Source organism: Pygocentrus nattereri, chromosome 9, assembly GCF_015220715.1.
Source record: "Pygocentrus nattereri isolate fPygNat1 chromosome 9, fPygNat1.pri, whole genome shotgun sequence".
Classification (NCBI taxonomy): Eukaryota; Metazoa; Chordata; class Actinopteri; order Characiformes; family Serrasalmidae; genus Pygocentrus; species Pygocentrus nattereri.
In genome coordinates, this window is record NC_051219.1 from 29,365,599 (window position 1) to 29,599,050 (window position 233,452).

General features: G+C 38.5%; 4 protein-coding genes and 1 long non-coding RNA gene across 8 annotated transcripts; 2 read left to right on the forward strand and 3 right to left on the reverse strand.

Annotated features, from left to right (window-relative positions):
• Nucleotides 1-49,969: 49,969 nt before the first annotated feature.
• klf15 (Kruppel-like factor 15) lies at nucleotides 49,970-65,957 on the reverse strand. Of its 2 annotated transcripts, none has more exons than XM_017706816.2 (3): nucleotides 65,811-65,957; nucleotides 62,521-63,636; nucleotides 49,970-54,267 (listed from the first exon to the last, which is right to left on the reverse strand). In XM_017706816.2, exons 2-3 carry the CDS (start codon nucleotides 63,597-63,599, stop codon nucleotides 54,099-54,101), a joined length of 1,248 nt encoding a protein of 415 aa, XP_017562305.1. In that variant the 5' UTR covers nucleotides 63,600-63,636; nucleotides 65,811-65,957; the 3' UTR covers nucleotides 49,970-54,098. The 2 variants fall into 2 exon arrangements, with proteins under 2 accessions (XP_017562305.1, XP_017562296.1); XM_017706807.2 differs by having other exon boundaries at nucleotides 62,521-63,705.
• A 13,418-nt stretch (nucleotides 65,958-79,375) lies between these two features.
• Nucleotides 79,376-97,706, forward strand: LOC108432157 (cilia- and flagella-associated protein 100-like). The gene is made up of 15 exons (XM_017705826.1): nucleotides 79,376-79,403; nucleotides 80,623-80,691; nucleotides 80,889-80,995; nucleotides 82,217-82,403; nucleotides 83,959-84,023; nucleotides 86,369-86,532; nucleotides 87,664-87,744; nucleotides 88,648-88,847; nucleotides 89,374-89,461; nucleotides 90,554-90,608; nucleotides 91,366-91,517; nucleotides 91,734-91,869; nucleotides 94,548-94,750; nucleotides 96,394-96,487; nucleotides 97,593-97,706. The coding sequence occupies exons 1-15, from the start codon at nucleotides 79,376-79,378 to the stop codon at nucleotides 97,704-97,706; spliced, it is 1,743 nt and encodes a 580-aa protein (XP_017561315.1).
• Nucleotides 97,707-101,447: 3,741 nt separating this feature from the next.
• On the reverse strand, nucleotides 101,448-183,449 carry cpne9 (copine family member IX). The gene is made up of 21 exons (XM_017705977.2): nucleotides 183,373-183,449; nucleotides 173,338-173,378; nucleotides 168,244-168,290; nucleotides 154,272-154,375; nucleotides 153,566-153,605; nucleotides 153,412-153,414; nucleotides 152,906-152,982; nucleotides 124,008-124,071; nucleotides 120,487-120,590; nucleotides 118,051-118,155; nucleotides 116,149-116,190; nucleotides 115,881-115,956; nucleotides 115,654-115,707; nucleotides 115,504-115,565; nucleotides 115,262-115,308; nucleotides 112,723-112,904; nucleotides 112,396-112,523; nucleotides 106,558-106,660; nucleotides 106,407-106,464; nucleotides 104,991-105,064; nucleotides 101,448-102,727 (listed from the first exon to the last, which is right to left on the reverse strand). The coding sequence occupies exons 1-21, from the start codon at nucleotides 183,447-183,449 to the stop codon at nucleotides 102,545-102,547; spliced, it is 1,671 nt and encodes a 556-aa protein (XP_017561466.1). The 3' UTR covers nucleotides 101,448-102,544.
• A 4,577-nt stretch (nucleotides 183,450-188,026) lies between these two features.
• cmtr1 (cap methyltransferase 1) lies at nucleotides 188,027-212,686 on the reverse strand. 3 transcript variants are annotated; one of them, XM_037541376.1, is made up of 24 exons: nucleotides 212,632-212,686; nucleotides 210,828-210,963; nucleotides 205,154-205,302; nucleotides 204,905-205,063; nucleotides 204,216-204,308; nucleotides 202,738-202,809; nucleotides 202,025-202,119; nucleotides 201,781-201,853; nucleotides 201,473-201,671; nucleotides 200,981-201,099; nucleotides 200,375-200,471; nucleotides 199,517-199,649; nucleotides 197,491-197,670; nucleotides 195,491-195,547; nucleotides 195,284-195,341; nucleotides 194,749-194,817; nucleotides 194,214-194,345; nucleotides 193,485-193,610; nucleotides 193,038-193,129; nucleotides 191,751-191,819; nucleotides 191,592-191,639; nucleotides 191,378-191,490; nucleotides 189,985-190,093; nucleotides 188,027-189,713 (listed from the first exon to the last, which is right to left on the reverse strand). In XM_037541376.1, the coding sequence occupies exons 2-24, from the start codon at nucleotides 210,940-210,942 to the stop codon at nucleotides 189,569-189,571; spliced, it is 2,502 nt and encodes an 833-aa protein (XP_037397273.1). In that variant the 5' UTR covers nucleotides 210,943-210,963; nucleotides 212,632-212,686; the 3' UTR covers nucleotides 188,027-189,568. The 3 variants fall into 3 exon arrangements, with proteins under 3 accessions (XP_037397273.1, XP_037397272.1, XP_037397271.1); XM_037541375.1 differs by lacking the exon at nucleotides 212,632-212,686 and adding an exon at nucleotides 212,162-212,625; XM_037541374.1 differs by lacking the exons at nucleotides 210,828-210,963; nucleotides 212,632-212,686 and adding an exon at nucleotides 209,875-210,627.
• A 5,807-nt stretch (nucleotides 212,687-218,493) lies between these two features.
• LOC108432754 lies at nucleotides 218,494-225,753 on the forward strand. The gene is made up of 2 exons (XR_001858249.1): nucleotides 218,494-218,669; nucleotides 221,703-225,753. It is a non-coding gene; the product is annotated as an uncharacterized LOC108432754 (long non-coding RNA).
• The last annotated feature ends 7,699 nt before the right edge of the window (nucleotides 225,754-233,452 follow it).

A 233,452-nucleotide genomic window follows, 5' to 3' on the forward strand; every position in this document is an offset into this window, starting at 1 on the left:
ACTGACCACTCAGAGATAGAATTCAGTAATTACAGGCAACGTTTCAGCTAACACCATACAGTACTACTGGACTATGAAGGTCATTTTTTATATGCAGCAAAAGCTCTGATGACCACTGACAGCCAGTCAATCACAGCACAGTTCCAGAAATCAGTAGTAACCAGTCATATATTGGGACATGCCCACAGCTGTCAAAAATGAACCAAACTCTTGCGCGAGTAGAAAGAAGAGTCAAGTGTCAAGCTAATTTTACTCACGCGTGAGCACTTCTGCTTCGAGTGTAGTTTCCTCGCCTGAGTGTTTAGTGGTTTCCTCATGCGAGAAGATTTTTTTCCTCGCTTGCAGATTTTGAATTGGATTGGATAAATATGTCTGCAAAATGGCGAATACAACTCAATGGTTAAAACACGGCAGTGTTTGTAAAGATGTTACTCAATAAATTAATACATTAATATTTTTCTATATTTTTATTTAATGATCATTTACATTTAAAAACAATTATGCACACATTTATAGCTCTTGTACATTTGTATAGAGTACTGTCTCATGCTTTTTGCATCCCCGACTTGCAGTCTGAATGCCTATTGATGAGTATTGTTGACTATTAAGCAACTATGTACTTATTTTCCACAAGCTTTAAGGACGTACTAAAATGGTAGTGTTACAGCAAACTGACCAACATCACTATCAGTAAGGAAAGCACGAATTAATCCCTATAAGACCTTATTAATCTTCCCCATTTTTTTCATGATGTCCTGTTCACTCAGGAACATTACTGTGGCTTGTACTCCAAATCCCACATGCCCCTGATGTTACATGAGGGGCCCTTTTTGGCATTGGGGTGGTACCCTCAAGGGTACATCTCAATACCTTTAGTCAGGGTACCTAATTTTACCATAACCATTGAAATTATATTTTAGGTTGTTTTGACTCCATACACCCTGTCTTGTCTCCAGGCTTCTTATTTTATTGTTCTGTTTTAAAACATGAGGTGCTAAAAATGTACAAATATGTACTTTTCAAGGTACACAGTAGAGCCTTAAAACTGCTGTTTTGCCATTGGAGAAACATTTACATTGTTTGTAGCTTTCTAAATGAAAAATATACCTACAACAGAACCTTTGGGACATTTACAGAGAAACTAAGCAGGGATGGTTGAAGCAAAAATCATTGCTGTCCAATCGTATAAAGTTACAGTACAGAGAAATGAAATGAGTTATTATGCACTGTGGACAACTCCATTACAATCCAAACTTGGTCCAAACTGATCAAACTGGACATATAATCAAGCTTTAACTCAGTGCTTTCCAGCTCTGCCAGCTCCATTCTGCCTGCCTGTTTACAAGCATTACTATTATGCACACATTTTATTATGATTATTATTACACTATTATTATGTGTTGGCAGGCTGTTATTATTAGACTCAAGCCACAAGGCAGCCTCCAGGGCCAGCAGAAGAGCAGGACCAACCTGTTCTTCATTATGCAAATAAACACACAAGCTGGCTTGGTTCTTTAAACCAGCATGGGGAAATCAAAGATTACACAAAGATTATTTGGATGGATTAAAAAAGGCACTGCATTTGCTTTTCTGACCTACTCCTAAACTCACAGATGCCAGGGTTGTGTTGGAACATGCAATGAAGATACTGGCATATTATGCATTGAAAAGAGTAACATGTAGAATTAGAATTAAACCATTAGATCAACATTAAAGAAATATATTACATCAGCACAGTTCTTTCAGTTTATATATAGGCAGTAATTGTGTTGATGTGATATTGTATTTTATAGAAATTATCTAGAAAAGCCAAAACACATTCATGTGAATGGCTGTTAGCTTAGTGCAAATTAACCCATAGGGATCTACGGGAATACCATAAGGCTGCTAGCATAAGTTAGCATTATCATAGAGGTGTTTTGACATTTATATCTTGAATATAAGACTCTAACATTCATGGTTTGCAACTGCATATAATCCATTTATATTCAACAGTTCTTTTTTCTGATGAAAACAGTGATTACCAACTTTTTAACAGGTGTACTTTGCAGGTTCATAATTACTGTGACTGTAGCTCATCTGTTGCTGCACAATTCATCAGCCCCCTACAACTATTCATCAGTAGAAGAGGACCAACTGAGGACCACCGCTAACCAGATATTTATCAGCGGACAATAGTGTATCAAACAAAACAGTATTGCTGGGGTTCTTATACTAAATGAATTAATTTGAAGTGAAGATAAAATGGACACAGGACTCATGCATACATGCACCAAACAGCTTTATTGGCAGGTATCCAGCACCCACAGTCATCATCACAAGCAGAGGTCAATATACCGGCAGGCAGGGACAGCCTGTGGAGAATCCATACATAAACAAGTAAAAAACAAGGCAAAGGTCAAAACGCCAGACAGAGGAAACATAAACAGTAGAGATGACTCTAAAAAAACATCTTAGAGAAAACAGGACAGGACTTTGTAAAAAGTAAAGTCAAAACCACAAAGTATCAGTGGCAAACCAGAGCAAGGCCTTCAGCTCAGGCCAAAAAGAAAAAAGCACCTCTTTTTTAATGTTGCTAGTGCCCCTATGGGATTCTAGTAGCATGTTTAGTGCTAATTTAATGCAAACTCCATTGCTGTTCTAGGTTAAACCCCTACATCTGAAGTTTGTAGAAGCCATGTTTTATTTGAACAGACAATGGTTCATAATATAAAATCTAAAAATTAAATTGACCTCTTTTCTTCAAAATAACAGTTTGATGTAAAACACTGGTAAAGTTTCAAAATATATTCACCCCCACAACCCAAACAGTAAAAATATGAAAACTAAACCACAAAAACAGCCAGTTTTGAATGAACTCTTTTTGCTATGTCATGAAATCCAGTATATAAACATTTATTTAGCTACAGCAGTTTAGCTCCATTCATTCATGCTGAAGTTAGGGAGTCAAGGAGTGTTTCAGCCTTTTCAAATGAAGCACAATATAGGGCAGCCAATCAGTTCATATATATATATATATATATATATATATATATATATATATATATATCAGTCTTAAAGGCACAGTAACCAGAGGTGGGAACAAGTCACTAAGTTGCAACAAGTAAGTCTCAAGTCTTCACACTCAAGTCCTGAGTCAAGATAGTCAAGTCTTGATTCAAGCCCTGAGTCAATAATCCTAATCTTTAAGTCCTAAACAAGTCAGTCTGAATTCCTCAGCTAAATTAAGACCATAACACTGAATGATGGCGTCAGTACTGTAGCTTTTTATTTTTTATATTATATATATTTATATTTTATTTTTTATTTAAAATTTTTTATTAGTATACTGTATATTTTTTTGACCTTCCATCTAAAATACAAAGTCCATGGTACACAGATAACCATGACAGGCATACTGTACACACAAAGAGTGATGCACTTTATATAAAAGAATGTTTCATATAAAAGAAGTGCTGAGCTTAATTTAACTGAGCTTTCTCGATTTTCTTGAGTCAAGTCTAGTCATCAAATTTGTGACTCAAGTCAGACTCAATTCCGAGTCTGATGCCTCGAGTCCACACCTCTCCGACAGTACCAAAAATATCCTGTTTCATTCTAGACTGTAAACCTGCATGTATTGCCTAATTTAATTTGACACCTGAACTGCTAAACTGAAATGTGCTGTTTTATTTTTTTCTCCAGAACTGTTGCATCATTCAGTTTAGTTCCATTTAGTTTGATCTATACAACACACACTAAAGTACTTATAGTGATATAATGATGCTGTGAGATTTTTTTCTTTCATTTAAATATACACAGAAAACAGCACACAATCATTCATCCAGCAGGATACTGTACATTGGGACTGCACAGTGTTTCTAGGTTCTCTGGATGTGATTTGCTAAAGTCATTATGGCATTAAAGCATGCTGTGGTGTTGGTTACAGGCTTTCCTGGAAAGAGCCTGCTCATCTCTAATGCTGTGAAAGCAGAGAGGAATCGCAGAGAGGCAGATTCAGCTCATGAAAGAGGAACATTAAGCAGGACATGAAAGATGATGATATGTGGATCCATCCGCTTATTACATAAGTTGCCTTTCAAAGCCATTGTGCCATGCCCAAGAACTATCTGCCTCAGTGACAGCAGTTATTATAAACTATATCTGACTTAGCATGTGATTCTTTGTCATTTTTAAAGTAATAGAAATAGGCAAAAATACATTTACACAATTTTCCTCTCACTGCACTACAGTCAATCAGCAAAGACATGTTTGCAGTCCAAAGCCGCAGTAGAAGGCTAATGTGGTTAACAAGTAATAGAAGCTAATATCTCAACAGTTAGCATTGTTAGCATTGTGCAAACTTCATGTCTGATTCATCTCACCGTCGCTTCAAACTGAGTTGATTTGTTTTTGCATATGTTAAGCATTGTTATTTATAACCATGGACAATATCACTGCAATATCACCGACCCTTCCCCACTGGCAGCGTAACCAGCAAGCTGATTCACTCCCTTAGTGATGGGTAGGACTTTCTTCACAAACACATACCATGTTGAGCGTCACAAGCTTTTCCTTCATATTTTAACCGCTTATAATCTCAGGCTTATTACATACTAAGACTTATTGTTCAGTAACTACAGAGACTTCAATGCAAACCAGTTGAGCTATTCTTCAGCTATAGAAGGGTGTAATAGTACTTTGGGCCCACTAGCAGGCCCTGGCCATTTGAAATAAACAGGGACTAGTCGCTTCCAGTGTACAAAACACCTCTGGTATTCAGGGGTCCCATGTTGACTGGCAACTCTAACGTTGGCTAAGTGCTAACTCACTCGCGGCACTGATGTGATCTTACACATCTGAGAAATGAGTAACAATTGACTCGTTCCACCAAACTCTTGCAAAATTGGACGAGTTTTCAGATTTAAAGTTAACATCTTGGACCACCTTAGTCTTATCTTTTATGATGTCTCTGGCTGTATCTGCCCTAGATATCTCTGAGAAAGAAATTCTGATTGGAGAATTCCACTAGGTGTTTCAAGATTTGACTGATTTGTGTCCAACCTGTATTTAACTATGAAATAAAAGTATTATTACAATGTTTGCAGAGTTCAACTACAATGAGCTATTTCTATTCACTAAAAAAGAACAATAAATTACAGATATATATTTTAGATCCTGCTAGGAACTCACAGGAGTCCACGGAAATGGTCTGAAGCTTTGGCTCTGTGTTCAAGGGTTGTGTACAGTTTTAGTGAATAGGATCTACAGCCTAGCGTTCTTACTCATTAGAATGAGCCCTGTAATGGAGCCAAACCATCAGTGGTGGACAACTAAATTACAGCACAATGTGGTCTAGTTTGAATCCAAAAGCAGCTAATACTGGCTTTCTGCTCTCATAACATCTGGCCTTCATCACAGGCTTATGCTACCCATGTGGTAGTGTTTACAGCCCTCCTCCTCCTCCACTCTCTCTCTCTCTCTCTCTCTCTCCCTCTCTCTCTCTCTCAATCTCTCCCATCTTCTTCTCACTCCCTTTCTCTTCTGTCCCTCTCTCTTCCCCATCTCTTCTTCCTCTCTCCCTCCTTTTCTTCTTTCTCTCTCTCCCTCTCTGTTTTTTCCTTTCTCTCTCTCTGACGCTCCCTTCTCCTTTTCTCTCTCTTCTTGTTCTTATTCTCTCTTCTCATTTTTCCTTCTCTTAGAATTCTTCATGTTCTTCCTCTCTCTTCCCCTTCTCCTTTTTCTCCTTTCTCCCTCCTTCTCTTCTTTCTCACTCTGCTCTTCTTCTGTCGCTCTCTCTCTCTGACTTTCTCTTCATTCTTTCATCTTGTTTCTTTTCTCTTTCTCTTATTGTCCTTCTCTCTCTTTCCACACACCCACATATAATGTGGTCTTTCTGGACCGTCCACTGCCAACCATTCAGCAAGGTGGTGTCTCCATGCCAATTCCCGCCACAGGCAGGGGCTCATATCCTGCCACTTGAGTAAAACTGGACTTGATAAGCTGGAGAATGATGTCATCTGGGACATCCAGCTACCAGAGCGTCATGATGTTAAAACTCAACCAACAAGAGAAACAAAAAGACCCATTGACTGAAGAGAAGAACTGTTTCACTGTTTTTTGTTGGCTGGTTCACTGTGCAATCCATCCCATTAAACATATTAGCAATGACAGAATATTAAAGTTATATAAAATAAATTCTACACAGTGTAGTTACACAAATATAATCAATCAGCCAAGACATGTTTGGCGCTCAAAGTCTCATTTTGCACTGGCGCTATGAAGCTAATATAGCTAACAAGTTACCTTTTACTTTATCAGTTGGCATTGGGCAAATCTTGAAACGATCATGCTTACTTCAAAGTGCATCAACTAAACTTGCTTATGTGGTTCTGACAGTGTATTACATACTGTTATATGTGATTGGATAAAAAGTATATGCATAGTTGACGTCTTGAAGAATCATCAACTTTCATCCATAACAATCTTCTATCAGTGTTCTGTTCTTTCATCCTTAATAACGTGGCTCAGTTTGAGACACGCATATGGTAATGTAGGTATGTAGTGTATACAGTGGTAACAACTGGCTAGAAACTTCCATTACTTGTTGGCTACATTAGCCTTAGTGCAGAGTTGCTAATTTCGGTCACCAAAAGTGTCTTGGCTGGAGACTGTTGTTCAATTGCCCCTTGGGTAAGCATCATACATTATAACAATAAGAGTCCTTGGGCAAGACTCTAAACATTACGTTCGCCAACCTGTGTTGTAAGTCTCTCTGGATAAGAGCATCTGCCAAATGCAGTAAATGTAAATATAATTGACTAAATACATAAAATGAAACAAAAAATGTTCTATTATCAGGCCCCTGAAGTTTAATATCATTATTGACTTTGTTGCTGCCATTCAAATGTGATGATTCAAGTTTATCTTTAGATACACAAATATTTCACACTTTTTTATTATCGATACGCAGTAGAATACTACACACTATTTAATAAGGTTAAACATATGCATTGCTTATAGTGTACATAAACACAAACAAACTATTGTTTGATGTCACTTTTCTGGTATTTCTACATATATTTATTCATTCATTAATTTATTCAATGTTAATGTTGGAGCTCATGAGGCCTCCTAAGATACTGTTGCCCAGAGGCCTCGCAAGACCATGACCCATCCTTGATTAAGACAACACAGCTGTCCATTTATGTTGGAGCTAAAACACGTTTGTAATGCTTGATCCCTAAAATAGATTACAGCATGGAGAAAACCATGGAATGTGACGGCATTTGACTAGAAGATTGTGCTTCCCTTCTGAAAACTGCAAGAGTAGCTCTCATTTATGAGCCCTAGAAGAGCAATCAACATGCATGGGCCATTCCAACTCAAACAAATGTCTGGAGCAACACTCTGCAACATCCCCAAACAGAGCTGGAGAGAACCCCTGGCAGAGGACAGAGGCGAAGATGAAGTATGGAAACAAGACAAAAAAGTAAGAAAGATAAAATGGCTCACTGCGATTGCTCCTAAGTGGCTAGAGTGGCTAGTGTCTTCCAAAAGAAGTTACAATGTTTTAAAAGCCATGGATGTTATGGTTTAGAGCATGAAAAGTAACAGATGTCATTCATTACTATGACATACAGGCATCACTTGATTTAGTTCTCTAATTGCTGCAAAGGCTTCATAAATGCTGTATGGCACGAGCCAAAGGCGGAAAACAACTCTCAAGCCTGTTTCCTGCCAGTTCAGAGTAGTGGACTTTGCAGCCAAGAGCAATGAGGACAACCAACTTCATTAAAGCAGTACATTTGTGAGTAATGGAGCTTTTGGGGTGCAAGGCAGTGCTTAAGAAACTGGCCTAAAGTGGTTGTTTACGATGTTTCTGTTTTACAGCAGCACTATGGGGATTTGGAGACCTCTTTGGTGACCGTATGTAATTGCAAGCAACTTGCAGAAGACTACTTTTTTTCTGAGAAGATTACGGGTAAAAGTGGTGTCAGAAAACTGGTTTTCTGACTTGGAAATCTCACTTGGTGAAGAAAAAATACATTTGATGCATTTCTGGTTGTATTTCTGCACAATTGAGTGTCGATTTAAAAAATATCATTTGTTTTTATTTAGTAAGGAAAAAATAGGATGATTTACAGGTTTTCTTTTTCCTTGTATCTTTCAACAAGAAAAAGAATGGAGCAATGTCTTTATTCACCATCTAGTATGAGCAACCTTCTGATAAGTACTCTGGGCACCTGGGCCTGCTATTTTGTAAGGACGATGAAATATGCCAAACCTACTAACTAACTAACAAACCTACCAAACTAACTAACTAACTAAGTGGAAGTAAATAAGCATAAAAATAAAAAAAAGAAAAAGAAAGAAAGAAGGAAATAAAGAAATTTGAAACTTAAATATGATAGCATAATGAACATCTGCTGCTCATACATATCATTGCTCACCAGAATGTAATACAGAATAATTGTATAAAAATAATTCTAAGTATAATTCTATAATAATAGTATAACAGCATAATATTAAGTAATATAATGTACATAGGTAAGATGTTTTTTGTATGATTCGCACCACTATGACAATGGCAATTTCACCTATCAATCCTATGTGTTTTGCAATGTTATATCAGCACCAAGCTGGGAGTTTACATTCTATGCATCTTTAGCTTAATCAAAAAGAAGTGAAGCTTGTTATAGTCATTCAAGTGACATATTTCTTTGCCTAGTCTCTCACTAATGTTCAGTCTTCTGAATGCTGGGCTATGGTATAACATACATGTTGTCTCCACTGCATAAGTAATGCTACTTCTTTCATTTATTTTAACACCAGCAATAATAAAGTCAGCTTTACCCATTCATTTGCAAGCGCAGCACATCAACTGATGCCAAATACAGCCCATTCTCATTATAGGATAATATTGTGGAATTTTCTGTAACTTGTCCACCACCAGCAAGGCATATTTTTACATTCACTATAGTTACACTAGAGCTATTAAATTTACAGAAAAAAATGGATGTGTGTTCTAACCGCCCCTCGCCCTTTACAAATATTCATTAACACAAATTAGATTTGTGACGCTTGGTGATGCATGATAATGAGGGAGTACTTTGAGGCCAACTTCTAGCAGATGGAGGAGAGGTAAACATAAGTGACAGTAGGGCCAAAAAGGAGGCACACTGGTTAGCAGGGTCTGTGTACAGTTATAACAACCCAGGATGGACCCCAGTGACCCCTGTCTCTCAGGAAGAGATGCTATCACACTTCGACACTAGCTAGAGTATACTTTATCATAGAGCTTTCCTGAAGAAAGAGGTCACAGTGATTATGTAAACAGAGGGGACCACTCTTTTTGTGCTTTCCTTCTTGGATTTGAATTTGATTTTTAAGATTTGACGTTTGGCTAATGTGACCCACCAAAAAAAAAATGAAGAAGGTAATGATTGTCCTATTATTTACTGGTTTTACAGTCTTTTCTCTAATATTTTTAATCAGAAAACAGGTAGAAATGCTAACTTTGGTCCTGTCCAATAATTTTTCAGATTTTTGATAAATTACACCAACATCTTTTCTTAAACCATCATCATAAAGATGTCAACTGAAATCTGTTTATTTCAGTTTGTTTTGTGAATTTGCGTCCACTCGCGACAACTGGATTTTCTATTAAAATTAGAAACACTGATGAAGGCTTAGCTCTGCCCACACTTGGCACAACCCCCTCATGTCTTATATAAAAGCTGTTTGGTATTTCAGGTAAGTTTGGCCTATTTTGGGGTTTGAGGGCTACTACTACTGTTGCAACTATTATTAAGCACAACGATATTTTTGTAACAACTGAAGGACAGTTCACTGATTACATATGCTGTGTATTGTTTTAAAGTGAGTGAATGAATGAATGAAATAGTGGTACTGGGGATGCTGGCTGCTGAGAAGCGAGTGCTGACCTTTTGGGGAGGGGTGGACTATGTGGCAACTACCACTTGCTCTAGTTTGCAGAAGGGGCTCTAGAGGCATGGTATGTAGACCTGTGGTGCGCGTCTCACCCCTCCGTCAAAGGGACTTTAAATGTTGTTGCTGGATCTTGTTAATGTTGTTGTTATTTAGCTGTGTATATGTGTGTGTATGTATTTATTTGTGTTGGGTTGAGCTGTGGCTTATTTTGGTGTGGGCTCTTAATCACCACAGAATGGAGTTTCATGCTTGTGTAAGTGGCTCTTCTGCTGGTATAAATTAAGAGCACTACTCTTAGCGGAAATGCTGGTCTCTCCCACTTCTCCTTGCCAAGAAGCTACAGTATAAAATTTTATATATATATATATATATATATATATATATATATATATATATATATATATATATATATATATATATATATACACAAACATGGAGACAGCAGCAATATACAGTATCTCAGTACAGTACACCACTCACAGTTCTGTAAATGATTTATATATATATATATATATATATATATATATATATATATATGTGTGTGTTGGAAGAAAACCTTGTATCTCCATTTTTGATGTTTTTAAGTTTTTGACATAAACGCCTTTTGCACTTTACATTGTGTGTATATATATATATACTCCTTTTATATACTCATATGAAAGAAGGACACACTAGGACATGTCTATGTCTTACGAATATATTGATTGTGTTTTTAAGCAATTCTTTGGTCAGTTATCCTGAGTCAGTCATGCTGTCTTCCCACGTGGCCTCTCAGGTCTTCTCTCCACTTTTCTCTGCCAAACTTCAAGCTATTCAGAGCTTGAGTTCCTACGAAGCCTAGTTTCAAGATTTTACCACACATGATATGAAGACAAAGAGAGAGAGAGAGAGAGAGAGAGAGAGAGAGAGAGAGAGTAGGAGAGGGAGAGAGAGAGAGAGAGAGAAAAATTCTTGGTTGACTTTCTCCTCCAGACATTCTTCTGGGATAGTTTTTGGCTCACAATCAGCTTGCTGTTTCCAGCCGTTATTCTACTCTTACTGTGTTGCGTGTTGTGTTTTTTTAACAGACAGTATTCTGTTCTTCATCCCTGTCCCTGCAGTGACCATTATGATCTCTATTACAAAATATGGAATAAAAAAAGAGAGCTGATTGAGTGAGTCCAGTTTAACTGCTCGCATATGGCTGAAGAGAATGACAATATAATGCATATGTGGTTTAATAGCGATTCTGAATTGTTTTCTGTGAACAAAATAATTCTAAGAAGTCATTTTCTGAGGAAGCCATTGGGTTAAGCCTTAAAAATATATCTCTCTTTTTTATTGTGGTGGGAAATAACTGATGGGCATCTTTAAACCTGCTTTTTTTAGTTTAGTATGATTAAAAAAGACTGTCAGCTGTGCCTAGTTACAGCAGCCCCAACACACCTGATTCCACTCAACCAATCTGATGTACCTGATTCTGTTTAGCAGGTAATTATGAAGTCAACAGTGAGCTAAGTTCAATAAGATCAGGGAAAACACAACCATGTGTATTGCAAGGGGTCCAAGTACTGGCAGTAAGAGCCACAGAATCTCAGTCATTTATTATCATTCATCACTAAGGGACTTATATAACCAGTTCCAGAATCAAGATCCTAAGTGTGGTTTTGCAGTGGTCCATAAGACTTTAGGCTGTACTATGTGGATTCTGAAGCTGTCAGTAAGAAAATGTCATGCAATTCAGCACTCCTTACACTTCTAAAAAGAATCAGTAGTCATTCTATCCAGGCCTGATGCCAGGATTAAATCATGAGTGGGGAATCAGAAATCCATGGAAGGTGGGGGGTTACAGCTTATCCATGCACCATACTAAAATACAAAAAAATACAGCTAAGGAAAATACAAGGCTAGAAATGTATGGTGGAATGGCCCAGAGGAGCCACATATTGAGGAGAAAAACAAATGGAGAGCTTGTTAGGACTAGGGTCAGGCCGTAACAGAAAATGAGAGTGGGCTGCCAGACCAGGCACTGGGCACCATTTAAATCAGAAAACTGCAGGTTTTATTTACATTCTTAAAAAGCATGCAAGTATGCAAGAATGGGGGCTGATGGCTTCAGGGATGAGCATATGCCAAAATAATAAAACAACAAACAATTAGAAATCTAACTAAACTAAAAATAAAAGAAACCAAATACAGATGGCTACCCTGACTCCCTCCGTTAAAACATCACCGTCATCTTTAACTGCTTAATGCAGATAGGGTTGCGGTAGCAGTTGTACTCTCCAACTTTCTCCAGATCATTCCTGGGGACCCCAAGCTGCTGCCAGGCCATTCCTCCAGTAGGTCCTAGGACAACCCCTGGGTCTCGTCCCAGTAGGCTGTGTCTGGTAAACCCCCACCAGGAGGTGTGCCGGATTGGTCTGGACAGGTGCTATTCCAGGTCACGTCAGAGGGGAGAGAGCCCTGAAATCTCCCAAGATGGTGGCTTGGCAATCTCTTGTACATCAGTGTGGCCAATGTGGCCAATCACGGACCTGCACATCATGGGAAAACAGAACAGTAACTAATGACCAGGCAGTGTGACCGAGCCACATTTACAGCATATCGTCAAAGATTTACTTATTTAGAAAATCTGTGTGCTGATTCACCTTTTCACCACATAAAGCGCATCACTGTAGCCAATGCAGAGTGATGCCTTCAGGCACATGCAGCAAGCAAGTTTAGTTTTACTTTGGTTTTTGCCAGCTGCTGCTGTCAAAGCATTTGTAAAAATAATAGTGGTTTTAAGGGAACAATGATTGGTTGGTGGGTAGTAAAGTAGTTACATAAAAGTAACTAATGTCTTGCAGTGTGCTAGAATGTTTTATTGTATGCAGGTTAGGTTTTGGGTAAGGTTGGTTAAGGTTAGGTTTGGGTAAGGTTGGGTAAGGTTAAGTTTGGGTAAGGTTAGGTTTTGGGTAAGTTTAGGTTTTGGGTAAGGCTGGGTAAGTTTAGAACTTGGTAAGGTTGGGTAAGGTTAGGTTTTGGGTAAGGTTGGGTAAGGTTAGGTTTTGGGTAAGGCTGGGTAAGTTTAGAACTTGTTAAGGTTGGGTAAGGTTAGGTTTTGGGTAAGGTTGGGTAAGGTTAGGTTTTGGGTAAGGCTGGGTAAGTTTAGAACTTGGTAAGGTTGAGTAAGGTTAGGTTTTGGTAAGATTGAGTAATGTTAGGTTTAGGGTAAGGCTGGGTAAGTTTAGAACTTGGTAAGGTTGAGTAAGGTTAGGTTTTGGTAAGATTGAGTAAGGTTAGGTTTTGGGTAAGGCTGGGTAAGTTTAGAACTTGGTAAGGTTGAGTAAGGTTAGGTTTTGGTAAGATTGAGTAAGGTTAGGTTTTGGGTAAGGCTGGGTAAGTTTAGAACTTGGAAAGGTTGAGTAAGGTTAGGTTTTGGTAAGGCTGGGTAAGGTTAGACTTTGGTAAGATTGGGTAAGGTTAAGTTTTGGTAACGTTGGGTAAGATTAGGTTTTTTGTAATTGAAGTAACATATTACTAATACATCTACTTAATGTCAGTAATGTATGAACAGAACATCAACAAGATACTTCAGTGTGTTCAGACACTACACTACTGCTACTTCACTGATATGTAAATCAAATATTTAAGTTTGCACTTTGTAGAGCATTAAAATATTTTCATGCAGGAAATCAACAAGACATTGTATTTAACTGGGGGTGTACAAACAATTGCATTCGACTGTATGATTTAGTACACTGCCCATCAAAAAATCAGGGACACCTCGCAATTGGCCTTCCTGTCTCTGGGGACATAGGATGGAGTCAAGGCATATAGAGTCAATGCATCTTAAAAAACTTAACTGAAAAGAAATATGATACAAATATGGCACACATAAAGGAACTGAAGTCATTTTTTTCAAATCAGGAAAGAAAAAACCCAAGAAAAGCTTGTATTTTCTTTCTACTAACAGAGAAAATGACAAATTACATGAACATTTCAGAAAGCAGCAAGGTGTCACCAAACATTTGACAGACAAAGTACATATAGTACTATAAATATCATAACCACATCTGACATCATATATCATTTCATAGTAAAGCCTGCTTGTAGGTTTTCCTTCACACTGTACTTCTCAGTGAAAGTGCTGTTGTTTAGGAGGAAATTCTGAACGTGTGATCGTACAGCTGGTTTGGCCTGGAGCTGGCAGAGAGGAGAAGAAAGTGCCCTTTGTATGTTGGATGATTGAAAACGTCCCTGTTCATCCTTCCTTGGTTAAATGCCAGAAGAGAAAAATAGCCATGTAAGAGTTGTCATTTGGGCCCCGCACACATCACAGAGCCAGGCAGAACTGTGGGCAGGAAACAGAGGAGGAACAGAGGGAGAAAACATACAAGAATCTATAGAGGAATTTGGCTGGCAAATGCCACAAACTATGGCTGCAGAGATTAATGCCAGTCATGAAAGCCAAGCTTAATAGTTAGACTGTATTTTTTTTCTAGAACAGCATGTTATAGTTATAGCCCACATTAAATCCCTTCCCTCTATATAATAAATGAGATTCCTCCATTGCCTATAAAGACTGGGCAAGGAGCAATTTCACTCATATTTCCACATTTCTATATAATTAAATCATTAAGATGTAAATAAAGGCATTCAGAGTGGTTTAATGTGAAATGGTTCGCTGTAGAAAAACCTATTGGCTTACATTTCTTTATAGTGGTGGTGGTAGGAACCATGATGTCTGTAACATAAGCTTAGGCATTTTGTTTGCTATCCAAAACCACCAGTGAGCCTACACATGCCCTCTGAGTTTCCAAATGTAATGTTGATGATAAAATAGTGTTTAGGTACATTTTTTTCCAACACTCCACACACACACTATAAAAGAATCTAGAAAAACAGTGCCAGACAAACCCCGTTAATTAACAGTAGAATAATGTTTCCTCAGTAATGGTAAAAATCTGTAATATTACATAATTACAATTTTTAGAAACACTGTCTTTTGTTGTAATTCAACCGTTTTACTAGTTCAACTTTTTTCTAACATATTGTATTTGTACCACAATAATAGCAGTAACAGCCATTAAATAAATATTATAAAATGTATTTATAAAAATAAACATCAATGTGTGTGAAATACAGATGAAGGAATTTGTTTTTGTGAATATACATTCTATTTCTGCAAAGGAGCAACAGCTGTGTTAAAATACAATATATGTATGGTTTATTTGTGCAATGAACCTTTATTTATTTATTTTATTGACCCTTACATTTCACAAGTACTTTGACAGTGAAAATACATTTTGTGTGTTTGTGTTTTTTTTACAGTATTTACCACCCTGTACCAGCCATAAATGGATTTAAAAAATATGTCTAACTATCTCAGGCATCAGGTGGTGTAGTCATAAACATTTCATCACTCTTCAAACGTCCTATCACCACCACTGTGAACAATTCTGACTCGGAAAGTTACTCTAGAACAGAGAAGTATGGTCAAACTTCGGACTACAAGATGGGTGCTACTACTGCTATGTGACAATTTATTCCATTTTTATAGATAACAGTGTGTCATAACATGTCAGAAATCACACAAGCAAGTCTATTATTATTATTATAACTACCTCTTATGATATGTAATATTGTGCAATGCAGCAGCCACATCGTTTGTAGAATTCATGATTTTGTATCCTGAGTAATCATCAGTATTTTCATACATTCATGTTCTTTCACTACCATACACAGCATGCATTGCACAAATACATCATACAAGCACTAGGAACCCTCCCAAAGGTATAAAGAAATCCACTATTGTATACTTTTGGCTTACTAGCAGTAACATTAGCTATCTAACTTTCTTCTACCTCTGCCAGTTAGTGGAAAAACAGTCCAACCTGCCTGCCTTCATGTATCCACCCCAAAGCCTTTGTAGTCTTTCAGTAGTTCCTCACACCTTCATTATACATCATCAGAAGGGAGAATTCCTGGTCTTTAAACTGGAAAATCTCATTCTCAAGACTATTGTGGCACCACTGCAAAAGGCGAGTCGGCATGTTTACAAGGAATATAGCAATGGTTAGATTCTTTCATTTTGCCCAGAGTGCCCTTTTAACAACACAACACAGTTGGAGGCAACTTTGTGGTGATTAAGGCATGAGTTTGCATGATGCTAATTGCTAACATTACTTGTTGTTAGTCTCGTAGCTCCAGTACAAAAACAAAGATGCAAACTTCAGACACCAAACATGTCTTGGCTGAATGCCTACATTGGGGATAAGAGGAAAATTGTGCACATTTTCTGCCCAAGTATTCCTTTAAAGACCGGACTTCAATGCTTTCAATGAATGTGTAGCCTTGAGCTTCACAAATCAAGCAAGCTCTACATTTATTCAAAATGAATTCCAGAATTAATTCAACATGATCCCTGGTCTGACTTGTGCATGTGTTTTAAAATACTACCCATTTCTCAGTGTTGTCTACCCAGGCATGTTCCTGAGTTTCTTAGTGGGCAGGGGGTCTCTGTGTTTGTGGAACTGAGGGTCTTCCTGCTGAGAAAATAGCCCTCCTGCCCCAGGCCTTACTGCACTAAGCAAACAGCAGAAAGCACTGCAGACGTGATGCTTTTAGACTCAATCACCAGAGCTCTGCTTCAGCTTCCTCCAGTATGAGAGCATGGCCAGTGTTCAAAAATCAGTTAAAAACATGATTAAGATAAATGAGGACGTTAGCAATGTACAGCTAGGATTACAACTTAGTTCATACATAGGCCCGAAACACAGTCAATCAGCCAAGACATGTTTGGTTTGCATCTTTTGTTTTGAACTAGACAAAAGTACATCACACAGCTAGAAACCCATCTTGGAGTCCAAACTTTGGCCAGTGTTCGAAACACTCCAGTACAAGTAGTAAAAATTAAAATAAGTAGCAAAAAGTAAAAATAAAGAGACACTTTGTATTCAAGTCCTCTATTTATACTTACACATGTATAGTTAAAGTATCAAAATTAAAAGTACTGTGGGTCATTATAGCTACTACAGCTACTACCTGTTAATCACATGTAGCTGCTCGCAGACACACACTAAACACGAGGCTAAACACAACAGCAATGTAACAGACACACTAATATAGTTTAGATGAAGCCAAGCAAGGAACAAAACAAAGGTTATGAGGTCTTTATATTATGGAAGCCAACGAGGAACACCTGGAAACAACAAGAGAGCAAAGCAACAGACAAAACACAGGAGAAGGTGAATGACAAAAGGACAAAGCAAAAGAGGTGCAGGAAAACTAAAATAAGAGACACATCCAGAGACATGAGGGAAGGTAAACAAGAAGAAAAATTGAGAAAGTCAAGGTTAGTTAAAAAATTTATCAGAAGCAATTTGCATTTTTCATTTTTCCAAACACCTTCATCCAGATGCTCCTGCTCGGTGTGATTTTAATCAGGTTTAATTGTTAATGTGATCTTTTATGCTCTTCCTTCTTGAGTTTATTATCTTGTGATTTAACCCCACCCCCAGTACTATACTTAATACAGTGTGAGAAATCCTATAAACAAGTCTGTACGAAATTACTAAACAACCCAACACTGTTTGGGTCAAATGTGTGATGCTTTAGGCATGTGTGGTACTTTTGCACATCGCTTTATACCCAGGTATTTGGGTGTAAGCTTCCATCACTTGTTAGCTACATTAGTCCTGTAGCTCTAAAGAAGCAAACTTCAGAGAGCAAACATGTTTTGACTGAGTCACTACATTTAGCTAAGAAGAAAAGTGTGTAAGTATGATTTTTCGTCAAACTATCCCTTTACAGTCTTTGCCTTAGACAACAATGGATTTGTTGAATTCCTCTAAGCATTAAATAACCCTGATACTAATCATGACAGGGTCTCCCTTCCAACCTAAGTATGATTTCATATGCATCGGGTGATGTTAATCACTTCACAAGGCTGGTAAACATATTAGACCACAGAGTACATTTAGCTACAACCTCTTCATTGATTTAACTGCAATAACATTAATTAGATTCTTTACGTCAGTCTAAATTTGCAGTGCAATCAGGCCTCTTTTCCCCAAGCAGAGAGAGAACTGTGATAATTTGATGTCAATTTAGTTTTATTGGTGCATTCCTTGTGCCTCTCTTTATCTGATCAGCCAGTGGCGGGAACAGAGGAAATGAGTAATACTGAGGGCCACAGGGGACCTACTGTTTAGATGATATCTGTAGGCAAATATTGCTAAGAAAAATGGTCTGGAGGTTTATTCAAACTAAGAGGTAATGACTGTAATGAACACCATTTAAACTCATCATAATCAGGTGTTTGCGCACACTGCTCGGCCCTCTGGGATGGGAGGAGTTCTCCCTAAGTGTTGTGAAAGAAAGGGCATATGCTTATAATGATTATATAATGATGGTTTTGCCAAAAATCAAATTTACATAATTCAGCCAAGACATGTTTGGTGTCTGACATTTGCGTCTTTAGTTTTGTGCTGGAGCTACAAGGCTAATGAAGTCTAACATGTAATGGAAGTGTATACCAAACAAATTAGCACTGTGCAAACTGTATTGCAGTTCTTTCCTTGGGCGGTATTTTGTAGTGGGTAATACCATCCTCTATGCAACAGCTGTGGTTGAATCCCCTTGTTTACCTCTATAACGTGATTCAGTTGTGAGTGGCTCTTGATGGAGCATCTGCCAAATGCCTCAGTGTAAATATCTCAAACTGTGTAGAAATGTCAAATAGACTTGTTTATATGGTTCACACAGGCCCATGCACAGACATTTTTGGAGGACGGGACATTAATAAAGATACTGATTGGAAAATAAATTTAATTTAACGGATATTTTTATTTAAAAATCTAATTCTGCCGTGGAGCCGCAACAGGGCAGTGAAAGAGCCACATGGTGATTTTGCACATGTTTAGCTCATTGCTATCTCTATTAATGACAATAGAATGGTCCATGTGCTGATATGATATTACCTGTGGGTTTTATGTAGCTTGTGGAACCCAAATCTGTTAGCACTATTTCCAGGCAGTCAGCCATACAGTGTCACAAAATGCATAAACAAGTGTATTTGAGATTATTTCACAGCTCAGTGGTTTGTGGCAAGTTAGGCATGCAGTTTGCAAGGTATTAGCTTGCATTGATTAACTCCATTTAGGCTCTTCGCTCCAGTGCAAAACCAAAGAAGCCAACTTATGATTATATCGTCACTTTAATGTGATGTATGAAGCTGCCTATCAGACTGTGCCAGGTTTGTCCCGGAGCTGATGGAAACTAAGAACTGGGTGCCAGGAGAAGACCTGCCACACTGAAAACAGTGCTGATATCACTCCACACATCAGCTGACCATCACACCACTGGCCAGCAATCTATCTCTGTCTCTTTCTCTCTTTGTCTTTCATCAGTCTACAATTTGGCAGACAGTGTCATGTGATAACAGTTCTAATTCAAAATGTTTTATCTGGAATTCAAACATACAGCATCAGCCAAAATCTGGACACACCTGATTAAATGTATATTTTTAATAATCTGTTTGATCTGCAGGCTGATGCTTAAATGCTTGATATGTTTTTCTGTGACAGATAAAACACATTTCAACTTTTTCCAAAATTATATACACTACACATCCAAAAGTTTGTAAACACCTGTTCACCCAGTGTTTCTTCTGAAATCAAGAGTATTAATAGGGAGTTTGTCTTCCTTTGCTCCAGTAACAGCTTCTACTCTTCGGGGAAGGCTTTACTCTAGACTTGGAACATTGCTGTGAGGTTTTGATTGCAACCACAAGAGCATTACCGAGGTCAGGTACTGATGTTAGATGATCAGTTCTGGATCACTCCAACTCATCCAAGATGTATTGGATGCACCTCCAAATCTACAGAGAACACAGTTCCACTGCTCCACAGCCCAATGCTGGGGGCTTTATCAGTTATTTTAGGTCATATTTAATCATATGTTTAATCAGTTAGTGTACCTGTAAGGAGAATTCCACTGATTTCAGCATGATTCTTCTGTTAAACAATACTATTCAGAGTGATCTGACATGAAATGCTCCATTCTAGAGTTAGAATTGTTTCCAGTTGTCGTGACAGGAACTGTGTCTAAAGTGTTTAATGTAGTTATAACTGAGGTTTGGGGGAGGTACATGCCTGAAACCCCTCCACATTATTCTGCAGTGGAAGAACTCTCACTGAAAAAGCTCATTTGAGTCATTTTCATTTCTCTTCATAAATCATGGACTTTTCAGGCACAGTTTGCGCATAATATATCCAGTTTTTTTCAGACTGTAATCATCCTAAACAGCAACCTTTCCCACCTCCCTCTTCTCTAATCAGCTGCACATATGCATGTTAACCCATTCATGTCCACTACTAAATGCAAAATGATAATTTACTTGGTTGAAGATATAACACAGTAGGCTTAGAAAAATACATACAACTGACCAAATGCAATGTACTTATTGCATATCGCTCCAAAATCTCCATTTTTGTCCTTTTTCAGTTTCTGTCATAACTTAAAAATGCTTGTTGCCCTTTACCTTATGTGTAAATTTCATGATTAATGGACCAAACAAAATGGCCCAAAATTACTTAGGACAGATGTCTTATGCCACTGACTTACATTAAAAGTAAAGTAGGTTTTTAACTTCTCCTTTAAAGTTACTATTTTGGAGATACAAAGTTTCCTCTGAAAACTGTGATATATAAATCTCTGAAGTTGTGTAATGTGCTATAACTGGCATCATGCCCCTCTTATGAACTGAAAGGTTAAGCAGTTTTACTGCATGGGAAAAACAATGCTGTTTTTTAAAAACCACTACTGTCACAACATGGGCTAAATAAAATGTTCCAAACCCAAAACCTTTTGTCCTGAAGCATTTTCCCCTGAATGTTGCTGGATCCTTTGAATGTTGAGGTCATTAAACATCAGGGCAGTACGGCACTGAATTCACAATAGAGGACACCACTAACCATACACTTCACCCTCACAGTGACCACCAACCCACACTAACTAACTCACTCCCTAACACAGAACAACACAAGAAAAACATACTACACACCTTTAACTGGCAAACAACACCATAAACAACACAAATAGTCCTTTTTCAGGAGGGTGCACGCCATCCATGAACCTCCTGGCATGGTTACTCAAATCTAGAGCAAGATCTCTGGGCATCTCAGCACCAGCCAGTACCAGATTATTACAATATATTTATGTGCAACCAGACTGGTTTTCTAAATAGCAATTCCAAACTTCTAAACAGCATTATGTATAGTACTAATAATGTACCAGTACACAACACTCTTTAATCATTGTTTATGTTACCTGCTGTGTACTGTGTATTTTATATTGTTTCTATGTTCTAATGGACTTTTACATCGCTCTCTAAATGAAAATCCATGCAGATCTCATACTTAGTTGATAATACAATTCTGATTGTGAAGGAGGAGCATAATGAGCATAGAGAACTGACCCATCAGCACAAACATGCGCTGTTAAAGGCGTAAAAGTGTGTGTCTGATTGTGTTATTTTTCTGTGGTGTAATTATGTAGTGTAAGGTGTTTGAGAGACCAGATGTATTCCATTACATCCAATTTCTCTCTCTCTCTCTTTCTCTCTCTATCACACACACTGTACACGCAGTAAAATCTCTATGAAAGGAGTCTGTGTTTCCACTTTTATTTTCCACTGAATACACAAACCTGTTGCAGGCAAACAGGAACTTTCAGAGCCTTCAAAGAAGCACTGTCTCATACGCAAGCACTTATTCAGCTATTTATTAATACATTTGGACAAGAATTACATTTTCCCCCTAACATCCAGCAGTCCACTTATCTAAAATAAGAACATTTTGAGGGGGAAATATTCAGCACATGTAGTATAGCTAATTCTGTTGCTGTCATTGCAAGACTTCATGTATCTGAAACAGTGATTTTATGGGAGAAGGTTAAAGGGGAGGTCCGCTGATTTTGCCAAATTAAGTAATCATGCAACAGTTTAGATATAAATAAAATCATTCAGCATGGTTTGGTGTGAAATGTGCCTTTCTAGAGACATCTGGGTCATTGTTCACCATTATAGTACTAGGAACCAGACGTCTGCATGTCTACATTCCGCATATCACCATGTTGTTTGCTATCCAAAATGACCAGTGAAGGTACACGTCACTGTTTTATATGTCATGCTGATAATGGTGAAATAGCGCTAAATTCAAGTAACAGTCTATTTTGGGTACTATTTTTTCCTGGATCTACCTCTCCACCCTGCAGGCCTTTTGTGCTGTTTGGGTTGGCTGCATTGCATCACATGCTGTCAGCAAAACTCATTAATGTGAAAACGTTAATGTGAGAAACATTGATCATCAGAGGAGCTGCCATAGATCACAGGTGCATCTCGCTGTCCTACCTAGTGAGCAGAGTAGCAAGTAGTTTGTTGTTGACACCGTCAATTCCCATTTGCCCTGGGTTCTTCGGTTCTTCTGCACTCTCTCTCTCTCTCTCTCTCTCTCTCTCTCTCTCTAGTTCATTTGTCATTTGTATGTTCTGGTTCAAATGGATATGTCTCTATGACATTTTGGAAACAGGCCTTATCAATGTGCTCCACATACTTTACCATCTTCCAAATATAGGTAGTTCCAATGTTGCTTGGCAGTGTTGCTTCACTGTGAAATTGCTGTAAATTACTGGTTACTAGATGCACAAATTTTAAAGTAGTTTACTGTACCATATTAACAGTAAATAACAGCAAAATAGCAACTGTATGTTGTGACTCTACACAGCATACAGTCACCAATCATATAATTATGGTGGTGTAGCTGTATTTTGCTGTACATTTACACTAATAAACTAGTTAAAATACAGTAATCACCTGTATTTTTACAGAACATTTGATGAAGTAATTCAACTTAAATGGTAATTTAAAGCAAAGTTATACATATAAAAGGCTTTAAATTAAAATAAAGCAAAATCTATACTAAAATCTAATCAGTAAATATATCTATTCAGCATGTTTTGAGTATTTTGAGTAACCACTTTGAATGCAAGTACACTTTCTACTGACAGTTGTTGATCTCACAACTTCAATTTCACAGTCATGCACTGTTTATTACGGAAAATACGTCCTGCTGATTTCACAATAAAATGAAAAATATAGTATTTTACCATGTGTTTTTGTGGAATCTTGGCAATAATTAACAGTGTACGCATTGGACTACAGAGATGTGTAAAACAGTGATGTGGTCAGACTTTATTACCCCCTCCACAAGTGGGAGAGTGCATGTGCCAAGAGAACAACACTACAGCGAGGGGGTTTGATCGGTTCTGCTGTGCGGTGTTTTTTTTTGCATGTTTTGGCTCCACTTGTCCGCTTAGATGGTTTGATGAGTATGAAAATGATGTAAATAATATGCATTTGGCCTTCACAGTCACCAGATCTTAACTGAACTTAACTGAGAGATTTTGGTAGGATGGGTTAAACAGCGCTCTACACCAACAAAACGCTGAGGGAATCTCTTTTGGAATACCGGCGTTCCTCCAGTACAGTTCCACAGACATGTCAAATATATGGCAAGGTACAGTCAAGCTATTCTCGCAGCTTGTGGCAGCCCAGTCCCCTACTAAGTCACTTTTGTTGTTTTTTCCTGACGGTTAATCATGCGCCTGTATGTTAATGCAAGAAAAGATGCTTACTAAGCTGTGTGGCAATGATCTTTGTCAGGGGACTCTCTTGGAGAGAAAGAAAAACAGCACCTAAGTGCCTGTAAAATTACATTTTATCAAGAGTGCATCCAAGTACAGTCTGATGTTTTATTGTCAGGGTTGAATGTTTCTGTTCCCTGTTAAACAGTGATTGAATATGTCAGGCTATAAAACTGTGTGTATATTTAACTGCTCCCTGTTTCAGTGTAAGATGACTGGCATATATGTGTGTGTGCGTGTGTGTGTGTGTTTGTGTGTGTGTGTGTGTGTGTGTGTGTGTGTGTGTGTGTGTGTGTGTGTGTGTGTGTGTGTGTGTGTGTGTGTATGGCCTGAAGGTAATCTCAGTGCTTACGCAGCAGCACAAACATTCCTCTCACACACACACTGTGTTACATATATTCATGCAGGTGAGGGGGAGTGTGGAGAACATTTATAAGTACAGTGAGGTTTTCAGTGAGGTCTCTCTCTCTCTCTTTCTCTCGCTCTCTCTGCTGAGCTGCTGTTTAAAGAGGAATGGAGGGGAAAGTGTGAGTAAACAATAACATAAACAACACAGGCCCCTCAATGAATCCTTTAAACCCACAGAGAAACTCCACTCTTATTAAAGCACAGTGCAGCGCTTAAAGCTCATGCTTTCCAGACATTCAACCAAGGCATGATTTTTGACTCTCTCTCTCTCTCTCTCTCTCTCTCTCTCTCTCTCTCTATCACTGTAAAAAATGAGAAGTCTGCTCAACTTAAAATGATATTGTAACTGATTACATGGTTTTTGAGTTGAATCAACTTGAGGATACTGAAGCTCACCCAACTTAGTATTCTCTAGGTCTGCATCTCAGACAAATAAAACGTATTTTGTGCTCTTTAACTCTTCAGCAAGTTTCTTCACCTCTTCTATCTCAGTCCCATCTGGCATATTTTCCTCTTGGGCTTCCAGATATGTAAAGCTGTGGCATTGCTGGGATTCAGACTCACAAACTCCTGATGGTGAGATGAATTATTAGACAGTTGCACCACATGAGACTGTATTGCTAATCAAAGTTAAAACAACAAATATGTTCCACTGTGTATTAAATGTTTATGGACACACAATCTGAGTCACTTGATGTGTTCCTGAGTGGTGCAGTGGACTTAAGTAATCACCCCAACAGGAGGTTGTGAGTTTGAGGCCCAGCATGCCGTAGCTGTCCGTAAATGTGTACCCAAGAAGAAACGTCTCTTGCAGGATTGTGTGATGGAAAGAGTCCTGGCTAGTGGGGAAACTGGGTGTGAATAGAAAATTCATTTCAAACAATTAATGTGAATGCAGTCCTTAAGTTGAGATGAGCTGACCTCACTGTATCACTGTATCACTGTATTCACTGTATCACTCTTTCTCTCTCACTTGCCTTGTTACTTTCTCTCTTCGTTTTTTTTTTCAATTCTCTCTCTCTCTCTCTCTCTCTCTGTCTCTCTCTCTCTCTCACCCACTCTCTGTCTTTCTCTCTTTCTCGTGTCTTCTTCTCACAATCTCGCCCTCTCTTTTTGACTCCTTTTCTAACTCTCCTTTTCTCTTCCTTCTTTTTTCTCTCTCTTTTTTCAACCTTTCTTTTTGTGTTCATTTCTATTCTTTCTCTCTCCCTCTTGCTTTATCTCTCTCTGTCTCTCTGCTTGTCCCTTTTTCTTTCTGTCTCTCATTCTTTCTGACCCTCTTTTTCTTTCTCCTCTCTATTCTTCTCTTTCTTTCTCTCTTACACACACTCTTGCCTGCTCTCTCACTCTCTCTCTTACTCTTTGTCTCCCTCACTCTCTTTCTCTCCTGCCCCATTTCCCTCTCTCTCTCTTATTCATTCTCTTGGTCTTCCTTTCACTTTTTCTCTGTCTCTCTCTCTGTTTCTATTTGACTCCCTAATTTTTTCCTCATCCTTTCCTTCATGTTCTCCCTCTCTCAACCTGTTTTTCTCACTCTTTCTGTCTCTCTTTTCTTTCCCATCTTTCCTTTTTCTTTCTCAAAATATTTCTCAGCCGTTCTCTCTCTCTTTCTGTCTCTCTGTCTCTCTCTCTCTCTCTCTCTCTCTCTCTCTCTCTCTCTCTCTCTCTCTCTCTCTCTCTCTCTCTCTCTCTCTCTCTGTGTTATATAACAGTGAACATTATCCTGCATCTCTGAGGCTTTGAAGTTGAGGGGGTGAGTGGGCAGGGTTTCTCATGCTTCTTTAGTCCCAGGGCTGTTGTTAGTTACTGTTGCCAAAGCGACTGACCAGTTGCCCCCCCAAACTTTTTTCTCTCTCTCGCTCTCTGTTCAGTGTTGTTAGCCCCCCACTCCTTGGCTTTGGACATGCTCCTACACTCAGCTCCTGTGGGGATTTTGAGTTTCTGAGTTTTTTTTTCTCCCTCACCACTGACAGCGTGCCACTTTACTCCCTCTGTCCTACTTTAGTTTTGGGAGAAAGGCTTTTTCTTACATGGTGTACAATAAAACCATACATGTTCCTCTGAGCCCACAGAGCCGATTCTGTGCTGAGCACGATCGGGTCCTATGTGGGTCTTATTTCTGCCTTGTGGAGGTTTGTTTGCTCTCTTTGCAACAGACCCTTGCATCACCTACACAATTCCAAGACACAGTTTAAGCTGCCTTTAGCTAAAAAAAGAACATTTACAAAAACATCTGCAGTTAATATCATAAATGTTCACTAAAGGTTATTTTTCTTGTTGTTTCAACTTGTCGCATATGCCTTGAATTCTTTATTGGTGTCACATCAAAACCCATTTTTATAGTACTATTTGAAAATGGTAGCTGCTCTGTAGACTGTTTTAAGTTGTCATGATGAATGGACAATGGAAATGTCCCAAAAACACTTGGAATAAAATTGTGTTAGCATACATTAAATTCAACATCAAATTTAAGAATGTTGTTCTTTCTTGTGGGCCTTGCTAGCCTTGCTAGTGCTGTATTGGTTACAGTGTTATTCCAGTAATCTACATCAGATTAAAAGAGTTAACAGGATGCAACCCCAACTACTATCACTTATGGTGTTCCACAGGGCTCAGTACTTGGGCCACTTCTTTTTAATGTTTATATGCTCCCACTCAGTCACATAATTTGTCAGCGTTGCTTGAGCTACCATTTCTATGCTGTTGATACTCAAATGTACATTTGCATGAAACCTAATATTCCATCTTTGTTGAATAGACTTAACAATGGCTTGTAGGATATTAAATCCTGGATGCATAGTAGCTTTCTTAAACTTAACTTCAACTTGTACTTAAAATATACTGCTTGTTACTCGTAAGACTCTAACATTCTTATAAGCAGGAGCCTATGTAACATTGCTCCTGCTACATATGTCAAAGTTATCTCCTTATTCTGTTCATCTAGTAGCATGTAAGATCAGACTATGTTCTATGGGAGCTTTCTCCTCTGCTGTTAGCCCCTGAGCAGCACACAGTCTTTTAGTTTCTTCTTACAACATGTCTTTTTAGGGATTCACATTGTTGGTTATGCTGATCTGTACCTGGATGTCTACATTTATTTTTATAATATTTGAATTTAATGAATTTTAAAAGTACTAAGCCACTTGGAGAAAAGCCTCCTTGTGACCGGAAGGTCGCTGGTTCGATCCCCAGAGCCAACAGCACATGACTGAGGTGTCCTTGAGCAAGGTTGTGGGACTAATAAGGGTCACGTAATCTATACATTTATAAAAACAATTCTAAACATATTACAGGCAAGTTCCTAGTGGATAAGCAATGATTTTTGTTGCTCCCGTCGACTGCTCTGTTCTGAAGATTCCTAGACAACACAAGCCCTTCCACCATGGTAAGGCCCCAATCCAGGAAGGGTGTCTACTGGTTGATCTACATTCCGACCCTCACCTATGGTCATGAGCTGTGGGTAATGACCGAAAGAATGAGACTGATACAAGCGGCAGAAATTAGCTTTCTTCGCAGGGTGGCAGGCTACATTCTACTTGATAGGGTGAGGAGCTCGGTCATCTGTGAGGAGCTTGGAGTAGAGCCGCTATTCCTCTGCGTTGAGAAGAGCCAGCTGAGGTGGTTTGGGCATCCGGATGGCCCCAGAACGCCTCCCGGTGGGGGTGTACCAGGCACGGGTGTACACAAGATCCCGGGGTTGTCCTAGGACCCGCTGGAGGGATTATATCTCCAAGTTGGCCTGGGAGCGGCTTGGGGTCCCTAGGAATGAGCTGGAGGAAGTTGTGGGGGACAGGGTCATCTGGGATTCTCTGCTCTCCCACCTGCTACCGTGACCCTATCTGGACTAAGGAGTTAACGATGATGATGATGATTTTAGTAATCATGTAATGTAACTCGCAAATGTGTGGCAAAACACTCAATCAGATTAAAATTTTTGTTTCTTTGACTCTTTTTCGTGTATCCATCAAGGGACTGACTGGGTTTTCCTATCTGAATGTAAAAGTCTTTAAACAGCCTCTTTCTGAATGTTTAGCTGGGCTGTTGCTATCTAAAGCTGATCTATGAATAGCCTGTTTGAATTGGTGCAGGGGGAGATCCTATCTGGGCTGATGAGGTTGGGGGAGCCAAAGGAAAAGCCCTGAGTGAGCATATGTTAGGCGGTCTGTTGGAGGTGTTGTTTGAAGGCCTGTTTACATGTTTACTGATAGCAACTCTGCCCTCTCTCAGAGCATCAGGCCTTACAGTGCTGTTCTGTGTGTGCTGGACACAGCTGAGTACAGAGGTCAGTAGGCTGGACATGGTTATCAGTCAGCTGTGGATGAAGGGGGCTGTTGTGAGGGATTTTTGCCTAGTGGTTGTGGTCCTGGAGGCCATCAACAGGGCAAACATTCAGAAAAAGGTCTGATTTGAATGCGTCTGTTGCAACAGGCTGATGTGAATGAAAGTGATTTTTCAGACTCAGCACTGATCTGACTGAATAACAATTCCACCACACTAGAGTGCTCATATAGTGATTACCATGCACACTGTATATGTGGTATATCAAGATATATTATGAGAGATTAAGAGATATTATGACTTGTACTCACTAAAAACGCTGAGTTAAAAATAAGCCCATCTGTAGCCCCACTATGGATTGAAATAGCACTTTCCCTCCAGCTTTCAACTGTGAATGTTGTAATTATCTTTACCCAGCCTGTTAAAAGTTAGCCAGTCAAGTTATTGGAAGCATACAGTTGTCCAGAATGTCTAGGTATGCTGAAGCATTATAATTTCCCTTTACTGGAACTAAGGGGTCTAGGCCAACTCCCCAAAATAACCCCATAGCATTATCCCTCCTCTACCAAACTTTACACTTGGCACAATGCAGTCAGGCAGGCAACGTTCACCTGGCATTTACCAAACCCAGATACTTTTGGAATGCTTTAGTGAGTGATTCAAAGATGATAGGCACTGTGTGCTTCAGCAGTCAGCAGCACCACTCTGTGAGTTTGCAGGTCTACTGTGTCGTGGCTAAGCTGTTGTTGCTCCAAGCTGCTTCCATTTCTCAATAATAACACTTACAGTTGGCTGGGCCAGATCTAGCAGGACAGAAATTTCACAAACTGACCTGTGGCAGAGGTGGCATCCTATGACAGTGCCATGTTTCGGTCACTGAGCTCATCAGTACTACCCATTTTACTGCCAGTGTTTGTCTAAGGAGGCTGTAAGGCTATGTGCTTAATTTTATTCACCTGTTAGCAATGAGTGTGGCTGAACCAACAAAACACAATAATTAGAAGGGGTGTCCCAATACTTTTGTCTATAGATAGATAGATAGATAAATTGGTATTTATGTTGGTTTCATATAGATACATACAGTCTTATAGAAAAGTTTGTGCGCCCCTGGTCAAATGACATGTTTTGTAGATAACAACTTGATATCACTAGAGTGTTGTGTTTGGATAGTGAATACCATCTGCATGCTGCATTAGCTCAATCAAGACGTATTTCATTATGTGATCTACTAAACTGCAATGGGGGGGGGGGGCGTCTTTGAAGTGCGAAGTAGTGGGCAGAAGTAATGGAGCGTGTCTGGGCATGGGGATACAGGGGCCCCAATAAAGGCTTTCCAAGCTCCATGAGGAAACAAAAAGGCTTCCCTGCTCTACCTACAGAACTGTCCTCTATAAAAAGCCCCATTGGAGCTGGATTAGTTTAACCTGTAGAGGTTCTGTAATATAAAGGATTAGCAATGTGATGCCAGTCCAATATGAATCTGCAGTGCATGTAATTTTTAACACTCATACAATAATACTTGTGGAGTGATTTTAATCCAGTATGAAACTGCAGCGCATGTAGTTTTAACACTCATACAGTAATAATTATGGAGTGAATTTAATCCAGTATGAATCTGCAGCGCGTACAGTTTTTCTAGTCTGACAGTTATAATTGTGGAGAGATTTTAGTTCAGTGTGAATTCTAGGTGGAATTTTTAGTCGCAACTTCTTTGACAGCCACATGCCACAAGAACAACTTCAGTTCTTTTACTTTTTTCCTAATTCATCGCATTATAAATCATGTACATTCATCATATATTCTTAGGAACCATGCATTAACATGTGCACGGAAAATGTATTTATTTATTATTTATTTATTATTATAATTATTATTATTAATTATTTATTTTTAAAGTCAGCAAATTATGTAATTTTGCCAGGGGAGCCAAAACATTTGTAGACAAGCAAAGAAAAATAAGACAGAAAGCCTGAAGTTAAGCCAGAGTGTATGGAGTGTAACTGCATCAGAATATGGTCCAATTATGTTCCCAAACTAACCATACTGCAGTGATGGCATGTATACACTGTACCCTCTGTATTCTGTGGCTGTGTAGGTTTCATGATTTTCCATTGTAAGGAAAAGCGATTAGGAAACCATTTCAAACTGTACGATACTTTATCCCTCACCAGTCGGACATTGAAATCCCACAATTTACATTACACAACCTCCTGTGGTAAAACTAATCCAGCTCTGATAGGGCTAACAGGGTTAATTCTACCTGACAGTACAGACTTAGAGAGCTATATATTTTATATTTAAATATGTTGGGTGGAGTTGGGGTAGGCGGAAGATGTAAAAATGTGGCCACAGAGAAGCTGCTATTGCCTGTTCAGATTTGACGTGATGTGTTTGGCAGAGCGGAGGGCACACAGTGTACCGGGAAGAAAAGGCCTGAGAGTTACTTGTGACAAACTGATTTGGACTGACCATTCAGTCTCTTTCTGTGTCTGTCTCTGCCTCTTTCTCATAAACACACACACATAGATGTCATAAAACCCCAGAGAAGAGCTATGATAAGACAAAAACAGTCTTCAGTGCCCATTCAAATAAACACATCTCTGTCCTTCATAAGAGAAGGAAAAACCTTCTGAACTTTGAATGAGAGTTGATGGTAATGGTTATTCTGGAGCATTTTTATTGATCTGTTCATCATGAAATGTTAAGGCAATGTAAAGAGCTGCTGATATTTTAAAAATTAGGTTTTGTGGTTAGTGGTAGAAAAACTGACCAACTGAGACACTCAAACACTCAACACTCAAAGAACCCTTTACATGATTAAAGGTTGTTAAATGGTTGCTCTTAGGCTGAAAAAGACATGTACATGGTTCTACATAGAACCTGTTTAAAAAGATTGTTACATTGTCAAGTTTGTAACAGTAAACTCTTAAAAAGATCTTTAAGGTCTTCAAGAGTTCCTTAGTAAACACATTCGGTTCTTTATATAACTGTGAACACTCAAAGAAGTGAGTCCCTAGTCTCTCACTGGTCTTTGTTTGAATTGTTTGCATTGTTTGATTTGTTTGGTATTGTTATTCTGGAGTCCGTTGTTTGTTGTTCCTGTTTTCCGTTGCATGATGTCTGCCCCTCCTTTTCTTCGTGTTGGATCTGTGGCCCTGGACCATTTTGATGAGTTTGGATTTGCCCATAATAAATCTTGCTTCTCTTCGCACATGCGTCCGCTTCGTCATCGCTCCCCAATGTTACATAGCAACAGAACATCCAATGAACCATTTCATCATGCAAAGAACCCTTTAATCATGCAAACAGTTCTTTGAGTGATCCTGGCTCTATATAGAACCATTTTTTTCACTAAAGAACCCCTGAAGAGCCTTTGTGTCCAGAATTATGGTTTCAGTTTATATAGTTAGTTATGTAATGAATTACATTTACATTTAATTTACATTCCTTATCAACAGGATAAACATAAAACAGAAAAAGAAATATTCTTTTCATCAGATTCACATTACAATAACACCACAAACATACATGTGGAATAGACTGAAAGTTTACAGTCTGGACTTCTGCTTGTTTCTATAAGCTAGTGTTTAATGATTTATATCGAATTACACCATGTTTTTATTATCACTAGGGATAAATGTAACTTTTTAAGGAGTCAGTCAATAATGCTAATGCTGCTAATGATCTATGAAAATGCCACCAATTAGCATTATCAAAGACATCATGTATATTGAGGCCTACTTGCTTACAGTCTCACTGTCAGTCCCTTTAATTGAACATCTGTAGTGGTATTGATCAGTTAGAAGATCATCTGATGCAAATGGAGAGAAACACTTTTAGTTCCAGTGCTGACCATGTGCCAGCAAATGCACACGTACACACACACACACACACACACACACACACAGCAGCCTCAGGCCCACTTCATCAATCTTGGGAATCTAGGCGTGACAGGCTGCTGAAATGTGGCAAGTCTGATGAGTTCTGAAAGAGCCAGTAAACTGGGTTACAATCAAAACACGCCAGCACATTTTCAGCACATTGCCTTTTGTCCACGTTCTATTCTGGGGATGAAGACAGGCCGTTATTGTGCAGCTTGTGTGAGGAGGCACAAACTGGGGAGCAAATCTGGTGTGTTTCAAGGCAGCTACATTGATAACATGAGTTTCTTACTGACTGACCATCAACAAGTCTGCAGAATTAGATACTTGCAGCTCTACAGTGGACATTCAGATTCCTAAACTATTTAAATGACTTCTCGGCAGTATGAATGTCATGAAACAGCAACAGTTTTCACTGAAATAAAGAGACCTTTGCAAATGAATGCATCTAAAAAAGTATGCAAAATGTAATAATGACTCCAGTGGCTCATGATTTGGACATACATTTCAGCCTGAGAACAAAGTGATTACATTTGAACTGCTAGGATTAATCTACTAAATGAATAAGGCATTTTGTGTCCAACCTTACATATGTAACTTACTAACACTTCAGATGGATTCACTGTTGCATTAGCTAGTTAGCATATGTATGCTATAAACATAATCCAAATGCTTGAGGGTTTTTTTTGTCTCTTTCTTTCAAACACTGCATTTACTACACACAGCACTTCAGTTTCTATAGTGAGAGGCTTAGTATTTGAAGTTATGTCAAACTTGACAGGCTTTATTCTCTATTAAACTCTCAGACTCACGCCTCATAGACTTGAGACTTGACTTGGACTCACAAGACATGTATGAATATTTGATATTTGATTTAAGAATATTATATTATTTAACATATTTCTGGGTATTTTGGCCTACATAGTGATCTTAGATTTCGTTTTATTTCCTTATATATCTGCCAGTGCTTTCCACATTCTATAAAATTACTTAAACTCATTAAAATGTCTAGAAATAGGCTAAATATACCTCTAATATTAAACATACAGCAATCTCATAATGAGAAGAATTAGATATACTGACTACAGTCAAAATGTTTTCACTACCATTTTTTTTATGTTAGAAACATTTTACCTGTATCTCAAACATCCACATTATAGCCACAATTCAAATATGATTCAAATGACTTTGTGTGGAAATACAGCTAATGAAAGATGCAGATAAGGATTTCATAAAGACATGTCATGTGCTAGCTAACTTCCATTTACTGGGAAATGCTAATCTAGATGCACATTTTTTCAAAGCCACTTATCCTTCTGGATCACAGGGGGTTCTGGAGTCTATTCCAGCAGTCTTTTGGCAGAAGGCAGGAAACAGACTGGTCAGGCTGGGAGTCCATCAAGGCAGACACCCAGGCATATAAATTCACACACATTCACACCAAGGAGCAATTTAGTATCTCCAATTGGCCTGACTGCATGTCTTTGTACTGTAGGAGGAAATCCATGCCAACACAGAGAGGACATGCAAACTCCACACAGATTGGACCCTGGTCATCCAGCTGGGGAATTGAATCCAGGTCCTTTTTAGTATGAGGCAACAGTAGCCATGTTTACAACGTTTACATGCAGCCTGATAATCCATTAATAATCCAACTAATAGCTCAATTGGAATAGAACATGTCCATGTATTCACCTCAATGGGTGTAGACTATGTTACGCTGGGGGGCGATGACGAGGCAGACGCATACCCTGAGAGAAGCGAGATTTATTAAGGGCAAATCCAATATAAGGGTCTAGACAGTCCAGGGTCAACGAGCCAACATGGAGAGAATGAGGGACAGATATAACGAAAATTATCACAGGAAAAACACACAATGGAGGCCTGAAGAACAACGGTAAACAATACAATACAAAGACCAAACAAAGACCAGCAAACTCACAGGGGAAAACACAGGGCTTAAATACAACAGGTTTAACAAGACACAGGTGGTGGTTAATACAGGGGTTAACAATCAGGGGCAGGGTCTGGAAACAAGGGGGCAGGACCAGGAAGAAACCAAACAAGGAATCACATGGACAAGACCAAAACAAAACAAAAGCACATGGAAGACTGGGAGGGGCCAATTGTGACCGACTAGTCCAACTGAGGCCATTCAGTATATAATTTCTATCTGATTGAATGAGGAGGGTAATCCTATAGATAATCAGTTAAATAGAAGAATAATAACCATGTAAACGCCTGTATCTGATTACATTCCCAATCAAAGTTTAAGGACGTTCTGCACATGTGCGTTCACATGATAGCAAAAGTTTATGACCTTCAACATGGTAGGAGCAGAAACTGGTCTACAGAGGAGACAAAGTTTATGCTGTGAACTTTAAAAGATGGCAGTGAGATGGGGATCTAGCTTACATGTCTCAAAACATCTTGCCCTTCCTCTTGCCCTTCTTTATTAAGTACATGTGAAGTACATTTTCTTGAGCCAAACATCATTTTATTGTAATTAAAAACAAAATAGCTCCAACTGAAAACTCAGGCAAACACACTGCTGCTTGTCTCACGCTGACTGTGCATGATGCCTGTTGTTACGGTAACGTCTACACTAAGTGTTACTCTATGTATGTCGGTAATTTTGGATCGGGTTACTTGTAAGTGTGCATGTAAACAGAGATTTTCCATCAGATTGTTGAGTAGAGTGAGCATATAAACACCTCAGTCTGAATCTATAATTGAAATGTATTGTAATGATAGTGATTTTGTTAGCTATCTAGTTGTGTTGTGTTAGTGTGTTTTTTATGCCGTGTTCTACGTATGAATCCTTCATTAGCCAATAGCATGGTTACACGTTTCTTTGAGGGGAAGAGGTTTTTTTTTTCAGTTAGTTGAGTGCTCATATTCCTCGGTGCGGTTGGTTTAGCCTATCCTGCTGCACCGAAAAAGAGCATTTACCTATTTTTGTAGGTACTGTTTGATGCAAGCTTTTAAGAACAAGTAAATCCGCCATCCGACTGGAAGTTTGACGTTGTGTGAGTCTTTCCACGCCTCCACTGACACTGAGATAGACGAACACGACAGTATTCAATCAGATTGGCAATAATTTTGCGTGTAAACACAGCCAGTGGTGCCTCCTACACCACAATGCAAAACTTTACCGTTTTTACATTTTCAAAATTTCAACTGTGAATTACATTTTTGTTTGTACATGAATAACTGTAATTCTACTGCTAATGTTAGCTATATGCTACCTAGGCGTGGTTCAGTTTTTCATTTCTATTTAGTGCAAAATGTATTCAATGTGTTTCCACTTTGTGCAAAATATATTTGAACAATCCAGGTACTAGGTAAAGAAGTGCATACAGTGTTGAGAGTAAACATATAGTGCATAGTGTGTATTGTGTAGGTTAATGCTGCATTCGACTGGAAAGTGGGAAGTCAGAGTTTAGAATTACGTCATTTTCAACCTCATTTTTGAAAGTGGAGCAAAATGTAGACAGGAAAGGGGGGTATTTTAGCAGGAATTCTCTGTTGAGAGGTTTTTTCCTCTATTTTTTCTAGATGGAGATCACAAATTCTGGTTTACAGGCTTTAACTGAATGCGTAAGAATATTGCACATAGTGCCAGAGCTTGTTTTGTTCATTGTGAAGCTCTCTGCTGTTCCACTGCAAAGGCACCATAATGAGTACATAGCATCTGAAACCAAACTTAATGAGCTCCACAACACTATTGACATCTGCATTCTCAAACACATTGGCTGGTTCAAATGAAAAGATGCTTAATTACAGATGGGTGAGTTGTTCCACAGAGTAGTAGGAGTTGAAAGATCTTACATTTTTATGGTGCTGTTAAAGCCGGCCTATTGTGTAATGTTACACAACATTGGGTTTTCCTACAGGCACGCTGCCACTCTCACAGTTGATGTTCCATCTCTGGGTGGGAGTGCAAATCCCAATTAGCCCATCAGAAGGTTGCGCCCCGAGGCTACAAATACAGTATGTTAGTACTAGCGCTGACAAAAATACAACATCTGGCCTCCCTTCAAACCCTTTCGGCCCACAGCAACACAAGAGAATACAAACGTGCCATAGCCCAGAGCATGCACTACTCAGCACTCAAACTAGCTGGCTTATGCTAAATGTGATTGTTGGATGTTTCATTTCACTGAAGGAGAAGCCTTTTGTCATTACGAAGAAACACAACCAGATGATGAAGTGCAGACCAAGGTTAACCTCTTGTACAATTTTGGTAAGGCTTTTAGTTAAGGCTGTCTGAAAACTATGGAATTACCACTACAGCTAAATCATTAAGTGTTGGTAGCTAGCTTTGTTTAGCCATTAGATTAATCTCACTTTTTCTCCTCTGTTTTGAAAAAAAGAACAAAGAGAAGCACAATTGCCTCTCTGTGCAATGAGTTTTCTACATTTTTGTTCCTTTTCTCTTTTTTCTTTTCCATTTTCACATACCTGATGTCACATAACATCCCTGCTACAAACAACACAGACCAGCACTTCAAGCCAGTCTAAGATGGCCTGGTTCTGGTTTATCTGGCCAGCCCAGCGTGGTTGACCAGCATACAAGCATACATAAGACAACACATGCTGGTTTTGTTGGTGACCAGCCAAGCTGGTCTAGGATGTTTTTTTTTTGTGGTGTAGCCAGATTTTTACTTTAGGAGGGCGACATTGGAATGGCTAGGAATACCACCACCAACTAGCCTACTAGCCTACTTTATCGTGACTACTATAACCAAAAAGCAAAAGAGGAAATAATAGGTCATTTTAAAAACAATAAACTGTACATAACTTTACATTTAATTGACTGTGTATTGTATTTACTAATACAGCTGATGGATACAGGCTAATTAAGCTTATAGGTGTCTAAGAGAAATGAATAAAGTTTTTAATGTTCTCTTCTTTTCACAGAAAACTTGTTTTGCAAAAAGCATAAATTTTACATGGTGTAAACTGGTCTCAGCACACCAGCATCCAAAACACAATATACACTATTATAATATGCATGCCAGCATGCCTCTGGTTAGTGGGAATGGAAGTTGATATTCTGTTCAACAGCAAAACCAGCATATATTGTGTTTTGGGTGCTGATATGCTGGTCAACCAGCATGACTATACTGTGTACCCAGCTTAACCAGAATTATACCAGCACTAGACCAGTATAAAGCAGCTAGGACCAGCTAAGACCATGCAAAATGTATGCTGGTTAAAAGGTATAAAGTTGTACCAGTATGAAAAAGCAAACAGGCTTTGAGGGTAAGATGACAGTTCAGCAGATGTTTGATAAAATGAGACCTTTAACCTGCTGGTTTTTGGGTTTTTTTGTTTTCAGAAATGTTGGTAGCCTATACTACTGCCAGCACATCCAAGACTGCCTGACTTCTGACTGAGACTGAATGCAATTGTGTCCCAATGTAATCCATATAGCTCCACTGTCCATAGAAGAGCGTCTAATGTGCCTGAACACTGGGAGCTGGACAACTGGATGGACAGACATTTTAACATTTATATTTTCTTGGTTATTTTCCCAGAGCACTGCATTAATAAACATTCTGAGAATCTTTTTAAGTAACTACTTTATTTCCAGTATACAGCAGGTAAATTAATTTTTTTAATGAACAAATGTGACTATAGTCAACTCCTTTTCGCAATAGTTTCTAGGTAGGTGAGCAAGCAATCCATTTTTATAAAACTGTTATTACTGTGTATGAATGCACACAAAGCTGCAGCTGTTCTGCCCGTCACCTTTTTCCAGAGGTGTGAAGTGTTTTCACAGCAGGGGGTTCTGACCCCTCCGCTTTTACCCCTCATTACTCACTAGCACCTCAACGTAGAGTCACAATGCTTCGTGCACAGAGTGTCAACAGTTTGCTAGTTCATCTGATTGCAGAGTTAATGGGGAAAAATATTTGATTTGCTTATATGAATTAAAAATGTCAGTGTTCATTTCGCTTTCACCACAGAAATGGCCACTATAGAGCCTGCAGAAAGAGGTTCAATGTTAATAAACAAGCTAGGCCTTCACTAACTCCTAACTTGAAGAAAAACAGACTGTTCCATTGTATATTCTATGCAGCTTCAAAGACCTTTGATTTCTCTGGGCATAAATACAGCCTGCACTGATGTAAAGCTTTAGACTTTGAGAGTGGTCAAACTTTTGTCACATGGTGACAAAAATAATGTGCAACCCAAATTGTGTCATGCAATGAAAGTGATTTGAAAATCACTCACGTCACAGCTACCTGAAAATCCCTCTCTGTCCACATTCACAAAAACAAATGTTGACAGAGAGTCACATTCACTAACGTCAATGTCGAAGAAGGGTCAATGACACAAAGGCCAGCAGGCTAACTGACCTCTGGGCAGGTTCTTTTGACTGACAGAAGGGGTTTTATTTGTGGTAAGTATCCTGTTGTGTCTGTTTTCTTCTTTTGAATTACTTGCTACCACTGTGTGAAGCGCCCTCTGGTATTCAGGGGTCCCATGTTGGCTAACTGCTAACTCACTTGCCATAGCTAATCCTTGCTTTACTGGTAGCAAAATGTTTATTTTAACAATTCTTCTTCTGAAAATGCTCTTTTCTAGTTTGGGAAAGGACAGTTCTCTCTTTCCATGAAACTCTTGGGAAATTGGGCAGTTTTTCAGATTGATTTAATGGTTTTCAGGGGTATCAAGGCATGCTAGCCTACAAATGTCCAACTGGGTGAACCAATTTGCAACAGTGCTACCCTGAGGCAGGCCATAGCTACACCTAGTTAGTTATGAACACTAAAGACAGAAGCTCACTGATTGTGAGTGAAGTAGCTAAACAATGAGCTTATCCTGAATTTGTATTTGAGCGTCTGTGTTACACTAATGGACAACATAACATCATAATACATTTATTTTCAGGGACCCACCCAGAATTTTAATGTTGAGACATTTATGGGGTCCAAAAAGGTTAATTAATGGGACAGGACCCCCATGGAACCCCTGTATTTTATATCTTGGTTGCTGTGTTACCCTGCAGTGTCCCATTACCCAACTACCCAATCCTGAAAAGAGCAAAACAGAAAACAGTCAGTTTGGTGGAATACAGTAGTTTAAAATGTTCTTCAAAGAAATGGCTGACAAATGATTTGTGAGGACCACAATGGAAATAAGCTAATGGTTTTGTTGTTTTTGTCTTTTTTGTCCTTAATGATTATGTAATGTTATGTTATCTATATATGTGCAGTCTTATGTATGTATTGAATATCATTAGAGTTGGGCTAAGTGGTAGGTTTAGTAAGTTTAGTATGAAATAAGCATCCAATGTGGATCATCAACAAAAGTGCCATTTTGATTAACAGTACACAGTCTATCACAAGCTGATGAAAGACTTGTTTGAACTCTTTTCAGTTTGGTTTAGCCTAGAGTCTGCTGAGATCAGCTGGCACTGGGGAATATTGTCAACAAGAGAAGGTCAAAAGGCAATGAGAGTAATACTGTGCAGTTAGGCTGTCATGTTTGCTGAGAGTGGTACTACATGTAGTGCTGTGCAAGTGTATTATGCAGCCAAGAACGCTGTTTAAAATGATTTATCTGGGCAGTAAATGTGTTTTTGTGTGTGTAGAAACAGTACAAAACATAAGAATAATTATAAACGTTACAGTAAAATTGAATTTATGTAATTGATTTTTAAACAAAAATTAAAAAACACAGGTGTCTCCATTTTTCTAGATTTTTAGTTTTTCTACATCATTTGAACAGGGAAGCAGTCCTGTACACTGTGTGAAATTTCATGATGAACAGACCAAAAAAAAGCTCCATAAATGTTTGGTATAAATTCTCCTTAACTTATATTAAAAGCAAAGAACATTTTGTGTTGTCCTGTAAAGTTAGTACTTTGGAAATTGTCCCTATTTTTCTTTGGCCAGAGATGATATGTAGGTTAGAAGAGTACTGTTAGAATGAACAGTGGTTCCTGACTTCATCCTGTGCTCAAGCCAAACCTCCCTCAGCAGCACCTTATTTAAGTTTATTGTTTATTCATAATTTGTGATTTAATTGAATGATAACTGTAAATACTACACAGCCTTGAGGAGAGCTTTGGAAATTCCTAACACACTCGCAACCATAGAGTCACAATGTGTTGTTCATTTGTATCTATTCCAATGTTATCATCAACATCATCATCATCATCATCATCATTAACCTCTTAGTCCAGATAGGGTCGTGGTTCCAATGTTATTGTTTTATTTATTTATTTAAAATAAATGCTTATGGCTCATTTAAATGGCCTGTCATTTCTCAGAACTTTGTCTTAGAGTGGTGGTCTTCTCTTGAAAATCCATCTTCCTTCAGAAAGTTCAAAGCCTAATCCTCCACCACCTGGTCCAAATAATTAATGTCTTAGAAATGTGATTCTACCAGAACTGAACTCTGCATTAGCAGATCTCACAGGAAACTGTTGTGAACCGTGACAGGCTTCAGCTGGTACAAGTAACATTGCAGTGGTTGCAAGGCTTGCATTACTGGTCCTGTTCTCTTTATGTCCTCGCACATCAGCCAATGGGCCTGCGCTGGGCTGGCATTGGGTACCTGTGGCTGAACATCTGCAGCTTACTGTTGGTCTTTGGTCACATGAGCATATTGAATTAGGCCAGTAGTTGTTCAGTCAAGAGAGGAGAATCTGATATGAACAAAGATGGGCTCAAATTAGGCTTGTTTGTTTTTCTTTTGGGTTTCTTTTTATTACTAATGAAGTCTACAGCCACTTCATGATAGGGTATTGATCAGGGCTGCCAAAATTCTGGTCCACAGGCCAAAGTTTGCCCACATGCATGTTTTATTAGGTCAACAAAAAGCTACCCTAACCCCCCCACCCCCCACCCAGTGTGAACAGATCAATTTTATGCTATGCCTTTAAAACAACTGTAACGTATTAAATTCATATTTTCCTTTTAAAATGTGTTTTGGGAACATTTAAAAACCTGATTATAAAGTTGCCTTCCTTCTTTGTTTGTATATTGCTTTGTCATTTTGACCACAGTTAATGCATTTTGGACCCTCAAGTAAAAAGTTCGTGCACCCCTGGTTTTTCATGAGGTGAGGTGCCAGTCGGCCTTCATTGGTACCAGTTCTTCAACATCATATCCCTTAAAATCAACAAACAGTGAGTAATTATTATCACACACCTCACTCCATATAGCAAAGCAGTTGATTGAACAACATGCAACTGTATGTACACCTTTGTTCCAGTAGATTTTTTCAAGGTGTTGTTTTTATGTCCAGCATTTCTCAATATAATGAGCACTTAAACAACAGCCTCCAGGAATCCATGTACATTATTACTTAAGGCCCTGTGGGTTTTCTTTAAACGAGACCAAACTGCTTGGAATATTTCTATATTCTGGGCCTCTTCCATTTAATGTTTGCCTGTCATGTGACCCTCAGCACAGGTTTGAAAATATCAACCACAATGTTTGTGAGTTTATGTAAACAGGCCTGGAGCAGTTTGGCCTGTTAATAATCTGCCTGGAGAACAGTATTTGCATTTCTCACACATGGAAAAAGCATTTAGGTCTTGGTATGTGCATGTTATTAAAAAAATAATGAAAGACATGCAGCAAACGTGCTTTTTTAAGGTTTTAAGCATCAACACATGGCAGAAAAATGTTGGCCCTATTAGGATCATCTAGTAGTGCTTCATATTCAAATTGCTTTATTGCATGTCTACATCTCTAGGTTGGAAACCTGCCAATGTCTTACAATATAAATGATAAACTGATCTGAACAACAAAAAGATGGTTGTGTGGAATTCTATATTTTTTTACTAAGAACAAGTGTTAATTGTTGGAATGCTTGGAAACATCAGATTTCCCCAGAGCAAATTTTAAGAGCAGTGAAGTAACTGGTTCTACAAGCATTAGAATCTACTGTACAGCAAGTTTCAGAACCAAGATCTGCTGCTGTCATGTGAAAACTACATCCAGTTTCTTCACCAACAAACTGTGAGAGCAACAGTGGCTGCATGTTCCAAATAATTCATGTCTATATTATATTTATCATATATTAAGTTGTTGGTGTAACGCCGGAGAGCTAGGTTGGGATAGTGTAGTGGTTAACACCTCTGCCTTTTACACTGTAGACTGGGGTTCAATCCCCACCTGGGCAAACACCCTACACTATACCAATAAGAGTCCTTGGGCAAGACTCCGAACACTGCCATGGCCTGCCTGTGTAAAAATGATCAAATTGTAAGTCGCTCTGGATAAGAGCATCAGCCAAATGCCGTAAATGAGGAGGTGGACGCATGTGCTGAGATAAGCAACTTTTATTGTGGGCAAATCCAAAGTCAGGGTCGTAACAGTCCAGGGTCCAGTAATCAAGATCAAGAGCAGGGTGGGCAGACATGATAAACACAGAATCCAAACAGCTAACAATCAAACAAACATCTAACGACAAACACCACAATCAGAACAACAATTCAAATAAAGACCAGCAACTAGACAGGGGAAAACACAGGGCTTAAATACATGAGAGTAAACGAGGGACAGGTGGAAACACAGGGGTGGAGTCATGAAACAAGGGGCCGGACTAAAAACCAAAACAAAGAAGCACATGGACACGACTGGGAAGTAAACACCACGAGCACATGGACAGGACTGGCAAGGGCCAATTGTGACAGATGGTTTCAACTCCACTATTGGCTGAGCATGTAAAGATCAGGGGTCAGCCCTGTTTACTGTAGGAATGTTTTGGGGTATCTTCTCCACAATTTTTATAACCCTTTTCATTTAATGTGAGGATCTAGACATCAGCAAATCTTGCAGGAATTCAACATTGATCACTGATGTGTCTTGTAAACAAAATCATACAAAACAAGAGAAAAGACAAGTGAAAAGTGTCTCCACATCAACCTTCTCTTCTGCACGTCTCTCTAATGTCTACTAATAGAGAAACATTTTTAAAAATATATATTTTGCTGATATATATTTTGCTTTGAAATTCTCAAACAAGCCATTCCATCTGGGTAATCTGCCAAACATTTTTGAGTTTTCGTTACCCAACTCGAGGCTGATTGGGCTGATATTTTGTGTAGTAGATTTTTCCTTTGTACCAAAACTTCATGCGCTTGAGTATTTTGCCTCATGCAGTGCCTTTTGCCCTGTCTCTTACATGAACACCTGTGCTCACTCACTCTTATACTCTAGAAATGTTATAGTCAATAGCTGCATTCATAATAGAACCAAAGAGTGGGTGAATATTCCACTAAATGAAACCATGGATGATAAGACGTATGTCACACAAACTAGGATGAAACATTTGATAGTTTGAGGCTGAGTAAAAAATATTAAAAAAAAAAATCCAGGCAAGGTGATGCTTATGTGGTATTTGTATTTCATCACTTTGTCGCTAGTTTTTATAATAACCTGATAAGACCGGACAAACTGCATTCAGCAGTTTAAAGCACTTTCTGCACTTGCGCTATGCTGCTCATATTCACAGTCAAAGTCACACAGTCAGGCAACACCTATACACAAATTACATACAAGGACAAGCACAGATAATCTCTATAGAGGAAGCATATGACTTAATTTTATGATGTACTGGCACATAATTAATTTTGTTGGCTTATAAAAACATATGTAATAAAATTCTGTTAAAGGGGATTTTTTCAAAACGTTTGAACAGTTTACTTTTTAAGTAAACAAGGTCAATCAGAGTGGTATGATGTGAAATGGTTCAATATAGAGAACTCCTTCTTTACAGTGGTGGTGATGGGAACCAGGGGTTGTAATGTCTACAACACACATATAGCCATTTTATTTACCATCCAAAATGAACAGTGAACTTTCATAAATATTTTCCTAGCTTTGTATGTAATGTTCATGATGGTAAAATAGTGATAAATGCAAAAATATATATATTTGGGGACTTGTTCAACTTTCACTGCCCTGCATGTACCTCTCCACCATGTATGTACCTAAACCATATGTTTTAGAGGCAGTAAATGCTTTGGGCACCTGAGACTGGATTCACAAAAGCATTCTTAAGAAAAAAAATGTACAAAATTTTCTAGGACTAACACTAAGAAGTTCCTAAGAATGTTCTTCAATCTAATTCTTGGAAAAAAACCAAGAAGTTCTCAAATATTCTCTTGAGATAATTTTAATTGTTTTCTTAAGATTTCTTAAGACTCTTAAGATCACAGCTAATTTGACAAAATATGAGGCAAAACCCTCCTCAGCACTCTGGGTTATTAAGACTTTTAAAACAATTTGGCCTTGATAACATTTACAATGTACTTTGAGGCAATTACATTGCACTTGTTGCTGTAAATTGTGCACTTTAATGAGTGCTGGTGACACCATGTTGGGCAATGTTACTTGGCGTCCTCACCTGATCAGGACTATTGCATAATGTGTGCTATTGCCAGTTGTTTCTAATGGATGATGTAAAAACACACACACACACAAGGTGGTAAGACTTTAGCAGTAATCTTTAACAATGTTGAGTGCCAAGCTTCCCCCACTATCCTCTCCAACTGTCACTCCACACTTTCTATAGTTAGCTAGCGCTCGTGCTAATACCACTTTCTTTGGGTGCCATCTCATACACTTGTATTTCACTAGTGCAAAGGTGTAGCATGTGATCATGTGATCATGTTACCTTCATTATTCCCAAAAAACACATGTAACAGCTGAGGTTTTCTTATTCTGACTGGCATTACTTCTTGTATTGTTTTCACACAACAACCTATTATCTGTTGCTGAAAAAACAAAGCCTTGCAGCTAACAAATGCTCCTTTGTGTTCACAGTCATTCCCATCAGAGAGTTTAATGGGTGCCAACACCAGCAGCCTGAGCAAACCTATCTTTCAAGTTTGTTTCCTTCAGTGTAGACCTGTGACAGTAACAGAGTTCTCTTATGTGGATAACCGTGTCGATAATAGCTGCAGACAATGATTAGATCAGGTTGGGCAGGTTTTCCTTTACTTTACTGTATCATCTTGTGATTTTTGACCATCCCTACACAGAAGCAGTTGCAGAAGTAAACACAGTAGGCTCATGTGAATTGAGTCTTAAACTTTGTCAAATAAAAGGACATAATAAAGCGCAGTTCAGTAAAAGTTGTGGTTGTAGTGTAATTTCAGCTTTATTTGAATTCAAGGGCTGCAACTGTAGGTTCTGTCATAGAAACACTCAATGTGTTGCAGCTGGGCTTCAGCCTGCATTACTAAGAATGGTTTGAAAGGTCAAACTAGGAAAACAGGTTAACAGAATAAAAAAATTAAAGCTTTAATAATTTATATAGTTAACTTGATCATCAATAACACACCATCTTCATCTGTAATAAGTCTAATAAGAAAGAACAGTTGCAAATGTCACAAAAACTTTACCCTCTGAGAGTTTGTGGCTGCTTAGCTTAGCTTAGCCCTTCACCTTCTCCTCTGAAACCATTTCGCCTGAGGAGATTTGAAATGACCCCCTTCTTTTGAGACTTCTCTGAAAGCTGACGCTGTTGTCTGAGGATGTCCTAAAATGTTGAAACACGAGGCCCATGAACCAGATCAGGCCAGCAGCGCAAACCTATGTGTTTTGTGAAATTATGTAAATTTTCTCTTTGTATTACCCCATTTCACAACGTGCTGCACGACAATTCCAAGCGTGCACTGCAGCATATTTATATATACATACAATAGATTTATTTATTTGATTTTTAATGCTTAATATATTCACATAATATTTCAAGGTCCATTAGTAGTGCTTATATTTTGCTGTTGGTTTTCTGGCATAATTAGAAAAAACAATTGTTACTTAAAAATGTTTTTTTTTTATTTATATAGAAACACCTTTTTTGGTCAGTGGATTTGTTAAGATTTTTTTAATACAGCCCTTTAAGTGTTTGAGTTTGTCTTCCCTGATCTAGAACTATGTTAGGTACAATAAATGTGGAATTCATGTAGGATATCATATCAACCACTGTTTAAAATTTCACTTATGTTTACATGTAAGAAAACAGCTCTCTTATTGTGGTTTTCCCAAAGTAAATCAATAATTAGTATCAGTTTAGTATCACTGGGAGTTGTTACCACAGTAATTGGATTAATCACCACCGGGCACAGGCCTACTACATTGTCCCCAAATTTAATAAAAATTTTTCACTCGTATTATGTGTCACATCTGCTAAACTAAATTCTATCGTCTAGAATCCTGAGTTCTGCACTTGTAAATACCTCATCAGCTGTACAAACTCAGAGGTGTATTTCTCAATTTCAAACACCACTTGATTGCAGATTAAGGTGTCTATACAACTCGATGTATGTGCACACATTAGGGTTGCACAATATATAACTTGTTAACCATTATCGCAATATTAGTCTTTGCAGTAGTGATACTACAGTATGCCAGTGCATTGTCTAACCAAGTACATAAGAATATAAGGTAAAAGACTACAATCAGTAAATACAGTGGTGTCAAAAAGTGTTCATCCATTTCTGATTCCATCTACTTTTGCATATTTTTCACAATTAATTGTTTCAAATAAATTTAGCGACTTGCTATAATTGTTGGAACTCTGAATTCTGAACAGGAAATCCAGCTGCAAAACTCCCCCAAAAAAGCTCAGTTGGGTTATGCAGAAACATAATCTTGTTGCTCAAGAACATGAGCATCTGAATAGCACAAAAGAAACAAAGTTAAGGGTTTGGAATGGTCTAGTCAAAGCTCTGACTTGAGCCAAATTGGGGCCCTGTGGTTGGACCTTAAATGAGCAGTTTATGCTTAAAAGCCCTCCAAAATGGACGAAGTACAGCAATTCTGCAATGTATAGTGGGCCAGAATTTCTCCATAGTTTAGAGGGGCAAATACTTTTTCACATGGATGATGTAAGTGTTGAAAAATGTTTTTCCTTCAGTTAATGAAATTATGACTTCAAAACTGTTTCATATTACTTTGTGTTCTTTCTTGTATGAAGATTTGAAAGTGTTTACTGTGATAAACATGGAAAAACAAGCAATTGGGGAGCAAGCAAATATTTTTCATGACACTATAGTAATTATGCATGGCCAAAGTTCATGCAAACCTACTTGCATCTTATAGATTAGGAAATAGTATACTTGCGGAAAAATTTACACATTTGAATTAAATTAATTCAAAGCACTGTTTCATACTAAAATCTATTTTCTATTCATTAACTAATAACCAAATGTGAATTTATTGGCAATGCTGAGAACAGACGTTGACCAGTATCTGAGAGCTAGGGTTAGGGTTAGGTTGGGGTTATGTTGTTCACAGATTAAAAGGAACTCTATTTTGCTTAGCAACTAATGTTGCCAGAGACAATTTCTTTGTGATTTAATCACACTACTCTTATTTCTTCTGCCATGTGAATAACCCAGGGTTACCTCCACACCAACTGCTCATACAACCTCTTTGGCCAACAACAGCCCATCCTCCAAAAATAAACCTGACAACTCTCTGGCACACAGTCGTGCCAAGCGCCAGGGCCAGCAGAGCAAACTCAATTGAGCCACATGTAACTTTCTCAATATTGGCCTAGACTCTCTTGCAGTAAAGCTCATCTCCAAACCTCTGACTTATCAGCACCTGTAATCCAATGCCAAATCAATTGTGCCATCAGTAAAACCGAGATATCAAATATGTCCAAGGTGATGTTTATCTATGTCATCTTCCCCTCTCTACTCCTGGAGATCTACATTTCTACAAAGTGTCTATTGGACACTGCTATTGCCCCCTACTTTGAGCTCCGCCATCACAATGGTTAGGATTGGTTTAGAAGTTTCTATCTAGCCACCTTAAGCAAATGTAATGTGGAATCTACTGCCAACAGTCAATATTGGTACATAACTCCAAGTTATGTACCAATTTTGAGTTAGGACAATACAAGTGATTTTGGGCCACAGAGAATGCAATAAAATACTTGTTTGAGTGCCTCCATACTTAAGAACACATGAAAACTCATGCCTACATGCTTAATTGGAGTTTTTTTGGGGGACCTTTCAGCTATGCTAACTTACATTATGCCTATGGGTTAGCAACAGGTTTTGTCTGTCGGACAATGTTGACTAGCAAACCATCACTAGTTACTTAGGGCTCCACCTTCACAACCTTAATACGTCTACAGTACCAACATTTACCCAGGCTTTCTCACTGATGTCCCCAGAAGTTCTTGTTAGGAGATAATGTCTGGCACCGCTAGACTAAACTAGGTGAAGCTAGCTGATTAGTAGACGCCTGTGTTTGGCCTAGAGGGTGGAAGGCGGCCCAGCTGCCAGGCTGTCCAGCAGATGGTCATTAAGATCAAGTGCATCCTCATTTACTCGCCCTCACCCTCTCATCTCCATGGCGGACACATATGCTTATGATTGAAAGCTGCATAAATCAGTAGAGTTGGCCGCAGCACCCAGCCGTGTGGCTCTCTCACGCTCTCTCCATTTAACTCTCCTAACACACCATGACTCAGCACATTCAGCATGAACAACATACTCACGTTGAACTGACAATAGAAGGAACAAAAAAAAAAACATCAAGAAAAGAGACCAAGAGAGAGAGGGAGAGAGAGAGAGAGAGAGAGAGAGAGCAGATCTACAACACAGGCCATGGTTTAAAGGGCCCAAATCTTGGGAAACCAAATTGTCCTTACCTTTTTTTACATAAACATTTGATGTAATATGTAAACACTGATAGAAACACTGATAGTCATTAAAAATGATGCAAAAATTTACATCAATCATTTATTTAGAGATGTTAAACATTGAGTGGGGTCAAATTGACCCCAAAGATGTAAGAATACTGTACAGAGAGTGAAGCATAAACCCCTAATAAAGCATTCTCTTTGAATCTCCAGGTTCCTGGACATGGATTTAGCTGAATTGTAACATCAATGTTGATTCAGCACTGAAAATCATTTTTAGTTCAGATTTAAGGTTGATCTTAAGTACTGTTCAGATGAGATTAGTTTTACATGGGGAGGTGGAGTAATGCAATTTTACCACAGGACGTCTGTAATGTGTGTAAATCAATTTGTACAGCTCATTTTATTGCATGGGATTATTATAATCAGTGGTTATTTTATGGTTTGTTTAACTAATAATTAAAAAAACCATAATAATAATCACACTACCCACCTCCCCATGTTAAAACTCTTCCGATTAGTTCTGCAGTCTGGAAATCAGTTACAGGGTTCACTCATAATTCTCTTCTGTGCGCAATGTTCGTGACTAAGACTGACTTGAATGCATAAAGGGGCTTCACTCAGAACACCTCTAACCAACTCTGCAACACTTCATTTAGAGTGATTTAGTTTCTTAACAGAACTCTTCACCAAAAATTTAAATTTACAATTTACAACTTACCCCTTACCCCAAGTTTGCATCTTTAGTTTTGCACTGGGACTAATATAACAGATCATATTAGGTGACATAGACTTGCATTACTTGTAAGCAACATTAGCCTTGTAGCTATAGTGTAAATGCACAGAAGCAAACTTCAGACACCAAATATTTTTCAAACAGTTACTTTCACATCAAATCGTTTTCAAACAATTACATTTATGAATAAGGAGAAAATTGTGTAAATTTGATTGTTTGGTGAAGCATTTCTTTTAAGAGTGACTGATGTTCACTTTGATTAATATTTATTTCATGCTGAAATAAGAAGCTGCTTCTCAAACTTCATAAAAGTTCTCTTTTCCATTTTATTTGTAAATGCATCTCATGAAGAACAGGAAAATATATTTATATTTATATATATATGCATATATAATACAATATACATATTGAATTGCTTTTATGTACATTATGTTTACAATTTTATTGGGGAAATGTACAGAATCACATCAGACCCTTTTCTGGTGAAACTCCTTTCACATACATTCATTGATGGCCATAAATGAAATCATTGTCATACTGATCAGAAGGAATGCAGCACCATCAGTACACTGCTTCAGGTTCGCCGTCTGTCAGGCACAAAGAGAACGTGATGAGGAGGCGCTAACTGTGAGACACCTGATGAACGTGTGGTTCAGAGAGACATTTAGCATGCCTGACCTAATTATCCATAAATCTACAGGCATTATGTCTTCATTAACCCTGATGTGCACACTTCTGAACAATAAACCACATGTGTTTGGCCTGTGCTAAGCTAATAGCAACCACATCAACACCATTCATAGCGTTTGCTAATCAGCTAGCATTCAGTATCTGAACTATACTAGTGCTAGCATCACAAAGTAGCATGTAGGAGGCCATTCAAAGACTGGACAGTGGGCCTTCCTTCTGCATGACGAGTGCAAGAGGTTTCTGCCCATAGCTGCGGTAGAATCAGCATAGCTGACTATAAATACTGTTTATTCTGGATAGGCTACGTGCTTTTAGCACATTAGCAGCATTATCAGTTTCATTATTTGTTATCAGTTGCAAGAGTTTCTAAGGTTCATTCTATCTTGGGATACAGGTGGTTCGGCTGTTGCCTCATTATCCTTTGTAAGGTTTTGTTGCCATAAAATAGCTATGAACTTGCTATCAAACAACAGGTTTAGCTGTTGTTAAAAGCAAATACTGAAAGTCTTTTGGCCCAAAGGAGGTTTTAACACCGGAAAGGTTTAAGTTCTGGCAGGGGAATAAAAAGTGTGGGTGTTGGCATTATTTGCATGGTTGCATCATAAATATTTACACTTTTGACAGGCAGTATCATAATCTTTTATGGAAGCCCTCTTTTGCCAACTAGAGGAAAGAAAAAAGTGTCTCTGTCTTTATTTCTGGCAGCAGTGTGCGCATAATTTGGCATAGTAACTTAAGAGAATTTCTTATTAACCTCAAATAATGACACGCTTTCTTTGAAATATAATAACTCATTGTTTTAAAATAGTATGTTGAACTTTCATCATTCAATATCTCATGATAAGAAAGCAAAGGTTTTGAATATTTCTTGAGAGTACATAAAATATTTGAGAAAATTAAGTCATTACGTCAAAAAATGAAGTAATTATTTAAAAAATTGTCAGAAATCTGAGAAAAGAAGTCATTATTTCAAAAAAGTCATTATTTTGAAATACTAAGTCGAAATGAAAAGAAAATAAGTTATTATTTCAATAATGTAAGGTAGAATTTGTATAAAATAAGTCAAAATTTTGAGATGCCAAATCCAAAATTTGATATACTTCTGCCAAAAAAACAAAAAGAAAAGAAAAACAGGCAATCCTTTGGGCTTCCATTGTCGCTAAGTTTCTACCGGCTACCTGTAGCACACTAATACCTACTTTCTGCTGAACTCAAACTAAACTGGGGTTCTGATGTGTCTCTTTCGTTCTCAGGCTTTATTTTGGCAAACAGGCTGCATTTCCAAAGGCAGCTGTGAAGTTCTCCCCAAAACGCTTCATCAAGCTGCACAAGTAAAGCTGCAGAAAACATTGATTTGCTTAAAAACAAAAAGCTCTCGTGTCAGCAGCATTCACTGGCCATTTCACACATTCCTCAAGTGTAGATATGGTCAGCGTATCATATCGTTAGTCCAGCTGTGACCATGAGCAGATTTCCCATTGTGAATGTCCAGCTTTAGCTCCAGGTGCTTCCTAGTCTACATTTCCCAAAGGTGAAGAGTTTGTCCAGAAGAACCAGTCCTCATGGAGCAGGCTATGGTTGTGGTTAAACAGATTAGCACCTTACATTTCCACTTCCTGTTGTCCAGATTTGCCACAATGACACATTATGGCACAACAGTGAAAACGTCTGAGATCTGAAATGAACCCAGGGTCAGAGATGAAGCGCTCCAGCCTGATTTTGTATATGCATGAGTGTGGATAGGCATTGTTGTCCTAGGGAAGGTGAATACTTCTAAGTGCAAGGCTGCTCAGATGGTTATGTAAGAACACTATGACATAATGCATAGACCTTCCATACAGAAAGGATCATTTTCTCTATTCGGAACAATAAACAAACAGTTCCATTCCTGCTGTAATGCATTTTACCACCTTAAGTGCCTGAACTTATACCTTGGCCCCAAAACAATAAGTCTGACATAAAGGCTCAACAGATACATCACATTTTTGATACTTGAATAGCTTCATTTTCAGGAGAAAGAGTCAAACAGGAAGACAAAAAGAAGAAAATAAGGTTTTTTAAAATATGAAAAATAAAACTTCTTCAATAATGATCAGAAGGCCAGCTGGTTCACATATTAGCGAACAGACAACAATGACTGTGCGTGTTTGACTTTTGCTGCATTTAAAGGCAAATTCCACTGACTTTTCTGAATTTCTGCATAATTAAACAATTGAGTCATTCAAAGTCATTCAGAGTGGGCTGATGCTTTGTAGAGAAACTTACCAGAGGTCACAATGTTTACAATGAAAAAAAAAAACAATGAATCTAAATGTGTCTTTGGAGTTTGTATATGTAACACTGATAATGGTTAAAATCTTAACTGCTTAATTATGCATATTTACAGAAACTATTATTAAAAATGCAAGATAATACGACACAATTTACACAAAGAAGTCATTATCTCAACATAGTCAAAAATTTGATAAAGCATATTATTTCTAGATACTAAGCTAATATTTTGAGAAAATAAGTCACTATTTTGAGATACTCTAAGTCAGAAAAGAGAAAAAGTGCATGAAACCACTCTAAATGACTTTTTTTGAGACAGTATTTTTAAAAATGATTAATTATTCAAGATAGTATGTAAAATTTTTGAGAACATAAGTCATAATTTAGAGATACTGAGGTCAAAATTTCAAAAGAGGAGAATGAGCGTCATTCACAAAACGTTCTTAAGAAGGAATTTCTTCTTAAATCCCACTTACGCAGTTTTCAAAAGGCATTAACCAGTGTTTTCTTATTTGGGATTAGTTCTTAGGGAAGAACAGAATCTACACACACTCCAGAGCACAAAGGGGCAAACAATTCTGCAGTTTAAGAACACGTCATGAATCTGACGTAGACTTTTTTCTAGGCACCTTTCTCAAGAACAAATACAAGGTAGGAAGAAACTGGCAAATAAGACTCATTATAATTTCAACATACAGTAATAAGTAAAAGTTTGAGATAATAAGACCTAAATGTTGACATATTTCAGAAAAGGACAGAAAAATCAGGCAATTTTTGGCTCTTGTCACCACCACTGTGAACAATTATGACTCAGTAAGTTTCTCTAGAACACAGCACTTCACACCAAACCACACTGAATGACTTTGTTTACATCGTAACAATAAATTATGCAGAAATGTTGAGAAATCAGTGGTATTCCTCTTAAACTCTGTGGACTATAATGAATTTTCCAAACCCGTTTGATCACAGAGCTGAAGCTTATCACAGTTTTACGAGCAATAAAAGGTGGGTGAATTAGCTCCATGTTTGCTAATAGCTTATTAAAGACACAGTCCTGACTATGATCAGTAGTTCAAACCAACCAAGGTTTTCTTTTTGGTTTTGCAGAACTACACAATAACTCACCTTGGCAAAAGAAGAGGCATTATGATAATGGTAAAAGATAAGGAATGTTGATGCTTTTAGAGATAGGCAGAGACATCAACAACAGTTCATACCTCACAAGTATAAAAAATACTTTGCATAAAACATAATGCAACATTTTGTTCAGAAAACATGAATAGAAAACTAATATGGAACCCCCTATAAAAATACAATCTACGAGGAGCTTAGGACATCGTTGAAGATGTTGTGTCAAGTAACAGTTTTGTACGTCTCTTCTTCAGTTCCTCTCAGCTTTAACCAATAAATTATCACAGTACCATAACTGACTTACTCTAAACTTACTCTTTAAAGAAGTCATCCAGTTTCCTCCCTTTCCATGGTCTTTTCTCCTTTCCTTTCTTACATGGTCACTCTTGCATATTCCTTTCTTACATGGTCTCTCTCTCTCTCTCTCTCTCTCTATGCCACAGGTGTTGGGGGGTTATGTGGGGTCAGTATGAAGAGCGTGCCGTCCTGCTGCTTCTTGGAAAGCGATGGACTTTGATGTGTTTGGACAGGTGATCGCTGCGGGCGAATTTCTTCTCGCAGACAGGACACTGGTATGGCTTCACTCCAGAGTGAGAGCGTCTATGGCGCGACAGCTCGTCCGATCGCGAGAACCTGCCAGGACGACACACGCACATATATGGCAATCACTCAGCATGTGCTGTCACAATTAATTTTCTTTTGGATTCTCTCAATTCAATTTGATTTCAAAATCAAATTAGACCACTCAGTCTGAACACTTCAACAGTCTCATTTTGAGGTAATGCAATCTGGGTTACAAATCAGCCTTGTTGCTTAGCAGTATAAAATACCCATAGGGCCAGATTCAGCCCCAGATTATGCCTAAGCCTAGACTAAAAGAGGGTTTTTCAATGGTGAATCACTATTGGCTTGACACTATTGGCATATTTAGACCAAAATTAGGCTTGTTCATATTCACAAACATGCAGTAAGTGTGCTTTGTATACCAATGCCACACAATTGTATCCCAATTGACTTCAACAAAGTCAATATTTCAAGAAAACAAGTTGTGTTTTAACATAGTAAGTTAAACATTTTAGATAATAAGTCAAATTTCTTGATATACTTCAGTGAGAAACTTGATTCCTATCAACACCACCACAGTGAAACAGTGGATCTCAATTCAGTGTGAAGACTTCACAACCTCATTTTAAAGTAATGCAATCTGGGCTATAAATAAACCTGTAAGGCCAGATTTCTAGCCCCAGAATAATCCTAATCCTAGACTAATAGGGGTTTTGTCATTGGTGAATCACTATTAGCATTAGCATTAACACTATTTAGCAAAAAATGAGGCTTCATCCATGTTTAAGAAGCCCGCTCAAAGTGTGCTTCGTACATCAATGTAGCCTGATCCCTATCAATCTTGGACTTTTTCTATTGATCTGTTCATCATGAAATTCACACAATATTAAGGGCAGTGGGTATTTTCTAATAGTGTAAAATGAATAGAATTATGAGCTTTTAAGTGACAGCAATGAAGAAAGGAAGAACCAAATTAATGTAGCGAAAGTAGACAGTAGACAAAAGTGAAAGAAAGAAAATGAAAAAGAATGGAAAATGAAAGTCCTCAAACCACTGAGGCAAAAGGAATGCTATCTGGCTGTTACTGCAGCCCCTGGATCTGTCATCTGCTCAAAGCGGCATTGGCTGACCGTTTCCTGACACAGAGCGCATGCAGTGTCGGTTAAACCTGTCAGGAGCTCGCTGTCTTCACCAGTGAGCACCATAGGCTTTCTGCCACAGGCTCGCTTCAAAGCCTCAGTGAATGACCTATTTCTTTAGCACACAGACCCTTAAAACCTTTAAAATGTTAGTGCTGGCTCAGAGGGGCAGTGTAATTTACCTAAGTGAAAATAATATGCAGCCCAGTTCATTTGTTTCAGAGGACCGATATGACAAAAAATATAACAATATAATACTTCAATAAATTTTTTATTTCATTTTAAGTGTCATATTCAAGTTTTCTGAAGTTTGAATGTTGAAACAGAAAACAATCCTCAGTAAAGCCACATTTTAAAAATACTAGCAAAAGTAAAAAATACAATGATATTGAACATTTCATACCGCATACCACACTAAATCCAGTTAAATGGGCAAACATGCAGTTGGTTGGTGTTCTTTTCATCCAATAAGCTAAGAAAGCCATAATCAGATGCAATGCAATGTGGTGTAATTTATCACAATAATGAAAAACACTGTCATATTCCCAGTCTTATGCTAATTATGTAAGACAAATGGTTATTTCTTACACTAGCCTCAGGAATCTAACCTATGAAACAACAAATGATGTCACACATAGTGAAATTACAGTCTGAAAAAGAATAAGAGTAATTACTAGGGGTGCACAATTATTGCTGTTGGGAGTGGGCTTTTCACACACATGAAATATTATGGCTGTACTATGATACCAATACGATACTAATACCAACTTTATTCGAAATTAAAAAATGTGTTTTCCATTATACATCAGTTGTTATTCTTTTCAAAATTTTATCCAATATTGTTACAAATGGATATTCCACATTTTAGAAAGAAACTCTTCATATAGTCAGTTGGATGAATGGTGCAGGACTTACATCCATTTTCATACATAGTCTCCTCTTTTTAGGGGATTAAAAAGTAAGTGCTGAGCTGTTCTATGGTCAGATGAAGGGCATTTGTGAAGCATACCCAAAGCATATCTGCCTCATCTGCCAAACATTGTGGAGAGTGTTATGGCACAGGCATGTAAGTCTGGTTCCCTTTTTATATTTATATGTATTTATATAAAGTGTATATCATTGGCTCAGATTCAGCCAAAAGCCTTAAAAACACTTCACACAGCAGATGGGCAATGACCTGAAGCATATTGCAGAAGTAACCCAAGACTTTTTTAATGCAAAGAAGTAGATTGTTCTGCAACGACTACATCAGACACCTGACCTCAATCTACATGAGTATGTTTTTCATTTACTGATGTCAAACTAAAGGTAAAAGGTCCTAACAACAAGCAGATATTGAAGACAGCTGCAGTGACGTCCTGGCAGAGCATCATTGGTGAAGAAACCCAGCGTCTGGTTATGAATTCAAGGATTCCCTATACCAATTACCAATACCAATACTAATTTAATTTATGACTGTCAGTCTAGTTACTTTTTATGTAGAGTTTTAACCTGTCATATACTCACTGCATATATGAATTTTTGTATGAACCTGTTTTAAAATGGAAACATAAAATTATAAGTTAATGGTACTGATAATGGCCAGAACAAGGTCCCAGAAATACTTTATCAGTGACTCTCCAATAACACACAGTCTTTAAACACTAGTTTCCCTCTAACCTGTGTTTAGGGGGTTGTGTGCGCTAAGGTTACAACAGGAGTGTTGAGTAATGGCAGACTTTCTTCCCCTCTCTCTACAGTTCACTTTAGGTTTCAGGCTAGGTGCTATCTCCCGCTGCAAATATAATAAGAACATGTGTAAAATATTTGTAAGGTTATAAAAACTACTCTCCTCCGTCTCTTTACCTTTTCTCTCTCTATCACTTTGCCAACAAGCTTAGACAGGAACAGTAATGCTGCTGACGGCAAACAGGGACACGCCTGCATGTAGAGCCAACTAACTGCAGGGCAAGAAGTGAAAATGTATGAATCTGAGTGACGCAAATAACCCTAAAGCTTCAATATTTTAAAAGCTTTAAGTGAACAGGCTGGTCTCACTCTCCACAGAAAAGGTGTGGTGTAATGACGGTGGCAACAGTAACCAACCCATATAAAAAGTAATATGTTGAAAATATATGACAGAAAATGGTCACTTGTACCTCCCGAAAGGTAAGTTAAGAGGACTAGCATGTGTTTAACTATGCTATGAATCTCATATCCCCAGATCTCAGCATCACTAAGTGTGTTTGAGTTTACTTGGATCACAACCAACTTCTAGGAATGAACTGTGGAAGTATGGAAAAATATCCCTGCAAATCTCTCTGAAAAACTGAAAAGTCTGCTGAAAAGAACTGAAGCTGTAATAAAACTAAAGAATGAAGATTTTGATACTATATTTAGTTGTTGAGGCTTCTGTGTCTGCTAAATATATGTTTTCTACTTTTTTTCTAATGCTGAAAGAGAAAAACTTGCACTTAATGGACACTTTGTGTGTGTGTTGGTGTGTGTGTGTGTGTGTGTGTGTGTGTGTGTGTGTGTGTGTGTGTGTGTGCGTGCGTGCACAGGCGGGGTAGACCCCTGGCCTCAGCTGCTTTGTCTTTAAAAGTTCACGCACTGAGCTATGTTTAGGCAAGCTCTTTAACACCAGCTGTAATCTAATCACTATACTAAGGCTGTGCAACATATCATTTGTTAGCCATTTGTGTGATACTGGCCTTTGCGATACTGATTAAAGGTCTGTATGGATATGAAATTGACAAGGCCCCATGGATACTGCAAAATTTGAAACCCAACCCAAACCTGCTCACATGCACTAATGCTGAAAGATTATCTCACACAGGGTTTTACAGAGCTTTGCTCCGTTGCTAAGTGCTTGATCAACTATGCTGGGATATTGGATAACTGGTATTTTATACATCTATAATACAGTAACAGTCTTTATCATCAGTATACTTTCACGGAATTGCTGACTGGACAGAGAGCATCATTTACCCTGCTTTGATCCACTGTGTGCCACAGTTCCTCTTGTTACTGCTGCTACTGTAGAAATGCTGAACACACAAATTGCATGTTTTGTTGATTTCCCACATGAAAATAACAGCAAACACACAATTTACGTTCTAATGGTTATATTCATAAATGTACAGGAAAAAATTTTCCCGGTAAAGAATCTGTTTACTTATTATGGCTTAGAAAAGCAAAAACATGTAATTCAACCTTGGTGCCCATACTTCCACATACTTTTGTATTAACTTTGGTTGTATTTTGCACTACATCAGCAAAAGGTTTGTAGTTTCAACAGAATTCCACATTACATTTAATTACAAAAGTGTCAATTACACTGCATTTAATGACAGAATAACAGCTCACACAATTCTGAGTGCAGCCCGCACAGCATCTGTGTTTTCTAACAGGGAAGACTCAGTTCTTTATGGAAATACAGTGCACGGCTAAATGTTTGTATTGTAAACTGTGCATGCTGCACACGTGGTAATATTTTCCGTCCATTTTTGAATGTGATATGTGTCTATGCTGGTTTGTGCTACTGCAAGTGCAATCTGCTCACACATGACTTGTTATACAGGTTTGCACTTTGCAGGCATATGAAGAATGAAGATTATAGGTGGCAAAAGTGCATGTACAAACACGTATGACTCTATAGTTAATCACTTTGGCATTTCTGATGCAGGCTGATATTGAATCTGTCAAGATTTAGTACTTGAAAGGGTTGTAACTATGTCGGTGGCGAGTATCTTAATTAAAGGATTCTTCTCTTTGAGAAAAACCAAAGGAATGCTAAACTCGCATGCGGAACTGCTGAGAAGCCAGAAAGCAGAGCATTCTTTCTTTTTTCTTTCCTCCGGTTCCTGAAAGAGCTTGAAATATTTGTACAATTTAGTTGGGTTCGGTCATCATTTCTCAAATATTTGTTGGGCTCGGTTTGGGTTCAGATTTCATGTCTCTTACCTTTGAATGACTGTGGCCTGTATTTGCTCCCCTTTACTTTTTCACATACTTCATTCTTCAGCTCTACATTTATTGACGTTAAACTTTAATCTGGCACACCGGAGTCATTCATGTTGTTGGCAGTGAAGTCTACTGAGGCCAAAATGAGGACAAAGCATTGCATAAAGGTTATTCCAACTAAAAGTTTTTGGGCTGTTGTTTGAAGGCATTAACTTTTAAAAAAAATTTGTTAATTGTAATTTTGCATAACTCATAGAGTTTTTATTTTGTGTATTGATGCTCTGATGAGGCTATTATTGTTGCTATAAGGCATCTCAAATAGTTAGAAATGTTGGTTGACTTGGATTCAGTGGTTAGTAGTGGTCAGTTTTAGGTTTTTGTTTGGCAACAGTTAAACTGGGTCAAAATTGTGCTGGGCTACAGTCAGGTTGGGACACAATTTTACCGGGCCGCAGTCAGGTTGGAACGGAATATCGTCAGAATACAGACAGATTGTGACAGAATTTTGCCAAGCAACAGTTGGGCTCAAACAGAATTTTGTTGGGCTACAGTCAGGTTTAGACAGAAGTTTGTTGGCTATAGTTGGGCTCAGACAGAATTTTGTAGGGCTACAGTCAGGTTTAGACAGAAGTTTGTTGGCTATAGTTGGGAACAGACAGAATTTTTGTGTTCACAGTCGGAACAAATTTTTTGGCTATAGTCAGACTGAATTTTGTTGGCTACAATCAGACAGAATCTTGTTGGCTAGTCAGACTAAATTTTGTTAGCTACAATCTGGCTCAAACAGAATTTTGTTGGCTATGTCCAAATGGAATTTTGTTGGCTACGTTCAGAAAGACTTATGTTGGGCTACAGTCAGGCTCAAATAGAATTTTGTGGGGTTACAGTCGGACTGAATTTTGTTGCCTATGATCAGAAAGAATTTTGTTGGGCTACAGTTGGGCTTTGGCAGAATTTTACTGGCTACAGTCAGACAGAATTTTGTTGGTTAAGTTCAGGCGGAATTTCGTCAGTCAACAATAAGACAGTAATTTTCTTCATTCCAGTCAAGCTCCAATAGAATTTTGCTGTGATACAGTCAAATTCAGAGAGAGTTGTGCTCAGACAGAATTTTGTAAGGCTACAGTCGGTTTGTCCACTGTCCAGTAGGCCTTGGTTTGAAACACAAGCGACTGAAGGCCAAGCACTGACAAAAAATGCTATTCAGTAGCGAGGCCAAGCTAGGACAGTGATAAGCACTGTGCCAATCTTATCACACTGGACTAGAGGCCTTCTTTGGGGCAATGGATATTGTTTGTTCTTGTATTGAATAATAACTGTAACAGAGGCTATGTGAATTGGCACCATGGGCCAGAGAAAGTGCTGCTTGACTTGAGACCAGACAAGCTAGGGTGGATCATTGACGACCCTGTTGACTCAGTGAAGGACTTAGACCCTGAGCATATCTCAAATTTGGGACATATCTCAGAGAATTATGGCTCTAATGCTTTCTAAGTTAGACAATCTTAAGTTCAGACATTTTGGGGAAATGCAGCATGTAAGACTGCCTGACAGCACAGGTTATTAATCAGTATGTCAACCTCAAACCATTTATTTGTTAATCTGGTTATTAACTTCACTGAAAAATCTCATTAGCAGGAGCTAAAAAGCCCTAATCCCATCCTATGATAACCTCATTCAGTCAAACCTCAATTAGATGTTGACAGACAGAAATGTTATCTCAGCAGACTTCATTTTGAAAGAGATTGAGAAATTGGCTTTGCAAGTTATGTCCCACTACAGTCATGTAAGGCACAATATAAACTGAAAGCAAATAAAAGTGGCAGCAAGGGGCAAAGTCTGACATCTCTTCAAAGGCGTTATCTAATCTCCAAACAACAAAGATAACACAAAAACGAGACCAAATCGCAAAGTGCAAACTGCATATAGCTTCTATTAAAGATGATATTTCTTTCAACAGACTCATTATCCCTTTACCCTTACCAACAAAACCCAACTTTGTGAAAGCCAATAGTTAAAATGTTGGCAAAATGTTAGATAACACTTAACACATACAGCGTGAAATTCACTTTGTGACTTTCTCTGACATTTCATTCAGTCACCCTGCTGACCTCTGTTTGAAGTTTATTCATGAATGGTCAACAGAGATAGTGATCTGCCTCACTGCTTTCGCAATGGTCAGTCACTTATCAGCTCAGGAGCCCCTAACTAAGCACTTAGACCTTGACAGTCAACCTGGGTGTTTGGGTCTGCACAGCCGTTTATAACACCATAACCCAAAACAGGTTACGGTAACTGCATGACATAGACAAAATATCAGTACTGCAATTATATTGCTACATATTGCAATTGTGATTTGCCTTGCAATATATTAAAAAAGGACTTGGTGAATCAATAATGTGACTTAAAGATTAAAGATTGGCTTACATTCGCACAATAATAATTATACTTTTGTTGGATTTCATAAAAAGGGATTCAACAAAACACCCAAAGAAAGACTTTTGATCAGGCAGGATGCTCACAGAATACACTAAAAACATCATGATGAAAGGACTCATTTGTATACTGCTGCCTTCTGAACACCAATATAATGATAAGCAAACCATATATTTTGGTGTACATGTTTTTACTCACAATATACACAAATTCCTATATAATATTTTGAAATACAGATATGGGAACTTCATAAAACACCACCATGCGACAAACCCATATTAGTGGTTAATGAGGTATGTGATAGCATGCCTGCACAGTCCCATTATCACTTAGAAGTCTAGATTTATTATTAGCAGTTGCTATAATGTAGTGGGTACTACTACTGGGTTTGATTCCCCGCCTGGTCAAGCACACCATGTATGACATTTATTTTGTGCCGAAACATTAAAATAAATGGTTAGATTTTTTGCTAAAAGATAAACAGTAATAAACAGTTTACAATTAGGTTGATTCAAACATTTGCCTTTTTCACCATTTCATTTTTTCTATTTGTGGATTTTGCAGATATGTTGTTTTGCTATTGCAATCTGCTTTGATTCTGCAGTCTTTTTTTTTGCTTGTAAAAGGAAATAATCATATTGCTAAACATTATATAATAATCTCTATATATGTAATTGTTAATTATTAATTACTTATATAGAATAATGAATTTCATTTACATTCTGCATTGATAGACTGGATTGTGCTTTTTTAGGCTGTCTTTTTCTGCTTTCAAAAAAATCATCTGTCCCCCAAAACATACCTCCAGACACAGCCTGGCCAGGTGCAGGCGAAGGGCTTTTCGCCTGTATGCCTCCTCAAATGGGCCTTCAGATGGCTGCTCTTGGTGTACATCTTGGCACAGCCTGGAAAAGTGCACTTGTGCATTTTGATGAGATCAGCCACTGAGTTCTTCTGGAATTTCTGACCCCCAACTAGGAGCTCTGTTCCATGGGCTCCAGCAGCTCCGTTCTCCCCAAGTTCTGCAGGTTTGGCCGCAATAGGTACTGGGGCTATGCGGACGAACTTTGAACATGTGCTGCTAGGGCTAGATGGTGGCATGACATGAGGAACCAGAGCAAACGTCTGGCCCTGGATGCTGACAAGCAGCTGGGCGATTTTGATGTCTGAGGCAGGTGGCTGCGTAGTTGGTGCTGTGTTTGGAGCCGGCTCCTGCTTGATCTGAAGGGGCTGGATTTGCAGGATGACCGGCACCCCTGAATTCTCCACCACTGAAGCCTTCTCAGAGGATTCCTCCTTTTTCACCCCATTTTGAGTATCTGTGGTGGGTCCCAGTGAGGAATGGGCACTTTTAGTTTCAGGGTCAGCTGTTGCGTGGAAAACAGGCACAGTTTGGTCTAAGCTTTGCGCCTGCAATTCTGGCGAGGATACCTGGTCAATAGTGCTAGTAAATGTGCCATCACTTGCCTTTTCCTTCAAAGCTATGACTTCCATGTTCTCCTCTAGAAACTCCTCAATCTCCTCCAATGTGGGTTGAAACAGCAGCCCAGAATGGTCTTCCATATCTCCAGGAAATAATGGGAACTCGAAGCATTCCTCTTTGGTAGCCCGGTCCCTACGAGACTCCCACGCCAGACCCATGGGCAGAACTGGAGGGACCATGGCAGGAGTTATGGTCGTAGAAGATGTTTGGCTTAGGGTGGACTGAGAGATCAGGAAGTCCAGGAGGCCATCTTGGCTTTCACCGCTGGTGCTGCTACAGCTGGAACCCAACACCTGGGACTCAGGACTAGAGCAACAACGCGAACTGGATGAGTCACTGAGCTCGTCCTCTGAGAATGGAGAAGTCAGCACCTGGTAAACCCCCTCGTCTGTCACCATATCCAACCGGTGGTGGTGGGCAGTCTGTAAGGAGCGACTGTAAGGAAGGAAGATTTCTTCATTCACTAGCAAGTGATCCACCATTCCTGATCACCACCTGTTCTGCCTAGACGTGTGCCAATAAATTATACATTAGTAATAAAGAAATAGCTTAGGAATAAAGTATTGCTAGTAATAATATTATGTAATATAATGTAACACACACACAGATATATAGATATATATATATATATATATATATATATATATGTGGAAATGATGTACATGTTTGAATGAAGCATTACTTTTTCAATCAATCAATCAATCTATCTATCTGTCTACCTATCCATCTATCCATCTATCCAGATGCTGCAAGACACAACCTCACTTGCACATGGTGAGCAGCTCATTGTAAAAGCTGCCCATATGGCAACCAAAACAAGTGATATCTGTTATGGCACTGTTGCAAGCCTATGTGTGTGATGTAGTTAACTATGATAACCAAAGATAGCACTGTATATACACAAATAGCCTTTGAGTGCTACACATGATAAAAAACAGATGAGCAATAGGAAACTAGGACATCTGCCAGAACAGGTCATAAAATGACGCTATTTTGTGGGACTATGCATGAATCAAAGGAACCAGCATCATTATCCAACTGATCATACATTTAAATCCAGAGTCTGGCTGGTTATGGTTATGTAATCTTTCATATAAAGTACATTTACTTTAGCTTATCAACTACAGCATCTGCAACATGAAAAATCAGTGAAAGGAGCATTGTTCTAGTTCTGGAAATGTTAACAGTAAGGCCTTCAGTAACCACTAGACAAAAGTGCTGCTAGAAGTAAACATCTTTACCACATGTAAGTGTCCTGGCCTACATGAACTTGATTAAAACCTCTGACATATCATTTATTTGACTTCTGTTAAGCATGTAAGTCTACTATGCATCGTAAGCTGAGCCCAAGTCTGCATGAAAGAGGCACAATTGTGGCCATAATGCTTCTATCTTTCTCTTACAGGTCTTTATCATTAATTACAGTTGTAGAAAAAAGGGTTCTCTACAGTATCAACAAAAATGTTCTGTGATTTGTAACAGTGGAACTCCCTTCAGTGCTCAATAGCACAATTGATAAAAAGGTAAATACACAATAGGTTTTCCATCATGTAGGAGAACCACTTAACCATACAAAGAGTTTTATATGCATTCAGATTTTTCTTTCATTTCTCATTGTTTTATATGCAATCAGTGTAACTAAAGAACCCTTGACCACATTTTTAAACAGGACACTAACATATTTATCATTGCACTGTCATTGCACAGTCTTGTCAGTCAGTACTGAAGTGAAGACCCTATTGAATCACTCAAGATGATCCATACGTGTTCTACATTTGTCTTACTCCTGGCAAATTGAGATTAGCTACGCATAACTGTAAGTTTGGGCCTACAACATGTACAGCAGGCTGTCTGGGTGTACTAGACTAGTGTAGCTCTGCCCTGGTCCTGGATGCCCACTGCTCTGCACATTTTATTGCTTTTGCTGTTCCTAAAACACTGTATCCAACTAAGCAGCCCATTAATACTGAGTAAAAGTGGCTGTAGGAGGATTCAGAACTAGAGGTGCAGAACGCTTATTAGAAGGCTGAGACGAGCGCCCCCTACTGTTTCACTCCGCGTTGCACGACCGAGAATAAACTTCCAAAGCGCTGTCAACATGTGTGCGGAAAGCCATGAGTACTATCATATGGTTGCGTGCTCTTGGGCCAAATCCGTCCCATGACTTAATGCTCCTCGTTCACAGAACACTCCGCTTCGCAGCTCACCGTGCTCTTCTTGGCCTAGCAAACTGTTCTTTACTACATTGTTAAAGCAGTACAACAGGCGCTAACGCAGGGCTGCATTGGTTCTATAAAGCAACACCTGGGCTTTTGCACTGTTGCCTGCTGGAACAGAAACATCTGCCAGCTTCTTGCTCGAATTTTCCCGTTCCGCCATAAGTGGTACAGCCGTTGTACTCTCGTGCTGCCTAGTTAAGGTGGGAAAAGTCTGCACCTTATTCGCATTTTCCCGTTCCACCTTAAATGGTGCAGCAGTTACATTCTGGCGCCTCAGCTGCATCATTTAAGGTGGAACGGGGAAATGCGAAGAGGTTGAATAGCAAGCCAACCTCAGCCTCTCATTAACTGCACACGTGAATAAAACAAATGCCAGGTGATCAGACTCACCTCAAATCCTGTGTATCAGTTGCTACAGCTGCCCGCTCCCTTTTCTCTCGGCCAAACTATTTCAGTGAGTGAAGTGACGTGGCTTTGCCCTTGAGACGAGCTTCTCATTGCGAAGCCGTGAACGCGAGGCTGCTCATAGCTCCAGCGCGTGCGGCAGCATTACTACAGGGCTGTCACATGACTGGCCTTATAAGAGGCAGAGCTGGGGAAGGCTCGCCCGCTTCTCTAGCCGGGATTGGTGTGTTCCTACTGTGGGGTTGGACTCTGAAAAGTCCCCCACTGAGCACGGAGAGCCACATGCTAACACTCTCTTCGCTGCAGTGGAAAGCATTTGGGCTTTTGCCTGGCACGAGCTTTGCCAAACATGTCGCTGCGGAACAAATGCAAGCTGGAGTTCAGTTCAGTGGTTGCCAGATCTGGCTCTGAAGCAGTGACGTGCAGTCGAATGCAAAAGTTCGCGCACCCACGTTTTTGTAGATTTCCTAAGAGAAAATAAGACAAATATGCAGAGCCATGCTGGCGACCTCCTGTAGAAATAAAAAAAATAATGCGTGGCCACGACTTAGTAAGGCGTGGGAAAGAGATAACTAAGTTGTGGTCACGACCTAGTAAGCTGTGGGAACGAGATTATGCTTTATTAAGCTGTAATCATGGCTTAATTATCTCATCTCATAGCCTCGCTTTGCCGTAGCCACACGTTATTTTTATTTGTACGGGATGTATCCAGCAGGGCTCCACACAAATCCTCTGCAGTTACTGTTTATGTGTTGAATTTAACATAGAGAATACAATAATAACTCAAATATAAAATGTGTTACCTGGGCAGAAGTACTGTGCAAAAGTCCAAGACTATCCTTCCTTTAATTACTTTCCAGTCAAACTGGCAATTAATGACAGGTTATTCACTTTTTAGTAGTTATCTGTAAGGGGTTTAGATATTATTAGATTAGATTAGACTAAGTGACCCTTATTAGTCCCACAACGGGGAAATTTCTCCTTGGCATTTAATCCATCCATGCAGTGAAACACCACATACACAGTAATGTGTATATATGTAGATAGATAGATACCCACACCTGAGGTAGAATAAAGCGCAAGCTTGTTTTTATATTTGAAATGTCTAATTTTACTGCAAAAGTTGTGTAATTCATTAGTATTTGAAGGCAACCGCCTAGCAACCACTTAGCAGCACTATAATGACCACCTAGCCACCACCTAGCGACCACATAGCAGCTTTATAACAACCCTTTCTGATAACATAGCAACCACATAGCAACATCATGGCAAGAACCTGGAATGTCATAAACAACACCATAACAACCACCTAGCAACCATTTACCAACACCATAGCAACCACCTAGCAACCATATACCAACACCATAGCAACCACCTGGGATACCATAAGAACACCATAGCTACCACCTAGTAGCCTCTTAGCACCACCTATGATACTGTAGCAATCACCTAGCATCCACTTAATGTAATGCACCAAATGTGCGAATTTAGGCCTGGTTTAAAGGAAGATAACTTTCCCTTATATTTCAGAAAGAAAAAATCATAATTTGGCCAACTTTAGAAACCTTCATCATCATCATCATCATCGTCGTTAACCGCTTAATCCAGATAGGGTCGCGGTAGCAGTTGGGAGAGCAGAGAATCCCAGATGACCCTGTCCCCCGCAACTTCCTCCAGCTCATTCCCAGGGACCCCAAGCCGCTTCCATGCCAACTTGGAGCGGGTCCTAGGACAACCCTGGGGCCTTATCCCAGTAGGCCATGCCTGGTACACGTCCAGGGGGCATCCAAAGCAGATGCCCGAACCACCTCAGCTGGTTCCTCTCAATGCGGAGGAGTAGCAGCTCTACTCCAAGCTCCTCCCAGAGGGCCGAGCTCCTCACCCTATTAAATAGAGTGTAGCCTGCCACCCTGTAAGAAAGCTCATTTCCATTGCTTGTATTTGCGATCTCATTATTTCGGTCATTACCCACAGCTCATGACCATAGGTGAGGGTCGGGATATAGACCAACCGGTAAACAGAGAGCTTTGCCTTATGGCTCAGCTCCCTCTTCACCACTAGGGTCCGGTACAGTGACCACATTACTGCTGCCGCCAGTCCCAGCCTGTGGCCAATCTCATGATCCCTCTTCCCATCACTCGTTACACCTGCACATACGCACATGTAACTTTAATTTTATTTCAACTTTGCACATACTGTACATTTTTTTACTTTTACTTTTTGCTACTGTTTTTAGAGTTATTATATTTTCTTTTTTTATTCTCTTAAGATTATATTCGGTGAATGGAGGAACAGCAAAGTAAGAATTTCATTGTACAGTACAACTGCCTGTTCTGCTGTGCACATGACAATAAAACTCTTGAATCTTGAACAAGACCCCGAGATACTTAAACTCCTCCACCTGGGTCAAGTCCTTTCCCCTTACCTGGAGTGGACATGCCATCCTTTTCTGGGCTAAGACCATGGACTCTGGAGGTGGTGATCCGCATACCAACCACTTCAAACTCAGCTACAAACTGCTCCAGTGAGCGCTGGAGGCATACATGTGATTCGTCCAAAAGAGCAACATCGTCTGCAAATAGCAGAGACGCCACCCTCTGGCCTCCACACATAATGCCCTCCTGACCTTGGCTATGCCTTGACACCCTGTCCATGAATATCACAAACAGGAGTGGAGACAGGGCACAACCCTGCTGGAGCCCAACGCTAATACTGAAAGGGTCTGACTTAATGCTGAGTATACACTATAACACAGCTCTCACTCTGGGAGTACAGAGATCGAATGGCCTGGAGTAGTAGCCCTGGTACCCCATACTCCCAGAGGACCTCCCACAAGATATCTCGGGGAACTGAGATAAGCCTTCTCCAAATCCGCAAAACACATGTAGACTGGGTTGCCAAACTCCCATGCCTCCTCAACAATCAGCAAGAGGGTGAGAAGCTGGTCCATTGTTCCATGGCCGGGACAGAATCCATATTGTTCCTCCTCAATCTGAGGTTCAACTATCAGTTGGAGTCTCCTTTCCAGCACCTTGGCATAGACTTTCCCAGGGAGGATGAGCAGTGTGATACCCGGATAGTTGGCACACACCCTCCGGCCCTGACTCCTGTGAGGAAGGCATGTAACCCAGAGTAAGGAGTTCTTCAACGTGTTCCTTCCACCAACCAACAATATCCTCATTTGAAGTCAGAGTTTCCCCACCCTTACCAAATACAGCTTTGGCACAGCCACCCCAACCACTCCTGAGTCACCAGACTGTTGTCCAGAACCTCCTTGAAGCTGACCAAAAGTCATTTTCCATGGCTTTACCAAACTCCTCCCATGCCCTGGATTTTGCTTCTGCCACCATTGCGGCTGTCACCTTTTTTCCTGTCGGTACCTCTCTGCTGAGTCGGGAGTTCTTTGGGCCATCCAGTCCCTAAAGACCTCTTTCTTCAGCTTGACATCCTCCCTCACCACTGGTTTTCACCAGAGGGTTCTTGGGTTACCGCCCCGACAGGCACCCACAAGCTTTTTGCCACAGCTATGTCTGGCAGCTTCAACAATGGAGGTTTTGAACAGGGTCTATTCAGACTCCATGTCTCCTACTTCCCCCAGGACATGAGAAAAGCTCTCCCGCAGGTGGGAGTTGAAATCATTCCAAACAGGGGCCTCTGACAGTCATTTCCAGCACACCCTCACTATTCGCCTGGGCCTACCAGGTCTGACCATCAGTTTTCCTTGCCATCTGATCCAACTCACCACCAGATGGTGATCAGTTGACAGCTCAGCACCTCTCTTTACCCGAGTGTCAAGAACATACGGTCCCAAGTCAGATGAAACGACAACAAAGTCGATCATTGACCTCTGACCCAAGGAGCTCTGGTATCGTGTACACTTATGAACATCCTTGTGTTCGAACTTGGTGTTTGTTATGGACAATCTATGCCTGGCACAGAAGTCCAATAACAATTCACCATTCGGGTTTAGATCGGGCAGGCTGTTGTTCCTAATCACGCCTCTCCAGGTCTCCCAGTCATTGCCAACATGAGCATTAAAGTCCCCCAGTAAGACTATGGACTCTGTAGCCGGGACCCTTTCCAGAACCCCACCCACTCACTCCAAGAAGGCCGAATACTCAAAACTGTTGTTTGGTGCATAAGCACACACAACAGTCAGAGTTTTTCTCTCTGCGATTTTAATTCACATTGAGGCGACCCTCTCGTCCACCAGGACAAATTCCAACTGCACAGCCGCCAGCCGGGGACTCGTGAGTATCCCCACTCCCACCCAGCACCTCTCACCCTGTGCAACCCCTGAGTAGGAGAGGGATCAACCCCTATCAAGGAGTTTGGTTCCAGAGCCGACACTGTGGATGGAGGTGAGCCCAACCATATCTAGCTGGTACCTCTCAACCTCCCACACAAGCTCTGGCTCCTTCCCCCCGAGTGAGGTTACATTCCACGTGCCAAGAGCCAGTTTCTGCTGCAAGGGCCTAGGCCATCAAGAGCTCCCCTGCAATCTCCCACTGCCTCTGCAGCACTGTACTGCTCCCCCATGCTGGACCTTGCAAGTGGTGGGCCCACATGGTCCCCCCACGTTGCCTCTTCAGGCTGAGCCCAGCCCGGGTTACATGGGCTGCCCAGCCACCAGGCGCTCGCCAGGGGACACTACCCCCAGGCCTGGCTCCAGGGGTAGGTCCAGGTGACCCTATCCCGGGTAGGGCACACGGTATTCTGTGCCCGTTTTTCATGGTGGGCTTTTTGGATCATGTTAGTCAGGGTCTTCACTCCAGACGTGTTCACCCTGGGAGACCCTACCAGGAGCATATTGCTCCTGACGACTTAGCTCTGAAGATCCCTAGAGCACACAAGCCCTTCGCCACGACAAGGCCCCAATCCAGGAAGAGAGAAACCTTTAGAAAAATAAAAGTTCTATGAAACACTGAAAGCATTTGCCTAAAAGAATGGAAGCTGTAATAATGGCAAAGAATCGAAAAACTAAATACATATTTTTGAGAGACTGAAGAATGAAACACACTTGCACTCTTGTACTGTAGGGAACAGTGAATGAGTTAATGAACATGGCTATCCTATGATAAAGTCATGGAGCCAAATACCAAAGCAAAAGTTGAAGAGAACTAATGCATGGCCTAATGGATGACCTCATCTCTTTTAAACTATCACTTGGCTTACGCTAAGGACTGAAGCCAGATGTCTCTGCACCCTCCATAAAAATGCTTGTGAAAGAACTACCAGCAATAACAGAGGCTGTAGGATTTAGGTTTCTGACACGTAATCATATTAGACTGCTGTTCTACTCCAAAGTATGACTTTCATTATTGATAGGGATTTAAGTTGTTAACAATGAAGTATGTTATAAAAATTGACAGCTGGATATTTAATATGTGCATGTGGATTCATGAGCAGGGTGTGTGGAAGCCCATTCCTGCTCAGTAGAGGAAAAAATTCTGCTATATTATTTATTTTTCTCTTTTTCTGCTTATGGCAGCAGGTCACGTTTGATTTAATATCTTGACTAATTTTCTCAATTTCCTCATGTTGCATTAATATCTCAAAATGATAATGTAGTATCTCAAATTAATGACTTGTTTTCTTGAAATCTTGTGTATCTCAATATAATGATTTAATTTATTGAAATATTGAATTAGAAGCTTCGACTAATGACTTATTTTCTCAAAACATTGCTGTAGTATTTTGAATGAATGATTTACTTTCTAACAGCTGAGATAGGCTCCAGCACCCCCGCGACCCAGAAGGAGAAGCGACTTAGAACATTTCTGTGTGTGATTTACTTTCTCTGAATATTGACTTAAATTAACGATACACAGACAGATTTTCTAAGCTGCTTATCCTTCTGGGTCATGGAGACAGATGGAGCCTATGTCAGCAGTCACTGGGCGGAAGGAAACACCCTGGACAGGCTGCCAGTCCATCACAGGGCAGATACGCAGACATATACATTCACACACAAGACCAATTTAGCATCTCCAGTTGGACTGACTGCATATCTTTGGATTGTGAGAGAAAACCCACGCAGACACAAGGAGGACAAACTCCACACAGGAAGGACCTTGTCACCCAACTCTTGTTGCTGTGAATTAAGCACCCCAGCATTAATTTAGTGCCTCAAAATAAGAACTTAATTTCTCAAAATGCTGATTTCATGTCTGGAACTCAAGTTTTTTTCTTGAAATACTGACTTTGTATCTTAACATTGAATTAGAATCTCAAAATAATGACTTACAAAATATTGAATCAGTATCTGGAACCTATTGCTTATTTTCTCAGGATTTTGAATTACCAAGAAAAACAACGGACATACTACAAAATGGTGGTTCTTCAAGGGTTCTTTATTGTATAGAACCATGGACACTCAAAGAAACATATGCATGATTAAGGTGTTCGTATCATGAAAGTGCTCTTCAGATTGATGGAGATTGTGCTATAGATGGTTCTATAGAGAACCTTTTTGAAAACATTCTATATAGCACCAACTGTGGTATCACTATTGTTACAAGCCAATAAACCCTTTTTCAAGAAAGTAATTAATTAAGGGTAATAAGTCATTATTTTTACAGTCAAAAAGTAAAAGTCAAACATTTAGAGACTAAGTTATATTTTCAAGATACTAAGTCTGAATGTTGACATACTGCTGTCAGATACAGAGAATGGGAAGGCTAGGCTTCCATAAGAGCATCTAAGCAACTCGTTTGCAAATAAAATCACTTGAATTCTGATGTTAATGAGGACATTACGCAGTTCATTCTTCTCAAGTTAACAACTCTCTCGATTTCAGGCTGAAAATCTCCACTCAGCAGGAGTGATTTACCACATGAGTATGAAATACAGTGTTTCCCCTTCTGTTAAGCTCTGTGATAAACAGCAGAGCTAAAGGTTGTGTAACTGTGAATTAAAGGAACCTCTAAATGGAACAGTTTTCAGTTAAATCATAAAACAAAGAATCTAAGTTTTCTGTTTTGATTAATGTGAGCTCTCAACAAGCAATTTGAAAGTCTGCTTCAGTTCTGAATCCAGTGCAAATTTATGTCAAGCAATTAGGAGCCGTGGCGTTAGCGTCCTGAGATCAACTGTTCTCCTGACTTTCCACTGCTGCTCTTCCAAACCGGATCCATTCAATCAAGGCCCTTTTAGGGAGCCAAGTGAGTTTGGTCAGCACTGGAAGAAGCCTCCATCTCCGGGCAAATGTTTCATGTGGACGAACATGCTGGAATGAAAGAAGAAACGAGTAGGTAATTTTCTTCTAGCAAATCAAATAAGCACACAGAGACGTTGTCAGGCTTCTTTCTCTGTGTGTGGTACACGCAAAAAACCAGCACTTCAACTCACAGGGGAACTGTACTAAACGCAGAGGTTGTATGTTTTTTTTTGTTTGTTTGTTTTTTGTGGTCCACTCATAACATTTGTGTGGTTTATGTGGTTTTATCTTCTGCCCGCTCTCTCCTTAAAATGAAATTTTTAGATTTTTTTTTTGTTACTGTGGCTTTAGATGTGACATACACTATATTGCCAAAAGTATTTGTTCATCTGCTTATACACACATATGAACTTGAGTGACATCCCATTCTTAATCCATAGGGTTTAATATGATGTCGGCCCACCCTTTGCAGCTACAATACCTTCAACTCTTCTGGGAAGGCTTTCCACAAGGTTTAGGAGTTTATGGGAATTTTTTGACCATTCTTCCAGAAGCGCATTTGTGAGATCAGACGCTGATGTTGGACGAGAAGGCCTGGCTCACAGTCTCCGATTTAATTCATCCCAAAGGTGTTCTATTGGGTTGAAGTCAGGATTCTGTGCAGGCCAGTGAAGTTCTTCCATACCAAACTCGCTCATCCATGTCTTTATGAACCTTGCTTTCTGCACTGGTGCGCAGTGATGTTGGAACAGAAAGGGGCCGTCCCCAAACTGTTCCCACAAAGTTGGGAGCATGAAATTGTCCAAAATCTTTTGGTCTGCTGAAGCATTAAGAGTTTGTTTCATTGGAACTGAGGGGCCTAGCCCAACTCCTGAAAAAAACAACCCAAAACCATAATTCCCCCTCCACCAAACTTTACACTTGGTGCAATGCAGTCAGACAAGTACTTTTCTCCTGGCAGACAGAGAAGCGTGATTCGTCTCCACTGCTCTAGAGTCCAGCGGCAGCACTTTACACCACTGATCCCAATTGCTTCCACTTTGTTATAATACCACTGACAGTGGAATATTTAGTTGCAAGGAAATTTCACGACTGGACTTGTTGCACAGGTGGTGTCCTACCACGGTACCATGCTGGAATGCACTGAGTTTCTGAGAGTTCCTGAGAGGGACCCATTCTTTTACAAATGTTTGTAGAAGCAGTCTGCAGGCCTAGGTGCTTGGTTTTATACACCTGTGGCCATGGAAGTGATTGGAACACCTGAATTCAATGATTTGGATGGATAAGTGAATACGTTTGGCAATGTAGTGCATGTACATGAGCTCTGTTCTGATTGGCAGCATAATTCAAACATCACTATAAGCTGAAACACTCCTCACAACGTGTGTGTGTGAAAGAATGGAACTAAACTGCTGCAGGTTTACTATGAGCATCATAGAGCCAATGAAACTTTGAAATTGCAATAAAAAGGCACAGAGTGATGTACCTATGTAATGTACCTATGTAATGAAATGTGAGATCAGCTATTGTGTATTGTGTTTAAAAGTGAGCTAGCTGGAATGGATAATTCGGGGTTATCATCTTGGGACATAATGTTTCCTTGCTGGCCCCTTCAAAGTGCAATCAACCCACCTGGCCCCACCATCCCCGGACCCACCCCAAAATGAAATTCTGCCTGCAACACTGCCTCAAACCATGGACAAATGGACAAGTATAGGGACAAAATCCAAGTGTCACAGTGACCACTCCTTTTGTTTTTACATTGAAAAAAGTCCTGCATGAACAGCGTTCTAACATTTAGTACTTGCTATTATAGCACCAAACATGTCGTGGATCATTTGGGGTAAAAGGGTAAAACTGTGTAAATTAGATGTTTGTTCAACTTTACTTTAAGAGGAATTCCACCAACATTTTAAAGGGGAATTTCACCATTTTTTTACTTCTGAATAAATACATCCTTCAGATGTAAAGTCATTCAAAGTGGTCTGATGTGAAATGGTACATTATAGATAATGAAACTTATCAACTCTTTTCTTTACAGTGGTGGTGATAGGAACCAGGAGTCACAATGTCTATAACACAAATATACCCATTTATTTACTATCCACAAAGACCAGTAAACCTTTTGATGAGGGTAAAACAGTGATAAATTAATAAAAGTAAATATTCACGAAGTGATAAATGAAGAGTGTCTGTACCTCTCTGCCATGAATGGCTTTAAAAAGGCATTTTAGAATAAAAGTTTGTCTCAAAACTGCCACCTTAGGCATCATACAGTACAATGGTAACCATTTTATTTACTAATGTTTATGGGAGCTTTTAGAGGCTTTAAACACTTCAGTCGTCTGGTTCCTGTTGCCACCATTGTGAACAATTCAGACTCTAGATGATTGACTTTGTTTACACTTTAACCATTTCATTGTGCAACAAATGTTAAAATCTGCTTTACCTAATCACAACTGAGTTCATCTGGAACAGTGCAGGAGTTTGTGTTGATTTAGTGGAGAACTGGACTCACAATCAGGTCTTGTTTTGCACTTGATTCGCTTTACAGTACAATACACATGATCTAATTTTAGAAGAGGGGGTCAAATGCACCTCAGCCTACTTCTGTAATACCCATCCCAGCAGGCCCACTGCTGATGTTTTTCTCCTCCTTTTAATACTCTCATTGACCAAGACCTCCTCCAGTGGTGCAAAAGGCCAAATCTAAACACAGGAAAGCAAACCAGGTTAAACCTGCGCTGAGACTGTTATGTAATATGTTTTCTGAACTCAGAAGTGTATTGAAATCACAGCATGGCTCCTGCTGATGCAGCCCGCCACTCAGAGCCCCTCTGTTTAATACAGTCTTAGACAGCTTAGTGTGTCTCTGTAACAGGCCAGAGTGTCATCCTCTTTAATGGATTATCATGCAGCCTTTCGCCCACTTACCCTAACAAGTTGACTAGGTTATGTGTGCTGTGTGTTTGTGTGTCTGTGTGGGTGTGTATGTGATCTATTCATCCATCAGGCAAGAATCTCCGATTAAACTGTAGATGATTCCTGGAAATCAGCACCATTTTTAACACCACTTTAACGCTGAATGCTGAATACAGGGACCCTAGAGAGTTTCTGAAGGTTGTTGACTGAACTTTTGTATGGCGTGAGTCCTGGAAAACAGCCATGACGATGAACAACAAATCCCAAGTTGCTAAAAGCTGCCTTAAGGCCAGGGCCACTGACCATGGGATTTAGAATGAAAACAAACAAGGTCATTTACAGTTGTGCTAGAATATCACTAAGTACTTCACTTATCCGTTCAATCTCAACAACTGCATCATAATACTGAATATCACTTACAATAGCCACTTTCCTTTTCCAGCACATCAGAGCTTTCCTGGTGGAAAATGATGTTATTCCCTCCTGTAGTAAAGCTATCAACAATGTGTGAAGCAATGTGTAGCATCTCCACTGAGCACCAAGCAGAAAATGAATATGAGGATCATTCTACTGAACCAGTTCTGAATTTTAACTGGTTTGAATGATTAAAATGGATTTGCTTTGAGTGGCCCTACACCTTAACTATGTTTATTAATTAAAACAGATGATTCCAAACAAAACACTAGCCAGTACATGACCAGCAAACATGACATTGAACAGTCATAATAAAGTTTATTAAAACAGAAACGTATGTGTTTCAGTAGGGATCATTCTACAAATGTTACACACTGATTTTCAGACTTCGGGATACAGTTACTTCAAATCAATTGGATCTAACTCCATGTGGCCATGAGGGACAGGGATGCAGTCTCGCTTCCTCCTTTAAAATGCAGAGGTGTGGCTAAAATACTACTGTACCTATGTGCTAAAACTCCTTATGCTTCAGTACCAACATGAACAGGTTAGAATTTTTAAATTATTCTCATGAAAATCTCAACTCTAAATCTTTCAACTTGACATGAAAAGAAACCTAAAAGATGTATTAAAATCAACGCTGGAAAAAATGACAAAAATTGTAACTATCACTTCTACAAGTGTAAATTTAGGGGTTGGGGTTTGGGACAGACAGAAGAAATGATGATTTTGTATGTGTTTAGCTTATTACTATTTCAGTTAATGATCTGTTTAACTCTTCAGTTAAATAGATCACAACACAATCCTTGTAAATATCTAAGCTCTGAATATTTAATTGTTTTTATTACAAATTTTTTGCTGTGAGTCAATTTGAACAAATTTGGTAGATTTATTCCATACAATCTATATTATAAATGTACATGTTATGTACACATGAATTGCATAATAATACAAAGTTTATAGCAGCCACACATAATGATTATTAATAGGCATTATTCTTATCATTAGTGTTACTAGTTGTAATAATACTGTAACAACACAAGAATAGCAGTAATACCAGTATTACTAAAACAACCACCACCCACACCATCAATAAAAATATTAAATTATATTGTAATAAGTATTAGTAGTAGTAGTAATATCAGTATTATTGCTATTATTCTTCCTATTCTTCTGTTGTTACAGTATAACAATAATAATAATAATAAAATGAGTATTGTAACAACACCAGTACAATAATTAAAAATAATAATATAGCAATATTATTATTAATAATGACTATTTTTTTTTATTATTTTGTAATTATTTACAACAACTGATTTTGTAATGGTGTATTACATTATATATATATATACAAAATTACAACAAATTAATCCGAGGAATCAAATTTGGGAAGTATTTATCATTTGTTTCATAAGGTCTGTATGATTTTATATTTGCCAAATATGATACAAAACATTGCAAAATATTACATGGAATAAAATATGAATTAAGCATCATATCATAGGATATACATGTAGTTTGTTTATTATTATTATTATTATTATTGTCCTTACCTGGTGTTTAAAGTGTACGTAGTCTACGAAAACATCTTGTGAAGTTGAAAGGGCAACAGTTAAACAGTTCCCTCTCTGTCCTCTTGAACCTTTTTGCACATATTTTGGTGAACAAGCAGGCCTGCACTAAGCCCAGAGTTCAGCAAACAGGATCAGGGAGCGGGGGGGTGGGGGGTTGGGGGGGGCTAGGGGGATCTGCACTGCAGCCACCCAGCACTAGATTGACTGTAAACAATAAACACTGTAGTACGTGCAGGTGAAACAGTTAACACAGTTGTTGTTGCTCTAGTTCTGATAATGAGTGATGAATGAGCAGCTCTGGGTCTCAAAAACAAAAACAGAACAGAGTTTTGACAGCAATGCAATTCATTTCCCACCCGTTTTCAGGTAAGCCTCGCTACCAATGGCTAGTAATTAACTCTAAGCCAACTGAAATAAGTATGAAATCTCCTGTGCTAGAATTGGATACTACCAGCCAACAGGACAGGAGGAGGGGCTTAATATACATTAAGCTGTCTATGTAGTGAACTGCAGTGCTGGGAAGGGAGCTTAAAGTACAAGATGCCATTCCAACAAGCCAATTCTAGGACTGGGGCGGGGCTTGATGCCTGGAATGCAAATTCTAGAGGGGGTGGGAGGGGGGATTACACTTTATGATGTTTCTGTAAACCTGCTTTGACTAAGATTCCATAAATGATGTCATAATAAGCAGGTCTGAGGTGGAGAATCAGATTTGGGAAGTTTTTATTCTGTGAATCACAAGGTCTCTGTGATTTTACAACATTTATCAGCTTTAAAACAAAAGAAGACCCACAAAAAGATGTGAAGTCAAATATAAACGAAGCTGAAAACATGATTTAAGCTTTGGCGTCGTCTGTAGTGGTGTCAGAATTGCTGATTGATCTTCATCTGCACACTGAAGACAATGATGATTAGGCCACACACAGGTAAACACTTTGCTTTTACTTCAGTTGAATAATGACTCAAGTAGAAGGAAAAGTAGCCACCAAAGAAAACAATAGATATACTTTTACTTTATTTCTCTTGAACTTTAATTTATGTCTAGATTTAGTTTATGTGCAATGATATGTCTTGCTACTGAAACCACTTACAATTCCACTTATTATTATTAAGAAATCATTATATGTTATTCTGAGTGGTTTGATGTAAAATATACCATTTTAGAAAAACTTACAAAACCATACGTTTTAAAGCTCAGAGATTTTTAACAAGTTATTACATGAAAAAGTTGTTGAGATAAGCTTTTTAAAACAATGCATGCATTATTATTTTTTGTATTTACCTCTATTTTACCTTTGTAAACTCAGAAGACACATTTATGTTTAACAATCATATGAAACCACTCTGAATGACTTAACTTATCGTAACGGTTGAATAATGCAGATTTTTCCACAAAGAAATGTTTTTCTTACTGCTATAATCCTTTTTCTTAAGGCTTCACCTACACAAGCCTTTCATAACAACTGATATAAACCAGTATGGATGATTCTACCAAACTGGTTCAAAGTCAGAGATGAAAACATATTTTGCACCTTTTTAACTGAACTGCACTTTAGACTAAAGTCCTTTTGTTTCATGTCAACTTATCCTTTAATCATTTGCTATTACTAAATCAATCATAACATTGCTGACACTTTGCCAACTGACCAATTTAGCTCATTTGGAGCAGAACTCAAAAATGCTAGCCAGCACATGGCTAGCAAACACAGCTTTGAACAGTTGTACACACAAAATCATCACATTTCTCATTAAAACACAAATAACTTAATTGGAGAATATGTGTGTTCGATAGTGACAGTTCACAATGTTACACACTGATTTTCAGACTTTGGGACAAATTTACTGCAAAACAATGAACTGTAACTGCTCACCATGTGGCCATGAGGGACAGGGAGGCAGTCGCACTTCCTGCTCTAAAATGCAGGGTCGTGACTAAAATAAGACTCCTGCTACAGACTAAAACTTTGCGTTTTGGTAGTAACGAGAAAACATGGAACGGCGTTTTTTTGGAACAAGTACATGGACAAGTACAAGTTTTTTTTCTTGTTTAAAATTTAAACAAAGAAAAATGAAAATCTTTCAATTTCACTTTAAATCTTTTTTAAAAATGGCATTGAAAAAAAAGTGGCCAAAAAAATGTAGCTATTTTTTACCAAGTGTAAATTTAGGGGTTATGATTTGGGACAGACACTCCCTGAAAAGATGTACCCTAAAAATAATGATATATATTCTAAATATTTGGCTTATTATTATCTCAGCTAATGTCTTGGGTTTAAATAGATCACAACAGAATGATCCCTATAGACATTAATGAAGGCTTTGCTATTATAACACTTGCTGAAGTGAAATGACATCAAAATGGACAAAAGTAGCCTTTAAAACAACCGCAGCTGGTCGTTTATGGTTGTTAATGTTATTAAACATTTATGCAGGTTTAAGTCAGTTGTCATTACGTGGGTGTCATTGCACTCACTCATTTACTTGCTGTACGTGTGTAGAGGGGAGGCAGTAGTGCCTCTTACCCTCTGCTCATTACTGTAGAGACCAGAAGAGAGGTCAGAGAGATCCTGCCATGGTTCAAATACAGCAAAGCACAACAGAAATTTCTGTATATTACATTATATAAACCAGTCATGTACTAACCCGCCAGAATAGAATGTGGCTAGTACTATTTCAGAGACGCAGAGTAGATGAATTAGCCTGTATATGTGTTTGTACTCCACAGTGAACCAGGCAGCTTTGAGGCTTACAGAACCTTCCACCTTTGGCTTCAAACCCCAGCCACCGCAGTCAGGTAACGTTTTAACAGATTACTTTACATCCATACAAAAGTTCATCAGACAGAACGAGTGGCCATGTGAAACTTCTTGGCCTAATTTTATAGTTCTCAGGAAATGTGGTCAGTACAGACTGTGTAATAAAAATGCAAAAGCATGAAAGCTTAAAGAGATAATCTGACATTCCTGTAACCATGAGCCTTATTAAATGCAGAGGTAAAGCCGCAGAGTGACGGTCCACCCTTTAGGAGGAACCCCTTCAAGCTGCCCACAATTGACATCTTTCAGCTCAGGAAACAGGAGGAGGAGAGAAGGAGGCTGGTCAGAACACATACTGCTCACTGCAATGCATATTAGTGTCTGGTTATAATCTATCTAACATCTTTATGTGGAACATTTTCTTTACTTAGGCTTAAAGGGGAATTCCACTGATTTTTCTGCATATAAATGGTTAATATGTAAGAGTGTGAAATGTTCTGTTTTAGAAAAACTTACCAAGTCAGAATTTTTCACAGTAAAGGAGATAGGAACCAGACGTCTGAAGCGTTTAATGCCTCTAAAAGCTGCCACACATAAAGCTGTTACATTTATGATAGTCTTCATTTATGGCAGGTAGCTTTGAGATAAGCTTTTGGGCAAAAGTGTATTTTTAACCATTCATGGTGGAGAGGTACATGCAGGGTGTTGTAAGGCAAAATAGTCCCTGAATTTAATTTTTTTAGATTCACTGTTTCACAATTATCAACATTATATTGCCGTTGGTGGAACAAAACCTCATATCTCCATAATGGAGAAGGAAAAAACATGCTTTACTTTTAATGTAAGTCAATGGAACCAAACATTTTTCTAAGTAATTGTGTACCATTTCTATTGGTCTGTTCATCCTGAAATTTACATACAATTTAAAGGGCAACAGGCATTTTCAAATTATGCCAAATCCTGAAAAATGACAAAAATGAAGATACAAGGTTTTGATCTGACAGCAGTGATATATGAAACTCAGAAGACATGTACAGGTTCACTGGTGGTTTTGAGTAGTAGATAAAATGGCTATATTTGTGTTGTAGCCATTGCAACCTCTGGTTTCTATTAGCATCACTGTGAAGAAATCAGAGTCTGTACGTTTCTACAAAGAATCATTTCACATCAAAGCACTCTGAATGATGTTGTCTTCATATTAAGGACTAAAATATGAGGAAATTTGAAAAAATCAGTGGAATTTCCCTTAATATTATTATTATTATTATTATTATTATTATTAATAATAATAATAATAATAATAATAATAGTAGGTTACTACAGATGGCTTTATGACAATTATTGTTGTTGTTATTATTATTATTATTATAATTATTATTATTATTATTATATTGTGTTATGTTTCTTCACTGAATACTACTATCAATACTACTACTAGTAATAATGTCAATATTACTACATCTAACATTACTACTACTACTAATACTGATAATAATAATAGCAGTATAATAAGTTTGGCATTATTATTATACACCTTTATCACTGTCCACTTGATCTGCCCAGGAGCGTAGTCAGGAGCAGATAATGAAGCCACATGAGAAGTTGACTTATAAAGGCCGTGTTAGAGCCAAGTGTCTGAGCATTCAGCAGGAACTGAGGCGGTGGGTGGAGGATGAGGAGACTACCTGCACAAGCCAGGAGGATAAATCACTGCAGAGGGACCCTAAATTGAGAAAGGTGTTTAGACATTGTGAGTAAACAACACAGTGATGGGGAACCAAAAGTTGCTAAGCTAGTGTAAATGCTTAACAAGAGTTCCTAACTGCTGTACTAAAAGGACCAGCTGAAAGACTGGCTGTGTCTGATCTTTTGTGAAAGATCAGATCCATAGAGTGGTGGTGTGTTTTTAAACACTGTGTCCACTCACTGTCCACTCTATTAGACACTCCTACCTTGTTGGTCCACCTTGTAGATGTAAAATCAGAGACGATAGCTCATCTGCTGCTGCGCAGTTATTGTTGGTCATCCTCTAGTCCTTCATCAGTGGTCACAGGACGTTGGTCACAGGACGCTGTTGGCTGGATATTTTTGGTTGGTGGACTATGCTCAGTCCATCAGTGACACTTAGGTGTTTAAAAACTCCAGCAACACTGCTGTGTCAGATCCACTCAGACCAGCACAACACACACTAACACACCACCACCACACATCAGTGTTACTGCAGTGCTGACAATGACCCACCACCCAAATAGTACCTGCTCTGTGAGGGTCCATTGGGGTCCTGACCGCTGAAGAACAGGGTAAAAGGGGGCTAACAAAGTATGAGAGAAACAGATGGACTATTGTCTGTAACTGTAGAACTACAAAGTGCAGCTATTATAGGAAGTGGAGCTGATCTGGTTTTTGTGTATACACACTCATTTATAATAGGCAAATATTTGTACATGGGTCATTCTACAGAAACACCCACTTTTCTATCTATCCATAGGTGTTTGGTGTTACACATAAGAAAGGTAACTCCAGTGACAGAAACACCAGTGATATTTTCAATGAAAAATGCATTTTACAAAATGGTTGCTACAGAGCATCAAACCATATGTTGTCAATCATGAAATGTCCACTAAAATATGTAATTTAATCCATTTGTATTCTATTTTTTCACCATTACTTCAGAATGAAGTAGGTCACTCCAGTGACTTTAACTAAAAGCTTCATATGAAATCACGAGCTAAATGAAAAGACACTGTGGACTTACCATGTAAGACTTACCATCATGGATCCTCAGAAAATAAGTAAAAGGAAGTCAAGTGATGTCATCAGCATGATTTTCATTTCAAAATAAGAGATTCTTTGTTACACTGTAACACCAGTGACATGACTATTGGGGACAACAACTTTATTATATATTTTATCATTTTTATTTGGCAGTTGTTATCTTTCTGTCATTTAATTAATATAGTCCATAGTCATGTATAGATTATTGCAGTTAAAATTGCAAAAAAATGTTTTTTAACTTCAAAATATGGCACTCATTTATACATGACTCGGGACAAGCACTTCTGTGGTGCTTGGAATCCTATGTAATTGCTTTAAAAAACAATATTGCTAAATTGACGACTCAAGAAGGTGTAATTGTTAAAAGTTGTTTTATTAAAAGTAGTTTTAAAATTGATGTTTCTGTAGAATTACCCACATATTATTTCATTATTTTAGCAGTACTAAACCCTGGGAGTACTGCAGCCCCTTCAGCACCATCACATTCCATGTACATAAATGTTTCCTTAATCTCTTCTCCTTCTCTTCAGACCACAGTGATAAGACAAGCCTCAATGACTACATTGCAAACCAAAGAGAGACGTTTCAGCTGAAGGTAAGACTCTACAGTGGACATTTTACTGAGCAGGGCAAGTGCATTGTATGAGTTGATAATGATAACATAGTGGGGTACTATTTCACCTTTGAAAGCCCTGCAAGTACCTCTTCAGCATGAATATGCTTAAAAAACTTTTTTCGCCAAACTTTATCTCAAAACTCTCGTGAACAATGTCTCAGTTATTAGTTATATTATATATAATATAGGAGCCTTTATTTGAGTCTTGTGCTCTGTGTAACCTGACAGACACTGTTTTTCAGCATTGATTGAATAAAACCATTAGGTTTTATAAAACAGGAGATGAAGTAATAGGAAACATGGAGGTGCCCAATCGTCATGTTGTTCATTTTTCTCCAGGAAGGAACATGTTTTCTACAGAGCACTCGTTCTCCACACGCCCCTTTCTCCATTTATGTTTGCCCAAAGTTTCCCTGAGCTAATAGAGTTTCTCTGACCTATTACCAATCTCTGACAAAACAGTTTTTGTTTGGGCCTCTTTAAAAGGCCACCTTCTGGCCACATGTTCTCCTCATTTCTTTCCGCTACCTCATAAAAGCAGCTGAACCGGCCGAGCTGGATGATGTTGTCTGGTTGTTTCTCTTCCAATACAAATAAGCATGTGATGAATATGTAGACACTTAAAGGTAGTGGATCAGTCAAAAGCATCAGTCCCCAAATGGCTAGAAGCATGACTAATGTGCCCTGAGCTGTCTCGCTGGACCTTCATTGGGACATACTGTGCTCACTCCAGGCACTTCAAATTCAATAACACTCTCTTCTTTTAGAGAAGGCCTAATAATTTATATAAAAATAAAATAACATTTTTTAAAAATAATTATATATGTAAAATTTAAGCTCTGGAAAGTTTGTAGTAATACTTTTATTTCATAGTTAAGATTTGGTTGGAAACCAAGGGGTTAAACAACTAACAGAAAATGATCCAATCAGGGTTGTGTTCTCTGTGGTATCTAGGTAGATACAGTCATGCCAGCTCTCTGATTAGTTAGGACTTCATGAGACTGAACTGAAGGCCTCACACGTTAATTACCTGCATAAGTAGAAACCAATAGTGAACGCAGCCAGTGATACTCTGGAGGGTATAAGTAGGTCGAGTACAGGGGAGGTGGTGGCAATGGGCAGAGACCTTTTATTCTTTCTCTCAAAAAAATGATTAAAACAAAAGCACGCTAGGCTTGAGCCAATAGCTCGTCAGTACTGCTGAGTTGTTTTTTCTCTTTGGAGCTTTCCTACTTTGGCTAAACCAAATGGCATGTCCGTGTTTAATCTAGAATGGCCAAACGGTCATATGAATCATTAGCTTTGTAGCTATTTTATAATTGAAGTTTGGGGGGAGGACCATGCCCAAAACCCCTCCTTCTTCCAATCTAATGCCCTAAAATTCAGATGCTCACCTTCTATTAATTGTGCACAATCTGCTCTGCCTCCTCATTTCCTCCCTGTTCCTCAGTCCTACATCAGTCCTACTACAGATATGAAAGGGGCTGTGGCCTTCTAGCTATAGGCAAAGGCAGCCTAGAACTCCAGACCAAGTTCTCAGAGTTCTACCCCTTCCTCAGTCAGTCTTCCCTCATACTACCACCACCATGTTCAAGGCATGATCTGAACTCACAAACATATTAGCACTAGCATAACATACATCCCATAAGGGTGCTAGCAGAGATTAGTATTATTATAGAGGTTTTATTTATTTATAGAAGTTTAATTATATTTTTTTGCATTTTGACATTTATGGCCCAAACTGATTGTTGCAGATTAGCACTCTTTTCAACGTTAACAAAGACATGTAACATGCTAATGCTGCAATGACATGTTGGAAATAGATGGTTGACAACAATAGATGGTTTTCAGTGGATCAGCCAAGCTAGAATTTCTACCACCACCAGCAATAAACGTTCCACTGACTGAGAGTCAGCTGAATAGGTGGAATAAACCAGATTTTTTTTAAAACACAAGCACCCAGTGGTTCTAGTTATGCATGTATAACAAAACCCCAATTTCAATGAAAACAACAGTGTGTATATAAAAACAACTTTAGGATAAAACAGTGGCTAACTGCACAGGCAGAAATGACACTATTGCCATGGCAACCTTTACACTGCTGCATGCCAGCACTGGTCACCAAGTCTGTTACAAGGTGCACAACAACATTAACCCCAACATGTAAATGCAGCATGATACTTAAGGACAATGACAAATAAACTACAAATATTAATGCAATGTCAATCCTTGCTCTAAGTTTATCATCTCTCTCTCTGACCTTCTGACCTACTGTTGTGAAGAGATTGGCGCCTCAGCTTTCCTCTCTTTCTTTCTCTCTTCAGTTGTTTCTGGATGTGAGGCAAGGAACCATTGACGCGCTGATGGAGGAAGCTGCCTTGGAGGAAGAGAGGCTGACCCTAGCTGAGAAGCTTCTGGACGAAGATATATGCAAGTTTGATGAGTTCCTCAAGGAGTGTGACTGGAATTTGGTGCAGTCCATAAAAATGTATGCTATGAGCTCTAGTTCTTTGGAATGAGCAAATAATATACACAGAATTGCCAATTTATTATTTTATTGTTTACCTTTTATGTGCTGTAGATGGTTTTATTTCTAATGTTTTTGAAAAAGGTTCAATAGAGAACCATCTACAGCACATTCTCCATCAATCTGAAGGATCATTCACCTTGCAAACAACTCTTTCATCATGGAAATGGATCTTTAAGTGTTCATGGTTCTATGCAGAACCATTTTCTTAAAGAACCATTGTGTTTAAGTGTGTACCATAAAGGTGAACTCTAAAGAGTTACAGTTACAGACTGCAGTCCATCTGTTGCTGCATAATTTGTCAGCCCCCCTCTACTCAGTGCAAATGGGCCACCATTGGACCACCACTGACAGGTAATGTTTGAGTGGTGGATCATTCTCAGCAGATCAGTGACACTAATGTGGTAGCGTGTGTTGTAAAGTGCTGTAATAAGTGTATCAGGCACAGCAGTGTCGTTAGGGTTTCTACATCTTGTTGGCAACTTTGTTTTAAACTGCTACTTTGTAGCTCCACAGTTGCTGGTGTACTGCAGCTCACCTGTTGATGCACAGTTTATCTTAGTCATCCTTTCGCCCTTCATCGGTGCTCAGGTTCTTCCGCTCTTGGCCAGATATTTTTCGGTGGTGCTCTGCTTTCAACCTAGCAGATTGGCTGAGCTGCAGGTGCCCTGGTGAGGAGTACCAAGAGAACTGTCTCTTGTCTACAGTCAAGCATGTTGGTGATAGCATCATGTTCTGGAGCAGCATGAGTGCTGCTGGCACTGGGGAGCTGCGGTTGAGGGAAACATGAATTCGAACATACACTGTGACATTCTGAAGCAGAGCATGATCCCTTCCCTTCAGAAACTGCAGAACTTAAATATTTTACTGAAAATTATCATATATTAATTTGTCTGTTAACATGATAAAGTCACAGTATCACAAGGCCTCTTGTGGCATATTGCTTTAAAGCCACTGCCATGCCAGTGTCATTGCTTTGCTAAGTACAAGTTAGGTGTACCTAATAAATTCAGAAAAGGCTTTGAAAGGAAATAATTGCAAATGTTGACTGCCAAGGATATTATTTAACAATTAAATGATTTGATGTTGCAGTGCTGAGGACGAGGTCAAAGCCAAACTGGAGAAAAAGACAGAGATCAAGCAAATCCATGGCAAAATAATGGCAGTTAAAAGGTAACCTGGCAATTCAGTAGCCACACAGCAATTCATCACTGTCAACCTAGCAGTGGACACTGTGAGGGGTCAAGTAGCACCAGCGATCCTGCTGCTTTGACATTTCATACCACCTAGTTTAACATAAACAGCTCACAAATCACAATAATAATTTCTTAACAATTCCTTGCTGACTGGAAACACTGCCATAGTGTCACAGTGAATACTTTTCATTTTAGGCGCATATACTTAATACGAAAGCTTTTTTGTTTGAAATAAAACATTCATACAGTATGTAAGCATTGTGAAAGTTTCTAAACTATTCACTCCCCAGTCCATACAGTCCAAATATGAAAACTAATCAGCAAAAATGACCCATTTTGTATTTGTTGTGATGTCACAACCATGAACACGTTTACATATGGACGTGTAAATGGATGGATGTCCACATTCAAGCATTAAGGCATGTTGTCACTGCAGACAGTCTGGAACAGAGTTACAGGAGTGGATAATGTGGAAAAAGTAATTGAACATTGTGCTATTCCTGACTGTCAGGAAGCAAAAGTACCATTATGGCATTTCAAGGAATTCACATGTCCAAAAGGAGTGGCTGGCATTTATATTTAACAGTTGATTCTTTATATTTCCTGCACAACTACTTATTTAGAACAAGGGTCATTTGCATGTATTAGTTTTAAAGGCACAGTAAAGCAGCCTGTGGAATTCCAAGGAAAAAAGTGAAGTCAGAAATTGGCTGTATGAAAAAGGAATTAGGGCTGTTGTACATAAACATTGGTTTGAAATAAATAAATAAATAAACATGGGCTGTTTACAGTTTAACTCTATGATATTAGTAATAGAAAAGATTTTTTCTTTTCATTTCTAAACTGGAACAATGGAGTTTAATGTGCAATGTATCCCCAGTGACATTTCCAAGAAAGAGGAGATTCTGAAGGAGTACAAGATGTACCGTGACTTTCTGCTAAAGCTATCACCTCCTGAGTGGCAGGAGAAGCAGCGAATCCGAAAGCAGACTGCTGAGAAGATCAAGGCAGCTGCCAAAGAAAGTGAACTGGCTCTGCACACCACTACTCAGCAAGCACAGTCTGTCCAACTAGCCAGACGTATGTCCACTTTTTCAGTGTACAAGGACTCATAGTGCCATTCTAGTGCAAAAGACCACCAAACCCCAAACCACTGAAACTCTACATCACACATACTAAATTAAGCAGCAACATAAAGTTTGCTGTAACACAAGACGACACAGCTCAGTGATTTATGGAACACTTCATTACATTTTTCAAAACAGTTTTTTAAGCATTATGATGGACCATGACGATGAACTGAAAAGATTTAGAGTTTCGCAGACTTTCTCTGTGCAAACTCTGGCTGAAAATTAAGGCCTTCTAGAAGCCCCAAGGTATGCACCATGAAACCTTCTTACGTTTTGTTTCATTATCAGCCTTTGTTGCAGTTATTGCTGATGTTAACAAGCCATTAATCACAACAAACTATTTAAATCCAGTCCACTCAAAGAATGTACATTCACAGCAAATGTTATTAATTATTTCTCTAATTATGTAATTTTGTTTAATATTGTAGTGAAACAACTGTAATAACTCCAGACTTCTATATAATAAACCCTCACAGGCAGAGACTTTGTGTCCAATCAGCCACTGACCACCACAAAGGCCCAGGCCCACGGACAGAATATAAGCATCAAGGTCAGCATCAAACCGTAAGTGCGATCAAATTGCGATGTCATACACATCTTTTATTCTATACCTATAAGGCCATCTGTTTTTAACACTGTGAGAGCTGGATTAGTTCACCAGAGGATTTCCTGTAATATGGTACATAATAAGTGGAATAAAGTATCTGTTTAATTTTGTGTTTAGTTTTCCAGCAGAATTTGTGAGGTCATAACCTGGATGCACACATCAGAATCACACCATAGGACGCATTCAATAACAATAACAACACTGCAGATTCACATGTTAGACTGTAAACACTACACACACTGCAGATTCATACTGGATTAAAATCTCTCCACAATTATTACTATCAGGCTGTAAAATTACACACTGCAGATTCATACTGGATTAAAATCTCTCCACAATTATTACTATCAGGCTGTAAAATTACACACACTGCAGATTCATACTGGATTAAAATCTCTCCACAATTATTACTATCAGGCTGTAAAATTACACACACTGCAGATTCATACTGGATTAAAATATCTCCACAGTTATTGCTGTCAGACTGTAAAACTACACACACTGCAGATTCATACTGGATTAAAATGTCTCCACAATTATTACTATCAGGCTGTAAAATTACACACTGCAGATTCATACTGGATTAAAAATATCTCCACAGTTATTGCTGTCAGACTGTAAACACTACACACACTGCAGATTCATACAGGATTAAAATCTCTCCACAATTATTACTGTCAGACTGTAAACACTACACACACTGCAGATTCATACTGGATAAAAATCACTCCACAATTATTACTGTCAGACTGTAAAACTACACACACTGCAGATTCATACTGGATAAAAATCCCTCCACAATTATTACTGTCAGACTGTAAAACTACACACACTGCAGATTCATACTGGATAAAAATCTCTCCACAATTATTACTGTCAGACTGTAAAACTACACACACTGCAGATTCATACTGGATAAAAATCCCTCCACAATTATTACTGTCAGACTGTAAAACTACACACATACTGGATTAAAACCCCATACAACCCATGACAAAACTAATCCATCTCCAAAAGGGCTTTTAAACTTATTGATCTTGTCCTAACAGGAAGTGGATGGCTAAAGTCGTTGAAGAAGTCATGGAAAACATGGAGCACTATGAGGTCAGACTCCAGCTGTGTTTCATTTCTTCCTCTTGTAATAACTACACCAGATCAAACATGTCTATTTTAAAATGAATAAGTGCCATGCTAACAGCAGGTCTAGTTCACATATGCACTGCACAGTAGCATTATTCTTCTTAATGAAAAAAGAAGACTGTGTTTAATACATTGTCTGTCTAAAATTTACTGACTGACTGATTTCTTTACAGACTGTTGTTAAATTAGCTGTGGTCCAATTGGTTGCCCTGTATTGCAACTCTTTTGAGCTGCTGGGCTAAAACATTTTTGTATGAGTTGGCAGGGCTAAACTGCTGTAGGCTGGATAGGCCTGGATTATGTAAATGTTGGTTTTGTGACATTATACAAACAATGAAAATAAAAAGATTAGTTTTAGTAACGTAGTGCATGAACTGGGAATTGGGTACTTTCTGGAACTTTGGTAATGTTTACATACTACAAGAAATTCTATTATTTAAAAATGAGTAAAAACATTTTTCCATGAGAATGAAATAATTTTAAGTAAATAAATAGTAATCAACATCTTCCCTTTTCAAACAAGCAATTTTACAGGACACTTTGAATAGAAGATTAACAAGATGTTTGTAGTTTTGTCATATTCTTCATGAAAATTTGAAAAAAAAAATGACCAGTTTAACAAATTATGTAACAAAAAAAAGAAAAACAACAATAAAGAAATACAAAATTTTAGTACTATTTTTTATTATATTGTGCATGTTTGGGGTGTATTTGTGTGCAGGATCCTGAGATATACTTCACAGACAGCCAGCAGCTGCTGGACCTTCTAGAGGAGTTGAAGTTTCAGAGCGTGATTCAGATCCAAAACACAGCTGAGATGGATGAGGATTTGGACGAGTTCTGCATTAACATGAACAACAGATGCAAGCGAATGTACGAATTATTAACACATGCAAGAGAGTGTGAGAACAACTGAATTATAATCATGCTTAGTTCTGCAATTTGTTGTAATGAGTCTGGCTGCATGTTAAATGAGTGGGTCACTGAAATGTAAATACTTCCACACCCTTCACCACAGCACAGTAAACCCTTTGTGTATTTTACACTGAGTTTTTTTGTGTGTGTGTGTGTGTGTGTGTGTGTGTGTAGGGAGCAGGAGATAGCTCAGTTGGCTCAGCAGGTCGATATCTTCACTCATGCCATCCAGAGAGAGAAAGAGACAACAGAAGATCTGAAGCTCAAATCTAGACTCTTCTCATTTGGCGAGTACAAAGCGAAGGACCAGGTGAAACACATCAACATGTACAGCATTGTGCAAAAGTTTTGGGCATCAGAGAAATCAATTTTAAAAAGCTGTGTTTCTGGGCAGTAACATTTTAAACACTACAATTAGAATAATGGTTTATAATATTACCACAGCACAGAGTAGTTGTCTGTCAATATGCCATTTCCAAGCCAGTCCTTTAGGAAGCCCAGTTTTATTTGTGATCAATAGGAAGCTAACTTTGTTCTTCAAACTAGCTCAGCTAAAGACTACTTTTGTTTCCAAATAAGAAATTATGTTTATTTGCATCTATTCTAATGATATATGGTGATTTAACAAGCAGAAACACCCACACAGCAACGCATATATATAGACTGATCAGGCATAACGTTATGACCACGTCCTTTTTTCCTCACTCATTGTCTATTTTATCAGCTCCACTTACTATATAGGTGCACTTTGTTTTCTCTGATACATTGTTAGCCCCCTTTTACCCTGTTCTTCAGTGGTCAGGACTCCCTTGGACCCTCACAGAGAAGGTACTATTTGGATGGTAGATCATTCTTAGCACTGCAGTAACATACACAACAGTGCCCCTGGAGTTTTTATTAAGTGGAGCTGATAAAATGGACAATGAGTGTAGAAACAAGGAGGTGGTCATAATGTAATGCGTGATCAGTGTATACATATATATATATATATATATATACACACTATATTTCCAAAAGTATTCAGTCAGGTCAATCATTTCAGGTGGTCCAATCACTTCCATGGCCAAAGGTGCATAAAACTATGCATCTAGGCATGCAGACTGCTTCTACAAACATTTGTGAAACAATGGGTCACTGTCAGGAGCTCAGTGAATTCCAGCATGGTACCATGACAGGATACCGCCTGTGCAGTTGTGAAATTTCCTCGCTGTTAAATATTCTACAGTCAACTATCAGTGGTATTATAACAAAGTGGATGCGATTAGAAACGACAGCAACTCAGCCATGAAGTGGTAGGCCACGTAAAATGACAGTGGGGTCAGCAAATGCTGAGGTGCAAATTGCACAGAGGTCACAAACTTTCTGCAGAGTCAATCACTACAGACCTCCAAACTTCATGAGGCCTTCAGATAAGCTCAAGAACAGAGAGTTTCATGGAATGGGTTTCCATGGCTGTGCAGCTGCGTTCAAGCCTTACACCACCAAGCGCAATGCAAAACATCAAATGCAATGGTGTAAAGCGGCGCCACTGGACTCTAGAGCTGTGGAGACATGTTCTCTGGAGTGACAAACCACACTCCTCGTCAGGCGCTCCGATGGATGAGTCTGGGTTTGGCGGTTGTCAAGAGAACGGTACTTGTCAGACTGCAATGTGCCAAGTGTAAAGTTTGGTGGAGGGGGATTATAGTGTGGGGTTGTTTTTCAGGCGTTGGGCTCGGCCCCTTAGTTGCAGTGAAAAGAACTCTTAATGCTTCAGCAGGCCAAAAGATTTTGGACAATTTCATGCTCCCAACTTTGTGGGAACAGTTCAGGGATGGCCCCTTCCTGTTCCAACATGACTGCGCACCAGGGCAGAAATAAAGGTCCATAAAGACATGGATGAGCGAATTTGGTGTTGACTGGCCTGTACAGAATCCTGACCTCAACCCGATTTGGGATGAATTAGAGTGGAGACTGCGAGCCAGGCCTTCTCGCCGAACATCAGTATCTGACAAATGCGCTTCTGAAAGAATGGTCAAAAATTCCCATAAACTCACTCACTTGTGGCAAACCTTCTCAGAAGAGTTGAAGCTGTTATAGCTGCAAAGGGTGGGCTGACACCATATTAAACCCTATGGATTAAGGATGGGATGTCACTCAAGTTCATATGCGTGCGAAGGCAGATGACCGAATATTTTTGTGTGTGTTTATTTTTATATATATATATATATATATATATATATATATATATATATATATATATATATATATATATGGGCTCTTTATTTTGGTCCGTTCAAAATAAAATTTACAAAATGGGGACAAACCAACCAAATAAACCACATATTAAGAAATTCTGAAATTGATTTTTTTGTTTACATCATTTGTAATGAAAAATTGAATTAAATGTAAAATATAAATAATACAATGGAAAAGCATTTTCACTAATTGGACTTTTGTGTGTGATATATTTTTAATGATACTCTTTGCCGTTTTTGACAAGGAAGGTTCCCCATGCACGTCTCAGCTTTTTCTACTTAGAAAATTTTTACCCTGACAATGTTTGAAAAACAAACAGACACACAAAGTCTGGAGTGGAAAATATGATTCAGAGATCAATCAATCCAGGAGAAACAAAATGAGTTTGTAGCGCTCTGAACTCTGAACTAGGCAGCTAATCAGAACAGAGCTTTTTTTATATATATCATTCTCAAAGGCACAGCAACAAAACCAGCCTTACTCTTCTAACTCTAATTCTACATAATAAAGAGAGGTTGGAAAATGGAAAGCTTGTTGTAGACATGAAAATGTCAGGATATTATAATATCTTAATAGTATTATAAATAAGTAAGAAGCAAACACACAAGAATGACTTACATATTTGCCTCCACTAGGGGGCAGTGCTTCAACACTGTCATAGTCAGTAGGGAAGGCTAATAGTGAAGTTGAGTCACTTTGTCTGTCTGTCTGTCTCTCTCTCTCTCTCTCTCTCTCTCTCTCTCTCTCTAGGACCTGATGTTGGAGAAGTTGAGGAAGAAGGTGGCGGAGGTGTACAGGAGTTGTCTGGGCCTGAGTGATGGGGGTCAGAGCACACTTCAGATGCTGACAACCATTGAGTGGCGGCTGAGCGAGCTGCTGGAGCATGCCGAGACACTGCCAAGAGACAGGCTGATCTCAGTGGAGAGAGCACAAGCCAAAGAGAGGAGAATCCGGTTAGAGCGTACAGGAAACACACACACACAAAAACAAACCTGTGTCAGAATGTAAACTCATACATATCGTACACACACATATATACATCTATGATGCAAATTTCCCATTCCACCACATCCCATATTGGATTGAAATCTGGTGACTGTGGTGACCATTGGAGTACAGTGAACTCTGTCATGTTCAAGAAACTAGTTTGAGATGATATGAGCTTTGTGACATGGTGCATTATCCTGCTGGAAGTAGCCATCAGAAGATGGGTACTCTTTGGTCATAAAGGGATGGACATGGTCAGCAACAGTACTCAGGTAGGCTGTGGCATTTAAACGATGCTCAAGTGGTTACTAAGTGTGCCAAGAAAACATCCCCCACACCATTACACCACCACCACCAACCTGAGCCGTTGATACAACGCAGGATGTCTCCATGCTTTCATGTTGTTTACTCCAAATTCTGACCCTACCATCTGAATGTCGCAGCTGAAATCAAGACTCGTCAGACCAGGCAACATTTTTCCAATCTTCTATTGTCCAGTGTCGGTGAGCCCGTGCAAACTGTAGTCTCAGTTTCCTGTCCTTAGCTGACAGGAGTGGCACCCGGTGTGGTCTTCTGCTGCTGTAGCCCATCTTCTTCAAGATTCGACATGTGCATTCAGAGATGGTATTCTGCCGTCCTTGGTTGTAACAAGTGGTTATTTGAGTTACTGTTGCCTTCCTATCATCTCAAACCAGTCTGCCCATTCTCCTCTGACCTCTCAACTCAACAAGGCACTTTCGTCCACACAACTGCTGCTCACTGGATATTTTCTCTTTTTCGGACCGTTCTCTGTAAACCTTAGAGATGATTATGCGTGAAAATCCCAGTACATCAGCAGTTTCTGAAATACTCAGACCAGCCTGCCTGGCACCAACAACCACGCCACATTCACTTAAATCACCTTTCTTCCCCATTCTGATGCTCGGTTTGCACTTCAGCAAGTTGTCTTGACCACCTCTACGGCAATGTGATTGGCTGATTAGCTATTGGTGTTAACAAGCCATATATATATGCAAATATATATATATTTACATATGACTGTTGTCTGAAGAAAACCTTGGATCTCCAAAATTTACAGGTAAAGGAAAAAACCTGCTTTACTTTTATTACAAGTCATTGGAACCAGACGTCCAGACGTTTTTCCAAGTCATTTGGGGCCACTTGTTTTGATCCATTCTTCATGAAATTTACAAACAATGTGAAGGAAAACAGTGAAATTGTGAATACCTATATGTAATAATTACATGTCCCATATGGATATATATGTAAGCACCTAATTTAACAAATGCAAGTGCATTGAAAAGTCAAGAACCAAGCCTGTGTTTTCTGAACTGAATTCTTCCAACATTTTTAAAACTTTTTCAAATAAAAAAAAATGTTAAACTTGTTTCATTCTAAGGTGATACAGTGTTCTATAACCAAGCTTCTTACAACAACAGTTCTGATTTAAAATCAGTGGTGTTATCAGTATAAATCGCATTCAGCAGGTCATGAAAGACAAAAACTAATTAAGACCAGAGGTCTTAGACTAATAATTAATAAGTGTGACCCTAGCCTAATGACTATAGGCCTACATATAGGTTTCTGAATGATTTTTCTCGTGTTCCAGAGAAAGAGAGGAGAGAGCACACCTGCAGAAGCTCGCCCAGGAGGAACGCCAGAGAAGGATGATGCATAGAGCCATGGCTGACATTAAAAAGCCGGTGAGCCCACACTAATCATACATATATCACTCTAATTACACACAGATCTCTGTCTGACAAAACTCCCTGCCTCTTCTGTGTATTACATACAGATGACAGATGTAATGTTTAACCTCCCAGAGGTTCTCTCAGCATGCCAGAGTGCAACAGTGTGAAATACTTCAATATACCATACAGTAGTACAACCCCGATTCCAGTGAAGTTGGGACGTTGTGTAAAACATAAATAAAAACAGAATACGATGATTTGTAAATCCTTTTCAACCTATTTTCAATTGAATACACTACAAAGACAAGATATTAAATGTTCAAACAGATAACTGAAGTTGTACATCAAGCAAGAATGGGAAAGAATTCCACCTACAAAGCTTCAACAATTAGTGTCCTCAGTTCCCAAACACTTATTGAGTGTTGGTAAAAGGAAAGGTGGTGTAACACAGTGGTAAACATGCCCCTGTCCCAACTTCTTTGGAACGTGTTGCGGGCATCAAATTCAAAATGAGTGAATATTTGCAAAAACAATAAAGCTTATCCGTTTGAACATTAAATATCTTGTCTTTGTAGTGTATTCAATTGAATATATGTTGAAAAGGATTTGCAAATCATTGTATTCTGTTTTTATGTTTTACACAATGTCCCAACTTAATTGGAATTGGGGTTGTAGATAGTAGAAGATTATTTGTCAACAAACATATCAAGTCTAAGGCAAATATAATAACCATTATTCATTTATCATATTTTTGGATAAATGATATCTTTCACTTTTTAAAAAATTGTCCAATAATAAAACTGAAATGCTGTATGTCGATTGCAGTATGTTTTGCTAATTTGTGTCCACTTCCATCTTAACAGTATGTTTAAAGTGTTACCAGTTTTAATGTAGGCTTATCTGTGCCCACATTTCTCCCAACCATTTCATGTCATATATCACTGAAAAGCATGTTTCCTGTAGAATGTAACTGGAATATCAAAATGCATTTGTTATCTTTGCACTATCAACAATGTCAACAAATGTCTTAGCCTATGACCTTTGAGGAAAGGTAAAACTGTGTAGATGTTATTTTTCATCATACTGTCCCTTTAAAAGATTGTCATTTCTCTTTCAGACTGGCAAGAGACTGATGCCTCGTTCGAAGCTTCTGAAGAAAGTGACCAAAGCAGGCCAGGATGATCAGACGGCTGATGCTGAGCTTGAGAATAGCCTGTACTTCTTCTCTTAGCTTTCAGCGGTCCCTTCATATCCCCCTCAGCACCCTCCCACCACCTCACACCTCACATTACACTACAGAATAAAGAGATAACAAGGGATAATACTATAATTAAATAAAGTGGGTGCATTCCCTCACCTCCTCTTTCCAGACCTGCTTTCATTGCAGTGTACTTTCATCAGCATATAGTCAGACATGATAAAAGCTAAAGGGGGCAAAATGGAAAGCCTGAAAACACAAGAGACCATGATAAAAATGGACAATCAGGTGCTAGCTTTTAAGAAAACGTGCTTCTAAGACTTAGAGAAGTAGCTCTTATGCTTAAAAGTACAATATCTCTTATTTTTACTTAGTATTATTAATATGATGCATTTTTATACTTGTAATTAAATTTCCCACTTATAATATAAGCAAGTTCAAGCTCAACTGAGATGAATTGAATGAAAATTAATTTCAGTATTGCAATTTTGCCATTTGGCTTGTATGCATATAGTAGTATTGCTATTTAATTTACACAGATTTAGATGCTTTATGAAAAACTTTATTTATATTAAAATGTATGTCCAGAAATGCATATTTGCGTTGAATGTGATTATGCAACAATGGTGTCAAAATGGTAATTTATCTAATATGCATTTTCACTCACTAATGCATTTAAGATTAAGAGCCCTTATTAGTCCCACAACGGGGAAATTCCACCTCCGCATTTAACCCCATCTGCACAGTGAAACACCACATACACTCTAGTGAGCACACACACACACTAGGGGGCAGTGAGCACACTTGCCCAGAGCAGTGGACAGCCCAATCCGCAGCGCCCGGGGAGCAGTTGGGGGTTAGGTGTCTTGCTCAAGGACACCTCAGTCGTGTGCTATCGGCTCTGGGGATCAAACCGGCGACCTTCTGGTCATGAGGCTGGTTCCCTAACCTCCAGCCCATGACTGCCCAAATTAAATTGCATTATCAGAGAGAACACTGAGCTAGAAAGAGGGCAAAATTCAAAATGTAAATGGGAAGCAGCGCTTTTCCTCTTTGCAATCATATAACCTCACCTAATGTGCTTATTCTGTATCCAAATGCCTTTGAAAATACATCCAAACAGATTGCATGTTCATTTTCATGGTGCCACATCAGTGTCAAAATTAGAGGGTGAGCTATAGACTTTGCATCATCCCGTCAGAACAGGGCCAACAGCATTTTGCTTGATGTTCTCTTTGACTTTGCAATTTAAATGCATTATTAGAGAAAATGCATGTAAATTACATTTCAATTATCATTTTACCAACATTGTTGCATAATCACATTTGGCATATATATGCAGTTCTGGAAACACATTTTAAAGAAACTAAAGCTGCTTGTAAAGCATCTAGAACTTTGTGTAAATGAAATGTCAGTATTAATTCACCAAATGGCAAATTAATATCACAGTACTGAATTAGAATTTTCATTTTGAGCTCAACACTGTGTATATGAGTGGGAAATGTGAACATACATAATAAGGACCAGGTTTTACATATAACAATTTCCTTTTAATATTGAAACTGATATGCTTCTATAAGTGAACAAATCACTCCAATGGTACTGTCTGCTAGCAACCAATATACAGTCCTTCTGACCACGTCTAACGTCACAAGACATCCATGCTTTATTTAAAAATGTGGTAAGACAAGATGGCTTAGAAAAATTACAACAGTTCTTCACATACTTACAGAACTCTGTCAAAAATGTTCGGCTTTAGACATCAAACTTTGGCATTTTGCACAAATACCTGTAACTATTCTAGAAAACGATAAACACTGTTCACCACAAGTAGTGTGAGATAATGAGACAATCAAACAAGATAAAAGTCATATGAGCTCGATCTCATGGCACTGACTCAACCATGCACAGTATACGCAACATGTGGCAAATAGAAGTTTTAGGAAACACATCTATTAGTAGTTGAGCACAATAAAAAGAGTGATGCATTACAGTTACTTAATTCAAACATACACTGCTGTGCAAAATTTAGACCACCCTTCTTTTATTTCATTTCTGGTCAGAATCGTGATTTAGTACAAGCTACTTTTTAGTGTCAGAAGAAAAATAGAAACTTCTTTCTTTTCTCAGTAAGGCTTGACAGCTACACATCCTTTCAGACTCATAGCACTGAGGTGTCTTTCACAGTGCAAGGATGGTCAGAAACACCTGTGGATGTTTTCAGATCTGAAGCAACTTGATTTTCTCCTCTCTCTCTCAGATGAAAGCTTTAAGTGCAGGTTATTTGATCGGGGCAGTTTTGGTGTCTACCAGGTCTTCCAGTCGTTAGTCCGATTTTCTCTGCAGCTTTTCTACATCTATTTTTTTTTCTTTTAAATTGTTTTCCTTTGACTTGCTCCTCCTTTTGCAAGTGCATGATCTTATATCTAATCTCCTCAGAAATATGTCCTGAAAACCAATGCCAATGTTTTGACCGGAAATTAATTAAACCAAAGGGTGGTCTCTGACTTTTACACAGTGCTGTGCATCATTTCCACGTGAACGAAATCAACACAATTTTGTTGGTTTACTACTGTTTGGCAGTAACACTGTTGATGTATTTCATTCCTGTGGAAATGAAAGACATTCAGTGCATTTCAGTGCAGGCTGAGTTGAGATATGCATGCAAAATGTATTATTGCACCATAAATATATGACACGAATTTATGTTTATGCACACTGTCTCAGTGCGGTGTCCTTGCACTTGCATTCGTTCAAGACGCCTTTAATTTACACAGGCTAGACACCTGCCTTATCCTTGACTTCACATTGTAATGCAAACAAAGACCCGCCCTATTCCAAAATACAGCCAACAGTACAGAGATGAAGGGAGGGAGTGATGAAAAGGAGAAGGTGAAAGTGAAAGGGGTGGGATACAGGGAGAGAGAGAAATGGAGAGGGTGAAGAAAAGGTGGTGGAGAAAGAGCAAAATGGAGAGGACGTAGAGGAGAATATGAAAGAAAGTCAGAGTGATAGAGTGAGTGAGTGATGGAGAAAAAGAGAGGGCTACAGGAAAAAAAACAGAAAGAAAGAACAGGAGAATAGGGGTGGAGAGTGATAGAGAAAGAGAATATGAGTAAGAGAGGGAAAAAAGTAAGGAAAGAAAGAAGGGAGATGAAGAAAGAGAAAGGGAGAGAGAGAAGATAAGAGTTAAAAAGAGAAGAGCACAAAGTAAAAGCGATAGAGTTATGGGGACAGAGAAAGAGGGATAAAAAGATGGAAAGAGAGATGAGAAGAAAGAGTGAAGAAAGGGAGGTAGAGAGAAAGATTAAAAGGAAATAAGACAAGAAAGGGTATCAAGACAATGATGAAGAAAGAGGGGGTGAAAAAGAAGGTGTAGAAAGAAGAATACAGAGAGACAGAAAGAAGGAGCAAAGATAGGAAAAAGAGAGAGAGGGAGACTGAAGAAAAGGATACAGTGTAATGGAGAGAGAGAGAGAAGAGGCAGGAGAGTCGGGGTGGAGAATGATAGAGAAAGAAATTGACTAAGAGGGACAGAAGGGAAAGAGGGTAAATAAAAGGAAGAAGAGAAAGAGATGGGAGGTAAAGAAAGAGAGAGGGATAGAGAGAGATAAAGATAAGATAGAGTAAAAAAAGAAGAACAGAAAGCAAAAGTGATAGACAGAGTGATGGAGAAAAATAAAGGGATAAAAAATGGACCAAAGAAATGGAGGTGAGAGAGAAAGATTGAAAAAGGAAAAAAGGAAGAAAAACGTATTGAGAGAAAAGAAGATGGAAGGAGGGATACAGAGAGAAGGGGAGAAAAAAGAAAAAGGGGGAGAATGATAAAAGGGGACAGAGAGAATGATGGAGAGAGAGAGAAGTGAAAAACAGGAGGTAGAGAGAGAGAGAAAGGGAGAGGGACAATGGGCATAAAGAGTGATGGAGATAGAAAGAGGATGATGAAAGGGAGGTGGAGGAAGATGGAAAGAGAGAGAGAAGGAGAAAAGAAGCATAAGGATAAAGCGATAGACAGAGTGACAAAGGTGGAGAAAAGGACAGAGGTGGAGAAAGCGGGTCAAAGAAAAGACAGAAAAGAAATGAGAGACAATAAAGAAGGGGGGAGAATATGAAAGGAGGATAGAGAAAATCATGGAGAAAGGGAGACTGAATAACAGGAGGTGGAGAAAGAGAGATGTAAAGAAAGACAAACGTAGAAAAGATGAGGAAGAGAGGAAGAATGGGGATAAAGAGTGATTTAGAACAAAAGAGAGGGAGAGAAAAAGATGTTGAAGAAACAGAGGTGAAGAAAGGCCAATAGAGAGATGAATAGAGAGAGAGAGAGAGAGAGAGAGAGAGAGAGAGAGGGACAAGTGGAGAAAAGATAAAGAGAAGCATAAGGATAAAGGGATAGACAGTGATAAATGTGAAGTGCAGAAAAGAGCAGGGGAAGAAAAGATAGGAAAGGAATGAGAAAAAAAGAAGAGGGCGAATATGAAAGGGGTTGAAAGAATGATGGAAAGAAAGAGAAACAAAAAGGAAGAGAGAGAGAGAGATAGAAGTCTTCTGGAAACAATAAAGCTAAAATGAATCTGAATAGAATTACACTTACTGATGGCTGAATTGATAATGGTTTATCTATGACTGTTTGTGTTTGTTAGATAAAGCCTATAATAGCTGTAACTGAAGACTGAGCATATTTAGACGACCGGCTGTTACTCTACACCTGAGAACGTGCAGAACAATAACATACAGGCAGATTATTACTGCTAGGCTGTAATGTAACCACATACGCTTAGACTGAATTATGAGCTTATTGTTTGGGTCATTATCATGAGAATATAAAGTCTTTAGCGTGAGCTGAGCCGCAGTGTGGACTGAAGTGTCTGCATTTAGAGATGGACGGTGATGTGTGTTGCTGGAGAGTTGGACAGTGCGGGTCTGGGTTCGATTCCTCGGCTCTTCATGAACGACAGCAGCTGTTCGGGGATCTCGGCCAGCACGTCTTTGGCCAGCCGAGCCATGCTCAGCACCTGGTTCCCCGAGCGGTCGATGTAGTCTCTGAATGGCACAAACTGAAAGAAAAACAAGGTCTATCACCAGAAAAAGGCTTTTAACAAGCATAAAAGGAATTCTTCACTGAAGGATAACATCATTTACTCTATCCCTCAAAAGTTTGCCTTTTTATAATAATATAAACAATGTGCAATTTTCACTGCTACTTTTCAATGAAGTGAGAAACATACCTCTAAAATACAATACAAACCCACATATATTCAGAATCTACACTAGAGTAGGGCTAGGAGTGACAATTTTCAGTTGCTTTTGAAGTGCTATTGTTTTCCGTTGCTCTCAATAAAAGAGCATTTTTCAAACAGAAATTATGGTCTCATCTGACTCTTCTTCTGCACCATGTCAAATTATGTATCTATTGAAGCTCCACCCATTTGTAGCTTCACATCATATATCCGACACTCTCAGATCACTCTGTCCAAGGGACCACTGTGTATACATACTGGTCACTTTATCAGAATTACCTCCAGCTGGAGTTTGTTAATGCCCATTTATTAATGCACAGTTTTATCAGCCATCCTCAACCCTTCAACAGCGACTTCCATTCAATTTATATCAGTGTTCATTGTACATATATCAAAGTTCTCTGTATATATATCAAAGTTAATTCCATATACATCAATGTGCATTCTATATGTATCAAAGTTCATTAAATATTTCCTGTTTGGCTTGCCATAATATATATATATATATATATATATATATATATATATATATATATATATATATATATAGTTAGAAGAAAACCTCACATCTCCATTTTTAATGTAAGTCAATGGAACCAGACATTTTTCCAATTTTTGGTCATTTCTTTTAGTCCATTCATCATGAAATTTACACACAGTGTAAAATTGTGTCAAAAACTGAAAAACATCAAAAATGGAGATACAAGGTTTTGTTCCGACAACAGCGATATATATATATATATATATAGTTTGAGTTACTACATCTATACAGCTGCAATTAGATACTGAGCTTTCTAGCAGTAACGTTAGCCTTCCCTTAGGCAAGCATGAATTCTGCTGCTGGTTTAGCTGGTCACTCAGTATCCAAAACACAACTGCTGTTGGAATAAAACCTCATATGTGCTTTTTTGTCATTTTTCAGTTTTGGGCATAATTTGAAAATGCCTGTTGCCCTTCACATTGTGTGTCAATTTCATAATGAATGGACCAAAAGAAATGGCCCAATGACTTTTCAAATGTCTAGTTCCATTGACTTACATTACAAGCAAAGTAGGTTTTTTCATTCTCCTATAATGTTATCATTCGGGAGACACAAGGTTTTGTTCCGACAACAGTGGTTTTGCTGGTGACCAGCCATCCTGGTCTATGCTGTTTTTCCTAGCAGGTTCCTTCTGCTTTCATCAGGTAACAAAAACAAAAGCAGCCCACTACAAAAATCCACCCCAGAGTAGTTGGAGGTTCTCAAATGTTTCTCCCAGCTTTAAGATACGTTATCAGATACGTTTTTTTCTAATCTTTAACCCCTTTAAATCCCAGGCTTATATTCTTAAGTTTATTATTCAGCAACCACAAGGTTGTCTAAGTTATTCTTAGGTTATAGAAGTGTGTAATATAACTTTTGGCACACCAGTGGGCCCTGGTCATTTATGGGGTTAAACCAGAAAATCTACTGGGACTATTGTGGCACTGCTGTTAGGACCTCAACACTTATAACTACCAAAAAAAATTGCACGTTAGACCACTAAATCAAAGACGTTAGTCAACTTAGAAACTTATGAAATGAATAATACACTAATGACATTTCATTTTTAAATAAAAAGCACATTGTGAACTTAAAAACCTTTCATTTTGCAAGAAAACTTGGGAGAGTTTTTAATTGTGCCTGGTTATACAACTTTTCCTGGTCAGAGAATTCACAGTTAAAAGATGTTTTTAATGTAGATTGTTCTTCCCTTGCAGATGACAAGCCAAGAGGTTGGAGAGGCTGAGTTGTGCCCTCCTTATTTAGAGAGTGCCCCAGTACAAGCAGCAGTCTAGAAACACCCCTGAATGGAATTCCTACTTTAACACATCAACACCTGCACATCTGCCCTCATTTTCCTTAAGCTGTAGCTACATGCAGTAAGGGAATCCTCCAAGGTCAGAGCTTCTGCACAGGTTCCATCCCTATAACACACCTGACTAAGTCCATCAAGGGTTTGCAGGTTTGCTAATTAGCTAATGTTCTGAATCAAGCAGATAAATGCACAAATTAATACTCCATTCTACTTCCTGTGCAACAGTGCGTGACGATGATCACCTGTACGATGTCCCGCTCGGCAGCACGGCCTTTGGAGGACACCCGCACCTCGTCCCCATCTAGCTCCTCCATTGCTACCAGGTCAGAGAAAGATACAGAGATCAAAAATCCCTTATATCCCACAAATTAGCATCACGCAAACTTATCACCTGCCTCAAACTGTATGGAGGTATTAGATTTGCTTTTGTGGTTCCTACTGTGGGCTATGGACTAAGTTGCCATTGAAAATGTGTTTTTGTCTGGGTTTAAGGTGAATCTGGGCCTGGAAAACTGGTACTGTTATAAGAACTGGTACAAGTATGGCCAAAAATCAGGGTTTGTGAGGGCTGTTGCTACAGTTTTAATATGCAATGTATTTTGATCGCATTTAGATTTTATTATACTTAACTAAAACTACTACTAAAACAAAATCTAACATTGTGTTAAAAATTTAAAAGCTAAAAATCTGCTTTATAATACAAATGTTCTCTATAATAGTAATAAAAAACAGTTTTTAAAAACACAAAGTAAATCATATGTGCTGCATAACTTACTGAAAAACTAGTTTTTGTTTTTTCCGTGTGTGAAGGAGAGTTTAGAAGTGTATCTCTTCTGTGTTCATCTTTAAGGAAAGCTGGAGCTGATCCATGTTCAGTCGACTGTTCATTTTATTCTACCCTTATCAAATACCTACTATCACAGCAATCATTATAATACTAAAACTGAAACAAAAACTGAAACTAAATAAAAAAACAACTGAAACCATTAATGCACCTTTAAAACTAACTAAAACTAAACTGAAAACACAAAAATCTAAATGAAAAAATTAATAAATATAAAAAACTAATGAAAATGTAATAACTATATAAACCTTGGTGTACATAAAGTTTCTTAATAGTTCCATTATAAAACTAAGGTAACACTTTATTTGGATAGTACACTTTAGATGCTTTGTAGATACAGAATTTACTTTTAAGTTACATTCAATGAAAAATCTATAAATTCACTACAATTTTCTTGAACTCTAAACCTGCTCTAATCCTAACCCTAACCTTAAACTCAACCCAAAACCTCAACCCAACCCTCACCCTGCTCCTAGCCCTAATCCTGGTTCAAATCCCAATCCTAAACCCACCACTGTTTAGAATCAACTGAGTTTCAACAGACAGTTTGTTAACAATTTGAACATTTGTAGATAATCTATAATGGACTTTTGTGGACTATCCAAATAAAGTGAGACCAAGACTAAAGAAGTAGACTAAAGACACCAGACACATCTAGGCTGACCAACTACACTTGGGTTAAGGAGTAAATTGAAAGTTGAGTGTTTTTAGTTTTACTCATACATAAATAAAACAAACAAATAGAATCTTTCTTAGATGCTTTATCTTCTATTTTGCATCAGATCAAAAACTGAATAGGGCTATATGTACTCACCATCAAACTCTGCAGGCCCCACCCCGACAATGATGATTGACATGGGCAGGGAAGAAGCCTAAAATAAGAAGGGAATCATATTTTACTGAGGAACTCTGCTCTTGTAAGATTGTAGTGTTGCCCGAAGCATGAAGACACTGAGTAGACGCACATTGACCACAGCCTCCTTGGTCTGCACCATGTCGGAAATGACTCCGTCAGTGATCATGAGTAGAACAAAGTACTGTGAGCCGTCTGTCACATCTGCTGCACACCTGTGAGAGAAAGAAGTTCAAGTCATTCAGAGTGGTGTGATGTGAAATAATGCCCTGTAGAAAAGCTTGCTGTTTACAGTGGTGGTGATAGGAACCAGTGCATCATTTTATTTACAATCCAAAGCAACCAGTGAATCTACATCACTTTTCATGACCATTCTAAAATAGTAATAAACCAGAAAAAGCCACAATAGCAATTTCTTGGGTATTATTTTGCCTTACAGTGGCCTGCCTACTTAGGGCCATGAATGTATTTTTATAAAAATATTTTAGCCCAAACCTTCTCGTTAACCAATTTAACACTAAATGTCTCACAGAGTCTGAAATATCTTTGTAAACATTTTGTGTAACAGCTTTTAGAGACAGCAAACTCTTCATATGTCTGGTTCCTATCACCACTGTCCTATATGAAATATTCTGATGCAGTGACTTTCTCTAGGATGGTGAAGTTCTCATCTACCTTTTCACACTGACATATCTTATATCTGATTAAATTATGCACAAATTTGGAAAATCTGTGAAAGGATGTCAGATTTTTTTTCAGAAGCTTGGTATTTATATTTACTGCCATCTCATTAAGCCATATACCTATACATACAAATTTCATTTTCTTAACATTTATATAAATGTGTTTTTTTTCTTTATTACTTTATAGTTTTAATGTTTATTAATAATAATAATCATCATCATCATCATCATCATCATAATCATAGTGGCTTTATTTATATAGCACCTTTCATACAGTACATACAGAACAAAAATGTATAAAGAATTCCAACAAATAAAATAATAATAGAAAGGGGGCACAAAATGCACAAAACAATGAGGCTCATATAAACAAAAGAATAAATTGTTTAAACAAGGAATTAATTTTTTTAACAAAAATAAAAATACAAGAATGGTTAAAATAAAAATAATAAATTAAAAGAACAGATCAAATAAATAAATGAACAAAAAAGGCATTTTGTCAATTGTAAGCATGATTAAAAAGGAATATTTTAAATTGTCATTTGAAAATGTCGGAGCCTCTCTAATACCTTCTGATTCATTGTTCCACAGTTTGTGTGCATAGTAGACAAAGGCTGCTTTCCTAAATATATTTTTTAAGGATTATCAGAATGTCTAACGGACTTGTTGTGGAGGACCTAAGAGCTTGAGGGGCATAAAGCGACAGAGACTCAATTCTTAAAGATCCAGTGCAGTGTAGCTAGAATAGGAGTGATGGGCTCTCTCTTCCTAGTTTTTGGTAACAATCTGGATTAGCAGCAAGTTTTGGATGTGAATTTTTATTTCAGGGCAACATCAGAAAATGAATTTTTTAAAAATATGAAAATATTTAATATACAACCCCAGTTCCTAAAAAGTTGGTGCGCTGTGCAGAATATAAATAAAAATAGAATGCGATGATGTGCAAATCATCTACTACAAAGACAACAAATCAAATGTTGAAACTGAAAATTGTAATTGTTTTTTTCAGCAAAAAAGTTTATCTGATGTCAACAACACACTCTAAAAAAGTTGTGACGGGGGCATGTTTACTACAGTGTTTCATCACCTCTACGTTTAACAACATTCTATAGCCACTTCCCCATTCTTGTTTGATATAGTATTTCAGCTGCTCAACAGTTCGGGGTCTGCTTTATCATATTTTTCATTTCATAATGCACCAAATGTTTTCAGTGGTGACCAGTCTGGACAGCAGGCAGGTCAGTTTAGTACTCAGACTCTTTTAATATGGAGCAATGCTGTTGTAATACATGTAGAATGTGGTTCGTCATTGTCTTGCTGAAATAATCAAGGCCTTCCCTGAAAAAGACATTGACTGGATGAATCAGAATCAGTATCAGAATCAGAATACTTTGTTGATCCCAGGGGGAAATAGTTTTTGGCAGCATATGTTGTATCACTTATACCATCATGAATACTGGCTTTTGAACTGTGCACTGATAACAAGCTGAGTGGTCTTTAGCCTGGAGGACACAGGGTCCATGATTTCCAAAAAGAATTTCATATGTTGATTCGCCAGACCACAGGACACTTTCCCACTTCCCCTCAGTCCATTTTAAATGAGCTCAGCCCCAGACAAGGTGGAGGAGTTTCTGTATCCTGTTTATATATGATTTATTCTTTGCATTTTAGAGTTTTAATTTGCATTTGAGGATGCAGTGATGAACGGTGTTCACAGAGAGTGGTTTTCAGAAGTGTTTCTGAGACCATGCAGTGATTTAAACTTCACAATCATGTCTGGCCACCCGCAAATATAATGGCCACCCACAAGTACAAATACAATTTTTTGGCCTTGAACCCTTGCATACAGTGACATGTTGAGAAACATTATTCTTGAATTGTTGCACTATTTGCTTGTGCAGTCTTTCACAGAGTGGTGAACCCCTCCCCATCTTTACTTCTATAAGACCCAGCCTTTCTGAGATGCTTTATTTTATACCCAAACATGTCACAGACCTGTTGCCAATTAACCTCCAGGTGTTTAGCATTACACAACTTTACCAACATTTTGTTTCCCCCCTTTCCAACTTTTTTGGAACATGCTGTTGGCATTGAATTCAAAATGATCATATTATTTTCAAAAAACAGTACATTTCTCAGTTTCACCATTTGACATGTTGTCTTTGTACTATTTCCACTCAAATAAAGGGTGTAAATCATTTGCACATCATTGCATTTTGTTTTTATTTGCATTTTGCACAGCATCCCAACTTGGGAAAAGGGTCATATTATAGGGTCAGAAAAGCAGCACAAAAACAGAACACAGCACACTGAAAGTTGGATATGACAGAAATAAATCTGGTCAAACCATCATCGCTGCGGAAAGAGAACACTCATAAAGTGAAGGCCGCTTCTGTGCCGATGCCCTTGTGCTACTCCACCTCAATAACAATCTTTAGATATTGTCTCATTTAGCTGGAGAGCATGTGGCTGCTTCTCCAAAGCCTTTATTAAATGTAAACAGCTTGAGATCGATCGCTGGGGGCTTCCTAAAGCTCGCCTGCGGCCCAACACAGACGTTGAGGGATCTTCAGCTTTCAGACATTTCTGATTGGGGGATTTGCTTGTGCCTAGAAATTGACTGTTCAGTTATATTTGATATAGTGGGAAAAACAGAAGCATAGTGCATATCACCACAGTCATAAATTAGTCATGGTGTTCTGACAGGATATATGACAGTATGTGCATGAAAAGGTTAGCAGTTCATTGTTAACGTCCACCTTTGAGTGTAGCTGAAGCAATATAGAAGCTGATGAGTGATGTTGAACTTGCACATTCAGTATTCAGATGGAGTTTCTCATGTGTGTGAGGTTGTATTCAAAGAGAGGCCAGGAGTGTGAGACTGAACTTATTAATCAATGAGAAGAGATAAAAGGGATAAATAGAGAGAGAGAAATGAATGAAAGAGGTGCGGTAGGGAGAGAAGAAAAAGCTTCAGTGTTTGAAATGTTTGAAAGAATGGCTGGGCAAATAATCAAGTTAATACAGTTTTCCACACAGATATTTTATATGTGTGTGTGTGTATGTATATATACATACATATATATATATATATATTCATAAATTTGTGTTTGATACACATTTCATATAGCAGTGGATCCTCAAAAGCTCTCATTTTCGCCATATTCTGAGATGAATCAATTCACTGGAAAACACCATTATGCTTGGAAGAGGATGACCAGCAACAAGATGGATGGATACAATCAGAGGACTCATGAACCAGCCATGCGGAAGCCTGAAGACCCAAACAGAAGACAGGATATTTTGGAGAAGTACTATTCATATAGCCATATAACCAGAAGTCAGAAATAACTTGACGGCACTGAAACACTGAAATTAGTTTGTAGGCCACTGGAGTAACATTTCCGTTACTTTATATACTGCAGCCTTTCAGTGATTCACTTAGTAAATTCTTCAACTTAAAGCCCAACTCTAACTCTGTTGGCATATTAGTTATCTGCCATGCTGATCCCTTGTGTAGGGGAGCACGCGGAACAACTTAACACAGGGCACAAATTAAGGTTTTATGTTGTTAAAGAAGGCCAGGCAGCGTGTGTTTCTGGCCACATTACCATATGTCCTAGCCACAGTCTGCTGCAGAAATTCAGAGCAATTCATCAGTTTTGTCTTTTAAAGAGATCTGTGCCAAAGAGTGTTTTCAGGGCATTTAAGAATTTTTTTTTCAACACAAGTTTTTTTTGGTTACTGAGCTGTTTGTGCAAATCACAAAATCCAACCTTATATTACTTCAATCACCATCTTGCTGCCTACAACGTAGCACCATTTTGAAGCAGGTGACAAGCTCACAGCAAGCCCTAGCTAGGCTTAAGCAAAACCTCTGTACTGTGGGGCTAACTGTAACGTGGCGTTACAACAAAGCCACCGTTTTTGTTCCAAATGTTTACACAGATTGTAAACTGAAAGAGAGAAAAAAACTCTTTTCCTCTACCTCATAAGTATCATTTAGATGTTAGCATTTTAGTATTAAATAAATAAAAGAAATTGATGTTAACAGTTGGTAAAGCTGTAGTTATTCAGAAACAGTGTTCATATTTTACTGATGTGTGTTTTTATTTGCTGTCTTACAAATCTTTCATTGTTTGACACACAGTCTCAAGCCAGTGTTCATATATAAATTGATGTGTGCGTATATATCTATCAGTTGAGCTGACTGTCTATAGATAATATAAAATGCATTATGGTTGTAAAATATACTTGCTTGTTACAACGTCGAATTATATCAATTATCTTTGTTTGCACTCATCCATCAGACATTTCTAGCAAGTGTTAAACTGACCATCTGTCTGTTACAGTTAACCCACCCATGGGTTAAATTGTAAAATTGCGCTTCTTGTCATTTGTAGTGGAGATGTATATGTTGCTTGTATATAAAGCTCACTATTCCAGCTTGAATATTTTTAAAGTTTTCCACAAAAAACAAAATGTGTCAGGTTGTGCCCAGCTGTCCCCTATAAGTTATATTCAGTGTAGTTTTGGGCCTTTTGCTTCATATACATGCAATGTGCAAGGGCAACGATACATGCATTGATGGTAAATGTTCTAGGATGAATGTGATACAGTCTTACAAGCTGTAAGGACAGTAATAGTCAACCATTCTATGTTTTCTGTGAAAATATATGGTTGCTCTTCTGAATGCTTCATCTGAAGTGCGTGCACGTCCATGTTTGTGAGTCAGTGCATTCATTTGATCCACAAGGCAAAGAGCAAATAAACCATTTTAAGCAATCAGCCTATTTAGCTGTATAGTGAAATCTGCAATAAAACTGGAAAAAAATCATAATTGTTACACCCTGCTAATGAGTAATGGAAGCTTATAGCCACCAATTAGCAATGTACAAACTTAAAATGCTTAAATCACCACTCACTTTCCTCAAAGCATGTTGAGTTATTAAATAATTTACACTTGCTAGACTTAGATACTTATATGATGCAGATTTGTATATGATTATAAATAACAGTATCTCTAAGCATCTCTACTGAAGATTACTTAAAACGCATTTCAGGCAAAGCTGTGATGACTTAAGCATGTGGTTTTGATGCTGAACTTTTGGCTTCCATCACTTAGTTACATTAGCCTCATAACTGCAGAGCAAAACTGAAGAAATCTTCAGACACCAAAAATGGCCTGGCTGACTGACTATATTTGTGCACAAATAAATTGTTTGCCAAGCTATTGCTTTAAGCTAGATCATGCTTGTGTCTCTTACTGTGCCACCTGGTTGATGACAGGAGCGAAATTGGTGGGTCCATAGAGCTGCACCGTTCGGAGACATTCATAATAAGCTTCCAGCACTCCTTCAATCGCCACACAGTTCGCATTCTCACAGTCTGTATTCTATAGCAGGGTGAGACCACAACACCAGCCAAATCAATCTACGTTATAAACCTGGGATTTTAAACAAAAATTCAAATTAGGCTAAACAGCCTATGCTAGCATACAGAGTCATGTGAAATGCAAAACAGAAATAATAGTTAGTATATTACTCTATTTTCAAGCAATGAGCTACAAGGATGATTGGTCATGTGTATCTCACCAGAGGAAACGCATGTGAGACTTTTCCATCTGGAGGAATCTTGGCCCCAAAGCCATAGGCTGGGAAGAGCTTATCACTGTCATAGTCCTGAATGATCTCCCCAACCGCTTTCAGCGCCATTGCATAGGCATTCATCTGATATGGACTCATGTAGTGAAGGGATGTGGGCTGAGCAGGGTTACCTACAGTACACACATACACACAGACTCAGAAACAGATACACTGCCTGTCATTTTATGGAGACACCACAATGCATAATTTAGTACAGACTAACTTAAAACTCAGTGGTTTTATTTCCATCCGTATGCACTATATCAGTGTTTTTTCTTTATTATTATTTTTTTTTCCATTTAACTCAGCAGTGGTCTGATTTTGGTCCCATCAGGATACACATCTCTGTGATTTCCCATGTAGATGTCTTCATACATTAGGAAAAAAGATTTTTGACTGCTGCTACTCACCATATTTAGTCTCCTAGTCCATACTCATATTACACTTTATTAATCATAAAATCACAGATGCTGAGGAAGTCTCTCTTAACCATTGACATAGTCTCTGTAGTAATATTTCATCTCCATCCTCTCTACAGTGGGAGACGTTTAGCAGGAGGGGAAAAAAGTGAGATCCTGCAGGATTTAAAGGGTCAATCATAGGCAGCTACTGGTAAAAGGTATAGCTTTGTATTCACTCTATCATCAACTTTAATTACCTACAAATAATAATAAGTGATAAGTGATACTTTTTAAATCCCACAAACAGGGAAATTCCACCTCCGCATTTAACCCATCCATGAAGTGAAACACCACATACACACTAGTGAATACACACACACTAGGGGGCAGTGAGCACACTTGCCCGGAGCGGTGGGCAGCCCTATCCACGACGCCCAGGGAGCAATTGGGGGTTAGGTGTCTTGCTCAAGGACACCTCAGTCATGGACTGTCAGCACTGAGGATCAAACCAGCAACCTTCCAGTCACAGGGCCAGTTCCCTAACATCCAGTCCACGACTGACTATAAGCATGATTATATGACTGATGTGTGATGCAAAATCTGGGAGTGTATGTGTTACGTGGAGTGACGTAGCGGACGCATGTGCAGAGGTAAGCGACTTTGATTGAGGGCAAATCCAGAATCAGGGTCATAACGGTCCAGGGTCAAAGAGCCAATACGTACAGAACGGGGTGCAAATATGACGAGCAACACAAACAACCAAACAGTTCTAACAAAGACCAACACATCAAACAAAGACCGATACAAAGACCAGCAAAGACCAAGTACAAAAACAGGGCTTAAATACAACAGGGATAACGAGGGACAGGTGAAAAACAGGTGGAGACAATCAGGGGAGGAGTAACCAAACAAGGGGCAGGACTAGAACACCAAAACAAATGCACATGGAATAAACCAAAACAAACACGTACAGGACTGGGAGGGGCCAATCGTGACAGTATGACATACAATCTACTAGAAACTCGCTTGTTCTGTGACAGTTTTAGTAGATGGGAATTGTGGAAACTCCTCCTAATTATTGAGACCAGAGATGAGAAGCACTGCTCTGTTGCCTTACTCACTACAGAGTTTTAAACGGGCCCAGAAAGCAAAATCAGCACAAAACCTGTGCATTGGGAGCTTCATTCTATGGTCAAGCAGCTGCACACAAGCCTAAGATTACTTTGTGCTATACCAAGCATCAGCTGAAGTGGTGCAAAGCACACCATCAATGGACTCTGGAGCGGTGGAAACGTATTCTCTAGAGAGATAAATCATGCGTCTTTATCTGGCAGTCCGATGGACGAATCTAGGTTTTGCAGATGCTAGGAGAACCCTACCTACTGGAATGCATAATACAAACCGTAAAGTTTGGTGGAGGAGGGATAATGGGCTGGAGCTATGGGTACAATGTAAAGCACATTCACCATCAATCTGAGGAACCCATTCATGATGCAAAGAACCCTTTAATCATGCAAAGGGTTCTTTGGGTGTCCATAGTTCTATATAGAACTATTTTCTTTACTAATGAATCATTGAAGAACCATAGTTTTTAAGTGTGTATAAAGACATTTCAAATAAATATATTCTTCCAACTTTGTGGTAGCAGTTTGGAGAAGGTCCTCTCCTGTTTCAGTATGACACTGCCTCTGTCCACAAAGTGAGCTCCACAAAGACATAGCTTGACTAGTTTGGTATGGAGGACATCTAGTGGCGTGCTCAGAGCCCTGACCTCAACCACACTGAACACCTTTGGAATGAACTGGAACACTGATTCTAAGTGAGGCCTTCTTGTCCAACATCATTGCCCTCATAAATGCTCTTTTGACTTAATAGACTAAAGTTCCCACAAATACACTCCAAAATCGTGTGGCTCTTAGAACTGCAAGTTTGGGAACAACTCCATATTAATGCCCATAGTTTTGGAATGGGATGCTCCACAAACTACTATAGGTGTGATGGCCAGGTAATCTTAGCCATACAGTATATGTTATGTGGAGTAAGGGAAGCAGAGAAGAGTAACAAAGGTAAATAATAATGACTCTCACCATTGGAAGCAGTGAAGTCTATGGCCACTGTAAAGTTGAGCTGGGTCCTGTTTTAACATTGAGAAAGTTCATAAAAATCAGACACATTAATAATAGTACATTTACATCTGATGTACTGAAAGACACTGACACCAACAAAGAGCAACCCTGAAATCGCATCACATGTACTGAATAACCTGAGTTCTCTATTCAAGAACCCAACTAGAAGCCTCTACTTGCTCATTAGGCTCTCAGAGTCTCACCCTCCTCTGATGAAGTCCACAAACGTGTACTCTGACTCCACTTTGAAGGACAAAAGCGTTACCTGGAGAGAGTGGGGAAGATTAGATAATGGGGGTAATTATGAAAATGAATTAGTAGGAAAGGGCACTTTGACAGGCCGTTCTACTTACAGTGCCGGAGTTTACGTATTTCTTTTTTCTGCCTTTCTTTTTGGGGTTGAGAACCTGAAATTATACCATGGCAAATGTCAGAGGTTACGATGATGGCTGTGGGGCTTTTACATTACAATAGGTATGTTCTCTTGTACATAAATCACCCATAAAAAGACTATGAAATTGTAGTTATCATAAATGGCTTGTAAGTAGTGGAAAGTTTCCCAGACAATTTTCTCTCTCACCTCGTACACATTGAACTGGCTCTGACCTCTAGAAAGTTCCCTATAGCTGGTAGTGAACTCCCCGATGAAATCATGACTGAAAAACAAGATGCACACAGATCAAATGAATTTGCTGAAATAGGTTGAATACTGAAGTTCCAAACTCACTCTAAAGACAGTGCACAGTATTTTGCTCAAGAAGATCCATTCCTTCTCGCAGATGATAATGGGTTTAGCTGTGAGGTGGGTGAAATTGTAAAAAGAGAATAAAAGAGAGAACATACTGTACCTTCCATCTCGGTCCCAGTCATACACATCAATTTTAACTGTTCTAGAGAAAAACACAAACAAGGGTGTCAAAGTGTTTCATAATTTTAGGCAAAATAGAGATATTTATTTAAATTTACACAAAAGCCTCAACAACTACATTTGATTTTTCTCTTTTGTCACTCTTTATCTTTATTACAGCTTCTAATTCTTTTCAGAAGACTTGCTTTCAGCTACAGATATATTTTCCTCCCAAGTTAAGTCTTAGAAGCTGGTTTAGCATTTTCTGCTTCTTGCAATTGAAATAATCGCATTCAATGATGCTGAGGTCTGGACTCTGGGATGGTCAGTCCATTGTTCTGAGAACACCAGCAGCTTATTTGTTTAATAAGTATGTCTTGGTATTCTCAGCTGTGTGCTTGGGTTGTTATTTTGCTGTGGAACCAATTTCTTTGCAGACAAACTTTTTTGAGAGTCGGTACTTGTCAGCCTTCATGATGTTTTCAAAAACAAATCACCAACTCCAGATGTTGTTGTGCATTCAGAAAGCTGCACTGATCCTCCATCATGCTTCATCTGGCGGTTGTTGACATGGTTTAGATAGTCTTCCTTTACTTTGGCAGTGTATATTCTGCCTCCTGTTACTTTCAAAGATTTCAAATTTAGACTCATCAGTCATAAAACCTTACTTCACATCTTAAATGCCCAGTTTATAAAGTTTTAATGCAACTGCTTGTCTTCTCACAGTAGAAGGATGGACAAAAACAAGTGTGGATGTTTTCAGATCTGAAGCAGCATGATTTTCTCCTCTCTCTCAAAGATGAAAGCTTTAAATGCTTTTTATTTAACGAGGGCGAGTCTACCAGGTCTTGCATAGTTTTTAAGAGCTACATTTCTCTGTAGCTTTTTAATTTTTTTTTACTTTTTAAAACCTTTTAAAATCTCCTCAGATATACCTCCTGAAAATAAATACAATACGGTATATAAACAGACAGAAACAGTATGCAAAAATACAAAGGTTTGGGCAGATCTGGCCAAATGACTTATTTTGCTGTTTATTTATTTATTTATTCATTTATTTTTATTAAACAACATTTGCAGCAAACAATTTTTAAAAATAACTTTTTTTCTGGAAATGTAAAGGCAAAATTATTCTATATTTGATTAACTCTGCAATTCGAAAAAAAAATTTGTTCCCTGAAGCAATTCATGGTAGATTTTGTAGTATGTTTTGGGTCATTGTCCTGTTGTACAAGCCAGCCTCTTTCCAGCTTCAGTTAAATGTGTAACATTTTCTGATATCTAGTGGAATGCATTCTTCCACCTACCAGTGCAATGTTTCTTGTACCGCTGACTGCCACACAGCTTCAAAGCCTAACAGATCAACCACATGCCTAACAGTTGGCAAGGCGTTCTGTTCATCAAATGCTGCCCCCCCCAACATAACTTTGGTGATTGTGGCCAAAAATTTCAATCCACAACACTTGTTTCCAGAATGTCTCTGGCTTATCTAGATGCTGTTTTGCATACTATGGATATATAGTATCCAAAATACACTGTATCATGTCCTAACCAGCTTATACAACCTGACTCCTTCACATGTTGTTCTGAAAATGTGGAGACAAAACAGTGAAAGCTCAGGGTGGGGCGGAGTCTAGGGAGTGCTGGGATTACTCTGATTGTCACAGAGACACAGCTGTCCAGAAGCCACCACGGCTTCATCCTCATCACATAGCTTCACCACACTAGACCTTCACACAAAGCCACAGCACTGTATATCTCACTATAGGAGTCTGAGGGAAGTGCGTGGGTGGGAGTGAAGATGAATGACTGTACAGGAAAGCAACTCTATCAACACATACTGCACATGCTGTGTGTATATGAGTGTGTATGTTTGTGTAATGCATTACCCAGCTCTCCTCACCTGTCATAGTCCCCATTACAGAGGGCTCTGACGGGAATGGTGAAAGGCTGCCACACCGGGTTCAGAGTGTTCTTGATCACCTCAGTCTTATGGCAGATGGTAAACCTACAACAAAAGCTCACAGTGAGATAGGCCAGTTCAACACATACACGGCTATATGCAGAAGTTTGAACGCCCCCACCCTCACTATTTCCAAGTGAAAATAAGTTAACGTGTTTTTTTTTTCTTCTGCTAAATTTGTTTAATTCAGAAAATAAATTGTATTGTGCATTAAGTGTGTTCTCTGTAAAGGATGTGTTAACTTATTATCACTAAGAAAATCAACAAAGCGTGTCATTTGCAGGATGTGCTCAAACAATTGCATGCACATGTACATTATTAACAGTTAGATTATTAGTATGGAAAATGCACTATACATTAAAAGTGAGGGGACATACAAAATGTAATAAATTAGCATATTTACTTTGTTGGTACAACAGTGTTTAAAAGTTTAGAAACATTTGCCATATTATTACATTTTATTTAATAACTTGTACAGTATTGACTGAAATGTTATGAACTATTCTCCCAAATGTTAATCAATGATTTATTCACAATTAAAAGTATTTTGTGAACAACCATGTATGATTTAAAGAATTAGCAAATGTTATTAAATAATAAACTGTAACAAAAAAGTCAATAAAATGAAATGATCTATTTAGAGAAACTTTTTGCTACCCAGTTACTATGAATACTTTTTTGAACACAGAACAGAACAGAGATTTGATCATCCCCTTTTTGGCATTCTGGACATTAACACACAATTGTCACAATTAGGTAATAGCTCAACTTGTTTGACCCTTTAAAAGGCCAGGGCCTGCCAGTATGCTCAAAGTTTTATTACATACCTCTATAACCTAAGAATAACTCTTGCACTGAAGTCAATTGTAATAACTGAATAGTTACTGAATAAAGCTTTATTATGTAATAAGTCTGGGGTTTTAAAGGGTTAAATCTGCCTCCAGAAGAGTCATGATGCATGTATCAGAGTGAAACACATTAGCATGTAGAATCAGAGCTCAACCCCTTATATAAACATAAGTTTTAATACACACTTTCTATATCCTAAGAATAGCACAGCCCGGTTTGTATTGAAGTCCCTGTAGTTACTGAATAATAAGCCCCAGCATGTAATAAGCCTGGGATTTTAAGGGGTAAAGGTGGGCCTCCTGTATATTCTATCTCTGTATAAAAGATGCATGAGACTTCCTTTACTGCTAGGTGCGCCGTGTTTTTTTCCACAAAGCATTTAGATTAGTAAGTGTTTACTGATTTGTGTAATCAGGATAACAATAAAGATTTTTTTTTTCAAAAAATGGATAGAATTCATAGAATTTTTAGGCTTTGTTCAATCATTTAATTTACATAGAACATAAATGCAACAACAGCACTGACAAATCACATCATTAACAAATAATAGCAGATTAAACAGCAGAAATAGCAATTTTGCATAGGCTTAAATGTTTATTTCCTTCTAAGTATATTCAATTATTATGGAATCAATCACCTACAGCTCTGTTCATCATCCCCTCTTAACAATGTGCTGTATATGGGTTTATATAGAACTGAAAAGGCACCCAAAGGGGTTCTTCTATTGTTACAATGTCAAGTTTGTAACAATAGAAGAACAATTTTGGGTGTTATATAGAACCCTTTTCAGAAAGGTTCTATATAGAACCACCTACAGCACATTTTCCATCAGTCTAAAGAAGCATTACATGATGCAAATAATCCTTTAATCATCAATCAAAGTGTTCTTTGAGTGTTTATGGTGCTATATAGAGGCATTTCTTGAACCATCTTTTTTATGCGCATACTTTAAAGACAAAAATGGTGTATTTTGAAGAAAATGATATCAGATGTGTGAGGAAACATCATATCTCTGAAATGCCATTAACTTTATGTACGTTGATGGAATTAACGGTTCCTATTGGTCCTTTCACCGTGACATGTTCACACAAAAGAGCAGCTGGTGCTTTTCAAATGGTGTGAAAGAAGCAAACAAACGGAGTTAAAATGTTTTGATATGACAGTTACAATATATTTGTGACAGTATTAGTGACAGTGCTGCCTTGAAAATAATGCCAAAGGCCACAAAATTGATCCCCTTAGGCTTGTTGTGATGTCAAGACTCATCAGCACTCAAACCTTTCAGCTGGTTAAACCATCTCTGGGCCTGAAATCTGCCAAAGCACTATTTAGGCAAAAAACTGCTTCTTTATACCAAGAAACCTTTTTTGTAAAAATGTGTAAGTAACATTGAAAATGATTTTTTTATGATTTTTGAAAAAGGCAAGCAGTATATCATAAGACATAATAGAGCATAAAATAATGTAATGATCTTATATCATCCTCATAAGTCCATTGCAATATGCAATTTAGTAAGTTATTGCTTACGTGCCGTCCTCATTGCTACGGTAGAACACTAGGAAAGGGTCCGATTTTCCAAAGAAATCCTTCTTATCCAGCTTGTTAGCGCACAGCTGCATTGTGGCAATATCCTGTTTGAAAGCAAATACAGCATGTGACATTTAACCCCTTAAAAATTAATTAGCAGGCCCAAAGTTTTATTACACACTTTTACAGCTCGAGAACAGCTCAGCCAGTTTGCACTGAGGCCCCTGTAGTTATTGAATAATAAGCCCTAGTATGTAAAGGGCCTGGGATTTTAAAGGGTTAAAAACCTAAAGAACACAATCACCTGGTTAGTTCTAGGACTATTTGGGACCATTTCTGGACCCATTTCCAAATTCTTAAACAGCTAGTAGCTGCTAGGCTTTCATTCCTCTCACTTTAAAAGGCGAATTTCACTGATTTTTCAAAGGTTTTTACACACTGTAACTTAGGAATAGCTCAGCCCTTTGCAGTTTAGTCTATGTAATTACTAAATAATCAGACTTTTGATGTAATAAGCCTTGGGTTAATAGCAATAGCTAACTGAAAACTCAACCTGAAGTCCAGCACAAGAAACAGACGACTGTGACACAGCACTAGCGGATAACCAAACCCTGAAGCACACATGAATATGGCCATCTTTCCTCATATTTAATGCTGGCTCAAAAGCTCACTCAATAAATCATTTTGGTTTAATAAAAACAAAACGTTCCTCTTATGTACATGTAGTTGATAAACTAATATTTGTTTGGTGTTTGCTTTAGTTTCATACTGGAGCTATGAGGGTAATATAGCTATCAAGTAATGTAAATTCAAACTCTACCAATTAGCACTGCTCACCATGTGGTCATGAGCAGCTCTATATATGGTAATAATCTTAATCTTATCATTAAGCATGGATTTGCTCTGTTAGTCATAAACTGCACCAATGTGTTATACATCAACTAGCATAACTAACTAGCATAGCTAGCCAGCTAGACCATGCTAAGCAATGCTCACCTCTTTTCCTTTAAGGAAAACTTTGAAACTGTACACAACTGGTCAAATAATTACATCAAATCTCAAGTGTGTTGAAAATTTGGCAAATGATCTTGAATAAATGCAGGCAAAGCTGTGATTCGAAGCTGAATACCACACTAAGCATTCTATAAACCTCTGAGGCTGGCAGTATATGATAATATATTTACCAGGCTCTTAACTATCGATGCTTTTCTACAAGACATAAAAGTAAGGCTTAATGTTACCGTGTAGTTTAGCTAGCTTTTGTCTAGTTAAAGATATTTTGCTACACTACAACTGTTATACGCCTCTGTTAACTAACCGTAGACGCCTGCAAGATGCCAACTATTTGTGTTTCAGTATAGTGACATAAAATATGGAACAGCATGTTTCTTGTTATTAACTTTAAAAGAAGTTTAAAAGATTGCTATGAAACTATCATGTCATGCAGCTCATTTGAGATGACTTGGACATGGTTAAAGCTGATGACTGACACATGCAGTTTGCACAATGCTAATCGGTAGGGTATAAATTTGATCACTGTTGGCTATGTTAGCCTCGTATCTCCGGTACAAAGAAGCAAACTACAGACACTGAACATGTCCATGTTGATCAACTACATTTGCATTAAGGGGGGAATTGGCTGAACTATTGCTTCAACTGCTTTGCAGAATGAGAGCAGCAAACACAAACCAAGTACAAAGGACAAGAGAATCAATCCCTTGGAGAGGACGGTGTCATGTTAGAGGAGAAAAGCTAGTGCTTCATCCATACTAATGGATCTTTACGCTTTGCTGCTATTCCACCTGCGTGAACCGACGTGTTGATCCCAGGGGGATTCATGTCAACAGCCGAGAAGCCACATGTGTAACTGCCATAATTGGTGCCTAACAGAGAGAGAGAGTGTCAGGGGAATACTCCCAACGCGTCGGCCTGAGTATTAACCCTACTAATGCCCTCAGGATGTATACACCTTGAAACCTCTTCGTATGTTCGGTTTCGTTATTTCAGTCTCACAGCTCTTTGAAGCGAGTGGAGAAATTGTGCTGAAAGTGCAGATTCTAAACTTTCAGCCGCTACATTTGTGTTTGAAAGTAAACTCTTATGATTTGGATTGTTGAGCTTATAATTTGGTTCCTTTACATTTTTTTTGCCATTTTCTTGACTTTGAAACAAAAGTTGCAGAATCAAATTTGTCAATACAGAATGTAAATCAAATGTGCATTAAAGTAATTACATAACTGCAATTAACTTAGTAAGGTTAAGTAATTAAACTTTAATAAAAAAAGTTATAAAAATAAAAGTGTGTATATATATATACACACTTTTATTTTTATAACTTTTTTTATTAAAGTTTAATTACTTAACCTTACTATATATACTAATATATATATATATATATGTACAAGCCATAGATTTATACCTCTATCCCTAGACCTGAACTAAGCCTTGAAATAATGATTCAACATTTACACATTTCCTCTTTATAACAAATATAGTTGATCAGTAATATTATGTTTGGTGTCTTTACTTTGCTTGTTTAGTTTTGTACTGAAGCTATGAGGCTAATGTAGCTAACAAGTAATGGAGGCTTATGTTACTCCAAATGTTTTTAGGTTACATAAAGTGTTTTTTCCACTGGAATGTAAGGTACATCATGATAACACATTGTGTTTTTATTTACAAGTGAACCCTGCCAAACCCGAGAACCTACCGCTACACCATGGTACTACGCCACCTCAACTCAACTTCATTCGACTCGACCCACTTTTGGTACCAGCTACTTCATTTTCCACTGCAGATATGAGATAGCTCATCATAACGACATCAAACGAAACTGCTATGATGAGAGTTTGGGAAAAACTACATCAGACGATGAGATGATTCTGGTTGCTCAAAAAAGGCGATGCATGAGGCTTTGCTAACCTCATAGCTAATATTAGCATATGTGTTTAGTGATTCTCTCCAACAACAGAAATTTAACCCATTTTAATTGTCTTTACTGTGACATATTCATGTATATTCATATTATACTGATTACTTAGTCTTGTAGCTACAGTGCAAAATTAAAGAAGCAAATTTCAGACACCAAACGTGCTGGCTGATTACAGTTGGGGTAAGGCAGGGAAATTGTGTACATTAGATTTTTGTCAAATTTTAATCAGAAGAAACTCTGTTCCTGCATCCCTCTCTCTGCTTTCTGACGGGCTGCCTTCTCTTGGGGAAACTGACAAGACATTCCATGTAACCAGACATCCGGGCTGAAAGAAAGAGATGCTAGTTTTCTGAATGTGAGAAATAACAGGCTTTGGCCTCTGTCATTTGTGCTTTCACAGTCACTCTGCTCCCATGGAGCTTTCAGAAGAAATGACTGATAAATTACTTCCACGTCTTCTGGGATTTCTAGACACGTCTGATAAAAAACCATGAAAACAGAAATTTAGCACTGTAGTGGAACAGCATAATGCATTCAGTAAAACGGCTGTGTGCATGTCTGTGTGTGTGTGCAGGTGTGTTAGACTGACCCTGCAGTTGCTGAGCTCTTCCGCTGTAAAGATGATGTTTCCACATTTCTTGCCTGGAATACCCCTGAAGGAGAGAAGAGAAAGCAAATGTAATTTTTTTTACCAAAACGCGGAGCATGATTGCAATGTCAAGAGTTTAATCCAGCTTTTGTAACGACAAGCTAGTGAAGACATGTGCACATCTGCAGTGACCTAGATGGGTCAAAATAGCTGAGTAGAGAAAGTGCAGGAAGAAATTTACTTTTCACTGAACCAAGCAGGCAATATTTGCTGCTAGAAGGCTTCTGTTATTCAAGTACCACATGACAGCCCTGGCAGAAATGCTGCAGCGTTTTATTCAGTAAAAATCCAGTAAAAGGCTTTTATAAAGAGCACGATTCACTTGTAAAGAGCACAAGGGCATTGGGGGAAATGGCAGAAAGTAGAGAGGATAGAGTTTAGAGGAGCTGTGTAGACAGGGAACGAGAGAGAGAGAGAGAGAGAGAGAGAGAGAGAGATGATAGGGGAAGGAGAGCCATGATAAAGAAAAAGAGCACAACAGTGCAGGAAGGTAAAAGCAAAGGCAAGAAAATTACCAGCACTTTAATAGTCAGTGGATGATGTTCTGAATGCTAGGTTTGTACTTTAAAACAATGTCCCTCTCATTTCACGTTTTACTCTAGTGGTTAAGTGGCCCTTCTGATGTATGACTAGTATTTAATGTTATTTGTCATCCATCCATCCATGTCATGTCATTTAATATTTTGCAGGGCAGCAGCCTCATCAGTTTGATAGAATTCTTGATGTTGTAGCATTTTTGTGTTCAATGTACAACGAACCTGGATATACATTGTATGAACACATACACACACACACACCCTTGCTGCACACCAGCACCACAGAAGGGTGGAACTTCAGAATATACAGATTATATTGTAAATATTTTTATTTTAGAAGCACATTTGTGAGGTCAGGCACTGATGTTGGATGAGAAGGCCTGCCTCACAGTCTCCGCTCTAATTCATCCTAAAGATGTTTTATATATACACATAGAGCACTGTGCGAAAGTCTTAGGCACCCAAGACTCATTTTTAATGTCTAATTATTTGTGTAGTATGTGTTTATTTGCTGAGAAAAGTGTTAATATTTTTATATATATATATATATATATATATATATATATATATATATATATATATTATTGCCGAGGATTATATTGCCGAGGGATTTTCGTCCGTTCTCATCGTTGAGAATCAGGGCTTTCGCACTATGTTGCTCATGTGCTGCTTCACAGTTTGTGTTGGTCATCCTCTTTCATCTGTGGTCACAGGGCACTGCCCACAGGACACTAGTGGCTGGATGTTTCTGGTTGGTGGACAATTCTCAGTCCAGCAATGACACTGAGGCATTTAAAAACTCCAGCAGCGCTGCTGTGTCTATTCCACTTAGACCAGCGCAAGACACACTAACATACCACCACCATATCAGTGTTACTGAAGTGCTGAGAATGACCCACCACCCAAATAGTACTTGCTCTGTGAAGGTCCATGGGGGTCCTGACCACTGAAGAACAGGGTAAAAAAGGGGCTAACAAAGCATACAGAGAAACATATGGACTATATATATATATATATATATATATATATATATATATATATATATATATATATATACACACACACAACCCCAATTCCAATGAAGTTGGGACGTTGTGTAAAACATAAATAAAAACAGAATACGATGATTGGCAAATCCTTTTCAACCTATATTCAATTGAATACACTACAAAGACAAGATATTTAATGTTCAAACAGATAAACTTGTTAGTGTGTTTAACCATTTTCAAGCCTCTCCACGAGGAAGCCCAGTATTATATGCAGTTAAAAAGCAACTCCTGGTTTGACCAATCAGTGCTTCATTAAATTGTGCTCATGGTGTAATTGAGCTTGTGAAGGTGTCAAGGAAAAATACAGACCCAAGAAATTCTTGTTACTTTTTATTGTTTTTATGTTTATTTGAATTATGAATGTGACTTTATTCTAATGTATATTGTGATAAACTCCGTGATGAGGTAAATTGTTAAAAAATGTGCCTATTGCCTACACAATAAACTTCATATATATACAGTGGTGTGAAAAAGTGTTTGACCCCATCCTGATTTGTTATTCTTTTGCATGTTTGTCACAGTTAAATGTTTCAGATCACCAAACAAATTTAAATATTAGACAAAGATGACACAATTAAATACAAAATGCAGTTTATAAATGAAGGTCTTTATTATTAAGGGAAAAAGAAATCCAAACCTACACGGCCCTGTGTGATTGTCCCCTAAATGAATGTCCGGCGGCTATCTGTTTGTGACTCAATCTGAAGCGCACTTGGGTTCTGCAGCAGGACAATGATCCAAAACGCAACAGCAAGTCCACCTCTGAATGGCTTAAGAAAAACAAAATTAAGACTTTGGAGTGGCCTAGTCAAAGTCCTGACCTGAATCCAATTGAGATGCTGTGGCATGACCTTAAAAAGGCAGTTCATGCTCGGAAATCATCCAATGTGGCTGAATTACAACAATTATGCAAAGATGAGTGGGCCAACATTCCTGTGCTGTAAAAGACTCATTGCTAGTTATCGCCAATGCTTGATTGCAGTTGTTACTGCTAAGGGTGGTCCAACCAGTTATTAGGTTCAGGAGGCAATCATTTTTTCACACAAGGCCCTGTAGGTTTGGATTTCTTTTCCCCTAATAATAAAGACCTTCATTTATAAACTGCATTTTGTGTTTACTTGTGTCATCTTTGTCTAATATTAAAATTTGCTTGGTGATCTGAAACATTTAAGTGTGACAAACATGCAAAAGAATGAGAAATCAGGAAAGGGGCACTTTCACACCACTGTATACACTATATTTCCAAAGGTATTCACTCACCCATCGAAATCATTGAATTCAGGTGTTCCAATCACTTCCTTGGCCACAGGTTTATAAAACCAAGCACCTAGGCCTGCAGACTGCTTCTACAAACATTTGTGAAAGAATGTGTCGCTCTCAGGAGCTCAGTGAATTCCAGCATGGTACCATGATAGGATGTCACCTGTGCAACAAGTCCAGTCATGAAATTTCCTCACTACTAAATATTCCACAGTCAACTGTCAGTGGTACTATAACAAAGTGGAAGTGATTGGGAACGACAGCAAATCACCCTTCACCGTCTGGACGAGTCTCTCTCTCTCTCTCTCTCTCTCTGTGTATATATATATATATATATATAGTTAGAAAGAAAAATGCTACATGCTGAATATACCAAAAATAAATAGAAAAGTCTGTAATTTGTGTAGAATATAAGGGGCTTCCTCATGGAGAGTGGTAACATTTCCTCATGAAGACTGAATGTATTCAGTGGGGAACTCCCTGCATAAAGAGTAAAACACGCACACACACACACATACACACACACACTCTCTACTGACAGGCCACCAGGAGAGCAGAAATCCTGTTTGAGCCTCTATGATGTCAAATGTAATTATGATTGTGAAGGGCATCCTTTCGACAGACGGACCCCCAACCACTTTCCTCATCTGCCCCCTCCCGGAGCGCATGTCAGACTCAAACACAGGTAGGCAGGATACACACAGGCAAGTCAGTCATGCAGGTGATTAGAGACAGCATGCTCACAGAATTAGTGATTTTAAACAGAATTAGTTTTAAACAGCTTTCTTAACAACTCATCAGGAAAAGCTGTAATGTAAGAGTAAAGAATCACTGATATTGAGAAAGAGACTGAACTGTATTACAGCACTGTTACTGGAAGAACAATGATAATAATCAAATTACAGACTTCCATGAAAACTAAAGGAATACTGTTTATATACATGATTCAAACCGAACAGATTCTAAATTATAACTTCAGTGAAACTCAAACTAATCTTCCCCTTAACCCTAAGCACTTAACTCGCCAACTCAGATTTCTTTACAGTGATGGTGATAGGAACCAGATGTCTGAAGAATTTACCGTCTCTAAAAGCTACATACATTTTTTGCCTGAAATGATTACAAATACTTTGTCTGATGTCTGTTTTATTATGGGTTTACATTTATGGCATTTGGCAGACAGTCCTATCCAGAGCGACATACAATCTGACTGTTTCTTTTTTCCCGGGTAGGCAAAGGAAGTGTTACAAGTCTTGCCCAAGGACTCTTACTGGTATAGTGTATGGTGCTTGCCCAAGCAGGGGATCGAATCCCAGGCTACAGCATAGAAGGCAGAGGTGTTGCCCACTACACTGTATCAACCACAGTTTTGGGCTAAAACTCATCTTTTTAAAATCTGTTTATGGTGGAGATGTACATGCAGTGTGTTGCAAAGCAAAATAGTCCCAAAAAAAACACTATTTTACTATTATCGACACTGCATCGAACTCAGAAGACACATGTCTGTTCAGTGGTGGTTTTGGACAGTAAATAAAATGGCTATTCTTGTGTTGTAGACATGGTGACCCCTGGTTACTATCACCACCACTGTAAAGAATCTATACGTTTCTCTGCAATGAACTATTTCAGATCAAATCACTCTGGATGACTTTGTTTACATCTCAATGAATGTATTATGCAGAAATTGAAAAAAAAAACAGCATGAAAGGTTTGATCATGAATTAGCAGCCCTGAACACAAAGAAAAACAGCAAGCGCCCAATATAACTCACTCTTTATTCTTCGAGTCAGCTAACAACTTTAGTTTCGAACTGGAGAAAGGAAAGTGACCATAAAGACGAAGGAGTTGACAGACGAGGAAATGACCGCAAATAAAGTGTAAAACCTGAAAGAGAGGATGAGGACAGCTCTGTGGACACAAACACTGAAAAAAGGAGAGGCAGCAGAATGGATGGCAGTAACAAAGGAGATGAAAAATTACAGTTAAATATCTTTGTGCAGCAATATATTCCGATTTACTTTTAATAGGACAGAGGAGTTTTTTCACTGTTTTTGCACCCACCCCCCAAACCCGCTGAATTTTGTGCTGGCAGGGCTGACTGGTAGGTTTGTTCAACCTGGCAACAGTTACTAATGACAAACTTTATTAGGGGGAGCATGGCCTGACCGACTCTCCTGAAAGTGGCTTTTCTTTTGCTTATTATCTTATATGTGCCCTTTTTACTGACAGATATCTGTTAATTTGTCATATATTGCAGCTAGGATAGGTTGCTGGGGTTTTTGGACAGATTGGTGAAAAGAATTAGAGGATTCATAGAAAATGTAATGGGTATCTGATGAAATCACGTAAAATGATCAGCAGACTTTTAAACTTTGTACACAATTGTTTTTATTTACTTAAACGAGTATACGTGTGGAGTCTGCATTGACCTGACTGTACTTTCCACTAACAAGAGCAAGCATTTTGAGTCTATACACGTCTAAGGCGTCTACGATGTTGTGTTCTTGCCCCAAGCAGCAGCTCAGGGAAGAGAACATGACGCAGAGGAGCTGAAGGCTTCCTCATTGTTTGTAATGCTGAATATGGAATGTAATGGAGAGATCTGCCTGAAGCTTCCTGATGCAATTTTCCATATAACTTCACGTATGAAATAGAACTTCTGTTGACATATTTTCTTTTTCAAGTCAGCAGGAAGTCTAATTTACTTGTATTTAAATACATGGGAGTCTCTAGGACAGTTCTGGGGGGCTTTAACTCATCCAAATGTGATTTAGCCCGCTTATAATGTACATTACTCGTTCAAATCTATTATCGTTTACATTCAATCTTCATTGTTCACCTCTGACATCACATCTCCAACTTCACAACATAAGGGGGGGTTGCTGCCTCTGCTCTGCAACCACAGGTTTACTCACGTAATGTGAAAAGCAGAACCTCGGCTCAGCCAATCATATCAGACCTTGTAAGTTGTAAGCCAATCGTATCAGACCAGAGGGCGGGTCTCTGGTTTTACTCAAGGTAACGACAGAAAAATGGCTCTGGTAACGTCAGTCGGCAGCCGCTGAAGCTGTGACTGGATTTAGGCTCCAAACCATCTAAAATGGATGTTAAATTTGTTCAAGAACTGTAAGTAGTTACAGAGTGAAGACAGATAGCCACCTACAGTCTGGATTTGTGACAAATTATGGCGTGTATAGCTGCCTGTTTTTACTCAGTTGCTTGTTAAGCTAACGCTAACTAACTTGTGAGGCAAAGAAAAGAGTTTATGCTAACACTAACATTAGCTATCTAACTAGCTTAAAAGCCAAGTGTTTAAAGAATTTAAAGAAGCATTCATAGTAAGTGTGAACAAAAGCCATATAGTAATGAGTGTTATTGACAGCTCTTTATAATCTTTGTTTTTGTATTTCTCTTTAGTATTTGGAAACGATGACACCACGTCATTTGTCATGTAGTGTTATTGTCAGTGACAAGGTCATGTAGTGTTGATCGTGGTGCTTTTTTATTGCCCTCAAATCCTCAACCTGCAGATAGAAACTAAGAGGCAGCAACTCTTTCGAAGTCAAATGAGATTTTACCAGTAAAAAAACATTGATCTTTTTTATTTTTCTTGAGTTCTTGTAAGTCTGGGTTTAATACAGTTTGTTTATAACTCAGCACAGGAAGAGAGGGAGAGAAAGAAGCTGAAGGAGCAGAGCTGATGAAGGTTAGTGATCAAGCTGAAAGCGAGGGAGAGTTGTTCAAGCTTTCAGTTAAAATGAATTCCATATTGAAAAGTTTGCCATTATGGCCATGAAATTCTGTCATTTAGGTTATTATATAAGCATATGGAATAAAAGCTCTTTCTGATTGCACCATCTGAGGCTGAATAGCTCTATGATCTGTGTATTTAAATAATATATTTAGGACCTTGCAGCTTATCTAAGAGGAGATAGCACTGCTTGATTTCAGTACAGTGCTTGCACTGTATCTGTTGTAAGTGGATGGACACAGTGTTTATATGATACTAGCCATGTGCTTAATACATACTACAAACTGCCAGATCTGCTGTGTGCCAATTTGACCAAATAGCCATTTTTTATTTTCTGCCTATTGCTACACTAAACATTCATAAGAAGTAGACATTTTGGGGCCATAACAAATAAAATATCCTGCAGGACCCCAGACCACCTAGTACCCCCTTATCCGTAAACATGTAGTGACATCCCTGTTAAATTTTGTAATATAAAATGAATGTAGAACAAAATGCCAAAAACTCTAGACTTAAGGATTTCTTTTTTCTTCTTTCTAGGATTTGTGGGGTTTTTTTGAGTGCATTCTGAAGAGCTGTGCCAACACATAACAATAACGTTTATGAATTTTTTTTCAGTGCTGCGGTACGGGCCGTGGCGCTCGTCCAGCGGAAAATTGCGTTGATGCCATTAGCACAAGGTCGCAGGTTCAAATCCCTCTGTGGTGCACAAAAGAAATTAGAAAAGGGCTCTGCAGGTTCTGATTCACTGGCCCGGTTCCAATTCAGGGGAAAATAAGCCCACCGCTCCCTTCTGCTCAGAAAATCCATGAGGCGGAGATAAATTAAGTTTTGCTTTTGAATATAACAGTGATTAATGGTCCTGTCATTGTCCCTGTCAGAAGTTACCACCAGACAACTGTAGCTTAAATCAGTCCTAAAATGAAAGGCATTGTTAGTAATTAGGAGAAGCTGAAATGAAACCTGTTTATCCACACAACAGATTCATCAAAGTGGCTGTGACAAAGCCAAAGAAGCAAAGGAAAGTATTTATTGCTGAAAGTCTGCACTTTCAAACAGTCACACATTTGTGTTCACATTATAACATTATGCAGTGATGAACCTTGGCTTTTAGAGCTAGGCTTTAAGTTTGTGCCATAAATGCTAAAACATTTTTCTTGAATTTATTCTTGCAATAGGTTGTATTAAAACGTCTACAACAGATTCATGATGTGTTCCTAAACCACAGAATCATATGCACCTTTGTGCTCTTGAGTGTGTGTAGATTCTGTTCTTACCTAAGGAGCAAATCCCAGATTAAAAAAAAAACACATTGGTGAAAGTCAGAATCTTTGGGAAAACTGTGAAACTAGTTTATAAAAATTTCTTCTTAGGAACAGTTGGTGAATGAGGCCCAAAGACTTCTACGTTAAAGGTACTTTCTGCTCTCACCCTATGTGATTTCTAGTAGTATGTAGCACTAAGCTAATGATTGTGCACATAAACCGTTTTTGGCCGTATTAGATTGAAAATAGCAACTGAAGCTCGTAACAGACATATTTTATCTTGCTTGTAGCAGTTGTACAGGGACTTCTGTATAAGCTTAACATCAGGTAGATATTTAATGCAACGACACACCAACTAGTCAACAACACAACTAGTCATCATGGCCTACTAAATGGACTGAATAAAAATCTGAATGAGAAGTAGTGATATAAAATATTTTAAAATGTGTTAAAAAGACTATGACAGTTTTCTGTATCCTTTGTAGATGTCTTTTAGTGCAGTGCGCAGAGCTGTACATAGTTAAACAAAGTGGTCAAATAGGATTTAAATAGATCAGTCATCAAGAAGACTAAACTCTGGGCCTTCTTAAAACTCACTCATGCAGTTTTTGTGAAGACTCTAACATTCACTAGTGTTTTCTTATTTGGAGCTTGGCATGAAGCCCCAAGTAAAAAGGCTGCGCATCTCGTTTTTTAGCCTTCAGTAATGTAGATTAATCCCCCACTTATCCATTATCCGTGGTTCTTAATGCCTGCTTTTGTAATTCTGTAACAGTAAAGAGAATGGATGTATTATTTCATTATATGCTGTAAAGCGTCAAAGCTAAATTCATGTTTGATCAAATTTCAGTTATTTACAACTATGCCTTTTGGGAAAAGAAAATCAGTGGGAACAACTGCCATATGGACCTGCCATTGATTTCTTTTTCTGCTATGTGGATGCGCTGCCCATCATTACACCAGCCCCCAGAGATTTTGAGCTGCCCCAGTCTTGATTCAGTTCAGTTGCCAGGCCTTCTGGTTTACTAAATAACTGCGCATGGAGCCGTTGCTGTTTTTCATTTCAAATTGGTTTATTCTACCTGGTTATTCTACCAAATCCAACTTGGATTGGGTCAGACTTCATGAGAGTTTTCATAAAATCAAGAGTTTATTTTTATGTATTAATGTTCCTAAAAAAGAGGGATGTTCAGGTCTGAAATGCAAAATAAACATTATACTGATGAAGATACGATGACAGTAGCAGATAATTCACTAACGTCTTCGGAGGACACATCTTTCTCCAAGTTTTCCAAAATTCCTTTGGCAAGTGACCCCTATCATTATCATTAGACGACGATTAATCATTAACTAGCAGGCCTAATTAAGCCCTGGATATGGTTTGAGCTGGTTGGCAGGAGTTTTGGGGATGTATTTACAGAACGTCCTGTGTTTGTAAGCAGTGCTAACCTAATAACTTCAGTTCTAAACTAAAAATGCTAAATTTTAACACAATGTGTCTTGTCTGAACAGCTGCATTTGGGATAAATGGAAAACTGTGTAAATTAGATTTTTCACGAAACTATAACTAAACTAAATTAAACTTAACTAAACTAGCCCTGCGCTGGACTGGCATCCTGTCCAGGGTGTTTCCTGCCTTTCATCTAATGACCGCTGGGATAGGCTCAAGCACCACTCGCCAACCCCACCCCAGTAACCCAGAAGGGTAAGCAGCTTAAATAAAGTGTTTGTCTGTGTGTAAACTAAACTAAATGGAGATGATGCAGCTACTTAGTTGTGTAATTTACTTCTGTGTAGTACATTTCAAGACTTTGGACATAGAACACCTTAGACTCTCCTCTTTCTAACCAGTTTATGAATAAATTTTAAAATGTACTCCTGTTTCTGCTGCTGGACGTTAGTCTGTTAGCACTGATATGGATGTTACAGACTCTTGCTCACTTTGCATATTTTGCTCCTGTCATAGTGATTAATACCCAAACTTGACCACCAACTGTCATTCATAATTGTTTTATGAAGTTGATGAAAAATGATCATTGTGCAGGATCACATGTGGCCTACTGTCTCCCATCACTTTCGTAAGAGAATTACCCACATTGTGGTGAAAAGACAATGTATAAAGTGTTCCCACTTTTAGGGTTTGTGGAGTCCTACAATGGCAGTCAGAGCCCCTCTTTTCTCATTCCGATGAACCTCTCTGACAGGACTGTAGCTGATAAAGCTTCCCTGCAGGGACAAATTGAAGAATCCCCAAATTACCCACCTACAGTTTTTTTTTTTCTTTAAATTGCATTCATTAAATTGGCACATAATAAACGACCCAGCAGTCTCCAAATGAACAATCATGGCTCTGTGTGTATCTGAGAAGGGTTGGCAAAAATATAACAAAATGATACTTGACATTTTCATAACAAATGATACTGTGCCCCCTCCTGATTGCCTCTTTTGTTACATATTTGTCACTAGTGTTGTAGTACTCAAGTCGAAAATTGCGATCTTAATCTCGTCTTGGCGTTGACATCATTTGGTCTCTGTCTTGTCTCTGTCTTGGGGTAAGGTGGAGATGACCATATGCTATGCCTCCATCTGAGGTGACTACTATTGTTCATTATCAACTAAACCTTCAAACAGAACAGAACATTCTTTTCTCCATATCGGGGGTTCTCAAACTTTTGCAACTTGTACACAAACAACCACAGCCTCCGCAGCCGTCAAGATTTAACTGATCGGATTGTTTTTTCTGGCCCACCTAACAAGATACCTATTGTTATTTGGCAGTATGTGCAGGATGTCAGCAAACGTAGTTTTGGCTCAATATGATAGGTTGAGGTTCATATTCACTATGTTTACTTTCCAAGTGACGGTGAAAATTGTTGTATTTCAAAGCTTTATTTGAAAAGACCCCTGCACAAACAGTACAGTGCGGTAGATACAGTTCTCATGCATGTGAAGCCCAGCAAGTACTACTCACTGCTGCATTTCCTTTGTTTCAGTTTAAGCTTGGTTTTCTCGGTTTTCTCAGTCTGAGATACAGTGGCCACTATGACTGAAAAATGTTTTATGAAATGCATTGAAAATGTGCTGGAATAATCAGTTACCTTGATATAAATATCATTTTTTATTTTTGCAAATAATCATAAATTGTCATATTTAACATTTACTTTTTGCTTTGTTGTTTTTTGTTTGTTTGTTTAAAAAAAACAAAAAGCGATGGCCAACAGCCACTAACATGCGGCCCACTCAGGAGGGCCACAACCCACAAGTTGAGAACCACTGCTCGACATGCCTAAATACTATCGGTTTGCTGCTGGTTGAGGATCTAATCGATCCTCTCTATTATGGCTTAACTGAGTATTGTTTGTCTGTTGATATTCAATTTTAGAGGTTTTTTTTAAACATTTTAGAGAAGAAAGTACAGAGAATAACCTGACCATTGCTTCCAGTTATAAGGCAAAGTTGGATTAATACTTGAATATAATAATAGTTAATAATAATACTATATAACATATAATACAATGCAAAGTAATTTACAGTCAAATACAATTAGTCGCTGTCTTGACTTGAACTTGTCTGTTAAAAGTCTCAAGTCTTGACTAGCAATCTTGAGATGTATCCTCAAGGGTACATGTCAGTACCTTTAATCAGCGAACGTAACTGTACCATAATCCATTTAAATTATATTTTGTAAGTCTCGTCTCCAGGCTTTTTATTTTTTATTGTTCTGTTTTAAAACATTTGGTTATATTGAAGGTACAAATACGTACTTTTCACCTGGAAAATCTTATATAAGGTATAAACCACTGTTGTACCTTTAAGGGAACATTTACATTGTTTGTACCTTGATGAATGAAAAATGTGCCTGCACAGAACAGAACATTGTAGAGAACAGAATTCATGCTTCCATCAGTTACAACAAATAGTCCAGGTCCTAAAGCAGCAAAGCATTTCCACATCATCACACTGCCACTTCCATGTTTCACTGTTTTTATGATGCTCTTATTGTGGAATGCTGTATTAGCTTTTCACCAGATGTAATGTGACCCCTGTTTTCCATTAAGTTCTGCTTTGAACTTATCAGTACACGCATCATTATTCTAAAAGGGTTGGGGGTCATCAAAATTGCTTTTTAGGCAGTGTGAGAGAAGCCTTTATGTTACTTTGTGTCTGTAATGTTACAGTGTTCATAGCACACGCCAGAGGGAGAAAATCTCCCCTATAAAAAACACTTTTCTCAACTGCCTGAAACACCTTGTTAGAATTCCAGCCTTTTTCCTTTGCCTCAAGATCACACAATCTCATAACACAATCCTTATTGCGTGCCTACTGGCCAGCTTGGCACTCCCTCACACAATGCACAGCAACAACTGAGGGCCAAAAAGAGTTTGTTCTGTTATTTAGACATCTCGAGAAGACCTGACTTTCAGGATTGGACTCTGACTCAAACTGATATGGCATATCCAACAGCAACAGAAAAATAGCCACACCGGTGTTTACAGCTGCTTAGAGGAGGGTCTTTTTGCAGACTACAAGGATCGTGTAGAGGTGGAACCACTCCGGTAGTTGGCCAGAAGAGTGGATGAGCTAACCAATCTGAGCACACTGGGCTCATCAGAAAATGGAACACACAGGAGCTCTAATAGAGTGTTTCAGGCAGAGGGTGAACAGAGATGTACAGTATGAGGAAAATAATGTGTTTTTAGAACAAGGGAGCATGTAAACCAAAAAAAGGAAATGATTTATTTGTGACAAATATGCAAAAATACAAGAATTCAGGATGCGTGTGTGTGTATATATATATATATATATATATATATATATATATATATATATATATATACACACACACACACACACACACACACACACAGGCTACTTTATTAGGTACACCAGTTTAATTGCTTGTTAACACAAATAGCTAATCAGTCAATCATATGGCCATAAGTCAATGCATTTAGTCATGTAGAGGTCAAGACAACTTGCTGAAGTGCAAACCGAGCATAGGAATGGGGAAGAAAGGTGATTTAAGTGACTTTGAACATGGCATGGTTGTTGGTGCCAGACAGGCTGGTCTGAGTATTTCAGAAACTGCTGATCTACTGGGATTTTCGTGCACAACCATCTCTAAGGTTTACAGAGAACGGTCCGAAAAACAGAAAATATCCAGTGAGCAGCAGTTGTGTGGACAAAAGTGCCTTGTTAATGTGAGAGGTCAGAGGAGAATGGGCAGACTGGTTTGAGATGATAGGAAGGCAACAGTAACTCAAATAACCACTTGTTATAACCAAGGACGGCAGAATACCATCTCTGAATGCACATGTCGAACCTTGAAGAAGATGGGCTACAGCAGCAGAAGACCACACCAGGTGCCACTCCTGTCAGCTAAGGACAGGAAACTGAGACTACAGTTTGCACGGGCTCACCGACATTGGACAATAGAAGATTGGAAAAATGTTGCCTGGTCTGACGAGTCTTGATTTCAGCTGCGACATTCAGATGGTAGGGTCAGAATTTGGCGTGAACAACATGAAAGCATGGAGACATCCTGCGTTGTATCAATGTTTCAGGCTGGTGGTGGTGGTGTAATGGTGTGGGGGATGTTTTCTTGGCACACTTTGGGCCCCTTAGTACCAATTGAGCATCGTTTAAGTGCTGCAGACTACCTGAGTATTGTTGCTGACCATGTCCATCCCTTTATGACCACAGTGTACCCATCTTCTGATGGCTACTTCCAGCAGGATAATGCACCATGTCACAAAGCTCATATCATCTCAAAGTAGTTTCTTGAAAATCCAAAATATTTGCAGAAATGTATGGGGGGAACTCACTTTTGTGAGATACTGTGTTTGTGTGTGTGTGTGTGTGTGTATGTATGTGTGTGTGTGTATATATATATATATATATATATATATATATATATATATATATATATATATATATATATATATATATATATATATTATTTATATATATATATATATATATATATATATACATACATACATATACATACATATACAGTGGGGAGAACAAGTATTTGATACACTGCTGATTTTTCAGGTTTTCCCACTTGCAAAGCATGTAGAAGACTGCAATTTTTATCATAGGTACTCTTCAACTGTGAGTGATGGAATCTAAAACAAAAATCCAGAAAAATACATTGTATGATTTTTAAATAATTAATTTCCATTTTATTGTGTGAAATAAGTATTTGATCATCTATCAGCCAGTAAGAATTTTGGCTCTCACAGACATGTTACTTCTTCTTTAAGAAGCCCTCCTGTTCTCCACTCATTACCTGTATTAACTGCACCTGTTTGAACTCGTTACCTGTATAAAAGACACCTGTCCACACACTCAATCAGTCAGACTCCAGCATCTCCACAATGCCCAAGACCAGAGAGCTGTGTAAGGACATCAGGGATAAAATTGTAGACCTGCACAAGGCTGGGATGGGCTACAGGACAATAGGCAAGCAGCTTGGTGAGAAGGCAACAACTGTTGGTGCAATTATTAGAAAATGGAAGAAATGCAAAATAACAGAAAATCTCCCTCGGTCTGGGGCGCCATGCAAGATCTCACCTCGTGGAGCATCAATGATCTTGAGGAAGGTGAGGAATGAGCCCAGAACTACACGGCAGGACCTGGTCAATGACCTGAATAGAGCTGGGACCACAGTCTCAAAGAAAACAATCAGTAACACTCTACGCCGTCAAGGATTAAAATCCTGCAGTGCACGCAAGGTGCCCTTCCTCAAGCCAACGCATGTCAAAGCCCGTCTGAAGTTTGCAAATGACCATCTGAATGATCCAGAGGAGGAATGGGAGAAGGTCATGTGGTCTGATGAGACAAAAATAGAACTTTTTGGTTTAAACTCCACTCGTCATGTTTGGAGGAAGAAGAATGATGAGTACAACCCCAAGAACACCATCCCAACCGTGAAGCATGGCGGTGGAAACATCATTCTTTGGGGATGCTTTTCTGCAAAGGGGACAGGACGACTGCACCGTATTGTGGGAAGGATGGATGGGGCCATGTATCGTGAGATTTTGGCCAACAACCTCCTTCCCTCAGTAAGAGCACTGAAGATGGGTCGTGGCTGGGTCTTCCAGCATGATAACAACCCAAAACACACAGCCAGGGCAACTAAAGAGTGGCTCCGTAGGAAACATCTTAAGGTCCTGGAGTGGCCTAGCCAGTCTCCAGACCTGAATCCAATAGAAAATCTTTGGAGGGAGCTTAAAGTCCGTGTGGCCCAGCGACAGCCACGAAACCTGAAGACTCTGGAGGAGATCTGTATGGAGGAGTGGGCCAAAATCCCTGCTGCAGTGTGTGCAAACCTTGTCAAGAACTACAGGAAACGTCTCATCTCTGTAATTGCAAACAAAGGTTCCTGTACCAAATATTAAGTTTCTTTTTCTGGTGTATCAAATACTTCTTTCACACAATAAAATGGAAATTAATTATTTAAAAATCATACAATGTATTTTTCTGGATTTTTGTTTTAGATTCCATCACTCACAGTTGAAGAGTACCTATGATAAAAATTACAGTCTTCTACATGCTTTGCAAGTGGGAAAACCTGAAAAATCAGCAGTGTATCAAATACTTTTTCTCCCCACTGTATATATATATATGGAACATTCCACAGGTGAACAGGTTAACTGGAATAAGGTGAGTGTCATGATTGGGTATGAAGGGAGCATCCCTGAAAGGCTCAGTCGTTCACAAGCAAGGATGGGCGAGCAAATGTTCCAGCAGTTTAAGAACAATGTTTCTCAATGTGCAATTGCAAGGAATTTAGGGATTTCATCATCTACAGTCCATAATATTATCAAAAGTAAATCTGAAGAAATCTGCAATTAAGTGGCAAGGCAGAAAACCAACATTGAATGTCTGTGACCTTCGATCCCTCAGGCAGCACTGCATTAAAAACAGACATAAATCTGTAACAGATATTACCACATGAACACAGTTTGTCGCTCCGTCTACAAGTGCAAGTTAAAACTGCCATGCAAAGTGAAAGCCATATATCAACACCACCCAGAAACGCGGCCGGCTTCTCTGGGCCCGAGCTCATCTAAGATGGACTGACGCAAAGTGGAAAAGTGTCCTGTGGAATGATGAGTCCACATTTCAAATTGTTTTTGGAAATCATGGATGTCGTGTCTTCCAGGCCAAAGAGGAAAAGGACTGAACGGATTGTTATCAGCTCAAAGTTCAAAAGCCAGCATCTCTGATGGTATGGGGGTGTGTTAGTGCCCATGGGATGGGTAACTGGCACATCTGTGAAGGCACCATTAATGCTGAAAGGTACATACAGGTTTTGGAGCAACATATGCTGCTATATATATATATATATATATATATATATATATATATATATATACATATATATATAGTGTGTGTGTGTTTTAATGTTCACATTTAAGAAGGAACAAAAAGAATCAAACAAATGGAAAAATAAATTAAATGGGCTGCTGTCCAATCAGCTTCTTGTTACTATGCAGTCTATGTGGTAACTCCTCACTACTTGTTGTTGATAAGCTGTAATTGGTCTAAATGTGTCTTTTTTAATATATGCAGTTGTTCAGTGACATGAATGTAAGAGGAACATCTACAGCCAGACAAATTAGTGTCTCAGGTGTTTTCAGTCCCTCCTTACAGCCTGATTACTGCATATTCCTGCCAGAAAATGATCTCTTCTGTATCCCTAATCATGGTCTCCTGCGTAGCATTTTAGAGAAAACAGGCCACCAGGAATATCTCCAAATTCTCTTTGCTGCATAATATGTCCTTTGCTTGGGCTTTCAACATCAAATTGTGATTTCGTCTCTCTAATAGAGCAAAGCTGGGAGACAATTTAATATTTCATTAACGATGAAATGGCAAGGACAAAAAAGGCCCTGAATCATCCTCTTGATTCAAAGATGACATGATCTGTTGTGATGTTTTCCTCACACAAAAGTAAATGCTTTCTATAAAAAAATAAGAAGTTATACATTTTTCTTATACTATTCATTTTTGTATTCTCTGAGCTCTGAATATTATTTTGCTCCCACCAATGAATCAGTGTTTTGATGTTGCAGGCATGCAAGGTACACTGGCCAATATTAGCAAAATTCAAGATTCAGAGATATGACAATAAACGTACAGCACAGTCAGTAAGTACCATGCCATGGAAACATATTTGCCCTAAAGCTAACTCAGTATTCCGCAATAAGAACATCATATCCACAGCCAAACATGAAGGTAGTAGTATTATGTTGTTGGGATGCTTTGCTACTTCAGTACCTGAGTAAAAATTGACAGAACCATGAATTTCTGTCTCTACCAGAAAATCTGACCGGTCATCAGTCCATGATCTGAAGATTGAGTGCAGGTGGGGAAGGCAGCAAGACAGTGATCCAAGGCACAAGAGAAACTCTGCCTCTGAATGGCTTAAAAGAAACAATATGAAGGTTTTAGAGTGGCCTAGTCAAAGTCCTGACCTTAATAAAATGCTGTGGCAGAACCTTAAATGGGCAGTTAATGTTCAAATGTCCTCCAGGTTGGCTGAATTAAAGCAGTGAAAAAGAAGGGTTTCCCCCACAGCAATGTGAAAGACTGATCTTCAGTTATAGTAAGTGCAGGAAATAGAGGAAGGGCAAATCCTTTTTCACAGCACTGTATTTGGAAAAGTGACAGTCTTTGTTGTTTTGCTTCCACGCTCCAGCCAGTTGGATTCACAATGACGCATTGACTGTGAAACAGCCACTCATCACTTCAAATTAGAGCCAAAACACCAAAGAAACTGTGTCACTGTCCAAATACTTGCAGGAGGCATGATGCATATTAGGAGATATATGAGTAATATCAACCTATGCTTTGCCTCAAGTGCTTGAGTGGGACTGGTTTTCAGTCTGGGAGTTACATGATGCAGACTGGCTCAACCTCTACCTGTAAGTGTATTTTCTTGGCTATCTTTTAGCCCTGTCCTATCAGTATCATTCATCTGACACTGCTCTCTGGCTGAGGAACAACACAAACAGAAAATAAAAGCTTTTAGCAGTGGAAAAGGATACGGCACGCACAACGTAGACCTCACAAGCATTCACAAGGCAGTGCTGTATGAGGCCACATAGTCTATTTAATGGACTGATTGCTAACACTCTATGAGACCTTATTGAAATTACTACCAATATAGACTGGATTATGACTTCTTTAGTACTTTGTATGCATTTTTGTGTTTATATGTGGTGAAGTAAAAGATTTATAAATGTTGCTAACCCATAGTAACTCACTCAAAACATTACCTAACATTTATGCACTCTGGCATATATATATATATATATATATATATATATATATATATATATATATATACACATATATATATATTATACTATATATTTTTTTTTAAGGTGCATTAAATAGGTTTGTGTCTTCATTTTTGGAATAGACAATCGAGAAGATCACTGTGTGGAATTGACTCATATAAAATTGGAATCAGACTCCAGAATTTCTGGAATTGAACACCCTCACTATGCTCATCACCAACAGTTCAGGCAATAATTCAGCAAATATGCTTGCTAATATAGTTCCTGACACTGTTTGACATGCTCAATTATCAATAGAAATTGACAACCGAATGTTGCATAGCTTAAAAGCAGTAGCAGTTACCATGATGCCTGAATTTTGACAGTGTTCAAGTTATGATGTGGTTTGAGACAAGCATGAGATGCTGTTTGGACATTGGAAACTGGTGGCCTTAAGCTTCTATTACTTGCAACTCCAATTCCAAAATGAGTTAATATTTTTCATGAAATGTCTCACTTTCAACATCTGATATGTGATCTATGTTCTATTGTAAATATAATATGGCTCTATGAGATTTGCAGGTTATTGCTTTCTGTTTTTATTTACATTTTACACAGTACCCAACTCCTTTGGAATTGGGGTTGTACATTAGCCTCAAAGCTCAAGCGCCAAATTAAAGAGGCAAACTTCTGACATCAAATATATCTTGACTCAGCAACAATATTTGTGGTGATGGACAAAACTGTGTAAATTTGATTTTTACATTTACGGCATTTGGCAGACTCTCTTATCCAGAGCGACTTACAGTTTGATCATTTTACACAGGTAGGCGAAGGTGGTGTTAGGAATCTTGCCCAAGGACTCTTATTGGTGTAGTGTAGGGTGCTTACCCAAGTGGGTATTGAACCCTAGTCTACAGCGTAGAAGGCAGAGGGTTTACCCACTACACTAACCAACCACACTTTCACCAAAGTACCACATTAAATGTGTTCACATGCACCTTTACTGATCTAAGTAGCTCCACTTTCCAAGAAAATCGTTAATTAAACAAAGTTAAAAGTACTGTAAGAGAAAGAGAGTAGTATTCTGTCGTCTCCATCACACTGCCTGTGCACTGCATATACAGCTACAGAAGCAGACAGCAGGTGATAACAGACTTTGGCCAATTAGGCTGTAAAACGGTGACGATTCGGAGAGAACAGAACGGCAATCATGCCTAAGTGACTCCTACTTCTCTTACACGACTTCATGACTCATTTACGATTCCTCATTATACTCCTCAGAGATGCTCTCCTTCAGAGGTCACATGCCAAAGTTGTGAAAATCCTACAGAGAAAAATTAGGTAAGCTTTCTATAGCCACGCACTCACAGCAGATATCCATTTTAAAGAAAAACATTGAAAAACTTAAGAACTGATCTTGCTCAGAGGAAGTGAGTTTGCAGTGAATAGTGTTCTGGTTCAGAGGAGCAACAAGATGTGAGTAATTATGTATTTAACTAAGCTTCACACCATTCAGAAGGCCACCCACACACATCGAGAACAGCAGTCATACCGGTTTGATTCATTTACGATTCAGTGGCCGTTTCATCTCAGTATCTCACAGACGCTCCCTCTGGGAGGTCAAATGCAGCAGCTGTCAGGAGCCCAACGGGGAAAAAATACAAGATACACGTAGCCACAAATTCACTCTTCACTCACTGAAACCGTTTCACCACCTCAGGTAGACGAACGGAAGACGCCACATCTTATTTCAAAGTTCACCTTAAGTCATCCTAAAAATGGATACATCTGCAACTGAAACATCTAGAAAAACAGAACACAAGCAAAAGAACATATAGGAAATGGGTATTTTAGAGTGCGGTCCAGCGTTCCCTGCTAGAAAGGCAAGCATAGACAAGCGTAGCTGCTCACCAGCAAAACCAGCATATCATTGGCCAGAGGAAAAAAAAAGGTCTCTCCAAAATGGCAGCTTTGCAGGAGTAGGCAAAAGTGCTATTTACATTTAATGCAAGATTTTATTCCAAGTCATTTTGTAGTATTTCTGTTGCTTCGTTTATCATGGCATTGTCACACAATATAAAGGGCAGCTTCTGAGTTTAAATGAAGTAGAAAAATGAAAATTGTTGAGAAAAATGTAGACTTTTTTGGACAGTGATGATATGTTGTGTTTTGGATGCTGGCATACTGGTCAACCTGCATGACCATGCTGAGTGACAAGCTAAACCAGCACTAGAGCTGCATAAACCAGCTTAGATTCATACTAGTCTATACTGTTTTTCTTCAGCAGCGTTAGACAACAGAGGTGGTCAGATGTTGATTCTTGGTAGAGTCTTGAGTCTTCAGTAGAGAATTTTAGTGTAGTCAGGTTCATCATGGCTTTAAAAAAAACCTGCATTTTGAATTCAGTGTTTACAAGAAAAGAGGCCAAACCACCGTAGTATATACAGCACAGAAGCTAGTTAGCACAATTAGTAAGTGTCAAGCCTAAGTTTAGTGTGACTTAAGTCCCCATCTCTAATAAAAAAGACATAAAATTTGCACTTATTATTTTAATAATAACCTGGCCTTTGTTATCACCCCTACTGAGCTGGTCTGCCTGTCGTCATCCGGTCTTGGTTTTTCTCTTTCACTGCTCTGTTGCAGCTCCACAGCATAATAAGATTTTTAGGTTAAAATAAAATAATCCTCCATTGGAGTAAAAAAACAAAAACAAAAAAAAAACGGCTGATTCTAACACAGCAGTATAGAACAATAAGTAAATGGTCTTAAATGCTGGAGATAATGTATAACTGCTAATTCACCTTTTAACACTAAAGGTTGGCACACAGACTGCTGGCTACCATTGCAACACAAACAACAATCTCACCTAGCATTGAGAAAGTGTCAAACACTGAAATCAGCTTCACATTTGTCAGCTTCTTGTTCTGATTTCTCCATTCCACCTTAAATGGTGCAGCACTTACATTCTGGCGCCCTAGACACCATTTAAGGTGGAATGGGAAAATTAGAACAAGAAGCTGGTGAATGAGAAGCTGGCTTCAGCCTTGTAAAAAGTCAAACGTTGAGAGACATTTTTCAAAAAAACTTTTGAGGAAAGTTTCCTGCAGAGAAGGCCAGAGGTGTAATAACTGATCAACATTATCAATAACACTGATAATGAAAAATTTTTGGCAACAAATCTCGTCATCGATTAGTTGCCATGATGGCATTTGTGCTCCTTAGATCACTCTAATGAAAGAGGGAAAACAGATGACGGAAAGTACAGTACAGGGTTCTGCACAACTCATTAAGTCAGAAATGTGCGAACACTTTGCTTTAACATCATCTAAAAAGATGGTTTCCTGTAAAACTGAGCTCTTTTTTGATAGCAGCCTGCCTGTCACGTGTGAGGATCTAGAGAGACATGTTTGTTGCTTCTTTCTCAGGTGGTGTAATGCTTTATGGCCCTTCATGTCTGGCACATACTGCTTCTGTGTGCTAACTAATATTAGGTTAGATTATATGATGTGACTGACCACAAAAACTAATTAATGTATATTTTGTCTATTATTAGAGAAGAAATCATTTGAATATCAATGCTGAATTCTTGTAGAATCAGAATGTCTCTATAAATGAAGTTGTGGGATAACTGAAAATTTGGGGGAGGACCATCGTTTCAAACTTTCACAAAGTAAAAATTCCATTGTCTTCTATTAAAAATAAAGAACATTTTTGCTTTCTTTGGTAAACAATTTTCGAGATGTTTCTTTTTTATGGACAGTAATGGTGGATTGAAGGCATCTGATGTTGCAAATAGTGCTATGTAAGACTTGCCCATGCATTGTTTCTGCACTTCCTCCCCGAGTAAAATAGCGTTTTTGATGGTACTGCGGACGGCATCTTGTGGCACTGCCGATCTTGCTACAAGATGCCTTTACTTAAAAAAACAAGGAAACTTCCACAATATGCGCCGTTTAATACAACCATTTTCCAACTATTCTTGAATTAAACATGCTGTTCGTGTTACTGTGCCAATAAGACTGATATGTTAATAATCTCTGTTTTCATTATTACTTTCCCAATATGTGGACATGATTTGCACAGTCCTCTATTGCAGCTATAATCCTACAATTTGCTTCAAATGTTCGAAAGTTTCCATCTGTTTACCTATGACCCTGTTCTACCAGTACACAGAACATGCAATAAGAGAAACCGGACTGAAAGAAGATGACTAGGAATTCAGGATTAGTGGAAGAAATATCAATCAACTTTAATATGCATAGCATACATTCATAGCAGAAATGCTGGAACACCTGAAGGTTCATATAAGGAAGGTTAAAGAACAAAGTGAAATGATGGGACTTTAGCTCAGTATGAAGAAGACAAAGGCTTTACTGACAGGAAAAATAGCTAACTTTAACCCTGATGGAGAAGATGTGGAAATGGTGGACAGCTTTCTCCTACTCTGATCAATTATTAACAACAAAAGGATCCTGCAGTCAAGAAATATGACACAGGCTAGCACTCGGCGGCAGAACAAGGAAGAAGGAGTTTGAAAAGATCTTCAACTGCAAGTTTGTCTCTACAAACAAAGACCAGAATTGACCAGGCTGTGGTCTGCTCTGTGATTCTTTATGGATATGAAAGCTGGACAGTAAACAAGCAAGACAGGAAAATATTGATGCCTTTGTCCTTTGATGTTGGTGAAGACTTTTGAAAGTTTCGTTGAACAAATCAAACCTCACCTCTCACTTGAAGCCCAGATAAACAGCTGAAGCTCTTATTTTGGACATACTGAAAGGAGCTGATGGTAAAAGAGGAGGATGACCAGCAATAAGATGGATGGATAGTCAGAGGAGACATGAACCAGCCATTCAGAAACACTGTGGCTTGAGGGCACAACAATGATGACCTGTTCATTAGTTGGCTGCATAAAAAGAGGTTTGTGCTGATTTGGACAGAATAAACTTTTAAGGACTTAAATCCTCAAAGATTTTGGAAAAAAACATCTTCAGCTGCGTTTAGTCATTTTCTCTGCATCCTCCACTCTAACTAAAGACTGTCTGCAGTAACAACAGTCTGCATCACTTCAACATTTATGGGCAGAACAAAACTCTTGAAGTCTGTATTTTGTGACATCACAACCATGATGAATTTCAAATGAGCAGCTTTATCCGCTTAGTTTTCATGTATGGACTCAATGTGGATTGAATGCTACATTTAGAAGCTTGTTCATTTTCCATTTATTTAGAAAAGAACTGAACATTTGTTTTCTCATGATGTAAATCCTTTAATGTGTGGGCACTCATATTTTATATTAGTTATTTAGGGATAGGGAGTAAATCCACACTTCTACTGAAGCCTTGCCATTGTTAAACACACTATTGCGGACAGCGTTTAAGTCCTTTTGGCAGATTATTCAGCTCCATTTCTACCTCATATATCTCAATACACACCTGTGACAGGAGCACAGCTGTGATGAATGGTCCGGCAGCATTGAACTGGGAGCATTTTCTACAGAAAATGTCATGCCTTTCTTTCTTTATCTAATTGGGCCAGTCTGTTTTGTACGCTGACTCCAGTGACTTCAGCAAGCTGCTTCTGAAATAGACTGACAGAGCCAATATGAAAATATGCAGACAAAGAACCAATTTCAAAAATCAGCTTTTAACACGTTGGGTTTTTTCCACGGTTAGTTTCTGACAAATGAGAAGCGGTTCCTCCAATGAGTGAAGGAATGTGACCGAGGAATAATGTTTTACAGAGGAGGTATACAAATTTAAAACCAAAACCATTCCAAGACCTATTTTGTTGCTTGACTGTAGGTGCTTTGTAGATGTTTACTAGATGTTGTTTTTATTTGGCATTCAACTAATACTCTATGAAATTTAACACAGCTTTTCCTTAACCATTAACACAAAACCTGAAGCAAATTATACTTCTGCGTCAGTGTATCACCAAACATATTCTAACCTTAACCCAGTGCTACCAGAAAGCTATTCAGTGTTTGCTTGATGCAACAGCACAGTGTGACTTGATGCACTTGATGGCCTCTGCAAGTTACAGTTGCCCTTGAACCGTCATCTCACTTCAGATCCATTTATGTGCACCTTCACAAAAGTATAAATAAGCCTTTAATCTATACTTAAATCCCAAAACAAATTCTAACCCTATCCTGGTGGTACAGTGCCTTACTGGGTAATGTTGGGCCACGGTTCGATTCCCCGGCTGGGCAGCCAGGGCCCTTTCTGTGTGGAGTTTGCATGTGTCTGCGTGGGTTTCCTCCGGGTGCTCCGATTTCTTCCCACATGCAGTCTAGCCAATTGGAGATGCTAAATTGGCCCTAGGTGTGAATGTGTATGTCTGGGTGTCTTCCCTGTCCAGGGTGTTTCCTGACTTCCACTCAACAACTGCTGGGATAAGCTCCAGCACCCCCCGCCACCACCCAGAAGGATAAGCAGCTTAGATAATAATGCGTATGTATTTCTGGGAAGATTAGATTTAAGATAATCCATTTGCATAAAGGAGATAGGAGAAAAATCACACAAACAGAAGTTTCCAAAATTGAGGAACAAAGAGAAGATGCAGAGAAAATAAGACCCCTCACAACTGTACAAGACCTGGAAGACCATCAAAACTGTCCCCATCAGATAAACAGCACTTAAACCTTTCATCTTTGAGAGAGAGGAGAAAATCAAGCTTCACTCTTCATTAAGATCTGAGAGGACATCTCAGTGCTATGAGTCTGAAAGAAAGATCACTGGTTGAAAACCAAACTATAACATTCAACATCCCTGACTTTTGCATAGTACTGCATGACAGTACATACACTATATTGCCAAAAGTCACCCATCCAAATCTTTGAATTCAGGTGTTCCAATCACTCTAAAATTGATTTTTCACTGTAGTTGTGTTTCAGTTATATAGACTATAAGGTCTAGTCTCATGTGGAGGATTAGAACACAGTGGAAGTTTGAGCCAAAAACCTGATCCAGTGCAGAAAAACACATTAGCAGGTTCCAAATCGACTCTGGGACAGAGCTACACTCAAATCCTTGCATCAGACATGATCCGTTGGCCTCCCTTGCCCCGAAAACTCCCCTGCCTTATCTTACAGAAACACAGGGAGGAGGATGTTTTGCCCAATCGCAGCCCCAGCCTACTGTGCATAGTGCAGGAGACCTTGGTGAGTTGCCATAGAAACGGGCAGGTAAGAAAGTAGTGATTCTTCTCTTCACTTCCACACTGTAGTGACACAGTCGGTACCTGAAAACAGGCTGACCTACTAAAGGACGCCCAATCGCTGCCCACTTCTGCTTAAATACACTTCAGTCTGCTGGCATGGTGAAGCATTTGACAATGACTTTAAAGGCCAAGGGGATTGTGGGGATTTCTCTCATGCATTCTTCTCACACAAACACAAATCACATGCTGTACGCTAAGTTAAAACACAAAGGCACACACAAAAAGTCATAGATAAGCCAGATTTCAAAGCCTGACTATAGGCTTATAGCAGAATAGCACAGCCCCTTCTAATCACTGTGATCCTTTTATGTAGTCCAAGGCAAGCCTAGTTCAGCAATATACCCAAAATGAACAACAGTTAGCTTTTAAGATTTAGTAATTGGCATGATAAAGTAAAAAGGAGTTAAAGGAACAATATGGCTAACAATATATGGAACGTGGTAGCCACCAATTCGTAATGTAATTTGTGCAATGCTAACCATGGCTGATAGGAATGCAACACAAAATAAAACGAGTTCGTTTTTGGGATTTAGTATTTGGTATGCTGATTACAATTCATAAGCTACAACTAAGCACAAGGTAAATAAACAGTTCAGCCAAACATGCTAACATGGCAATGATATAACATGCTGACATGGCTACAGTGAAAGGCAGCAGATAGCTACTGGTCAGAATGATGACGCTAGTGGCTGTTTTCATTCATGATTTAAGGGAACTTTAACACGTTTAATTGGAAGTTTCACCAACTATTATAACATAGCTAACAATGAATGGAAGCTAGCCACTAATCAAGTATCATTACATAGCGCTAACCATCTGCTGCTGTTATTTTCATTCACTGTTAGCAACACAGAATTGCACAAGCTACAAATGTACAAATAAGGACAAAAGATATGAACAGACAAGTCGTAGCTTTGTCATGCTTTTGAAAAGCCTACCACCTACACACTTTATAAAATGTTTCTTCAAGGGTTAAATCCTGACATCATAACAATCGAGGAATGCTTTTTTGGTGCCATTTTCAAAAAGGTTGTGTACAGAACCAAATACAACACATTATCTGTCTAAAGAACCACTTCATCATGCTAAGAACTATTTAAGTATGAAATTGATCTATATAGGCCTCATAGCTCTAAACAGAACCATTGGCTTTACTAAAAAGGTGATTCTTTAAGGGTTTTTCAGTAAAGCTAATTTGACCAAACATGGCTTACAAATAGTGGTCGCTATTAGCATGACATTTGCATAATGCTACCTAGCATCTATTCACTTTTAAGAAATGTGATCAAACATGATGATATGGCAAACCAAGAATTGAGGCTGTAGCCACAAAGTTGCCAGTTTTGTAATGGTATCTTTTGGTTGCTCTCCACTTTCATTTACTGTTAGCAACACAACATGGAACAGTGTTGAGATTTGGGCATTTAATATTTGGTATGCTGTTGAAAACTGCATAAAGCTAACATGCCTAATGAAGGAAAACCAGTAGCTACTGATTAATACGATGTCATTTGCAGAGTGCTAACTAGTGGTTATTAAACGGGAATAAAAATGTGCAGTTGCTTCAATAAAAGCATCATAGCTCTCATTGAAGAAACCTAAATTTATGCGTGTAGTGCAGTTGAAAGAGGGCACAACCAGACAAGCGTGTTACCAAGCACACTTTATATTGGCAAGGAAATTCCACGGTCAGTAGTTACTCGGTGGCATCCTCAAAAGACCCTGTCACATTGCTCTCTTTTTCGCATCAGCCAAAGCTGTGCAATCTGAGCATGGGGAACAGAAAGCCATTGGGCTGCATACGCATGATAAGGCAAATACACACATAACTGAATGGGGGATTCCAAAGGGGGGTCTACTAGAGAGACAGGAGCAGGCCAGACTAATCTGTGCTTTAAAGTGTTTGTTTGCTGTGGAGTCTTCTATGGAGGCAGCTTCCAGCCTAGGGGTAAGCTGCAAAAGTCTGTGAGGTTTCATCCAAGCCTGATTCAAAGAGGTCAATCAAATGCCATTAACAGTGATAATGATGTCCATAGCTTAGTAACAATGGTAAATAATGTTATTGTCGTTATAATGTTATTATTCAATATTGTCATCTTTTAGTTGAAATTCAAAGTTCAGATTTGTACATCATTGCCACAAATTGTGCACCAACAAGCTACAGTCTGTAACTGTACACATCTACATCTATATAGTGAATCTATAAGTTAGGAGGAGCTCAAAATGTGGAAAGTGAGTAGCTATTAAAAGTGGACAGTGATTGTATATTGCAAACATAAATCTGTCAATGTACTAATATGCTGTGCAAACTCACTTAGAAATTTTATGTAGAAACTTCACCCATTAATACTAATATGGCCAATTATGAATGACATTATAATCATAATGCAAGCTGACCAATTTTACTCATGAATTATGAAGATAAAGTTTAGCATTTTTGGGCGAACTATTCCTTCAGACTATTCCTTCAAACTAGTGAAGTCCCCCCAACCCTCACCCCCTGGTTTATGTCGCTCTAAAATGTTAATTGCATTTAATGTTATCGAAAGTTTACCTCCCATTTACAGTGTTCTAGAACATTATATTGCATACACAGTGTTCTAGATTGTTCTTAGTATTCACACTATTCTAGAAACCTTTCACACGGTTCCAGAATGCTTTCTTCCCATGCATTGTTCTAAAACAATCTATTCCATTTACACTGCTTTAGAATGTTTGGTCCTGTTCACATTGTTCTAGACTGTTCTCCCCAATCACATTGTTATAGAATCCCCCCTTCTGAAGTGTTCTAGAATGCTCTTTCCATGCACATTCTTCTGGAATGTTCTCCCCCATCCATAGTTCTACAATCTTCGCTCCATTTTCACGGCTGTAGAATCCCCAGCCCCCACCCTATTCTTATCATTCTAGAATGTTCTCCCCATTCACACTATTCTAGAATCTTTCCCCTTATTCTCACTATTCTGAAATGCTTTCCCCATGGACAGTGTTCTAGATCATTCTCTCCTGTCATGTTCTGCTAGAATGTTCTCCCCATTCACACTGTTCTAGGATCTTCTCCCCCTTTCACAGTGTTCTAGAATCTTCTCGCTCATCCTTTTTTCTAGAACATTCTCTTCTTTCACAGTGTTTTAGATAATTTCAACCTGTTAATGTTCTAGAATGTTATCCCAATTCATGCTGATCTGAAATGTTATCCCTCATCCATAGTTCTACAATCTTCTCTACATTTGCACTGTTCTAGAATCCGCTACGGCCCCCACTGCCCCTCATTGTTCTAGAATGTTTTCCCCATTCACACTGCTCTAGAATCTTATCCCCTAGATTGCTGGTGTTTGGTGGAGAATGTTGGGTCAGTGTTCTGTGGCCTTGATGAAGTGGAGTGGGAGTGCACTTGTTCTAAATAGCTAAGACTGTGCTCTGTAAGATGAAGAATAAAGGCAGCAGACACTTACGACAACACTCTCTCCAGACGAGCCCCAGCAGAGCCAATGATTTCTCCCAGAGTGCAGAAGGTCTGGCCCAGGAAAGACTGAAGGAGACACACACTAATCAGTTACAGACGAATGTGGGTCGTCCACAGCTGCACCGGCAAGAATACACAGCGGCAGCCCTGTCTAGACCATATCAGCATGCACATGCAAACACTCACCTCCACTGCCTCCCACTGAATTAAAAGACAGATGATGCCTAACTGATGCAACCTAAAAGCAATGGATTTGATGAATCAATGACAACGACACAGCATACAAAGGAAGCTAATGAAGAGACAAAACAAAGGCCTCGTCGCAAGAATACTGACAGTTTGTTTTATGTTCTTGCAAAATAAAACAAGAATCTGACTAAGAAACAGAGCAACAGAAGATGTGGCTGTTTTTCACTAAAAAGAAAAAATGAGAGGCAAAAAGAGGAGGACAAAATCATGACAAGTTCATAATTTCTCTGGATGTACATGACTTACTTTCTGTGGTCCACATATCCACGGCAGCAGTATAGAGATCAAAATGATCTGTTAGTTATATTTACTCTAAAAAACAGCATAAATATTTAGTACTGAATCACAATTTAGAATACTGTGTGTCTTAGATAGAAGAAAGAACCGTATACAGACTTACATGTTTTGAAATGTTTGAACTTCTTGAGTCCACATTATATCTGCAACAGAATACAAGGACACATGCCTTATTTATAAAATAGTGCCTTGAAATCCACTAGTGTTTCCAAATTTGTGCCTAACTCAGTCATTAAAAGTCGTCGATTGGTGTGATGACAGATAGTTAACTGTGGAGAACTCAGTTCTCTTTACAGTGCTGGTGATAGGAACCATGACTCACGATAACTACAATACAAATACAGCCAATTTATTTACCATCCAAATTGACCACTGAACATGCATGTGTGTGAACATTTTTTAATGAACTTAAAAAAATACATTTTAGGTCAAAGCCTGTTGCAACACTACTGTAAAACAGTGTATCAGACATCAAGCAGCATATTAATGACCATTCATACAGCTTTCTTTGAGAAAGCTTTCAAAGACATTAAACCAGACTACTGGTACCTATCACCATTACTGTGACTTGGTAAGTTTCTCTAGATCAAGCTACTCCACATCAAACCACTCTGAAAAATTCATTCTTTACATTTTAACGATTATGTAGAAATTTTTCATTTAAAGGAAAGAAATTGTGGAATTCCCCTTTATGAATGAGAAATCCATTGACAACAATATTTATCATAATGAATAATAATAATAAACCCAACTCAAATACATTTAGTACATAGTAGCAAAAAAGAATTTGATTTTAAAAATGCACTTACACATCAAATCGAAGGTTCTGCTTCTCCTCAAAGAAGTAATCCAAAACAAACTTTCTCACAAAGTCTGGGTTTAGTGTGTTTTCAATAACTTCTGTCCTGCCAAACTGCCAAAAAAAACACACAAAACAACATTGTTACTGAAACTTCATGTCAGTGAAATCAACGCATTCATAATCCTGTTTTTACAAAAGAAAGTCAATTGACCTGCCTAAGCTCTGCCCACAAATGCACTCTTTCATAGCAACAGTTACTACAAAAAAATAAAACTATTCAATCTGATTAGAAATTGCAACATACCAATTCATTTTTTTCAAAATATGGGAAGCTAACTTTAGCATGGTAGCAAATTGTTGTTAACAATATGTCAAATTTTGATTAGCTACATCACAATCCACCTCAGGAGTACAGCTTTTTAAACAGGAAGCCTAACACTGTAGTGAATCTAAACTGCAACAGATTTATTATGCTGAATGGCATTTTGTTAATGTTCTATAAAGCTTTCAGCTTTAACTGAAAACAACCTGCCATATGCTAGCTGCTAGCATATAGGTTAACATCACTAGAACTATAGCTTCTGAGCTAGCTAATGTTACACTGACAAACTCTTTACAAAGTGTTCAGTCTAAAAATCAACACAATAAAAATATTGTAACGAGGCAGGCTCCCTCGAGAAACGCAACGAGTCAGGTTCTGGTTCATACTCATACTCACAACTGGAATTTCTGGGAAAATACATACAAAACAACAGGAAAACACACAACATTGCGCTGATTCTAAGCTCACTCTGATAGCTTGTTAGGCTCTGACGGTCAGCTACAACCACACACACCAAATAACCCAGCCCTTCAATATTAGAGTCCCTGAAAAGCTGAGCATAACAAATGCTAACACTGCCTATGAACTAAAACAAGCATTAAACATTTGTTTATTTTTACAGAAAACAGAACCAGGCATGACTGATACCAAAATACTATTTTGTTCTAATGAACTTAGGGCTCATGTAATGTTACTATCACTTGGTGACATTTCCCTCCCTGTGTAAAACTACTTTTACTGCGAGGTGAGAATGCCCAACTGAAGTCCACAGCCCAGGCTCAAATAAACATGAAGTACTCACCACTGTGTTACTGTTTTCTGCCTTTCTTTTATTAGTCTTATGTTTGCATTACATTTGGGGTATGAGAATGCAGGTGTTTTCGTTGCTTCACGAAATGTATGCAGCCACCTACTGTCTGTCATTTGCCACACTAGTTAGGTGATGTATGCACATTTCAACAATGGGTATCAGTCTGTCACTCAACCAGTGACTCAGTAAATGACAGTGACTCTAGTAGACTGGCCTGATGGTTGGTCCAGAAAAATAGTTTATTCTACAGTATGTTAGTCCCTTAGAACAACATTTAGTTTTTAATCCATATTTATCTTACAGCTTTCTGTCACTGTAGCTTCCAATTACACTTAAATGGTCAAAATCGTTTGGAATAAAATCTCATTACATCAACTTACATTTAAGAACATCTTCTATAAGCATGGGTTGTGTGTTTTTCTGCGATTCCTTATAAATAAAGTATATTAAAAAAGAACACTTTCTCTACTGTAAAGTTACCAACTGGAAATACATTATTTTATTTACTACATTACATTAGTAACTGGATAATAAGTCTTCATTTTATAACTGAACAACAGGGTAAGCCTGGACCTGAAGAGGTTAAACTACAGTCTATACAATCCTATAAAACCACAAACAGATTATTTCCAGTATCAAACCCAAATTTAGAGCTTCTCCTAAGAGCATTAAGTTTGAGTTTCTTTTTCGAGGCAGCAGATCCAAACAGCAGATTGCACTCAGCGTGAGTGAGGAGGTGGGATAGAGTCTCCCAAGGTGATTCTGAAGTGGTGCAGCAGCTGGCGGACACATCCCAACGGCCATCACACATCCGTCCCCACCGGTCAGCATCTCTCACTGGCTCTCGCTGATAACTTCCAGCAATGAGCTATTGATTCCTCACCCTGCTTCAGTGCTCTGATACCCCTCTCCAGACCATACAAACATAATCCCTCTTATCAGCTCCATATCCACACTATCTATTACCAGCATTAAGAAGTCCATGGGATCTATCAGATCTATAGCCAATAAAGAGTGCAAATTAGAGGGGGTTTGGGGGAAGGTTTGACCCATGGAGGTGTTATAGGACTTGGAAAGAGTCATTAGCAATAGCGACTATTCATTTCAATGAGATTTGCTCAGTGGTGCATGTACCCCTGGAAGTACATGTCTTTGCTTCATGGTGACTTTCTTTGAGAACAAAAATTCAGCCAGTGAAATTTGTGACAAATTTCACTGTAGAAATGCAGAGAATTGCTGTGTTAAAAACGCTAATTTTCTGATGCAGCCATCTTAAATACAGATGTCACAGAATTCATGACAACAGCCACTGTTGTAGTAGATCACTATTTAAGCAGCTGCATGTTTACATAGAAATGCTCATTTTCACCTTACTCAGATAGCATGCGGATGTGGGCCGTGTCTGGCAAAGATGTGGCGCTGCTGGCCCACGGTTGGCACTGGCAAACTGCATGTGAGCCAAAATGGCCAACATACTATAGATGCTTGTGTGGCCTCAAAACAGATCTGGGCCACTTCTGACAAAGACTGCCATTTGGATCTCGACCAAATATGACACAGTACACTGTAAAAAAAAAAAAAAATTCCTAACAAAAATGTTTTGGCCTATGTGATATGTTTGGTATTTGAACAAGGAATAATGATGTTAAAGTGACAGTTTTACTTAGTCTAACACAGTCAACCTCAGTAATAGGAACACTAGTACATATCCTAGTTTGCAGAATAATTCAGATTTAATTTAAAGTGATTACGGCGGGTGATAATTTGGAGTTTGTCAAACATCAAACAGTAAGTTAATAGACCAATAACATATCTGATGTTGAGTGAACTTAAACTTTAAAGTCAGCAATCTTACTTCAAATTAGTCATAGTGTAGTAAACAATTTGGTCATGTGGGCTTATTTTGGAAATTAAACTTTAAAATGAAAGTGGTGCAGTGGGCTAAGCATTTACTAGATCATCAGGAAATCATGAGTTCATATCCCATCAGTAGCACACTCATCTGCAGCTAGTGGCCAAAGAGCTTGCTGACACTGTGCAACAGTGGAAATCCCGCTGGCTGAGATGCGGCCCTCTAATGACTGGGTTTTTACAACTGCATCTGGCCCTCTCCTGTGCCATTATTCCATGTGGTACGCGGGCCGAATGTGGCCCAAGTTTGAGGCATGTCAAATTTGCTGTCTGGATACCTTAAAGTAACTTGCGAGGAGTGTTAGCTTAATTGTAATATGTCTGTAGCAATTTTCATATTTCGACTGTCTAAAAACGTCCTAATTCGAAGGATCCAGTGACATTTGGGAGAGGAGAAATAACATATCAGTTTCACAAGGCTCCCCCCACCCCCTTCTTCCTTTGGAGACTCTTTGGACTAGCCCTGTCTGGATTGGTTCATTCCAGCTCTTGCTCCTCCTTGGCTCCACCCCTCCATCATTATATATACCTGCAGCTTATTCTAAGGGCTGTTTTCAACGTCTATATACACTCCTTCCTTTGGTCTCAGTGTAAAACCACCTTCGGAATTGTGGTTTCTTTGTTTGGTATTTGCAGTGCTTTGTTTTTGGTTTCTGCTATATGGATTTGCCTGTGATGGTGCCTGCCTCTCTTTTTTTTACCCCTACCTGTCGTGACTACAAGTCTTGGATTGCCCCTAATAAAGCTTCTACATGCATGTATCCTGCCTACGAACCCCAATAGTTACAGAGCACTTTGCAGATGAAGGACACAGTAAGTAGCATGCCGTGGTCATCACCAAGCCCTAATCACCAGCTGACTTCCCTGGGACATTTGACAGCTTGTCAGAGAAGTGTATGGAGTTTATGGGTGAGTGTTGGCTGTACCAGGCCTACCACTGTGAATTGGTGGTGCTTGTAGCCTTGTTGCCTGCCTTGGAGTGGGTGGTTTACATGTGGGCCTTTAAGAGTGGGTCCACTTACTCACTGGCAAAGCTCTGGCTTTGCCTTTGACCCTTGGCTTGAGGAAGAAAAAAAATCCCCAAGAACCTCAGGGGTGGGTATATCAATGTGGCTCCGGTCCCTGTGCAGCCAAGCAGCTCAGGCAATGCAGTGGCCGTAGAGCCACTACAGCAGAGGGCAGTTACAGAAAGCCAGCACCAGGTCCCACAGTGCTGCCCAGTGCTCCAGAGAGCACCAGCAACCCAGCGCCAGATCCCACAGTGCCTCCCAGTGCTACGGAGAGCGGCAGTGCCAGCTCCATGTGGGGGGTGGAGCCAATCCTCCAGGATGCTCTCCAGTGCTGGTTCCCTGTGCAGCTCCTCTGCCGACTGTCCAAGCTGCTCCTCTTCCAGTGCTGGTTGCTTGTGCAGGTCTTGTGCCGGCTTCCCGTCCTGATCTGGTACCAGCCTTCCAAGCTACTGTTGCTGAGCTAGCTTTCTTTGATATTTTCCATGCTTTGACCCTTGCTTTTTTGTGGTTTTTTTTTATGGATTTGCCTGTCATACTGTCTGCCTGTCTTCTAACCTCTCCCTGCTGTGCCAACAAGTCTTGGATTACTCCTGATAAAGCATCTATGCACATGCATCCTGCCTATGAACCCCAGTCATTACAATCAGCTTGAGAACCAGAAGATACAATAGGACAGTTTTCTTATTTCTACTTCTTTATTGATTTTGCTAGCTAGCTTAGTTTTGTCATTTAAATATATTTCTATGAAATTATTGTTCTCTATGAAATTATTTGCCACAATAGTTAGCAGTGTAACGTACAGGGCTTGCTGGCTATCAGCTAACATTTGCCAGTATAAATTCATCTTGCTAGTCACTGCATTATATTATGTTGCCAGAATCTATGTACATTTACCAATGACTGTATGATCCTGTGCTTTATAAGTTGTAATCAATTGATTCTTAGATGCCTCAAACTGTACCTTATATAAATACTTATATTCTGGTACATCCTTCTGTCACTTGTAATGATGCCATGGCTACAGTTTGATAACTGTAGCTTGTGGTAATATTTGAATCAATCTCTGTTCTAGACAAAAATATTCGAAGAATACTGCACACAAAATGCTAGTGCTAATAAGAAACAACAACAACAAGGAGAAGTAGTTGAAAAAATGCAACATGACCTCTGCTAGCTTTCAGTTATTGTTAGCCATATTAACATTTTAGGGTGTGTTGCTGAAGGCGGTGTTCTCATTAAAATTGCATCATATTCAGATATGCAAAGTTAATCAAGCACTCAAAGTACGTATGTACACGAGTTTTGTGTTCATCTTCTTTATCTGAGAAGAGTCTGCTATAGCTGTGCTGGGGCTGTGTAAAGAAGGCAAGGCTAAAATATGAATACTTCATGATTCCTGCTGGAGAATGTCTCCAGAGTGCACTGATAAAGATTTCAGCTTGGACTTCAAATCCCCAAGGACTGCATTGTTTTTGCTTTCGCTTCTGTCCTCTCCTAGATGCCCTTTTCACAACATCGGACAATTTTAACGCTTTAAACTCCAGGCAAATGTGTTAGGCCTTAATCTTAAGGCATGGTATTCTGTACTTACTATGAATTATTATAAATCTGGTATGTATATTGTAATGAGTGAACCCTGATAACCCTTAGAAATCGAGTTACATTCATTTTGCCATTCTACACAAACGTAAATATGTAATTAATAGTTACATAGTGCGTTTACATTCAATTACATTCTGTATTCATGGGTTGATTTTGCTGTTTAGATGTCAAGAAATTACATACAACAATAACTTTTATGGGATTCAAATTGTTCAACTTACAAACACAATTTGCATATATTTTCCAAAATATGAGTTAAGTGTGTGAAATATTTCCTTCTATGTTTCTTTCCTTCTATATAAAAAAATGACACTATTAAATACAGCATATTTCTACATACACTATATTTCCAAAAGTATTCACTCAACCATCCAAATGATTGAATTCAGGTGTTCCAATCACTTCCATGGCCACAGGAGTATAAAACCAAGCCCCTAGGCCTGCAGACTGCTTCTATAAACATTAGTGAAAGAATAAGTCACTCTCAGGAGCTCAGTGAATTCCAGCGTGGTACTATGATAGGACCCTCACCTGTGCAACAAGTCCAGTCGTGAAATTTCCTCACCACTAAAATATTCCACAGTCAACTGTCAGTGGTATTATAACAAAGTGGAAGTGATTGGGAACGACAGCAACTCAGTCACAAAGTGGTAGGACACGCAAAACAGAGCAGGGTCAGCAGATGCTGAGGGACATAGTGCGCAGAGGTCGCCAACTTTCTGCAGAGTCAATCACTGCAGACCTCCAAACTTCATGTGGCCTTCAGATTAGCTCAAGAACAGCGTAGAGAGCTTCATGGAATGGGTTTCCAAGGCCGAGCAGCTGCATTCAAGCCTTACATCATCAAGTGCAGTGCAAAGTGTCAAATGCAGTGGTGTAAAGCGCTGCCACTGGACTCTATAGCAGTGAAGACATGTTCTCTGGAGTGACGAATAACAATTCTCCGTCTGGCAATCCGATGGACGAGTCTGAGTATGGCGGTTGCCAGGAGAACGGTACTTATCTGACTGCATTGTGCCAAGTGTAAATCATATCAAACCCTATGGATTAAGAATGGGATGTCATTCAAGCTCATATGCGTGTGAAGGCAGACGACCAAATACTTTTGGCATATATATGCATACTTTTCATTATGTTAACATATATACTGTATGGAAAAGCATATGCGGACACCTAGCCATCATACCTATATGAGCTTGTTAAAAATCCCACCCCAATACCATGGGCTCTAATATGGAGTTGGTGACTGTTTGCAACTATAACAGCCTCTGCTGTTCTGTGTAGATTTGAGATGCTATCTGAAGGAATACAAAAGAGCTTTTGTAAGTTCAGGCACTGATGTTGGACGAGAAAGCCTGGCTTACAATCAACATTCAAATTCATTACAAAGGTGTTCAGTGGGGTTGAGGTCAAGGCTCTGTGCAGACCACTGGAGTTACTTTACACTAAACTCATCAAATCTTTATAGACCTTGCTTCGTGCACAGGGACACAGTCATGCTGGAATAGGAAAGGGTCTTCCCCACACTGTTGACACCAAGTTGGAAGCATTCAACTGTCTAAAATGTCTTTGTATACTGTAGCATTTACATCACCCTTCACTGGAACTAAAAGGCCCAAACCCTGAAAAACAGCTGCAGCCCATTATCCCTCCTGCACTGCATTTCACTGTTGGAACTATGCATTCCAGTAGCAGTATTGTTCTTGTGGCATCAACCAAACCCAGATTTATCCTTGAAACTGCCAGATAGTGCAGCATGATTCATCCCTCAAGAGAACACATTTCCACCACTTCATTAGCAGTGAACTTTTACACCACTGCAGCTGACGCTTGGCATAGTGATCTTAGGCTTGTGTCCAGCTGCTTGGCCACGAAAACTTCTTGGCAGTTCTTGTGCTGATGTTGCTTCCAGAGTCAGTTTGAACCTCTGTAGTGAGGGATGCAACAGACGATAGGAGATTTTTACATGCAGCACACTTCAGCAGCCGACGGCCCCACTCTGTGAGTCAGCGTGAGCTGAGCTGTTGGTGCTCCTAGAAGCTAGCAGGGCACAAATTTCACAAACAGACTTCTGGCAAAGGTGTCACTCTATAAAGACACCAAGCTCTTCAATATGACTGCCAGTGTTTGTCTATGACTGCATGTCAATGTGCTTGATTTCTATACAGCTTATAGCAATGAGTGTGACTGAAACACCAGAACTCAGTAATTAGGAGGGGTGTCCACATATGTTTGGTCATACAGTGTATGTGCATATATTGGCATATATAGATTTTTTTTTAAAGCACATATATCATATTTTATTATTTAACATCACATTTTTTAATGACTAAATATGTATTTTTCATATGGCATTGAAGGGACTGAATCTGCAGGGATTTAGTCCACACAGACTCCATCAGAAATAACTAATATGAATTTATATAATGCTTTTGTTATCACCAGCAGTATCTGCAACCTCTAAATTTAACTTTATGTATGCTGGCCAACTAAACCTTATTTACAGTACAGGGTGGGCCACTTATATGGATACACCCAAATAAAATGGGAATTGTTGGTGATATTAACTTCCTGTTTGTGGCACATTAGTATCTGGGAGGGGGAAACTTTTCAAGATGGGTGGTGACCATGGTGGCCATTTTGAAGTCGGCCATTTTGGATCCAACTTTAGTTTTTTTCACTGGGAAGAGGGTCGTGTGACACATCAAACTTATTGAGAACTTCACAAGAAAAACAATAGTGTGCTTGGTTTTAATGTAAGTTTATTCTTTCATGAGTTATTTACAAGTTTCTGACCACTTATAAAATGTGTTCAAAGAGGGTCAGATCGGGAGACCTTGGGGGCCATTCAACTGGCCCACGACGACCAATCCACTTTGGAAGCTGGCACATTCCCTGAGTTTTTCCAGTAAGATGGTGCACCACCACATTTTGGGTGTCAGGTCCGAGCATTCCTAGATGAACAGTTTCCTGGAAAGTGGATTGGTCGTCGTGGGCCGGTTGAATGGCCCCCAAGGTCTCCCGATCTGACCCCCTTAGACTTTTATCTTTGGGGTCATCTGAAGGCAATTGTCTATGCTGTGAAGATACGAGATGTGCAGCACCTGATACTACGGATACTGGAAGCCTGTGCTAGCATTTCTTTTGCGGTGTTGCTGTCATTGTGTGAAGAGCAGGAGAAGAGGGATGCACTGACAATCCAACACAATGGGCAGCACTTTGAACACATTCTGACAGTGGTCAGAAACTTGTAAATAACTCATGAAAGAATAAAGTTACGTTAAAACCAAGCACACCATTGTTTTTTTTGTGAAGTTCTCAATAAGTTTGATGTGTCACACGACCCTCTTCCCAGTGAAAAAACTAAAGTTGGATCCAAAATGGCTGACTTTAAAATGGCCGCCATGGTCACCACCCATCTTGAAAAGTTTTCCCCCTCCCAGATACTAATGTGCCACAAACAGGAAGTTAATATCACCAACCATTCCCATTTTATTTGGGTGTATCCACATAAATGGCCCACCCTGTACTGTAAATAAGCTTTTGTTGGCCAGCATACATAAAGTTAGAGGTTGCTGTACAATTAAAACCCCTTTGCAAAGTTGAGAAAACAAAGTTGAGAAAACTCCAGAAACGCAGCAAAAGCCAGTCATAACACAACGGAAGTGAGAACATTTTCCTGGAAGACTCAAAGTGGATGGAATATCTATGATGAAAAATCACTGACAGAAAAAAATAAGACCACAGACACTCACATCCCAAGATCATGGTTAACCTGGCTGGCTAGTTGGTTATGTGACATATCATAGCTGTCCTGTGGTAGTTTATCTGGCATTAATAGTTAATATTTTACTAGTTAGTAATCTGCTCAAATAAAACTTAAATTACTTTTGTTCTTACTGGTGAATGTTTGTGCTGCATAGAATTTAATTAAAATAAAATAAAATCAAAAATGGAAATGAAGCAAATGTGTGCATTCATTCAATGAAAATAAATAGCATAATAAGTTAATAGCATGGACCAAAAATTAAAATCAGGCAAAAAGTGACACAGCAATCTTATAAAGTGATTGGAAAAAGCAGTGTTGCACACTGTGTACTTCTTTGGGTACCTTAACAAACTCAATCTATGAGAACTTGGTGTCCATCCTACGGCAGAACAGTGGAGATAAAAGCATCTCAGACAGTTTCTAGCTCTCATGAATTTTTTTTTCGGGAAGAGAAAAAGATTCTCAGAGTGAGTCAGCAAGAAAAACTGACCGGAACAGCCACTTGAAGAAGACAGGAGAAATGCCAGATAAAGGAAGCAGCAAAGTCTAATTGATTTTTTCTTTGTCCAAACCTGTAATTATTGAACATCGTTCAAATGACCGATACTGTCTCTGGTGTTATTTCAGCTTCTCCCATAATTACAAACTGAGACTCATGATCAACCCTGTTACAGCTTTTATTTATACAAAAGGAGAAAGAGTTTCTGAACAGTCTGTGCTCTTCTACAAAGCTGCAATGTATGAAAGTGAAGAGAAGGCAGCAAATAGTCTTCTCCTCTAAATCCTTTATATCAGCGTGTCTGATTCAATAACCAGTCGTAAGAGTACACTTAAGACTAATGCTTATTCTTTGGCTTTAACTAGTTGTGGTCATGTCTGTTGTGCTTTCATATTAGTGCAATATTTTAATGATATATCTGATAATAAACTTCATATCACTGATATGTTGTACTGGGTAAATGTCTGAGAGCCAAAGCCATTTATTTAATTTCCACTCATTTTCCAGTGATTAAATTATTTAGTAGATATTTCTGAGGAGATTAGATATAAAATAATCCACTTAGATTATGAAGGGCAAAGCCAAAGGAAAATATATGAGTTTCAAAAAATCCAAACATAAAATTTTGTAAAAGATGTTTTTCTAAAGAAAGCCAGAAACACAAGCTTCATTGTCCAAGCAGAATTTTGAACTCCAATTTTCAGCATTAGGGCTGTAATGCTGCCCAGTATCTAGTATCTTGCAACTCTATTTAAAAGCTTACAAGCTCAGTAGAGCCTTACATAAATATTTTTATAGACCCAGTTTAGCAAGTTCTTAGTGCCCCTTACTGTTTTTTCTTAGTTGTTCATGATGACTGTATTGCGTAATGTGAGGCTAAACGATTATCAGTATTGTATCAGCAGGATTTCCAGCGAAGGTGTGTCTCACATATCCATGACAAGTCCGAGTTACGGAGCTGAAATCTCCAGATGGCCCTGGCACTCAAAAGCAATGCAAAATGTGAAATTAGACCTAACCAACGACCTCTTCAGCATCACCAGACCTTGAAAAATGGCCAAATAAAACACAGTCCAACAAAAAGAGCACTTCTACAGCCTGAAGGCAAAAGGGAAGGGGCTGACACCCCCCGGGGTCTGTCTATGCACGTGTCTGCTGAGGTTGCCATAAAACAACTTTGTCCCTGTGCAAAGTAGTTTGTTTTTAGTTTTTTATTCTATTTTGGAAACTTTGCTCACCTTTTGAACAGTTTAAAATAATAAATAAAAAAGTAATAGTAATAAATAGTAAGCTTCCTTTCTGAAACTCTGGTTAACATTTACAATATTATGTGAGGGTAAGACATTCTTTTAGCATCTTTTTAGAACTCATTAACTATTAATTAGCATATCTTTTATCTTTTTATCATTTAAAATAAAGTGGTATTAATTTTTTTCATACTATTACTGTTTGGCCCACAACCCTGAGGGAGAAGCAGCTTAGAATGTGTGTGTGTGTGTGTTACTGTTTGGGTTGTGGTTTAATTGTGCTTATATGTCTGTTATGAGGGCTTTTGCTGCTTCCAGCTTTATTTAGTGTTTGACGTGTTTTTATCTGTGCATATTTTCCCTTAATTTTAATATTTTTTGTGAAGCACTCTGCCGATTTTGACAATCCTACAACTACATTTTCAGGTGTTTATTGTTTAATGGTGTTTTTGCTTGCTATCTGAGTTCTTTATGTCTCAGCCTTTACATGTCCTAGTTTAATAGCTGTTGTGATGTCATTTCTTGACATCTTAACAACAGTAGAACTGTTTTTGGTGCTATAGAGAACCACTTTGAAAAGTGTCTCTATAAAGAACCATATGCAACACATTCTCAGTCAGTTTGAACAACCATTTCACCAATGCAAATGCATTTCTCAATGCTTTAAGCATGCACATGGTTCTTTGGGTGTTCATGGTTCTAGACAGAACCTCTGTCTTTACTAAAGAATGCTTGAAGAAGTGTAGCATGTAGAGACAGACAAAACCATCACCACTGAGGTTGCTAAGTTTTAGTCTTCATTCATATTCAGGAGGCCTTTTGCATGTGAGTGGAGTTTTATCAAGTTTGATAGCTTGTGTAATTATGATGTTTACAGTTTTAATCATTATACCAGTGCTGAGAATGTTAAATAATGACACATGAATTGAACAATATTGTTTCTATATATTTTTCTTTAGCACCCCCCACCAATATGGGATCAATACTATTATTAAATTAATATTAATACTGAGGCTGAAATAGAAACTCTCTACATTCCAATATATTTTGCTTTCCAGTTTTGTGTTGCTTATACAATATATATCCAAAAGTGTCCTGACAGACTTTCTAATTAGTGAGTTTATCTACTTTCAGGCGTATTTATTGCTGAAACGAGTCTTCAATCGCACATAGACAGCTTGTATATCTCCATAGAAGAGTGCTGACCAATAGAATGAGGTTCTCTGGAGCAACCGCACATAAACCAAAGGTCACCATGCCACTGATCATCCAACATCAGCACCAGACCTAACTAATGCATTTGTGCCCACAATCAAATCCTCACAGCAATGTTCCAGCATTTAGTGTAAAGCCTTCCCAAAAGAGTACAGGCTGCAGCAAAGGAGGACAAAGTCTATATTGCTACCCTTGATTTCATAGGAAATGCTGGATGGAGAGCAGGTGTCTACAGACTTTTGGAGATGTAACATATAACAATATAACAACATTCGCCCAAATAAGGACTCAAGGGTTTAAGTCTTTTTTGTCCATTAGAAAAAAATAGCATTTTCAAAAATTGCTGTTGCACATTGTTGTAAACAAAAATATCTCAAAGCCGATTTGGCTTATGAACAGTTTTCCCTCTGATGTCACCAGGTCCTCTGAATCACAAGGTTGTTAAGTAGTCAAAATATGATGGTACATGAACATGAAACCTACCGATTTCTTTTGCTATTTTTAAATAATAATACACTTTTCTAATGTATTTTTATGCACTTTTTCGAATGTCCAGTGTCACTTTTCTCATGAATATAGTAAGCCTACAACCTAATTTTGGCCACAGTATTCTTTTTTAACTCTTTTTTTTTCAAGTCAAGTCAAAGTATATTTCTATAGCACTTTTTACAACAGGCATTGTCGTAAAGCAGCCTTAAAGACAAATCTGGCTCCAAGCCCCCATGAGCAAGCCAGTGGCCACAGTGCCAAGGAAAAACTCCCTAAGAGCAAGAGGTGGTTTGGATAGTGTAGTGGGTAACACCTCTGCCTTGTAGACTGAGGTTCAATCCCCACCTGGGTAAACACCCTACACTATACCAATAAGAGTCCTTGGGCAAGACTCCCAACACTACTTGTGCCTACCTGTGTAAATTGAACAAATTGTAAGTCGCTCTGGATAAGAGCGTCAGCCAAGTGCCATGAATAAATAAATAAGAGGAAGAAACCTTGAGAGGAACCAAGACTCAAAAGAGAGACTCATCCTCCTTTTGTCAACACCGGGTAGCAAACAATAACACGAGCAAAATGAACAGAGGATAAGGGATATTTTTGAATAATTTGATATGTGTCATGTATTTTAACATTTGTATGAAATATACATTTTTTTCTTCCCTGTAGTAATCTGAGCATTATCTTTTACGGATACTCAAATACCAAAATTAGTCAGAATGCACAACTTTTGTTAATGTTGCAGCAGTGTTCAATGCTATACCCTGCCATATTGTTTTAATAGAACTGAAGAAATGGTGTTGGAGAGTGTGTAGTGGTCATAGAAAACGTACAGCTGGGCTTTGGCCCTTATTACTAGAGAAGGTTTAATCATTTATCATTAGCATGTTAACTTTGACAGCTCTAGTTTTAACTGTGCACAGATTTAGCTGCTCTACTGGCTGCTCTTTTATAGGCTACTGCTGCCAAAGCCACTTACCTACCACTCTTCACAAACTTGATGGCTTGTGCAGGTGGAGTGAGGGGAGTTCTCACTGTCTGAACTATTGCTGCCTCTTATAACCACTTCAGCGGTCAATAAAGGGATAAACTGTACAGACTTACCTCTCTCCATTCTTTTGTCCCAATTCCCTGCACGTACAAAACAACCACTGGAAATAATGAGAGAGAAAAACAGTCAATGATCTTGGTGTAAATAAGTCCTCCAGCCATTCGCCTGTCAGGGAGAAAATCTTGGACTAGACTAATTACGACTGGATAGCATGTCTACATTTGCAGTGAAGTCTAAGTCTATAAGTAAAACAGCAGGTAGAGCTACAAATAGGCTGGATATTAGAGGCAGTTAACGAGGAGAGAGAGGGGAAACAGCATCTGGAGTCTAGAAATTAAAGAAGATGAAAAACAGTGAAAGGCTATTGGACAGATGGAGGAAATCAGACCCATGTACTGAAATGAAGAGAGGGCTGGGAGAAGCGTGGCGCCAAGTGGGTATGGACTGTCAGACTGATTGCAGGTTTTATGGGATGTGACTGATGGGGAGGATAACTGAAAACTCCAGTTTCTGCTGGTTGGAGACTGGAACATCAGCTGAGAAAATCCATGAATCAATTACTCTATTCACTCCTATTCATTAGAAAGACAGGGTTCCAACACCAAAGAACCTGGATTAACTGCAGCTTGGGGGGCATTAATTAAGCAAGGGAAACTTGAGAATTCAAGTTCCCCATCAAATTAATCACTGTCTGCAATTTTAAAAAATCTACAAAGAAGATTCAACAAGAAACTTTAAGGCCAGGGCTCAGCCAGGAATCTAATTTATACAATTTTGCCTGTTACTGTAAATGTAGTTGATTGGTCAAAATATGTTTAGCATCTAACGTTTGCTTCTTTAATTTTGCATTGGATGTACAAGGAATTGGATGTAGCTAACAAGTAATAGCAGTTAATTCTTGATAATTAAATTAAATTTTCAAAAAACGGAAAGCAATTTGAATAATGGACTTTTACCCGTTTTATAAAGGTATGACCTTCAGTGCATCAGTTTTTAGCTGTAGCAGTGCACTTTTTTATATTAAACCTTGGCACAAATAAAGAACAGACAGGGGAGAAAGTGGAAAAAATAAATAAACAAATAAATAAATAAACTGAAAAAAATGTATAAAACAGTGAAATAAACTGATACAGAAGAATATTATTAAAACAAAGGAAACAAAAAAAAACAAAACAATAATATTAAACAGATTATTTACACAAAATGCCAAAATCAAAACACAGGTTCCAGGTTTCCACAGATTTGTTATTACAAAAAAAAAGATAAGGATTTCAGATAATCTTTGACGAAATGAAATCGATAATAAAATCGAGTCTAATCGTGCACTTTACTGTTATGTATATAGTTATTTGCCAATAAAATGATTAGATTACACAAAAGAAAATTCTATTAAATTTGATCATTTCTAAAACATTTAATATATAGGTCAAATTCACTATAAATAAAGTCCAAGACAAAACTGCAACTATAGTGCCATAGTCTTTGAGTGTGGTTTAGCCTTTATTTAGGTCAGTCAAATAGTCTTTGGCAGTGAGAGCCGCAGTGATATCTCAGCAGTGGTCTGAGGGAAGCTGCTGAGACTCAATTCTTACCTCTAATTTGAGGTGGTATTGTTTGTTGTAATCTTATGCTGCAGCCTGAATGGTCTTCCTACTGCTCTGGATCACTCGCCATGATTTCCACTACATTCATTTCTTTATAACTCTACCGGGTGTTAAAAGTATACAGCTGGGTTTAGCACATGCGCTCAGGTATAAAGTGTTTTTTGAGCAGCTAAAACATAATCAGTCTTTCATTCACTGACCAAAGAGCTGTTTTCAGCTTTTGAGACTGTGTGGTTAAAAAGATGCTGCTCTCTCTGCTGTCCTGCTCTGCTCATCACCGACACGCTCAAGCAGTCTCAGCAACCTGGTCAGAGCTGCCAGATTGGACAGCATCCCTCAGAATAGCATTTTATGCTAGTTGCTGTGGCAATAATTGTTAAGTTGTTTATAAATGATATTAGGCCTAGGTAATATGACCATTTATTTTTGGCATTGCACCATGAAAGTCATTTGGGGTCTTCTTTTTAATGCAGTACCCTGGCCCCTCTTTTGTAAAAGCATTTCAAGATGAAAGTCCTTTGTTTTTGGCTGAGTTTTTAGACAAGAAATCAGGCCAAACAATTTTATTTAGATTTTTTTATAGGTTTATGACCATTTTTAGCTTATATCATCAACATTAATGGTTGGATAGTTGTACCACCTGACATTTTTAGACTTTCTGAGAGAAAAATAAACTAAAATGAGTTTTATATGGATGAACTGAAATTGTTTCACATGAAAGAGATATTGTTGAATAATTTGATATGTCATGTATTTACATGATTTTTGGGGAAAGTAATGCACTTGGACACAAAAAATGCACGTCCTGTCAGTGACTCATATATCATGATAATTGATAACCCAATACAATACAGTATGTTTTTCTGACTATAGCGAAGTTAGTACTTGTAGAAAACTAACCAACTGCATGTTTCATTGTAAAAAAGTAAAATTTCTTCAGATTAACTGGATTTAGTGCAACACAATATTGTATATTGTGAACATTTATTGAAGTACTGAAATACCATATTTTTGCCATTTTGCCCACCTTTGAGTGATGTTTTCCATTAATGTACAGTACTTCAGATTTCTAATGTACATTAATAGCATCCTCATATCCTAAACCCTTGCTTCAAACCGTGTTATATTTGTTATTTATGTAGTTTATGACACTATATGACATACTGTTACACTCTCAGAAATAAAGGTACTAAACTGTCACCGGGGCGGTATCCCTCGTCTCTGGGGTTGTACACTCAAGGGTACATCTCAGTACCTTTAGTCAGGGAACATGTGTTTTCCTTAAGCCACTAAAATGATATTTTCTAAGTTGTATTGACTCCACACTCCCCGTCTCATCTCCAGCCTTTTTATTTTATTGTTCTGTTTTAAAACATTAGGTTATGAAAAGGTAAAAATATGTACTTTTCACCTGGAAAAACATATTTAAGGTTCAAAATTGGACCCTAGCATGGGGGAGGGGGGCTTTGGGATGGGAGGGAGGGCTTTGGGATGGGAGGAGGTTCTTTTGGATGGGAGGGGGGGGCTTTGGGATGGGAGGGGGGGGGCTTTGGGATGGGAGGGGGGGGCTTTGGGATGGGGGGGCAGTGAGCAAGCCATTATGGGAAAAAAAACATGGTGATTTAAAATGTAGAAGAGGCTGGCCTGCACATCATACATGAGCGACAGCTTTGTGATTTCACATAAACATTGACTTCAGCATAAGAGTCTCTTTGACTCTTTCATTTATGACCTTCAGAAGGTCACTTAAGCAGCTTTTAATGAGATCGAATCAAGACACAAATTACTACAACTCAGACGAGGTCTGCCAAGCATTTAATTGCCCCAGGCATTAGGGTGGATTATTAAAAGGGGAAATAAAAGCAGCACCTCTGACACACTAGGTCAGGATCTGTTTTTGGAGGTTTGGGATATCTTTTTAAAGGGTGAATGCCCAGCCTTGAGCTATCTTTAAATTAATTGAGAAAAGCACAATTAAACTCCAAGTCCAAGCTGCATATAAGTTCAATACTGTACAATAAAAAACCCATTACAATTAAAGAGCTTCAGTACAGAAACTAATTTACAGTACTGTGCTAAAGCCAGAGACCACCTTATATATTTCATATATATTACCACCCCATCACCATCCCATCTCCTCCCTGTTCCTTAGTTCTGCATCAGTCCTACTACAGCTATAAGGGAGGGTGGCCTTCTAGATACAGGCAGAAGCTGCCCAGAACTCCAGTCAAAGTTCTCAGAGTTCTTCCCTCATACTACCACTACCATGTTGAAGGCATGATCTGAACTCACAAGCTTAGGCTGCACTTAAAGCTTTCATCTTTGAGAGAGAGCCCATCTTTCCAATGTGAGAAGACAACTCAGTGCTATGGGTCTGAAAGGATGTGTTGCTGTCAAGAAGCCTCACTTAGAAAAGTTAATAGAGAAATAGAAGAACATCTGCCCTGAAACATTGTAAACATTTTTGATGTTAAGGTTTTATGGACTCATTAGTTTAAATTTTACAATAGCCTAAAGTAGATCTTTGGATGTAACAGGAGGCAGAATGTACACCACCAAAGAATTGAAAGTCAAGAATTTGAAAGAAATGTCAACAACCATCAATCAAGCATGAAGGATCAGTCCAGGTTTGCGGATGTATAACAACATCTGGAGTTGGTGATTTGTTGTTGATTGAAGACATCATGAAGGCCAAATTTTAATACATCATGCAGTACCCTCTTAAAAATGTTGGACTGAGAGGAAATTAACAAACAGCAAAACAACAGCCCAAGCTCACTGCTGAGAAGACCAAGATGCACTTAAAGAAGTTGCTGGTGTTCTCACAACAGTGGACTGACCACCCCAGAGTCCAGATCTCAGCATCAGAAAATGCTAAACCAACTTCTATGATTGAACTTCGGAGGTGTGGAAAAATATCCCTGCAGATTTCTTTGAAAAACTGAAAGCAAATCTCCTGAAAGGAATGGAAGCTGCAATAAAGGCAAATGGTGGACAAAATGGGAGACTAAATATTTTAAAAATCCATATATCAAAATCTGTATAGCTAAATTTGGTTGTTTTGTTTAATTTTCTGTTAAATGTTTGTTTATTTTGCTTTATTCCTGATGCTGAATTTTTTTTTAAGAACTTATACCATGAAAAGTCTCTGACTCCTGCACAGTAATTAACATGAATGTGTCTTGTTGGTTTAAACCAATTCAGCAGCTCAATTTGTTACTAATGCACACATACAATGGACTGTTTTGCATAACCAGTTTAAATATATGCAACATTTTAAAGAAATGAACTGACACTGAGATAATTATTAAGTAACTAGCAACAAGATAAAGCACACCATAATAATGTTTTCACTTAATGGCATGGCTTGTATTGGCCTGGCTTGTATTGGCCATTAGATGGGTTTTTTAGGGAATTTGAAAATGCCAGCTGCTCTTAACATTGCTTTAAAAATCACAAGGAATGGACCAAAATTAATCCACATTAACATTTCTCAACCAAAATCCATGACAAGTTGCTAACAAGCCAACACATTTCACTCACCTGGATCAGACTTGGAGAATGTGTCCACGTCCAAAAGGTTCCTATGGAAACAGACAAAAAAAAAAGTAAATGATACTTTGACAAAGTGGGGTTAAGGATGTAAACAAAACACGAAAAGACCTTCATTAACATCACTGAGGCAACATGGTATCCATGACTATAGAAGCTTGAATGGCTTGTACACATAATGAATAGAACCGCATTATGTTCTCCCATCTCTTTTTTGGTGTCTTCTTGTTGCTTAAGATGAAAAGTAGAGATCTGCAAAGATTGCCCAGAGGAAATGCAAGTAAATGGGCCAAACAGATGCACTCAAAAATGGATAAACTGTAATTATAGACTTTCCACTTTCACTCTGCTCTTTAAACGGTTTTCTTAAAAACTACAGCATTAGCGATAATGGTCTTTTCTCACTCTTATTTCTGAAATTGAAGATTTTTCTTAAGAGTCAAGGCACCTCAGGAGAACATTTCTAGCTAAGAAGCCTCTATTTGTGCACTATTTCAGTGAGTGGAGTCATTTGGGGTTAGGGTGGGCAAATAAAGACCACCAGATATACCTTGTAAAGTGCTGTTTGGAGCAGTGCTATAGATTAATCACTAGTGGTTTTCTAAGGAACTTTTGAGTGGATGGTTCTTTAAAGGACATAAAAATAGTTTCTGCCCCATAGAGAATGACAATTTAATTGTGCAAAGGACCGTTTACATGCCAAGTGTCAAACACAAGACCCGTGGGCCAAATCAGGCCTATGACACAGTCCTATTCAGCCTGATTAATGATTTTATTTTCCTATTCTTAGTTTCATCCTTAGATGCACTACAGTCCTCAGCATGCACTGCAACATAATGTACATATGTTACTAAATCTAAAACATTTTTTTTTTATTTAGAATTGTTTTTGAACACGTTTTAATGCCTATTTATAGTTTTGGCATATTTTGAATGTTTGGGTCATGGCAAAATGTGAAATGAAATGAAATAAAAACACAGCTTGCCCAGAGACTTGTGGAGATTTTGTAATATGGCCCTTTTAATGGGTGAGTTTGACATCCTTGATCTAACTGCTCAAATTATTCTTTCAGTTGTCATGGTTCTATAATACTATGCAAAAACCAGAGATGACCCTTCATTTATTCATTTAATTTACAGGCAAAACAGCTATAAAGTCATGTTTCAGTGTCAGGAAAAAGCAGAAATTATGTATTTAATGGAAAAATACACAGAAGCCTCAACAACTAAATATAATGTCAAAATTTTGATTGCTTAGTTTGTCTGCTTTCTGTCTTTATTGCAGTTCCCATTCTTTTCAGGAGACTCATCGCAGGGATGTTTTTCCAACTTTCGAAGTTCAGTCTTAGAAGTTGGTTTAGTATTTTGTTTCTTACAATCCAAATAAGCCCAAACACATTCAGTGATATTGAGGTCTGGACCCTGGGGTGGTCAGTCCATTGTTCAGCTTCTTTGTTTGATGTCTCTCCTTTTTTTCAGAGAGGCTTCTTGACAGTTACACATTCTTTCAGACTCATAGTGCTGAGAAGACAACTCACAGTGGAAGGATGGACAGAAACGCCTGCGGATTTTTTCAGATCTGAAGCAGCTTGATTTTCTTTTCTGTCTAAAAGATGAAAGTTTTAAGCAATGTTTATCAGGCTGGGACATTTTTGGTGGTCTAGCAGTGGTCTTCATCCATATGCATATGGATTATCTTACATCCAACCCTACTTAGAAATTCGTATCTCCTGAGCAATGGATAACTTGTACTTAATGGTTGTTTTGGCGGGAAATTAAATGAACAATATATATATATATGTGTGTGTGTGTGTGTGTGTGTGTGTGTATCCAGGAAGCACCCAGGAACCTATTTTTAAGAATCTAGTCAGAATACTGTACTCTCATATCTTGAACAAGACCAGTGCATTTGAGAGGTGGATAAGAGACGAAGAGGAAGGGGGGTTGGGGGCAATAGCCATGCAACTCAAGAGGGAAATGTATTCCATCCATCCTCTCTCAGCTGGGTGCTGATATGAGCTCCAGAAGGCTGCCTGAGACATCAGGTGTGACTCTGCCTGTGACGTTTCACCTCAAGATAAACAAATCTCAATCCTTCCTATCACAGCAGGAGATTCGTCTACCCTATTGTGCTGAGCTGAGACCATTGATGGATGTGTCTGTGAACAGACTGTAGTAGTAATAGTACTGCTTGTTTTGTTGTAATGGACAGTTAAAGCGATGCTTCAGCCAGAAATTACATTTACAGCTTCTGTCCTATGCTGAATATAGTCAGTCAGCCAAGACATGTTTGTGTCTGAAGTTTGCATGTTCAGTTTTGCACTGGAGCTTTAATAAACACCAACCCAAAGCATGGGAAAGACATGGCATATGAGGAGGGTGGATGCACACTCACAAAACCCACCCTTCTCACACAGTATTAACAATCAAACACAAATACACTATAAATAACCCAACAAAAACACCGACAGCAACAATTATTGCAAACATAATCTAGTGTAAAATGCCCGCATGCAGCCATGTAAAGGGTAGTTAAAACTCAGGACAACACCTGTCATCTAAACCAGCTGACCATAGCATTCAGCTACACAGTGAAAATTTGCTAATTTTTTAGTTCATAGTGAATCATACAGTGTCCTGAACCACATCAACAAGTCTTCACTACCCTAACCGGATGCAGTTTGATTGGGCACTGATTTTGGGAGTGTATTTATGTAAAATATTAGGGTGACTATTGACTTTGACTGTACTACTAACTGTAAATTAAATTTAAAGCCAGAAATAGTCATTTAAATGGCAGAGATGGCAGTTTTATGGCGCATGTCACATGTCTTTATTTATTAACTTCACGTGTACAGTCAGAAAGGAAGTCCGGCTTGTTGTTGATGAAGCTCTCAAGTGCAAAATCAACATTTTACTGATGAAGATATGAAGACTATAGCAGATCTTTCACTCACATCCTTGGAAGACATGTCCTTTACCAAGGTTTGACTGAATGCTCTTTCAACATGTTCACAGTCATCAGACTTATCCACTCAGGGAATGGGTCCGAGGCACAACCCATGCTACAAAATGTTCATCTGTACATTGCGTGCAATTGCGCAATTCCACCAGAGAGGTCTCCATACGCACAAATCTTACACAGTGCAGCTTTAATGTTAAAAGAATTTTATTTCAAGTGATTTTGGAGCATTTCTACTGGTTCATTCTTTAAGAAAGGTTTCACACACTGGTAATGGAGATTTTATGGAGAATGTGTTGTACATGGTTCTTTAAAGAACTTTTTTGAAAATGAGCTCCCCATGGCAGTGCGGCCCATGGTCAGACACTGTAACATCTTTGTTTACATCTCGACCGTTGAATTATACAGATTTTTTTTTTTAAATTGGTGCAGTTCCCCCTTAAATGTCATGAATGGATATCCATTCTCAGTATTTTCTGTAATAAACAAATCAGAGATTAGCTAGAAGTTTGGAGCTTGTTAGGCACCATGTTGCCCATTGTGATTCTCCTTCAAACTCCCCACATTGAGTGACAGAGAGGCAGGAAGGCATCTGGTGTGCCCTGTGATGACAGCTACAAACAAGCTTGATGAATTGGCTTCCCTCGTGAAGTGCTTTAACAATTTGGCAGCACAAAGCACAGAGGGGAAACAAAGACATCTTTCCAAGTCATTTTGGGTTGTTTCTTTTGGTCCATTCACTATGAAATTTACACAGTATTTAAAGGACAACAGGCATTTTCAGATTACGTCAAAAACTGAAAAACGACAAAAATGGAGATACAAGGTTTTTCTTCTGACAGCAGCGATATGTTAGGATTCCAGTCAGACGATAATTTACCACTTGAGCTCAAAACTTGAATGAGTGAGATATCAGGTAAGGTGTTCATTAGTGAGTTGAGTTGTTGCTGCGTTCAACCAAGCTTTCCATGCTTTACCCACAAATGCATTCTTCTGTAGCCAGGTTGGATGAGCTTTACAGAACGTCAGAAATCCTATTCTGTAGGTATGAGACGTAAAATGCTACAGAACTGCACTGGACAATATTATAGCTACACACTTACAAATTATGGTTCTTCAAGGGTCCTTTAGTGAAGAAAATAGTGCTATATAGAACCATGAACACTCAAGTGGCCCTTTACATGATTAAATGGTTCTTTGTATCATGAAATGGATCTTCAGACTGATAAAGAATGTGCTGTAGATGGTGCTATATAGAACCATTTTAGCCTTGTAGCACCAAAAAAAGTGTTCTTCTATTGTAACAGGCTTGACATCATAAGAACCTTTGATGATGAGGAAACCTTTCACAATGCAAAGAACGAGGGGTGGGAATCTCTAGGCACCTCACAATTGGATTCAATTACGATTCAGAGGGCCGCAATGTGATTATAAAACCTTTATCGATGCATCTTGAGGCACTGGTCTTTTTTTCTATACAGGATCTCTTTTCTTTCTCACTCTGTGACGACTTGGTACTTTTAATGCAAAGTATTTGTAATGATCTATAATGAATTTACTTCCAATATCTTTTACTAACAAACCAAATGTAAGTGATGTGGTAAGTGAACTGGAAGGCTCTCATTCACTGCTTTTGTTTGGAGCTCATTAGACGCTGCTGCTACTCATCTGTGATCAAATGCGCTGTTATGGTGAAATAAGATCCAGTGATAGTGAGTGTCCATGCAGCACATGTTACAGCCGTCCTGCCCGTTTTCTTTAGTTATTTTATAACTCTGGGCTTGTAGAGAGTCAGGGGTCACTGTGTCAGTAAAATATCTGTGAATGTGCAACACAGCACGAAACCCCCGTTTCTCAACAAGACTGCAGGCCACTTAGCAACACAGTCTCTTCTGGCTAGTAGCTACAAAAAGGCAGAGAGAGATTTAGCTAAGACGAACATTTGGAGATGAATGGACTTGTTCGCATTTATAAGCACATTAGTTGGTTTCCTGGAACATTAAATCTACAACGAGAGACTGTTAATCACTAAAAAGTTGTGAAGCAGAAGTCGCTTCACTTTCAAATTTTCCCGTTCCACCTTAAATGGTGCTGCATTTACCCACTTCCAAGTTCCGCTCTTTGCGTTCCGTCAACAATATGTTATAAATTAAAATTTAGAAAATCCATTTTTGACATTTATGAATTGATTCAGAATCATTCACGTCCGCATCGCGATGCATCTGAGATGATGTTTCCTTTAATGATTAATTGTGAATATTATATTTCTGAAATCAAGATTTGTTTTAAAAAAAATAGAAACAAGAAATCACTTCACCAAAAACCCTTTTTGGTATCATTCAAGAGTGTAGAACTGGCAGAATTTGAGTGAACAGCGTTATTCTAACACTGTCCTTTAACTTTAACAGTTAAAGTTAGAGTTAAGTGGCAGAATCACAACTTTGTTGTTCAAAACAGACTGCCCCTTTAATTCCTTTAAAATTCCAGGCTTGTCAAACACAGTGCAAACTCGTTCTTAATCTTAGGTTATAGAAGTCTTCAATGAAACTTTAGGCCCACCGACAGGCTTTTAAGGGGGTTAAAAACAACAACTAATAGATATGTACATCATGACATGCATCTGTCGTCTAAACCGGCTGACCATATTCTTCAACTACTCAGTGAACTTCTGCGCATTTTTATGGTTCACAGTGAATCATAAAGTGTCTTAAACAATGACGACAGGTCTTCACTACCCTAACTGGATGCAGTTTGATTGGGCACTGAGAGAAGTGTTGGTGGTGTATTTATGTAAAAGATTTGGGTGACTATTGACTTTGACTGTCTACTAACTGTACATTAAAATTTGATTTGGGGTTTTACACATCACACATCTTTATTTATTAACTTCACATGCACAGTCAGAAAGAAAGTGCAGTAGTAGAAGTAAAGGCAATGGTTCTATTTAGAAACATGAGTTCTATATAGAACTGTTTCTTTGCATGGTGAAATTTTCTAATTGATGGAAAATGTGTTGTGTAAGGTTGTTTAATAAACCCAAAAAGGGTTCTGCCACTTATGTCAAGCTTATAAAATATGGTGTTATATACATTTCAAAAAGATTATATAGAGAGTCATATAGAACACAATTATTTCACCATGCAAAGAATTATTTAAGCACAATGTTCTCTATAGAACACATTTCTAAATAGAATCACTGCCTTTACTAAAGAACCGTTGAAGAACCATCTTTTGCAAGTGTGCAGCATAGAATATCTACATTTTTAAAAAAGGTTGTGTACATCTAATTTACAAAAGTAGATCTTCAAATAATCATTCCTTAAATGGTTCTTTAGGGATCCAGAAGTGGTTCTTCTAAGTCATTGCACCAAAACCCTTTTTTTGGCACCGTTCATGAGTCTAGAACTGGCTTAATTTGAGTGAACAGCATTATTCCAACACTGTCCTTTAATGTTACAGTGTAAGTTAAGCAGCAGGATTGCAACTTTTGTTGTTCAGCACAGTTTGCGCCTTTAAAACGACATCTAATAAAGATATGAGAAATTGATTTCACCCTGGCAGGATAAAATGCAGTCACTCTGCTGCATATTCTTCTTCACTCGTCTGCTTTGTCCTTTGTGCTAAACTACGATGTGTCACTTGAACATCCTGAGATGACTACCGTCCCAATCCAATAAACACCATTTTTGCCTTGAAACTCAGCAGGCACTCTTTTGGGCAGCTGCACATGTGTCTTCTGTTAAAAAAAAAGAAAAAAAAAAAGAAAGCCTTCCTCCATCAGGGAACGCATCAAATGAAGGTAAGGCTTTATGCAAACACAAAGGCAGCATCAGCAGTCAACACATTCATTATTCAAGAGGGGATAAAAGGCTGGGCTGGCAGTTGGCGCCAGCTGCGTCTGTCCAGCGAGGGGACAAGCACAGTGAGAGCGGAGGTCAGCCAGGCACTTGCCATTTAAATCTGATCTCAGATTAGTTCTGCATCTTTTTTTCTCATCATGTCTAAAGGTTAGGATGTAGGTAAGAAAGGACAGCTAGCATGTGGGCATGGAAATTTGGTCTGAGTTCAGCACCAAAGGGTCAACTGTGATAACAGCGGTCAGCCAGTGGGTTTTTATCCTTTGCCATGCTGGGGAAAGCCTTGTCCAGGGCACTGGACAGAGCCAAGTTAGGACTGGACAGAGCAAAGCTGAACAAAGCCAGTCCATGCCCTTTATGGTTGCACAATACAAGAAATAGTAGGCTTTGTTGAAATGATATGAAATCATATATACTACTGTACAAAAGTCATTTATTACAAGTTATTCATTTAACAAACTTAGAAAGAACCTTCAACTACTAAACATAGTAGCATGTTTTTCAGTAGTTAGTGTGCCTTTTTTATAACTTCCATTCTTTTCAGGGGACTTGCTCTCAGTTTTTTAATGAAATCTGCAGGAATATTTTTCACACCTCCAAAGTTCAGTCTTAGAAGTTGGTTGCATTTTCTGCTCACGATCCAAAGAATCCCAAAAACATTCTGGGAGGTCTGGACTCTGGGGTGGTTAGTCCTTTGTTTTGTCTGTTTTCTTTGTCCGACATCTTGACAGCTACACATCCTTTCAGACTTATATCACTGAGTTGTCTTCTCACAGTAAGAGACAGATTGATGGACAGAAACAACTGTGGATTGTTTCAGATCTGAAGTAGCCTGATTTTTTCCTCTCTCTCAAAGATATAAGCTTTAAATACTGTTTATCTGATGGGACAGTTTTGGTGGTCTACAGGTCTGGCATATTTCTTGCAACTTTGGCTTCAACAAATCCTGTTTTTTTCACTTTGACCTTCCCCTTTTTAGGTGATCTTATTAAGATCACCTGTAGATGGTCTTATCACCAGTTTCATCTTACAGCAACAATACTGCCAAGAATTTCCTGTAGACTGGGGTTTTTGAAACTGCTGCTAGACCTGTATGACCGTACGCTTCAATACACCTGCAAATTCAGTTCCTTCACACTGTAGCCTTTGGCACGCCCAATAATTCCTTTTTGCCAATCATTAACATTTGCTTTGCAACCCATTTTCTGCACATCAAATGAGACATTTACTGCACTGAACCACCTTTTCTCAATCTATGAATTCTGCCACACACCCTGCAGGTTTTTATACCCGGATCATACAGCACCATCTGCAGGAGTCTGAAGTTACTACCACATTAAACATGCAAGGTGGCTAATTTGGGGAGCTTAGATACCCCTTCAGAAAGAATAGCTACAGCTATTTTAGATGCTCATTAGAATAAAATGGGCAAGGCAGCAAAAGTGAGTTCCACTGTTTGTGGGAATGTTGGTGTCTCTTTGAAAGGGAATAGAATGTCAGTGATTCCTTTGGGAACAGCTGTTGTTCGGAAGTCACAGCTGTAACTGATCTTAAGATTTCTTAAGAGTAGAAGGATGGAAGAGTTGAAGAGGCAGGAGGTTTAAAAAAAAGGACAGAGTGGACAAATGAAATATTGATAGATTTCATATGATAGTGTTGGAGGGTACTGTGTAATTTTCTGGTAAATATGTTTTCTAGTCCGATACAAAAAAATTATGCACTTAATGACAGATTTTACTGGAAATTGAATGAAGAATAGGTGGTCTCTGATGTTTGCACAGTAATTTATACAAGAAAATATAAGACAGCAAATGTATAAAACAATAAATACAGTGCAATACACTACAGACTTAAATAAATGTACTATACAAATTTCACCTGCTCTTCTGAAATCAAGGGTGTAAATAAGGGGTTTGTCCTCCTTTGCTGCAGTAATAGCTTCTACTCTTCTAGGAAGGCTTCACAGTAGATGATGGAATACTGCTGTGAGAATTTGGTTGCAGCCACAAGAGCATTAGTGAAGTCAGATACCGATGTTGGATGATCAGTTCTAGATCACTTCAACCTATCCCAACGGTATCAGATGGAGCTCCATCACACCAGAGAACACAGTTCCTCTGCTCAACAGCCCAGTGCTGGGGTGCTTTACACATCTCTAGCTGACACTTGGCATTGGGCATGGAGACCTTAGGCTCGTGGCTGGCTGCTCCAGAGTGTCCCAGTCTATTCGTCAGGGCTTTACTATGGAGATTATGAGTGTGTAGAATGGTCTGCAGTTGGTGCACCTTAAAGTAGCTGAATTCACTAATTAGAAGGTGTGTCTGGGTATGAAATGTACATTCTACTATTTGCTGTACGGTATTTAGAATTTCACAGCCACATGCCTTATTTCTTTAAGTAAGAAGCTCTCATGTGAAATATGGAGTATAGAACAAAACAGTCAAACGTACAATAAAGCAGAATAAAAAAATCCAGCAATTATAATAGCGGTGGTGCATAGGTTTGGGCACCCCTGGTCAAATAACATTTGTTATTTTTCTAAGTGAAAATAAGTTAACAAATCCTCTACAGAGAACACACCTCTACACATTTTACCACACAACTACTCTTTATTTGCTAATGTATGGGAGTGAGGGAGGTGGTTGTGGGTGAGAGAAAACTTACATTTTTTTCCCAATATGTTAAATTCCACAAAATAGGATGCATTAACTTCTATTCACTAAGAAAATCAACAAAAAGCATTTGTCAAGGGTGCTCAAGCATTTGAATACAACTGTATTTATTCTACTTCACTGTATATTCCATCTATATTACACTTTCACAAGTAAAGCTATTAACCCTGCCACAGGCTGACGTAAGGAGCTTCCATGTTAAATATGAAATGGAAATTTGATGGCAAATTGAACCATAACAGCATTTACATAACCTATTAATAAAGCCTGTGTTAGTCAGGAAACCAATTCAGTGGTTGCACGTCAGCCTGAGGAATCACACAGACATGTAGACAGAGGATATATATATATATATATATATATATATATATATATATATATATATATATATATATATATATATATATATATATTATTATAATTTTATAACCTGATCATATAATACAATATATGATGTAATTTATCAATTAAGAATCTGCTTAAAGTTCAAAGCTTTGTGCCAGACAGATCCTTGAAGTGCCTTTGTGTTGGCTCACCTGCATGAGACGGTAACTTCTATCTTGGTGGCGGGGACGCTGGTGTTGAGGGGGTCAAACTCCTCGATCGATGCCATCGGCTCCTCAAGTTTCTATCAGTCTCTCCTCCTGATTTCAGCCGCACTCACTAAGAGTCTCAGCCCCGCATTACAGTCTGCGCTTCTTTCATAGCAAAGCAGAGCAGAGCAGAGCAGAAGTAGTGAAGGAGGAGAGTGTTCAGCAGAGTCTCCACAGAGCGCGCGCACCCACAGCCCCAGCTAGACTCTGCACGCGCCTTTGAATGGAAACACAAACCACGCCCATTTCTGCACGGGGACTCAGCAGCTATGTCAACAGACCGGCAATGATAATGATAATGATAATGATAATAACACTAGCAGCAATCATATTATTATTACTTTGACCAACACTTCAATCCATAACATTAATTCTATTATTTCTTGTAACAATAAAACTATATAATTAATAATAATTAGAACATCCTTACCACTAATAATACTACTTATATTAATATATATGTATATATACATGATGACATAATACCAGTACTAGTACTATTACTACTACTACTATTTTTTGACTAATACTAATATCAATTACTACTACTAATAACAATAAAAATAAATAACAATAATAATTGGAAAATCATGTCTATTTATAGTACTACTAATATAATAACAATACTATTACAACATCTTCCACTATTAATCATTATTATTAGTATTATAACAGTAATAATGCTACAACTACCACACTCTTAAAAAAAGATGGTCCTTCAAGGGTTCTTTAGTAAAGACCATGGTTTATACAGAACACTCAGAGGGTTCTTCAGATTGACAGCGAATGTGCTGTAGATGAGTCCCTATAGAACCATAACACTAAAACAGGTCTTCAATTGTTAAAGATTGACACTAACAATAACAGACCTCTTTTTAAAAAGGTTCTATGTAGAACCACATACAACATTCTCAATCAATCTGGAGAATCATTTCACCGTGCAAAGAACCCATTAAGCAAGCAAATTGTTCTGCCTGTTCATAGTTCTATATAGAACCTATATTTTTTACTAAAAACTTTCTTTATAGAGAATACTAATTTTTTTTTTATAACCTTTATTTATAGAAGCAGGGCAGCTGAGCAGCGTTCTAGCTCTGTGATAAGGCCTCTCCTAATAGGCAGAAGTGTCTTCACACTCCACATTAATCAGAGGGAGGATACTCACACTGCAATTAGCAGCTCTCCATTAATCCCTCTGGACCAGTTACCCCCAGATTAAGCCTAGGCCTGGATTAAAAGGGATCTTATTAGTGTAACATTGCTAGCATTGCTGTGCCGTCTAAGACCAGGCTTAAATCTATGACCAGGAAACTGGCCCTGCTGGTCATCCTTTATCACCAGAAATACAGGCTTATATCAATTGACTCATCATTATTCAGGTAGTGCTGTACAGATAATATAAAATACTATTATATTTTCTGAACACATATTACAGAATATTAGTGTATTTCTGCCAGCATGGCAACAGGGGTACAGCCATCAATCCTGAGACTGAAAATCACTGTGATAACAGTAAACCAATATAGACAATATATCACCGATGATGCACCACTCACCTTCGAGTTACTTCTGATGTAACTGGTGTAAGTGGCCTTTATAATTAATCAAATGCTTTAATAAGCTTGAATCTGCTGAAGATACACTCTTAAAAAAGATGGTGCCTCAAGGGTTCTTTAGTGAAGAAAATGGTTTTAAATAGAACAGTGATCACCCAAAGAACCCTTTCCATGATTAAAGGGTGCCTTGCATCATGAAAGGGTTCTTCCGATTGATGGAAAATGTGCTGTAGATGGTTCTCTAGATCACGCAAAATTGATCTTTCATTGTTACGGTGTCAGGCTTGTAACAATAAAAGAACCCTATGTCTAGAGCCATCAAGCACATTTTCCATCAATCCTAAGAATCCTTTCATGATGCAAAGAACCCTCGAGGGACCATCTTTTGTGTAGCTTTCTGAGATCTTCCTCCTTTCGTTATATGCCAAAGTTCAGGCACCCCATCTAATCATATTTTGTTGATGCACTTAACTGTATCAGCCATAGTGACACTGCTGTTATACAGTTTATAGGCACACTCACTGTATTAAGATTTAACAGACTTTAATATTGCACTGTAAACTGAATTTAATTGCCTCAAAAATGAACAGGTTCAAGCTTAAATAACTACGTATGTTACAGAAACATCAACGTAACTCACACTAATAATTACAAATGGCTTCCACTGAGCTGGCCGTGCTCGGCCTTTCCAAGTTCTCCTTAAACCTGAATTAGTTATACTGTTATCGGTTTAAACAACTCCATTATATTAAATATCGTTTTGTGCAATAATGAATTAAGTGGCTTAGAAAAGACTAGAATCGCTCATTTCTGTGAACTCTAATAGCCTAATGCATATTTGTTACTCTGTTAGCATTGAAGACTCCATGCTAAACACAACTAAGAATGCTGGGACAAAGGCTCTTCAGTCTGTAGGACTTATCCAAATGAATTTACCTAGCTCTTAACTGGATTCATCTCCGTAACTAAGAATTATACTAAAACAGAAAGTGTAAAAACATTTGTATTAACAAATAGCAAACAAAAACAGTTCAGTGCAATTATGTTTCACAGTGTGAAGTTACTTGAACAAAAATGTAATCCTTGGCATATTTGTAAAGGTATCCTACCATAACTACCAGTATTTGATTTTTGTAATCTAGATTATTTGGATTCTGTTACTACCCCACACTCTCCACAGCCCAGCACTAATTTCAGGTTGTCTAGCTCTCTTCCGGCTCCCCTGCTGAAGCTCTCCTCATTTTCTCAAGCAAGAGATGTTAGCAGTGCAGGCAGTTCTCCTGAGTTGCACTTCATTTGCCTCCTAGAACAGGTAGAAATTGAAATTCTTCACCAGAGAAATCAGTGGGAACAGGGACATGAGGGGGAGGAGGTGGGAGAAATGCAATTCCACTTGGCAGATACCCATTTTCACAGGGTTCTCCATGTGTTAGGGGACACCACAATGATAAACCCAGCTTTAGCCTAACTGAGCCCATCCTCCAGGCGCTTTAATTGTCCCAGGGGTCCGTCTCTGCTTAGCTTTCCTGTCACACAGTCCGGGCGAAGGATAAGGAAACAGGAATTGGAAGACTCATTACATCCTGAATACAAAGAAGATCGCCAACGTCCTCCTGTCCTTGAGATGCCAAAGCAACCCTTGTCGAGAAAGACAAGGTACACAACAGTTCGTGCCAGGTGCAGCAGCAGTGCACCTAAGAGGGGGCTGAAAGACTGAAAAACAAAATGGGTCTTTATTCAATTTTCCGGCACTCAAAGTCATAGTTCGGTTAAAAAAAAAAAAAAAAAAAAATCTAATTTATTAAATTACATTTTCCCACGCATCCCAGCCAAGATAGGTTCACTTGCTTTAGTTTGCACTGCACACCCGATGCTAGATGGCATCACACAAACTGCAAGCCAAACACTTGTGTCCAAAAAAGATAATAAAAGATAAACATTGCTTTTTATGTACCAAAGACTGCCATAATCCATTTCTACCTGATTTTCCAACCTCTCCTTAGTATTAAACAGGCTGCTTTGTTACTGCGCTATTAAGACTGATACATTTAGATGAGCTCTGTTCTCACTGGCTCCCCTATATTGACTCTGTGCAGGCCAAAACACTCCTTACAGCTTCAACAAGAATAGGCGGAGCTAAAGTGCTGTATACAGAACATGTTTATTAAAAACGGACAGCTCCGGTCCTAAAATCTGACTGGCTGAGCCGTGTTTGAGGCTGTTGTAAAATCCAGGGCCTCATAACTTTAACCGCCTCACAACAACGGAATTGTGTATCCCTTCTGCTGTTAATGCAATAATGTTTGACTCTCTAGCTGCTTGCATGGACCAGAGTGTACTGAAGTAAGAACCTGTTTTGTGTTTAAACTACGGTTCTGGCAGTTTGTTTTTTACCTTAACTAACAGGCTAAAAGAGCCAACTGCCTAAACAACTCCATCATTAATATCACAGGCTTGAAATAAAGTACTTACGTTATGATTAACAGTGAATTCGCAGTACAAAAGTCTAAGCAGTATCACTTGAATGTCTTACACGCTATAAGTGTTTGTCAGAAATAGCGTTAACCCCAGGCTGAATCCCAAACAGCTCTTCAGTCCCTAAATAGTGTGCTAGCTATGAAAGTTTAGAAAGTCTAGACTCTACACCCAAATAGTGCATCATTTATCGAGTAGGGAAGTATATAAAGTTACAAATGATTGATTCTTAGCTGTATTCTGTACAGTTGGGCTGCGGGATCCAGTATTTAAATATATACTATGTAGGGAGCAGGGAGATATTTGAGATTCAGCCCCAGCACGAGAGGAGGGGCGCTGCTTGATTGGCACTAAATAAGACTGGTGGTGGTAATTTGGTGACCAGAGTACTTAATAAAACAAAAGGCTTTTGCATTAAAGAGTGTTGTGTTATGTTATACGACCAAAAAGAAAAAAATCATGTATTTTTTCATATTGGCCCCATTTTTTTTTTTTTTACAAGGAAGGGAGGAGTTTTAAGCACTCCATTGCGCATGGTGCCTAAGAACACCCTTCACATGATAAAATTGAAAGTAGGGCTTGGCCCTTCACGCCTTACAGCTTTAATAAATGCTGTTGACATCACAAACACAGTGAATTCAAAATGGGCTTTTTCTACAGCTTCGTTTCCACATACGGGCTGAAGACTGAATGGACATTTTAATAATTTTACAATACTTACTTACTGCATCACTTTTTTAAGCAAAAACAAACCAGTTTTCCATGATTGTCATTTGACACGATTCATGTTATGATCATGGTATCATAATACAACAATGACAAAGGCTGTTAAAAAAATAGATTAAACAGTTTTTATCCTCTTGCTCAAAACTCAAAACTTTCAACTAAAGTTGACTGAAGTTGATCAAATTCAGGCACATGACTTTGCAACAGCAGGATCAACACGGGTTCGGGAGTCATGAACTCTGCTGTGACCTTCAAAATGAAATTTAGAATTTATTAGACCATTGTTAAGGTTTCATATACCAACATAGGTTTAAAGCAACAATCAAGCACTTTTCAATCTCATGTCTATCTGCCTCTTTTGTACCATATGGCCAATGAATTTGATGCAAACAGAAAATCTTCTGATTCAATAAAAGGTTATGAACAGAAGCCAATAAGCAGGTTGTACAATTTTGAAGCGCCTGCCCATCGACTTATATTATAAATCACACTTTACTTCAATAGGTTTGCTATTGTAAATGAAACTTATCACAGGAAATGGACCACGTGCTACAGACGCACGAGACAGATTAGATTGAAAAACATTGAAGTATGCCTTTAACATTTATCTTCCCTAATGTTCAGTTTAAATTCAACCTTTCCAACTGCAAACATAATATAACCTACAGCAAACGGTTCTGTTAGATTTTGGTGTTTCTATTAAACACAGAATTACAGCTCAAATGACTTGCACACGTTCAAAAGATAGTGCTGTGATTTCATCCACATACATCCAAGTCAAGGACGACGACACCCAGTTTGTTCAACAGAGGCTGAAAATACCTCAGCAGTTTTTATATTATCAAAGTTGGCGACAAGCTTAAAAATGCAAAGGCGTTTCTGAAACTCTTAGAAATTAAAGAGAAGGTGCCTGCCTTGTTTAAACATTTACAAGCAAACGTAACCCGAAGAAAAGGAGAAGGCAATAGGACACACCACTACACAAGCACACAGAAGAGGAAATGTACACCCCTGTCTTCATGCACTGTATTATTTGAAGAGAAGCTGGAGTTTGGAGGCAGCACGTTTCTAGTTTTTCTGGCTGCATCAGGCACTGGAGGACTGCAGAGTCAAGTCTACAGAGGCTAAAAGCTACAGCTATCCACATCCATGATGTGAAAATCTGACAGAGTGAAGAAATAATTCATAGCTTCACTGTCATTTTCACTACAGACTGTTGCCAGACACAGGATGTGAGGATATATTAGGCTTCTGGAGGACAAAATGCTGTAAAGCTTCATCACAGCAAGTTTAAAACACCATGCATTTTATTACACTCCCTCTTCTGTGAACTACAGCACCTCCTGCTGGCAGAGAGAAGCTTCAGCACTTCAATCTCAATCTCACGTCTCCCACTGCTGACAGTGTTTGCGGATAAACGAAAGAACGTCGTCTTTGGAGAGTTTCTCAGGATCAACACGAGTTTGGGAGTCATGAACTCTGACTCCTTCCTCCCATGCCCAAAAAAGCCTGTCATGATGACACACACTGAGAGATAGAGAGAGAGAGAGAGAGAGAGAGAGAGAGAGAGAGAGAGAGAGAGAGAGAGAGAGAGACACACAGAGAGAGAGAGAGAGAGACACACAGAGAGAGAGAGAGAGAGAGAGACACACAGAGAGAGAGAGAGAGAGAGACACACAGAGAGAGAGAGAGAGAGACACAGAGAGAGAGAGAGAGAGAGAGAGAGATTACATTAAAAACAAGGGCAATTTTCTTATGCATACTGTGAAAACACACTGCAGTGTTGTTTGGTACATACTGAAACGGGGCTACAGCGCTAGGGTGCATCTCATAGGTTGATGTTTTTGTCTGTTTGTTGAAAAAGAACTTCTTCTTTGAACTCTTACTGAATGCCATCGTCCATGGGTCTGAAAGTAGGACACAGAAGGAAAATAAATAAATAAAATGAAAATGTACACTGACAGTCCAACTCCCAAACCCAATGCAGTCAATACAGTGACTCAGTGCCTCAGCTTTCATCAACACTTCAACTTCAAAATTACACTAACTTCCAAACCTAAATGCTGCGGCCTCAAGCAGGCAGTCCTGTCTGGGTGGTGCTCGCACAGCGTGACGGATTTTGGGGATGCGGTCTGTTGGGCACAGCTGAACTTCATGCAGACAAATCCGGCCACGGTAATTTACCGAATCAGTAGACATTTACAGGTTTAATGTCTGCAGCTTGATGCATTAAACATTCAGGTATCACTCTAGAATAAGACTCAGTGAATAGTTTAACAACACCTTAAAAATCATTAATAAACAACTGTAACAATATTTAACTTCAAAAATAGCTGGTTATTTATCTTACATTGTCTTCTCCATCAGTCAGCATTATACCCGTCAGCTCCACCACATTCATATTCTTCAGATATGACACTTTTGTAAAGTTTATTAATTGGTGTTTTAACCATTTATTGATGATTTTTAAGGTGTTCATGACCTAATTAATAACAATGAATAAACACATTTTAAACCATCCATAAACCCTTTGTAAGAGTAGTGGTACCAACATTCAATCTGCATGACAAAACAGTGGCGAAAGCTCAAATATATAAACTATGAATGTTCCGAAAATTGGCTAAAAATGGTGGCGATTTTGGACTCTTCTATTGTTTCTATAAGGAATGTTAGATGAGCCATTTATAATCACTGGTCGTAATGAGTATCAGGAAAACACGCAACACCCAAGAACTTTGGTTTGATACCACCTGAAAACATACTACCCTGCTCGATACGCAGAAAACAGCAAAACAACAGAAGCAGAAAGTCACTGCTAACTTAATGCTACCTCATTTCTCAGTCCTCAGTTTTTGAAGTGATGAAAAAAACGTAAACATCAAGGAGCAACATATGAGCAGGAAGACGATAGGTTGGATAGGTTGAATGTTAATATAATTTCAATGACTGCTGAATGCAAGTGATAATGACCTCCGCCTCCCAAATTCTTATCTAGGCACCTCATGTAGGTGGCTTGGAATATGCTTACACACTCACTCACACTTAGCAGGCTGATTATTCTCCACAAGGGGGCACTGTTAGCACTCAAGTAGCTTCTGCGACTGTGGTGCTTCATATTAAAACAGTGCTTTTTATGAGCATCTCTTTTCCCCAATACTGAGTATTTCCCAATTCTAGTCCCACCCTCTCACCACTGACGGTTTTGATGATGTAGAGGCCACTGGGCAGAAAATGGCGGTCATCTCGGCCAGTGTAGGAAAGCCGTGGCATTCCACCTGAACTCTTTGTCACCTTCATTTCCAACCTGAAGAACAGTACACAAAATTTCTCAACACAAACACCAGTTTCAAGAGGAGCTCATGAGAGTCATGCATAGTACAGACCACTGTCTGTACAGCTACTGACCTTACAAAAATTTTGTCCATCTCTTCCAAACGATAGACTTCTTTGACTCTATATAACATAAATCACAAACAGTCCTTTTAAAGACAGATGCTCAATTCTGAAGACAGCACGAGAAAGGGGAGATCAGAGAAACGAGAGTAAAAGAGGGAAACTAATTACCTTATTGGGTTCATGTCTGGCCGGCTAGGTTTGGAAACAGCTTTCACAAACTTCTCTGCCATCTGAATCCTGTAACACAGACACACCTTCAGCTCAGACACAGAGAAAGACTATGAGAGATGCAAACAAAATTTCAAGCCACAGCCAACAAACTACAAACTGATATGAGCACAACAAAGAAAAGGTTTCAGTAAGGGTGGTAGATGATTAGCTCAAGGCTGCAGTCGAAGCTAAGACAGAGCAAAGCTGACTGATCTCTTATAGCATCCAGATGAACACTTCCTTAAAAACAACACAACTGCAGAGTAATGCATGCTGGCTGGTGATTTGAAAATAAAATAATCCTCCTTAACAATAAATGGTCTTAAATGCCATTAAACTTTAGCTATGAAAGTTTAGAAAGTCTAGACTCTACAACCAAAAAGTGCATCATTTATCGAGTAGGGAAGTGGATAAAGTTACAAATGATTGTTTCTCAGTTTTTAACCCTTAAATGCAGAAAACAAGTTTCGCCTAGCTAGTAGCTAAGAAGCAATCAAAGAGAAAGATTTAAGACGAACATCAATAATTCGGAGACAAATGGACTTTGCATTTATAATTACTCAGCTTGTTTCCTGATACGTTTAACCTGCCAGGAGAAATTGTGAAAACGCCAAAAAGTCGTGAGGCTGAAGTCAACTTCTCCTTCGCCTGCTTATTAGAATTTTCCCGTTCCACCTTAAATGGTGCAGCAGTTACATTCTGACGCCTCAGGGGCCATTTAAATTGGAATGGGAAAATTAGAAGAAGCTGGCAAATTAGAAGCCGACTTCAGCCTCATAAAAAACAAACATTTTACAGGAAAAGAATTCTATTTTTGTTTCCTGTTGGAGATGCAGGAAAAGCATCTATAGCTGAGCTAAAGCTTAAAGCACGGCAAAATAAGCCAGTGTTTGTTTATTTTATATTTTTTGCCTATATTAGTACATTAGCACATATTAAGACATATTCACAGCCAAAATGGTAAAACTGACATAAAATGTTGTGTCTCTCAAGGTGGTTTCATTTTTGTTGAAATGACATGGCTCTTCTTAAAATTTGGGTTGCCGACCCCTGCACTACAAAGTGAATGGCACGTTTTAAAACTTTTAGGGTTTATATATTATACTGAACTTTAATTTTAAGAAAGTGAAAAAAATAGGTTTAACTAATTATGAAATCAAATAAAAAAAATAAGATACAACAGGATTTAAATGCACAATTAGGGTGTTGAACTTGGGTTAATATTGACGTGATCTGCATACACACCTCTGGTTGAAATGCTGCTCTCTCACATCAGTGCCGTTCAGCACAAGAGCATCCAGAACATGTACAGCGTTGATTCTGCGCTGGGCTTTACCCTACAAACACAGCAATAGAGTTGCACATCTATATACACAATCATCACAAAGTCTAGGAACTGTTTAGCTAAACTCAAACTATCTTCATTCAAACAGCCTTCTATAAAGCATTAAGGCTGACATGGCTTCTATTGTTTTGCTGCACCATTAAAAAAAGACATTTCTCATCAGACAGATGTTTAATTCTGAATGATTATGGTGCTGTGACAGGACAAAATGAGAGGAAAGCGCAGAAGGCATAATGATTCAATTAGTGGACTAATTCAAATGATAATCAACAGATCAATCAATTACAGAACCCGCCGTTAGATGCAGCCTTGCTGTTCAAATGCTCAGTGCATGCTCAGTTCCTCACCTCCCCCTTCAGTTCCTGCACAATCTCCACACTCAGCAGGGTGTCTCTAGGCAGCTCCATCTTAAAGTTTTCCAGCTTCCTCCAGCGCAGAGGGGCTTTGCCATCCCATGTGTAGATCTGTGATTTCTACACAAATACATGAGATTATGTAAGTTAAGCAAATAAATGCTCTTCTTTAAATTCCTTTGAATTTATTTTGAAAGGAACATGGTATGTACACTTTCTCCATTCTTTACAGACACACATACAGAGGACACAGCACAAAAGTCAGATGGCGACTTTAATTTCCAGTCAAAGCAGCCATTATATACAAATTATTTATTTTTCAGGATTTATTTATGAAGAGATTACACTGTAAGTCAGTCAAATGAAAAAAAAAATCCAAACAAAGAGGCTTCTGGTGTTCCCAGAACAATGAATTGACCACCCCAGAGACCATATCTAAACACATTTGAAAGTGCTTAGGATTACCTGGATTATGAGAAGCAGAACTTTTGAACTCAGAAATTTGAACTCAGGAGGTGTGAAAAACCATGGAAGCAGATTTCTCCAAAAAACTGAAAGCAAGTCACTTAGAAAGACATGAAGCTGCAATAAAGGACAAGACTGGACACACTAAATACTGAAAAAACCTGATATTATATTTAGTTGTTGAGGCTTCTGTACAGTTTCTCTGATAACACACACACACATATACCTATATATATGTGAAAAATCAAACACCCTCACCCCAAGACCCAAGAGAAAGATCTGCTCTCCCCCTCCAACGATACATCGATGGTCCAGTACGTGCTGCAGTCTATCCAAAGTGCTGGAGCTCAGGGGTGTCGGCCTGGAGTTAAAGCTATCAATGTCCAAACCCTAATAAACACAAACACAGTGATCTTCAGCCAGGGTGGAAGACTGAGTCATATTTCATTAGATCATACATAGAGAATTTAATACTATCAATTACAGTTGTATGTTACAGACAAAAGACTAGCATTGCGATTATATTGCAACCAACTGAATTTGTTTGACTAAAATAAAGGATCTTTGTTCAACTATGTGAAGGGCAATGATTTTTCAAAATTCAGACAGAAGACCGTACTGAGACCCTACTATATCCTATCAAATTAAATTTTGAATGTTGTGGGTCATAATTAGAGAGCTCATCTGCACAGAGCAGTGTGGCACCATCAGTATTGTAAAACTCAACATGTAAATAAAAGTAAAAACACGTGATGCAGCTGTAACTATCCATGTAATCCAACAACAGACAGACCTTAACAAGTTCATAAAACTTGGATTTAGGGTCAGAGGGAGAAGGAGTGACTCTCGCTTGATCAGGAATCTGCAATCAGAAAATAACGTCAGAAGCTGGACATTTCCATGAACCAGTACATCAACCACTAGCATGGTAGTGCATGTTCTAACCTTTTTTCTATTCCTTGCTAAAGTATGGCTGTTACAGTCATTAAGCCACTCTGATTGGTTAATGAACTCTTTGGTAAATGGTACTCTTTACTAAAAGAAAGTCTAACAAACCACAGCTTTTTTATTTTCTCTTAAACAGACAAAACAGAAGTTCACACAGGACTGTAAATGCTAACACATTTAAAGAAAGCAAACTTTTTATTTAGTTTTTATGTATCTGAACTCTTCTATCAAAACAATCTATAGGACTTTGCCATCATCTTCAATCAATGCGACAATTCTGCGTGACCCCAACACAGATGTAGACAATATATTGTGCAGCACTCCCATAAAGTGACAGCAGTTCAGTTTTGAGAGTGAGCGAAGTGGTCATTTGTACTTACCCCCCACAGTTTGAGACAATCCTTACGAATGTCAGCCTGTCTGGGCTCAGACAATGTCCTAAGCAAAATGAGTTGAGGAAAAACAAAACAAAAAAAACAAAACAACACACAGACAGACGCAGATAAAATAAACTGTGCACACAGGACAGACAGAACTCTCAAAAACAAACAACCAGTGATGAGACAGAAAAAACAGAAAAAACTCACGTGTCTCTGACATAGGCATGGATTTTAGACAGAGCTTTAATCTGCACTGCACAATGGCTGTAAGACAAAAACAAAATAGCACATGTTCAGGAATAAGACTGCATATATAATATCTGACAGTTTCTGAAAAAAATTGTGACGTATAACAAAAAACACTAATCATTATTTCACCAATCAGGGTGATATTGAATCATAATATAGCATAGACACTTCTTGTATGTATAAAGCCCAGTCCCGACAACTTTATATGACCAAAAAATTCTTGAAAATGGTCTATAGTACATTTTGGCACTAAAACATTCATTTATTTGTTTAAATAAAAAAGCAGCATTAAAATAAATTCCAAATAACATACAAACAATACAATGTACTAATATGTGTTTTAGCTCTCCTCCAGGCTAGTATTTATAGTTCCTATACCAAACTTACACTATACGGCCAAAAGTATTCGCTCATCTGCCTTCACACGCATATGAAATTGAGTGACATCCAATTCTTAATCCATAGGGTTTAATATGATGTCAACCCACCCTTTGCGGCTGTAACAGCTTCAAATCCTCTGGGAAGGCTTTCCACAAGGGTTAGGAATGTGTTCGTGGGAATTTTTGACCATTCTTCCACAAGCGCGTATGTGAGGTCAGACACTGATGTTTGACGAGAAGGCCTGACTCACAGTCTGTAATTCATTCCAAAGGTGTTCTATTGGGTTGAGGTCAGGACTCTGTACAGGCCAGTCAAGTTCTTCCACACCAAGCTCATCCATGTCTTTGTGCACTGGTGCACAGTCACATTAGAATAGGAAGGGGCCATCCCTGAAGTTGGGAGCATGAAATTGTCCAAAATCTCTTGGTCTGCTGAAGCATTAAGAGTTCCTTTCATTGCAAATGAGGGGCCGAGCCCAACTCCTGAAAAACAGCCCCACACCATAATCCCCCTTCTACCAAACTTTACACTTGGCACAATGCAGTCAGACAAGTACCGTTCTCCTGGAGAAGGGTGATTCGTCACTCCAGAGAACACATCTTCACTGCTCTAGAGTTTGCATTCGATGCTTTGCATTGCGCTTGGTGATGTAAGCCTTGAATGCAGCTGCTCAGCCATGGAAACTCATTCCATGAAGCTCACTACGCTGTTCTTGAGCTAATCTGAAGGCCACATGAAGTTTGGAGGTCTGTAGCGATTGACTCTGCAGAAAGTTGGCAAACTCTGTGAGCTACGTGCGACAGCATCTGTTGATCCAGCTCTGTCATTTTATGTGGCCAAGTTGCTGTCGTTCCCAATTACTTTCACTTTGTTATAATACCACTGACAGTTGACTGTGGAATATTTAGTAGTGAAGAAATTTCACAACTGGACTTGTTGCACAGGTGGCATCCTATCACAGTACCATGCTGGAATTAATTTTTTTTCACAAATGTTTGTCTGCATGCCTAGGGGCTTGGTTTTATTTACCTGTGGCCATGGAAGTGATTAGAACACCTGAATTTAATTATTTGGATGGGTGAGTGAATACTTTTGGAAATATAGTGTAGTTTATCTAAACAAGCCTTTATTAAATCAAGTGCTGCTGGGAGACAAACAAATCCTTGACTGGAATGAAGCGAGAAGTCAGGAACTATCCTGTGTTCATCTAACCTACATATTAATAATCTTTTTAAAAGCAGAAAAAAATGTTTCACTTATGTTTATCTATACTTGTACAATAATGGTTATTTAAATTTAAATCTTATGTTGCATGTTTATTTGCATTTGTTCTAATATCAGTTTATACACATTAATTCAAAATAGTCTAAAAATGTGACCAAGTGGAATTACTTAAGAAAAACGTTTCAGTGGAATTCTCATTTAGGTCAAGAACACTTTTCTCGTTTCTTATAAAGTGACATTCTAAATCTACAAGGTTTTGTTACAGCAGTAATGTTTGTTATGACAAACCGCTGGATCCCTCCCTAAAAACTATGCTGGTGGCTGAGGTAGAAGTGTGGATGGGAGGACATTACCTCTCATTAGACTTGATCATGTATTGATAGAAATCTGTGTCTCCTTTGATGATGTCCAGTGGCACCACATCGGTGACGTCTCTCTCAGAGTGTCTCAAGTGGTTCAGCTTCAGATTTACATTGAACAAGTAGTCTCTCACTGCATCAGAGCCTGGCTTTAGACTCCGGCACACCACATACCTACACGAACATACAGACACAGTGAACAAGTAGTTTCTGACTGTATCAGGTCCCTGATTTTGACTCATGCCTATAGTGGCCCCAAAAGTATCTGGACACTTTAATCTCTGGTAAACCTGAAGTTCTTTAGGTAGCTTCTTATGTCAGACTAATGGTACACTCTTTGTGTGGAAAACGAACTAAGAAAGAACCTCTTTATGTGGAGGAAGATTCCAGCAAGACTGAACTAAGACTACTATAAAGCACAGAGGTGGAAAAGTCTGGAGCCAGTTTTCTTACAGTTCAGAAGCGTACAAAGGCATTTTGGATGCAAACTTGCAGAAATCTGCAAAGAGAGAGACTGTTCTGTTTACAGTGACACCACTTGGGTTGACAACACAATGACTAATACATTTTAAGTATGGTACAATTATAAAAATACCTTTTGGGACCAGTCCATGCTATAAACTGTAACGTAGCATCATTTGTCTTTTCTTTTTTTTTTTGCATCTTTGTTTCACAGCAAGTTGCAAATCTTTTAACTATGTAACTTGTGATATTTCTGTTCTTCCATTTCTAAAATGCTTAGGTGTTTACAACATACAGCAAATAAATGGAAAAAAAAAACATTTACATAAATTTTAGGAATTTTTACAAATACTGCAATGACACAAACATGGACCTCAATTTTTGCCACTTTTTAGCATTATCCACAAATAAGTCCAGTTTTCGCATTATCCACAAAATGGTCCTACTATCCACAAAACGACCCATAATGATCCCTGGCTCCAACCTAAGACTTGTGGACGCACTTGTCTTACATCATTGTCAACCACTCCCCACCTCAAGACACCTGGTTCAGCTCATCAATTGTCAAGACCCTTAATGAGCTCTATCAGGTGACTTAGGGCAGGGAATTCCAATAAAATCCATGTTCAACACTCAGAGACCAAAGCAAAATCTCTGAAAGTTTAACACTCCAGGGCATTGGGGCTGTGTGAATAGTGGGGCATCCAATCAAGAGTGGCATTATTTGAACATGCCTCAGGGACTTTGGCTTAAAGCTGCTTTAAAAGAAAGCTTCGAAAAATGACCACACACACTACCAGCATACGCACTAGTCAAATGTGATGCTCATATTTATAAGGCACTTTTCAAAGCATGTTCAAATAATAACAAACTTTCCTATGCTTTCTCCTTTAGAGATAAACAGGACTAAACAGATAAACTCTGAGCAAAATGTAAAACAGTAGGTTCTACACTGCCATCTAGTGGAGTATGGAGCTCCATCCATCCATTTAGTCATTTATCTATCAATCTGTCAGTCTGTCTGTCGGAACAAAACCTTGTATTTCCAAAATAGTAACTTTACAGGAGAAGGAAAAAACATACTTTACTTTTAATGCAATTCAATGGAACCAGATATTTATCCAAGTCATTTTTGGCCATTTCCTTTGGTCAATTCATCATGAAATTTACACACAATAAAGAACAACAGGCATTCTCAAATGATGTCAAAAACTGAAAAAAGGAAGGAAAAAAAAGGTTTTGTCCCAACAGCAGATACATAAATATATATACTTTTTTTCTTTTCTTTTTTCTTTCAGGCAGCTAATGCTTTTTGTATATGAGAATGTGTGCCATTAGAGAGAATCAAAATTGCATATCAAAACACATTCTTTTCAATGTTTTAAATGACATCCCTTATACCCACATAGACACAGTAAACAAATGTTCACACAATGCTACAGTAAGCAGTTTTACAGCAACACACTATAACCAAACCGGTCAAGAACTGGACGCAAGGTCAACACAAAGAGAATGACCCAGTCTCACTACATCAAATAAAATACGGCAGCATACAAACCTCTCCGAGTTGGCAGGCCGACTGGTGACTGGCTTAAAGAGCGAGACTCTCTCAAAGCAGAGATAAAGCAGGTAGGTCAGACCCACGCTGAAGGGTGTGAACAAGTCAAACGTCTTACACACAAAATGTCCTCCTAAACACACACGTACATGAAGTGTGAAGGCATGAACATAAACATCTATTTACATCTGAGAGTAAAAACAAATCAAACAATTTTTTTAATAAACACAGCAGCTATATACAGTACTGTGCAAAAGTCAGGGACTACCCAATCATTTGACCGTTAACTGCAAGTTATTCATGTCATTCATTCATAATTCAGGATATATTTCTGGGCAGATTAAATATAAAATAATACATAAGCTAAATAAGAAAAAAGTCAAAGAAAAATATGCAAAAACTGTGTCCATTAGAGAAACAGGACTTCAAGTTTTCATCTGTGAGAGAGAGGAGAAAATCAAGTTGAAAATCAGGTCTGAAAATATCCACAGGTGTCTCTGTCTGTCCTGCCACTGTGAGAAGACAACTCAGCACGGTGGATCTTGCAGCTGTCAAATCATTGTCAAATGGAACTACACACAAAAAATATTTCTGCAATTAAAGAAAAGAAGCTGCTGCTGTCCTCTGAATAACAGACTGTCCAAGCCCAGTCCAGACCTCAACATAACTGAATGTGTGTGTTACTCAGACTGTGAAAAGCAGAAAACTGAAAGCAAGTCACCTGAAAATTTCTGTTTCTTTTTCATAACACTGAAAATGTACTTGTACTTAACTGCCATTTTGACTGGAAATTAAAGAAAGGGTGGTCTCTGACTTTTGCACAGCACTGTATAGAAGGTAGGAATTCAGATTTCACACCTGTTCTAACGACAGACAAGGCCATGAGGAACTGGCACAGCAGAAGTTGCTTGCTGAGTATCTCCTGAATATTCTCCTGCCCTTCCACTGAGAAACCCTGCATTGTTAAATACATCACATCACTAGTACAACCATCTCAGCCATCTCTACACACATTTCGAACTAAGCGCATCTTAATTGTGTCTTAACTCTTAGAAGTCTAGAGTTATCAGTGTGTTTTTGCTATATATTCAATACAAACTTTTCTTTTTAAAAAAATGCAATAAACAGTAATGTACTGAATTACATTTATATTTGGTTTATGTTTTATACTGACAGGTTCAAGTCTGCACTTCAAATTATGTAAATATCTCCTCAACTAAGTAGTCCAATTATGGGATGGATTAAAATATTAGAAAACATATTTTTAACATATTTCTCTTTGCTCGTTCCAATGAGCTATGAGTGAGAAATAACTGATATACAATTATGCTGTATATATAAAACATGCTTTTGTTATTGCTGACAATTATTGTGGCTTCTAAGAGTTAAACAATACCATAACTCAAAGTAAACTTTATCCAAAATCTAAAAAACTAAGTCCTGATTTTACTGCAGCAAACGCACCCCATCAGCCATGAGGAAATGTAAGCCACGCCTCTCTGTGTTCTCCAAAACAAAGTTACGAAACGCAGTGATGTTCTCTGGACGTGTGATGTCACCATCACCATCCACCCCACCTTCACCTGCAGGACACCATGAGGTTAGAGGACAGGGATACAAGTTCAGGGCCAAAATCTTTATAAACATAAAACTACAAATTCTACTCGCATGAACAAAAAAAGAAAAATGAAAGTCATCTAACATCCTTTTCCTTCTCTTAAAATCCTTTTTAAAATGATTTTCATTTTGGAGAAAATTGTTATTTAATTATACACCGATTTAATAATTTCATTTTTAGAAATCTGGCCCTCCAGAGTGCATCTTATTAAGCATAAGGAATATGTTTTTGTTTACTTCATTTCTCATAACAAAAATTTGATTAAATTAGCATTTTTCTGTCTTTACAAAAATAATCCAACATACAGAGCAATGCAACAGTGAGCAATTAAACTTCACCATAATATGGTTCGAAGAGTTCACTGGGTGCAGCATAGAAGTCCTCCAGTTTGAAATCATTGGCTCCTTTTAGAGTCATGCCGAATCCTTTTGCATGCCAGCGCTTCCGCCACAGAACGTACTCTGAGAATCCTCCAGGTCCGGCACACACATCCCCAAAATACAGCAACTCCCCCTCCTTATCACGCACCAGGGGCTTCTACACACACACACACACACACACACATTTATAAATATTAAAGATGAACAAATACACAGCATGAATTCAGAGGAAGGCCCATAATATAAGAGACATTTGAGGACTTCACCCCTTGGCCGTCCTTTGGGTTGGTGAACATGTAGTCAAACACATGATCCATGTTTGCCATCTTCATAGCAGCTCTGAGAGAAAGAGAGAGAACTGTGTTACAGGTGTGACTACAGCCTGCACTATATGGATGTGAAGTAGGATTATACATGTTGTATATAGCAAAAATGTCTTTTTTGCCCTACTGCCCACCACTAATGTAAAATCATTAACATGATATGAAGATCCTTGTACGCATGCATTACCTGTTGAGAAAGAAAGCTCCACGTATAGTTTCATACGGGTTGGACCGTGTGCGAGCTCGCCTCATTTCTTCTCCTTCTAGGTCATCAAACACACTCTGCAATACACAATATTATATCTTTGTTTTTAAATACACACAGCATAATGGCAACACTCTTAACATGATCATAAATTTACTTCTAAGATAGTCAGAGTTTACATCAACCTGAAATCAAAATGGACTTTATTTTACCTTTTCATCATTTCATCATATTATGCTGTTTTAAAGACAAAACTCTAGTTTCTAAAGACATATGGCTTTTGCTCTGCCTCTCAAATGGCACCTGGAGTTTTGATTGCCACCGTACACCAGAGAGCAGGGAAAAGAAAAAAAAAAGTGAACAAGAAATATCCTGTTTCACCTGCCCCTCCTACCACCCCCACCTACCACTGAGAGAAAACGCTCGGCTAGTTTAGAAACCCTCCATGATACAGCGCTTCACTAAGAAATGCATGCCACAGTATATTCATGTTCACTACAGGAGTTTAGAATAAGTAACCTGAGAAAATGTAGTTAAAAAAATATACGTGCACTTAGTACTGATCTACTAGGAAACTGCATTGTGCCTTTTATCACATGCTCTTAAGAATACCTCAAATTATAAACAATACAACAAAACCACAAAACAGCATCTATTCACTAATAAAGTGATTCAATTCAATTCATCTATTTCACCTTGCAGCGCAGCAGTACTTGTAACAGATCCTCTGAGCAGAACTCAGTCTCATCATCAATCTTCATCTTACTCTGGGAACATGCATAAATAAATAAAGTTATTTATATATCAAAAAGAAATTTTATTCCAAGCATTTTGGGAGCATTTTTGTTGGTGTATTGAAAATTGTTTGTTGGTGTATTGAAATTTGTTGTATCATGAAATTTTCACACAATGTAAAGAACAGCTGTTCCATTCAAACAATGCATAGGAAAAAACAAATACATAATACATTTCTGACCAGCGATTATATGAAAATTCACATGCAGTCAAAACTAAATGGCTGGACATTCATTTGTAAATAGCAACTTTCACATTTCAGCTATGAACTATTAAATAACACAAATAAAACCCCAACTCCAATGAAGTTGGGACGTTGTGTAAAACAAATAAAAACAGAATACAATGATTTGCAAATCCTTTCCAAGCTATATTCAATTGAATACACTACAAAGACAAGATATTTAATGTTCAAACAGATAAACTTTGTTTTTTGCAAATATTCACTCATTTTGAATTTGATGCCTGCAACACGTTCCAAAGAAGTTGGGACAGGGGCAACAAAAGACTGGGAAAGTTGAGGAATGCTCAAAAAACGCCTGTTTGGAACATTCCACAGGTGAACAGGTTAATTGGAAACAGGTGAGTGTCATGATTGGGTATAAAAGGAGCATCCCTGAAAGACTCAGTTGTTCACAAGCAAGGACGGGGCGAGGTTCACCACTTTGTGAACAACTGCGTGAGCAAATAGTCCAACAGTTTAAGAACAACGTTTCTCAATGTGCAATTGCAAGGACTTTAGGGATTTCATCATTTACAGTCCATAATACTATCAAAAGATTCAGAGAATCTGGAGAAATCTCTGCAAGTAAGCCGCAAGGCAGAAGACCAACACTGAATGCCCGTGACCTTCGATCCTTCAGGTGGCACTGCATTATAAACTGACATCATTCTGTAACGGATATTACCACATGGGTTCAGGAACACTTCAGAAAACCACTGTCAGTGAACACAGTTCGTCGCTCCGTAGTAAAAGAGAGCAGGTACTAGACTGGCCTGCCTGCAGTCCAGACCTGTCTCCCATTGAAAATGTGTGGCGCATTATGAAGCGCAAAATACGACAATGGAGACCCCGGACTGTTGAACAACTGAAGTTGTACATCAAGCAAGAATGGGAAAGAATTCCACCTACAAAGCTTCAACAATTAGTGTCCTCAGTTCCCAAACGCGTATTGAGTATTGTTAAAGGATTTGCAAATCATCATATTCTGTTTTTATTTATGTTTTACACAACGTCCCAATTTCATTGGAATTGGAGTTGTAAAATTATGAAAAAATAAACTGATTTAACTAAAGAAATCAGCATTAGAATCTGTCATATTCATGGTCAGCACAACCTTACTGTGCATAAGTGGACATATAGACTGTGTCGCATTACCTCGCCTGTAGTCATCCAGTCACTCAGCTCATCAGCATCCGGAATCTCTGTAGAACATTCTGGAAACCAAGACACTTCTTCAAGAGCATTGGGCTGAGAGAGAAAGAGAGAGAGAGAGAGAGAAAGACAAAGAGAGCGACAGAGAGAGAGACAGAGAGAGGAAAAAAGAAAGAACAGAAAAAAGAAACAAAGAAAGACAGAAAAAGAGTGAGGAAAAAAAGAAAACAAGAGAGAAAAGGATGAGACAGAGAAAAGAGAGTGCACAAGAGAAGAGTGAGGAAGAAACGGGCAAATGAAAAATAGAGAGAAAGGTAGAGAAAAAAGAAAAGAAGAAAGAACAAATGAAAAACAGAAAAAGAAAATAAGAAAGCAGAGCAAACAGAAAGCAAAGAAAATGGGAAGAGTGAAAGAAACAAAAACAGACAGAGCAGAGCAAGAAAAAAGAAAAGAAAAAAGCAGAGAAGGAGTAAGACAAAAGGAAGAAAAAGAGAAAGAAACAGAGAAAAAAGAAAAAGCATGAAACAGACAGTGTGAATGAGAAAAAGACAAAGAAAGAAAAAGGCAAAATGGTTAAGCATCAGATTAAAGCACATTATGTCTGGTGCACTGGACACCAGAATTTAGTGGTTTAAATATCTGACGTGATGGAGAAGCAGTAGAGTAGCCACTCCATGGAAATGTTAGAGTACCTCAGGTTCATCCTGCCATTCCACATTGAGTTCTCCCTGAAAGCCCTGCAGTGTCAGCCCAAGACCACGCCTCCCTCGCTGAGTGGACGCCTCCACAATCTCCCTGCGGCCCTGGCCAAACTTACCCAAACCCTCCCCTTCTTTGAAACCCATTTTGGCCTAAGAACAAGAGACAAAAGATATCATTAATATGTCTGAATAGAATGTGTACATAATCTATGGCACATAACTGTGAGAAGGATAAAGTACCATGAGTTTCTGAGAGACACTGTTGTACATGGAGAATTTGGAGGAGCCCTGAGTGGCATCATTGCTCTGGGAGTTCTGGGATGCTGTTGGTTTGGAGAAGCTGGGTCTATGATCTTCAGCATCACTAAGAGATTCGCTCTGACTGGAATCTGTGGGAGGAAAAAACAAATCTACAATCATCTACCGAAGGAACATTGAAATCTGTGTTTTGTCCACTTCCATACTCCAGAATAATGGAACACATCCATTATTAGTACAAGGGGGTCAACACTGTCTGCTGTTTTGGACAGATGTTTAGATGTGGTTATGTTTTTATTTGAAAATGTTGAAAACAGGATTTTGACTAAATGTATTTTATTCTTTTTACCGCATCTGTAACCCTATACACAGATACATGTAAAATAGTTGTTTCTTATGATCACAACACTGAATTCTAAAGGGGCTGTTTATGCAGCATAGTTAATATATATGGAACATATGGATGGGAAAATAAGTGTGCCACTTCGCATTTACTTTGTATTAACTGCTTTTACTTACAAATGTGAGGAAAAAATTTTTTTTGGGGGGGGGGGCCTTTAAGCATAAAAACAAAGTACACAATAACCATGTCTCTATAACTGTGGGCACAAATTCCTAATCACCAACTGGTGTACTTAGTGTGATAAATAGTATTATTATTACTATATTTGAGAAGCTCCCATACATCTCTGTGCCTTTCTATAATGAATAGAATAATCAATGAATTACACTGTTTTTTTAACAACTAGTGCATTTTCTCTGTTCCAACTTGGGACCAGAGCCATGTGTTACTCAAAAATGACGAACTTTACAAGCTGTACTGCAACCACTTTATTTCTACTGTTCACCACTAACAACAACACATACACTGCTGCTCCGGCTCTAAAACCACCTCTTTTCTTTTTCTTCCTTCATAATAAAAGTCCCCCTTTTTACGGCAGTAACTTTTACAGCTACATACATAGCATAACCAATATAAGTGAATATAAATAAAACAATGCATGTCTATATTATAGACTTAAACTCCCTCACTTCTTAAAAAAAAAAATATTAAGATAGAACAGACTGCTTTTACCCATTTAAACAACAGAGTATACAGAAACAACACAAATATAACTTTGTTTCAATTGGCACTGAATAGCAGTATTATGTCCTTACAAAAGGTTTGTTTTCTTTTCTTTTCTTTTCTTTTTTTTAATCAAGTTTCCATTGTCCTACATTCAGGGCCTGAAGTAGCTTATAAGCTGATGCCCCCTTTTTGGTAAGACAGTCCGCAAGCTATTCTTTTGTACTGTTCCACAACACACGTTCAACCTTCTGTGTTTGTATGAGTTCTTTGATGCTGCTTATCTCCAGGCAAAGTCGTTTCTCTGTGACTGACTTTGTGGACTTCGGTGCATCAGCAAGTGAATGATTATCTGTGACACACATTATGGGAGGAGTATGTTCAGCATCCCCAGTAGCTAGTTCAGAGAACAGTGTGGCCAAGAAAATGGCATTATCAATTCCATCAGACATTGCCAGTGTTTCACCAGCAAGTGTGCTATGCACAATCCTCTTGACTCTCTTTGACTGCCAAGAAAGGGGTGAGAACTTTCCATCTTCTCCCATAAGAACAATCAAATGTCCTCGAGTGCCGCCATCTGAAAGATTTCCAAATGAGGCATCGCTGTACACTACCAATTTAAGAGCACTGTCTCTGCCTAAGTGTTGGAAGTTTAGAACTACCTTCTTGGACTGAAGTTTGCACACTATTCTGTTTGCTTCATGGACTGTCTGCACAGTTGCACTTTTGAAGCTCGATGCCAAGTGACTAGCATCAAACATGACATCTGGCCTACTCTGTCTTGTTATCCAGAGAATTTGGCCTATCTTCGACCTGAGTTGGTCCTTCTCTTCCTCAGAGAGGGAGGAGTCGTGTTCCAAGGCTCGTGAAGGGTCCATATATATGGGCTGCATGTGTTGGATGTAGTTGTCCTGGTGTATTTGTGTTTTTTTGTTATTAGTCACGAAGTCTATTCCCACATAACAAATTATCACGCTCCTCACGTCCAACTTGGAAAACATGCCTGAGATGAGGCATTACAGTGGAAGCGAAACTTTGTGTGCCCCCCCCATATGAAGTCATCTACATGACAGGCAAGTACCCCAATTACAGTGCAGTCCTGATCCATCCAATAGAAAACAGCTGGGTCAACTCTGGACATTTTTCCTCCTGCTCTCAGCACTATTTCCTTCACTCTGTTGTACCAGTACAATGAAGCATCTGCTAGACCATACACACACTTCTTGAGCTTCCATAATGTTCCTTTACAGTCAGCCTCAGGGGGAGGCCTGATGTAAATGTCACGTGCCAGTTCTGTTCCTTGTAGAAATGCATATTTTATGTCCATGGATTGAAGTGTCCATTGTCTTTGACAAATAACTGCCAAAAGCAGCCGGAGTGACTCTGATGCACATGTGGTTGAATCCTTTTGAAGCTCAAACTCCTCAAATCTTCTAGACGCTAACCGTGCTTTAGGAACTAATCCATTGTGTGTTTCTTTGGTAGTGCATACCCATCTGGTAGAGATACACTTTTGTCCCTCTTCTCTGACCTCCACACATCGTTATCTTTCCAGTTCTTTATCTCTTCTTGTTTGGCAAGGTCAAATGATAGATCTTTTGTTACCCATACATCCTCACTGATGTCAGTGGTATTAACATCAGTTACAGTGGGCTCCATCTGAAGGTTCTCTAAATTTGATATGTCAACTGAATCTGTACTGCCTGCAACATTAGTGGGTTCAATGAACTGCAGATTATACCAGTTTTTGTATTTTCCTGTAGCTTTGCCTGCACGCCCTAGAACTTTCGCTGTATGTAAAATGCCACTGACTATCTCTGTATTTGAGAACTTGTCCTGTCTTTAACTGGACCACAGTCCCCTGCTCTGTACCACTCTGTCTCTCTACATTGTCATCTGAGCGCTGTGTTTCTTCATTCTGTACCCCAGTGGTTGTGCCTGTGTGCTCAGTTTGAATTATACTTTGCTGCACTTCTGGTACAGTCTCTGTCCCCTCTATGTTGTTGTCAGCAGCTCTTGTGTTCTTTTGTCTTTGAACAATGTTTGTGTCATTTTCTGAATTATCCTTCATGTGAAATGGATCTTCACTTTCTGTATTAGCTTTTCTCAGTCTGAGGTGATGTACCCTGATACAGGTTCCTCCATGTCTGACAAACACCACTGCACCATCCTGCCCAATGACAACTCCTGGTCCTTTCCACTCTGGACAGTCCACTCTCTTATAGTATACATTATCACCCATTTCATATTTTCCATCTGTGTGACGAAGCTGTTTCCGCAGTGCTCTCCGTATTCTTTCTGAACATTCTGCTTCAGTAAAAGCCTTTCTACACGCATGTAAAGCAGAAATGTGTTTTGCCACCCATTCACTTTTTGTGGTGCCCTCTAAAGCAGGAGGCTTGTCAGTTAGCACAGAGGGCAGGTTAGGATTCTGTCCAAACACCAACTGATGTGGACTGTAGCCATGGACATTTTGCATGGTGTTCTTTGCCATAAAGGCCCAGTCCAGTGCAGTATCGCAGTCACAACCGTTACTTGTCTTTACTTTCATTATGATCTCAGTAAGTGTTTGGTTGTGCCGTTGCAAAAGTGCATTGCCTCCATGGACTGTATGCAGCTGTTGTCTTTACTTCTATGTTGAAATTTTCTGCCATATCTCTCACTTCATCATTGTTGAATTCTCCTCCATTGTCACTGAACAGTTTCTGAGGTGGACCATGCACACTAATCCAATCATGCACAAAGGACTATTTCAGAGGACTTCTTTGTGGTAAGAATGCTGCCTGCACTAAACCGTGTGAACTGAACAATAATGTGAAGATACCACACGCCTGGTTCCAGTTAACGCAGATCCATTGCCACAGTTTCATTGTACTGAGATGCCAAAGGTAGTCCCTCTGCTGGCCTTGGGTTGGTCCTACTGTATCTCTGACATGTTTCACATTCATTAACAATTCTTTGAAGAATTATGCCACATTCTGTATCTTTATTGCCTGAGCTAGCCAGAAGCCTCTGCAGTCTGTCAGCAGAAGCATGTCCGAACTATCTATGAAGCTTCATCAAGATTTTGTGTTTTTCTGCTGAGCTAATTTTTTCTGAGACTGCCAGGATTTCGTTATCCAGTCCTTTCTTATCATTGTCCACAATGTTTACACAATAATGTCCAGAGCTTGTAAAGTCAAGTTTTACAGGTTGATTGAACATCACTGCACTGTCGTTCTCCATATCCAGCACTGCCCCTGCTCTTTTCAGTGATGCTTTACTCAAAAGTAGTGGAATCTTTGCTGGGACAACTTCAGTTTCAATCTGACATCTAGTCTGTCCAGGAATTTAGCAGGAATTTTTAACCTTTTGTTGGAGTACACTACTCTTCAATCTCCAAATCTGAAGGGTCTGTGACTGCGTATTTCTGTTTTCATCAGATGCTTTATCTCATTTTGACTTAATTCACTGACATAGCTGTCTAGCCATTCCTGTCCACATACAGTTCATGTGCATGCAGTATCGATTATAGCTGAACCAAAACACTCAGTCATAAAGATTTCTGCTTCAGTTGGTGACTCTTTTGTATACAGAGCAATGTTGCACTCCTCTACATCATTATTTTTACAATCTTCAGTTAGTTTGACTTGCTCACCTCTGTGTGGACAGTCCTTGGCCCAGTGGAATGTGCTTTGACAAATTGCACATTTTGATCTGCGACCATATTTGTCCAGGGGATTGGTGCCAAGCAGTGGTATCTTTTGTTGATCATTTTGGGACCAAGGCTTGCCTCTCTGTCGTCTTTGCTCTGTTACATATGCAGTTTCCTGGTTAATTCCCACTGTTACTGCAGACGACTTTCCTCCAAAAATCCTCTTCAGTGCTGACTTCATTGACGCAAAAGTTAACTCTGTACATGCAGTCAAAGCCAACTGTCGGTCTTTCACATCCAAGTATGCTGTATCTAGCAGCTTGAACGCCAATACTGCGTCGGGAAGTTCCATGTTGTATTTACGCATCCGCGAGTACCGCTGTTCAAAATCGTTTATATAGTCCGCCATAGACGCACTGTTGTCTCTCATAATCCGATCAAAACTTGAGTATGCCTCGTATGTTCGGTCTTTTTCTTCTCTGAGAAACAAGCCGTCGAGTTTCGCAAGTAAAGTGCTCATGCCAGTGTCTTTATTCAAGTCATCGGCCGCTATTTCCATCGCCGTCTCCCTCGCTCTTCCCGGCAGCGCCAAAGCCACAGTAAGCGCCCGCTTACTTTTCTCCAGTTCCGTAACTCTGGTCCTCTGCTACCAATGTTACTCAAAAATGACGAACTTCACAAGCTGTAGTGCAACTACTTTATTTCTGCCATTCACCACTAACAACAACACAAACACTGCCGCTCCGGCTCTAAAACCACCTCTTTTCTTTTTCTTCCTTCATAATAAAAGTCCCCATTTTTACGGTACTAACTTTTACAGCTACATATATAGCATAACCAATATAAGTGAATATAAATAAAACAATGCATGTCTATATTATAGACTTAACACCATGCACCTGCTGGTGGTTATAGGATGATTTTTATACAATGAGGGAATGTTCGATTTAACTGACCCTGGCTAGTGGTTCTCTGCGATGACTCCTCATCTTCATCTGAACTGGCCTCTTCCCGTCGAGCTTTCTTTCTTCCTGACGCCTCATCTACTGCATCTAACCTTCTCTTCATCATGGCTGCAGGTGAAGAGAAGACCTGTAGGAAAACGCAACACATGGGCCCACCTGTGACAACACGCCAACACTATTCTACTAAATTACACTGAATTGTGCCTGACAATTACAGTGACATGCAACACAACAGCATGGCATAACATATATCCTGACCATAAAAATCTAAACTGTGTATATTCGTTGCTGAACGCTCTATACAACACAATAAAAAATCTAAACAGAATAAATCTGCATGAGAGTAATATTAATACCATTATGAGAAATATCTACAGTTATCCTACAGGAATTTCTGCAGGGTTCGTACAAGAATCTTTAAGACGGTACATTCAGACAATTACTATAATTTACTAATTACAGGGCACCACAAAAGCACAACATCAGAGAACCATATAGGGATCGGCATTGGACAGATGTTTAGATTTGGTGATGTTTTTAATTTGAAAATGTTTAAGAAAGGATTTTAACAATGTATTTTATACTTTTTACTGCATTTATAACCCTATACAAATACATATGATATTTTCCATAATGCCTTTCCAATGGTAGGAGCAGTCCCAATTTATATACTTTATGCATCGATTCACAGGTACGTGAAAACTATTGGCTATGTGCATGGACCCACAATTCCCATTCCATGCCTGATGGGCATTATAGTATTATACACCATCATAGAAACGCTGTAATCTGTAGAACATTACTTAGTTCATTTTGTAAGTGTAATATGAACGTGCACAGCACCTTTCATGCAAACCCCTTAAAAAATTGTTCTTCAAGGGTTCTCAAGTACAGGCAACCATGAGTTCTGTACAGAACTATTAAGGGGTTCTTTGCATGATAAGATTGTTCTTCGGATTGATGGAAAATGTGTTGTATGTAACCCAAAAAGGGTTCTGCTATTGTTATGATGTTAAACTTGTAACAAAATAGAACCCTATTTGGTGCTATACAGATCCATTTTCCTAAGGGTTCCACACAGAACCACATCAATCTGAACCACCAGGCAAAGAACCATTTAAGTATAAAGTGGGTCTAGGCGGAACTCGTGGTTTTGAATGGAAGCACTGCCTTTACCAAACAACCACTAAAGAATAATCTGTTTAAGGGTGTAGAAATGCACTTCTGGGTGCTTCAGAAAAAGTGGGCAGATAGAATAAGCATAAATGAAAGAATAATGAAAATGTAAAGGGGATCACCGAAGCAGAAATGTTGTGGGAATTTACCTCTCCGCCTGATAATCTTGCTTAGCTTAAACCTCTTTGCCTAAGTGAGAAAAGTCATTCCACACCCAGCCCCACTGTTCCTTCGCAGGAGGGCTGCTGGAGCTGCTGTTTTGAGTCCTAATAAAGGTTTTACTGAAATAAGAACTGCCGCTCGCTAACTGGCTGGATAATGTCCGAGCATGATTCTGTAAAACAAAACCAATCCCGGAGATTTGAAGCCCTCTTGGGTTTCGGTTTCAGCGTCAAAAGCGGCAATAACACAGCTAGCGTTAGCGCACAAGCTAAATATTACCAACACAAAACACTGTTCTAGCACACCGCTCGCGTTTTCATAGTAACCGTGTGCGATAATGCGACCGAAAAGTGCAACTCGTCTAAATATTTGAGTTACATTATACGAGTTAAGAACAATTTAATCAGAAACGACTTTGTTTTTCTCAAGTGCTCAATGCTAACCCGCGTTTACGTACCGCCAACTGACGCAGGATGATGACGACATAGGGACCCTAAACAAGTGCCTGACTTCATCGAGACAAGGTTTAAAATGAAAAATTAGCGTTTTCATTTCAGTTTCAAGTCATTTCTTGTTGGCCGGTTTGTACTCAACATATGTTCTCCTTATATTTAAAGAGTTCTCTTTATATTTAAAGATCTAAACTTGTGATTGTTTCTAGTCAAATTGTAAACGGGTTGTTGACCTCTCAGATTTTATGACTACCAACTATTATTACCACTTTCTTAATAAGTTTGCCTAAAATACATTTATTTCCGTTTCAGAAAGGCAAATTGGCACAATAGTCTTCCATTGCACTTGCTGTAACGTTTGTATGGTTGCTGAATTTCAACCTTAAAAGGAGAATTGCCCAGATTTTTCACAATTTCAGCATAAATGAATGGTTGAGATCTAGACAGAGTCATTCAGAGTGGTTTGATAAGAAATGCTCTGTTCCAGAGAAACTTAACAAGTCAAAACTGTTCTCAATTTGTTCTCAAATCTGCCCCTGTCAACTGTATGTGCTGCTATTGTGAAGTGAATGTGTCTAGGAGCAACAGCAGCTCAGTCATGAAGTGGTAGACCACGCAAACTCACAGAGCGGGGCCGCCACAGCACCTTATCCTCCATATTCTCCAACTCCATATTAATCCCTATGGTTTGGAATGGGGTGGTTGAGATGTCCAAGAAGCTCACATGGATCCGATGTATAGATGTACACATACTTTTGGACATAGAGTGTATACTGGTCATGTCTGAGACCCTGTCATAGAACCAGCACTCATGAGTGTCACGGGTTAATATTAACCCCTAATGATTTATCTAGTACAGTTTACTACTTGCATAACAGGCAAACCTATGACATCAGAATCAACGTCACTTTGATTTACAGGGATGTCATCTGGCCTGGGCTTCTGGGGCTTTAGGCTCAAATATTTTTAACCAGCCACAGACTTTATAACACTGACATTTCATACATTGCGCCCAAGACTTGATTACACATCGCTTTCATGGCAGTTTCATTCAAGACACACAGAGAAAAGGAAATGTCTGTAAAAAATGGTTTCATCAACCGTTCTTAAGTAAAAATTTCTTCTTAAATTATTCTTCTTAAATTAAATTAATGAGGAGATATGGAAATGACTTTATTGATAGCACTATTTGGAAAACAACTTTTCTTTTTCATTTTCGGCTCTTTTATTTTGCTTCTTTATGATTTTGTTTAAAAGACATGAGAATCAACACTGTTAAATCACCACAGGTTTTGTTCATGTGTAAATCCTCACATCAAATAAAAAGTACCCACTGCACATTTCATAGGTTAATTTTAAAAAGCCCCAGATCCTGTCCCTATCACCGTTACTAATGAGCTGCTGAAGTTGCTAATGATCTACAAGCTCTGATCTGCTTTGAGGTTCTTCTTTCAGCCATTTCTAGACCTGAACAATATTGGCTTTTATACTTATGAATGATTGATCCACCCTAAACCCATTAAATCCATTCAAATATAGCCATTACCACCCATTATACTGGCTTTGAGGGGCACAAATCCTGTGCGCAAGCCAACACGGTTGTCTTAAGCAGCTTTATTAGACCATCAGCGTCATTCCCGCAAGTCCTGAGACCACAGCCTGATCCAATGTTCTTCTTACTGGTATCTAATCAGTGAACATTTGACATTGTTTTGTGCTTTCTTGATGTCCCATTGGTTAATATGGCTCATGTGGAAAAGTACAAAAACTGTAAAACTGTTACAGAGTAATGGTGACCTATTCAAGTTACTAGCTAATATATTGTGATGAAATCAGTTTAGAACAATGCTTTTAAGTTCTAATTGTGTACCAACACAGACATCCTATTACATATGATGCTACTCACTGATCCTGTTCAACCGAAACTAAATTCACTTGAATTATTAACTAACAAAAAAGGTGCAGAACAACTGTGTTTAAGGTTTTGTTTGTGCATCAAATTTGTTTCATGAATCAGATTTTTGTGTCCATTGTAAGTCCTTCACCGAGTTTTGACTGAGTTCTCTTTGGATGCTCTTTCAATCAGATTCATCAGATTCATCTACTTGGTGTAGGGCTCTGCTGCACAAAATTTTCTTCTGCACATTGTGTGCAATTACACATTTTCACCAGAGAGGTCTCCAAATCCCCCAATCTCACGCAATGTAGCTTTAATATAATTTGTCAAAAATGCAGTGGTTTCAGAGATTTTCTTCCTCTGCTCTTTATCAAAGTGGAATAATTCAGATATAAAATAATTAATTATTTGTTCTGTTTTGTTTTTGCAAGGAGAAGAATATGATTTGGAGGGTGTGGGGCTCCCCAAATTACAATAAATAAATAAATAAACAAAACCATCTAAATTTGAAAGAACAATGTAAACGAAGTAAGAGGTAGAAAACAAATAGCAAATGAATAAATAAATAAATAAATAAATATTAATAGTACTTTTTTTATTGTTAATCATTCTTTTTACATACACATCAAATGTAGGGAGATATTTTGAAGTTGCAGGCAAAAGTATGATTTTCTCATTGCACATTCTGCCATTAAGAAGCACTATGCATCAAATGACAAAAAGAACCTTCATGAAATCCAATCTGACAGGTCACTCAAGTTTACTGGGAGGACCTGAAGAAATCCATTGAAAATTGACACCACAAGACCCCAAAAGCCTGCACCCAGCTCAGCCTAACCTTACTGACCCACTCGAAACCTGATGATGTGGGTAACCAAAACACCCTTTGATCTAAATCCACTTATTTTTACCCTCAAGTGGATCATTTAGGATTACAATTGTTTGACAAAGTTAAATTTGTGTATATAATGATGTACATGCTGTCAGTAAAACTCACATTTAGCTTCATGGAAAAAACAGGCAATTGGTGAACAACATAAATGATTACTGGACTGAAAACTGAACTGCAAAAAGATCTGAAAACTCCATTTCTAACCTGTGACCAACAGCATACAGTGTCCAAGCATGTTCATGCAAGTTTTGCTCATGCTGACAGAATTCTTTGGAATAATTACTGGAATAATTACTTGAATCTGCTCTGACTATTTGGATGGAATACTTGGTTGCTTTGAAAGCTGGTTGTTCAATGTGAATGAATGAATGAATGAATGGCATGTTTACCATTTAAATATTTGGAATCACTTGCCATTTACCAGAAGGCATTTTCAGATGCTGAATATTTGAAGAATTCAGTGAAAAAGGAGTAGATAGACAGACAGACTGATAGATAGATAGATAGATAGATAGATAGATAGATAGATAGATAGATAGATAGATAGATAGATAGATAGATAGATAGATAGATAGATAGATAGATAGATAGATAGATAGATAGATAGATAGATAGATAGATGGACAGCAGTGGTATTTTTGTATCAAGTATTTTTTGTCAAGTTATTTACCTCCATTTTGAGCTCTACTTTTGGAACTATAATAAACTCTAGATTTTAATATTATTATATATTCTCAATGTTATTCAACTTTCTTAGTCATTTAAATTTTTTCTACAGTTTCTTTATTTTTTATTTCTTTATGTTTATTTACAGTTTCCATACATCCTACTAATACTGTGAAACCTCTGAAGTTGAACAGGATGAATATATTGGAATCATGCATTGGAATTATGTATTTATCTGCATCCAAATTGGATTTATCTTATTAAAAACATTAATTCCAAACACTTTTCCAAATTCAGTATAACCCTAACATACAGACCCAATTACAAAAAAAGGTGGGACAGTAGGTAAAAAGCAAATAAAAAAAGAAAGCAGTGAATTTTGCAGGTATGTAATTGAAAACAGGTCAAAGAAAAGATATTCAATATTTTACCTCATAAACTTCTTTGTAAATATATGCAAACTCCAAAGCTGAAGCCTGCAAGAAAACATTCTCACCTTTGTGCTCTTGAGTGTTTGTAGATTCTGTTCTTACCTAAGAACAAATCCCAAATAATTAAACATTGGTGAATGCCAGCATCTTCATGAAAACTTTTTTACATAAAAATTTTAAAGGGTCTTAGAGTGTCAGTATGCTGTGTATGCTGCCTGTCACTAGCTTAAGGACACCCTGGCACAAGGTGAAGCCTTTAATACACAACGTTATTGCCAGTGGTAGACAGTAACTAAGTAAATGTAACTTGGCACTGCACTTTTGTGTATCTGTACTTTACTTAAGTATTTCCATTTTGGGTAACTTTTTACTTTCACTCCATTACATGTCAAAGTCAAATATCTTACTTTTTACTCCACCACATTATGTTAAATCTGCGGATCCTTTTGGCGTATGTGTGTATAAAAACATAACATGTCAAAATGAAAGAAGCATGAAGCAAGAACACCAATCAGGGCACAGCGCGCACTTTGTTTTGACGTGTTGGACCCACCGACCCAGCACAAGCACACGGTTCAACGTCAATATAGCAACGTAAAATTTTGGGAGAGTCTAGTCCAACATAAATGATGGAGAAAACTCCTGACTCTAACCTAACTTAGCGTAAATAGACCACAATATAGAAATATGTACACACATGCAGCTGTGATTGGCGTATCTTTTTCTGAATTTATACAAACACTATTTCATTTTATAGTAAATTTGTTTTGGCTAGTTTATGTTTATGAACAGAGACCTACAGATGCAATATAATAAAGGAAAACTCACTTGTGAGTTTAAAGTTTTTATTAAACTAAAACTTGTAGCTAAGTTGCGAATAAATCTCAAACTTTTGCAAAAAATGATTTCATAGCCATTTGGTTCTGCCTACAGTCCAGACCTGTCTGCCAATGAAAACCTCAGCTGCATTATGAAGTGCAATACTCGAGAACGGAGACCCCAGAAAAAAATGCACTACAAGAACTACAACAATTGGTGTCCACAGTTCCTAAATGATTGCTTAACACTGTCGAAAGAAAAGTTGACATAACACAGTGGTAAACATGCCCCTGTTCCAATTTTTTTGGAACATGTTGCCGGCTTCAAATTTAGACCTCAAAAAATTTATCCTCAAAAAACAATAACTAATTGAAACATTAGGTATCAGGTCTCTGTACTATTTGATACAGGTTCAGAAAGGGATTGCAAGTCATTGCTGTCTGTTTTATATTTTCATTTGTTGTATTCTCCCAGATTTCTTGGAATTAGGTTTATAAGTGGTCAGTCTCCTTTTCATATTTCATATTCCAGATCATTACCAACAAAGGCAATAAAGGGTCTATGTTCCTGGTCAGTCAAGTCTACATTGTAAAACTAATGCACTGAACTGACTTGATTCGAATTTGTACACCACTGCTGTTTGACCAAAATCTATTTTTTATGATGTAATATAGTTATTATAATATTATAACATTATTAATGTAGAAGAGATGTGCACATTTGGATGAAGAAATTTCATAAGTGTGTTTTTCAGTGTCATCTGTAACATTTGCAATTCTACACGTGAGACGTTGACCTTGTGAGAATCTTTTTTTGTTAGACCGGACATGGATTACGCCCAGTTTTACAGATCCAACAGTGAATCACCATGGGAAATTCCTTTTAGGCTTTCTAGGCTTAGGCTTAATCTGGGCCTGCAAAACTGGCCCTACATCATATGCATGAAGCATGAACTCACTAATAAACAGTATGTGGTGGTTTGCATTTTTTGTGGTCATGTGTATCACAAAACAACCTCTGAGCAATTATTTAGCACTGCATGTGTACATATGAGCACGCACACACTTACAAAGGCTCCCTGGGATGCACCAGCAGACATGTGACCGATTACACAAGCAGTCTAGGCCTTATAAGCCCTGTGGAGGTAACTGTCTCAAGAGAGCAGATAGATCAGGCCAGAGACAACGGTCTGTGAGCGTACGGGACACTTTGTTGTGTGTGAGAGGGGGCTTCTGGGGGGTCTCTGGCCAGGGAAGTGACCTGAGAGGAGAGAAAGGAAGCATTGAGATGTTTTTCCGCTTGCCACGTTTGACCCCTGGATATATCCGCTACTTGCAGGTGAGTGGCCTGTAGTCCAGTGGACTGACCTTTTTACTAACTTCACATCTGTAAATCATCTCATAGATATTCCACAGATGCTGACTTACAGCATAACTGTCGTACCATATTGTTAATTAAACAGGAATTTTACAGACTTTTCAAAATTTCAAGACTTTTACAAAACTCAACCACTAAGATGCAAAAAAGTCCTTCACATTGGTTTGATGTGAAATGCTCTCTTCTTGATAATCTTACCCAGTCATTATTATTCACAGGGGTGGTGATAGGAACCAGACATCCAAACAGTTCTGTAATGCCTGTAAAAGCTCCCAGAAACTTCAAAATTCATGAAACAGTCACACATACACGTCCTGATATCTGAGACACTGTGCCTCATTGAACCACCATTCTTAAGAAGAAATTTCTTCTTCAAACCCACTTATGCTTTTTTTTTTTTTGCTAAGATTCTGACATTCAACAATGTTTTTATATTTGGGATTTATTCTTAGGTCAGAACACAGTCTTTGCAAAGTCAAGAGCATAAAGATGTGAACAAGTCTTAGGTTTAAGAGCACGTCATGAATGACTTTTTCTTATGATCTTTTTTTAAGAAAAAATTTAAGAAAAAAACGTAGGAAGATATTAGTATACGAGACCCTTTAAATTTACAATAGTTCTGACAATGTTTTGACATAAAAATGACTTTTTAAAATTAGTAGAGAGGTACACACAAGGTGGCATAAACCAAAAGAACATTTTTGTTTCATATTTACAAAATTTTCATAGTTTGCCATCAGTAACGTTACATATAATAACTCAGAAAATGTGAAGGTTCACTGGGCATTTTGGATTGCAAATAAAATGGTTATATTTGTGACACCTGGTTCCTATCACCACCACTGAGTCAAAATCTGAGTCAAGAAATGTCTCTACAATACACTATTTCACATGAAGCCACTATGAATGACTTGGTGCACTTCTCAGTCATAGAATTATGCAGACAGTTGGTGGAATTCCTCTTTTAAAGAAATAAATTTGATTCAGAATAAGCAAACAATGCCAGAAATTTGAATTACATCAAGGAAAATAATTTATTTCAATAGATTATTTCCATATATTTCAGTAACGGTTTACAAAAATATTTTTGATGAAAATGAGTTCATTCATAGGTTTATTGCATCGTTATCCTAAAGAAAAATACACACTTTGATCTGATTTAATTGTGTCACACAGTGATAGTTAATGGTGACATTAATAGCAGTGATAAGCAGCGATGATAAGTTATGCGAATATCTCCAGCAAGTGATCCAATCCGACCTACTGCAATAGTGTTAAGGTGTATAGGTGAACCATTCACCTGTAGGATTATTCTAGCTCTGAATGAGCCTAGACAGCTGCCAGTGACCTGCTTAGGTTCTAATTAATTCTGCTTAATAGGATCACTCGTCAAACAGCATGCTTGTTCTAAATCTTTAAGTCACTCTATTTCAGACAACCAATGCTGCTTGGCTTATCTGTTTCCATCACTGTAGGTGACAAATGTCACAGCCTAAAAAAACAATGAATGTTTGGATGGTCTTGTATAGAGGTTCACTAACTATGCACAGGACATTACATAAATAAATAGTGTGTGCAGTTAAGCCAATCTAACAGTATCTTTTCATTTAAGATGCTCTTAAGAAGTGCTGTATGCATAATCACAACTGATTTGAATAAATGTCTCCATCATTCCATCTGAAAGACTAAATGAGAATTGTTTCATTTAAAAGTTGCCTTAAATAAAAAGGCACATTCAGAAATAGGCTTCAGGCAGAAAGCCAGAAGGGTTGGAAATTGCTGTGCTTTTATCTACATCAAAACCATGGCCAGCACACATTCACACGCTATAGATTGCAGCTTTTATTTCCTTGCGAAATGAGAACCAGAAGATTGCCCAAAAAATCTTCCATGTTGGCGCAATTAGCAAGATAATGCAACAATTACAAAAAAGTAAAGAGTATAATTTTGTTGTAGCTACTTTTGCTACTGTAGAAGCTGTAGATAACTGGCATGATGGATGACAGTGTGATTTGTGTGCAGCCAAAATTAAATTTGATGCAAAATTTTGCAAATGAAATTAATTTGCCTCAGAATTTTGGGATGTGAAATCAATCATCATGCTAAATTCCATTGAAAAGAATGTAATTTCCTCATAAAATTTCACTTGTAAAAGCTCCCAATTCAGTACTTCTCACTTCTGGCTAGAAAAACTCAAAGCATGGATAGTGTTCTTAACTGTCAGCTTATCATATGACATCAAATCAACGTGGCTGCTCCCAGTGTCATCAGCAATAAAGCACCATTTCTTTACTATTGAATATATCGCTGTTGTCAGAAGAAAACCTTGTATCTCCAAAATGGTAACTTTACAGAATAAGTGAAAAACCTGCTATACTTTTAAATGAAGGAAACCAGATATTTTCCCAGGTCATTGTGGGTCACTTATTTTGATCCATTTATCATGAAATTTACACACAATGTAAAGGACAACAGGTGCTTTTAAATTATGTCAAAAACTGAAAAGCAACAAAAATGGAGATACAAGGCTTTCTTCTGAAAGCAGCAATTTGCTTTAGATGAGTCAACATTTACGCTTAATCAAATGTTAAACCTATCATAAAGTTCACTGTTTTGACAAGGTAAGTGTATCATCAGTGTTAAAGCCGTATCACTAACGTTAGCTGGCTTGCTAACAATGCTTCCTTTTATGGAGGCATGTTTGTTACTGAGTTGCATTATATTTGGAACTTGAATTGAGCTACTTCAGATAACAAATAAGCTCATTTTAAAAAAATTAATATAATCACTAATAATATAATTCACTGGTTACAATACTTGTTTAGCAGGTGAGCCAAATGCACAAATAAATATATAAACCCAGCGCTCTCAAGTCTGCATGCTGTTGACATCACAAAGTCAAACTCACAGGATTTAGGGCACTTTTTGGGATAGACATGATGGGCATGGTGACAAGGCCCTTGAGCACTGACCCCTATATTTTTTCCACTGCAGACTCAGGCAGTGCGGAGCGAACTGCAGAGGGAGAAGCCCCTGGCATCACGTTTCGCCATGCTACTGGGCCTTATGGGCTTTGGGATGTCAGGATACAGTTCACGACAGCTAACGCTGCACTACAAGCCATCGCCACATCTGTTGCGGTAAAGAGGAGAGTGAGGGAAAGAGGATAAAGGAAGGGCTAGTGACGTAGAGCTTAATCACCCTAGCTAGCCAGCCAGCACTACATTGTTGTAATATGGATTGTGATATGGCCCTCTACATCCACTCATAGCTTAGTCAGGTTCATATCTGTTACCTAAAGGATGCTTTGTTTTGTAGCGACCCACTCTGCATCATGCTAAAGCTAATAGTCTTGATGTGCTTGCGAGGATGGCCAATCCTCAACCAAGCTCTCCCCAGTCTGTTCTTGGATTCTGTGCCTTAGGGGACAGCATCCGCCTAATCTGAGTTTATACTGACGCATATTCTCCAACTACACGTCTCAGAGAGTTATATGTTTTACAAAGAAAGAGTATAGCTAGCGCTGCAGTAAATTAGCCTATGGATTCTACTTCAGCACCTAGCATGAGGCTGCTGTCAAACAAGACAACCGACCTATAGCCCTTCACAGTTTCAGCCCAATCAATCACTGCTTTAGTTTGAATTGTGATTGGTCTGGGGTTGGCATGAACGTGTGAAATGGCTGAAGGAAGCCCCAGTCAAACTATGTGCGAAGGCACTAAATGAAGATGCCCATTGACTTCCATTAAAATGAAGCATGAACTTCAACTGCCAATGAAATTCAGACGACTAAAGTTTCCAGAACAATGCTAGGAAATATAGATCTCAAGTTAGTGTTCTGTTTGCAACTATCATAGTGACTGAGCTAACCTGTTAGCTAAAAGCAAAAGGTTAGCTAGTTTGAGGAGCTGGAATCCACTTGCTATGCACGTATAACTATAGACTGCTGTTAAGTGACTCAAATAGAAGTCAAAATAGTTTGCAGTATGGTGTATATTGCTGTTGTCTATCTGATAGCTGATGGTAGACTAAACCTATTTATAGATATATTCATGTCAGAAATGTTCATGAGGTGGAGCACTGTCTTAGGCCTAACTCAGAAATAGCATGTCATGCTATTTTTGTTTGATAAGTCACTGCCTCCAATACAGATTAGCATGCGCAACATTAGCTACTGGTTGCTGGTCAAATTTAAAACGTGACTCCCAAATCAAATCTTATTCATTATTTATGATGTAATGATATTAAGATCTGTGTACTAGTCAAACTAAATTTTAATGTGTGTTTTCCTCCCAAAACTAGACAAGGAAGTAGGCATGTTCCTTGTGTTTGTTCGTCAACAAAACCTTAGCATTTGGTCAAAAATGCTATTTTGCACAGTGTGTATCTATGATATATTTGTCTAATTTATAAACTACTTAAGCATGTTGATTGTGATTTTGAAACTTTATTTTAACTCTGTACTTCTGTATGAATGGCTGAAAGGTTTATTTGTTTGTGGGTGAACATGAACTGTATGGCATGAGTTAAGTGCAGAGGTGGGCAGAGGAGCTTAACTTGTATTTAAATGAAATAATGTCTTGGCAAAATGTAAAGAAACTTGAGTAAAAAGTATCAGCTGCAGAAACTCTTTCAATATGACATTATCCATACTGCAAACTGTAAATGTTGAGTTTAATTTTAAAAAGTTGGGAAACTTACTTTTTCTAAGTAAATTGACAAAGCATCTAAAATGCATTATACCTTAAGGAAACTGTTCGTTCAAAGTAAAGCAGTACATAAATGTGGAGGTTCAGGATCAAAGTTAATATTGAGTAATATTTGCTAAAAATCCTGCTTGAAAAATAGCACAGGCCACCATGGCTGGTCACCAGCAAAACTAGCATATGTTGAGTTTTGGATGCTGGTATGCTGGCCAACCAGCATGACCATGCTGGGTGACAAGCTAAACCAGCACCAGACCAGCATAAACTAGCTTGTACATGTGCTAATATTTGCTATTAAATTGCATTTCTTTTTGAAAAACTAAAATAATTTTTGTAAATTATCAAAAACAAAGTTGCTTAAAACTTTAAAGTAAATTATACTATTATTATAGTATATACAGCCTGAATGAAAACAAAACAGAGAATATGGAACTAAATGTGAAATTGAAACTGAGAAAAAAATTATTAATTAATTCCCTCAAAAACATATCTGTAGGTAAAAGTATTACAATTTAAATGCACAAATCCACCACCTGAGTAAATGGAACATCTCACCTCTGCCTAGCTGATGCTATGAGAGCAGGTCAGTGATTGTGGAAAGGGAATTTGAGGCTTCCGCCCTTGCTTAGCCACGCAGGGTGTTGAAAAATATAACGTCCCCTCAGCTATGGGCAATAAGGCCTGCCAACCTTAGTGCCAGTCAATGAGGGGTGTCAGCTCAGGGCTGTATTCAAATTCCCATCACATACACTAACCTCTCTGAACGAGATGACCAGATCTCTTTACTTTACTTTAGAAACACCTGATCATCTATTCGTTTTACTGAAATGTTTGTTTATTATGTGAACGTGTCACCGACAATTGAATGTGTTATTTTTAGTGAGGATGTAAATCTCGGACTTCATAATGTTTCGGTTTGATGACAGCGCATCGTGAAAGCTCAAATTCTTTGTAAACAATATGAACAATGCACCAGGCTAGGCTGTTATCACATTTCAATGTTTACAAATAGCCCAAAAATGTTATTTTGGCCAAATAATTTGTATATGCGTTATTAAATAGCATTATAATCAATTACACCCAATTCTAACCTTTCAAAATTGATGCAGTTGAATTACAACCATCACATATTGTCATATGACAAAATATGCAATATTTACACTAAATATGTGGAGTTTTAGAATATTTGGGCTAAGTATATTTAAATATGCCAGATTTAAATTTTTAAATGATATGTCAAGACAAGTATATATGTCAATACATGCATAAATAAGCCAATACACAGTCATATGCAATAGTTTGGGCACCCCAGACCTAATGACATGTTTTGGTGATTTTCTAAGTGAAAATAAGAGAACACACTTCCACACATTTAATGCATAAGTACTATTTATTCGCTGAATTTCACATACTGAGGAAAAAGAACCTAAAATGTGGCCTGTGCTAAGGTTGTGCCACATTATATATTTTATGTTTTATTTTTTTACAGTATGTTAAACTAAATTTTTACTCTGAAAATCAACGACACATATCATTTGTTGTTCATTTTACATGTGACTGTATTAAAATATATGCACACATGTAGATTAAATATAGGTAATAGTGTTAAATATGTGCATAAATCTTTGGTCCATGTGTTTTTTGATATGTGAGAAACTCAGCAAATACAATGTTTCATTCCAAAATTGTTTGCAACACTAAAGTACATTGAGCAAAACACATATTTGGCCCTTTTCAAATTTTTAAATACATTTGATACACACGTGAAAAGAAACGTGTATTGCGTATAGGTCAAAACAGATATATCAGCGCCCACTGATGGAGCTGGACATGCTGAGTCAGAAAACAAAGTCACAGTGACTGGGCATCAAGCAGAGGAAAAAAAGTAGCTTAAAAAGAGCCTAATCTACTGCTCTTCCTCATCGGATTAGCCCAGGGTCACAGCCCTGTAAATAGAGACCCCATAGAGCGAGTGCTTGTTTCTGAGATCGTGTTGTTAATTAGGACAAGGTGTGATCACAGGATCAGACACTTGAAATAGAAATTCCCTGGAATTGAATGTGCATTTGTTTTTTAGTGTGATCTGAAGGTCACAGTCTTGTGTTTCTGTTTAGAAGAAGCAGATTCACAGTTGCACCACAGTCTGAGATTCTTTGATTAATTAATTGGATTAATCCAGACTTAATTATGCTGTAACTAATGTTGCCATAGTAACATTGGTCAGAGAACCTTGTAAACAGTAGTGAATGTACTAGTTAAGCATTTATTGAATGTAAAGAATGTTGTACAGTAGAGTGATACATTTATTGATGTGTCCAATAAAAAAAAGGAAAAGCCAAGGTCATCATATTATTTCTAACATGCATTTCAGAAACACTTGCATGGCCTGTCAAAAGATTGAGGACACTTTGCCTTCTTTTAACATGTTCATGCTTACTTTGACTCACTAATTAAATCATTTTCCATCACTTTTTTTTAAATAAAACAATTTAGTAGTATGTAGCTACAAGCATTTGTTTCTAAATGTACCATTAATTCACCAATTCATACAATTCATACATGGAAGATTAAGCTTCAAAAACAGCCTGTTTTGAATTCAGTACTTTGTCATGTCACAAAAGCAAACACATCCACTGATTCCGCACATTTACCTCTGCCTATTCATGCTAAAGTTATAAGGGGTGTTTTAAAAAAAAAAAAGTTATAATGGGTGTTTGAATCAGTTGAATCAGGTCTTTCAATACAGTAAATTCAATCAGAAGAGGTCATTTACATATATTACTCTAAATGAGCAAACAAAACAGCCTGTTTAAAGGGAGGTTGGAAAAAGATCATGTGTGAGTGTGTGTGTGTGTGTGTGTGTGAGAGAGAGAGAGAGAGAGAGGGTACTTCCTAAGGTAATACTGCAGCATTTACAGCTTGTAGAATACATCTGTAGAATACAGTCGATTACCAGAGCCAATAATGTGGGTTGACCTGAAACTCATTTATAACAGAAGCCAAAGGGTAGGTACAAATCAAGATTCTACACTTAGATTACTGAACACTGCTGGAGAATTATTATATTATGTTAATTGAAGATCCATTAATGTGCTCATTAAAACATTTTTGAAAGGCTGATGGTCACTAGCGTAAAACGTTGTGGCATTAATGTTTTGCCTTTACCTTAAGCGAGCTGTGCATCATCTCCAAAAGGACGTGTTTAAGCGGAAAGTGAATAAAATGTACAGTTACAGATCTTCAGTTTAAAGGGACTGTGTCATAGAAAACTATCATTTTCTCACCATTTTTAAATGGAGGGAAGGGTTTGAAGGGGTTTGAAGGGTTTGATGTAGCACTTAAATGTTTCCAAAACAAGCAAACACAAAAGAAAAACACTTTTTGTGACGTCACAAAATGTCAACACATTTACATATAGCCTCCAATTTAGCCTACAGCAGTACAGGTCTGCCCATTCATGCTGACGGTGTGAGGAGTATTCTAGTCAACAAAATCAGCATGTTTAAAGTGATTGGAAAATAACCAGAAGTATAAAAAAAAGTTAAAAAGTAAAAAAATAAATAAATAAAAAACGTACACAAAGGTGGGCATCAGGCAAATGTAAGATAGGGGACCTTCAAGTTTCATCGCTTGCACTTTTGACAGTTGAATAATAAATAAATAAAAAAATAAATGTACAGCTTTAAATGTATCCTTGTTACGCAAGTGGCCAAAGGTGACCAAAAGCTTTTGATTGAATATCAGTCATGTGTCCAGTCAGCAGGAGGCGCTACTGTGAAATAACCTATTCATTCAGCCAGCATTAACAGCTCTCTCACATTACACAGAGGTATTCTGAGGTGTGTGTGTGTGTGTGTGTGTGTGTGTGTGTGTGTGTGTGTGTGTGTGTGTGTGTGTGTGTGCTCTTCCAGACGGTCACCTGTGGTGATCAGCGTGTTGTCGATTGAGTGACCCAGATCTTTAAGCTGGGCAAATCCTGACCAGAACCAGCTGGTCTGAACACACAATACAGACACACAGAGGCCTTTACACCAGTAAGGAAAGCTATAAGATATGCATTTCACACTCATACACGTTATACTTCTTTGTACATGTCTCTATGTAACATGATTTAGCAGCATGAGCAGCTCCATCTAAACTGAATTTAATGAAAGGTGATACACTGACACTCAGAGAGGAGAGAATGGTGGACAGAGAGGGAAGCATAGAAAGAGATAATGGAGAGAGAGAGACACAGAGACATGGACAGAGAGATATTGAAAAAAAGAGGGGGGGCAAGAAAAGACAGAAAAAGAGGAAAGAGTGAGAGAGAGAAATAGAGGAGCAGGAGAGAGAGAGGGAGAAGAAAGAATGAGGCCAAGAGAGAGAAAGAGAAATAGTGAAGAGAGAGGGTGGTCAGGAGAGAGATAATGAAGAGAGGGGTCATGAGAGAGAGAAAGAAAGAGAGATGGGGGGAAAGAAGAATAGAGAGATAGAATGTGGAAAGAGAGTGAGATGGATAGAGGGAGAAACAGGAGAAGGAGACAGATTGTGGAGAGATGGATAGATAGAAAGAGGGAAAGACATAATGGAATGAGAGGGCTGGGAGGAGAGAAATTGTGAGGAGAGAAGGAGGGAGAGAGAAATGGCAAAGAGAGAGAAGGAGAGAGGGGGAGAGAACTGAGCAGAAGAGGGATGATGGGGAGAGAGAGAGCGAGAGAGAGGGGAAGGGGAGGTTCTTATTCAGGATGAGTCAGCGTACAGAGATGTATCTGACTGTTGCGGCGGGTGTGGGTGTGGAGAGTGAAGGAATTTTTTTAATTAATCTTTTTTTTCTACATTTAGTTTTTAACAGCTTATCAATGCGTCCAGGTTTAACTTTTTCAAATGCAAATGCCAGCTGTGAGGCTTCACACCTCACTGAGGCAATCACCGAGAAGTCATAAGTCAGAGTAAGTGGGCTAAAATCTTTAAGACATTTTGTATGAGTGACATCATCAATTTAAACAAATGGTGTGAACTACTAGATTGATTGCATAGAGAAATCTGCACCCTACAGATGGGATTTACATGGGAATGGATTAAAGTACAAAGTTCAAAGTAGGAAACCCTATCAGGTCCTCAGGAACACTGAAAAATTACACTGCTCTTACTTCAAGTGATTCAAATACAGTATGTACATCATCAAATTAATACAGGTGGCACGGTGGCACAGTGGCCTGGGTTTGATTCCCTGATTGGGTGTTGTTGTGTGCAGTTTGCATGTTCTCCCCGTGTCTGTGAGGGTTTCCTCACACAGGCCAACTGGAGATTCTGAATTGCCCCTAGATGTGATTGTGACTGTCTATCGCTGTTGTCAGAACAAAACTCCATCTAAAATGGTAACTTTACAGGAGAAGAGAAAAACCTACTTTACTTTTAATGTAAGTCAGTGGAACCAGATGTTTTTCCAACTAATTTTGGATTGTTTCTTTTGGTCCATTTATCATGAAATGTATATACAATATGCAGGGCAACAAGCACTTTCAAACTGTGCCAAAAACTGAAAAACGACAAAAACAGAGATACAAGGTTTTGTTCTGACACCATCATAATGTCTGTGTGTCCGCTCTGTCCACGGTGTTTCTTGCCTTCTGTCCAGTGACCGTGGGAATAGGCTCCAGCTCCCCCCTGCAACAAAGGAGGATAAGCGGCTTAGATAATGTGTGTGAATTAAAACATAAACAAAATTAAATACATTAACGTCAATGTACGATATAATCTACACATGATATAAACATTTGAAGGCAATTAGATGTATTACTTATTTCTGCTGCCTTTTTAATGTAATGTAGCCTCTTTCTGTAGGCTTGCTAGTAGGACTGCTGCTAGTGAGCAATGAGGGGTAGAAGGGAGGTAAGAGAACTGCCTGCTGCACCCCTCCGCAAGGATGCTGCTATTCGGTCAAGGCCTGGCTGAAATAAAACAGCAAATTAGCATTTATACACTATCCAAACACTTACATAAATGTTGATTTAACCTGATATGAAGATGGAAATCAGTTTGCTTACAGTTTATCCATCCAAATATAGTTCATCAGTGGTACTGAAGGGGGTTAAGGTGTTGGCTGCATGAATCTTCACCTGTCTTGGTCTTGGCCTTTTGTCTGTAGATCTTCTGACCTTCTGCAGACTGACACGTGTAGGTGTGTCGCTATCACTGAAACATGTGTTTGCAGAGGAGACGTTCATGGAAACATGGTGAGGCCACCCGACACATGTAACATGCCCGCAGACACACATCACTGCATTTGTGTTCAGAGAAGCACTTCTGACCGCTTTCAGATTCTTATCATGTTTGTGTTCACTTGACACTGACAGAATGTCCTGAACAGGCCACCTTCCTTTCTGTTTACAGACAACAGCAGAAAAACACGAATAAGAGTGACCTTACACTTGTCTGCTGGAGGAGCCTTGACTGGCTGACCTTCATGTCCCTAAACATGAAAATCAGCTTGTACTTGCTCTATCTTTTACCCACCTGACAGCATGTACAGGAGGCCATGAGGGCTTTTGCCATTCGGTACTAAAAAAAGAGATAGCTTGGCTAAAAGAATCATTTAAACAGTTTTAGTGCTTGACCATGTATTTTTTTGATCAGTCAGTGAAAGTGTGGTGTATGCAGATGTGATGTTTGGTGTCTGAAGTTTGCTTCTTCAGTTTGGTACTGGAGCTATGAGGCTAATGAAGCTAATAAGTAATGCACTTTACAATATACGGTATCCTAGCAATTAGCATCATGCTAACAAGTAATGTAAGATAAGTAGATCTGGTATGGTTGAGACATTCGGACAGAAATCAAAATTTCTTCTTAATTAAATCATTAATTTTCAAACTAAGTCATTCAGAGTGGTTTGGTGTGAAACAGGTGTTTGTTGTGAAATGTACTGACACAGATTTCTTTACAGAGGTGGCAGCAGGAACCAGGGTCATGATGTCTACAACACAAATATAGCCACTATCCAAAACTACCAGTGAACCAGTGTTTTCTGAGCGTTTATATGCAATCCTGATGATGGTGATTTTTTTTTTTTTAGGATTGTTGTTGTCTTTCAATGCATATACTTTTAAAAATATGTATTAGGACAAATGCTTACATTAAAACTATTTTAAAGCAATGCATGTGTTTACATGTACTCAATAATCCTATCATAATCTGATTATTTAAATGCTCATGTAAACAGCATACTCCAATTTCCAATTTAGATTGGAGTAAGGCCTAGAAATCTGATTAAGAAATCTGATAAAGAGAGCTGGATTTTAGCTCAGTAATCAGATTTCACAGTTCATGGAAATTCTTATTCTGATTTCTTTCGGATTTCTCAGTCTGCACATGTGCGAAAACAGATGGCGGTATAAACAAGCAGTGTGGTTGTGAGTCGGCAGCAAAACACATTTGGAGTTGAAACTACATGCTTGACAAAATGAATTATAGTCTTCCGTGAATTTACTGGCACCGTCGTAAAGCAGAAATCCAAAGCAGATTACTGCCCGACTCATGTAGACCTGGTGTTTCCCCAAGGTCTGATTTCTCAAGTGCATGTAAACACATTGAACAGATAATTGACAAAATCTGATTATTCTGCAGTTATCAGACTATTAAGTGCATGTAAACTCACTCAGTGTCTCAGACATCAGGTGGCATATTCAGGAGTTTTCAGATGCAATAAACTTTTCAGACATCTGATTCCTATCACCACCCCTGCGAACAATTTAGTTGATTTAAAAAGGATTATTTCATATTAAACCACTCTGAATGACTTTGCATATTAATGATGCAATTACACGAAAACCTTTACAAATCAGTGGAAAATTCATTTTCAAAAAGAGTTTCTGACACTATATGAAGTGTTGTTATCCATGAAACTGGACAAAACATGTGTTGCATAGTTAAAAGAGTAATAGCAGTTGCCTTAAAGACTGAATTTCATGATAATTGAATTGTCGAGATTGAATCATTCAGGGTGGTTTGGTGTGAAATGCTCTGCTCGGAAACTTACAAATTCAAATTACGAGTTAGAATTGTCCTCAGTGGTGGTGATGGGAACCAGATGTGTGAAGAGTTTAAAAGCCAATGAAATGGTTATGTTTGTGCTGCCTCATGACTGAGACATTTGCTTTATGATGCTTTTGTGATTTACATTAGGCTTGAAATCTATTTTAATCCATGTATTTTAATCTGTTCATGGCGTGGGGTATATGAAGGGTGATCTAAGGCAAAACAGTCCCTAATGAAAAGGTTTTATTTCACATATCTGACATTTACCAACAGCAAATAACTCTGAATGACTCTGCTCACATCTCAACCAGTGAATTATGCAGAAAATTGTAAAAATAAAAAAAAAGAAATCGGTAAATTTCCCTTTAACAAAGCACCAAACATGCCTTGACTAATTTACTACTTTTAGTTGAAAGGGGAAGAACCATGTAAATTAGATTTGGCACTGAAATATTGCTTTAAGCAGGGAGCAGAGACTCTATAGGGCGCCTGCAACGCATCAGTCAAGAATATCCTGGGAATCTCCACAATAAAATCTTTACTTGAGAGGAAAAGCCCCTGACAATGCTTTGTGTTGGTTTGTCCTGCCAGCTAGCTGTGGTAGCCCTCTGCAGCTCTGCTGTTTATCTGGGCACAGTAAAAATGTTTATGCAATTGTGGGCAGCAGTTAATGATCTGCCAAGAGAGGCTTCAGGCTCAGAAAAGCAGTGGAACATGACAGCACTGCTCCCAAATTCTTCGAATGCAAATAACCATTTAAAACCCAAATGTGGATTAGAAGGTGTTCCTGATTCTTATAGACTCTTTGCTGTTTGAAAACTGACCAGGCAGAACTTAGGCTGACACACACTAACCATCACACTGAGGCCCTTATTTAGCAAGACTATGAAGAAGTGGGCCAGTCTGGCATGCTCATATGTCTGCGTGTAAAGGAGTGACATAAGCAATATTTATGCTACTACAGTAAAAGAAAGACTTAACTGAAAAAGTACTGCATGGCATACAGAACAGCAGTGAAACTTTTTAGTTTATCAAGAATTTATCAGCACAGGAACTTTGATGGGACGTTTGTTAGGCTCTATTCATCTGATGAAGCAGCCCAGAAGCTGAAACAATACAGAAGAAAGAAATGAAATGAAATGACCCTTGACCCCCACCCCTCACTTCTTGAATGAGGACCAATACAGTGCAGTCAGTCAGAGCAGAGGTCATTTCCATAGCTTACAAACAAAGCCACAGTTCTAAGCAGTAAACATAGGTTGGAAAATGATCATGGGAAATTATGTTTTTAATAGATAACAGTAACCTGCTTGTTCTTTAGCTTGCAAGTTTCTGTCACAGGGAACAACCATGGAGCCCCTAAGGTTACCTAGCATTATTTTCTAATAGAGTGGGGCCTAAAATTAATATTTGGAGGCCACAGGTTACCATATTGAATCCACAAATTATTATATCGAGACCACAAATTAATATATTGAGCCAAGTTGCTGTACTAAATCTACAAATTAATATGTTGAGGCCATGAATTACTATATTAAGGTCACAAATTATTATATTGTGACAATTATATAGAAATAGACAAAGTAAACATATGACCTTAAATGGGAGGGAATTACTATATTGAGGCAATAGGTTACTATATTAAGCCATAAGTTACTATATTGAGTCTACAAATTATTATCTTGAGGCCATGAATTACTATATTGAAGCCACAAATTACTATATTGAGCCACACGTTACTGTTTTGAATCCACACGTTAAAATATCGAGGCCACAATGAACTGCACTGAATCTACAAACTACTACGCTGAGGCCATGAATTTCTACATTGAGGACACAAATTACTATGTTGAGTCCGCAAATTATTATATTGAGACCTCTAACTAATATATTGAGCCACACGTTACTATATTGAATCTATAAATTACTATGTTGAAAGGCCATGAATTACTATAGAGACCATGAATTACTATAGAGACCATGAATTACTATAGAGACCACAGATTATTACATTGTGACAAT

What these genes read in the sequence shown, in the direction of transcription:
- cpne9 (XM_017705977.2), bottom strand. Translation starts at nt 183,449, where the DNA reads ATGGCATCGATCGAGGAGTTTGACCCCCTCAACACCAGCGTCCCCGCC. An exon ending in GTGGACTTCATCAGAGGAGG is followed by an intron (nt 115,309 to 115,503) that starts GTGAGACTCTGA and finishes ATGTTAAAACAG; the next exon opens with GACCCAGCTCAACTTTACAG. An exon ending in AGACTTCACTGCTTCCAATG is followed by an intron (nt 112,905 to 115,261) that starts GTGAGAGTCATT and finishes TGTGTACTGTAG; the next exon opens with GTAACCCTGCTCAGCCCACA.
- klf15 (XM_017706807.2), bottom strand. Translation starts at nt 63,683, where the DNA reads ATGGTGGATCACTTGCTAGTGAATGAAGAAATCTTCCTTCCTTACAGT. An exon ending in TGGCCAGGCTGTGTCTGGAG is followed by an intron (nt 54,268 to 62,520) that starts GTATGTTTTGGG and finishes TCGTCCTGGCAG; the next exon opens with GTTCTCGCGATCGGACGAGC.
- cmtr1 (XM_037541374.1), bottom strand. Translation starts at nt 210,430, where the DNA reads ATGGAAATAGCGGCCGATGACTTGAATAAAGACACTGGCATGAGCACT. An exon ending in AATGGCAGGATGAACCTGAG is followed by an intron (nt 204,309 to 204,904) that starts GTACTCTAACAT and finishes TTTCTCTCTCAG; the next exon opens with CCCAATGCTCTTGAAGAAGT. An exon ending in CGGCCTGCCAACTCGGAGAG is followed by an intron (nt 197,671 to 199,516) that starts GTTTGTATGCTG and finishes ATGTTCGTGTAG; the next exon opens with GTATGTGGTGTGCCGGAGTC.
- LOC108432157 (XM_017705826.1), top strand. Translation starts at nt 79,376, where the DNA reads ATGGATGATTCTACCAAACTGGTTCAAA. An exon ending in TTCTACCAAACTGGTTCAAA is followed by an intron (nt 79,404 to 80,622) that starts GTCAGAGATGAA and finishes TGTACTCCACAG; the next exon opens with TGAACCAGGCAGCTTTGAGG. An exon ending in TGGCTGACATTAAAAAGCCG is followed by an intron (nt 96,488 to 97,592) that starts GTGAGCCCACAC and finishes TTTCTCTTTCAG; the next exon opens with ACTGGCAAGAGACTGATGCC.